Source organism: Channa argus, chromosome 4 (assembly GCF_033026475.1).
Source record: "Channa argus isolate prfri chromosome 4, Channa argus male v1.0, whole genome shotgun sequence".
Classification (NCBI taxonomy): Eukaryota; Metazoa; Chordata; class Actinopteri; order Anabantiformes; family Channidae; genus Channa; species Channa argus.
Window position 1 is genome coordinate 16,119,972 of NC_090200.1, and position 284,249 is coordinate 16,404,220.

Sequence of the window (284,249 nt, forward strand, 5' to 3'; positions counted from 1 at the left end):
TATTTGTAACTATATGTGAATTTTAGCGTTAGACATGTTACCTGACTAAATTGACCCTAGTGCGCATGTCCAAAAGGAACCCCAACGATGCCTTCATTTATATCCCATTGGTAGTTCTATTTCGTTATGTTTCCACGTAAATACAACAAAGCGGACCAAATATACATTCCGTGCATGTTAGTATCCCTTTTTGTTTGAACTACTTGGCCAGAACTGGCAAAGAAAAGGGGTTTTCTGTTACAATTTCTAACCGGAGGAACGTTTGAACCAGAAAGCCCAAGTTTCCAGGGTGTACAGGAAGGCAGCACGCACTGACCCCGAACGAGTCATTCATCATCCGTTCCAGGCTAGCTGTTGTATGTTAGTGCTAACCCGCGACGTGTGTAACGCATTACTTAGTTGGTCAGAGCATTACCTGAAACATTGTGTGTTTCTTAGCCGTAGAATCAGAGTTATAACAAATAGTATTGGTTGAACTACAGCGACACGTCTTTGCATGGTGCTGCGAGAACTAACGTCTCGTGTTATGGGAGAGAAACGGTGGTCCGACAAGCGGTGGAGTGTCAACGGTAATGTCCGAATAAAACGAGCCTAATGCCGCTTTTGACAGCTGTCTGTCTATACTGTCGCACTGGTGAGGAGGATGCTGCTTGCACTAGCATTACCGTTAGCAAGACTATTGTTGTTACTTAGGTGGTGGCTTTGCAGAATGCGTGTAAAAACATGGCCGATCAGGTAGAGCTAAAGAGATTGTGACTGCAATGCAGTTACCAAAAGTGGCTTTTCTTGCTAGCTCTGCCGTGCCACCATATGTACCACTTGCTAATTGGCAGATAATTGTGTGTATATAAACGGCAGCTCAGCGGGTAACTTTAAACCGACTTAGTAAGCTTTTAATAGTTAAGTTGAAGCCTTACGTTATATGTTAGTTTAGCCGATGGAGGCTAGCCTATTAGCTAGTGAGCATGTTAATAAAGATAAGGGCTCCATACTGTCAAATACATATGCCCACGTGATAAATGTTGGCTGTCCAACTCGTTGCTGCCATTCATGTGCCGACTCATTTACTCACAGATCCACTTAAAATTGAATCATGCCTGGGAAACTGAAAGCCAAAATTGTGGCAGGGCGCCACTTGCCTGTGATGGACAGAGCCAGTGACCTTACTGATGCTTTTGTAGAGGTGAGAGAAATGTGCTTATATTATAAGCATTTTTAAAAAGTAATACACACATGTGTAACAGAAAGTGTTTTCCTTTTGGTTTTCATATGGTTGGTACGTCATCATTACTCAAAATAAGCCAATAAAAAGATGTATCTTATGCCTTTTTATATCCCAGGTAAAGTTTGGAAGCACAACCTTCAAAACTGATGTCTGTCCCAAATCCCTTAATCCCCAGTGGAACTCAGAATGGTTCAAATTTGAGGTATGATGCTAATGAGCCTGTCTTTAAACATGGAATACATTTGTGCTAACATTTTAATTAACTGCATTAAACTCGAGTATTGCTAATATATGGTATGCTTCCCATTGTTCTTTCTGCCTAGGTTGATGATGAAGATTTGCAGGACGAGCCTTTACAGATCACAGTCTTGGACCACGACACTTACAGTGCTAATGATGCCATAGGAAAAGTGTACATTGACATTGACCCATTGCTGTACAGTGAGGCTGCCTCTGTCATTTCTGGCTGGTTTCCCATCTATGATACTATACATGGTATGAGAATTAGCAAATCTGACAGTTTGTGTTCTGGACTCTTCTGTGTTGTTAAATTGTTTTGTAATAACACGGCACTTTTGACCATTGTAAGACTGTTTTTTTTTGTTTGTTTTTTTTTAAAGGTATTCGAGGTGAGATCAACATTCTTGTGAAAGTAGAGCTCTTCAATGATTTGAACCGCTTCAGACAGTCCTCCTGCGGGGTCAAGTTTTTCTGCAGTATGTCTAATTTTAAATGTATTTCAGTTTGTTTACAGCTTAAAAACACTTTAAATACAAAACGTGGTTGTTACCAGTACATAATGTAGGTACAGTAGCAGCTATAGACAATGTTAACTGGAAACATGTTCATTAATGTGTTTTACTCTGTGGTGTTTATCTGATTGTGCATGGCAGCCACAAACATTCCGCGATGCTACCGGGCAGCTATGGTGCACGGGTTTGTGGAGGAACTAGTGGTGAATGAAGATCCAGAGTACCAATGGATTGACCGTATTAGAACTCCCCGGGCCTCCAATGAAGCACGTCAGCGACTCATCTCTCTTATGTCTGGTGAGAAAAATTTACTGTGATCATTTCATACTGCTCTGGAGGAAGAGGAATTTGGTTCTTCCCTTTCTCTTCCTCTCTTGGTAATATAGCTGTATGTTATCCCTTTTTAGGAGAGCTGCAGAGGAAAATAGGGCTTAAGGTATTGGAGATGGGCGGAAATGCAGTGGTGGGCTACTTGCAGTGTTTTGATTTAGAGGGAGAGTCGGGCCTGGTGGTCCGGGCCATAGGTACCGCTTGCACACTGGATAAGATAAGCTCTGGAAGCGCCACCAACACCAACACACATATGCACACAGCGTCCAATGCCTGCAGTTCCCCTTCTAAGGATGGAAAGGAGTGAGTATGAACCAACAATATAAGGACCCTGTCTTTTTTTATGTGCAAGTTTTAAAGCTAATCAAGTTTGTGAGAATGGGGGGTGTGCATGAGAGGGAGAGCGTATAGAAAAAATATACAGTGCCTTAGTCTGCGTATATCTAACAATGTGTGTGTCTCAGTATTTTTGATTGTACTTTGCACTCTGTCTGTCCATTGTGTCATGTGTATTGCATAGTTTAGCATCATGAAACTAACGGCACACAATATATCCTGAGACACACACACACACACGTGTGCAGTACACACAGTCACCCTTATCCCCCTCTTACTCCTCTGCTTTTGCATGGCTGTCTGCTTAGCTGCTGCATGTTCTTGTGCTGCATCTGTTTTGTGTGTTTTAAGTACACATGTTTTGCTCAGCTTGAACAGTGTGTTTTTTTACTTTGTTCTCTTTTTCTCACCTTGGCTACTGAGTGGTTAGTTTCATCCAGTTACAGCAAACTAACTAATCGTTAAATGCATGTGTGCCTCTTAATTGCATTTGTCAGTGTGCATGAAATTGTGAAGCAGGGATGTAAAGTTGGATTCCTTAATGGGCCCGTTGTGTGACATCCGTAAATTCAATTAAAAATAATTTGTGACAGGTTGTGTTTAAAAATGACTTGACATGCAAAATTATAGAACTGCAGTATGTATTGATTTAGAGCAAAGATAGCAAAGCAGATTGATCGTTTCTAACTTGGCTAGAGTTTGTCCTGTTCAATTGATTATAGGTTATTTATAAGGCTATCACAAGGCTCAAAGACAGTGTTCATGAAATTTTGTATCTACAATAAACATGTTTGTACATTATGTTGCCCTCAATTAATATATATATTCCTCATCTCAGTTCCTCCTAAACTGTTTATCAGGTGAACTAAAGATAAGATTTTTTAGGAACATAAACTTGACTGTTATTAAAATTCATTACCTACTTAATTCATTATAGTTCCAGTAGGTATAAATAGAAATTCTACTATATTATAATAAAAATTCAAATCTCAGATTCACTTCCTCTTACTTTTTTGTGTTTTTTTTTGTTTGTTTGTTTGTTTTTTGTTTTAGCTGACAGCATGAGTTTCTTTCTGCTTTTATGTGGCTTCAAATGAAAAGATGAGCAAAGAGAGGGAGTAAAAATTGACCCTCTTTTTGCTTTTCTATTTTTGTCAGCTTTTTCACATTCTGCAGTGTTGTGTTGGTTGTTGTGTGCATCTCTTTCTTTCTCCCTGGCTCTCTGGCTACACTGGGATTGGGAAGTTTCTCACTGCTTGTGTCCAAATCGGTCGTGCGTCTTTTATTCTCTCGCTCTCTCTCGCTCTCTCTCTATCTCTCTCTGCTGATTGGCCCAGGTCTCCCCTTGCCCACGGATGCCGCTCCACCCACAACAGTCCAGTGCATTCGGCCTGCAGCTCCCAGAGACTGTCCCAGAACTTCTCTGTATCTGTTCCCACACTCATCTTCACTGGTATGCAGAGGCAGGGAAGGAGATAGATACAGGAAAAATAAAGGATGTTTTGTGTAAGAATAGGTGGTGATGTTTACACAGAAAGACAAAAGTAAATATATTTTGCTGGAGTCTGGTAGGTTGAAAGCCATGTAGTAGCAATAAAGCCATAAAGGCATCGTGGCAAAGATTAATCATTGACATTGTAATGTCCTCAAATTCTTTCCCCTGTCTTTCAACCTACAGCTGGCCCCTCCAGTTCCCACCTGTATAAATCTGCGCTTTTATTGGCTGTATTCAACATTAAGTGTTTAACATGTGACTTTAGCTGAGAAAATGGGCCTGTAATCTCTCGACAGTCACCTGAACTTTGCTCCACTCTTCTGGGACACATGCTTCAACTCGTCCTCCTCTATTGAATCTGACCATCTTGTGTTTTGTTGCTTTCTTCCGTGTGTTGTGTGTGTGTTTCTTTATGCTAATCTAATTTTTGCTTCCCATGCTTGCTTTTTTGTTCTTCAGCCATTTGTAGCAACCCAAACATACCTCATCTAAAACAAGCAAATCCACACATTTTAAAAGTCAACACTGACCCATCCCTTTTAATGCACCGGCACAAACACACCTAGTTATGCACACACACACACACACGCGCTCAGAGGGTGAGGTGGTGATTGATGTGTGTGTGTGTGTGTGTGTGTGTGTGTGTGTATGTCATGTTTTCCTGGCAGGCCAGTATTTGGTGAGGAACTCCCCTCGTCCTCTGGCCCACCTACACCTTTCAGAATCCTTCCCACCTCCTCTTCTCCTCCCCCCTTTTCTCCCTCCAAGCCATGCAGTCGCCAGTCCTCATCATCAGACACAGACCTCAGTTTGACGCCCAAGACGGGTAAGACTTGGCCCTGTCTATGTTTCCCATTGTCATCGTCCCTTTTTCCTACACCTCATTGTGGAGCTACTATGGTGGTAGTTTTTTTTTTTGTCTTTTCTTATGGTTGATTTGAACATGATTTTATTGTAAATGTCATTTAAAGTATTTATTTAGCTGTGTGTCCTATTCAAACCTTCTCTTCAGTGGCCTGGTGTGTCATCTTGTTTTTCACTCCAAAAAACAAAACAAAACTTTGCATATCTTTAAGTTTGTATAAAATACAAGCTCAATATTACAAAGATGCACCAGATCTCTGTAGTAGTTTTTCCCCCCTGTTGTTTTGGTCTGTAAAAGAAGCACTGTGTCTCATAAGGGGCTGTTGTTGAGCTAAGGTCACTTCTTCATTAGCAACCATTATGTTTAATCATTGAAGTAAAGGTAAGTTTAGGCAAATTCTGCCCTGAGGACAATTCGATTAAATATTAACACAGTTCTACACAGCCTGAATTGTCCTCAAGAGATGCTCTCCTAAACCGTAAAGTCCCACAGGTTCCTTAAGTCCCTAAGCCCACATCCTTCCTCCTTATTTCTACTTTTCTTTTTCTTGTTTTATATTCTCTGGCATACTCTATTTCTTGTAGTGTTGTGTATTTTTTCCATCTCTTAACTTGGCTACTCAAATTTATTGCATTAGGAATACACATTTACTTTCCCAGCTTGAGATGGCTTAGTGTACAGCTTATACACAGAATCCACAACAGTGGTGTCTTTACCCACAATTTTATGATAACAAGATTATTTAAATCATTTAATCTTAAGATATTGTGAGACCGGGAATGCTGATTCACAGAAAAATGTTGTTGCCCCACTACCAATTCTGTGTTTTGGATCAGTGCATCCCTTCTTTTTATAAATAATTTTTTTAATGTTAATTTCCAATTTTTACTTTCCACATCACTTTCTACTTTTTCCATTACATTCACCTTCTTGGTTTATGTACTTCTGCACACTCTTCTCATTGCTCTGCCTGTCCATTCTCATTATTTCTGTTTCTCTCTGCGTGCCCTTCCTCTGTTTCTCTGCTGGATAGAGGTTCCCCAGCCAGTGAGATGCAGGCCTGGGTTCTTTCTCTGTCCTAGCTCCCCAATCCTCTCCACAGACATTCTGTCCTTTCCTGGTTCTGGTTCTGATTCAGTGGGCCGTGGTTATGGCTCTGTCCCCAGAGCCAACACCATGTCCCCTCCCTCCTCCATCCACTTAGACTCTGCCTTACTGAGAAAGAGTGTGTCCTTCACCGAGGACCTGCTGCTGGCAGCCTCCGGTATAGTAGGACTTCTGTGTGTTATCAGCTTACAGAAGCATAAAACCCAGATCGACTTGATTGGTGTTATCAGAGAAATTAACTCAACATGCATGTTTTGTTATTGCCCAGAACTGTTTGTTACTGTTGATTGAGCACGTTGAGTCCTACTCCAACATGTTTGTCATTCCAACTGAGACGAAAGACCATGGTAGTTTTAGGACGAGCATGGAGCAGTACTAATTTAAATGTAAGGTGTTGTGTGCAGTCCTAGCAGTCACATTAAATTTGCCATTTAAAAAGTTTATACCGCGATGTTTGACTTGCTTTCTAGTCCATTGACTCATGTGTTAAAACGACAACAATTTCTGTGATCAGGAATGGGAAGTGGAGGCAGTGCTGGGAAGGAGGCGGGGCCTCTGAAGACCCTGCTCAGACAACAGACGCAGACAGCCCTCGAACAGAGGGTATGTTGACATGATCCTACATTCTCCTACACATTTGCCAGCTCATTCTAAATGGAGACCAATATCATTGAATTTCACATTGCATTTTCTTCAGGCTGAAAATAGCAACACAAATGAGAAGTACAGAGCTAAGCATGCGCTTTTCCCTTAATGCCTTGACCAGCTGATGGCCACCGACCAGTCCAAATCAACTTCTAATCTGTCCTTACTCTGCTATTTGTAGATCTCAAACGGAGGCAGGTGGGTCTTAGCAACATGGCAGGGGTCATTGTGTGACCTTGTGTTTGCTTGGCACCTATTTCACTCTTAAAGAAATGTTAAGCAGAGGGATGGAGTTTAGGAGTTCACCTCAGGTTTGAGGTGGTGTGCGTCTGTCTGTGTCCCTTCTGGATACATATGTAGAACACCTCCCATCCTGTCTGACTTTTTTTTGTTGAGTCCGATTTTGGTTTCCTGTGTCAACAGGAATAAGCACACCCATCTCATTACCTCATTCTTGCCACCTTGCTCTAGATGGGAAGGGCTGTCAGTAAAATGAGTAGCTATCTTACATCCTGGAAATACTAGACAAGAAGAATGAAACTTAATGCTAGTCTCCGGATTTCTACCCACTAAAGCCATTAATCACATATAGTTGCATGGTTGGAAACAGTGTCCCTCAGGTTTTCCCTTCGTCCCTTCAACCTAAAATGAGTTCAGTTCAGGTATTTTAGTCTATATATGTAATGTATTTTACTCTGGAGTAAATGCATGGATATGCATACTTGACAGTTGGAACCATATAAAGCAGCATCCTGGTCTTCAGTCAGGACCTAGTGTATCTGTGTGTGTCCTTTATTTTATTTATTTTTATATATTCCCTTTTATTGAAAGAAATTATGCTCTGCATCACTTTCAGATTTACGGTATTTGAAATGCTCCAAAGTGTGTGTATACACTCTCACTGGCCACTTTATTAGGTCCAACGCTAATGCTGCCATGTATTCTACTTTTACAATGTTATAATTTCTCTGATTTTAAGTTGAAATTGTCAGAAAGTATTATCTTTCTGACAAGTCTACTCTCTGTTTATTATTGAGGTCAAAGTGGGGAGTGGAGTTGTACTGGAGTGGATTATAAAAAGATGTGGTTCTAATGTTTCAGCAACCTCATTAATTTTAAACACGGTGGCCTCATTGGAACCACCTCTTCTGATAATGTATTTTTAATTAATCAATTAATTAAAAATCAGAAATGTTTCTTGTTTAGTTTTACATTTTTGTGTATTTGTATTACAGCTTTTTGGATTTTTTTTTAGGTCTCTTCACTGGGAAGCTTACACAATAGTTTATTATACATATAAAGTCACGAAAAATACTGTAAATGGAATGCCAATTCTGACTAGATATAAGTGGCAAAAATACAGTGACAAGTGTGATTTCCCACACTGTAAATGATCAGGGTTTTTTTCTGTCTGCAGGAGTTTCCCTTCTTTACTTTGACGTCTTTCCCTCCTGGATTTCTGGTTCATGTTGGTGGAGTAGTCAGTGCTCGCTCCGTGAAACTACTGGACCGGATACACAACCCTGGTAAATTCAGTGAACACAAACACAATGTCATAATGTAGTTGGTCCATTGTCCTGTAAAACAATATGAGAAAGCTCCACCATTGACCTACTGTATTGTGTGAGTGTCTGGTCTTGTTGCAAGTGGCTGTTAGTTAATGCTGCCCACTCTCCTTATGTGTGAAACAGTTTTCCCCACATGTGACCTTAGTCCCAAGCTGTTCGACTGTATAGAGGTAGAGTTATGCTAAAGTCCTTTAGCAGGTGAAAGCAGTTCTCAGTCAGAGGTTGTAGCTGCTTAGTAGCATTGTGATTAACATAGGGTTAAGATAGGCTTTCATCATCTGTGTCCAGCAGTTTATGGTTAGGGGCAACTTTAACCTAGTGTTTTGACTGAATGGTCTTGTGTAATATGTAGTCTATGGTGGTCATGTGATGGCTGTTTGTGTGTGTATACCCTGGTTGCTGTGGTGTTGTGTGCTATGGTGCTCCCCCCAGGCAGTGAGGCATTATAGTGAATCGTGGCTCCACTTTGTTGCCTGCTGTCTTTGTTGTGTAGTATTGTTGGCTGCAGGTGGTGCTGTTGTGTTATATTGAGTATACAGTACATTTCATAAATAAACCAATGGAAAGTTTTTTGGCATTTGGCCTCTGAAGTGAAACACTCAAGATGTGAGTGAAGTCAAGAATTTAAACTTTTATTCTGGCAAAAGCAGACAAAAGTATGGCATTAACCTTTCAAGAATTACAGCCATTTCACTACAACCCCATTTTTGGTCACTCATACATAATGGAACAAATGGCTTACAAGCAGTTGAATGGCCATGCGTGGCCTGTTTCCTCATTACTTTAAGACTTATCAAGCAGACAAAAAGCTTGGAGATAGATCTGAGTGTTACATTTGGATTTCGCTGTTTACTGGAACCTGAGGTCCAAAAAGGTATCTTTGCAAGTCAAGTAAGCCATCATTAGGCCAACAATCCAACAGAGGGATAGCAAAAACAGTGTTGCTCCACAACAGCAAAATGCCTTGAAGACAACTAAAGATGATGATCCCATGCATCCATCCATGGTAAAGAAGACCCCCTTCACAACATCGATCTAAGTCAAGAAGACTCTTGAGGAGGTGGGTGTGTCATTATCAAAGTCTCCAGTCGAGAGACAGCTTTATAAATGTAAATACAGAAGCTTCACACCAAGGTGAGAACCACTTAAGAACAGGAAGGCCTGATTAGACTTTGCCAGAAAACACTGAAAACCGCCTGCCCAGTTCTGGAATAACATTCTTTAGAATGTGTGTGTGTGTGTGTGTGTGTGTGTGTGTGTGTGTGTGTGTGTGTGTGTGTGTGTGTGTGTGTGTGTGTGTGTGTGCGTGCGCGTGTGCAAAATCACTGTAATTCCAGAATGGTTAATGCCACACTTTGTAAAACCCTTTGAAAACATGTTCTGGCCAAGTTTTAAATAGGTTTTATGTGTGTGTGTGTTGAGGTGCTAATGTTTGCAATTATGTAATTCATTTTCATTTTAAAATCAGATGTATTGGTGAAAATTAGACATTATTTGGTCATTAGGCGAGTACCTGCCTATTTCTGGACCTTTATTTTGTGTCTGAGTAATTTTGCCCTTTGCTTATTTTAGATGTCTGAGATTTGAATAAAGTTTGCTGGGTTATGATAGACAGGGTTCTTTTCAGAGTTAGACAGGGCAACCAGCATATGCTTCCCAAAATTACTATATTGCAATTTGCATTAAGGGCAAGGCATCTTTGGTTAAAAACTTAAAACATTCCTGTAAAAACTATTAGAACATAGTATTTCACTTAGTTTTCTCTCATTCAACTTTCCAAAGAGTTGAACCACTCTGAAGAGAGCCCTGTTCACTGTTACTATGTTTAGTAACAGAGCAAGGAAAAGTACCCTGTGGAGTTTTTGGCAATAAGTAATCAGTGATTTTAATAATGGGCCCCTATTTTGTTTGCACTGTGTATGATGACCCACACATGTAAGTAAACATGTGGGCGATGTGAAACGCACTGTGCCAAACTATTGCATCATTTGCCAAAGCAAGTCACAGCAGAATAAAAATGTGTAAATAATATTTACAGATGTCTCACATGGTGTATCATCAATATCTGCACTATGGTTTGGTTCGAGGCTCTGAATGTGTCAATTTGTTGACCTAAGAATTCCACAGGTCACTTTCTTAAGCTTAGAGATTATACTAGAGGTAGAATGCTACTGCATGCCCCATTTTGTATCCTAGCTTCCCATCTTCTTAAGTCTTTTCAGTAATTTGGCTTAGTTTGTAGCTTTTTCTCATCTCTATTCTCCTGTTTTCCTTGTCAGTCATCTTCTTTTAAGATTGTTTTACTAGACCTGAATTAGTTTTTTTGCAGTGACTGTGAAGTCTGCTTTCTGTCTTTGCATAGTGACTGTGGAGTGCTGCTGTAGTGCTGTGCTCGTTTGTTAGACTGTATCTTCTTTCCTTTTTCTCTCTTTTTCTGTACTAACGGTGTGTTCTGGCCCAGCTTTGGGTAACACGCGCTCATACAAACTGCTAGACTGGAATAGTGTCACTGCAGGTATTTCCCCCCTTTTACTGCTCTCACCCACAGGAGTGATGGCAGCTCAGTGAAGTTCAATCTGTAGCTCTTAGAATGTTCACCAACCCTGACGTTTAACCAATATAGACCAGCTAGTTTGATTTTCAACACAAAATCAACATAAGCCCAGTAGTGCCTTGGTGAAAGCTCAGTAATAAATTCAGTGAGCTGCTATCCTCCTCTCTAATCTGTGTGAGTGTGTGCTGAGTCGAGCATGCGCTGTGTGCCCAACCCACCCCATCCAGCCTGGCCTGGCAACCCCCCACCCAGCTCATCTTTTCTCATAGAAGAGCTGTAGCTCTTCTTTAACGTTTTCCCAATGCTGTTTTGAATGCTTCTTTAAGTGGCATTGTGGTCAAACCTGCCTAGACCAAAGGAGGTTTATTCTGGAATAAAGAGCCACTGACTGGGCATGTGCATCCCTAACTCACTGGGCCGTATTCATACTGAAAGAGAGAGAGTAGGGGGACTCGATGGATGGATGAATGGAAATCAGGTTGAGGAAAATTGGTATGTATGATTGGGATGGAAAGAGAGAAGTGAGAATGGGGAGTGGAGGAAGTATAAAATGACTCAGTAAGTCTCAAACTTAAAAATTAGACTAGCTTTGATGGACTCTGGTGAATGAATATGGCCCCTCCCTGCCCATGAGTGTGCACATGGTCATGAGCGTGCACGTTGGTGAGCCTGTGCCTGTGTGACATGCTGCTTTTGGTTTAAAGGATCCCACCTCATGGGCCTGATGCTTGACCATTAGTCGTTATTCTTCATCTCTTCAGTTGATTCCCTGGTCTTTTACGCCCTATTCATTCCTATCCCTTCTCACCTAGCAGCTGAGTTTCTCTCTCTTTCTCTCTGCTTCGTCAGCATGTGGCCCTTCCTGGGAGTCATGGGGTGCAGCCCAATACTCTAATCTTGCTTTATTTGGGTGTTCAGTGATCCAGACCTACTAAATAAGTGAGGATAAACTTACAAGTGGCAATGATTACACTGAACAGTGTTGATAAATCAGAGTTGGCATTAGCGTAAAGCATCTTGAAACTATTGAAACACATCTATGGTTTAGCCTAATTATGAAAAAGGCTCAACCTCTTTGAATTTAAAACCTTTCTTATCAGGATATTAGGGTGTTTTTTTTTTTTGTTTTTTTTTAAAGTGTTCTTTATATTATTACTCTGTTTTCTATACCATCACAGCCAACACATACCCAGTGGCTGGTGGGTGTATTTCTCGCCTGTGTCCTTTCTATTTGTGCAGCTAACTGAAAGGATACATAGAAAAGAGAGAGACATATGTTTTAGTTAATGTGAACATACACAACTAACCTAACCATTGACTTTGCCTTCATCATCATTATCATCATCCTCAAACACTCATAATTCATTCTAATTGTCACTTTACAAGATGGTAGTTGGTTGGCTTGCTTTGATAAACCATTTAACCCATAAATCATCAGAAAATACAAAGTCTTCTCTTTATCTCTTTATTTTCCCATAAGTCAAAGCTGTGACATTAGATTTCAGAACAGATACAGACTTGTTTTTTTTTCTTCATTATTCATATTAACAGTTGTTTATTAAGTTTAGTGTTAACTCATGATTAGCTTGCCATCAGTGCTCAGTGAGGTTTTGATAAATTATTTAGCCAATTTTTTTTGGGAAAGCACTTTGATTCAGACTTTTGTTTTTTGCAGATGAGCCAGAGACTCGTGACGCATGGTGGGAGGAGATTCGCCAGGAGATCAAATCTCATGCCAAAGCTCTTGGTTGCCATGCTGTTTTAGGGTACAGCGAAAGCACCAGCATCTGGTATGCATGGAGAAACACTAGCCTATTACCCATTTTACCTTTTTGTCTTCAGTTTGTTATAATGCTCATGTCCTGTTCTCAAGTTCTTCCCTTCTTTCTCCCTTGGTATTTCGTAATTCTCTAAACTCAGTGAGGAGGTGTGTATTCTGTCGGCATCGGGGACCGCAGCCATTCTGAATCCTCGGTACATGCGTGAAGGCTGTCTTGACATTGGAAGCACTGATCAAAGGTTGGTTTGTGGGTAATCTCAGTGTCGGTTCTTGTATAGGTATAGTTAGAGTAAGCTGTACGTGCTGATACCAGGTGATGTGTCTTGTTCACCAGATTTGAAGAGCCATCTCCCCCAAGCTGTGGCTTCTGTCACATCCCATATGATGAGTTTAACATGCCATTTCCAGCTCAGCTCACCTACTGTTATCACTGCAGAAGACAAAAGGTGTCAAATATAACTTTTCCAGTGTTCAAATGCAGTGTTGTGAAAAATGTATGAAATCACGATTTACCATTTTCTTTATTTTTATGTTTTTTTTATTTTTATGAGCAAGGTTCCTGATGTATTATTTACAACAATCGACCTGCCACCAGAAGCAGCTGTCACAGGAAAGGGTTGCCTTATCCAGGCCAGGTAAAACCCTTCACAGTCAAATGTCTCCAAACCATTTACAATGATCCCTAAAACTAAGAGGAAATGTACCAAATTCAGCAAAACATAGAGTATTTTATGCCATGGTTTGCGTCACATGATTTATACAAAATAATAACATTAATAATAATGAGATAAGCACTTCTGTGTTATGTAACAATATTCTTCACAATAAGTGACTGCAGTTACATGCACTTAATTAACCAGGTTCCTACACTTCAGACTTATTTTGGAAGCCTGACTTGTACATTTCAACTGTATAGTATTGTGTTTGCGTTTGCATCGCAGCAGAGTGATAGACACACAGCTGATCCAAAGACTTAAGTGACCAAGTTACAGTCGGCCTTCACAGAAAAGTGTATTTCTTAAGTGCCGTGTAAACGGGAAAGCTGATTTCCGAAAACAGGGTAGGGGATTAAGAAAATCTGGTTTCCCCAGGTAGATTTCTGAGAAAGCAAATTTCTTTGCCATGTAAAACTGTAACCAGGTTTCTAATTGTCTTTCTCCATTCGCACATGTGCGTAACAAAAGGCTGCAGACAGGATGTGCAGCTGAATGAAAAAATTAATGAAGGGAGAGATTGTTAACGAGGAGATGCTGCCTCATTTTGAAATAAATTCCGCCTTTAAATCGGAGAAATATGTGTTTGTCTAAATATGTCACTTTCGCCCACAGATTTTATATATACAGACTGTCATGGTTCAGCTGCATGTGTCTCCCCCTTTTTTTTTCCTTTCTCTCCCCTGTGCTGTCACTCTGCTGCGACATGAACACATACACACACAAAAAAAAAGTCAGTGTTTTCCCTACACATTTGTAATCTCTGTGTAACGCTTCCAAAATAAGTGAGAGGTAGAGGAGAAATCGGGTAACTCTTCTGCTGAATGTACAGATGGATTTTCGATAAACGTTGTTCCCCAATTACCCGAAAAGCATATTTCTTAGAGTACCCCGATTACATAACTGCATGCAAATGGAGTCACTATAGTCACACTTATTACTTAACTCCATGGAAACACACTGAGTGTCACTGTCTGCATTATTCTAGACTTTGTCGTCTGAAGAAGAAAGCTCAGGGAGAAGTGAATGCAACAGCCATCTCCAACCTGTTGCCTTTCATGGAATATGAGTTGCACACTCAGCTAATGAACAAACTGAAGCTGCGGAGCATGAATGCTCTATTTGGCCTACACATACAGATCAGTGTCGGCGAGAACATGCTCCTAGGCCTGGCTGTAGGTTAACATTTCTTATTAACAGCTTTTATCAGCGATCATAAATATTTGTTATTCCAATACAGCTATTAAAATGTGTTTGTTTCAGTCTGCTACAGGGGTGTATCTGACAGCCCTTCCAGCGCCAGGGGGAATTCAGATTGCTGGGAAGACCCCTGGTGACCTGAGCAATGAGCACCACATCCTCACCATTCAGAAAAGGATCAGTGACACTATAGCAAAGAACAAAGAGCTCTATCAAATAAACCCTATGGTGAGGCACACAATACATGTAAACACAGTAACTGAATCTTTGGAAAACAATTGACTAAGCCTGCAGTACTTTCTTTTCTATGCCAGTTGCATTTTAGGTAGGTTATACACTAATTAATTAAAACACTGCAGTAGTCAAGTTGACAATAATCTTTTAACCCTCAGCCCATGAAATGACCAGTTATTAGGAAATCATAGTAAATGGAACCATAAATGTTTTATTCAGATGTGTTTGAAACTGAGCATTAGTTCTTATTCTTAACCTGACATTCATTTAGTCATATTTATGCAGCTTTCAGAAAGGCAGATAATATGTGCAACACCCAAGTGTCTCTCTTTCTATAGCTTGCTCTCTTTCTTTCTTACTTTATCTTTCTGTCTTTTTCTCTCTCTCTTACTTGCGCATATAAACCAACTTACTTATAAACAATTTTTATTTTTCTGACATAATTCTCTCCTTTGGGGTGTTCCTTATAGTGCATTTTGTTTATTTGTGAGTAATGACAAATTCTGACTCTTGTTTTTTCTCTGATCATTAAAGAAATTATTTGCCCTGGACCCTGAGGTGTTCGGCGGCATAAACATGGTACTGAGCATGCCAACTTTTAGCTGTGAGACACAGCAAAGCATGACAATTGCTTCACTTTATTAATACTAGATCACCTTTAATATAACTTCATAACAGCTTTTAACAGGGGTTGGATGGGAGCAGGACAGTGTGGAAAACCTCTCCAGCTTCACCTTTCAAGGGCAAACCACTGTAGACAGATTGCTTTTATTCATAACTTGAATATGTATTACAACTTTTTGTTCTGCACACTACAGTCACCTGTATATGGTATGTGCGTGTGTCAGTGTGTGGCATTCCTTACTCCTCTGGATTCATACTTACATTAACACCACCCATGTGTGTTTATTGTTGCAGCCGAGTGTGGTATTTTAGTAAGTGTGAGCACGTGTAGTGTTGATAAAGTAGTCATTGTAATTAGTACAACTTGGTCAGATGTGTGCTGCTGCTGTGATGGTCTAGTGCTTGCCTTAACGTCTTGTCTGCTTAGCCCTTGTGTGCTTTTGTTTGCAGGAGCTGACAGAGGAAGCGGTGGGTTCCCCAATCCCTGAGCCGAGACATCGATCCCGAATATTTCGCTCCCACTCTGAGAGCTCAGATGAACTATCAGAACTGGACCTCTCCCATGGCAAAAAGGATGCTTTTGTCCTGGAGGTGTGCTTCTATAAAAATAAATAAGGTATAGGCAGGTTATATGCAACCATTTCAACAGAAGAGACAAGTGTATCTGTTTACTTTCGTTTCTATAGATTGATGACACTGATGCTGTGGAGGATATCCATTCACTTCTCATTGATGCCCCTCCTCCTACAGGTAGGTAGCTTTCCCTCATTCTACAGCAGGCAAAGTGCATCAGTACAGAACCTTAGGGAGTTGCCAAGCTCTGTCTTTTTTTTTTTTTTGTGCCCATCTTTCCTGTATCCATTTCCACTTTTGATGTTTATAGGTTTCCACAGCTGCAACACTGAGATCATGCCTGGGATTAGCAACTGGACATCAGGAGTACAGGTGAGCCTTAAGTTATCATTTACTTCATTTTTCACTAAACTCCAATTTTTATTTTTTTTAATAAATTGATTAAATTTTTTTTTTTATGTATGCACATTGTGACGTTGTGCATATTTGGTATTTTCAGCCAGTAAACATATTGCATTTTCAGAAAAAAAAAGTATTGATTGCTGTGGCGTCTTAGTTCATTTATGCTACATGTTTCTGTCATTTTGTTTTACAGATGTTTACATCAGTGAGGGTCTTAAGGTTGAGTAATGCTAATCTTACTAACCAAGGGCTGAACAAGATCTTCACTGACCTTTGTGAAAATCTTCTAAAGGTAATAAACTCATACTTAAGTAATTACATGTGCTGTCATGTTGCTGTTGTATTCAACATAGTGACTTTATTGTGTTTATACTGTGGTGTTGGACTTTTAGTAGATGTGTTTTGACTGAGGAGTAACAACCTGCAATTAATCATATTTCTTTTAGAGTTTTTACTTCAAGTTGCGGTCTATGATCCCCTGCTGTCTTTGTCATCTCAAGTTCAATGTAGCGGTGCCAGAAGAAGAACTCATACAGGTCAGAAGTCTTGGACTACCACTGATGTGTAAAATTGTTTACAGAACAAAACTGACTGTAAAATCTCTCTGTCTCAGGTCGCCGTGACAGCCGTTGCAATGACATTTGACAAGGAACAGAATCAAGAGAGGCCAGCAGACAAGCCTATCACCAAAGGTCTGTCTGGTTAAATGGCTTTTGTAACCATATGCCCATTCAAAATCCTAATGTTTGCATTACATGAAACAACATGAAATTTCCAATACATAAAGTTCCATATTTGTCCAATCTGTTTGTAGGAACAATAAGCAGTTTGTGTTGCTTTGTTAGTCAAATAAGTTATGTCTAAATTACAAAACAGTTTAATTTAGATGAGCTATGTGCTGTATCTTTGGAAAACTTAATTCCAAGTATCTCCTGTTACTTGAACCAATAGTCATTCAGTAACCGAGGTAAGATGGCTAATATCAGTATTCAAAAAAAACCATGAAAGCAGAAACATAAAGGCTTTCAAGTTTCCCAGGAGTAGTAAAGTAGGGAAAAAGGCACACTACTATAAACGGTGTAACTAATTCAAGAAGTATCACTTGTCACATCTTTTTAGGGTACAGTGAAACTGAAGAACAGCTGCAGTTTTCCTTGGAGTTAAGCACAGACTTGTCATCCACCAGCACTCAGCCTTCAACCAAAATCTCAGGTAGCTTTTGGATATTTTTTTTATTGCACCCTGATCTCTCTCTTTGCTCTGCTTCAGTAACAGGCATTGCCCGTCTCATCCCCTACTACTTCAGGTACAGTCTCTTTACTCACTCCAGCTGCGAAACTCTGCAAAAACCAGCTGATTATGGTTAATTCATCAGGTAAACAAAGATATGTGGCCTTAGGCGACACTGTGATGTTGTCTAGATGAGACTTCCTGCTCCTACAGTATTGTGGCTTACCGAGAGTACAGTACATTGGGATGAATGTTACAGCAACATGCTTGGTTAGCCTTGCGAAAAGGTGAAGTTGACCCTGAGCTCTTCTCCCGTTCTGTCAAGGGCAAAAGTAGACTTTAATGTTTGTGTTTTTGATAGGTGTCCCAGAGAGTACCAACGTCTCATCCAGAGGTAAGTCCCCTATTTATTCTCCATCTCCCCCTGCCCCAACCCTGCTACCAAAAAACTACTACACTGCCTTGTTTTGACCTTTCATTCTTTTTTCTTAGACAGTTATCCTGCACTGCTCCCAAACCTCATCCACTTTTCTTTTCTGTTCTTCTTCTTTTCGTGTCTTGTTTTGTTGTTGTTGTCTTTTTTTTTTTTTTTTTTGTTTTTTCTTGTGTTTGGGTGTGGGGTGTGAACGTGTGTGTGTGTGTGTGTGTGGTTGTGGTTGTGGTTGTGGTTGTGCTCTCTCCAGCTGCCTCTGTTGATTACGGTTCCTTTGCAGACAGATGCAGCACCTGGCTAGAGCTGCTTAGGCTGAAAGCTCACACCATAAGACGAGGATCAGTTAAGACAAGTAGGAGGACACAGTCTCTAGCACACTCTGGTGATCATTCTCACAAATACAATACACAGTTTCACAACCAGCCTACAGACATGTACACACATGCTCACATACAATCACACACCCCTCCATGCATGCCCCTGGGGGGCGGAGCATTGTAAATCAAGACCTAGCTTTTGTTTTTTGTTTTTTATTTTTAAAGCTAGAGTGTGAAAGTTGAAGCCCCGCCCCTCACAGGGATCCACAATCAGCAGCTTGGCTTTGAAATGCCTGCATCAATGGTAACATCAAAGCAGAGGGAAATTAATTTTATTTTTTGCACTGAGTTTGCAACCTTTTGCCAATATGCACTTGCCTTGATTTGTAAGGGTTGGAAGTTTTGCAGCAAATTAATGACAATTGATGAGAAACTCCACTGATTTTTCTGCTTTTGCATTACAGAATTTACTTAAGCTGACAATATTTCATGATTTAAAGAATATACAAATGCTAAAACATCTGTCTAAATGTCTGAATCCTATGAGTTTGATCACACTGTTTCTGAAAGAAATGGTATTATTTTCAGTCTTGTGCTCAGTAAGTGATCTACAGTCTAATGTGTGGCTCGGAAGGTCCCTGATTTGATGGATATAAGCCACAGCAGGTAAATTTGCTGTAAGATGATGGAGCCTCTTTCACACTCTGGCTCGTGCACATGTGCCCAGCTCAGATCATAGCTGTCTCTGTCGTCTCCATTTCTCAAGCCTCTTTCAAACAAATTTAAATATTCTCTTGTGTACTTTACTGTACTTAAAATACTCTATCTATCCATGTAAACGTACACAGCTATGCCCAGGTGTGTCTGTCTGTCTGCAGACACTGTCTAACTTATCTGTCTTGTCTGTTCACTTCAACTGCATGGCTTACTTTATGCATGGCAGCGCACGTTTTCCAAATGATTGTCTTGGCACCTCAAGGTACACAGCTGCATGTGAAGTCACATGCAAAGTATCTAACGCACACAGACAACTAATATACACACGAATACTGTAGGTGCTATTCCTGCTGTGCAAGCGCTAACAGGATTGCATTTTTGCAGAAACATTCCACATTCACATTTATTTTTCTGCTCTAAAGTTCATAACTGCTTTTTAATTTTTCCAATATTTTGAGTGTTTTCTGGTATCTCCATTCTATTTTCTTTTTTCCCCCCCTCCCTGCCTCTTGTTTGCTTTTTGTGTCTGTCTCTTTTCTGGACCTCTGTCTGCACTCTCTCAACCTGCAGTCTCATCTTTGGAGCGCTGCAGTCCGCTGCCCGAGGGACGTTCCCGCTCACTGCGCTCCAACCACTCGTTTGGTAGCAGTTCAGTGCCGGTGGTGAAGATGACACCAGTGTCCTTTCTCCCTGGGACACGTATCATTAAATACCTTGGGATCATCAACATGTTTTTTATCAGAGAGACAACATCATTGCGGGAGGTGGGAGCAGCGTGACCACAGAACATATTTTCACCCCAGGTTTTTCGTGTACAAAATTGTCAACATCCTTGATATTTGATACTCACATGTGTTTGTCCTCTACAGGAAGGTGGTGTCAGTGGCTTCCTCCATTCATTTATAGCAGAGGTATTTGCAATGGTCCGAGCCCATGTAGCAGCATTAGGTGGCAATGCAGTTGTGTCCTACAGCATGAAAGAATGCGTGTTAATGGAAAATCCAAACAAAAACCAGGTATTCACACACACTTCTGTTTACCTGTCACAGTCCATTTATTTTTAAATTCACAATGAGCTGTTTTTTTCTCATACATAATGGTTGGGGTGTTGATTTATTTTTTGTTTGTTTGTTTTAATGATGCTTATTTCTCCTGTAGGCTCAGTGCCTCATTAATGTGAGTGGTGATGCTGTCATCTGTGTCAGGGAAACAGACTTGGAGCCTACACCTTCAGCAACCAACATTGGACAGACCTGCAGTAGTGGAACAGATGGGGCTACATGACAGTGAAACAAAGAGCCTCGGTCTGCAGAATTCACAATCTGAGTTTAAAACACCTATGAGTCTAGCCGTCCAAATATAAATCGTTTATGTCTGCCTTAAAAGATTAAAAAGTTTGGATATAGTTAATAAAGATATTGGCTACTAATAAGACTACTGACACTAAAAAATTTGCTCTGTATAAAAAGGCTATACAATTGGAGTGTGGGAAGTTTTTCTTTATGCTTTTCTATGTTTAAGAAGAGCATTTGTGCAGGGGGCAACGATGATGCTCTTTGAGGATTAGGTCATCTACAAGATTCCAAAACCTTGATTTAAGGAATAGCCAGAGAACACATCTGCATCTAACTTTTGCCTGCGTATTAGAGGCGTCCATATTGGGGTCACCCACAGATAAAGTATATTGTACAACCCTTTAAGGCAGCTATGAGTAATTAGTCCATCCACAGATCACAGGACTCAAATCAAAACTCAAATCATTTAAGTGCAGTCATATTCTAGCTCTCTGCTAAGCATTGTGTCATGTAGCTGACATAATAACGAGCAGTTCGCTAGACTGTCGTAATTTCACAGTGCTTCCTTAAAATAGAAAGTGTACCCTGCTTTGCAAATTTTGAAGCTAAAATCCAAACAACCCAGAAACTGTTTGATGCTATATTGTTGTTATTTAATCATTAATTCCAAGCCTGTTTTGTCTAAATATGTTTTTAAGTCTGTCTAAATTAACAATGGCAATACAAAATTTAGTCTTCAAAAAAAAACTCACAGTATTGGTCATTTGTGAAGCAATGAAATGCAATGTTTTGTTCATATTTCCAGGAGTTAATGTGCATCTGTAACAAACCAAGATAACAACATTATGTGGACATATTTGTTTAGTGTGTTTTGCTTTACAACAACCAATACCACATATTTCAATTACTATTTTATAAAATTAAGACTACTAGAACTTCTATTGCTTTATTTGAAAATGGTAAAATTTAATGGCATAACATTTTGTTATCACATTTCAACTGCATTGACGACATTTGTCAAGGGTACCGACATGCATCTTTTAGGGTCTAGAAACAGGTATATTTTATAGTACAAGGTCTTTGACATCATTTAAACTGAATTAACAAGCTTGCATTTTAAAGCAACTGTAGCTTCAGTTGCTCGTTGCTGTTAGTATCTCATTTTACATACCTGGCATAGCTTTGTCATTGTTGCTTTGCCGTTCATATTCTGAGGCTTAGTTCTGATACTGATCTGTCCATCTCTGACATTCTTGTCCAAAGCTGGGGGGGAAAGCATATTCTGGTTTAGGTACCACCTAAAGATAAACTTTGTAAATGTTAAAATCAGATTTTAGTATTTTTGTAACTTAAAATGTATGAAACCTACTTCTCATTTTGCTTGTGCAATGAATCCCTTGTGTTTTGACTCACCGTCAGAGAAGTAGTGGTACTTAAATCTGTTTCTGTGATCAGTTTTGTATATGTGTCTAAAACTTGAATGTACATATATAGATGCTTTTGCTTTCTGACTAGCAGCATGCAGAGCCATTTTTTTTATTGCCATGAATCTGTATGCTTGCCTGTTACGTCTTGCACAATAAACTCAAGATGTATCTGTTTACCATTGCTGGTAAAAGCTGTGAACAATATCGTTTCTTAGTTAATACTATTAGATCTACACCTTAATCAGTCAATGGCAAGATTACTATTTTGTCAAAATTCTCTCAGTTGAACTTGCATTTGGCAGGGTTTCCAATTTCTTTACATTAGTGATTACTTTTATGTAAACCAACAACTGAGCTGCAAGGCCAGATACTGGCAAAGTATACTAAGTGCTGTACTTTGTCATAATTTTGAAGTAGGTCTACTTGTCTTTTGAGTATAGACAAATCTTTCTCCACAAGATTTCACAGCTATAGTTACTTTTATTATACATGACAAATTAATAAAAACAAAGCAGGGACAAGGGTTAAACCCATGGTTCCATTTAAAATAAATAAAGGCTCATTCCATCACAAAGTGTCTGAGTTAATAACAGTTTCATCAAAGAGACACTTGCCTCAAATGCCTTTTTTTTTTCATTTCACTAAGTTTTTTAGTCTCAGTGAGGTTATGCAATATTAAAAGAAAAAAGAAATCTGGTAACGTTAATCCACCCGGACATCCAGAGCTAACGTTACTGTATGAAACTAGCTAACGCTTAAATGTGCATACAGCCACCGGGTCGTTGACTAATTACTATTAAACAATCCTAATAATGAGATGACAGCATAGTCAGGTATAATATACTATCGAGTAATTGTTTTTAATACTTTCGACGCGACGTGAATAATGAAATGTAGCGTCCAAAGCGAGGCGCAGCGGCATCTTGAGGCCTTGCGCCTGAATTACCATCGACCGCTCTACGCTACGTGTCCCCCCGGCTACGTTAAATCCTGGGTCCTTCTGCTTCGCATCCTGCTACCGGAACACACGGCGGCTGTCCCCGACGTCCCGACCAGCAGCTCGGCTCAGACATGGGCGAAATCGTCTTGCCACGGCGCATGTTCCTCTGGTGCATGTCGGTGGTCTACCTGATCGCGTTTGTTTCCCTGTACGTGCAGATACCTGGTGAGTCTCTGAGTGCTGCTAGCCACCCGACTGATCGCTAGCTCGCTTCACGTACTCGTTAACTTCAGCTACCGCAGGGATGTGTTAGCCTGTTAGCTGTGAACTTGACCGACTGACTTTTCATGCGCACACTTGGCTGAAAACCCTCTTGGACGTATCCGTAGGCTGCAGTCAGACCCATTTCCCTGCTGCTGGTAAACGTAAGAAGCTGCTAAAGACTGTTGAGAAGAGCCACTCATAATAGTAACGTTACTACAGCGCCCACAAACCTTTTAAACACAAGAGGGCGCTTTATTATGATAATACGACAGCAAATGCGCCAAAAATCCTCCGAAACGCATGTTTGTTTAGTTACAGGGCCAAATTAATTTTAAGATGCGTATATTTCAGTCAGCGTATTCCAATTCATATGCGACTTAAAGACAAAGTATTTAAACTTGCATATTATCGTGTTTGAGCATAGCTGGTATTTAATAATGAATTATATGTTTTCTTCCCAGTCCCAGCATTAGTCAATTAATTTTTCAGCTTAGAGAATAATAATAATGGGCAACTAATTTAATAGTGCATTTACTATTTCGGTGCAATAATTGCAAGCAAATATGATGAAATGGTGACATATATTCAAATGGGTTTCTCTTCTGCTCCTCCTTGTTAAACACATTCACTCCGTAGTACTAATACACATAAAAAGTATTTTTTGTTTTTACCCAGGAAAAATAAATGGAGGCAACAGAAATACTCTCATATGGTGCACAAAGGTGTAACACTATGAAGAAGATGTGAATCATGCATAGTGACCAGATCCCAACCAGTCCTGTCATGTTCACATCGGATCACATATGATCCACTATGAATATAGTGGTTGATCTCCCTTGCAGGGTTCCTGCAACTTGGAGTCCTGAAGCTTTTCTGCCATTAGTTCAACATCTTTCTAAAGACACGTTAGTTTTGTTTACATTGTTGTTTGCCATGTTTGTCTATTTCAAGGCCTCTATGGTAATGAGGGGCTGTTGCCTGCTCGCTGGCAGCTGCGATACACCGGTATACCCTTGGGGAACCAGCTGCTGTTGTCTCCCACCCTGCTGTGGTTTGGACCCTGGCTCGGCTTGGACACCCACACCACCATGGAGCTGCTGTGTCTCATAGGGGCTGCCCTGAGCCTCGCTGCCATGCTGGTGGAGTGTCTCAGAGACAGCGTGGTGTTTTTCTGCCTCTGGGCTTTGTACCTATCCATGTACCAGGTAAGGTTGTATCGACAACAGTGACCTTATTTTTCTGTCACAGTATTTCCAGTTGTAATGCTCTTCCACGCTTTTGTCCTTTTCAGGTGGGCCAGGTATTCCTCTACTTTCAGTGGTGAGTGTTACAGACAATGTGATAAATCAACTGTCATGTGTATGTTATCACTACGCCCCAGTTATAACTTAGTAATGTTTATCTGTAGATGCCAATCTAAACGTACAAGGCTCTTTATCTCCTTCTAACCTTTTTGTCTCCTGTAACATCTTCTACTTATTGTTGTCCAGGGACAACCTACTTCTAGAGACGGGATTCTTATGCATCCTTGTTGCTCCTCTGACATTAATTGGGGGGTCTCGTCGGGTCAGGGAGCATGATGGTATGACCTTCTGGCTGATCCGCTGGCTGCTCTTTAGGCTCATGTTTGCCTCTGGTGTGGTGAAACTCACATCACGTTGTCCCACGTGGTGGGGGCTTACAGGTATGTGCGAGTTTCTCTGTATGGAGAAGTTTGTGTCTCATTCATTCTGTCTTTTGATGTAAGGTAGGATGCAACATGGTCCCATTTGTACTTCTGAAGCCTGCAGTTTATTGACTCAAACATCTCAGGCTTTTTAACTGATATTAATTCTTGACAGACTACATTTCTGTGCAATTCCTTCTTTTTTTTCCTCTGTGTGTGTGTTTGTGTGTTGAACAGCTGTGACGTATCATTATGAGACTCAGTGTATCCCCACTCCACTGGCCTGGTTTGCTCATCAATTGCCAGTGTGGTGGCAGAAGCTGAGTGTGGTGGGAACCTTTGTCATAGAGATCCCTGTAGCTTTACTGTTCTTCAGTCCACTGCGTAGGCTGCGACTTGGAGCTTTTTACTTGCAGGTGGGTAGAAATTGAGATGATTGAGATGCTCTTTTTTATTTGTCATTAAAACTTTTAAAATGCAAAGACTTTCTTTCCTAATTAGCTGTGTGTACTCTAGTATTTAGTGTTGTAATGTGAATAATTATTACACTATTTCACATGTCTGTAACGTCTATAATTATCCGTGTTGCCTGTAAAGTGGTGCGCCTAGTAAAACCAATTGCTGGATTTTATAGAAAATATATATATATTTTTTTTCTTCCCACACCCTTGTATAGGTGCTGCTGCAAGTGCTCATCATTTTAACTGGAAATTACAACTTTTTCAACCTGCTGACAATTATTCTTTGTCTGTCTCTGGTGGATGATCAACATGTACACTTCTGGATGCGCAAGGCATACAACACAAGCAACAGTGGTATGATAAACAAATATGAGACACTATGCACTGTTGACCAGATTTATCTAAAGTAAACAAAAACATAAAAATGTATTGCGTAATTTCCAGGTATTGCATATCAGATACACAAATGTTATTAAGTACAGTTGTTAACTATAGTGATGTCACATAGGTTTATAGTTGTCTTCTCCTGGCATCAAGATACTGTAAAACCTTTTTAAAGTGGGGAAAAAAAGCCTGTATGTCTTAATGTCTGCCCTGATCAGACTCCAAGCTGTACTCGTGGCTCTGTTTCCTGCTGGAGCTGACAATCTGGTCTCTTATAATTGTGGGAACAATTATATGCTTTGACCTGCAGCTGGATACAAAAAAGTTTGCCATCTTGTCCAGGACAGGTGTGTATGTGTCTGTGTGTGTATTTAAAAAGTTCTTTTTGCATTCTGTAGATTATTCTTTGTATGAACATTTCCTGCCATTGCAGCATTTACATACCACCATTTTAACCAGTTTCTGAAGACTGTCACAATACCATGTATCTGGATTGGGGTTCTTTCTCTCACCTGGGAGATGGTCACAGCCATGTTCAGGTAGGATTCTTGTCAGCGTGATTGTGTGCGAGTGGGCGTGTTTGTGTCATCTGTTGTAGTATTTACATAGTTTGCTGTACCTTTTTTCGACATGACAAGACATGGTGTTCTTCATTTTTGTAAAACAAAGTATGTGATTTGTTTTTGTAGGTGTGCATGTGTCTCTGGTTTTCTGAAGAGGTTTTTTGGAACTGTCCAGTGGACTGTGTTTGCTGCTGCCACTGCTGCAATGTTCACCGTTAGTCTGGTGGGTGCTGTTGGAAAATTTGTACTTTAAAGCTTTGTCATGGAGTTGAACCACATAAAATGTTGACTCAGAATTTTTATATTTATGTAAATTGGAATGTAGGTATTCACCATGACACCGACCATATTTATTTATTGTAGCCTCTCCTTTTTTCTTGTTGCCACAATTTCTGTTCCAGGTGCCATTCACTTATATAGAATCTGACTCTCATGCCAGGCTGTGGCCCGGAGTGCGACAGGCCTATGACCTGGTAGATCGCTACCAGCTGGTTAACTCATATGGCCTCTTTAGAAGGATGACAGGCGTTGGTGGGCGGCCAGAAGTTGTCATCGAGGGAAGCAATGATGGAGTCACGTGGACGGTGAGAGAAAATATTTTTATGAACAGTGGTGTAACAGTAATCACAGGACAGCACTGGTCATTAATCACTGTATAGAATGTGCAACTGAACATTAATAGCATAGAGGAAGTACTAAACAATTTCATAATTTACAATTGTTCAGTCTCTCTGTCCTGCTACACTGTAGTTACTTAAATTAGTGTGTTTCTTTTTCCTGTAGGAAATTGAGTTTATGTATAAACCGGGGAACCGAAGTGCATCTCCCCCTGTGGTGACTCCCCACCAGCCCAGGTTGGACTGCCAAATGTGGTTTGCTGCCCTCGGCACTCATACACAGGCCCCATGGTTCACAAGCCTCATATACAGACTTCTGCAAGGAAAGAGAGATGGTATGCAACCTCAGTGTTACAATTTCTAATCTGTAATCTGTGGATCTTGTGTTTCGTCAGCTTGCCTACAAAGGTTACTGTGACATTGCTGCATTGGTTTTGATAAAATGTGATTCTAGATTTTTGAAATATCGACGAAGATTTTCCGACTGCAGTGTTATTGTATAAAACTGCAAAACAATCTTGGTACAAAACGGCTGCAAATACTGAAAGGTTCAAGCTCATTGAACACATAGCAAGATATAACCATCAAAAGAAATGAGGGTTTTTTTTCTTTTTACTTGTACATTTCTGAAAGCTTTGTTTTGTGTCCTGCAGTGATAGAACTGATCCAGACAGATGTTTCTCAGTATCCATTCCAACAGCAACCCCCTGCCTACCTCCGAGCTCACCGTTATAAATACTGGTTTAATGAACCAAAGGCTGATGGGTCAGTGGTCTCTCATTCTCCTACTTTCTCAACTACATACACTGAATAAATCTGATTATTCTTAACTTTCAGATAACTAAGTGATAACAAGTTGACATAATTTCAAATATTACTGTGAAATTTTAATCAATTTTCTAGCATTGCTGCTACTACTTGTAACTGCTAGAAATGAAGGGTGTGTAAGTCCAAATGCTAGTATAAAATTTTCCTTTACAAAGATGTAATGTTTCACTGTGGTTTTAAAAAAAATTAACTTAATTTGCTTTTAGCCACCACACATACATACAAACACACACATACAAACGTAACTCTGCAAAACTACTTCTGTGCAAAGAAAACATTCTATCCCATCCGATCCCCATTGTATCAACTTAGAACGAAAGTGGAAGGAAATACTATTTCTTTTTTCTAAATTACAACAAGATCCTTAAAGTGACAGGGACAACAGCAACTTAGATTCTTCCCTCTTTTCTTTTATTTCCCTTTCATTTTGTTAAGTGCCAGTGGCAGTATTACATTACACCCATCAGTGCTGAATCACACCGTGTGTGTGTGTGTGTGTGTGTGTGTGTGTGTGTGTGTGTGTGTGTGTGTGTGTGTGTGTGTGTGTGTGTGTGTGTGTGTGTGTGTGTGTGTGTGTGTGTGTGTGTGTGTGTGTGTGTGTGTGTGTGTGTGTGTGTGTGTGTGTGTGTGTGTGTGTGTGTGTGTGTGTGTGTGTGTGTGTGTGTGTGTGTGTGTGTGTGTGTGTGTCCTTTGAACTTAAAACCAAGATTTTACTTAATTAACTAAGATGATATTTATTATTTGGCTGGTGTTTGTTGGCAGCTCATACCCACAGCGATGGTGGAGGAGGGTCTATGATGAGGAGTTCTATCCCAGTGTGCACCTGGGCAACACTTTCCTGGAGAGCATGCTTAATCAATATGGACTAAAGGTAAATTTAAAGAAGAAATGTAATATTTTTTAACCTTTTTTTTTTGTTTAAAACACAGGAAACAAATGCGTGTGACTTTCAGAATTCAGTATGGATTAATACTGCTCTTGATTTTTCTGTAGGACAAATTGCCACCACGCCGTATGTCCAACACTGCTGTTGCTCAGGCAGTCCGGTGGGTGCGCTCTCAAGTCCGAGGTGTTCCAGCACCCACACTAATCTGGACCCTCATTGCATGCGGCACCACTTTCTGTCTCCTTCAGGGATTGCGAAACAGGAACAAACACACTGAAAGGGCCCCAGTTAGTCATAAGGCTGCCGCGACTGTAAGTGATCACGCAGAAAGTGTACCTAATGGCTCCTCAGACAACCCTAAAAAGTCAGAACAACCACAAGTGTCGGAGGAGGAGGAGGAGGAGGACGTTGGAGAGAACAGTGAAGGTGAAATGGAGGAGGAGGAGGAAGAAAAGGGGAATGACACTGTCAGCAGTGATGAAGAGGAAGATGCAGCAAGAGGACAAAGAAAGGGGGGGAAAAAAAGATGAAATCTTCTAAACAAGAATGAATTGTTAAAGATGCAGATAATCTTGTAGACTCTTATCACCACCTGCCTTCATGAAATGTTTTTAAAATGACCAAAGAAAATATTTTGTTTATATATTTGTATTTCCTCGTCACCCAGTTATAGAAGATCACGCCTTCTTTTATGTTTACTTTACTGAAATGCAGTGTATCAGTAAACCACTATTTTTGGTTCCAACCTTTAACCATGAAAGTGAAATCAAGGATTAAAACGGTCAGACTAGTTGTTTTTTGCTCATGCAAAGAGTTATTATCCTTAGTTACTTGCCACTGCACTTTTTTTTCCATCTTTTATTTTTGTCAGTATTAGAAAAAACACAAAACATTGTAAAACTTAAAAAAAAAAAAAGTTTTATATTATTAAATGAAAATAAAATACAAATATTGTAATTTTATTTAAAATATTTTTTACAACTTGAATCAATGTACAAAAGAGAAACGGGATGTCACCGCACAAAATACGATACACAGGATATATTCTGGTAAGTTTGAAACTCAAGAACAGAGAAAAGTAATGTGTGTGTGCAGGTGGTTAAAAGGTTCTGCTAAATTAAGTCATTCTGATGAGGGAATATCATCCTCTATGAATGGATTTTCTGACAACATGGTGTTACTGTTGAAATATTTGTTGCGGTTTACCACTTAATTACTCCAGGGCAGTACTTGTCAATCAGAGACTGGTAGTATGGCTTCAGCTTATCGATGTCGGGCAGATCGGTCGTCTTTGTGTAGAGGTCGAATTTACTGTGGAGAGGATGGGAAATGCAACTGCAGGTCAAAGCAGCGGGTAGGATAAGTATGCACATAGAAGAGGATGGCTCTTACTTGAACTCTTGCACCCAGGGTAGCATGTGCTGGTCTTTCTTACTGCACAGATGCATGTAGTCTCCATGAGAGTGCCAGGGGTAGAATGAATGGAAGCGAATCATGTACAAGCCCTGAAGAGAGAGACAGGAAAGGAGCACATGTTTAATTGAGCGTATAAACACACATAATGAGGAAAAAACCATAACAACCTTCATTTCCTTTTGTGTGCAACCTTTGATTTTCATTTCCTAAAGCATACATTTAATAACCTTGTAATGATTTACTCACTTCCTCTGGGATAGAGCAGTTGTTAAACCTCATAACTCTGTAGAGATACTCTGAGGATAAAAATGAGGACATTTGCAGTTATGAGTAAACAGGCACATCCATGGCAGGTTGTGTCTATGATGTAATAACATGTCTTACCATCATGGCCCCACGACATGAAGACATTGTCAAGCCCACAGTTTGGTTGATATATTCCATATTCGGTACTAAAGTAAAAAAAAAAAAAAAAAAATTAGGTACGACTCTAAACTTTCATGTACAACATACAACTAGCCTACTGTATATGTTAATATATTATATAGTTATAAAGACTTTTACAGGTTAAGATATTGTATTTTGGTCCAGTCATTAAAACTGGCAGAATATAAAATGCACATATAAAATATTATGCTATATTTCCTCACAATTAATGAAGTGACTAGCAGGCTTTTCAAGACTTTTTTATATCAACCAAGTTAACCAACAAATTCAAAGCTTGATTTATAGCCTGTGACAATGCAAAATGAAAATACCAACTTGTAGCTTTGATTTTTGTTGTCTGGGTTATCCATGAAGGTGTTGTCTCTAAACACAATTGAGTTTTGAAACTTGCAACCCACGGGGAAAGTGTCGCCCACCACAGCCCACTGTAGAGTACACCAGTCCAGCACCGACAGTTATTTGAGATTGCCATTAGAATGAACTGTAGTTCTCCTTATATACAGTGTAAAAATGTTTCTCATTTCAAGAGACAAAGATGTAGGGGAGGTCATAAAAACAAAAAAAATCTAAATGTGGCACTAAGGTAAGAAATTGAATTCATATTGCTAGAAATCGGGCCTCCAGCAAATCTCTTACCTGGGGTTCTTCCCAAAGAGCCATGATCTTCCCAACGTCATGGATCAAACCTACGAGGTGGAACCAGTCTGGAGCACAGCAGTGAATGAAGTTATTTAACAGACCTGATTTACAGAAGGTGCTACAATCTTTTTGTCTGTCTCGCCGCGTTGTTACCTTTATCTGGGTGTGCTTGGCGGATGCCCTCAGCAGTCTGAAAGGCATGGAAGGAGTTGGGGAAGTCTACATCAGGATCAGACTCATCCACCAGCTGGTCTAGAGACATGATGGCATCCATCATACCCATCTTAGTGTGGTTGCAGCTGCACCATTCAGCATGCTGCAGGAAGGTGAGAGTCACTGTGTTACTGAGGTTTTCATTTTTAGTCTCACTGTCCTCTAAGCATCCTTGAAAGCAGCGAGAAAATATTTAATTATCAGGGAGTAGAGGGATCAGATTTTCTGCTATAAAATATAAAACCGCTTCATGTTTAATAAGATGAGGCCCATCTGCTGTGTGTTTCGTGCGACTATCCAGCACCCAATGAGCAGAAATAGAAAGAGCTTTCAGCCTGTTATGCTACACCAAAAGGGCACACTTTCTTTCAATATTAACAAGATCTGTTAGTATCCCATAAAGGCCTGGAAACGGCACCAGGGGAGTTGACCAAGATCATGTCCAATACATTAATTTGGGCAAACGTCTCCTCGTAACCTTTGGAAGAAATGAAATTGGGGTAATCAAACAATGTTTAGTTCAGAGAGGACATCTATTGATTTTTGTCTTTTGGCTTTTTCTTTGGAGAACCGGATGACATTTGTTTACTCAGTCTGACCTGATTGTGTTGGTCATCTCAGACTGTACAAAGAAAATAAGTGGCATCATTGATGAGACGTAACACACAGATTACTGTAAGCAGATTTATAGACTGATTTTGACAAATTTGTAAACATTTATAAAACTTACATGCACTTTCTTTTTTTCTTTTTTTTGTTGTAAATCTTACTAACCTTTTGCTTTACAAACTCCAGGGTCTGGTTGCTGTGCATCAGCTTATATGTGCTGAAGACTCGATCAATCAGGCTTCCAGTCTGAAAAACACCAAAAAATGAAAAGACATTGGTTTTGAAACCCCATGTAACGTAATTTATGGCACAAATACATTTTGCATGGCAAAACATGACAGTGTCAGCTTTCTTCAACAGTATCTTTCCTTACTTAGTCATAAATGCAATGCTTCTGCAAGATTCAGCAGTGTGAAAATAAATGACACCATAATACTGAAAAAAAGAGTATCAATCAGTGCAGGCAGTAAGGTAAAGTGAAGCCCACCAGGCTAAGGTGACAAAGCCGGCCACTTAAATTAATACGTTTATTGATGACACACTGCATCTTAGAGAGTAATGTGTGATGAGGAGTTTAATACGACATTGACGGGACAATAACTACAGAGGTTTCCCTGTTTCAATTGTAAAAAAAACAAATCAGCCATCACTGGCAATAATTTGCCCTAATTGTGACTGGGACTGATGGAGAGAAATAATCAGCTCAACTTGAAATTTTTTTCAAAAGCTCAATTTTTTTGTCTTGTGTCTGTTCAAAAGGTGAGAGTTCAGTTCAGCCCTAAAGCATTTGTAAATTTGATATTAGAAATTACATATGAGCCCAGTGTGTCTGCATAATTAGAATAAATGTGCTGACTGTACCATAATCGAGCAGAGCAATAAACAAAATACAGTCACATTTATTGCTCAAGTATAAAAACAAGGAATTTACGTTTAAAGGTATTTTGTATAAAGAAAATATACATTAAGGATGTCATGAACAAGTTCAAGTGTTCAGTCCACATACGCTAAACCTTCTCACCTCAAAGTTTCTATAGTCTTTCTTCTCTTTGACATTATTCTTCTCCAAATTTGGCCGATACGCCAGAGATAGATCTGGGCCCTGCATTACAAACAGCAGACACACCGACAACTTTTTCAGCCTTTACACAATCTCACAATATTCAAGTAAATAAAACAGACACAACTAAACGTTTGATTTTGAGATATAACGAAGGCACACATACAATGTTGATGACCCTCATGGCTAAACGATAAAGTCTTCGCAGCTGCTGTGTTGTGATGTGATGGTCTTCTAGGTTGGCTGCTCAAGTCTCTGCCCATATATATCCTGCACATTTCAACGTTTGCAAACGTATGTCCAGTCACATTTTAACCAAACCTGCCCTGATTGGGTCCACTGTGTTGAACTTTGGCCCCATGTACCTGTGCGTTTGTTTGTTGCAATGCCAGGAAGAGTTTTCGATAGGTTACTCACTGCACTGACACAGAATGACTCTGTAGTTCTACATTTTTATACAAATCTACCTGTCTTTTTCTCACCTGCATACTTATTTTATACAGTACAGTAAGTAGGTGCACATATGTAATACTATACATACAAATAAAATCACACACAAATAAAATTAAAGCAGTTCCACTTTCATGCTTACAATAAAATTTTGAAGCTATGAATCTTTTCAAATAATCGATAAACACAATCTGATCAGCGATTTCTCAGTATTAAATTGTCTCGGGTGTCACAAGCCTCTGTTGACATAGTGCTCACAGTTTTTTATTGCTTCCAAATGCCCTCTTTGACACCAGTACTAGGAGACTACCAGGGTTCCCTCTCACAGACTTGTGACAGTTTGGGTGTGTGTCTGTGTGTGCGTTTGTTTGCAAATGAGACAACATTTTTAATATTCATCTGTTTTTATGCATAGTATACGATGAACATTAGTTAGAATGTGATGTAATATTTAGTGGATTGGTGTAGGATTTGAGAGAATTTACCTTTGGATTGTGGCTCAGAGCCACACTGTCTAAAGAGGCCAGAATAAACGCACGTACACACAGCGACAAATATCTGAATCAGCTGAGCGCTCTGCGTCACTTTGCTGTTTGTCTGTCCCAGTAAATAATGCTGTCGAACTCGAGAGTTCAGTTTAACACTACTTTCCTGTTCTCACGCTTGACACCAAGGAAGGTAGACAAGTTTGAAAAGCTCCCAAACTTTCCAACAGTTGAAAAGCTCCCAAACTTTCTAAGAGTTTTATTTTCGTTTGATTCATTGTGTCTAGGGGTGATGGAGGCTTGGTCTGACCTTGAATCTGATTGGCCACCCTAAAAGCCTTGCTAACAAATCAAGTTAAAGGAGGCTTTACACTAATTTTAAAATTGAAAAAGTTTCTTTACAGAAGTGAAATAATACAAATGTAAAAGTGTTTACATGGCATAGTTTGGACGTAGATTGAACTGCATACTATCTGATAAATCGCCTCAAGTGAGTCAAGTCTAGTCTGTTAAGTCAGTGTAGAATAAAACTGCAGACCATGAAAACAATTGAGTGATATGTTAGAAAGAAGTGAATTCACCAGATTTCTGTAGCTAACATATCTCTTCTGCTACGTTAACTACTATTAGCATCACACACCTGGATCTGTACGAAGTGTTGGCAATGTCGTTGGTAATGTCGTCGGACAACAATAGACAATGTGTTTATTGTCAAGTTGAACTCTGTATTTTATTTCCCAGCACAAAATATTAAATGAAAGTATCACAGATGGTTGTACATTGAAGGGGCTCTCATTTTATTTAGTGGGATATACACAGCCAAACACTCTAATTAATGTAAAGTTAAATAATACGTTTTTAAAAGTCATTCTGAATATAATGACATATAAAGTGCTTCCATGCATTCCTATCAATGTTCAGCCTGTAAAACAAAAAGCCATAGACTTGAAGCTTTGAATAACAATTACAATTGAACAATTGAATAAACTAATTGAAGCTTAACAAATTACAGTGCACAAAGTTAAAATAATGCTCTTTAGACATATAATTCACAGGTAACAAGCTCTCTACAGTATAGTCTTCTTCTCTCTGGTTCACTCAAAGACAACACATCTGTTATGATGTACACAGACAGCTGATGGATAAGGGTTAGTGGTTATTTTTCCGGATAAAGTTATGGGGAACATGTTATTCGAGTGTTACAGGAGGTTATTCTGTGTTTTCTGTAGATGTGTTGGACAGAGGCTTCAGAGTTTTCCTCATTTACATACATACACACAGAGCCTAAATGATTATTGTATAAATGCCCAAAACACTGGTAAACTCTGGTTTCACTGCAGTATGTTGGTAGCTGTGGCCAAAAACTGTGCTTTTAAAGGACTCATGTTTAGTGCTGCAATGAAACTAGATCATGTTAAGGAAAATAGAAATTCTGGTTTGTAACATGTAACATCTATTAAAAGGTTCTTTAAACCTGCAAGAACTGTTTTTAGACACTTTGCAGCAGTAGAAACCGGTTGTAAAAACAAAGTTCACAAATGTTCTACAATGTCTAGCTGGTGTTGAGCACATTAGGAACAATGACTTTTAAAAGCCTTTTGACTGGCTGCCTCCCACTGCCAATAATAAGACCTTCTACCCTCTGGCAGGAGGTACAGGAGTTGCACAAAAAAACTAAGAAACAGTTTTTATTGATGGGCTGTTAGACTCTTAAACTGAGTGATTTTAAATAGGCAACTCTCTTGTTAAAGTGCAATGCGTGTGTGAGAATTGACTTTCTCTCTTTTCATCTATTTTTGTACTATTTTTACTTGAAGAGTGTGTGACCTGCGTGTTTTTCTTAATGTGATACTTTTTACTTGTATTTAAAAGTGCATTGATGGGACCTGCTCCACTAAATTTCATTGTACACCTGTGTGTGCAATGATAATTTGGGTTATTATTATTAATAATACCATCAGAGTGGTAAGACTAAACTACAACAGGATAGTTGTAGACTGGACAAATGAACACTGAGCTGAGGCTGTGGGTGGAGCTCCAGATTTACAGTGCATTCAGAAAATTTTAGACCCCCTTCACCTTTTTCAATTTTGTTATGTTGCAGCCTGATACTACAATCATTCAAATTCCTTTTTTTCGCATTAATCTACACTCAGTTCCCCTATACTGACAAAGTGAAAACTGAATTTTAGACAGCTCTGTAAATTTATTAAAAATAAAAAAAACTAAAATATCACATTGGCGTAAGTATTCGGACACACTAAGGTATCTCCCATTTCTCTTGATTGTTGCTAAGATGTTTCTAAACCTTGACTGGAGTCTAAAGTTAAATTAAATTGATTGGACATAATTTGGAAAGGCACATATCTCTCTATAGAAGGCCTCAAAGCTGAAAATGCATTCTGTATCAGAGCAAAAGCCATAATGTCAAAGGAACTGCCTGCAGAACTCAGACACAAGATCGGGTAAGGCTACAAGAAATTCTGCTGCACTGCAGGTTCCAAAGAGCACTATGGCCTTCATGCTTTTCAAATAGAAAAGTTTAGCACAGCTGGGACTCTTCCAAGAGCTTGTCATCCAGCCAAACTGAGCAATCGGGGGAGAAGGGCCTTAGTAAGTCAGGTGACCAAGAACCCGAATGTCACTCTCACTGAGCTCCAGAGATCCTGTGTACATCTCAGAAAGACAACATTAATGTAGCTCTCCTACGTTCTAGGCATTTTGGCAGAGTGGCTAGAGTGGCCAAAGCCTCCCCTCAGTCCAAAGACATGCAAGGCCACTTGAAGTTTACAAAAAAGCATGTGAGGGACACTCACACTGTGAGGAAGATTTTCTGTTCTGATGACACCAGGATTGAATATTTGGGCTCATTTCTAAATGATATGTCTGGAGGAAGCCGGGCGCAACTAATCAGCTGCCCAATACCCTCTCTATAGTGAAGCATGGTGGTGGCAGCATCATGCTGTGCGGGTGTTTTTCAGCAGCAGGGACTGGGAGACTGCTGAAGGTTTAGGAAAAGCCAAATGAGTAAAGTACAAAGATATCCTCAATGAAAAGCAACTCCACAGTGCCCAGGATCTCAGACTAGGCCGAAGGTTCATGTTCCAACATTAGAACAGCTGAGACAGATTACTTTCTGAATGCGTGCATGAATGTCTGACTGCCTGTGTTTTTAGCACATTACCAGATCAGATCCATTTACTATTACAGTGAGAATGATAGTCAACCACAAATAAAGACCCAAGTTGTATTAAGCCAGATTTATACTTTATGCTTATTTTAAGGATAATTTATTGTCACTGAGGCAACAAAAGACCTAGGTAACGTCCAGTGTTTGTGGATAAAGACGTACTGCAGGATTTGGGGTGTGGTCCTAGCCGTAGCTGTGAGGACTGCGAGGATTAATAGGGGAGGAGTTTTCCCTCCCACTCTGTCCCATCAGTTGGTAGAGACGATGGCTGAGGTTCTGAACCTGGCAGGTGCCCAGGACACACCCCACCCTCATCAGGTGGCCATGGCCCCTACCACCACCGTTGTTGGCATGACGACGACCCCTTGGCCCACGCTGCCAAAGTGGCGCTTCCTCTAACAAACTGTTGCTTTGCTCTAACAATGGGTCGGCCAGTCTTGGTGGGGGTTCATTGTGCAGCAGGGCCCTCCAGATGATATGTCTGTCTCCCTGAGTGTTGTGGTTGTCAACAGCAACAGTGAGATCAGACATAGTAGGCATGATGGTGGTGTAAGAAGGCGTTGGGATTTTTGAGGTTCTTGGTAAACTCAACCTGAGAGACGCAGAGGAGGAGAGATAACATTTTTAGATACAATGCAAATGCAGTATCTCACACACACGCACACACACACACACAGACACACACACACAGCCCATTCTAATATGATGCTGGGTGTTCTTGGACAGCTTGAAACTGGATCCGTACAACCCCTTGAAATGCGTTCCTGTGAGGCATTAAAGGTTAGAGTTTGTAGGGTTGAGGCTTGTACTTCAGGAACTTCCACTGCACTCAGTCAGTGGAAAACAGAGCAAGTGTGTGTGGAAAGAGAAGCTGATAAGGAAAGAAACAAGGAGAGATAGGTAAAGGAAGCCTGCTGTACAAGTGGGACTCCAACTGCACCACATCAACTGTATCTCTGTAACTGAGAGGTGTGTGTCTTGTGTTAGTGTAATCTTTACTTAGTGCTTATCTTGGAATAGACAAATCTGCAGAAAGCTCAAGCCACAAGACATCTTTATTAACTTCTGATCATACAATCCAGCAAAATAAGCTCATTCATTGGTGAATTAATCTATTATGATTTAGGGATTTTTAAATATGTTTAGTACATATTTTTTATATAATGGTTTAAATGATATAGAGAAATTTTGTGTTTTCATTGAATGCAGTGCTTACTCATATCACAATTACAGAATGAGGAGAGTTTTGCATGTGTCACAGGTAATCATTGACTATTTTGATAGTTTAAACATAAATTCTGTATGTACATGGATCAAAGTGGTCAACAGCTGTTGATATTTGAGGATCAACATCCTCAATGAGGATAATTTATAAAATTTTAATATTTCCAATTGATGAACAACAAGATCTGCCAGACAAATCTTACAACAGGAGGGGCAGAAACAGACGGAAAGAACCACAGAGCACAATGTGGTTTTTGGTAAGTGGCTTCTATACTAACTACTTCTACTACTGCTCTTCCTGAGTGTTTTTCAAGTACTTTCTTTCTCACCTCCCTGCTGTCTAGCCTTTTTTCACAGTTTGACAATAACGTTATTCTTTTCCATTTATCCCTGTTCAAAGTTCAGCATGCAAAAGTTCAATGGCTACAGAGAGCAGAACAGCTTGACCATATAACAAGTCAAAAATGCAATACTTTGTATTCATATCAGGAAAGGTAACAGGAAAAAGAAGCATAATTAGGGTTTTATATATTAATCTCACTCTCTTTCTCTCTATCTCTTTAAGTATATAAACAGAGAATATATAGAGAGGTACAGTATAGATGGAGGGTTTGTTTGGTCTGAAAAGTGGACCAGAATACCATATGATCTTTATCCTTTAGCTAATCCTCACTGGTATTCTGATCACTCTCCTGGCGGGACACCTTAGGCTGTCACAGCCAACGCATACAAAACATAGACGCGCACATACACATTAATTTGTGGTTAATGGTCTGTACTTATATAATTCTTTTCTACCTTATTAGTACCCAAAGCATTTAAAAAATTGGCTTCTCATTCCCTCATTTATACACACTCACACAAAGAAGGCAACAGAGCTGCAGTGCAAATGCAGACCTGACCCACTGGGAGCATCTTGGGGTTCAATGCATTGCCCAAGGACACTTTGACATATATGAACAGGAAGAACTGGGGATCAGACCATCAACACCACAACTGGTAGATGACCAATTTATCTCCTGAGCCGTGGTTGCCTCATTCATTAATTTATTCATGCACCCACTCCCTGTGTGTTACTTGAGGAAATACAGAGTTGGCTGATCATTTTATTGTCACATAATGATTATAATATATTTATATGGCACATTTCAAAGCACAAAATGTGTTGACAGTGTGCTTTCCAGTAACAACATTGCAGGTGATGATGATGATGATGATGATGATAATGATAGTGATGTCAGCTGTAAGGCCAGCTTTATTTGCCCAGTGGATCTGTTTGTTAATCTCTTATTCGTGAAATTGCCCAAATACTGATAGAGACACAGCACAGATAGTTGCAAATGACATGGTGTGATTATATGCCAGAGGTGACATTTATATGTTAATATATGTTATGTGATTTATCTTTTTGTAGCAGTAGATTTTTTTGTATGTGTGTGTTTGTGTGTGTTTGTTTTGTGGGTGAGAGTAAAAGTAGCTTCTCTAACATTCCTCCCATGTTAGAGCACAGCATGGGGTTCTTCACAGGGGAACAGAACACACACACACACACACAGACACACACACACACACACACACTTTCCTTCCTGTAACTCCTCAAAATTACTTTTGTGCAAAAAACGTTTTGTCCCATCAGATCCCCACTGGGCTAACTTAGCATTTCCCTCGTCCTTTTGTTCTATTTCTTCTCCTTACTTACAACAAGATCCTTAAATTTAGTTTCTTGCCTCTCTTCATTTTCCTTTCATTTTGTTAAGTGCCAATGGCAGTATTATGTTACACCCATCCGTCCTGAATCACACTGAGCTCCTATGTCCTCTCTGTTCTTTGCCAGTAATTTTTTTGCTTCTAAAATCTTTGTAAACGTACTTTTTTATTATTTAAAAATAAATGCAACTGCAAATTTACTTTTAGATAGCTCATTTGAGGGGGTGGGGGCAAAAAAATTAAACAGTAACCAAAGTCTGCCACAGTAATTATTTATGTTTTAAGACAACACATTAAAGAAGTTCTTCAGCTCAAGAGGCTAACAGAGGTTAAACTGATGATGCTTGGCTCTGCATGTGAAAATTATTTCTAGTTTCACATCATAAGGCTGCTGCCTGCAGAGTGTGTGTTTGTGTGTTGTTGTAGTCTACCTTACTCAGTCAGTGGCTTGTTTGCTGCTAGGCCCCTCGGTACGATCCTGTATCCTTGTCCCAAATCCTACTAAATCACCCTCACCTCTGTCTCACCTCTTGGTGCTGAGAGGAATTATCGACCATTTTCTCACATTAATGACTGCCAGAATGCAAGATACAGACCTTTAATGTTTAATGTCTAATTAATTTAGCAACAATTTAATCTAAATGCCTATCACTTGGTTTGGGAGTCCAAGGTTACATCTTCAGGGGGCTTGTTTTGTTTAGTCTAAAGTCCTCAACATAAAGCTAATCTGTTAATGATATAAAACAAAAAAAAACAAAAAACAGAGAGAAAGGCAGAGAGAAAAAAACAGTGAATGGTCACATTCCGATTCATGATCAGAATTATTTGTAATTGGTTTTGGGTTCACTTATCAATTATGTTGTAAAATAAAGATTTTACAGTTTGATTGAGTTTAAGCTTCTTTAGATAAAATTTACTTGATTTTCTGTTACATAAAACCTGCTTCACATTGTATTGAATTACACTTTTGAATTTAATATTAAATGATAAAATGCAAACAAGAACATGAAAATGTATTTAAACAAGTATAAAGGACATTTTGAATGGAGTTGTGATAGCCGAGCACTGTGGGATAAATCGGTCTAATGTGCGTTACAGTTACTATTATTCACTGCTGAGTGACATAATCTGACTTACTGTACAAAGGACGCACTGTAGTTTCTAACTGTTGAGTGAGGCAGCTGTACCTGTGTCTGGGCGTGAGGCTCTGCAGACTCAAAGTCCGAGACTGAATCTCCAGAGGCAGGAGGCCGAGTAACAGGCACAGCCGAGCGGGCAGGAGTGCACACATGGCGGCGCAGTGGAGACGCACTGTCCGGAGAGAGGCGGAGCTCAGAGGAACAGAATAATATGAATATACCTATAATTTTTTTTAAATGAAATGATAAGAACGATCTCGAAGATAAATAAAAAATCTTGTTCCAACTGCCTCAGAGTGAGCTAAATAGTCCCGTATAAATGAGTGACACTGGCAGCATCCTCCCGGTGAGCTGCTGCATCCTCTGCGCGCAGGCCTTCTCACCTCCAGTGAGGAAATCCGCTGGAAAAAGACCTGAAAACACAGAAGTTTATTGGGGATCGCACTGGGGGCAGCCGGAGCATTTATAAAGCTTGATTGAGGGAGGAGGAAGAGGAGGAGAAGAAGGAGGAGGAAGGGAGGAAGACTTAATGCGTGCCCTACTCAACAACCTTACCTCTAATGAACCCCTCAACCTAATTAAACCTCGGGCCGCCATATAATAGCGGTTATAGAGGTAAAGTAGCCTACTCCTGTCTTAACAGCTGTTATTATTGGATTGACTTTCAGGTTCCATTTGTGTACAGACTGAGACTGACCTATTTAAACTTCATATAAAAAGCGACGGGGATATATCCATATATCCAATCGTATAGCGCGACTTTATTACAAGCTATTATTGATCTATAGGCTATTTCATGACCAAACTTGCACATTTTTATAGTTGCTGCGTTAGTCTTCATTTGATATTTTTTTCTTTGCGATTTGTGCTTGTACGTTTTTGTTAAAAAACAGTATATCATAAATGTGCGTAAAGAAAAAAATTTAAATGTTGATAATAAAAAAAAGACAGATATAAACACCTGCATTAAAATACAATTTTAAAAAAGCCACGAAACCCTAAAATGAAACCCTGCAGGTGAGTGAGACCTGGGTGTGAAGGTCATTGTAGACAATCAATTAGAAATTGTTAAATACAATTATCCATCAGTACTCATCAAGGTCTCAGTAAAGCTTTGTTGGTAAGAGATTATTTATGATAAAACTTCTATGTCTGAATTTAAAGATTGTTCCTCAACAGAACAATCATGTTATATCTGAACTTTATATGTAGTGAAAGCTTTGCCTGGTATTTTTTTACCTACACCTTAGGGAATAAAGGGTTATTGTGACATTTGTAAACATTTATTTTTACAATTGAGCAAAAGATTTAATAATAATGGAAACAACAGCTTATTTTCTTATACTATGCAGTGGTTGCTGCAGTTCAGGATCCAGATCCAGATCTTTTCTAGATTATTGTATAAATAATAAACAAGTGTTCATTTTTGCAATGTTTCTGTTAGTTTTGCTCTTTTAGTGAGAAACACTTTGGACATTTGACCTCCTCCATGCTCAAACCAAGTCAGAGAAAGCAGTATGTGCTTGAAATCCTCACGGTTCACCAAAATATATACCCTGTGATGGGGGTTCTGAGTGCACTTTGCATTGAGGGTCAAATAGGATGGAAGCCAGAGCTGTAACCTGACCTCTGAATCTTGGTGCACACTGTCTGCTTTGGTGAAGGATTCTATATCAGAGTCACATTTTGTGTGTGCAGACAAATTAATATAGTTGGTAACCTGTGACAGGTGAGCCAGATTGGCTACTTTTGCCATGGTGTCCTTTGAATTATAAGAGCTCAAATAATAGGGAAAAGTAAAAGAAAAGCTGCAGAGGTAGTCGGATTCAGCGTTGGTTGAGGGATCCTGTTCTTCTCACTTTCTTCATATAACAACTGTACTTTTCTTTCTTGTGAAGAGGACATAGATGAGAAGCTCCAGGTCTGAACCTGATTAAAGAATGCTCTGTATGTGGAGGCTGCAGGCCTTAATTAAACAACCGAGTGTGTGTGACTCAGCAATTTGCTGTAATACCTTCTAAGCTCAGTTTCCAGCACTACGAGGCTCAACTCAGTCCAACATGTGCATTAACACATCTCCTATCTATCTGAAGAATTAACCTGTGTGTGTGTTTGTGTGTGTGTGTGTGTGTGTGTGTGTGTGTCTGGGTCCACACTACCCAGACTTATCCCCTCTTATAATGATCTTACAGCAGACTGAGGCTGAGTTTCAGTTTCAGTCTTGGGCTAGAATCAAAAATTGGTCAAATATTTCACTATATTTACTATCTGTTTTAACCTCAACATGGACAGGTTCCCAGTCTTTCTCAGGGCCCACACTGAGAGACACACACTGACAGACAACCATTCACACTCACATTCACACCTACAGGCATTTTAGACTCAACAGTTAACCTAACATGCATGTCTTTGGGCTGTGGGAGGAAACCAGAGTACCAAGAGGAAACCCATGCAACTCCACACACAAAGGCTGCAGCTGGCAGGTAAATGTGTATGTATGCTGATGGTTTTAAACTGATGTAGCACTCATAAATCAATCAAGGAATAAAACACAGAGACTACCAGTGAGCTGGCAGCAGGGAAATTCTTCACTGTGAGGTGCATTGATTGCACCAGGAGGAAGTGGCAGTGAAGTGCAGAAATTAAAGAGTCACTGTAAGCTTGTATTTGAGCAGACTTTACAGGATAATTTCAGTACAGTGAATAAGACAAGCTGCTTTTTGTATTTTAAGTAGATCAGGCGGCTCAACACTGAAACCACAACAGGACCAAAGCACAGTAAGAGTTTCTCTGAACAGTGGCGTTTCTCCAAAGCTGCTTAAAAGCCTGAAATTATTTTTAACAAAAACTAAGTCATGTGTTGTTAGTAATTAAATGTTACTTATGGCTACTGTAAATTAATCTCCCACCTAATTCTTTGGACGGGTTATTTATAATGACATATTGCAATTTAACTTGAATTATTATTATCTCATTGAATTAGAAAGCAAAAATTATAAAAATTAAACACAGATTAAATCTCCAGAGCTGACTTTTTATTAACTGTTACACTATGTTACACCATAACACTATGGTGAGAGTGGGATGCCTCTGTGTGGTGATAGAGGTAATTACATCAAACAACCCCGAAATCATTTGGACAATGTCTTTCCGTTTTTCTGTACTGAATGGGTGAGCAGTCCAAAGCCTGCTTGAGCATATTAGAAAACATACCCCAAGACATGAGATGCCTGTACCTCTATTGGAATTTCCCACAGTGCTGTCTCTGTGCGTACAAAAGTGTCTGGTGGAGGGATTTGTTTCTTGCTTATATCAGTAAAACTCCTGGTTCTCGAATTTCCCCCCTTTGGAAATGGATTCCAATACACAAAGCCTGGGGTGTCTGTTATCACTGAAATTGCAGGGAAACATATTGTCTTATGTTATTCCATATAGGAATGTCGGGATCTAAACAGAAAATTTATTTATTTTTTTGCCATGAGGGTCACTTAACTAGTTAGTAGTGGCCCTCGTTTTTCAGCTAGTATTAGTTTACATTTGGATAGAGTGGCTCCTTACAAGTCATTATGTTTGCAGTTTACGTGGATGTATAGAAAACGTTCACTTTGTTCGGTATCAAAGTGAATGTTTTCTGTCTGTTTTCTGTAAACGTATGGTATGAGGTGCAAGTATTTTTCTATGATTTCTATTTGGTTTAATGGAAATGATCAGAGATAATGATATCCTCATAGGTCACACTTACTCTAAAAGTATGTTGTTTTTTTTCAATATAGGAGGTTGAAGTTTTAGAACTGTCAGGTAAAAGACCTTTACCAATTTAACAGACACAGCAGTAAAAGGAGCCATCAACTAAATTTCAGTATATACTGTCCAGTCTATATTTTCTATTCCCCTGGCTTTTGAAATCTGACTACGCTTCACCATGGTACTGTACTTTATAAGGACTCAAATCTAGCTCTTTCATTATTTAAACACTTTAATAATCTGCTGCAATTACTCTCACTGTAAAGATTACAGTTTTTGTTTTATTGTAAATCAAGTATGGCAGTGCCACTGAAACGAACATTTACAGAATGTGATAAGGTGCAGCTGACAGTGTGGTTAAAAATGTGAGGGATGCTGGGTTCCCGTGCTGGCAGCTGGTGGTGCGGTTGTCAAATCACAGGCTGGAAGACACATTGATATGAGAGTGCCAGCTGTTACTTTAAAATAAAACATAACATGAGATAACACGTGGATACTGAACAAATCGTGCAACTCTAAATAATTGAAATACAGCATATAATAAATGCAAACTCAGTCTTTTAATATTCACCTACACGTTTATCAATTAAATATTATAAAAAGCATGTTATTAATGTTTATAAGAGTGCAAAAATCATACCAAAAAAAAAAAAAAGCTGTGCCATTCAATACAGATGCACTCACGACAATGTAATCACATTTGTGTCAAAACAATCCCATTATGGGTTTTGCAAATGATGTTTTGAAAGCAATGATGCTATATTTTGTTTAGATTAACCGTAAATTATCTGGATCAATTTATGCCTTATAGGAAAATTAAAGTTTTTATTACTGTGTTAAGTCTCTGAGGCAAAGATGAATGATCCTTAAGATCTTGACCATATCAAATATACCATTACAGCATTCTATTGAAATACACCAACATGCAATATAACAGTTTCATACTGTATCCCAATAATTTATAATGGCTACAGTATTTACAACAGGAGGCAGATACTCCTGTCTGGTCTGAATCATAGCTTTTAAAACCAAAACATTCATTCCCTTACACAGACCTACTGTTCAAAAACATTACTGTCTTTTCTGTGTTACAATTGCAGGAGATATAAAATAGTCCATACTGTGAAGTAAATGTGGCCCGGACTAGTTATTTACTATAACTAGTAAATAAGTGGGTGTTTAAAAATGTGTTTTATTGTTTTCAGGTTCAGCCTTGCTGTCCCAGAGCGATGATAAGGTCCCGCAGCGGCTCCGTTTCTTCCGGTTCCAGCAGAGCGTGCTGTCGGCTGAAGAGTGTGAAGTGTATGAAGAGTGTGTTGAGGTGTGGGTGCAGCCCCAGCGCAAGTGTCTCCCTATAGTGAGACCAGTAAATGTGAGCTAGGGTCCTGAACAGCAGCAGAAACACCTTCTGGACCAGGAAGATGAAGCCTGTGGGAAACACTGAACCTGGGAGAGGGGGATCGACATAACAGATTAAAAGAAAAACAGTAAAGTGATGTGCAGTAATGTTACATAGATGATATAAATGCATTTACCTGCTTTTGTGGGGAACACAGCTTCATCAGTCAGTAGGTCCTGAATGTATGACATGGCATAGTCAAAGTAAAGGGGAGCAGAGCATTTCAGCTTTCTGCCATGGTCATCAGTCCAAACATAAACCCTGACAAAATCAAGACAGAGCTTGTTACTGTTTAACAAATGTAAATTTATTGGTAAACGTCTTTGTATTACGTGTTGCACATAGAATAAAAGGTTTTCAAGTTCTTTAGGCCTCTCCCTAAATTCTCTGAAGGAAACTTTGTAAAGGCCAAATCATCAAAAATGAACGTTAAAGTGTACAACACTTTTCCTTTCTACTAACAACATGCTGGTTATTCCATAGCTCACTCTAATATCTGCACTAATATTCTTAATGGATGGACCTTGCAAAGAAAACTATCTGAATGAAGAGATGCCACAAGAAGAAAGTTAGAAATTAGCCTTGTGATTTGGGTGAACTAGCCTGTTAGGTATGTGCCATAATGACCAGTGACATACATGTTGCCTGGTCCACAGGCAGTTGGGCAGGTGCTGGGAGTGCAGAACTCAGACAGGGCACTGGAGAACAGGTTTATGTGCTTGAAAAATGACACAGCTGAAAGAAATTAGTAAGAAGAGAATTATATCTTTTACAGATTCCAGTGTGTTTGCAGTCTGTGGGGGAAGTTAAAAAGCAGCCAAAGGGGTACAAAAGGAAACCTGAGGTTTTTAATGGGCTTTACTCACTGTTGCTGGCAAGCCATTCAGCCTTGTCAACGCCAGGCGGCAGAGCTGTGAGGGCGAACATGTCTGTGTGTGTGACACGCTGGCAAGCGTACTGCTGCTGCAGATACGGACGCTGCTCCAGATTATTGTTATTAGTTCCCCTTTGGAGGATGATACAGAGTTATTGAAGCAGAAGGCAGAAAGAGAAAATACAGAGACAGAAAATGTTGCTGTGTAAAACAATCGATAGGTCAGTTGATCAATTACTTCTGCTGCATTCAGTAGATAATGTGTTCTACAGCCTCTGAAGCTCTCTGTGGCTGGCACATACAAACACTGCAGATGGGAATGTCCAATCAACCTGCAGTTAGTGTAATGAAGGAAGTAAATTCAGAGTCAGAGTAATTACGGTTAATGAAGTCCACTGCTGCAGTGCTCGGTGCTTTAAAACAAATAACTGAAAGGTACATTAACATTGTGCAAGATAAAAGGGGATCGCTGACAACTGCTGCCTTGACCAAACTTCTCTTACTCACATCCCTTCTTTTACTGACTGATAAGTTAAAGGTAGTGCTTTATAATGAGTAACATGGCAATGGCAGTTTGGCAACTTGTGATAACTACAGGGTGAGTGCAGGAAAAGATCAATGTTTGCCAACATGTGCTGGAAAGTCAAACCTAGTAGCATAATTTGACTTCATGCAAAACAGGGAGGCCACCTTGACAAAAGTAATGTACTGTAATGAGGAGTCCGGCTACTATGTCTACGGTTAGCTTTGGATTGAAGCGAATACTCGAAAGTGGGCTGTAACCAGGCAGCTGCCACATTCAGTTTTTAGATGTCTACACACAACAGCTGAGAGTTTACTCAGTGTGACCTTGCCTACTGTGATAAGGAAAAGAGTGTTCTCTGTGGGGTTTCACTCCCCCTTCTGTAAATGTGTGTGTGTGTGTGTGTGTGTGTGTGTGTGTGTGTGTGTGTGTGTGTGTGTGTGTGTGTAAGGACTGGGCAGGGAGAATTAGTTTAATGGTCTAAACAGCGAGTCTTTGTCCAAAGTAAAGGTCAGAAGAGGTAGACAGGGAGAAACAGTGACAGTAAACATTAGCTGTCCTAACTACAGTTAGGGCAGTGAAAATTCTACTCTTGGCAGACTCCTCTGTCTACAGGAACATCTTTGGTCAACATCCTGTTCACAGTGTTAACTCGGTTAATGCCTCTTGACTTCCATTTGTCAGCACATAAAACAATGAACCCGGAGCTACTTGTAATGTTGTGTTTTGTGTAAACAAATTCCTCTGTGACTTTGCTCTGTTGCTCTTGACCATCTGTTTACCTTTACCTACGCCTTAAAGGTGAAATAAGCCACAGTCAGCTGGTGTTAAGACTCCATAGTAAAGCAAATATTTGCATAGGACTAGGCAAAAACAGGTTTTTGCAAACAGTCCTACTTCGTCTGAGTTCTTCTCAACATGTGTTCTCGCTGTTGGAGGAATCCATGCTCACTGATGCCATCAGCCAAATATGTAACACACACACACACACATACACTTATCTGGAGAACATTCCTCAGTAAAACATGTGCAGCCAGCTTATTAGCCATATTTCTTGCACAATAGCCATAGTTTATATATAAATAAAACCAAATCTCCTTTTTTTATATTTACTAATGTTCTTTTTAGAATACAAGGGCCTATTCTGATGACTGCATAAAGATGGAATGCAAATGCAATACATGGAACCCATTTCTAGATAGAAAAGTGCAACATGAGTATGAAGTGGAAGAAGAAGAAAAAGAAAAAATACAACTTACAGTTTTTCGTTGCAGATGTCAGAAGGCTGAATTGTCTTGCTATCTGCCTTTGTAGCCGAGGGGTAACTATGGCAACCCCCCATGGCATATGGCTAAGAGCAGAGATGTTTGTAGTGCCAGGCCCACTTTTCCATCCCAAACATACTAACCTACACACTTTTGTACACCACTGGCTGCAACGGGTAACTGCTGTTTCAACACAAACATTTGCCTGCTCACAAACTGGTCCATAAAGTTGACAAATGTACAAGATCCCGTTTTTCACAAAAGTTGTCCAAATTACAAAAAGTATTCTTGGAGTTAAGGATTGTCTTTTGTGTGGAAAGTGAAACTTTCCAGCTGTCTGCTTTTCCGTTTGCTCCAGTGATCTAGTGTCAGTGTGTATATGTCTCCTTTGTCTGGAGTCCCACACCCCACAGGCTCCTCCTCTCAGTAAGCAGACAGTCAGGTTTCTCCACAGCCCACTAAAATACAAAACCCAGCTCCGCCTTTTTCTCCTTTCCAAACACTACATACGCTCTCACTTCTCCATATGCACCCTGTATAATAAGCAATGTAAAAAAGTGTTTTTTCTCTGTGGAAATGGAAAGAGGTGGAAGAAAGGGAGGGACGCAATGAGAGGAGTGGAAAGAGAAATTTAGGGCAGCGTAGTGAGTTCAGGATATGATCTACATGTAAAATATAATTTAAGACATTTGTGTTGTATCAGAGCCAGATAATGAAAACCCACACTAAGCAGGCAATAATATATGCAGTAGCTAAGACAGTTAATGAGAAGTTTATGAACATGAACTAAGGGTCTTCAGCTCTTCCCTTACTGAAGTGAAGTTGATTCTCATTTGCCTGCAGCACAAAAGATTTATGTGACTGTCCCTATGGTAATCATTATTGCAAGTCCTGCTCTTTTGCTGTCTCTGTGTGTTTGTACTGTCTGTGTGTGTGTGTGTGCGTGTGCGTGTGTGTGTGTTAGAGAGAGAGTGAGAGAGGAAAAACACAGACTTATGCCTCATCTTGATCTCACATGTTTATTGGGTTCTTATCTGAATGTACAAGCTAATTCGACAACAGGTAACAGACACATTACTCTCTAAATGAAAGAAAAAAAACAAAAAAACAAACAAAAAAAAAAACACCAGCATCAGTCCACTTTACAAAAAAGGCATTTTACAACACGGTTGTCTTTCCCGCCACTCCCTCTCCTCCCACACACACACACACACACACACACACACACACACACACACACACACACACACACACACACACACACACACACACAAATGTAATCAGCTATAATGCTAAAAAAATTCAACTTTAAAATGGCCATAGTATAAGTTAGAGACAATGGAATTAAGAATCCATTGTCTTTCAATTAAAGTTTGAGCACACGCTGGTTAATACAGCATATACTCAATGAGGTGAATGAGGCTAATATGCAAAACTAACGGCACTTAATATGAATGTAGTGTACCTCATGCCATTGTGTATAACATTACACAGTACCTGTATCACCACTGCACACAAGTCTCACACACACACACACACACACACACACACACACACACACAAAGGGTCAGACTCAGTGCTTAAGTTTTTCTGAAAGACTGAATTAAATATTATGACCCGTACACAACCCTGACAAAAAAGCCCTGGTTTATCCTTTCTAACCCTGACTTAAAACCAACCCAACTCTCTCTGCAGTTCCACTTCAAACAGCTCAAAGCGCAGAAGAGATAAAAGTAAAAAAACAGCCGTGATCCAAGAGCAAATCTTCAAAGTCTTTCTTTGACATGTGGCATCGTGTCCATCTTCTTATAACTTCACCACATCACTTACAAATCAAAAAAGGATGGATCAAACAGTGACTGTGTTAGATAAACCTAGACCTGTAAGACCACTGCGAGAAAGGAGGCTACTTTACAGATATGAAACCCAGTTGCACACTGGTGGGAAGACACACTTTGGCAAAAAGCATTGAAGAAAAAAGTATATCTAAAATATCTACATGACTCACTCATTCAAGTCAAATGTTCCCTTCATTATGAGTGGGGAACAATATGGTGGTACCTTGCACCACCAAATACAAACCAAAAGTGCTTCTTGAAAAAAGTGCTTTTAAAATAAATACCACACTTTATGTAAATGATTCCCTAAGCATATATGCAATTAAAAACTACCCCCTGCCCTGAGAAAGAGAAAGACGAGAAGAAAGATGAAGAAAAGCAACATTGGCACAGGCAGACTTAAAGGATAATTCTGCTTTATTACAACATGGGTCATGTTTCTGCAGTTTTGGCTTTTATTTCTATTGTTTATGATAAAAAGTTGACTCTTCATAACATTTTAAATAATGAAGTGAATAATGAAAGTGGGCACACAAGAGCACTAATAGCAGGCCTTTACCTAATCCTAGGATTCATTATTGATTTAAAGGTCTCCGTGGAGTTTTAGACATCTGGTAACAGCTGTTTTTTTACTAGCCTTTCCAATTGTGTGTGTGTGTGTGTGTAGGTGTGTGTGTGTGTGTGTGTGTGTGTGTGTGTGTGTGTGTGTGTGTGTGTGTGTGTGTGTGTGTGTGTGTGTGTGTGTGTGTGTGTGTTATTTGTGAGGATGCTCATTGACATAGATTCCCTATCCCCTTTTCCTAACCATGGTAAATATCTCAACTGAATACATTGGCTGATCTCAACACTCGTCCTAACCCTAACCTAATTCTAACCTTAACCTAAAAATTAGTCGTCCTTAAACAGGGAGTTTTAAGGACAACCAAAAATGTCCTCATAATGATGGTACTGTTCAAATAGTTTTCACCCCTCACTGGGTCTTCACACCGGCTTTATATTTGTTCATGACTTACTCTACACTTAAACTGATCTACTTGTCTAACCTTTACTTGTTTAACCTTTACCTAAACTTAAACCAAGAGGTCACTCAAAATTATGTGATTTACCAAGTCAGTGGTAAATCCCCAACCACCTACCCACGCCCCCACACACACCCCCAAGTGTGAACATGCAGAAGTGATGTGATACCTGCTCATATCAATAGTGTCAGCAGGTGGCAGTAAGACATCATCATATGCAGCAATATGGCTACACAGAGTGAAGGAATAAGGAGGGTGACAGGTGGTGTAAAAATAAAGATATTACCAAAAATATTTAAAATGCTTAAAACAAATAGCATTCCCAATTACTTTGAGAAGAAAATGCTTTCAATTAAATTGGTAAAGGTCAAGACGACATATGATGTATTTTGGTGGACACTAAATGCGAACACAGTTTTTTTGTTTTATTCTTAATTATTTTTTGGTTCATTGATTCATTATCTGGTCTATAGGTTATTACGAAATAGTAAATTGTGACTTGTTTGTTAAAGCTAAAGGTGTAAATTGTTTTTGTCTGCTCTTCCCAAAACCTACAGATAATTTGATATTTTAATTTATAGCTAACTATAACGCTATGGTCTCAACAAAAAGTAATGGCGTTGTTTGCACTTTCTGAATAAATTCTTTGATAAAAGTCTGATCACATTTCATAAAGTCACAAATATTAAACTATATTTCTGAGCTGATAAAACAAATATTCATGATTTTAAATGTTCTTATTAAAAGACCAAATAAGAATACAAAATGATGGTGGAAAAGGAGAAAAAGTTTCTGATGTCAATAAACATCAACTTGAGTCAGGTGTTAGCAAACCTGGAGTTTAATCAATGAAATGGAGCTGTGGTTTAGAGCTACTGTGATTTATAAAACCAGGTCTATAGTGTCAGTGTGCTATTCACAATCAACATCAGCAAAAAAAAAAAAAAAGAAACAGGTCTCAGAAGACTTACAATCGAGAGTTGTGAATTTGAATGTAGCTATTAATAGTTATTGAGTAATCACAGGGATGATTTGGTACAATGACTATTCTGCACATAAGTGGTTGCCCAGCCAAGATCATTCCCAAGGCACAATGTAGAATTCTAAATGAGGTTTGAAAAAAAAAAAAAGAAAAAAAAAGAGGAACCCTACAGTGACAGCTAAAGATTGAAGGATTAATTAGAGTTGGTTAACATCTCTGTTCATGAGTCAACCATATGCAAAACATTAAACAGCACTGGCAGCTATGGCAGGGCACCACGGAGGAAGCCAACGCTCTTCAAAAACAACAATGCAGCACACCTGAAGTTTGCCAAAGACCACCTTGACAGAACTATGTACTTTACCCTCCTTTACTACTATGAACAGCACTATGTATACTGTAAAAAGGAACCACAGATCAACAATAAAACATCATTCCAACTCTGAATTAGGCTGGAAGGAGCATCATGATTTGGGGCTGCTTTGCTGCCTTTGGAACCAGAGAACTTGCCATTGTGGAGGGGAAAATAAATCAAGGTATCCTACAGGATAATGTCAGGCATGCAGTCCACAAGCTGAAGCTTAGAAAGGGCTGGATGAGCCAGCAGAACGGTTATTAAAAGCTCATAGCCTGGCCTCAAAATACGAAATCCAGCTTTTAGAGTGGCCCAGTCAGAGCCCAGAACTCAAATCAATAGAAATGCTATCGAATAACCCCAAGAGAACTACAGTGTACACAACAGATATCTTAAGTACATGGTTGAGCTGAAGCAGTTTTGTAAAGAAGAACGGTCCAAAATTCCTCCTGAACATTTTGCAGGTCGAATCCAAAGGCACAGGAAGAGTTTGCTTAATGTTATTGCTGCTAAAGGCGGTTGAACAAGTTACACAACAACACATTTGCTATTACTTTTTCCACCATCACTTTGTATGTTCAATGTATGTGGTAAATAAAGACATGGGGCATCATGACTGTATTTTGTCAGCTTAGAAATACTGTTTGTTTGTTTTAGTTACTTAGCCATTAGTTAGTTAGCCATTACTATTTCTTCTGACTAGACTTTTTTTCATCAAGCATTGGATTATTTAAAATTTATTTCGGTCTAGTTCATTCAGTAATCCCTCATTACATATTAAAAGTACTGTATTGAACTTGTATACAAACAATGTGATAAATGGTAGAAACTGAGCCATCTAAACTGTAAGAGGAGTTTTTACAAAGATCAGTTATGGTATTTTTTTTTATTGTTGGTCTAACCTAGGAATTTACCACTTAAACACAGGTTGTTCAGCAGTTATCCTTTAAGTAAATAGTACGGAAGACATAAGACCCTCGTACACATGCACACATGCACCCTACTAAACCTCCATGTAGGAAGCATGTAGCAGAGGAACAGGAACTGATGCTGGGGCATTAACTGAAACACACATTATTGCCTCATTTCAACTATACAAACACACATACCTTACACATGTTGCAATCTGCAAAACAACCGCCTTTCCGTACAGTGGATTTATTCCAAAAATAGATATAATGTTTATATATACTGTTTACATTTATTTTACGTTTACATATTACCAAGAATAGTCACAACCTAATACAGGTTCAAATTTCACAATATTACATTTAAACAGCTCTGACGGTGGTATGAACTTGGGATATGTGCACATCACTGTGACTTGTGGTTTTTTTTTTTTTTTTTTTTTTGCATGTGTGTAAAGTTATGGTTGTGTAGTCATGCGAGTATGGATTTGTGTGTGTGTTTGTGTTGTGGGGGTGTGAGTGTGTGTGTGTTACACAGGTGTGCTTTCTTTGTATCTGCATACCTCTCTATTGACCTGAGAAAGCACTCTGCATTTTAGGCAGAGCTCAAACACTACCACGTGAGCAGTTGTCTACACACATAGATACAATAGTGCGCGTGCACGCACACACACCTCTAAACTACATGAATCTGTCAGAGGTTTGAGAAGTAAGTGACACATGCCACTCCCATGGTCACGGTGTAGCCAAATTAACCAAAAGAGAGCATTTATGTCCCACATGATCAATGTCAATAAAGCTTATATGGATTAAAAAGTATGAGAAAAGGCAGAAAACTATTACCTCTCACACATTTGTTCTAATAAAACGTCTGCCTGGCATGTACACGGAAATGCTAAAGACAAAATGACAGCTAGAGTTGCAAGCATTTTGGCTAATAATTTGAATTCATTTTTTTCACTTCAGTCAAACAGTCAAATTCTCTGAGAAACATTCATATCTAGAGAGCAGGCATGCTCAAACACTCGGAATTTCATTCTTTTGCTTAATTTATCAAAGGATCAAAATTTCAGACCCGTGTTATATTTATTATTAGTAAAGTTCAACAGCTAGCTCTCAAGCGTTCATTGTCACCTCTGCACCTCTTGTCATCACAATGCATGTTTACTTCCCCAATATTTAAATCAGAAAAATCTTGAGAATGTTCATATACTGTAAAAGACAATTTGGCTTCTGGGGATCTGGCATGATGGAATTTTCTTTAAAAAAATAACACACTCTTTGAACCAGTTCCTTTGTAAATATGTCATGAAGTGCAGGAGCGACATCAATAGCCATGAGTAGATTTGCAGTATCAACATACATACTATTAAGGGCTGTTTCACCTAAGGATTGAGGATCTCCCATTCTTCAGACACAAAAAGGGCATTGAAGGGCTGCTAACAGGAAGGTTGCGAGGCTTTGTTTTCAATGGACAGGTGATAAGTGTGTGTGTGTTTGTGTGTCTGTACCACGTTGTTAGGCCAGGCCATTAGCAGTGCGCTGCGTCTCCCTGTAAAAATAAAGGACACAGGAATTCAGACAAACAGAGTTCTATTGTTGAGATTAATGCTGGCATAAGCCAAATAAATTGAACTTAAGCAAAAAAAAAACAAACCAAAAAAAAAAGAAAAACACATGCTACCAATTGCTCAAACTCAATAAAATGGCTGATTTATCCTCCTTTATACTGTGGTTGCAGCAGTTTCAAGTGTGGGGATCTCTCACAGTTAGATAACACTGATGTATTTTGCTGACTTGACTGAACTTTCAATTAAGTTCACTGATGCTGCTTCATCTAAGATCTCAATATTCATTGGTCATCTTTTGCAACTAACAGGATAGGAACACAAACTATGAAAATAAAAACCTGTATTGTATTTGAATGGCAAAAAAGTAAAACAAATACATTATTTTTATCAGCATACTGATTAAAGTATATTTTTTGCATACTTTGCATAATGTTTGTGTCATGTCAAGCCTCCTGCACATTTTACACAGTCACTACCCCCTGCCAAACCAAACAGAGCATTTGCAGTAGGTGAGAACATGTCTGACTTGGATCTTCTCCTGTTGTGTGCTACAAGTGTAAAAGAGCAATTCATGTGAGAAAAAAAGCTAAAGATATACATACACTTACTGTGTGACGGCAGCCAACTGGCTAGTTGGACTGGCAGCAGGCGGGCTGGGGCAGCCTCCTTTTTCACTCTCTTTCCCATCGCCCTTCCCTTTATCTTTGTTGGACACTCCCTCTGCAGGCGTCTTATCTGCTTCACTGCAAAAAATAAATACAAACTATCTAAAATTATAGGAAAGGGACTGTCAGTCTGTAACTAAAGTTATCTACATATTCTCAGTCCACACTGGTCATTACTATGCCCAATTTGCACTGCAACCTGTGTAGCCACTGTTCTGGTACTGTCAACACATGCTGTGTTGAGCAGGCTGATCAAAATCATAGCGAGTTGGGCACAAAGTTGCTAAGGTCTGTCCTGAGGTAGTTACTAGTAGGATGTGTGCTACATTTAAGTAGTAGGGCCTATTTAACTGTTGCATGCTTGTAAGTGCACTGTTAGTAACTTGCTAATGTATTGATTTGTTAGAATGTTGATATGTTGGACTGGTAGCGTGTTTTGTCCATAGCATGCTATTTTACATACTGTTAGTAGTGTTGGGGGCTCTGAATGAACCGAATGATATCAATTTGGGTCTTAATGGTATGACTGGGACAGGAATCATGTGTGTCATATAACGAGCGAGCCATACATTACTCTGTTTTTTTAGATGAAATTGCACAAAAAACATAAAAGACCATCGTATTATTTCGAAAATGCTGAGTAGATTGTCTCATGCCAGAGGTACCTGTTGAGACCATTAATGTTTAGAAATAAGAGTCATTTTGAAAATATGGGATACACCTTGCAAAGGGGCATGTGCCCTTTCTTATGAGTGAAACTAAGGTATTGTTACTCTGCACCCTGTAAAATGCAACAAGCAAACAAAAACACATGGCACATTTTAAATCCTGCAAACAACTTCAGGAAAGCATTCCACACTCCAGAGTGAAAGACCTCAAGTACAACATACCGTTTGAGTGCCGGTCTGAATACTCTGGAGTCAAGGAAAGAGGGGAACAGACATGGGGAGGACAGTATCAGAAGAAAAACAGAGAAGGTGGAAGCAAAATTGTTTGGGGAAAAAAGTTTGACGGGGAACGGGAAAGAAGAGCTCCATAAAAATACTACAACAGAGATCGTGGACACACTGGACCTATCAGCTACAAACCTTAATTGGTGTGCAAACATCCATACCTGCTGAAGACGGCTCTCTCATTTTTGGCATCCACTGTGAGCCAGATGGTCTCTTTGCCAGCACCAGTGGTGAAAGTCTCTGTGGTGACTGTGTCACTTGTAGATGAAGACTCTGTCTTGCGTTCTTCCTCATCGCTGTCTGAGCTGCTGGAGGAAGAGCTGTCTGATGCCACCAGTGGAGCTTTTCTCGCCACGCATGCACTCCACACACATGCTGCAGAAAGTAAAGGAGGGTAAATATTTAACCTAATGCAACTAGTCTAATGCCTATGGGCCTTAGTGTCACATCACGTTTATCATGTAAAAGGATTACTAAAAACCCCAGGATCTAGTTTTCAGTAAATACATTACAGTTTTAATAGGTGTTGTACAACAATAGGGGCTTAACATCTATCTATCCATCCATTATCTGTAGCTGCTTATTCTGTTCAAGGTTGCAGGGGGCTAGAGTCTATCCCGGCTGTCACTGGGTACAACCCAGGCCAACACGGACACACTTATAGAGACAGGCAACCACTCATGCACACATTCACACCAACGGGCAATTTAATGTCTCCAATTTACCTAACATGTCTTTGGACTGTGTGAGAAAACCGGAGTAGCTGTAGGAAACCCACACAAACATGGGAAGAATATGCCAACTCCATGCAAAAAGTCTGCAGCCAACAGATAGAGTAGAACAAGGGGTGTCTGGGTGTAAAAGAGCAGTGCTAGCCGCACCATAATACCCAGCTTTACATGACAAGTTCTTTTACTATCTTAATATATATCTTTTAAAATTTGACCCTTGTAAGTAATGTTCTCCACTCAAATAATCATGGTGCAGCAACTTACGGTTCTGAGTCAGTTTGTTGTTGTCTGATCCACTAAGCTCTGAGTCAACAGGAGAGCTGCATCTGGGGCCTGTTTCAGAGCTGTGAATAAATAATATATTAAAGAAAATCCCAACACACATATTATTAGATATTTTGGAGTAAAAGTTTTTCAGTGTTGTTTCTAGTTGAATCGACAACATCTAATATGCTTTACTGAAGGTAATTTCTCAAATAAGCTCCCCCAATTTAAACCACACGTTGACTCACCAACAGAAAGGCTGAAAGTCTGTGAACTTGGCCCATCCTTTCTCTTCTGCCTCTGTGGCCGCTGGCTGAGAGACTGGTGTATCCCAGGCTGCAAAGCCTGCCCCTGCTGCTGGAGCCTTTGAGTTAACCTCACCAGATTCTGCAAACCAGCCAGTGCCTGCAAATGAACACAGCACCTTACACACATACACATGGGACAAACACTCAAAACCTCTTTTAGTCCTAATGTATGTAAAAACAATTGAGCATTAAACCAGAACAAAGCTCACTCTTTGTAGAATCAGTCTGGCTCTGCCTTGAGAAAGGATCCAGGTCATCTTTGGGCTCTTCTTCCTCTGAATCTGAGTCTGCTGCTCTGTCAGAGGCCTCATTGACAGAAGTTGATGTCCTCTCACAAGCTTCTGTTTCATCACAGGCCTTACTCGTAACTGGGATCTGGCTGGACCATGACCCACCAAACCTTAAAAGACATTATTGCAGTATATTTTAACAAAAATAGCAGCATCTATTATTCACATCCAGAAAAGTTCATGCCTAAATGCTAAAATTCCAAAATAAATTAATTAATTCCAAAATAAAAATGTTGTTGAGAGCATTTGTAGTTTCTGTTGTGTGTCCACCTGTTCCGGGACTTGGTTTGTGTTGCATAGTTAATCTCTTTCTCCTCCCAGATATCCTCCTCCTCATCATCATCAAAGGGCTGAATCCTTTCCTTGGAACAGGCTTCAAACACAGCTGTATTAGCCTGCAAATAACAGGTGGGCAATTTACAAACTGTACTTTAATATTCATTATACTACATAAAAAAATGTTTAGATAAAGACAAAACCTAAAACCTGAATCATTTAATATTTGAAATTCCTAAAATATAATAGAAAAGTAAATCTGGTAGGTTTTCTGCTCCCTGATGGCCATACAAATCATGAATGCTTGTTTTATAAAAGACACTCAAAGCCCAAAAGAGTTAAAGAAATACAACTTAAAGCAAAGTTGTTAATAAACTTGTATAAAATAATCTCTCAATATACTCACAATGTCCTGGCCTGCATCAATGTTGATATTTATGTCTGCAATCCGATCAAACGTTGCCCTGTGATAACAGCAAGAAATGACTCTATCAAACACATAAAGACAACACAACATTTACACACGAAGAGAAATTTCATTCAAATTACCCAATGCTATCATCACGATCAGTAAACTCCTCATCATTGAAACCAAACTGATCCACAAAGTTAGCCGTCATCTGCTGGATCTGGTAGTCTGAAAATGCCTAAAACAAATGGATTAGATTAATATAGCTCATAGTTGACACCTTCAATGTGAGTGTGCACATGCGCACATGTGTGTATTTGTACCTGCTGTAGTGTCAGCTCTTTAGGGAAAGGGCTCTCCATATCATCCTCTGAGGATGGGCGTGGGTTTCCAGTGCCAATCTGAAAATGTTATAATATTACAAAAACATTTAAAGTTTAAACAATTGTATATTTCCAAAACAGCTACTTCATAATGTAGAAATCCATGAGTATTTACCAGATCTATGGTGTTCTTCCTATTAGTCTCTGATAATGTCTGGTCCACGAAGGTTTCCCAGCGTCCTCTGTAGTCTTCTGGCAGTTCTATACCCACAAACAAATGGGCAACTGCATTAAAAAAAACAGTGCTACAGCAGTTTAGAAATTATGCCACTTTTTCTTATAATCATTATTTTGTTGCACATTGAAAGGAGGGCACACATCCACACATACCTGTGATGAGGCTACTAATTTGTGTGTGAACTGGGCCCTTTTCTAGGTTGTGGACAACTGTGTTGGCAATTCTGGTAAGATGTCCCATGTACCCTCTTCTCATACCACCTTCAGATCTGAAAACAGAAGTACAGTATCTCAGTGAAACCCACTAATTTCTTCCTCTCACCAAAAACCATCATTACACTTTTTTTCTTACTGTATTTTGTCATTCTCTTCCCAAGCTTCTAGAATCCTCGGAACAAGGTGGCAGTGCTGAAACAACTTTGGAGAGACAGAGATAGATTCAATCAAAGGTTTTAATTAGGTAAAAGCCACCACAGTGGCTCATCTGTAGATAAAATGGCACTTATTTCAAACACAACAGAAACACTTACATGAGTCACCATTAAGTTATGTGCAGAGTTTTCAGGGCTCACTAACGATTCAGAAGTTGGAGACTCTGTCAAAGCCTGCTCCTGTGATGCATCCTGAAGAGGCTTCAATTTGTCCTGGGATTCTAAACCAGGCTGAAGTCTCATTTCATGGGCACAAGGCCGGAGGATAGCAGCAACACAAAGTTCTACTTGGAGGTGCAGAAAGTTGTTCCACGTGTACTTAAAGAACAAGTCCTTTAAAAAATAAAACAAAAAGGCACATTCCAATGGGGATGCTTAGAAAAGTTTACATTCTCAACATTTTACTGTGTAATTGCCTAAAATGTAGTGTGTTTGCTCATCTCACCAGAAGCAGGTCCATTGTACTGAGTCTACAGAGCTCTTGTGCTACAACTGCGTGACTAGAAGAGCTAGTATATAGCAGAGAGGCCACTAGTCTAGCTACATGCAGACGTGTGTTCCCCAGTGGTTCCTCCAGCACACCCAGAGTGGTCAGCATAGGGTTTCGCTAAACAAACATAAAACAATCAAACATGCTTCCTAAAAATGCATTGACATAAATGTTTGGCATTATTTGTTAAACATGTGCAGCTAATGTAGTTTCTAGTATACAGTGGTGCTTATAAGTTTATAAATGGTTAAAATAAATTATTATGTTTCAATAATATATGACCAAAACATGATCAGATTTTCTAGGTCCTAAAACTGAAATTATGAGAAATGCGCAAAAATTCCTCTAAACTGATATGCAGAACTGATAAACGGTTACCATTTAAGATTGGATTCTTAAAAAAATAAATGAATAAATAGTAATACTTTTTGTTTTGTTTGTTTAAATTATTCTTTTTTATCTAGATTTAGGACTGGAGTAAAAATCTGAGAATTTTGTAATTCACATTTTTGCAGAAACAGGGATCTTTTTAAGACTTTACATGTACACCACTGTAAACTGCAGACAAACATAACTACTAAAGTGTGGGCTTGCCATACTTAAAATACTGGAAGTTGTTACTTCTACAGTCTTGTGCAGCTAACTATGCATTAAATATTGTAAAATGTAAATTTTATACGTTTTTTTTACTCTTTATGCCATTTCAAAATAAGAGGGTACTAAGTTTTGCATATGACCGTATTTATGTGAAGGATCTGTTTGTTTATGCACCTTAGGTGGCTCCAGAAGTAGCTGGTGAAAGTGTATCAGGTGTGGCTGGATGGCCAACAAAATGCTGCTGTTAACAGTGTAACTTCTCTCAAATCCCTGAGCATCCATTACACCATCCACCCTGTCATAAACACATATAAAATGCACAAGAGAAACAGAAAATTAAGTTGGTAAATTTTTTTAACACATGATTACACTATAATAAAACACCTGTAGATAATTTGAAAATGATAATAGATAAAACCACAATTAGTGAGAAACCATCAACTGAAATATTTACACCAAGTTTTAAATTGCTTTCATGTCGTTCACTCACACAGGCCTCCTGATTTCCAGTAAGGTTAGAAGAACTTGAATCCCATTAACGATACAGCTCTCTGTCCTCTCTCCCGAGAACATATTCTGCAACAACTGTTCCACACACTCCTGTCTGTGGAAATATGGGGAAGTATGTCATTGACTGTTTAGGTTCACCTAAGTAATCGGGGCATCAGAGACATCAGCTTTTCAGGTAAGTGGGGAACGATATTTACATGCACAAACCTGGTTACTGCGTAAATCTGCATATACAGGAGAAGAGTAACCTGATTTCTTCTCCACCTTTTACTTATTTTGGAAGCCTGGTAACTGTTTAGTGACCAACAAGTTGCTTTCTGGCTTTTCCTTTTTGTGTGTTGGTGTCGCAGCAGAGTCATAAGCAGGAGAGAGAAAAGAAAAAAGGGGGAGACACACGCAGCCAATCCCAACGGGAACTGTATGAAAAGGGGCTTACTTAAGACTTCTATTGGGGTTTTTGATAGTTACATTTTTTGTTCGACTTGAGGTGGATGGGGTTTCATCGACCTGTTAATGAGCTCTCCTTTTATTCAGCTGCATTTTCCTGTCTGCAGTATTTTGTTAAGCACATGCATAGTTGGAGAAATCCGATGAAAAACTTGGTTACGTGTATGGCAAAGAAATCTGCGTTCTTTGACAAAAATCTACCTAAGAAAAACGGGTTTCCTCCAATCCCCTACCAGAAACCAGCTCTCATATTTACATGACATTTAAGAAAACAGCTTTCCAGAGAAAGCCGACTGTAACTTGGTTACTTGAGTCTATGTAAACACACTCATTGTCTTACTGTCCTCTAAAGAGAGTGAGAATATGCGTGTTTTTATGTGTGTGCATATGTCTGACTTACGACTCCAGTACAGTAAGCAAAGGGTCAGGCTGTGAAATCTCTTGGAGCTGATTGGCCTGATCTCTGCTCAGACGAATTATGTCACACAAAGTCTGAGACGCATTAGACTGCCTCTGTAAGAGCAAAAAAAGAAAATAAGCATTGCAAAATGTCTATTCAGGAGTCTGCTAGGGCTAAATTCTAACAAGAATGCTAAAATGCCTTGCTACCTCTTCATCTCTCTCAGGGTGAATGAGCTCTATAAGTCTCTGGGCCAGCTTCTCTTCATTCAGCCACTGTTGAAAAAAATACCACATAACTGCACACAATGTCAGTGAGTTATCACTAAAAGCAGAAATCTGTGTTCATTAGTCTCTTACGGTAAGAGTCTCGAGACGAAGAGGGGGTGGCTCAACACAGCTGATAAGTCTTAGGAGCACATCCATCATGGCAGATGTATCAATGTGCTTCAGAACCAAGGAAAGGAATCCTTCCTTTCGTCGCAAGAAACTAATCACCTAAACAAAACAGAAAGCAGAGGAAACACCATGAAACAAAACTGATAAGAACATGCACACACTCTTTCTTCGTAATCATTCCTTACATAGAAGGAATTACATCCTGAGCAGGTGGGATATTGTTTTTTTGAAGGACAAGCTGCCATTAAGATTTCTTAAATGTATTGTCAATGCTTTCCATCCACCCATCCATTATTTGCAACGCTTATCCCTGTAGGGTCACGGGGGGGGCTAAAGCCTAAGGTCGCCAGTTTATCTCAGGGCCAATACAGAGAGACACACACAGACCTACAACTCTTCACAGCTACCCACAACCTTCTAGCTGTGAGGCAGCAGTGCTAACCACTCCACCACTGTGCTGCCCTGTCAGTGCTTTGGGCACAGGAAAATTAAAATTTATTTTCGCCTCCAAAATATTAAGATGGCAGATTAAAGTACAGAAGCACATATTTCAAAGCCTGAGCATATGCAAGTAAAATTTAATCACAATGCTCTTTGAATTGTGTTCTGTCAGTTTCCATTTACAATAAGCACCAATGTTTTAGCCACACCTTCTTCAATGTGCAATAGGCATATAGCTTTAGGGTACAGCCTTTAAATCTGTCCCCAGTAATAAGTGTCAATCAATTGATTACTACTAGGTGTATCTGAATCTGTGAGATAGGTGTCTTATGAAGCATTAAACCAGAGAAATTCCTTAAACTAAACCAATGTATTCACAAACTACAGATTCCACCAACATCACATGTCTGCATACATAAATATGGAGTATATAATTGTAACGTAAAGTGTGGGACAGTTAAACAATTGCATTCAAACCCTTTAAATGTAAAAATGACACATCCCCATGGCTTTATACTGTTGTTTACTGTTAGGGGGTGCTAAGGTCAGAGGATCAGCAAAATTGTGCCTACTGTATTATGTGTGCTGTAACATCTTTATGTTTCACACGAAATAAGTCTTAGAGTAGGGGTCAATTACCACTGGGAGCATTATCTTTTTGTAAGCACTCTTCATACTTTGTGAGTTAAATTTCAACAGCATGAATACACTGGTATCATTTCCTCCAAGTATGCTCTTTGATTAAGATGTGTTAGTGTGTGTGTGTGTGTGTTACCTGTTCAGTCTTCCGTGTGATTAGGTGCCCAATTGTCTTGCTAAAAAAAGATGCTAGGAGGGGGTTAAGCGGGGATGGCTGCTCAAGGAAAGTATACATAGTTTCCAGCAGAGGCTCTTCATTGCCCAGTTTGTCATTGATCACTCCCACATCACATGTCAACAGCTCACATGCTATATTTGGATACCTGTAATAAATTATGAGAGCACACCTGGTTGTAAAATGAAGCAGAAACAATATATGGTATTTTCTATCTTAGTACATTTATTGGTAAATTAAACACAAACTTTGATTAGATAGTTGGATCAAGAACATTTTTGAAAAATCTAACACAACTTAAGATATACTCACTCAGCTCTTTTTTAAAATGGCAGGTAAGAGACATGAGGGAGTGCAGCACAAGCAAAACACCTAATAAATCCAGTAGACTAGATCAGCATATTCTACACATCACCACCTACTTAAAGCGCTTGGTCTCCTCTACACCAGCAGGGGGCTCTGTTGTGATCATACGGACCAACTCCTGCATGCAGTGATCCTGACACAGGAATGGCAAAAGTCTGAAAAATGAAACCCCATTTAGCATTGGCATTTTGAATGAAAACTGTGCTATGCTATATTCAAAATCTAACAAAAAAAACATTAAAAAAAAATCAGACCTCCTGTTTTGAGCTTTGCATTCCTGCAGCACATCTTCTTCATCCATGAGCTCACTGAGTGTGACATCCTCCTTGTCCAGCAAAGCCTCCAGGTGAGAAGATGTGTGTAAGTCAAACTTCCAAAACATGGCTGATGTCACTGGCTCATACGCTTAGCTGTTAAAGAGGGGGAAGCACAGCAATCATTATCATGACTTTCTAGAATGCATTTACAAGTTAATAATAACACATTTCTAAACTGTGTGTAGAACAGTTACTACTGTGACACAATGCACCGTCTGTGTGCATGGTCTTACATTTGGCCAAGGAGTAGTGCCCTCAGTCAGATCTTGCTAAAAAGCCATTTGCCTTAATAAATGCCTTGTCTGGTCTGGACATCAATTGGCGTCCGCAAGTTCACACAACAAAGACACAAACACAACCGCTTTACTCATACTAACACAAGACATACAAACCCAGGAGAGGATGCATTCAGTGTCATAATGAGAAAAGGGAAAAAACAAGAAATAACAAATATTACTCAGTCATTTACAGGACAATGTGCTTTGTCGTCCTTAGAGACAGAAGAAGCGTAAAAGTCAGCTTAACCTAAGTGTAGCGACTAGCCTCTCACTCCTCTCTCGTAAGAACAGGAAGCAGTGCATCAGTAATTGAGTTAGTGCTGCACATCTGTGTATTGACATAACCAAGCTTGCTTTGGCCTCACAGATACAGTTAAATCTGCAGATAATGACTTGAGTAAGAATAATATTTAGCAAAACAAATAGGCATAAAGGCATTTAGCTTGAGTGTGTGTTACTGAGTCTTAAATTGGCTGAAATCGGTGTTGCTTGAAAGTGCAAACTTGAGATTAGTTGGGGTGATAGAGCACCGTATGAAGAGTTGACAATGTTTTTCCATACTCTGAAGCAAATCAGATCACAGATACAATAAAGAATAGTAGCATCTTAAAAAAACAGGCCTATGTTTTAGTCCCTTATCCATTAGATGAAACCGCTAATTGCTTGGTGAAGTTGTCACTGATCCGGCATGAGACTTTCTACACAAGGATCTATACATAACCTAGATATGACCCCGGATCCTGCCAAGTAATTAGTCTAAAACGAGCTTATTCTAGTGTGTAACTGATGACTTAGTGGTTAATGTATTCTGTTTCATTGTAAACGTAGGGTTGAATGTACCTTATTCACGATTAAAAGTGGTTGCATAACATTAACGATCACTGTCTAGGATGCCCTACTGTACCCATCCCCCTTAATGAACATGTCGAGGCTAAACAGACAGGTGCTTTACAGTACACGCTATCGACTTCAGGAATCCATCCTTTCCTCTTAGATATCTAGATATGGATTTTAAATTTCATCGAAAAGCACAGTCGTGGTCATGTCTTACCGGGCCTTCTGGCGTCTGTACCGTCAGCTGGTAACGGTTACCGATAGCTAATAGACGGGTATTAGTTATAACCCCTTAACCGCCATATCACCGTAAATTCAGGTTAGTTACCGTAAGCACACAGTCATCATAAGTTCACGTTAAGTTAGCTTAGCTGTTATATGTTGCTACCGACCTCTGTCAGTGTCCACTGCTTCCCGACGGTGACTTTTACTTCCCTTGCTCGCAGATCGTAAACCAAACCGCTAGCAATGTGTCGTCCATGATGCTAACGTTATTTTACTAGCTTTGGTAAACGGCGTTCCGCTGGATAAAACACTGACGACGGTCTGTTATTAAACACGGCTGTGTAACGTTAGGTTAACTGCTAGCTAGGTTGAACGATGTCCTCCTTTGAGTCCCACCTAGCGTCATCGTCTTCCGACCACTTAACAGCGAGTAAGCTCGCACACTTACGTTAACGTAACGTTACATGTTTGTGCTTGCAAAAGAACAAGAGATCGTTACCTTTGACGCTAATCTACACTAAAAAGCTCAACGGCAGCTCGACGACTTTGGCAGCCAGGTCACCGTCAAACCCGTTGCTGGCTATTCATTACTGCGACGTTGGCTTGATACTAACGTTACCCTTTACCAATTGCAATGTCACATGCTGTGGTTGGCTGTGTTGTCACTGTTCAAATTATACTTAAGGGAAGGCAGCAAAAATGATGAGTTACCTGTGAAGCAGTTAAAAGTTTGTCTGTCCATCACCTGTGTTAAGGCCAACATATCACAACAAATTAATTTACGGTTAGAGTTAATAAAGCATCATGCACCACAGTAGGTTTTCATATGGGAAAAACTAAACTAGCTTTACGTTTCGCATTCTGGATACAACTAAATGGATTTAAACCAAATTAATGACCCCTGCCCCCCAAAAGAAATCATTACCAGTCCACCCCATAGTTTCCTGACGGTACAGTGCCTTTGATGCCTCTGAGAACTTTGTAAATGTTTCAAGGTTACAGATTCACATCTCATTTTACCCTGTGTATCTGTAGTTTGTAGATGTTTTAAGATGTTAAACAACCACTTGGTAAATATAATAATCCCTGGAAGACAGAAAAGAGTAAAACCAACTCCTAAGATAATTTACTTATAAAGCAATCTAGAAATGAGTGCAAATATATTGGCAACAAATTGTATTAAACGTTTACTTTATCCAGAACTCCTATCATAGTTGATATTGAGTAACATTTCTAATATTTCAGTAAAGTAATGCTGTTGTGCCTTTTCCCTTTAATGAAAATATCGTTTACAAAAGCCAAAGCTGTAATAATGAAATATTTTTATAAAGATGAACCAGCAAATGCAAGCTACGAAACGGCTTAGTGATTATAGAGACTCTCAGACAGATCAGTTTTTTTAAGTAAAATGTGGTCCCCGGATTTATATTGTTTGCTTTGTACAGAATTTGCTTGTTTTATAACGTTTTAGACCAAATTTGGCGTAACTGCACGAGTTTATTATTATTATTTTTTAATCGTTTTGTTCCCATGTATCTTTTGGGCGGCTGTTTCCGAGTGGGTGTTTATGTCTGTCGTAGTATCTGGCAACCCCTGGACAGCCCCAGCCGGTGAATCTTGCGTCGGCTTTTCTAGCTGAACCTCCGCAGAAGCTGTGTGACTGCCGGTTAGCATCATGGCGAATGTTGCGGATACCAAGCTATACGACATCCTCGGAGTTTCGCCATCGGCCTCTGAAAATGAGCTAAAAAAGGTAGGTGCTTGATGAAACGAGACGGAAATTTGTCCGAGTAAAAACAGATTAAAAAAGAGGAAGAGAGGCCACCAGTAAAATGTGGCCTAGTGTACAAGCGGGTAGCCAAATATGCCTAGTAGAGCTTGCTAGCTTAGCCAGTTTACACTAGATAACGCTAAGCTAAATAAACGTTCGTGGCGGCACGGCGTGTTTGAAAAACACAAAGACCAAACGTTGTTGAATTATTGGCACAGTATGTCATCGTTTTTACCTAAAGCCATTCCGATGGATGGAGTTTGCCAGTCGGAAAACTAAGTAATATCCCACTGACCACGAGTGGAATGGCTAGCCGGCTAACGCTATTACATGATGCATTCCAGCAAGTAGCCTCCACCAAACCGGTCTGGTGTACCTTGCTAGCATTGATATTAGCCAGCTAAATAGCTCACCTAACGCTAGCAGAAAATGCTAAGGAAACAAATCCGCTTTGGTATATTGGGTTATGCTAACATAGGCGTGAAATCTACCTGAAAGTAACGTTTATATGGAAAACTTCAAATTAAAAGCTAGATTACCGTCGATGTTGTAACCTATCGTGTATCATTAACGTTAGCTGCTCTGTACGTACCGCATCCAGTCAACATGTACCCTGCTGTGTACTCCAGACTCCATTCAAACATCAGGCAGTAACCATATTTAATTGTTAGTAACCTTAACGTCCCTTGTTAAATATAACGTAATGTATGTTGTGTGTTAGTGGCCACTTACTCAGCAGTCATTAACTAAAACAACAACTCAACTAACTTAAAACAACTAAAACGCTCGGCCAACTCAGGCAAATTTGAGCTTCAGCGTCCACACTTAAGTTAATCTCGAATGACTAAACGCTGCCACAAGACCAAAATTTAGCGGTGGTGTTACTTACTTATTTTTCAAAACCTTCACAACTATGCCGAAATGAATGTTCACGGACCTCGTATCTATCAGAAAATCGCGACAGTCAATTAAACGTCTCAACACTTAAAAATGTTGATTTTTATTTATTAATTTTTTTTGATGGAGGTGTGTTGACTGCTTCGCCGCAGTGAGTTACTGGTGTTATGCTTTTGTTGGTTTCCTCGTGTTTTGACAGTAGGTCCACAAGTCAAGCCCTAGGCTGGTAAGGACAGTTTGTTAGCAGAGCTGTTTAACACATTTAGCAACTGAGCTCATGGAGCTTACACAGGATTGTTCATATTTATTTTTGGTTTGTTACAGGCCTATCGCAAATTGGCCAAAGAGTACCATCCTGACAAGAACCCTGATGCTGGAGACAAGGTATGATGCCCTGAAGCATGTTATAGTACAGCAACAGGTCTATGCCGCATCCACTGTGACTGAGAAATGACGTTAACCTAGTTTTTTTTTTTTAATAGTCACACAACCTAATTCTTTGACCATAAACACAAAGTACAGATCAGAGTGCGGTCTATGAAATGGGTTTTCCCTAGAGACAACTGCGTTAGTTTTAGATTTGTAGTTTTTTATGACTTACTACTATATTGCCTCACAATGTAAGAATTGGGCACAAGAGATTAGATTGTCTTTTAATATTTGTTTTTACTGTGTAACAATGTCTCAGCAAAAAACAAATGTGAACTAAATGTTTTTGTCTGCTTTTATTTTCAGTTTAAAGAAATAAGTTTTGCATATGAGGTGCTGACTAACCCTGAAAAGAAGGAGCTTTATGATCGCTATGGAGAACAGGGGCTACGGGAGGGAGGAGGAGGAGGGCCTGGTATGGATGATATCTTCTCTCACATTTTTGGTGGAGGACTGTTTGGGTTCATGGGGGGACAAGGCAGAGGACGGAATGGCGGCAGGAGGAGAGGAGAAGATATGGTGCACCCTCTAAAGTAAGAATTTTAAACTGATGCAGTTTAGGTGCTTCAGTTAGTGGTTAATATTAAGCATGTTTGGCTCACACATCCTGCAATTCTTTTGTCACACAGGGTTTCTCTTGAAGACCTGTACAATGGCAAAACCACCAAACTGCAGCTCAGTAAGAATGTGCTGTGTAGTGCCTGCAATGGGTGAGTCAGCTTAGATTTTTTTATTTATTTATTAATTTTTTCTGCTTTAATAGTAAACAATTGCGGAATAATATGTAGTCTAAATGACCAGACTGATGATAATTTGTAGTAGCTGTGATCCTATTGTGTTTAGATAAAAAAATGTCTCTTATAAATGTTGCAACTTTACTGTTTGCCATCTAGTCAGGGAGGTAAGACAGGAGCTGTGCAGAAATGTGTGGCATGCAGAGGACGAGGCATGAGAATCATGATTAGACAGTTGGTCCCTGGGATGGTCCAACAGATGCAGTCAGTCTGCACAGACTGCAACGGAGAGGGTAATATGTCCGTAAACACCCACACACTGGAAAAAAACAGATGAAGTACAATCACTTGCAAAACAGTATTATGGAATTTCTTTTCTGTTATGTGTCCAGGTGAGGTGATAAATGAGAAGGACCGGTGCAAGAAATGTGAGGGTCATAAGGTATCTAAGGAGACAAAGCTTCTGGAGGTGCATGTTGACAAAGGCATGAAACATGGACAGAAGATCACATTTGCTGGGGAAGCTGACCAAGCCCCAGGCATCGAACCAGGAGATATAGTCCTGGTGCTACAAGAGAAAGAACATGAGGTACCTCACCCCATATCCTATTTGAAACACAAATGGCTCAATACCGTCTGATAAGAATTAAGGTGTATTGTGATATTATTACTTTATTATTATAAGGAATAATTTCACAAGTTTTCCAGTTGGATATGTATCAGTGAACTTAAACGACAAACTTTTCAATCAATTTCAGGAATTCCGCCGTGATGGCAGTGACCTCCACATGGTCCAGCGTATCGGCCTTGTTGAGGCTCTTTGTGGGTTTCAGATGACTATCACACACCTGGACAGCCGTCAGTTGCTTGTCAAATACCCACCCGGCAAGATAATTGAGCCCGGTAAAGATGTTTGCAAACCAATAAGTTAACAAAAACATAATAAAGTTCGAGTTTATTAACTTGCCTAGGCTAATGTTGATATATTAGTTGTGCTTAGCAATGAGAAACATGACAAAACTTAAATTAATAGTAATTTTATTACTCGCAATAAGGTGTCTGTAATACAACATTAACTGTATTTGATTTAACCCTACATCATAGTCATATACACATATTTTCATGACAGTTGAAACAAGGTTATACTAGTCCTCTTATCTTGCAAAAAATTAGTTTTTGTACTTTCAAATGTCTGAAAAAGCTTTAAGCTTTTGGCATGTCACAATTAAAATATCACAGTTCTTTTAAGATGTAAGATCTAAGTACATACAGATGTCAGTGCCTTATACTGTATTATAAGATTCTTATTTGCATCTGCATGCTTTTACACCTTTTTGTTGATGGGTCTCTGTGTGGCAGGCTGTATTCGAATGGTGAAGGGAGAGGGAATGCCTCAGTACAGAAACCCTTTCGAGAAGGGTGACCTTTACATCAAGTTTGATGTCCAGTTCCCTGAAAACAACTGGATTAGCCCTGAAAAACTGAATGTGAGTTTCAATTTCCAAACATCCTGGTTTGCCTGTTTTAATTCGAGTTAGCTTCAGTGATTATACTGTATATTATTTTACAAATTCAGTTCATTTCTTTCAGGACCTTGAGTGCTTGCTGCCTGCTCGTGCTGAGAATCCAGTTATCACAGCTGATGCAGAGGAAGTTGACCTGACAGATTTTGACAGGATTCAAGGATCAGGAGGTGGACCCAGGAGAGAGGCCTACAATGATAGTTCTGATGAAGAAGGAGGTCACCATGGCCCAGGGGTCCAGTGTGCACACCAATAGACTTGAACAAAAAGACATGCAGTCACATAAAAGCATAAATCATGAACATCCCTTGAGTCTTGTTGCTAACACCATTCAAAACTTGATTTACATACACACATTCCTCTCCTTTCATGTTCCCATGAAGAAGAGACACATACACACTTACACCCACACTTCTCAGTTCAATGGTGCCCATAAGTCAGTTAATGCTGGATGTGTGATGATTTTTGTCTCTATGGACAGTAGTGCTCATCAGAGTTTCCAGCATAAAGGGGGTCTCATTCTCAAAGTTCCACTGACTGAGCTAGACTTGGACCTTCTTTTTTTTCATCCTAGGCTTTTACCCTTTACTGTGGGAAATGCCAGTCTAGTGTATAAAATGCAAATATTGTTAACTATCTTGTATAAGGTGTAGTTTAGTATCTCACACACAAGTGCATGCTGCTTCACGCCGAAAATCTTACACATGTAAATTCAGGGTCCGAGTACTACAGAGCAACCTGACACAGAGTGTTTGTTCTAGTGTCACTGCTAACAAAGTGCCCTGCTATCATAAGAGCTGACCTGATTGCAGCCCTAAAAGTGTGTCCTCTGCACAGCCTGCTGAGAACCGCACGTTTATTCCATCTCATCCTCTATAATGAACCATCATATTTTGAAAATGAGACTTGCTGGTTCCGTTTAGTCCATAGTCACACTGCTAGACTTATAAAACCCCAAGAACAGCACCTGGTAGTCAGGCACTATGTTTTCTTAGTTTGAAAACAAAGCTTTTTTTTTTGTCTTTGTTAGTTTGAATGTTAGCATGTTCAAGAACGCAGAACTTGAACCTAACTTGTGTACTATTCATTTGAGTTGAGAAAACACTTGTGTACTGTGTGTAAAGCAGTGGCTCAGTATGTGCGAGCTGCTATGAAATATTGTGGCTTATTAGTTTGGTCGCTATTCCTGCTTTGTGTTGGACTGCAGCGTGAGTGGACACTATATAGGGTCAAAGAGGGAAAGAAATGAATGTAGACAGCCTTTTCCCCCGACTACCCTCCAGGACCGGAAGATCGTCTTCTCTTGCAGAAAAACTACTGGGCCCACACCAAACCCTTTGTATAATACAGATCTCCCCATTGTAGAGTTGTTAGCCAAAGTCATTTGACACGTAATTCCCACCCCCCATACACCTGTAAATAAATATTGTCAGAGTCCATAGGTGCATTCAGTCTACAGCATTGTTCTTCCTGTAGTCACATTTATTACACAAGGGAGTAATGGCCAATATATTAATGTTTTGTTCACGGGAAGGAGAGTAGAAGGAACCACTGTAGACTGTTAACATGCACCTTAGTGACTCGGTGTGTATGTAATTTAGGCCACGGGAATATTGTGTACACAGCTAAAGGGGGTCATTGATAAATGACGTTAATGTTGATGCTTATGTTTGTCAAGATGGTAATTAAACTGTATAATAAACAGTCACAAGTTTTGTTTTTTGTTTTTTAGAACTCTTATCTGTACAACCTGCATTAATGTGTGTGTGCCTACATGACCATAGACAAAGACCACCACTAATTCATTTTATACTATCATTACATTTGAACACAACCTTCAAAATTGTTTAAAAACAATATGGTTTAATAGATTTTAATTTGTTGGAAAAGCCTACATTACTTGTGCTATGTAGTTATGTGTTATTCCCCTTTGGAATGCGGATTATAGAAAATGGGCCAACATCAGCCTTTTAACCTGATGCATAAACTTAAGCAGCTGTTGCGTCTTAGTCTGATCCGTCCGTTTCACTGCTGTGGAGAGCTACTGGACCCAGGAGTTCCTTAAATCCTGAAGTATTTCTAAAATATAAAGGGATACAAAGGGTTAGTAACATTATTCTGGCGTTTCCTGTTGAATATAAAGTTGTTTACCTGTCTCGTTTAGACTGCATGACATAAGAGCGCTCCCTTCTAAGCTGCTCCAGTCGCTCTCTGACAACTGTTTTCTGCTGGTTCTTGTCATCCTAAAACACATTTAGTGGGCCTAATGGTGATGACAATAATTATCAGGTATAATTATCACCCTAAAGGTCATTACCTGCGGTAGATCTTGAGTGAGGTGCTTTAGTCTCTCTGTGTGTTTCAGGCCAAGCAGATCTTCCTCTGCTTTTCTGTTCTGGATGATTGACAGACGCCCCTGAACCTGAAAGACAAAATGTTGTCAGACTGGCCTGTCACCTTTGTCTCTTACTTACAGTAAAGAAATAGCCCCTGTGTGACTTTTTCTCACCCTCAGCAGTTGTCGTTCTCTATCTCTCTGTTGTCTCTGTTCAACTTTTCTTTGCATGTCCACCAGGTTGCGCATTGTTCTTTCTCTCTCCATTGCTGACACTGGTTCTCTTACTTGTTCTCTATCCATCAGCATGGGTTCTCTCATTGCCTCCACCTCTGCAAAGTCACACTCTGGCTTCACCCACACACACACAAGAAAAACTGCTGAATTAATCTATATAGTGAGTGAATCATTGTATGAAGTCTAAACACTCATTCAGAAAAATTTAAAAGCAGACTTACTTTGGCTTTTAAATTACATTCCTGGTCATCTGGGTGAGAGGATTCAAGTACTCTCAGGCGAAATAGCTCTGACTCATTTGCAGTGGGGCATGTTTCAACGTCAACCCCATCTTCACTAACATCGGTTTCCTCACTGGCCAGTGCACGGCAGAAGTCATTAGCATATGGCTTGAGCTCCTGAAGGGTGTCTGTGACCAAAGCCTGTGTTTGCAGGTCACACTCTGATATAGCTTCTCCATGTGTTTGATCAATCATGTGCCTCTCTTCCAAGGTCATCTAATGAAAAAAAACGATCAGCGTGATGATTTAATGTAACATGATGCGTTGTGATTTGGTTCACACATACACAGTACCTTTGCTTTTGTGTTGCACTGTTGGTTTGAAGACTGAGTTTCATGGAGACCTTTGAACCCAGACTCTTCGTTGTGGCTTTCTCTAGATGTCTCGTCATACTGTTCAACCATACTACTAATTTCACAGGAATCGGCCTGGAACTTTACACTGCTCTGAAGGTCCTGGCTTTGTTCAGTGCCTTCATCTGCAGGCTCTGTGTCATAGTTTGTATCATTGTGTGGTGGTTTGCTCCAAGCAAGGGTGATCAGTGATCCCTGTTTCTCATAGTTCTGGGGGGCCGTTGTGCTTCCCTCTCCTTCATCCTGGGCTCTGCTCTCTGCAGCAATTTTTTGATGTGTTTCACTTGTTTGATCTGAGACACACAAGATCTCCAAATAGGGCAGCTCCTCCATGACTGCTCCACAACCTGCAGGAAATGTAGAGTATAATGTGGTCACAGCTTTTGGGTGAAGGGTTGTCTGTTTGTTTATGTTACTGTACCTATACAGACTTCCTGTTTTCCTGTGCTGTCAGCCACTTGGACTCTGACTGAACCAACAGTCAGAGCTTTACCTGGCCCATCTCTGCTATTTTGGGCTTCTGTTGGTGCAGTCCAGCTAGATTGACTTGTCATTTTGTCAGTGCAACTGTTTTTGGTCACATTTTCACAAGGAGCAAATACAGAGTCTGATGTAAGAGGATCATCTGACATCAGGAGCTGGAGCAGGTTGATGTAGCTTGGTGCTTGGAGTTCAGATTCATACTTGTCTTGCAAAATATGCTGTGCACTCTGACAGACACACATAACTGTTTTATACACTTGGGCTTTATTAATAAGAATGTGTCATTGGGGAATCTTTAGTTTAACTATTGTGTCTGCTCACCTTGTCCATCAGTTCTGGCAATAATGCAGAAGCTTGGACCTCCTGAAGCTCCAGCAGATGACTCAGGAGGAGTAAGGCACAGTCTTCCAGCTGGTGTTGAGACCACATTGCAGGTTTACTTCTCATGTGGGCTTGCATTTGAGGCTGGGCCTTGGACTGAAGTTGCATGTGAGGATTACCTTGTTCTAATGGAGGCCCATTGGACGTCTGTAGGGTGGCATGGATTTGCCTCAGCCTCTTTATACAACCATTTCTTAAAGCAGATTGCATATTACTCTCTGCATTTGAAACAAAACCAAGAAAGGGTGAATCTAAAATAAAAACAATTCTGACAAAAATGCAGCGGGAAAAGAAAGCAATGACTTTGTGCAGTACCTTCCTGTGGAGGTACTGCACATTCTGGTACTTGCAAATCCTCCAGGGAGACCCCATGTATCAACTTGACCAGGTCCTTTCTTTCCTGCTCCTGAGTCAGCACCAGCAACTGAATCACTGACTGCTGGGAATGGGACAAAGTTTCTTTACCACAGGGAATACTGTAGAAAAGGGTCTCACCTTACAAAATAATACAGTGTAAAGCTTTTAGGAGCAATTCTATGCAATAATATGACCTGATACACTCCATATGTCTTGGGAGAGGTGGCTTATTATCAGATTTACAGTACCTGCTGTGGTGATACAAATTTAAAGTCTTCTTTTTGCTCCTCCTCTTCACCCTGTAGCCACAGAACAGCCTGCTCTGCTCTGCATGGACTCCTAACATGTGGCCTGAACAGATAGTTGAGGGCCAGAAAGGAAAGAGCTAAAGGTTACTGTACCTGGTGATAGTGAGTACATGTTCAAGTGTTGCACTTCTCTTTCTCTTAGTGTTTGTTGGCTCACCATGTCTCCCAGGATTGCCTTGCTGCCAGAAGAGCGCTGTAGGACAGTTTCTCTCTCTGAGCTCTGAGAGTTGCCAACCTAATGTATAAACATAAAAGTCTCATGCTGTCCCTGTCCAGCCTGGAAGGAAAAGTTAAACAAAGGCTAGTTATTAACAAAACACTATATTTGAGCTAACTGGCTGGGAATCAGAATCAGAATCATGAAGTAAAGAAGATAACATCAGACAGGATTTCAAATTAGTTACCATTTATGTCATTACTCATCTGACATTATTTTAATTATTTAACAGTGATTATTTAACGGTGATTTATTGTGATCTGAACCTGATGTTTCTGACAACTAATTACCGCTTTCCCAGGACTGTGAGTGTGTCCCTTTCTTGTTGACAAGACGTTTGTAACTCGCACAAGAGAGAAATGGCAGACCACGACTTTTCTCTGGACTCAAGATGGCCTCTGAAATAAGCTCTCACACGGGACCTGCAGGAGAATAAGTTTGACTGTAGTGCCTTTGTTTGAAATGCATTAAGCTAAAATGACTTTATTGTAGAAAATCACCACTTATTATAACTGAAGGCAAATTTGCTACTTGAAATTAACGAAAGATAATGCACTCTGAACAGTCGATGGGGTATTTGTACCCTATTTGTACCTCTGTTTAGTTGGATCAAGAAATATTGCTACAGTGTAGTACTGTTTGATTTTAAATTTACACAAAAAACTTTGGTGTGTTTCACTGCACCTGTACACCCTGAATGCTCCTGGCAGCTCAGCCAAATGAAGCAAGTCACCTGACACTAACACCTCCTCTGCAAGATCCTCCAGCCCCTCATATTCCTTGTGTTGTTGCCATGGCAAGAATGTTCCCCAGACACAATGAGCTATGCAATTAGTAAAAGAAGAAGAAAAAAAAGAAAACTATATTACGTATTTAACCAGGCTCTTTAATGCCAATTAGGTCATAGTAGAAGTTTGTTGCATAGTGAGTTTGTTCTCTGTGTTGTGATAGCAGTTTAATTTCCTTACTGTGGTGCTCCTGAAGCATCTCTGTATAAAGCAAGTGTGTCACTACATCATATTTCACTTCCAACAAGAGGAGGACATCTGACAAGGAGACACAGCCAAAGGATTGACCTTGGACCCTTACACTTTTGCCTTGCCAGGAGGTGGGCAATGTGCTTTGCACACCCTCTGACACCAGTCTAAGAAGATTAAGGCAAACACACATCAATGTCAGTTTCAATTTCAGTAAATAAGTATTTCAGTGTATGAGTGCAACATACTGTATCAAATATCTTCAGTTCATTGACAACGTGCAATACTGCAATTTGTAAATACTCTGCTAATGTGGTACTATGTGACAATATACTGTATGTGACAAATGACATTCATAGTCAAACAAATTAAACTGCCACAGTGGCTGCTGTTGTGCAAAAGGTAATGTGCAGCATTTATCAGGCAACTAATGCCTTTCAGTTGTTGAATTACTGCCACACCACACATGCACTGTTGTAATGCTGCAACAATACAATATATTTGAGCTTTTTAACTTTCTGTGTTTACATTTATAACCTCAGCAAAGTAGGTAATGTGATCCCTCATGTTTCCCTACACATTGATGGAGCGAATGTATCTACATGCAAAGTGTCAATATTGTAGTAAAGCCATTGTTCCTAAAAACTTTTCAATTAACTTCTCAATTAAAAAACGAAACGCTCACCTGGCCCAGCACTGCCTGGCTGCTTTCTTAAGCCTCATCACACCTGTTACATTGTTTGCCACCAGGCTCCTCCTCTGTGCGTGGCATGTAAAAGAGGCAGCAAATTTTGATGTACAGAGTTTCTGGAGAAAATTGGATACGTTGTAAAGCACATACAGTACCTTAAACCTGCCTGTGTCAATCGTATATGACTGTGAAGCTCCTGAATCTGACTGATGGTAAGTCTTTGGGTTCATGCTTTGGTCCAGGCAACTCTGCACATCACGATCAATCATAACTGGAGTGTCCATCACATGGAGAGTGTTGAGATTTCCAGCATTTAGCAGCTGCAGGTCCCAGTACAGCTGAAGATAACAATGGTGCCTATAAGTGAGTAGTGGTCACTGTTTTTCAGATATTGTCATATAGAAAGAAAAATATTTAACAGTACCTGTTCTTTCTTTTCTCTCTCCCTCTCCATTTCTAAGAGAACATCAAAAACATTTTCACCGACACATGCCCAGTTTTTGTCACCTCCTGAAATCTGAAACTGACACACAGGTACATGACACAGGTTGTAATAAATGAGAATAATAGTTGCTTTGATACTGCTGTTTGTTGTCTAAAATGTGTCTTTGCTGTTACCTTCTTCATAGCTGTTTGGGCCTCATCTGTGTTGGAGGGAACATGAAACACTTTCTGGTAGATACGGCTCACGTCTTCAGCGGAAAACTCTTCCCCGACAGACATTTCTACAGATTGGTGTAACAGACTGTTGATAAAATCCTGAAAGGAAAAAAAGGTTATTAGTAGCAGTTTACACACCTGGAAAATGCATACCTTTCTCACACAGATTCAAAACATCTTACCTGCTCCATGTTTCCACCTCTGTGGTCTGATAAATTATACAGGCGATTACTATAGTAACAGCAGTCCTCCGAACAACACCTGGATCAAGTTACCAAGCAATAAAAGTGAGAGTGCCTCTGTCCGAGTGAGAGCAGGTGGAGTAAAATGGGATACATGACATATTACACCTAAAACAACCACCTGAAACCTTGACTTACCCATGAAAGCTGCTAGAGTATAACCTATATAATGTCGTTACGACGTTCTGAGTCTGAAGATTGTTCGTGTAGTTGTTGTTCATATTGTTTTTATTGCAATTGTTTATAATTTGTTTATAATTTTCACCTAAATTTATATTCATTTTCATAAAAAGTCAAACAAATTGTTAAAACCAAATGAAACACAGCAAATATTAGTGAAAAGTCAGTTTATTTGTAAAATAGAGGGAAAAAAGAGTACCTGAGAATATGTGGCTTACTGTTTATGCAGTCAGACGTGCCACAGTGTTAAAATAAAGCTAAACAGTAAACTTTGACTGTAAATAATACAATTAAAACAGTTGTTTTATAAATGTGCAAAATTAGTATAAATATTCTGTTCCAAACAGTTTTTAATCATCAAAATATGCAGTATTTCACTTTAGTCAAAGAAAATCCACAGGCCATGGATATTGTTCCATATACAGTAACAGATGGCTGGCTGATGTAGTCCTTGGTTGGACCACAGATTATCAGAGGTGTCATGTGTGTGCATAAAAATTAAATTCACTTAAATGCAAGCGGTTATGTGGAGTTGCTGTGAATTATCTTGGGGCACTTTTCTTGCGGTATACAGTAGTAGTTGTGCAAAACCAGACCGGCAGGACACTGGCAGCCTGGGACACAGGGTTTGAAGCAGTGGCTCTCGATCACACCGAGTGGTACGTCAACGTTAAAGCAGGTTACAGGGCACGGAGGGCCACACTCGTCAAACACAAAGCCCCTCTCCACTGGACAGCCCACAGCTGAGAATGAAAGCAGGAGAGCAGAAACTTTGAGATGCTGAGAGGATGGTACAAGTTAACTTGTGATGATGTTTACAGTTTGCAGGCTACTAGGAATTAGAAGGTATCTGACAACAATCACTTTTTCCAAAGAGACAACCTATCCAGTTTCACTCACCGCACAGCGATGAGCTCCTCCACTGCAGAATAACTCCAGCTTCTCTGCACTGTCTGGCGTAGGCCTCCAGTGTGTCACACAGACACTCATCTGTATTTGCCCCGCAGGCACAGAGGTCATATACACAGGCTCCATACCACGGCTCAGGCGGCACCACACGATGGCAGGGCCTAAACACAGCAGACTTCAGGACCTTGCAGTGAGCATTAGCACTCTTTTTGGCCTGGTAGCCTGCTTGCTTACACGGGTCGACATCCTCACCAGGTCGACACGATGGGGGGGAATGGCTGCTATTTGTGACCTGAAACGACAGTTTGTTATGTGCAAAATTAAAACACTTGTTTTAGTTTGACAATGAGACTTTATGCATGTAGACTTATGCTTTCCATCCAGCTGTTGCCAAAGTCAGACTCTGATAGGCTGAGTTGTCCGCTGGGCATTCGGAGGTCATCTTGGTGGTAGTTGTTAAAGTTTCCACACAGGCCACAGGTGTGACCCTTATAGGAGCCTGGCACACTCACTTCCAGGTGTGATCGACCACTCCACAGCAACTAAAGGTGGACCAGCAATTAATGTCAATTTACCCAACCATAAGCTTTCTATCAAAAGAGAGAAAGATGAAGACTGTACCTTGAGGCCAATGTTAGTATTGAGTAATATGGTGTTGGTTTGACGTTCTATATAGAGGTACGGTTCTCTGAGGAACGGCAGAGTCACAACTTCATCATTGACCTGAAAATATGAATAGTAGCTGAGTGGATGTAGAACACAAACATAATTGTTCACCGTTATTTGCTGTTCTTGTACACACAAACCTTCACAACCCAGTCCTGGAGTAGTTGCACGGCGACGTCTCCTACAAACACAGTGACCTCTTTAGTCCAAGACACTCCTTTACGTCCACGATCATCATTAGTTGCATGAATACTTTATAAAAGAGACAAAAATCTTTATTGTCATCATTGAGCACATATACATATCACACATGCATGTTACAATGATTTTCTTTTCTTAGCATTCAACGCATCCCCCTGGGGGTAGCAGTGGGCAGCCACTAGGGGGCCACCCAGGGAGCTAGCGCTGAGTGTCTCGGGAGTGTAAGCTGGGATTTGATTTGATTGACTTTTGCATGCATTCTGTTGCTCTACCCATTGAGCTACCAGGTCGCTAAAACTTGAAAAATAAATCAGCTAATTCCTTGCAAGGTCAGGTAAAGTGAAATGAAATTTCTGTTTTGCAGTGACTAAACCTTTCTTAAACATGAGCAGAAAATGGTATTATGAAAAATGCATCATGCCTTTAAAGACAATGACTGAGGAAAACCAAGCAATGGCTACTTCTGAACCCTCATCATAGGTTATGACCTTGTGTTGTGCTCCAGTTTAAACAAAGAGAATATTATTCCTTCCCAGGCTGTTTGATTTGAAGAGTTTTTAAGGGTCAAGTAGATGAATACATTTCCAATATTTCAAAAGAACAAAGCAGCAGTTAAAGAACCAGTAAAAAAAACTGGGTTGTTACTATATATCTCTTACTTGAGTAACCATGGTTACACTCTCACCTGAAGTCTCCACCCTCACAGTCCTGTGCCAGGACGTATGTGCAAGCTCCCTGGAAGTGCAGCATGCGTCCATCGAAGGTGCGATAATGAGGGTCGCCGAAGGCAATGCAGGTGGCCGGACGAGGAAGGCAACGAGGACAACACAAGCCTGGGACAACTGATGGCATTTCATCCTGAGAGAATACATACACACACACACACACACACACACACCTAAAGGGTTAGGACAGTGATGCATCATGAAAACATTTCAGGATACAGTAACACACTGAGAATGTTTGTGTTTTTTTGTTGTACTGACTGTTGCACAGGTGAGGGGAGGGCAGCGTTCACTGTGACAGTGGACGTCTCCTGACACACACACACAGCTGGTGCACTCATCCACCTCCCAGCGTTCATCACTGTGGTAAACTGTTCCCTGGTGCAAACATGACACCCCTGAGTCTGCCCACACACACACACACACACACACACACACACACACATACAAGAGACTTGTTAAGCGGATATTTAACACTGCAGTTTGCTGCGCTCTCTGTGTTAAATGGCGCTGGTACCTTGGCATTCATAGCAACATTTCCCAGGAATCTTCGCTTGTTTGTGGCCATTCAGACAAACTTCAGGTAAACACTCTTCAATGCTGCATTCTATGTAGCCCAACTAAGGATGCATACAGAAAAAATAAATGAGATTAATAGAGGCCTACAGTAAAACTAGGTCAACTTTAGACAACAGAATTAAGTCTTTCCTATTTGGAGATCTTGCAAAGGTCAGTCCTGCTATTACTAAATTGAATCACAGCTCTTGTGCTTAGTGGGAAACATATCACCGCACTTTGGAAAATATATCTGCATATTAAGATATAAAATGCTCAGTCCCAGAGTTTACAGTAAATATTTTACCAAAATATGCAGATAGTGTCTTTTGGCCAGGACATCCTTTCAAATCATTCATTTAATTTTTCAAATTTGTAAGCTGTGCAATATCCTTTCCGATAATGTAAATATTATTTCAAATCATTTATTTCTGTCTTCAATATTTGACAGTGAGTAATAAAATAAAATAATTTCTAACAGTGTTAAGGGGTTTGTACTGTAAAAGTCTTTTTAGTGGCTCTTTCTATTTTTTCATAAAAAATACTGGTTATGTTTAGCCTGTTTTCTTATAAGGCAAATGTGGTTTGGAATAGTGGTGTATACAAGTTATAATAAATTTTGTTATGATTACTTTCAGGCAACACAGTGGTAGAGTGGTTACTGCCAGATATAGAAGGTCCCCGATTCAAATCCATGTGCCAGCGGTGGCATTTTGCGTGTTTTGCAGTGTCCTGTGCTTGTGTTGTTTTCCTTCGGGTACTCTGGTTATCTTCAACATCTCTATCTGAGATAGAACCTGTCCAGGGTGTACCCTGGCTCTCACTCAGTGACAGCTGGTATAGGCTCCAGGCCCCATGTACCCCTGAACAGGAGAATCGGTTAAGATGACGGATGAACGACTACTTTCCTGTACAACTTACATTACATGTACATGTGATGCAGTCATCATCGCTGTCTGTCCAAATGCTGCCATTGGCTACTCGTCTGTTCTGAGCCTCAATCACACAGTCTGTTTAAAAAACAGGAATAATTGATGTTTTAATGTCAGTGAGGTTTACCTATAGTTTTACTTAGACTTTTATCTACTTAGCTCTGGGTATTTAATTTGCTTTTGAGTGTTGTGTGAAATCACACAGAAAAAATACAGTAGAATAAAACATGGCCTTAAACTCACCTTTACACACAGGGCAGCATGAGTCTGGAGGGGTGAATTGTTCATTAAAAGGGCAACTAAGTGGGAGGCACATTTGGTGTAGGCAGGTCCATGTCAAGTCCTAAACCACAGACACAGAATCAATTCACTGCAGAGTTTCACTTCACTGCAGGTGTAGACAGGTCTTCCAAAGCCTAATGTTTAATCCTTAGCTACAGTACAAATTATCTATCAGTTGATGACTCATATAATATTGCTGACATATTCCATAAAGAATAACACAATAGTGCTGTTGCTATGGTACCTTGCAATGGCAGGTAAAACAGGGGTCATCTGTGGCCAACACCTCGTTGCCAATCAGTGCAGCGGTGCAGTTACTGAGTGGCTCTAAACACACATACACACACACAAACACATTACATAGCTCAATATGAACACAGAGTAAAATATTATAAACTACAATATATCATAAAACACAGTTCAGTACTGACGTGCACAGACAGGACAGCAGGACTCTGGTCCAGCAAACAAAATGTTGCTCTTGGGACAGTCGACCAGACTAGGACACTGCTTTCGGTAACACATCAGGTGTTGTTCACCATCCGGCATCACCTTACAGAGAAACATGTTGGATTATACGTAATACTACGATTCCTTTTACTACAATTACCACTATAGCCTCTGCATCTTCCTTATTTTGAAAATCAATAGGCAGCTATTTCAACAGTTATTATTTATTTAAGTAATTTATTTAGAAAATTAAACAATTTTTTTTGTTCCATTCTCTTAAATATAACAATTTATGCTTTTCAACTGTGTTATATGATTAAACACAATGCATTTAGATTTTGGACTAATAAGTCAAATTCAAGGAATTTCAATAAAGGCTTTGTTAACTTGTACTTGTACTAAATACTTTCCTATGTTTTATTAAAGTAAATGATTAACACATGAATTCAGAAGATCATCCACAGATGAACCAATATTGCAAATAATCCTACCACAAAGTAAACAAGTCACACATAAAGCTTCCAGGTATCAGGTACATATGGATCATACCTCACAAGTGCAGATCTGACAGGGGTCATTAGCTGGATTAAAATTGTCCCCTGGACCATACACTCTGCCCTCAAAAACACAGTCTGTTGAAAAACATTTATGCACAAATAAGAAAATAACCCTCAATAAAAACCAAAGGTGCTTTAGATGCCCCTGTGCTTACCAGCACACACAGGGCAGCACTCCCCAGGCACTCTGATGAAGTTCATACAGGGAGATAGACAGTGTACTTCAGAGCAGGTGGTCACCCCATCCACACACATACAGCTCATACAAGGAGTGGAGTCTGCGAACCAGCTACTGCCCTCTGCATGCTCCTCACCTTCATATACACAACCTAAGAAAGACAATTAAATTGCTCGGAAAACTGCTACCTCCTGTAATTATAATTTTAGTTGTCTATTTACCTCTACAGCGAGGACAGCAGGCTCCTGGGTCGGTCACCTGATGCATACATGGCAGCTTGGGACACTCTGGAGCGCACTGCACCTCACCTGCCTGTGGGATTCACACACATCAGCAGGCAAGCACATGGAGGGGTGCACATATTGGAAGGAAAAGACAGTTAAAGTCAGACCTGGCAAGTGCAGGTGGAGCAGTGGTTTGAACTCAGGGTCCATGTCTGTCCGTCACTAAATTCCTGTCCATCCAGTATACACACTGAGACCCGGAGATAAAACACACAGAAAGTAGAGGAAGAAAATTATTTTTGTGTATGACCAAGTGCCTACATTTGGCTGTTCTTTTTTTTCAATAATAGTTTTATATGGATTTTAAAGAAAAATACAGCTCATACATTCCAATAAAAAAGTATTAGGCATTAATCTAATGTCACGTAAAATAAATATGGTACTGGCTTTTTAATAAAAGCAAACCTTAACTAAAACACAATGTTTCTTTGCTTGAGTATCATTCTTGAGCTCAGTACGGACTTAGTATAATTCCCTCACAGTAAAGTATTTTAGGTTTATTTATAAGTACAAATGTTTGTTTTTGTTTTTTCTGTTTAACAGGGTACAAATCAAGGCTTTAAACTACCGCACACAGAACAGAAAGTCAGATGTAAAATAAATGTGAAATAAGGAGCATAATAGTGTAGAATCGCAAAGATACAGTATTTGATCTATTCTTCGACCGTGCAGTTTTCGAAAACACGAGTGACCAAAAACAAAGAAGCTCCAAAAACTTGTTTATTCTGTGCAACAAAAATGTGAATTAAATATAATCCAAATTAAAACTAAAATAATAAATCTAAAAACTAAGAAAATGCAGGCACTGGTCAGCCTTAAGTAGCACAAACATTTCAAAAAGTACCTGTGCACTCAGGACAGCACTGTCCTGGCTTGGCGACCGGTTGAGCACATGGTAGTGGCGGGCAGACAAGTGGCACACAGGTAACAGTACCTCTGACACACGTGCAGCGCTGGCAGAGGTTAGAGGAGGGCGAGAATGTGTGACTGTGAGAATGAACAACGCCTTCATAAAGACAAGAGTCACAGACAGGGCAGCACGCGTCTGAAGAGACTGGATGAGAGCACTGGACTGGACAAGGCCTCTTCTGACAGTTCACCAACTCATTCTGTGCAGCACAACGAGGTGATGTGGGTAGAGAAAACAGTTGGAGGGATGCAATTAATGAAACAGTAAAAATATTTATACAGTCAGAGGACTTTTCATTCAGTGACAATTATCAGACTCACCAAACAGAAGCATGAGGAGCAAGGATCAGACGGTGAAGTGAAGGTGGAGCCTGACTGATACTCTTTCCCGTGATGAAGACACATCCCTGTGCAGACAGGGCAGCACTCCCCTGGGTGGGTTACTGGCCGCACACAGGCAACACTTGGACAGGACCTCCGCATACACACCACACCACCATTCTACACATAACAACCTATGTTTGACACTCAGTACATGATACTCAACAATTATGATACAATGAAAAATGAATAGCAACTTTTTGAAAATGTTGAACATATGAAAAAGCAGCAAAGAAGGGGATTACATTGCAGAACTATTGTTAACACTTTTTTACTAATCATTTTTATAATTTGAATAATTCACTTAGTCATGGTTGTTGTTTTTTTATGATCATTTTATGGTCATTGTACCAGACAGGAGCAGAGCTGACAGTGGTCTGCTGGGTGTGGGAATCTTTCTCCATTAAAACAATCTCGTCCGTTAAAGTTGCAACCATTACACACTCCACATGCACAGCTGTCCAAAGCTGGGTGGGAGCATGACACAGCCGGGCACCTTCGCTGGGCACACACCACTTCACCTCTCTGTGAAAAGAAAGACAATTACAGACACACAGTAGCTTTGCTATTACAGTGAGTCTTTCAACAGAAGGTAAACGCCTCTCCCGCTCACTGAGCATTTGCAGTCCTGACACCCTTTCTCTCCTCCTGGAAAGATCTGTCCATCCACATAAGCAACATCTTGAAATTGACAACCTGCACACACAATAAAATCTCCATTATTTAAATCCTAAACAGACACATAAACTGTAATTTCTGCTATGCTTGCTTACCATCACAGACAGGGCAGCCACATGAGTTGGTGATTGGGTAAGGACATAGGACTGCGGGACATTTCTTCTTTACACACTGCACTGAACCGCTCTGTAGGAGCATAAGCATGGCATGTTGTATATATGATTAAACAGCAGGAGTGTAACTTATGTAATTCTTTGTGTTTGTTCATTGTACCTGGCAGGTACATTCAGAGCAGGGGTTCCCGGGGTCAGGGATCGACTGTCCACTGGTAAAGACTGCACCATTATAGAAACAGCCTATAAATAAAGACGGGTTTATTTAGTAATTTTGCAATCATAGGAATGATAAACAAACACAACCTGAAGTCAGTTATCTCAATTTAGTGGTAAGGGCAGAGTTTGATGTTACTATTGTTTGATGTGCATACGTTCACACTCTCCACAGCATTGTCCAGGTGGTTTGTAAGGGTGGCTGCAATCTCCATAACAAGGCAATTTGGTGCAGATGACCTCTCCTCCATAACAGTAGCACACACCACAGGGGTCCTTGTCATCACTGAATTCAGTGCTGTCAGCATATTCTTTACCATGAAACATGCAGCCTGGAAGCAGAAAATCAGACACTGCTCTAACATTAAAGTAGTTGACATGGAAGTTATGTATTTTCTTCAGAGACTAGGTCGTTGTTTTTATGGCAGTCATTGGCTTGGGTTTTTCACTCGCCTTCACAGGACATGCAGCACTGTCTCTGGACTGGATGGTTACAGTTGGTGAGGGGACAACGCTTCTTTTCACAATGGACAGAGCCCTCACGGCAAACACACACGGCACATGGATTTGACACATCATCCCACGTCTCCCCATTAGCTCGCTCCTGACCATCGTATAAACAGCCTGCAGGAACGCACGGGATATAGAAAACAGAATAAGTCTAAATGTGTAGTCACTTAAGGAGCTAAAAATCAGCTTCAAGTATCAGAAATGCTTTATCTTTAAGTTAAAATGGCAGGATTTGCGAATGTGTACCTTCGCAGGAGCGGCAGCATTCCTGTGTGATGGGGTGAGAACATGAAGCAAAGGGGCAGGGCTTGCGTTGACAGTGGACTGTCCCATTGGTGCAGGCACATAGTCGACAATTGTCAGCTGGGTGGTAGAAACGCTCTGTGTGTCTGTAGGGTCGATGCTCGTATGCACAGTCCAATGGAGGAGCTAAAGAACATCATTTAACAAGATCAACAGTATGACTATACTGTATAACTTCATAACCAACAGTGTATTAAATGGGCCATTGTCACCCAAGAAACAAATAAAACTGATTTCAACTATTACCATTATATCAACTTCATAAAAGGTCCACCATGAAATGAAATGGTAAAGCTTTGATGTCAAATACTCTGACAGACTCTTTTAATATTTTTCATAAAAATAACGTAAAAAATGTAATGTCAAACTCTTGTCAATAAAATACTAATTACTAAATGCTGCTATACTAAAATTTCCATTTCTTTACATTCTCCATACTTAGATTACTAAAAACTCGAATTAATTACTGATATAAGAGCAATTTGTACAAATAAATAAATATTCAAGCATTCAATTAATTTGTAATAGCTGTAGTAGTTGAAGAAGTAGTTCCCTGGCTACTTGCTTATGTTTGTATATATACAGTATATGCCCAATCAGTTATCAGTGGTTCCTCTTTGCCATGTACACATGGATTTAACTGTCACCTGATTCGTCTGATACCTAAAACAACTGAAACATATGCAGATCCGGCATTTTCAGGAGTTCACATTTGACTCCAAGACTGAATATTATATTATATATTATAATATAATATAATATAATATAGTATTATAATGCTTATAGCAAGAAATGAAAATTACCCTAGTTGCCTGAAGTGTACCACAGAAACTGCATCAGCTCTAGCTCTGCGCTGTATTGACACAAGCCAAACCATAATAGCTAAACTCCTGTTGCCTTCAGAGCAGCAATACTTGCCCAGGATAAGGTGCATCTACTACATCTATGTCTACGTATTCACACTATAATATGCTGTATGTTTGCATGTCTTACCCTTTGCACATCCTCTGCAACTCCTTTTGAACATTTCTCTTTTGCACATCCTTACCTGGACACTGTGGGCAGCAGTCTCCCGGCAGAATGTTTGGGTTAGAGCAAGGCAGTGGTGGACACCTCTTCATCAGACACTGGACATTCCCATTCTACAAATAACAGCACAGACTGAAATTAAACGCAGCTTCAGGAGGACCACAGGTGATCAACACTGAAGGGTTAGTCATGCTGTCATGATCATGTTTCCTACTATGCAGCTGCATGTCCTGCATTTGTCAGTGGGATGGGGAAACTCCTGTCCATTGGGATACTCCTTTCCTGCATAGCTGCAGCCTAACGTAGAGGAATGTTGTATAATTGTAGGAGGCTCATCTATAAAACAGTTGCATTACTGAAAGAAATCTCCATATTCCTCACCATTACAGTTGTTCTGACAGCATGTTCCAGGCAGAGGTGCATTACAGTGTGGATGAGGGCACTGTGCTCGGTGGCAGTCAATCCTGCCACTCACACACCTACATTCCTCACACACACGCACAGGATTTGGAAAAGCCTCTCCATCCACAAACACATAGTTTTCAAAGGAGCAGTCTGGAGAAGATACATACAAAAATACACAACTTTCTGAGCTGAGCTGACTGAGAATAAATGATCCACATATTGTACTTGACTCATGACCAAATCTATTGTTATCGACTGGGTACCTGGACATTTAGGGCAGCACTCTCCTGGTGGTGTGTATGAGTTGGTACAGTTGAGTGGAGGACAAGGTTTTCTCTCGCATGCTACGGTGCCGTGCTGAGGAGGGGGGAAAGCTCGTCACGAGGTTTCAAGATGGACAATACAGTGCTAGGTGTGTAAATGGAGACATGCTCACCTGACAGATGCAGATGTGGCAGGGCTGGTCAGGGCTCGTAAACCTCTGCCCGTTGCTATAGATGCGATGGTTGAAAGTGCAGCTTTCACACACTGCACAGCAGGACCCTAAGAAGAGGAAAGAGACAGCACACTTAAGTTACACAGTCATATACACCCACTGACCACTTTATTAGGTACACCTGTACATTCTAATGCAATCCTATACAACAGCTCAGCAACTCAAAGACACACAGTCTTACTAACCACTGTTCTTGGTGGGATGCAGGCACTCGGTGGAGTGGCAGTGTGTGTGTGTACACAAGGTTTCTCCATTCACACAGGTGCAGCTGGAGCACGGGCCCTCGGGTTGCCAGCTTGAGCCTTCTTCATATTCCACTCCCTCCAACACACATGCTACAATGAGAACGGATGTTTTCATTGACTTTCTTCTTTGATAAGCTGAATCAACATTTGTGTGTTGTGTGCATTTGTGTGTGGATTATTACCTTTGCAGATTGGACAGCAGAGATGAGGATCTGTAATGGGGTTGGAGCATTGGACAGGAGGGCACTTCTCTTCATGGCAAATGACATTCCCACTCTAGTACATATAATATTTGTGTAATGTGTTTTGAAGCAAATTATGTTTAGGTCCACAGAATCCTGTCTATGTCTAATAAAATCAATTCAAAAGTGCAAAAGATCTAAAATATTAAAATAGTTTGAGACAAGTTTCAATACTTCAGTACCCTATAGGCACTTGCCTTACACCTGCACTGCAGACAGGGTCCACTCCCAGCAGGGATGAAGACTTTCCCATTAGCATACACGATCGTGTCATATTCACATTCTGTAGGAACAAATCTAAACTCTGATTATTCTTGTTTGAGTTGAAACAGTAAATATTCAGCATGCAACTGGCAAAACTAACCTAACAAAGAAATGGGAAAACTGTATATGAATTATACTGACCCTCACATGTGGGGCAACATTCTCCTTTGTGCCTCGCAGGGTGACTACAGTGTGCTGTGGGACATGATGTATCCATATGGTCACAAGTCACTTCGCCTGCCTAGTAGATGTATCCAAGAGGAATTAATTGTGTACAATAATATTTTGAAGTTTAATGTGAAATTCATGAAAGTAAAAAAAAAAGATATTGCTAGGTTTGTTGAACTTCTGATTTATGAAACATAGAAGACATTTTCATACTATAACAGACAACACAATTAGAGTGTACTGACTGAACAGCGACAATAGAGGCAGGGGTCTCTCCTAGAGGAGAACATCTGTCCATCCATATACACCCTGGACTCATATTCACACTGCTCACACCTACAGGTCACATTAACAAAATAAAAACATTTGGAAAATAAAAAAAAATTGCTTGTATTAACATACTGTACTGTATATCTGAGGGAAAATTCCTACACATTTACCACTTGTGTTAAAAGTAAAATTTGAATAGGATGAAGAAATACAGGCTCCAAAGTGACATGGAGAACTTTTGACAGGTTTGTTACCGTGGGCAACACTCTCCAGCTTTATGCACAGGGTTTTGACATGACAATGCAGGACAGGGAAGGGTTGAACACACCACATTTCCATTCTAGAGAAAAACACAGACAGGAATACGTTAGAACAAAAGGAATCTTGATTAACATATAAACACAAAGATTTTGTAATTTGATATCTGTGCTATCAATGACCTACCACACATGTGCATTCTTGACAGCGGTCTCCAGTGGGAATCACAGCTCCATTAGGGAAGTCATGACCATTCACCCCACACCCTACAACACACACACAGGCATATACTGTTTTGCTTCAGGCCAGTGAATACACACATATTGCAACAGTAAATGAATAAAAAGAACCCACCGTGACAAACTGGACAACAGGTATTGGGTGATGGAGCAGCTGGATTTTTACAAGGGGTGTGACACTGCTCCCTCTCACAGCGAACATGACCCTCCTGGAGAGATGAACGGTCAGTGGCTAATTTCTACGGGGGAATGTAGGAACTTAAGCAGATTGTTAGTATCAGACCCACCAAACAGTAGCAAACGTCACAGCTCTTCTCTACTGGTCTCCACTTAGCTCCATGGTCATGCCGGACACCAGAGTGGATGCAGCCTGCAAACACATATTAAATCAAAATGCTTTAGTGTCATGGTTAATAGGAGTGAAGCGGATCAACACCAAAACTCTCAAGTATATATTTAGTTTGTTAGTTTAATGCTCAGTCTATTGAGGGATGCATTTAACTGAGATTCTTCTATAAAGAACATCTTATTATTGGGCAGGGGTGGTTTTTTATTTAAGCAGCACAGTGGTGGAGGATTTATTGCTGCTGCCTGACAACAAGGTAACTGTCTCAAATCTTGGCAGGTGAGAGCCTTTTTGTGTGGAATTTCCATTTTGTACATGTGCTTGCATGAGCTCCTCCAGGTTTCCTACCACAGTCGGGAGGCATGCACTTCAGGCTAACTGGTGACTAAAAAATTGCCAGTACTTGCAAATGTTTGTCTGTGTTTGTTTCTCTGTGTTGGGCCTGAGATAGAATGGAGACTTGTGTTCTTACCTCTGCATTGCTGGCAGCAGTGTCCAGGTACAGATTCCTTCTGTGTACAGTCCAGTGGAGGGCAGGGCAGAGGAGAGCACTCCCTGGTACCACCCTGTGACCAAAGGAAGGACACAGATGTGTGAACAGATAAAAGAGCAGAATAAATGTTCAGGCTTGCCTATATATTTGTATATATGTTTATGAAGGTGAATGTCCAATACACACCTTACATTTACATGTCTGACAGCCATCCTGAGTGGTGTAGGACACATTATGAATGGTAACATCCAGCTCACAGTCTAACAATGAGACAAGGTGTTTAGTGCATGCATATATTTAAGCTTTTGTATATATATATCTGCATGTTCCAAGGGATAAAGTGTGTACAAATGTGGTAAACAAGAAAAGTAAAGAAAGAAACGAGTTGTACAGTAATGACAAAACAGCATGTCTCTGATGTAAAATACATGTGCTCATGCTCACACACCGTGTTCTATGGCCATGGATTCCTCCTAACACCAAATATATGACACTGAAAGTGATTAATATGGCTAACAAGGGAAAAGAAGACTGGTAAAGGTTTCAGTATTCTGGATGGCCCCCCTTCATAACAGATCAGGTCATGGCGTCCCCCACTGTTCGTCTTTGGTTGTTAGGTAAGTTAAACAGTTGTTTACATATGAAACACTGAAGAGCAACATGACTCAAACATTTTCCATTAAAGAGTGAGAAGCAGCTTTTGCTTAGCTTTGACATTTCAGCAGATAATTACTTAATGGATGACTCTCTAAGACCGAGATGCATTTGTGTGTGGGAGAGGACAATGATCACAGAGTGAGAAAAGCTAGTAAAGGCTGCCCGCCAGTCAACAAGCATTTCCTCTAGGAGGCATGCAAGAGATCAAAGTGTGTGGGGGAGAGTGAGTCACTGAGTGTATGTGCCATTGGAGTCTTCTGACCTACATGCAGAAACAATTAAGCGAGAGATGAATAAAAAGACTGTGACTTTTAGAGAGCAGTTGTAGAGGGTTAGAGAAGGGACAGCGGACTGCAGGGGCCCATTTGTATCATATTGATGGTGAAAATGTGCACAACAAGCAGAACCAAACATGGCTGACATGACTGATGAAGTTACAAAAAGACAAATAGAGACTGGGAATCCTTAATGGGGCAACATCAACATCAACATTCGTCCAATAAATTATGATTGTTTCGTCCCACAGTGACAGCAAAGAAATGCAACAAAACATGGTTAACTGCTAGTCCTTTAAACTTGCTAGTCCTTTAAACTGATGTTTTGACAAGAGGGGGGCAACAAAAAAACTGTGAACATAACATGGACAAATTCTATCATAATACAGTTGATATGGTCTACACACAGCTGCCTATTTACACACCATTGTATACACAGTTTTCTATCAAACATCTACAGTAACACATTTGGTTACTGCAAAAACAAACAGGAGTTGAAAGTGAACCTAAAACCAAAAAAGTAGGCTGAGAGATGGTATATTCATTTAAATTGAACTACAGAGCTGGAGCTGGATCCTTTCTTCTTCCTACATCTCCATCACATTGTATATATTTTCGATTTGTTAAGATGCTATAGGACCAACATGCTGAGAGGATTCTTCTGTTGTTCAGGGAGTTCCATGTACAGCATTAATTTAACCCATAATTAATATAAAGATACTGATTCCAACAGAATATTTTTTAAGCAGAAAGTTTTGGTTTAATTTGTTCATATTTTGAATCAAAATATGAACAAATTAAACCAAAACTTGAGATAGCTGCCCCTTTTCTTCAAAACACCTTCAACTTTTAGCAAATGTCCCTAATCTCATCTGCAGCTCCTGTCACCACCTTTCAGTGCTCTTCTTTAAACAGATAAACTATTGCCAACAAAATAGTGAAATATGAAAATTATTTTTAGTGCAAAGGTTTGCTTTTCCCTTGATAAACAAATTATAAAGTAACTTTAATTGTGATAAATGGTAAATGCTCTGCTTACATAGCGCTTTACAGTGTTGCTTCTAATTGACCTATTCAGACACACTCACACACTGATGGCGGCAGCTGCCATGCAAGGTGCTCACCTGACCAGGGGAGCAAATTGGGGTTCCGTGTCTTGCCCAAGAACACTTTGACACATAGTCAGGAGGGACTGGGAGTCGAACCACTGACCCTGTGGTCTGTGGATGGGCGATGAAGAGATTTGTGCTAGTTGAATGTGCATTGAACAGTATGTTTATGAAAACATTACTCTTTATGTAATTTCAAACAAGGGGATGCAAACTTTTAACCCCAACTGTGGATCTACAGGTCCACCCTCCTCTTAACTGCGAAACAAAAGCACTGTACTCCTTTGTTTCTATGGCAGACACTCCATTGTTTACCAGTCATGACAAATTACATTGTTGTCATTAGCTGGATCCTGCCACCCAGTAAAGCAGGAACCGACCTGATGTACATGACAGACAGCCTCGGGGTAACCGAGGCATCAAACCCGATGACAGAGATTAGGGCAGATGATAGGAGCAGAGCCAAGAAGACAGCGGTGGAACCAGTGGAGCCTGAAATAAAAGCTACGGACAGGATTCAAGGGAAAGGTGATTGGCCTGTTCTACAACAGTCCGTCCCTACGCAGCTACTCCACACACATCCCTGTCAATGAAATACTGCTTAGATCCATCTTTGCCTTAGCACCACCTGTCTCAACCACTTCTGTCAAAGCGATCATAATCATTTCCATGATGGTCAAAACCAGCCATCCATCCATCTGTAACCACTTAACTGCTTAACATCATGCTCGCTCAGGATAGCTGAAGTTGTTGAAGAGAAGTGCATTGCTGTTACAAACTTCGTCTAAAGTATACGGATCGCACTGCCAAAGAGTCACAAATGAAATGTTGGATGTTTGTCGAGTGTAATGCTGCTCTAAGAGATGTTCACGCCATGACCATTTGACTTGGACTTGAGCAGGCTTCTAATGTGCGCTTGTCCCTACAGGCATTATATGAAGGAAAGTTGTTGCTGCAGAGGCCAGAAGTAGGATTAAAGGCCCAGTGATGTTGAAATTGCCCCTTCAGTTGTTCTCTCGTTTAGGCACCCACCATGCCTAGAAGCAGGGAAGGGGGACACAGGGCCACCTGCAGTACATATGCTCAACAAGATACCACATAATTTTTGCGAGGCTGCATGTACATGCTCAAAATGACAAAGTTCATGTCCATGTACATGGGCAAGCTATTCAGTGGTTGCTGAAATATTTTAGTCTGGACCAAAGTGATGGACTGACCTGCTTATCAACATCTTTAAAGCCATTACTGCTAATGCGGTCGAAAAAGCCTCAGACTGATTCATACTTCGTCATTAACTTAAGATTAACACAAATATGGACATTCCAAAATACCTGTCTCAGCTGTCTGTGACACACTGTTTCACTGTTTCAAGGTAAGGGCAAACAAATGTCAATCCACTAACTAGGAACTTCAAGCCGGTTGAATGAGTGGGTTAGATTGTACCAGAGATACATATATTGTCATATATTTCTTATAGTTTTTATACATTTATTATGTGTCTTTTTATATGTCTGTTGTAAACTGACCATTTCACATGTGATTGTGTGTCACAACCAACAGAGGGCTCTAGTGCCACAGGGCAATAATACTATCAGGTATGAAAAGGTGGGCTCCCGTGTTGTTAGTAATGTTAGTTACTACAGTCAGTAGTAAAGTAAACCTGACTGAAGATGAAATTTCTGTGCATCAAAGTGTATGTGTGCTAAAGAAAAGGATTAAGAGAAAACTGCAAAAGTAGAGAAAAAGACACAAGAGGTTAAGACATATTTACCTTTGATGGTAGATTGGCATGTAACCTTTCCAGATGTGCAAATACAAACAGTGTTTAAGTCCATCTGCCAGTGCTGGCCATCGTCCACTTCATGTCCCTTCCACTCACATTGCTGCTTCACACACTCACATCCCTCCAGGTGCTTTATGCGTGATTGTAGATCGACATTCTGTTATAAAAAAAAAACAAACCTAAACAAAAAAAATCTTTAAAAATCTCATTATCTCATGTTGTGTTAAATCACATCATGTTTCATGAAAAGTCATAGATGCTTTGTGAAATACTAACACGTTATACCGTTATACCTGAGCTTTGACCATGTCCAGCATAAGTGAAACCTCATCCAGTCTCTTCTCTAACTTATTTAGCCTGTCATCTTTCTGAGCCTCAGAAACAGACTTTAGCACTTGAGGAGATCCGGGAGGCCCCAGGACAACACCTCTCTGCAGCTGGTCACTCTGGATGTCCTGGGAAAATTGGCTGACTTGGTTTGTTGACCTGTGGCCAGTTTGAAGTTTACTAGGGGAAACACCCTGCTTTAACATTTGACTGCTGTCAGAAGAAGAATCTGGGGTCTGGTTGTCCTTGTACTGATACACTGGCAAAGCATCTAGAAGGGGAAACAGGCAGTTGGTAGGAGAAACAGCTTTGGTGCAACACATATCAACTATGGTGGTCTCACTACTGAGTTATAACACTGTGAGAAAGGGATGAGCATGTCAGGAGCAAAAACTGTTTTATCAGAGATTTACTAGTTTATACAGCTGTTCATTGTGCAGCTCTCTACTGTGACTAAAACACCAGGAATCTCCAACAAACATAAAGTTAAGTACCCCATTCAATCACTGAAGCTAATTACAAATGGAGCTACATCAGTCGTTGTACCACACTGCCAGACTTATCTGACACACATCCAAAACATGTCGATTACAGTATTTTTCTTCAATTTTACTTATTAGTTCCCTAAAAAAATTAATGTTGAGGAAGGAAAGCATAGGATCTGAAGGGAAGAAACAATTGTGTGTACACAACTTGTTAACATCGTCCTATAATAGTTAAATATTGTTATCTAAAATGGCAGAAAAGTCGTTGGCTCACTGTTAAATGAAGAAATGTTTCATTTGATCAACGTGTTTGTACCCACCTTATTATATACATTTGGATATTGCCTTCAGGTTTCCGAAGTAAAATTGTTGCCATCTGTTTGCACATAATATATAACAAAAAAGGCTATTTCTGCAATACAACTGGCCGGGTTAGAAATGTAATTGCAGAAAGAAAACAGGTCAAGTCAAGTATTATTCAGTTGTCTTTTATTAAGAAATGCAGTAATCCTTTCTCAGTGTAGTAGATTAAAATGTACTGAACAGACTCAGCCCTTCTTAAAGTGTCAAGTGACATTTTGATGGCGGCAGACTTGGGCCGGTACACAGTGTTGGTTTTACTTGATCAAACCTAAGCGTTTGATACAGTTAACCATAAAATGTTGCTAAATTGTCCACAAAATGTTATTGGTTTTTCTGGATCTGTACTTCAGTGGTTTTACTCATATCTTACTGATAGAACTTTTTTCTGTTGCGATAAACCAGATCATGTCTGACAATATGCCTCTTTCATGCGGAGTATCACAGGGATCAGTTTTAGGTCCCTTGCTGTTTTTATTGGATATTCTTGGGTATTCTTATTCTTAATACTTATATGCTGATGATATTCAGTTATATTGTTCTCTCAGGGAGTGTGAGTTTCACTTGTTGTCTAACTTGTTGGATTGTCTGTCTTGTGGTTGGGCAGTAACTACCTTCAACTAAATCCAAAAAAGACAGAAACTACTATCGTTGCCGAAGATAAGAAAATTCCACAGATCAGGCAACAATTTGGTTCTTTGGGCTCCTCTGTTCAGTCAAGCCTCAGGAACCTCGATGTTGTATTTGATCAATCTATGTCCTTAGATCAATATTCAGGACAGATGGTCAAAAATTGTTTCTATCACTTACGGAATATTTCTAAAATGAGGAAAATGTTGTCCAGTGTAGATTTAGAGATGATCATACATGCTTTTATCTCATCTCATTTGGACTATTGTAACTCACTCTTCACTTGTTTTAACAAACATGTTATGAATCATCAGGCTTTTAACTGGAACCACTAAGATCCCACATCACACCGGTTTTATATTCTCTTCACTGGTTACCAATCAAATTTAGAATTGATTTAAACATTTGGGTGCTCACTTATAGAGCCCTTCATGGCAACGCTCATGAGTACATTTCTGACCTGCTGACTACTTATGACTCCTCGAGAGCATTGAGGTCATCAGGTCAAAATCAGGTCAAAATCTGCTAATCTCCCTAAAACCCATTTTAAAACTCTGGGGATCTTTCTTTTCAGTCTGTGGCTCCCAGACTTTATTGTATATAATATTTTCTCTTTTTTACACTTTGTAAAGCACTTTGTGATTTTATCTGTGAAAGGTGCTATATAAATACTTTTTACTTACTACTTACTTACTTTACTTATTTATGAATACATTTTTTGGTCAAGGGTGATAATGGATATATATAAAGGGCTAAGGAGCCAATTATGATTACGCATGTGCAGGGCTCAGATTCTGTGTGCTACGCCACTGGTTATTAAATTGAATTGAATTTTGATGTCCTTTCCTTGGATGTAGGAATAAAAATTAAAGCATTAAAAAAATTGTATATTTGTGGAATCTTACTTTTGATATTTAGCAACCTCCTTAAAACCTATGTACAAAACATAAAAAAACAACAACAAAGTGGTGCGCCTTGATGACATCATTGTGGAATCCTGCCTTTGATACTTAAGCACATATAGGTTTAAAGGAGGTTGCTAAGATATTCATTTTGCCAAGGCCAGCAACGGAGTAGAGTTGTACCATAGAGACTAGGTCACATTGAATTTTGGAAACAAACAAGAAGCGATTGTAAAAAAATGCTATATAATAAAGTCAAGATTCCAATATTCATATTGCAAGAAGGATGGCTGTTCAAGAATCATAAATAAATTGTGTAGAGAGCGACAAACTTCACATTACTGAAGATTCAACAAGCCAGACAGCCAGAAACCCTTTAAACATTTCTCAGCTCCAAAGTGAACAAATGAAACACACAAAGCAAGGACCTGAGGACAGGACCATGACAGAACTTAATGATGACAATGCAAGACATCCAGCAGTGACAGCAAACTTACAGTGTACTATAGAATCAACTAGCCAGCCAGATGAAAAGCAGGTGAACCAGTCAACATTTCATACACAGGAAGTGGATGACCATTGCTTGCAGGTTAGTGAAGAAAATGTGCCTCTGATCCAGAAAGAACTAATTAGAAAGTCAAAGCAAAGACCTGAAGACAACACGTCAAAGGGGAATCGGCGTGCAAAAAAGTCAACTTTGCTACTGAGATTTGGACTAAACACACGACAGCCACCTGTGAGTATGACATCCTCCTTTAATACCACTGAACAGGCAGTAGTGGAAAAAAGAATACAATTCACTGTGCCGACAGAGCCACAGTCCCCTGAAGTAACAGAGCCACAGTCCCAGGTGCTGACAGAACCACAGTCCCCTGAAGTAACAGAGCCACAGTCCAAGGTGCTGACAGAACCACAGTCCCCTGAAACAACAGAACCACAGTCCCAGGTGCTGACAGAACCACAGTCCCTTGTGCAGACAAAGCCACAGTCCCCTGAAGCAACAGAGCCACAGTCCCTTGTGCTGACAGAACCACAGTCACCTGAAGCAACAGAACCACAGTCCACTGTGCCGACAGAGCCACAGTCCCCTGAAGCAACAAAGCCACAGTCCCAGGTGCTGACAGAACCACAGTCCCCTGTGCCGACAGAACCACAGTCACCTGAAGCAACAGAGCCACAGTCACCTGAAGCGACAGAGCCAGTGTCCCCTGTGGCGACAGAACCACAGTCACCTGAAGCGACAGAGCCACAGTCCCCTGTGCCGACAGAACCACAGTCACCTGAAGCACAGTCCCCTGTGCCTCTGATCCAGAAAGAACTAATAAGAAAGTCAAAGCAAAGACCTGGGGACAACACGTCAAAGGGGAATCGGCGTGCAAAAAAATCAACTTTGCTACTGAGATTTGGACTAAACACACGACAGCCACCTGTGAGTATGACACCCTCCTTTAATACCACTGAACAGGCTGTACTGGAAAAAAGATTACAATTCACTGTGCCGACAGAGCCACAGTCCCCTGAAGCAACAGAACCACAGTCCCCTGTGGTGACAGAGCCACAGTCCAAGGTGCTGACAGAACCACAGTCCCCTGAAACAACAGAACCACAGTCCCAGGTGCTGACAGAACCACAGTCCCTTGTGCAGACAAAGCCACAGTCCCCTGAAGCAACAGAGCCACAGTCCCTTGTGCTGACAGAACCACAGTCACCTGAAGCAACAGAACCACAGTCCACTGTGCCGACAGAGCCACAGTCCCCTGAAGCAACAAAGCCACAGTCCCAGGTGCTGACAGAACCACAGTCCCCTGTGCCGACAGAACCACAGTCACCTGAAGCAACAGAGCCACAGTCACCTGAAGCGACAGAGCCAGTGTCCCCTGTGGCGACAGAACCACAGTCACCTGAAGCGACAGAGCCACAGTCCCCTGTGCCGACAGAACCACAGTCACCTGAAGCACAGTCCCCTGTGCCTCTGATCCAGAAAGAACTAATAAGAAAGTCAAAGCAAAGACCTGGGGACAACACGTCAAAGGGGAATCGGCGTGCAAAAAAATCAACTTTGCTACTGAGATTTGGACTAAACACACGACAGCCACCTGTGAGTATGACACCCTCCTTTAATACCACTGAACAGGCTGTACTGGAAAAAAGATTACAATTCACTGTGCCGACAGAGCCACAGTCCCCTGAAGCAACAGAACCACAGTCCCCTGTGGTGACAGAGCCACAGTCCAATCTGTTACTGAGGGCTGTAAAGAATAAGCCACAGTGTGCTGTAATGAGAGAGACAAAGTCTGAGTTTTTAGAAATGCAACCTGCCAATAGAGCTAAAGATGTCTTAGTTGCTCAGATATTTCAGAGAAGTGCTGATACAAGCAGCTCTGCTATGACTGAACACACTAAACAGGGCCTCCTGACTATCCCAGAGTTCACAATCCATGCAATTATAGATAAGAAGGATGAAGAAATATCTGTGCTAGTTAAAGAAAAGGCTGGCCTGTCAAAAGAACTTAAGCATACAAAAGAGCTGCTCACAAATCAAAAAGCCAAGTCAACTCAGGAGGTGCAATTCCTGCAGAATGAGCTGTCTAAAAAAGTGCAGGAAGAAAGGCATGCTGCCCTGAAATTGAAACCAGAGAAGGCTCTGAGAACTGAACGTTCTCAGTGGATTGAAGAGAGGTCCCGTTTACTAGATGCACACGAGGAGGAAATTTCCAAGTTGACAAAATCCTGGATTCAGACGCTTGAGAACAGCAGGTCTCAGTGGAAGGAAGAGAAGTTCCATCTCATGGCTGAGCACCAGAAGGCTACCTTGACTATGAAGGAAATGTGGAAACAGGACTTGGAGAACATCAGGTCTCATTGGGAGGAAGAGAAGTTCCGTCTCATGGCTGAGCAACAGAAGGCTACTTTGACTATAAAGGAAATGTGGAAACAAGACATGGAGAACAGCAGGTCTCAGTGGAAAGAAGAGAAGTTCCGTCTCATGGCTGAGCACCAGAAGGCTACCTTGACCATGAAAGAAATGTGGAAACAGGACTTGGAGAACAGCAGGTCTCAGTGGGACGAAGAAAAGTCCTGGCTCATGGCTGAGCACATAGAGGTCACCTTGAGCTTAAAGGAAATGTGGAAACAGGACTTGGAGAACGGCAGGTCCAAGTGGGAGAAAGAGAAGACCTTTCTCATGGCTGAGCACATGGAGGCCAACTTGACCATGAAGGAAATGTGGAAACAGGACTTGGAGAACAGCAGGTCTCAGTGGGAGGAGGAAAAATCCCGCCTCATGGCTGAGCACCTGGAGGCTGAAAGAAAAAGAGAACAGAGGGTCCAGGAAAACCTTGAAAAAAACAGACTACAATGGCAGAAGGAGAACTCCTGCCTTCAGGAGTCCATCAGAACCATCATGGTGGGCATTGAGAAGGATAAGGATAACAGAATGAAATTTCAGCATGAATTGGAAGAAAAACTAAAAAAGTTAAAGATTGAAATCCTCCAAAAGAAGAAGAAGAAACGTTTCCATTGGCTATCCAGGACAAAGAAAGGGAGTCCACCAAGCTCAGACATCTGAGCTCCTAGGTCACATTCTTATTCTCCATCATAAGGCCATCAACCATCAAGAAGAAGAGAAATATATGTGACAAAAACATAATTAGTAATTACAAGAAATAATGAATTTCTTATTTTTATATTATATAGTATTATATTATATTATTTATTATTTTAAAAATACAATACTGGGCAGCAGGTGTGGACTTTGCATGTTCCTCCCGTGCTTGGGTGGGTTTTCTTCGGGTGCTCTGGTTTCCTCCCACAGTCCAAAGATGCAATGCATGTTAGGGTAATTGGTGACTAAATTACCCATAGATTTGATTCATTTGATATGAGTGGTTAACGTGTTAAAGAATGTAAATCTGAAAATAAATAAATAAAAATAAAAGTAATTTTCTTTATAATTTTTTTTGACAAAGCAACATGGCAAAGACAGTTGAAGTTGATTGAAGTTGATGAAATTGATTTGTCGAAGTATAGTTATTAGTAGTTTAGTTATTTACATTTATGTATTTCTCAACCACAACATTTTAGATTACATATTAATAAATTATAACTCATTCATAATGTCAAATGTTTGTCCTTTTACCTGCAAGGAAGACTTAATAAATCCATCTTAGAGATTTTCCCAAACTGTTTTCCAACATAAACAATTGATATCTGAAAAGTTGGTTGTCTTGAGTTATTCATTTAAAACAACTGGCACAATAATTATGGCAGGATAAAAGCTACAATTAAAAAAATATTTATAGTATTTATATTATTGTGACAACAGGGAGTGTTTCCGCAGCTGCAGGGGTGGAAATGACGAGATAATATGATATTTTTCATATTCATGTGATTTCTTTAAGTATACATTATTCAATGTCGTGTGTCAAAATGTCCTCTATTCACAGTTTTCACAAACACACACACACAAACACAGAGACAAAGAAATGCTGTTCATACACATTAATAATTTGTTCTCCATTTAGCAGTATGTTTGCTGTGTTTTACAACCCTAAGGTTTGCAGTAAACCTTATGGGCAGTAAAGCCCACTACCTGCTGTCGTAGGTCTTAAGTTATCAATATTCTGATCTTTTATATGAAAAATAATGCTTTTACTGAGTAGACAAGCAATTGTGTCCTGTGACCCAACTCTCAGGGTCTTTAAAATATCCCAAACTATCAAGTTACACCTCAATGAAATGTTGTCTTTGTTGTGAAAGAGCGCATCACTGACAAAATTCTAGTTCCACTTCAAGAAATTTAACAATATATTATTAGGGTCAGCAAGGCTCTGAGAAAGAATGAAGCTAAAGGAAATGAAAAGGGAAAGACAATAAAGCCTCTGGGATATTCTAAATTGTCACCACATTGCCTAGATACATCTATGTACATCTAGATGAACATCCATGTGTACTTATCCATGTACTTATTACATGGATAAGTACACATGTGTGTACTTATTATCCAGAAAAACAACATTAATTACAGTGCTGCAGTTAATTTTTAAATGGTTACATTTAATGCATGTTTGGGGGATATACTTATATTTTACCCTAAATAATAAATCATGATTTACACCCAGATTTGATATAGATCATGATGCTTTACCTGTAACAGTTTTGCAGAACCATGGGCGTCTTACGTATGCCTTCATTGAAATTTCAGCTGTCTTCAAATGTCCCTGCATTCATAAAGAAACTGAACTGTAAGTAGCTCAAAATACTGCGCATAGCTAAATCAGTAAAGATGATGCCTGACAGTCTTATGTCAGTATATGAGGACAGAAATGTAGTGTAGAATGTACAAGTAACTCACACTAAATTTGCTGTGTTTCTTCCCTGGTGTGCTGCCAAGAGTAACAACAAAATCTTGAGGCAGGTCCAGGTTGATCCTCTCTTCCCTTTTTAACAAGACAACAATGGCTTCTTGACAGTCCACAAACCACGTCAGTCTATCAGGCTCCAGGCTCACAGCCAACTGTACCCACTCCTCCGTGGAGAAGGGGTTTCTCATAGGGAAATGAATACTGGCAAGCATCTGAGCTCCTCCTGCAGGTCGGTAGTCCAAACGCAGGGTTTTATTGGGGGTGGAGGAGACGATTTGGAGAAGTGGTAAGGACTTAGAGGAGAGAGAAAAGAGGGTGGCACTGGATCCTGAAGACTGATGCCCAACCAAATGCACTCCCATGCTACCATGAATGTTGGAGTACAGGAAGTGGGTATATTTTGGAGGAAGTATCATGAAGGGTGCTTTGGGGCGTATTCGATATATCTCACTGCCGCCACTCTGTAGTCTGGCCACACCAGCTAGGTCTTGGGACATGTTCAGAGCTGCCAGAAGGTCAATCACTGGGATAGAGATAAAACATAAAGTGAATTGTAAGACACATGCACACAGATCCATAGTACACAAGATCATTCTCATGGAAAAGGACACGGTGGTTTCTTGATTAGGATGAGTGTCAGTGTGTGTGAAGGGATTCAGAATGAAACTATTCACCAACCGGTCATACTGGGCTGCAGCAATGACCTCAAATGCAGCTCCACATGGCCATTGTGACACAAAGAGTTTGGTCTATTTACATCTTAGTGGATGCAATACAACATATAAGTATAAGCTCATAAGTATTTGCTCATAATACTTTCTTTTAAGTATAGTTTTGAACACTTTCAGGATCTCGACTGCTTTACATTTCTGTGCTTTTAACAAAACAACATAAAGTTAAGTTAAATAAATATACAACAATTTTTTTCAAATATATAAAAATGACAACCATCAATGAAACTCAATTGCGTACTCACCATCCTCTTGATTTGACTCCGAGTGCCCCTGCACAGACAGCGCAAAGAAGCTGAGCCAATTCAGCAGCATGAGTGGCCTCAGTTTGCCGCTTTCCATTCTTCGAAATGTGTGAGGCCTGAATTAAAGTCCTAACACCTTACACAAAAAGCATGGCCTTCGTTGTCCCGCCTAGTGTCATGTGTTCTCCAAAGTGCTTGAACTTCTCCAAAGAGCGCGCAGGTCAAGCGTGAAACATCTGGATACAGCCCGGGCGTCACTCCTTTACAGTCACACACTTACATTCCCCCCCTGGGACCATATGTGCTGCTCAATTTCACTTCATGATTAAAAGGCAGTTAATCGTAAAGTTTCGAGTATTTTTCAGAAGAAATTTGCTCGCTTTCAGATGAGAGACAGAAAAAGATTTTTCAAAACTACGAAAAAGTTCAGGTGTGCTGTACAAGTGAGGTCACCAGCTCTTGTCTCTGCCTTGTTTAGTTCCCAGTCCCCAGGACAGCTGTGAGTCAAATCTTTTCTTCCCCTGGTTACCCTCTTTTTGTCAGAGGAAAAGTATCTCCACCCAAACTTGCTCAGTGGTGTTGATTCCTTAAGACCCTCATTTTGGTAATCAGCTAAAACCTGGTCTGGAGACTGGAGAGGAGCCATGCCCAAGTGTTTGAGTGCACAAAGATACAGGGGCTCGGCCTAAACACGAGTGGTCATGTTTCACTGCTTTGGAAACAATCCCAGACCACATCCCCCACTGTGCTCACTCCCCCTCTCTCCCTCTATGTCTACAACCCTGGAATTTTCACTTATGTTGTGGTCCTGCTCCTCTTAGCTGTGTTTACTAAATAGAACGACAGACACATGCCTCTTCATCTTGTCGATGTATTTGGTGCTATGATCGGACAGCCAGGTTTGTATAATGGAAAGTACACGCCGCAGAGTCCCTCATCACTTTGGTGCCAAATTGTTTTATATCACTCGAAGAAGTCTCCTGCAGGAGAAGATTCCACTTGATTTTCAACAAGCTCCTCCAACCCTCTGTCAACATACAAACAAAGCTGGATCTATAATATACCAGTAACAATCACATTTAAAATGTTTTCCCATAGGACTTAACATGCAGCCAACCTCTCTGGATAGCATGACACCATCAAGCTTAGATTCAGGATTTGAAAAAACAGTATAGAAAACAGAGACACGCAAACACTTTTTTTGCAACATTTTTCATTATGCTGTTTAACTATTTACAAAATACACTGTCTGTGCTTTATTTCACAAGCCTAATTGTGAATGTGTAATGTATGTATTCCACTCCAACAACTTCCGCTACAATAGATTTGTCCAGTGAGATGTCTTAGCAGTTCTCAGCAAAAGTTTGATGTCTCTCATAATGTCTCTCATGTCTCTCATATGTCTCTCATAACATCATCTTTTTACCACATCTTTGCCGACATCCAGTGGTCACATCCCATCACAGCAGATAAATGAGGTGGTGAAATACAAATGTAGATATGCAAAGATTCCCCGACCTATTCTAATTTTGGTGATCAGATTAATCTTTCCAAATATTGCTTAATATAAAAAATAATAAAATTAAAAGTTGAACTCAGTCTGTTAGTTTACTGCTGTTAATGTATGTTAAAATGCCATATTTAAACAATTATATACTCTGAAAAGCTTGTCCCGTGTTTTCTCCCAGGTACTACAGAGTGTTCAACCTTTTTTCCAGAAGGCACACATTAGTCTTCAGACACCTCCCTCCTGCTTTTCTCTGACAATGGAAACCACTCACATGTCTGCACAAACCAAAACATCTCACGGAGCCAGACAACTGCTTTCATCAGAGGAGCCCTAAAGGTATGTGGCGACACACTCCTTGGTATATGTGTTTGTGCCTGTGCATGCTGGCACAAGTGTGTAAAGGGATGTGGGTTAATCTTCAGAAGGGGAACAGTCGATGTTTGATAGCTAATCTCTTGTCACGTCCCATTAGTTGTCAGACAACGCTAATTGAACAAATCCAACAGGGGCAAGCTGTGTAGCCAAGGTACATGCTCAGTATATTTTAACAAGTTCTAACCTGTGCAATACCCTGAAATCTACATGTGTACCATTCAAATATGATACAAGCTGCCAAGACTTAACACAATGACATTTCCTGTTAAGCTCTGTAACACAGCAATTGCATCATGGTCAAGAGGTAAATGGACCTCCTGCTGAGCTTTGGTTACATGACAAATTGTTGATGAAGGTCAAGTGTCTCTGAGCCAGACAAATCTCTTAAATTCAATTCTGACCTCGGTCCCTGACTTCACTATGGGTTCCTGCTACCTCTAATCTTGATTGGCTCAGTCTTTGTCCATAATCAGGTAAGTCCTCCCTTCAGGCTTTAGTCCCTGAGCTGACGTGTATCCTGTGACACACACTGTAAGCTGCTATCTGTTTTTAATGTGCATGGGGGGGTGTCAGTCTGTGCCTCATGTCAGGGTGTGTGTGGTTGGCGAGATCTTTTGTTGTCACTTTGATTATTTCTAAAAGCTTTAGCAAAACATTTTGAGGGGCTTTTTAGGGCTTTGAGTTTGGGAATCAGAGATGGAGCTTCCTTCACAGGTCAGGAAGATATGGAGACTCAAGGAGAAGGTGCAGAGGATTTGATAACAACAGGTCAGTGACTGAAACAACAGCATAGTTAGTCTGTGGTCATAAATCTATGATATAACTGACTCAGTTGAGTGTGTAACAGAACATATGTGTACATTTGACCTCATGTTGCACCAGAGTTGTTGTTTTAGCAGGATGTGACCTTAGATGCTCAGCCCCTGAACTCTTCTTTATTTAAACACATGCACAAGAACACATACCACTGAACCCAGAGAAATGTTAACCCTGTTTGTTATTTTTCTCTTTTCAATCAGAAAGATCTGCTTCCTGAGGCCCGACTGAGCCAAGGGATGGCCCATCCTGACCTGAAATGGAGTTTGTGTCGGGTCAGCGCTTTAGCCTGCTCACTGTTGGTCCTTTTTTGCCTACACAAAGCCACAGGTGCGGCAGATTCACATTGCTGCAAAGATTTCGCTCAAATAATCTCTGACCCACTGTATATGTGTTTCTGTGTGCATTTCCATTTGACACAGGAATGTCAGGGTGGGGTGGATGTTTGGATGGCCAGGATGTATTTGCAACAATTAGAGAAAACAGTCCTGCAGGAGAGATTGTTGCTGAGCTTATGGATGACACACCAATAGAGGGGGTTCACTGGAGACTAAATGGAAAGGATGCTGATTGGCTCTTCTTGGATAACAGAAACATCCGGCTGAACACATCAGATGACAAGATCCTCGACCGAGAGGTAAGTGAGTCGGGAAATGCCCTTTTATTAAATGCTGACCAGGGTGTTGGAGCTTTCCTATAATAAGGCTACACATTTATCAATCCTATTTTGTTAACATGGCAACGACACGTGTAATAGTGTGGGGCCACAATGCAGAAACTGTATCTAAGTTTAGTCAAACTTTCAGAGATTTCCCTTTAAAAGCTCTTCCTTGGACTCAAAAACAATCTCTCTTACTGTCATCCTCTTCCCAGTCAGCTGTCTTACATCATGGCAGCAGACAAAGGGTCAGCCAGATTAACACTCACTTTCTCTGTGTCTCTCATTCTAGTCACAATGTCCTTTAAGAAAAAATACATCTGATCTTGTGTTTCTAAACAAAGTTTATACTTTAGGGGAACATTTTTTTGAAAATCTATTCAATCGGGTAATCCCATTAAGATCATAATTTAAATGTAAAGAGAGACCTGAGGACAAGAAGCGTTTATAGTCATTAAACACAGTCAGAAATTAAAGAAATGTCCACAGACGAAACAGACACAAAATGAACAAAATCAGTAACTGAATAAACCAGTAAAGAGATATCCACTGATAACACAATACTAATACACAATCCAATAAATGACATAAAAAAATGATTTTTTTTTATTATGTTTGCCTTATTATGTTTTGCCTATCCCATTAACAGTTGCCACACTGTGGTTTGCTGGTTTATACACTGCTTGTCCTTTATTTTTTTAACTTTTTGTCTCTCTGTGAATATCCTGGCAGTAGCCTGTTGATACAGACTCAATTTCAAGCATGCAATTGTAGCATTTTTGTTAAATATTTTATTATATTGATTAAGATAAATTGGACAAATTTATCTCAAAAACTGTTGTGCTCTGCCTTTTTCCCTATCTGTCAGGTGCAGGGACCTCTCCTAATAGCTGAGTTGTCATGTTATGAGGAGGATGCATTTCAGGTACACCTCGTCCTGTTACCTTATCCATAAATTCTCAGCCTGTTATCCCGCATTTAATTCTATGCATGTGTATATTTTTTGATGTTGTAGAGTGTGTACAGAATTGTGGTGGAGATTCTCAATGAGAATGATAACTCCCCTGTATTCACAGAAGACACTGTGCGGTCTCTTATGATCAGTGAGGTATGACGCTTTCATAAACACGTACGAACAAATCTGTTCAAGTGAAAACCAAAAAGATGAACATCTTCCCCTTATGTCTCTCTATCTGTGTGTTTTCCAGCTGACTCCCGTGAACTCTGTAGTCTTTACTGTCTGTGCCACAGATGCAGATAATGACAAGATCATTTACTCCATTGACCAGACATCAGTGGGTTTTTTACTCCTTTTTACTCCTTACAATCTTAAAATCAAAATACACCCAATCACTCTATTATTGTTTATGGGTTTGTGTATGTTCTGCAGCCTGATGCAGAGTATTTCAAGGTTGATCTCCCCAACAGCGGGAAGGTGATTCTGTCTAAGCCTCTAGACTATGAGACCAAAACTCAGCTTACTGTCACCATTCACGCCTCGGTATGCTACTTACATTGCATTTTCTACATATCTTAAATAAAATCATTACATTTATGTCTGTGGTTTATTATCCTACCCTATGAAAAAAACTTCAGTTTTTGCATCCAGTTCTGCTTGAATATCTTTGACCTTTGTAATATCCACTAAATAAATGTTCACTTCACATTGTCTTAGGAAATGAGCACTGCCGACCACTTCAACACCAGCACCAACATCACTATTAATGTCCTGGATGGAGATGACCAGTACCCACAGTTTGTACCCTGCACCCTGCTTTTTCAGGGTCCGACCAATAGCATCTGTACCAGTCCCGTGTACAGAGTCAATGTCACAGAGGGGGAAGAGGTCAGTGTTTAAAACCTTTCTAAAACTAACCACTCACACAACACCTATATTTTGTGGAAAACATTTCCAGATTGTGTTATTTAAAGAACCATTGGAAGCAAGTCAAAAATCTGTGAAATGGCCCAGAGAAAATTGAAAATATTATTTAAGTTGCGCTGAAATAAGTTTTGACTGTATATATGTGGTATATTTGCATTAAATCTATAAAACCCCAATTCCAAAGATTTGGGATGATGTGTAAAAAGCAAATAAAAACAGAATGCAAGGATTTGCAAATCTCATCAACCCGAATTTTACTCTCAATAGAACATAAACAACAAATCAGATTTTGAAACAGAGATTTTACCATTTCTTGGAAAATTAGCTCATTTTAAATGGCAGCATTAAATGGCAGCAACATATCTCAAAAAGTTGGGCAAACAAAAGGCTGGAAAAATTATTGCTGCAAATCAAAAACAAATGGAGGAGCATTTGACAACCAATTAGGTTAACTGGCAACAGGTCGGTAACATGACTGGGTATAAAAGGAGCCTTTCAGAGAGACAGAGCCTTGCGAATTTAAAGGTGGTCAGAGGTTCACCAACATGCAACAAACTGCATCTAACAATTGTGGAACAATTTCAGAAACATGTTCCTCAAAGTAAAAGACTGCAAAGACTTTGAAAATCACACCATCTACAGTACATAATATTATCTAAAGATTCAGAGAATCAGGAGGAATCTCTGTGAGTAAGGGACAAGGCCGAAGGTCAAAACTGGATGCGTGTGATCTTCTGGACCTCAGGCAGCACTGCATTAAAAACAGATCTGATTCTCTACTGGATGTTACTGCATTGGCTCTCAGGAACACTTCTAGAAATCACTGTCTGTGAACACAGTTCACTGTGGAATCCACAAATGTTAGTTAAAGCTGTATCACGTAGAAAATAAGCCATATGTGAACAGGATCCAAAAATGCCGCTGTGTTCTCTGGACTAAGAATGGACGCTGTGTCCTGCAGACTAAAGAGGAGAGGGACCATCCAGCTTGTTTTCAGCGGAAAGTTCAAAAGCCAGCATCTCTGCTGGTGTGGGGATGCATTTGTACCTATGGTGTGGACAGCTTACACATCTAGAAAGGCACCATCAATGCTGAAAGGTAAATAGAGGTTTTGGAGCAACATATGCTCCCATCTAAACGTCTCTTTCAGGGAAGGCCTTGAATATTTCAGCAAGACAATGCTAAACCACATCCATAGCTTCACAGGACAAGAGTCTGGGTGCTGAACTGGTCTGCCTGCAGTCCAGACCTCTCAACAATAGAAAACATTTGGTGCATCATAAAAACAAAAAATCTGGCAACGAAGGCCCAGGACTGTTGAGCAAGAATGGGACAACATTCCATCAACTGGTCTCCTCACTTCCCAGACGTTTACAGAAATTTGTTAAAAGAGAGTATGCTACACAATGGTAAACATCACCACGTTCCAACTTGTTTGAGATGTGTTGCTGCCAAAAAATTCAAAATGAGGTAATATTTTGTCTCAGTTTCCCATCCCAAACCAATGCGCTACCACTGATCCACCAGGCCTCCCTCACATTTTAATTACATCTACAGTCTAATATTATGTTTCTGCTGCACTATATGTAAGGCATTCTTATGTTTTAGCCTTGATAGCAAGTCTCACAGCATGTAATTGCATTTCAAACCCCCACTGAAAACAATGAGAGAATCTGAAATATTGGCAATTTCCCTTCTTGTCCAAACTATAGTTAATTACCATTCATATATCAACCTAATATTTATTTTTAATGAGGTGCAACATTATGGAGATCTTTTTCATGGAACAACAAATGTGTATCATGTTGCAGGACATTGTGTTGGACTTTTCTCCTGGTCCCATTCATGCGGTGGATGGAGACAAAGGTCTCAGCTGTCCACTCAGCTATGCCATACTCTCAGGTAGTATTCACATCAATACCAGGTAACAGTTCATTGTACTTTAATGTGTACATTTGTAACTGCATTTGCACTCGCGGTAGGAAACGATGATAGTCGTTTCCTGATGGACAGAAAAACGGGGGAGGTGAAACTGATTCAGGGGGTGAGAAACAGACTGGAAACCCCAGAGCTACACCTTCAGGTCATGGTAAGAGTAATATACTTAATATAAGTAATATAAAGACATGCAGCCTGCTTTTTTAATCCCAATATCAGTCTCCCTGCTCTGTCTATCTCTCTGTGTCCTGCACCTAGGCGTATCAGGATGATGATCCTAGGAAGTACTCTGTTACGGCAGTGTTGGTTCGAGTTTTGGCAGTAAATCAGTTTTACCCAGAGTTTGACAGGGCTGAATATCACGGCTTTGTAACCGCTAGGAAGAGCCCCGCATCTTTGGTCGAGACCTATGGAAGCAAAGCACTGGTACTACATGTACAAGATCAGGACTTTAACAATGTATGTTCTGCTACATACACAGTAGATGCATAATGCAAAACATTTGCTCAGTGCAATTTAATAATATTTGCTTTGTTTTCTGTTCATCATCACCGTTTTTTTCTCTATAAATTGACAGGGTTTCAATCCCATGATCCGCTTCACTGTCGGTCCTACACCCAATCACAAAGACATCTACAAAGTTACACAGGATGGCCTTTTAATAGCCAGGACCGATGAACTCAAACCAAAACAGAAACACATTCTAGAGGTAAACCTCAGTTTAAGGTGAACTGTGGCAGCATCTTTCAGTGAAGCCAGTTTATTGTACTGCAGAAGCATTTAGTCATTCACCAAATATTCATGCATAAAGAATTAAATATAATGAAGAATATTTGATAAACAGTCGAAATATTTTGCAGGTAATGGCTGTAGACCAAGAATCGGGTGATGCCACCTCCACTACTGTAGTGATTGAGGTGTTAAGTGAAGGACAGTCAAGTAAGAACTTCCTTTAACACAGACACTTTCACTACTGAGCGCCGAAGATCCAATATAAAACAAACATTCTGTATGTGTTACTTAAAGTTCCTTTCAGTCCACTGGGGGACGACCGTTTGACAGGCTGCACTGTGGGCAAAGCGTTGTTTCTGAGCATGGTGTTCATGACTGTGCTCGGACTTATTCTGTATATGGCGATGTGGCTGAAGAGGAAATACAAGGGAAAGAGGGACCCGCTGGAGAGAGGCTGTGTGGCCCAGGGCAAACACCGCAATGTGGTAAATTTATGATTATTATCTAGATTCAGATTCACACAATATGTTTACTAAAAAGTTCTGAAATATTCTATACTGTTTATATTCCCACAGAGTTTGCGGTGGTTTCAGCTGGTGAGTAATTTATTTTCTTTTGTGGTGTCTTATCCCTCTTGATTTTCTGTCTGAGTCAAAAACTCAATTTATTAAATGACTGCTTAATTATCTTTTCTTATTTTTGTCCTTTGACCTAGATTTCAAATTATATACAAAATATACATTTTTAAAATGAAGAGTAAATATTATCTTTTAATTCTAAAATAATACTCACACAGTAATGCATTAGTTAGTTTGTTCAAACTTGTGTTTAGCAATACGTAAACCTTATCGCTCTAGGTTAGACTGTCTGCTTCCTACTGGTTGTTAGGATGCCTGACATCTACACATGACACATCCAACCAATTTCCGTCACTAGATTTGACTCTTTGATAAAAAAATATTTCAACACCTATCACATTTTGGTGATCACTTTTCCTCTTACGCCATCAGCAAGTCAAGCCTTTGACTTGTCACAATGTCTCAGCGGATGAATCGACACGAAAAAACAAACAAAGAAAAAAAAATATGTATTATTATCAGATGCACCCTAATATCGTAATATCTTTTCCTCCAGTGTTGGCATCAGCTTTAAATTCTGGTCTTTGAGTGAAATTTCTCAACAGCTGGGCAGTCATTAAATTTGGTACTCGCATCCAGTACCTGGTTTTCCTCAGAGTAAATTTGATTATGACATTTAACTCTTGCGCCATCATAGGGTCAGAAATAAAATGCTTTTGTGATTGGAAAATACTTGATAAAAAACATTTAGCAAATTAGCTTTGTTACACTTTAAGTCCTGCTCAAGTTGGCATTAGCAGAGTTGGTTGCATGGCTGAAGACCATTTTTATATTTCCACAAGTAGATGCATACAGTCAACTTGAATATGTCATTTAAACATATTGAAGAAGTCTGTTATATCATGCTGCAGAATATGTCTCTTATACATTGCCCAGTCCATTCCACCCCTCAACCCAAACATTCCCATTTAAACACACCTCTACACTATACTAACTCAGTGGTTCCCCCTCAGGTAAGTCACCGTAGTGCCATGCCACACATGGAGGAAGCACCTTACAAACACGAAGAATATGGAACCTGCAATCCCTCTTTCAGCTTCCCAGAAAAACCTGATATCTACTCGCAGCAAGACATCCCCTCCTGCCAAAGACCTGTTCCGCCCACATTGACTGCTACACCAGACACCAGCATCATTCCAGTTCAAAGTCTGCAGAGCCCTGTGATACTTAATTCACCCACCTTTAACCAAGCTACTGTGGATGGAAGCCCCACACATATAGTTCAAGATTCAACTTCACCCCAAGAAAACCTCCGCTCACTAGCTAGTCCACATGGTACAGCCAGGGACTCTACTGAGACAATACTTAAAACCAGTCCATGCCCTGCAAACCATGAGGCGATTAACACTTCAGCTTTTAATTGTCCTGATTCAGAGATACAAACCACCATAAATGATGACTCTGCTGAACCTGTCACCAGCCCGTCTTCTCAATCTAGTATTCCATGCAGCCACACCCTAATTGCTTCAGCAGAAATAGACAAACCCTTCCGTAAATCTCGTGTAAAGACTCCCCCTTATTCACCTTTACTTTCCACCTCCCTTTCTAAGCCAATAAGCACACCCCCACCTACCCCAGAGCATGTACCCTTCAAAGCAAAGCTGGTACATATAGATACATCTCCCATTGATACACCACCAATAACACCAGAGCGAACATCTATGACTCTAAGCACAGCAGTAGACCAACCTTCTACATCACTGGACCAAACAGACCAATCGGAACAACTAGGGGGTGATGATGGACGTTCATTGCAGGACAGAAGAACTTCAACAAACTCAGCAAACCCCCAAGACGGCCTCACGGTAGGGGACGAGAACAATGATTGTTTTCGGGGAAATGAAGATGCAGGCAAGAACAGCGAGGGTGAGGATGAGTTAGAGTCAGATGAAGAAGAGCTGCTCAGAGTCATTGCTCGTTGTAATCCCATTTTTATCACATTTAGTAAATGATTTTACTATAATATCGCAGGCACTGAGAGTGACGGAGTGGACAACAGAGCGTGGAGGTGGTAAAGTGAAGATGGATGACAGACAGTGGACAGCAGACATATCATCCAGCAAGAAAAAAATACTACTGTCTGGTTCTCATGTAGGTACTGGCATAGAGGAGGACAGAATATTGTAAATACACAAGCTAAACAGCACAAGGTCCACATAAGGAAAGATACATGTGTGTTCGTACAGTGTGTATGTATTAACATATTCACCTAACTCACATTAAGGATGACAAATTATAGCATCCTGCATAATTAGCCTAGATGAGAGAAATTAGTGACCTTGAATGGTATTATGTATACACTGATTTTAACAATACAGTATATTCACGCACTATATCCTTAGTACAACTTGTGAAAAAAAAATGTCTTTGTGTTTACAAAAGTAATGAGATTATATTCACTTAAAAAGTAAATCCACAAGAAAGTGCAGACAACTGCTGCTCTTTGGTTATTTAACTTTGATAACAAAGTTAAATACAAATATAGTATATATAGAAATATATCAAAATATCTCTGTGGAGCAGATTGAATTGTTTTATGTTAACACTTGGTCAATTCCCCAAACTTTCAGATTATAGCTTTAAACCCTTTAAAAAAAAAAGGAAAAAAAAAAAGGGAGAGGAGCAGTTTCATGCACCGTGTGGTATAATGTAGGTTTGACTTTTAAATATCTGATGAGAACAGCATGTTCCTTATTTTTACATAGTGTACAGCAGCATTCATTGTTTTGTAATGCCTATTCTACAAGCTGCCTGTTTTTTCTTTGAACATGAGTAAAAGGTATTGTTTGACTGAAATAATGGGTGATCTGAAGTCATTTAAGTGAAACTGTATTGTGACTAGCCTGCTATGCCAGATGAAAATAGATTTTAATATTTAAATTTTGGGTTAGTTTCAGTCTTTCCCCCAAACCTATGGCAGCACCCAACACTGAAAAAAAAAATGGAAAAGCTTTATATTGTATATGCATTCAGATGTGATGCCTTGAGTGTAGCTAGATGGCGAGTGGAAAATGGCCTGAAAAAAATTCAAAATCAAGGGCAACCAGGCAACAGCATTTCCTAAATAATGAAAAAAAACACAGATATAGATCTCAGCAGTTTTGCTTTTCTCAAAATAAATAAATAAAAATCTTCTGATAGCATATGATTCCGATCTCATTGATTATATACTTTATAGAAGTAGATGCCATGTGAAAAACCTCTGAGGACCTGTATATGAAACCAAAAACATCAAGCAGTGTAAAATCTAAACTTTAATTTCTTTTTATTGGTGTTCTTCTCAAATCACAAAATCTAGACCTGACTGTTAAGATTGCTCAGTTTGCAGACCAACCACTTATTTACAGTAAAGTCACTAGTGAAAGGCTTTTTGCTGCAGTGAGCCTGTAAAAAACATCATATACATTATAGTATACCATAAAAACTATCAACAGTGGTTATAAATGTGGTAGTTGATAACATAGGCATAACAAACAATTTATGATGAGGAAGTGATTGCAGGGAGCCATTTTTTTTTAACCAAAAAAAGTGCTTACAAAAGACTTTTGCTTGTTGCACAAAATTAGTTTGTAGTTTAGCTGAATCATACTCTAATGTGGGTTTATAATCTAAGTTATAAAGAATACAAGCAATAAATGTTCACATACAGATTCACACACACAGGAACACACAAACTGAGGTGATAAAAAAAAAGTAAAAAAAAAGGAGGCAGCTTAAAGAACAAAGCATCTAATATAGGAAAACAGCGCAGTCCCACTGATGACACTGTATTGCACGTGTCCAACTAATCTTCATTGTTACTGGAATTTAAGTTAGTGTATGAACCAAACATCATATACTCTAACATTCCCATGTAAACTGATCAAATGGTCCACCAGCATCTAGCTTTTTGAGTTTGGGCCTGACTACACAAATAGGCAGAGGAGTAGAACAAATTCTAATGGCTCGAAATTGGCTTTTTTCTTCACAGTCCAGTGCATTGCAAAAATAAATGGTATAATAAAATATTCTTTATAATGCAAGCCTAAACCTGTTGTTCTATCAAGGGCTTTTTTTTAACTAAACATTGCTATTTTATAAAATCATGGGAACACACCGATCAATTACGTACACATGACCTAAATGTTAGTGTGTGTACAATGAGACCCACTTAGGAAATCAAATAAATTATTGTCCGTGGCATTGGATTAGGCAAGCCCATCTTGTTTGAAATATTCCTATTGTTGGAAGAGTTGGTAAACACAAGATGAACACACAGTCTTTGGAGGCAGGTGGATGTTAGAACTCATCATGTCGAGTCAGGGCCTCTCCGAAGTCGGTTGCCTGGCTGCCCACAAATAGGTCGTACTTATCCACAATTTCTGCCTTTGTCAGACGGCCATCCTGACAGAGGGAGAGTGACATGATAAGTCTTGTATTTATGTCAGTGCACAAAGACTCGTGAAAGAAGTGTTGGAGGTACTATAATGCTGTTACTATAAAAATTTGGTATGCTTGTATGATTTCCACACGTTTTTTAGTGTGGGGACAATGAATGAGATATTTTGTCTTCACAAGGGTATACAAAAACTAGGTTAAAACTGATATCTAAAGTGAAAGCAATTAATAACAAATGAAAATAACTGATTGCATTAGGTATTCAATCCCTTTAAGGTGCCTCACCAAAATCATCACTGGTTCAGGAAACTGCTTTCAAAGTTTCAAGATTGTAGTGTAAATATATGTGTTAGCTTTCGATAACTATTCTCTGAGCTGCTCAGAGTGTTCTTTTGTCTTCACGGTGTAGTTTTTGACCATGATTCTCATCCAGTAATTGTACCTTACAGATGTAGTATAAATATAACTCTAATACTACTATAAAGACATTCACTGCACTTAGTGATCTCCATTCAACCTACTTTGAAAGTACTACATCCAATCAGCTATACCAGTGATTTAGGCAAATTTATACAACCATTTATCATGCAACTGCATCTTAGCAGTGTCTTAATTTGACTAGATGACGAAATGTGTCAAAACCTACAGCTAGGTTGCTTTTAAGAAGCATACAGCTGCTTAAAGCTCGTAATTTTATCAAGTTTTAAAATCCTAAATATTTATCTGTGGTTCTTCATTTAACTGAGCCTTTTATTCCTGTTGGTTTGTAGCCCAGCAGAACACAAATTTAAATAGTCAGAGTCTATTTGCTTAATAAGAACCTAAATAAATTCAAGTCTGCTTTCACAAACAAGACATTCCACTTCCTCTAACATTCAGTTGCTGAAATCTTAAATCATATGAATCTGTTTTAGTACGTACTTTATCTGCATCTGACTCATAGACCAGATGTTTGGCCTCAGCCTCAGCATGGTCATAATCACTGGGCAAGATCCAGTCTCTTGTCTCCTCCTTGTCCATCTTCCCATCTTTATTTTTGTCTCTGAAATCGGTAAACTGTTCTCTCTCTGTCTTGACCCACTCAGGTTCTGTGGCATCTCCCTCTTGGTTGTACATGTCACCTAAAGTACAGTATTAAAAAAAAAGGATGTATGAGAGAGGATGTTGATGAGGTTGCAATTTTACTTTTTTACTACTCATCGCATTGACAGGTATACACATACCAAAAAAGGCTTGTTTCATGAAGTTTCCTCAAACGAGTTCCTCAAAGTTTTACCAATACTGTGTTTCATGCACTCTTCAAATTTTCTTACAGTTTTGGTTTGCCATCAATTAAAACCCATAATTGTGAGGTACAAACTGATGAGAATTATATGACAACGGGCTACAAAAATGTACCTATGTACTCATCCAGGTCAATTAATCCATCTCCATTCTTGTCGATGTCTTCCATAGTTTCCTATGAAAAATTGTGCAGAACAATTAGTATGTAATGTAGAAGATACTATACAGTGGTGTTTCATTTATCATCCAGCAAATGAGAGAGTGCGTCACTTACCAACACTACAATATCTTTCATGTGGTCATATTCCTCAGGGTGAAGGAAGGCTGTGAACTCCTCCTTGTTGGCTTTCATGTCCTTGTTTTGGTCAGCCATTTTGAATCTCCTCTCATCACGAGCCATCATTTGCTTGTAGCTAAAGCCATCATCAGGGTCGGGATCATCTGCAAGTTATCAGCAAACACTATGTATAATGTGCCAGGTTTGCAAAATTATAATAATGTGTGTCTGTGTCTATGCAATATGCAGGTAAGTCTGGTAAACATCTAATTTATAAAATTAAAATAGTTCACTGCTATACCAAGAATGTATCCATATGTGGCATTCTTGTACTCCTCCCAGGAAACCACTCCATCTCCATTAAGGTCATGACTCTTCCACTGTCGATCTACATCATCATAGATCCACCTCTTCTGAGCATGTTTGATCCAGTTCTTCATCTCCTCAACTGTCACATAGCCATCCTTATCCTCATCTATACGCTCAACCAACATGCTGCAGGAAAAAAAACGCACAAATATGACAATCTGTCTGTTTCTTCCACCAAAATATTTAGTCGTGGGTCAGCTCATATGCACTTTACTGTGAAATTAGACTATTGCCACTTCAAAACGAACAAAAAAAAAAAACTTCTGTTAAGAGAAGTGCATTTCCACAAAGGCTGCAAAATAATATACAAAGACTTTGCTACTGACTTCATATGTCCCCACTAACTCAACAAATTTACACAATCCCTGAGATATAGCTTACCCAAGCCTCTCCTTGCTCTCCTCTGGAGTGAGCTGATCAAATGTCTTAGCTTCCTCTTGTCCAAGAAAGGCCTCGTGGTCATAGTCAAAATTCTCTGCATCATCGTGTTCTTTCTTGCTGAGGGGCTCATCGTGATGAACACGGTCCTTTTTATCTGTGGGTTTGCTGGTGGCGTAAACCACACAGAGAGCAAAGCACATAACAAGTGGCCGCAGCTCCATCCTGCGTTATGTCCAAAAACTCTGGACCAGGAGTAAAAAAGAAATAAAAAACAAGACCAAAAAGCTATTTATTTATCTAACAGTGTAGTCTAGAGACAACCTTTGTATCACAGAGTGTAGCACCGCTCTCAGTTATTAAGTACACCTAGCTGGAACTAATGCAGTTCAGAACAACAGCACTGCATGTATGTTCTTCTTTCATAGTGTTTAGGCTGTTTTGTTGGCGTCGGTTCAAGTACTATTCATTTTGAAGACAGGTACTCTTAAGCACATCGGTCTATTTCTAATATTTCATTATTACCACAGTACCATTAGAAAGAAATGCTCAATAACGTCACAGAACCATGGAGCTTTGAGAGCTTCGTGAGGACATGATTTTTAACGTCGGAAGGAATGTTGCATCAGACTACATTTGTTTTAATTAGGTGAAACGAATAAACTTGCAAATTCTAAATATAACGTTAGCTAGAAAAACATTTAAATATTCAACAAAAACAAGCCAGGGATGAAACAAAAATAAATTATTTACATTTTCACTAAGCGAAAAACAGACATATGACACTTGTAATAAAAACTAATTTTTTTGTCTTTAGTATAACGATGAGATCAAATGTAGTATTCGGAGAAAAACAGGATTTTGGACGTTTTTTTCATCCACCTACAAAAGGCTCGTTCCCCACGATTTTGACTGCTTAAGTGTGCAATTTCTATGCTGTCGTTTTTACATGTCTTCGCATCCTAAATGTGAGCGTTACCCTCAATATGTTACAAATCGGTAGCAGCACTTACTCACCGTTATTTGCAATTAGCCATCGCTATTCAAGCTTACTAACAGACTGGCTAACCTAGCGTACCGTTACTTTTACCTGCAGTTTCAGTTGTCCCTACAAACTATACCATGAAATGAACTATTTCTCACATTGTGTGTCTGAAATACTTTATGAAAAAAAATTGGTATTTAAAGTAATTAGAAACTGAAATATTTTACCTGGAGAACTTACCGGTTTCGTCTGAAAGTTCGTCGTTGAGAGTGTGGACCCTCCCTTCGGAAACACACCCATGCACTTCCTGTGCTAAAACGCCAACCGACCACTCAGGCCCCAGGAAAGCCACTGCCATGTCGCTCGCTGATTGGTCCGCTTTTAGAGATCAGCGGTGATTGGATTGGCCAAGAACCGCCACGTCCTCAAAGTCAACAAAACCCCGTTCATTCATAAAATACACGCCGGACATTAGGACAAGTACAATCACTTCTCGTACAGAGCAATTTTCTTCCTTGTTGGTAGCCAAAGTGCTTCGACAGTTGTTTCTCACGTACACACTAATGACAGCACAATGAAACCAGCTTCTGTTTCCGTTTCTAACGTTAGCTAGAAAAACCTTCTGGCTATATGGACAGTTAGAAACAATTCTGGATCCGCCAACCCTGGGCTTGGTGGGCGGCCTCTATACCTACTAAGCCGCACTCAAAACAGCCCAAACTAACATCACTATTAACAGCATTAAACCAGTACACTTTGTAATAAAATGAAAAACACAATGCATTTAATTATTTTATAGGCTTCAATAACATGAAATACCTGTGCTTTGCCAATACATTAAAAATACAGTGTGTCAGAAATTCAACAAAAATGATGGAGATGGAGGCACATGATTCGCTGTGGCGACCCCTGAAAGGGAACAGCCGAAAGGAAAAGAAGAAGAAATTCCACAAAAACTAAAATTAAGTACAAACACAGACAAATAAGTATAACATAACCATAGTTTTACTGGTAATGCCAATTTATTAAAGGACACCTTCACTGATAGTGAACTTGCTATTTTTGGTTCTAGTTTGGGTGGTACATGTAACTGAATGCCATAAAACCCACTGACTTCTGAAACACAATTCCAGATGACATAATTTTGAGGAACCTTCAGTTCAGAATATGTTCTCTCGTTGCTCACACTATGAAGTTTGTAAATGCATGTATTATCAACATGCATTTTCAGAGCTGCTCCAGATGATGTAATCTAAACTCCTAATGATGAAAAAGTCATCTGGATGATGTCATGAGTGAATGTTGTCCAAATCCTGGACAACCACTCCCACCCACTCCACTGGGTGGTGGCTGCACAGAGGAGCACTTTCAGCCAGAGACTGATTACAGTGAAGTGCTCCACATAACGCCACAGGAGACCCTTTCTCCTAATGGCCATTAAACTGTTCAACTCATCCCTCTGTTCAACTCATCCCCAAATGGATAATTTATAGTGTTTTTATTTGATTTATTATTTTTATTTCATTTATTTTTACTCCTCTAGCTGGGTTTATTTCTTACTTATTGATCAGTAGTTTGTATTTGTTTATTGTCTTGATTTGGTACAAGTTTTTTCCTTTCTTTTCCACTTTTCACGTGGAAAGCAGCAGTGACAGGAATGCAAAACAATTTCCCTATGGGATCAATAAAGCTGTTGAATCTTGAATCATCAGGAGAAATTTTTCAGCTAGAAGCAGACAACTATTTTAATACAGGGAAGTCAAAGGGTAGGTTAAAAGCATTAATGTACATTTACACCTAAACTAAAGCCATAGAAAATAAATTTAAAAGTAAATTGAATATAGGTTTTAAAACAGATTGGGTTTTAATTACACTTACTTGATTAAATGTATAAATGCTGGATACTTTAATGAGCACCTTCTATAACTTAAAACATATATAAAAATCTATCACATAATGATTTGGTCTATCTAAAGCTACCAACAACTCATAATAACATCACTGAAAGTAATTTTCCATCTGAGCATCAGTCCCAAACCTCAATATATTTTCTTAAACTGTATTGCACTTCTACTTCTGCCTTTTCTTGTTATATCTGTATTTGCTTTGTGGATTTAAAAGCAACAGATACATGAATAGAGCTATAAAAGCCTGTTTAAGTGTAATTGATTCACTTTTTAATGTTCATGTTATGCATCAAATTTTACATTCACTGACTGAGACTGAGGAATGCATTAGGTTTTTGGAAAGCGCAGTCCATAGCTCACAGTAATACTGATATTCTTCTCTATCATTGCTGAAAACTCTAGATTCAACAAATCTGAATACTGTGTATTAGAGACAGGGACCCCCACAGCCTCACAAATGCTGATGTCTCTACTCTCATACAGTGAGGTCATAGTATAGTAAAGACTCCATATTTCAACCCACTGCTGAGTCAATAACATTTGTGTTGTCTATCTTTTCTTCTCCCTCTCCCCGTTGGTTGGCATTTTCTGATTCACTGGAGTGACAGGTGGTGTCCTGTTCAGCACCATCGCCACTTCCTGACAACATTAGGTCATAATTGTGATTTTTAATATTGTTGCACAGAAAAGTTGATTTTTTTTTTGGTCAAGTTGCAGATAAAAAAGAAAGGTTCATTCAAACTACTCAAAAACACAGCTATTTAAAAGTTGTAATAACTGTAATCACAAGCAAGAGATCGTTTAGATGTTCTAACTGACCTGTGATGGTTTCACCGTCTTTCTTCTCAGTGAGGAAGATTCGTTGCATCATCAGTTTCTTCACAGTGTGGCACATGTATTTGAGCTCTGAACCACTAGCTGCTTTTCCAGCAAAAATATGCCAAAAGAAGCTTATCAAGATCAAGTCAGGTTAGCTGAAACACAGTAGTAAACATAAAAAAGTATGGAGCAGGGCTATACCTCTGTGTGGGTCCTCCTCGAATAGCACACATGTTCCCAAGGCATCTTTGAGAAGGAAGTGCAGATTTTGTTTAATAATTGGTAAAAATATGTATAAATGTTTAAATCTATTATATGAGGCCATAGAGGCTTGTTAAGTGCCAATAAAATAGCGATTTTTTTTTCTCTTAGTACTTTCTCCTAAGAAAGCTTCTAAAAGATTGATGTCCATTTCTATATCCTCCTTTGCAAAAGGATATTAAAAGACATTATTAATGCCATAGATTAAACAATGGACAGACTTCTAAAGGTGTACTTTGAGCCATCTGTCATTGCTGGAACCAAAACTATTATTTACAGACATTATTTCTAGTTATAAAATTTGTCTTTGGAGGTAATATAACATGTGTGCGTCAGAGGAAAAGAATGAGAGGGCAAATTTCTTCAAACAGCAGACAGACGTCTGAAGACTACTACAAGTCATTCAGGTTATTTTTAAGATTTTATTCTTACCTTCATATTCCCCTGCAAAAACATACTGTCCAATTTGCATCATGGGTTTTTCACTGTCGATATCCTTCGACACAAATGTAAAAACAAAATGAGTAAAGCTGTAGTGAAAGACTGTCGGTACCATGTATAGTATGTCAATGTCATACACAAAAGTCGGGCTCCTTATGTTTTTTTTCATAACACAACTCACCAGTATCTTGCATGTTCCCCGACACTTGGACACAAGGTCGTTGTTAATTACACCAGCGAGCTCCACCACAACAAGCTGCTCCTTAACACAAGGAAGAAGAAAATGCATGTTTTTTCTTTACATATGACATTTTACTGTACAGAAGTGTAGCCATTTAATGCATACACAACAATTTTTATGAGACATAGTAGCATGAAAGAGAAAATGACATATGTATAATAGAAAATTGCAAACCAAATACCGTACATTGCCAGGGATCATCATATTCAAATTTAGCCCCCCAAAAGAAAACATAACTAGTTTAAGTCAACAAAGGTACATTAACAAATCCTGAAATTAAACCTGTTTTTTTTTTTATTCAGGACCCCCTGGATAAGTTAGCTAAGTTTAGCTAACGATTTAGTTACAGTTAACTAATGTTGGTACCGTAAATAAACATAATTGCGTTGGTATTTCATACCTCCTCTTCCCATTCATCATTCATGTTTAATGTCCTGGAACGGAAAAAAATAACACAAATTAAATGGGGATGTCTTACAAAGTTAAGCAATGATAACCGCCACAATTGCTACTTAAACGTTAGTTTTTGATTACTTCCGCGATGTACGGTGCCCGAGAAGGCGCATTTAGTTGTTTTTGTTTTTTTGCGTTCAGCTACTTTCAATTACAGGTCCAAACCATCGAGGGGAGCTGTTGCTCGTTTTTACAGGAATCCCTTAAGGTTGGGCCTCTTCATGTGAAGTGGGAATGGGATGAATAATGGATTCAAATACTGGCTACCTGTAGCCACACTCATGTACATCTAAGATTAATGTTATTAATGTTCTCCTGTAGGAGGCCAGAGCTAAGGTGATGGGATGAGATGAGATGAAATAAGATGATACACTTTATTGATACCCAAGGGAAAATTCATCTGTCAAGTCAGTTGTAATAAAATGAAAAGAACAACACACATCAAAAACTTCAAAACAAAACAATAATCAAGCAGGGGGCCAAGTGAGAAGCATGAAAATCATATCAAAGTCAACATTAAGGAAAACAAAAGCACAAAACCAAACCGTGCAGTTCTGTGATATAAACATATGTGGGAGCACCTTTGAGTTTTGCTTTACCGTGAGTTTAGCACGGTACAGTACAGTAAGTCGTTGCTAATGTATTTTTATTATTAAAGTAACTACATGTAAAAGAATTAGGAATACATATAATGAGCACATGCAACAGTTATGAGCTAAATTTTTTATGATTTATCAAAGAGTGTAATTAAGGCACGGGGAACTCTCTAGTATTAAAATGGTGTCTGACATGTAGCCAGGAGGATCTGGGAGATATTTAATTTGTTATTGCAGAATTTTGGCAAACAACATATTCTAAATCAAACAAATATACCATTGTGCTCTATGTGAAATGTATTTAATAGTTCAGAAACAGTCTTACTTATTTATCCATACAGGAAATGCAAAAATCAGGGTCGCCCGAGGTTCAGCACCCCTGGAGCTGGCTGGGATTTATCTAGGGAGGTTGATTTATCTAGGGAGGTTGATTTCTCCTCAGTTTGAGGGACTATCCTGCAGGTCCAATATAACAAATAGGATAATTATTATAAATGAAAGATGTAATAAAAAATGAAATTAAAATTTGTGTGTGCAAACTTACTGCATAAAGTTGCTAGTGCCTGCTCCACATTACACGTTATTCTCTGTGCTTTCTGGCAAATTTCCATTGTTGCATTTTGTTTGAGAAGTAAACATGAGCCTACATCTGGGTACAGCTGGTTTAATAGACTGATGGAGTTAATTGCAGTAATATTGAACCTGTTTAAGTTGTGGTATGACAAAATCAATACATTTCTGCTGAGACATTTACAGTAACTCTACGCAGATTCAGGAAGTGGACATGGGTTTAATACATCTTTTTTTCAGGGCTTTGAAACACCTGCTCCTTTCCTCCGAATGAATTCAGAGGTAACAGTAAATAGCAGACTCTCAATTCAGTGCCAAATGTCAAAGGTTCATAACAACCAGATGCTTTGGACTAAGCGTATGTGCATATGTGCATTAGAAGAAAATGAAAAAGTTTTCTGGTCTGTTGTAGACATACAGGATATAGTGCAAAATTTAGTTGAATTTTATTAATATTATTTAAGAAAATATTTTATAATAGGACAAGGACACGGTAAACAAAACATTGTTACTCCCTCAACAATGTCCATCCAGGTGCCGTGGAGCAAAGCAGGTAACCGTGTAATGGAGTTGCTATGAGTCTGAGAGTGTTTGCAGGCTGTAAGTACCTGTATAAATGTAAAGCAGGTTGATGCTGACTGCACCTCGCCCTTAGAGAGAGAGAGAGGGAAAACATTATGCATCAGAATCAGGCAAACCAAATTAAAGAAGGTGCAAATCCCCCATGCCTTCTCCCTCCCCATTTCTGGCCTATAATCTATCTCTGGACCATCGTGGTGTTGTCATGTCGACCAGCCCACAAGTTACTATGACAACGGCTCAAGGGGAAGCACTTGCTATGGAGGTTATTGCCTCCTTGGGGGTGTAAGAATGATGGGGGGGAATGTGAGAAGAGACAAAGATAGAGGGACTTAAAGACACCAAAAAGGCTGAAATGATGCAAGAAGTGGCTCAGAGAGTGTCTGTGTGTGAATGAAACACATTTACAATTGTAATCATGCAGAAGTGGAAAATGTGTGTAAATCTGCATTGCCCCACTGAATTTTTGGAAGCAGTGCAAAGTTTTTCCTCTCTTGCAGGAGGCCTGAGCCTCTCCTGTACATGATGTATTACACTTCCTGCTTAGTGCCAAACCCCAGGGCAGACAGGGGCGGGGGCAAGGGGGTGACATTAAGGACCCTCCAAGGTGTCAGATGGGTCCCCAGCTTCCCCCACATTTTGTCATATAAATGTCATAAAGACAAGTTTAGAGTTGGGGAGCTTTTGGCTCTCTGTCAGCCTGGGGGGTATCACAGTGGTTAATTGCCCCATTAGCACTGACAGGGTAAATTGCTGGATTTGCTAACTATATATTACAGTGAAAACAACAACCTCTGGCATACACCTGAGGGCATGAAGAGCATGATGTGTATTACAGTACATGTTGTGTGTGTTTAAATGTTGTATGCAAGTGTGTGTGTGTGTGTGTGTGTGTGTGAATAATACATTTCTCGTCACATGGGAGCTTTAATATTGGTCAAATATATCAATTCTATATTTATCACTACGGTAGAGAATCCATGATGCCAGACAGGGAGAGCATTTTCTTTCACATCTGTGCTAACGTTAACTTTAACTAAAGTGTACCTTTAACCAAACAAACAAAGTAAGGATTTAAGCAAGAATTATTTTTCAGAGTACCGTGGATTTCTGTGTATGATATTGTGGACCAATAACATGTTACATTTTTTGCAAACAAACGTGGTTACAAATGTTTGTGTTCACCTTCATTTTTGTTGTTTAGAGTCAGTTAAAATGCAATACAATTAAGATTCAAATATAAAATTACACCAATAAAGAGTGATACAACTAGTATGAGGGATTCTTTCCAAATATTTTTTTCTCATCTGTTTTTGGTTGAATTTTAAAGAGGATACATAACTGGTTTAAAGTCAAATCAAAATGATAACATCTATACACACACATATATACACACACCCCATCACCTCTGATTACAGAATATTCTTTTAGGCTTTTTATGTTTAAAATAAGTAAGCATGTCGTGTTTTATAAATGTTTACATAATATAAATATGTTATAAATATTCTATATTTTAAAATCTCAGATGCCCACTCATTTAGCTTCAATTTACTTTTTAATATTTTACATTTTATTTAAACCTATAAATGCAAAGGTGCACCTAGCAAATACATTGCTGTTTCTGTCACACACACGCAAACACACACACAACAACAACAGCTACAGTAGTAGTGAATAACAAAAAATTGTCACTGTACTTAACTGCAACTGTAACAACACCATAAAGACAACAGAACGGTTCCTGATTTGTGTTTGTGATAACCTGCAGTCTTTGCTTTGGTGGCATGTGCCAGACAGGCGATAACCTCAAACGTTTTCAAATTGTAAAATAATTATGGGATGTACTACAAACATAGGCCAAATCATTTGGCACTTAATTAATTGGCCAATGCATCATCATTTCACATATTTCTAGTTGCAAAATTGCAAAAATATTAAAACCAAACTAAACCAGGACACACGTAAATCAAAATGTCAGCGCACTCCAATATAACGAAATATCATTAATATTCATGTAGTTATTATTTCGGTCTGTCCTGCGGTTGTTTCACACTACAGTGGTTTGATAATAACATGCTTGCAGTTCATGTTATAGATGTTTAATCTCCTGCAGAAATACTACAGTAGACTGTCATATTTACCCATTTGCACCTCTTGCTGGAAATCGATAGCCTCTCATATATTTCTAAAACTGGTATTAATGATAAAATGTAAATAAGAGGAAGTCAGCTTTGACAATCAAAGAGTAATCAAGAAAGCAAAAACTGGTATTTGATCTTACAAATTAATGCAGTTTTCACCTTCTAGAATATGGACGGTCGACAGATTGCACATCCAGCGTGAAATTCACAATAGTATTATCATAACAATAGAGCCGAGGGGCGAGGATAGGATGACCGGAGCAGAAAAAACACTAAAGGTCCTTTTTTATGACAAACATAGGAATGGACTCGTCAATTTGTGCTTAAATGTTTTTTTTTTTTTTTTGCAAGCTATGAAAATGTAAACCAATACTCGAAAGCCAGACCTGCAGTCCTTATCAAAACTGGTATATTTCATCTTATATTCAAGCTCCTTTATACGAGGAATGACCCCCTTTTTGAGGATTTTAGGCATTCATTGTGGGTCTCTTTGTTGCACGTTAATATTTTTTTGTCCAAATCTGGCAGACTACAACTTTTCCAAAGCAATAAGCTGTGACTTCATGAAACATTAAGACATTTAGGCGAAGTCTGCCTACATTTCAGCGTCTAACTCGTGCTTTATCGCGAGCAAATTACCAATATGACACAGATATGAAAAAAATATATATAATCCTATATAATAAATAATCCTCCAGGGCCTTGATGTGCTTGTTCTCCACAGCGAGCCACGAAGATGGTTTCGCATTGTTTTCTAGCAACAGAATCACTAAAACGCCCAATGGCACACATTGTTTTTGTCAATGTTGACTTTATTTTTGAAATAAACTATGATGTGTATTTTGTTATAAGCATATTTTTTATTTTACTTATTTATTTATTGCTATATTGTTTTCCCTGTTTTTAACAAATCGGAGATTTGGCATTGACGTCAAAATTGAATTTTCCGTTTTAAACTGTATAACCCTATATATAAATTTAACAAAATCCAACGTTTAAGCTGCATTTTGTTTACTTTTTAATATAATCCTCTACCTCTCTCCTCTGGTGCGTCCCCGACGTCCCTCCCCTCCCTCCTCCCTGCCTCTCTTTCTCTCGCGGAATCCTATTGATCCAAACGGGCTAATTAGCGGTGTCTGCGCAATTACGCACATGCGCAGTGGGCATAATCTCAGCCATTTTTTGAAGGAAACTAATTAGCAGGAATAAAGAGCCAAGTGTTTTTCCCCCCACAGTGATCAGAACTCATTCTACCTCTGGAGCTCGCACAAACCCCTCCGTCCCCCATCTTCTGTTTACTACAGCCTAAATGTAGCTTTAATTACACTGTTGTTTGGTAACAACCTGGACTCCGCTGCTCCCTCTTCGCATTTTTTCCTCCTGGCTCCGTATAAACGCAGAGGATCATCCAAAAGGAATGAGTGGGCTCTCTATACGATTGTTTCCTGGACTACTACACATTCAGCGTACGGAGCTTTGTACCAGAGCCGCTGCAGAAATGTAAGTGTTCCATTTGTTTACCATATGAAAGGTCTCTGGAAGCAGGCGTCTCAGCGGTGTTTGGTCAGTACAGGCTGTAGTTCGCACAAATAAAGCTTTTGTTGGTTTGTTTGTAGCTTGAGTCACCTGTTACTACTGATACTGGGAGCGATCGCTCTAAGTTTCGCTGAATCGGAGTGTGGTACGGTGCGGTCCACTGTAAACAAAGGCTGAAATGGTCTCCTGGCTCTATGCTGGTCAGCGGCTTGACAACACAGAGACAGGGAGTGAACTATTCACGTCGCTGCCCATCCGGTATTCTCAAACAGCCCTGGTGTGTTGCTAAATCCAGTTTTAGTGCTGTTACCTTGTGACTGGAGTAGGCTGCAGTCCACTAGGTCCTCACGCAAACCAGTTGTAAATAAAAAGAGTATGTCCGTGTCCAGCTGTATTTGTCCAGGAGGCACAATGAAAAAAAATGCATTGTCCTAAAGTGCAGTCACATAACTCTTTTCTGTGTCTTTCTCGCTCCCTTTCACACCCATGTCTATCCTTTCTCGCTTCCTAACACACACGCACACACACACGCACACACACACACACACATACACAAGCAGAGAAAGGTGGGCATTCAGCAAAAAAAAAAAGACTGCAAATTTGGATAACTCTGACCCAAATTATGTTGCAAAATCTTTATTGTCCATATCTAATAACACTGATGTCTTGTGCATTACTATTTTCAAATAGTTCTAACAATTCCATATGCTGTGTGTGCTTAATTGACATTATCAGAATCAGTTTGCAGTGCACAACAGGATGTACACACACACACACATTGTTAAATGATGGTTTCCCGCACTTGTGATCGATAGAGAGCCAGAAATGCTTGTATAAATAGTTACATTGTCGATAGACCCAGGTTATTGATTGCAGTGTAAATGAAAATCTTTATCAGATTAGAGAGTGTTCTCAGCTGCTGGCAGACTGGCTCTGCCCCTCAGCACTCTCAGGCAGGACCGTGGACAGCTGCAGTGGGTAAGGGTCTGTGGCCTGTGACATGAACACAGTGCATTAAAGCACTATCATAGTGCAGCTATGAGCCATATATTTTTAAGCTGCAGAAAGGTGGAGAGGGGGGTGGCTACAGAAGAAGAGAAGAGAAGAGAGGAGAGAGATGGTGCTGAAGAAGTAGGGGGTTGGCCAGTTAAGGGAGAAGGTGAAAGGGTACATTAAGGCCTATCCTTGATTTTAAAAAAAGGTCAGTAATGAGCGTTGGACACACACACACACACACACACAGAGTAAGTGAGATTTATCCATCTCATCTGACTGTCAGTGAGAAAAGAGAACAGACTCAATTAATTTTTTTAAGGAGTTGCGGTGGTGATACGTGATTGTTCTTGTTATATATTATCTTTGTAAAATCTCATTGCTTAATTTTTTATTATTTTAATATTTACATATTTAGATGTTTAAAATGATTTTTAAATGATAAGAGGTCACTGCCCTTTGTTAGTTTTATTAAAACCACTAAAATATGCATAATTCTAAAAAATTTTGCTTTAAAATATTTTTTTAATTAACATAAAATACATAAATATAAACTTTTGTTTTCTTACAAAATAGCATTCAGTATAAATGTAATGTAAATCATGTTTATTTAGCTATAACTTACAGGAGATGGGCACAATATTATACACATTGGATTGGGCAAATTCTAATACATTGCCCTGTAACATCACAAACAATTAAAAAAAATAATAATAACAGATTTTAATTGAAATTAATTTGTCATCTCAAAAAAATTGAAAAAAAAAAAACAGGATCAGCTTTACACAGTATCTATTGTTTCCACATAAAATACACTATACAGGTGTTTGTGTATATTGTAAACTCCTGTGTTTGTGCTGTGTATTATAAAATGGTTTGTGCTCAACAGAGATTCTGTTGACTCATGTAATATCTCTGTACTAAAGTGCACAAAAGATGTAGAGGCTGACTGAGCTACGCTGGCTTAAAAAAACTGTTCTTTTATCCACTTTTATCTAAGTGTGGTAATTTAGTGGAAGCCCTTTAGCTCAGAAGCATTCAGTTCTTTATTTAATCCTATCCCCTGAGGAATATTATAGACCTCCTGCGTTGCCTTTACCCGCATTCCTCTACCTAGTTTAGCGCTCATGCTATTGATTTTCCCATTAAGGGCTAACACTAACCCTTGAGTAACCAGCCTATGTATTGCACACTGTGAAGGCTGTATTGAACAGATGCTGTCCAGGGACTCTAATCAATGGCCTCCATTGTTATGTAATATTATTTACATTATTTGTGTATTTAATTTTCTTCCCTTTTCTGCTTTCCCTTTACTTCTGTTTCTGTCTGTCCTGCTCTCTTCCTTTCGATCTCTGTATCTGAACCACACAGGTGGGGTACTAATGCGTGGCAGCTGTAGCCTCTGGTATGGACAGCAGTGACGGAGGAGGAGGGGATGGAGGGGGAGGAGAGGAGAGAGATGTTGACCTTAGTCCCCAGGCTTTATCTCTTCCTCTCCTGACCCTGGTGGTCATTCCTGAGCAGGGGTCATCCTCTCATACCTCAGCCATGGCCCCTGTCAATGAGTCCCTGACCCTGCATCAGCAGGAGGAGGAGAGTGCAGAGAGAACCCAGGCTGAAGACCAGATCGAGGGAGGTGAGCGGAAAGTAGGAGCCCAACATTCACAGGAAAATGGAGTGTGTCAAAAGCAGGGGATGAAGAAAGACTTTGGGGAGGGATGTTTGTCAGGGCAGAGGAAGGAAAATGGGGAAATACACATAGGTGTGGGGGCGGCATCAGTTGCAGGGGCCGTCTCAGCGGTCCTTAGCAGCAGAGTTGGAGAGGAGGAGAAGGAAGAGGAGGAGGCCATCTCAAACCAAAGCCAAACCAAATCCAAATGTTCTTTATTACCTCAACAGAGCCAGCACAGCTCTTCTTCCAGCACTGCAAAGTCCAGTGGCACACTCGACAGCAAAACAGCCGCCTCTCCAAAGCCCTCCCACACTTCTTCCGCCTCTCCAAAGCCCTCCCCCTGTCTTTCCACCTCTCCAAAGCACTTCAGTTGTCCATCCTCCTCTTCTGCCCTGCTGAGCAAGACAGAGGAAAAAGACATTGAGGCAGATCAGGGCTGGATTTCTGGGTTACCTCAGAGCTTTAAATCCCAGCAGTCTACTTTGGCTTTTCCACTGGCAGGTACGGAGCCTGCCAGTAAACCTGCTGAGGTTGATGGGCCGGCAGGGGTTTCTCACTCTTCCATTTCCAGTGGAGATGGTGCCAAAGCTCCAGAACCAAATGACAGCCAGCTAGACACAGAAGTAGAGGAGGAGAGAGAGAAAGAAGGAGAACATAAAGATGTCTTTGAAAACCTCAACCAAGACCTCTCTCCAAATTCACTGACTAGTCACATGACCATAATGCACTCACGTAATTCCTGCAAGACCCTGAAATGCCCGAAGTGTAACTGGCACTATAAGTCTCAGCATACACTGCAAGTCCACATGAAAGAGAAACATCCAGAGACAGGAGGCCAGTGTGTGTGTGGAGCCTCTGGGGGAAAGTGTGTGTGTGGCGGTGCAACACGCGGCGTGTGTGGATATTGCAGTTCGGGGAAGCCCCATCCTCGCTTAGCCCGTGGTGAAACCTACGCCTGTGGCTACAAGCCCTACCGCTGTGAGGTGTGTGACTATGCTACCTCATCGAAAGGCAACCTCAGCATTCACATGCAGTCGGATAAACACCTTAATAACGTTCAAAATGGGGGTCACTCAAATGGTCTCATGCACACTTCTCACATTACCAACAACAGCAGTTCCACTAACGGTCACACAGTGGATGAGCAGACATACAAGCTCCCACTCTCTATTTCCACACCTGCTAATCAGCCAGCGAAGCTCACACCACCGGCACACTCCCATGGTAAGCGGTGGCGGTGTGATGTGTGCGACTATGAGACCAGCATTGCCCGCAACCTGCGCATACACACCACCAGTGAGAAACACACACACAACATGCTTCGGCTCCAGAGAGGTTACTATCTGTCTCACTGCAGGAGCCTTGCCCCACAGTTTAAACACGTACAAAACACTGGTGAGTAATTAATCACAACTCTCACATCGGTGTCAATGTGAAATTTGAAATTTGAAAATCTGAAAAATTCCTAAACTGTTCCTCCTTTAGGTGCTGAGCTTTCCTTGAACATGCAACTAACCAGTCAACAAATTGTAGAACAGCCAGTCAACCTTGGGTCTACACTGACTCCATCACCTTCACCCTCCCCATCTCCCCCTCCAGCCCCCTCTTTGTCCCCCACTGGACCCCTCTCCCAGGGTGTTTTCCAATGCCTTGTCTGCTCCTGCTTTTCATCCGACAGCTTAGAGTTTGTAGAGCAGCATCTCAATGCACCTCGCTCCTTGTCCCAGTCTGAGTGGTGCTCGCTGGTTGCTGGTGGATGCCACTGCAGACTGTGCGGGTACACCACCCCACTGAGGGCAAACTTCACCTTGCACTGCCAGACTGACCGACACCGCACCAGGTACCAGCTTGCTGCTCACCTCCACGAAGGTGGAGACAGGGGCCAGGAAGGAGCTGCGCTTATTGCTAAGGGCAACCCTATCCAGTTGAAGTGCAACCTGTGTGACTACGTGACTAGCAGTTTGGAGAAGCTAAGAGGACATTCGCTCAGTTCATACCATGAATCCAGCGTTCGTGTTTACAGAGTCAGTAAATTCTCAAAAGTAATACCTGTTAAAAAACAAAACAAATGCAAAAACAGATTTATCAATGCATGATAATCATATCAGTTTCTAAAATGTTGCCCAATCATAATTATTTTTGCTATCCTCCTTTTTATCCCATGTCTTTAGTTCCTGCAGCAGTATGATAGTGATGTTGATGGAGGTTCGTGGCTATTCCACTGTCTCTTATGCAACCACTCCTCCTCTGCTAAAATCCAAGTACTGAAACACAGTCAAACTCCAACACATCAGCAGAGGGAACAGCTACTACAGCTGCAGCCACTGAGGGGAGAGGAACTGGCTGCCATATTTACCATCAGGAAATGCCCGGACAGTTTCACAGGTGAGAAGATGATCTACGTTGGTGTATTTGTAGCATGTGGTACTTAAAATCAGAGAGCAGACGGGAAAAGCTGAAAAGACTCGGTCATCGCTGTTATAATGGTCAAGTAAATTGATTAGACGATTCACATCCTTTATATTTATATCCACAATCACCACTGACAACAGCTAACTAGCGCCTGCTAATCAATGAACCAATACAAATCCACTGCACAGGGATGGAGATGGAGACCAGTCAGAGGTCTGTGACTGGTGTCCTCTCCAATGTAAAACCTCTACATTGTCTGAAACATTGTCTGAATTGTGTGGACATCTAAATGAGTAGTTCAACTTCAGTTGTAAATTAAGTCTTTGCTGTGGTTTGTCTCTCTGTGGATTAAGACTTATTGAGATGAACCAATGTGCTGTAAGTCCATATTATGTCTACTCCACCTCCAAGAAGTGAATCTAATGGAGAATCAATACTTGATCAATAGTGTTATGGAGGCAAGTGTGAAGAGTAAAGTGTAATCCAAATACACTGGTATAGAGAATAAGATAAACTACTATTATCCTGTTAGTGAGTGAAAGGTTTTTCTAAAAAGCAGTATGTATGTGTAAAACTATTTGTGCTATTGCTTCCTAGGAGAGACCAGTGAGAACATAGAAGCATCCAGTGACACCACCACTGGTCCTTTGGAAGCAACCAAAGACACATGTAACTTGGAGATAAAGCAGATTTTTGAAGAGTCTGGTATGTCTGCTTCCATAATCAAAACAAATCAACGTATTCATATATTCGCAAATACTTACTATAGTAGTAAGCATTTGTAGTAGTAAGCAGCATAATAGTATCCCGCATGAGTAGTAAATATCAGTGTATTTATTTTGTAAAATTTTTAATTGTAGAAGAAAATAAGGGGGATGAAAGACAAAAGAGGGAGTCATTGCCTTCAGTTAAGCGTCCATCTTCTGGATGTGAGGAAATGGGAAGCACCATCCCAACCAAACGCCCCAGAATACACCAGCAAAATGACAACCAGCAGGTGAGCACTTAACACAAATTTAAATGACTTAAGTATATCCATATGTATGTAATTCAGAAACACTGATACAAAAAATGCAGTTCTGGGATAAAGGACATTGCAGTTGCTTGCGTAACAACACAAACCAGTGCACACCTATGCTCTTTTGCTGTCATCTTACAAAAAAAAGTTTTTTCTTGTTTTCTCTTTTAGACTGTCCAGTGCCCTTTGTGCCAGGTTAAACTCGTGTACATACAGCTTCGACAGCATCTCACACATACGCACAGTGTGGCCCAGGATTGTGTAGACAAGCTCATCAGTGCAGTAAGTGTATGCAAGTGTGTACTTGTTGTATTTGCGTTCATCCCGAAGTAAAAGAAATTGAGAAGCCAAAGCAATGGGGGATGGGGGAGAGTGAAATGTAGGGAGACAATTCCATTAAGAAGGCACCAGAGAGAAAGGCAGCGCTTTTTTAATGCATGTTTAAGTAGCTCCCCGCTATCATCTTTGATGCAGCCGAGCATTCTGTGTGTATGTGTATACGCGACTTTTAGAGTGGAAGAGAGAGGGTTTGACTGAGTGAGTGAAGGAAAAGCTAGTCTTTCTATAATGCATGTTTAAGTAGCCCTCTATTACCAGAAGTGCAGTCAAGCTAAAAAAGGGGCCCCATGCTTTTTACTGTGTCTCTCCAACTAACAAAGACTGGTCATCTATCCACATCACCATCCTCCATCTCCGTGGCCCGTATGCTAAGTGGCCTTTGTCTCTTGCTCTCTTCGCCTCCACTTCACTGACTGCTTTTCACCCTTTCTCCCCTTTGCCGTGCCCCCCCCCCAGGTACTCCTATCATTCCTATTCTGCAATCTCTGTTCTTGCCCCTCCCTCTGTCTCTCCCTAGCTCTCTCTCAATTTCTTATGCGTAAACCCTCCCTCTCCCCAAAGCAGTTATTTTTTTTTGTTCATTGCCCCATGCTTCCTCCCTCCCTCTCCCTGCTTACTCTTTTTCATATTCTACACCCCTTGGACCCCCCCCCCCCCCCCCCCCCTCCAAACTACCACCACCATCATACTCCCTCCTTCCCCCCCCTCACTTTCTCTGATAGTAATTGAGGTTCATTAATTCAGACTGAGGTGATGATGGCCATTATGTACCTAGCTTTCCAATTATGCTCTCTAGATTAAGCCTGACCTTCAGTTTTCTCTGCTCTCTGTGTGTGTGTGTGTGTGTGTGTGTGTGTGTGTGTGTGTGTGTGTGTTCTCTTTCTCTCTTATGAAGCTGTTACACACAGAAAACTCTTGTAAATCTCATCTTTAGCTGTCTGTCCTTTCCTTAGGGTAGCTAGCTGTTCAGATAGATATAGTATTTGCTCTCACTGCTCGAAGCTTTGGAGATGGAGGTTTTCTATATGAAGAAGGATTTAAAATAAATGTATTATTCACCCGAGTAAAGTTTTATTAAACCCTTGGGGCACGTAGTAGGGTGTCATAGGAGCTGAAAGGCAGACCCACATGTCTCAGCCATACACACTTATTACCAAATTGATGCGCCTAGCTGCCTATACTGCTGTGCTCGCAGGTGCAAGATTTAACGATACACCCTTTAATGTTTTATGATATTGGGACACGGAATGAAGGTATACCATGCTTATATATTTGGTTTCTCTTTTACCATAAAACATGTTGTATTCATAATGTGGAATTAAGAAAATATGCTAATCTCACATTTCTGTTATACAGAATTGGTTATATGACATTGAGTGTAACAAAAAAAATCAACTGACAGACTGATCTTATTTTCTTTCTTCCAGGTCACACCATCTATGGAACAAGCACAGCCCGAGCTAGAGACAGAACCACAGAAAGATTTGTACACAGATGATCATCATAAAAATAAAACCGCCAAGAAAAACAAATCAAGTTTGTCCCACACTGGTGATTCCATTAACTCAGTTGATTCACAGAAAAATAAAGGTTTGTGTAAAATGCATTATAAAAACTGAGCAAAATGTAAATATTAAAGAAGCACAAATACCACACCATGTCATTCATTTTGGTATTATTGGCCTAATGATTTTGTGAAATTAATTTAAATTCACAATCACAACCTTTGTGCATTTTGCAGGCAATTTAGTGGAGAATGGTGAGGGAGATGTAGCCACACCCAAAGATGTCACTGCTCTCCTCACTCCACCCATAGAAGACAACAACACTCACTCTTCCAATGGCAGACTGGCTCCTCAGTCCCCAACTCAGATGCCCCCTTCCACCCCCCCCTCCTCCCCATCCAGCGATCCCCCTCCCCTTTCGGATCGCCATGGTTACAGGTTTCGTTGCAGCAGGTGCAGCCTTGCGTTCCCCACACAGGAGAAACTCCAGTTACACTGGCAGTACCATGCCATGAGGGCGGCGACAGAATGCCCCCTCTGCTCCAGACAATGTCGCAGTCAGGAGGCCCTGCAGAGACACATGCAGAACACACACTCACAGCTGGACAACACACAGGGGCAGAATACACTCTTACAGCCTCATACTGTGCAATGTGTGGAAAACAATAAGAGTTTAGTTCAGCAAGAGTTTGGTTTATCACCTCAAGTTGGTCAAGAAGCAGGAGAGGATGAAGAGGATGAAGAGATGGAGGAAGATGCACTATGTATGGAGGGAAAGGATGAACATAAGGAAGAAGAAGCTAAATTTAAAGGGAAGGATTTGGTCAGTGAAATTAGAGAAAAAGAGGAGGATTTTACTGAGACAGAGAAAGGATCACATGAGGAGATCATATCAGAAACTAGTTCCAACTCTCTTGTCAAAAAGAATTCTAATCCTACATTTGATCGCTTTCTGGACCCTTCCAGGCCCTATAAATGTACCATATGCTCTGAATCTTTTACTCAGAAAACCATTCTCTTAGTCCATTATAACTCTGTGTCACATCTCCATCGGGCCAGGCGAGCACTACAGGACTCTGGCACAGGTGTTGCTGCCCCAGAGGGTCCCCGTGGCCCTGATTCTAGACCTTTCCGCTGCCAATTGTGTGGAGTAGGCTACAGTCAGAGCTCCACACTGGACATACATCTTCGATCTGTTCTTCATCAGACCCGAGCTCGTGCTGCACAAAACCCAGCTTCGCAGAACTCGGCATCTAGTGTAGCTGTTCCAGTGTCAGTGCCCAAAACCGCTACTCAAGCTGCTAACACCAGAGAAGAAAAGTCCAAGAGTTTGCCTTTCACCAAGAAGTCAGATGTAGTAAGCCCATTGACCTCTTCACATTTGTGTTCTGGCTTAGCGTCTGAAGCTCAACCGATCCTCTCTAACCCAACTGAACGCCATCAGGCTAAAAAGCGAGTGGCAGAGCTTCTAGCATCAAGAAACCAGCTAATGCTAATGCAACAGCAGCAGTTAGTCCAGGCTCAGGCCCAAGCTCAATTACAACATACAGCTCTGCTCCAGTCTCAAGTGATACAACATATTCCCTTAAGTCCAGAAAATCTCCTTAAACAACACTTTTCCTTGACACCAGAAAACTTGCTTTCCCTTCAGCAGCAACTTCTGCTGCCTTTTTACTTATCAGGAGACTTGCAACTTAACCCAGAGTTAACTATTGAGATTCCAGAACTTAGTCAGTTTGGGTCTGTAGACACTCTCCTTAAAGAACAGCCTCAGGCTCCAGTAGAGGCTAAGAATGAGTCCCCAACTCAAACACAAGTGAATCAAAACCAGAGACAAAGTTCCAGTACTACAATTGGCCAAACAAAGGGTCACGTGCAGTGTGAAGCCAAGGTTGAAGCAGTCTGCAATGAATCTTCCATAAACCGGACAGAGAGAGATCACAGCTGTTCTAGTATTGATGAAGAAATACCTGCTGCCTTTAAAAATGCGAGTCCAAAGGAGGAAAAAGATTCCTCTTTAAATCTTTTAGGACTGCAGTGTCCACCTCCCAGAGTGCCCTATGCTGCTGCAAATGGGGAGCCTCTTCGAGCCCTGCTGCAGAGCTATGGCCATGAGTTGGCACTGCAGTACATACAAAGTAGACACAGACACCAGCAGCAGATAACAACCCAGATGATACAAGATAAACAAGAGTGCCCTGTTATTAACAAGATTGAAGTGTGCTCAGAGGAGAGAGATGTGTTCAGTGAAGATAACAAAGAAGTAGAACGCAATGCTGAGACAGACTACTTGCCACAAGAGAAAACACAAAACAAAGATGAGGAATCACCACACAAACAGAATATATGCTGTGGAGAGGGAGAAAAGTGTAGAGACTGTGGCAAGTTTTTTTCAGATGCATTAATTTTAAAAAGCCACCAGGAGTACATTCACAGGATTCTGTTTCCTACTGCTGCACTGGAAAGGTTTTCCAGAAAATACAGGCTGCAATATGACCAGATGTACCCCATCGCACAGCCTAAATCTGGAGATATTTCAGCAGCTTGCCCTGAAACAACAGCCTCGACCCCTAACCCATCCTTACCCTCCGAACCAGAACCAGTTAAGCATCAAATTAAAACCATTGCACCTTCTCCTGTACTCACAGTTTCAGATGCAAAGCCCAAAACAAGTGCAACTGCTACAGCCATAACACCAACTGCCCCTCCTCCTTCTTCTCCTCTACCTTCATTGCAACCTCAATTTCCACAAGAGGCACCAATCCCAAGCACTTCTGCCACAGCTACTTCTCAAACCACATCCTCAGCTAAGTCCATATCTCTTCCCTTACCTAAAATACCCATGCTCCCTTTGCCATTGCCCCAGCTTCCTATATCCCCACTGCCTATACCAAAGCTTCCCCTACCCACAATTCCTTTTCCCATGGAGCTACCTCTCCTCCCTCCGGTTGTGATGCAGTCTGTGGCTCTCCAACCCCAACCTTGGTTAGACTCCAGTGTGAACCCTGAGCTAGCAAAACTCTACCAGTCTCAACTGAATCCAGCACTTCTGGGACAACAGCCACCACTTAGTCCAGCTTTGCTAAGTCAGCCTTCACAGCTCAATCCTACACTGCTGGGTCAACCATCCCAACCTAGCCCCCTCCAAACAGGACAGCAGCCTCAAGTCAGCCCTACAATACTGGAACACCAGCAAGGTAAGCGAACCCGCACACGAATCTCTGAGGAGCAACTGACCGTACTTAGGAAACACTTTGACATTAACAGCCTCCCCAGTGATGAAGAAATCAACAAGATATCTGCTCTAGCTGGTTTGCCTCATAAAGTCATCAAACACTGGTTCCGCAACACCTTATTTAAGGAGCGCCAGCGAGACAAAGATTCTCCTTACAATTTTAATAACCCCCCAACCACAGTCCTGGAGGAGTCTAGAGAGGAAATGGCACAGAACCAGGCTCTGACACTTTCTCCATGTTCACTGTCCCCAAGCCTTCCAGCCAACACCTCCTCACAACCACAGTCCACAGAATTCCAAAAAGGAGAGATTCACAGGGGTAGGCGCTCTTCTCGAACCCGTTTCACTGAGCAACAGTTAGAGACCCTGCAGGAGGTTTTTGAAGCCACACCGTATCCCAGAGAGGAGGAATATGACAGGTTGTCTGATCTGCTGTCTCTCCCCAACAGAGTCATTGTTGTATGGTTCCAAAATGCTAGGCAAAGGGCACGCAAAAATCAAGACAGAGGGACAGATGATGGATTTGAGGGCAAGAACCCGCTTGACAACATTCAGAGACATAGAAAAGGTCGCTATAAGGGTGATGATGATGATGATGATGATGACGATGATGATATTGAGGATAACATCTGTAGGGATGAAAGACAAGGTGACTCTCAGAATGAAAACTCCATGGATCTCGCATATGAGTACTACACCCACCCTGACTCGCCTATCCTTGATTCTACCTCCCACTGCACAGAAAAGGAGCATCTGACTGCCAAGGATGAACCAACATCTCTGACTAGGAAACATGAAGATAAAACAGTCTCTCTTCAATCCCACAATAACCCAGCTCCTGTTCAAACTCAAAATGGAATTTCAGGTGCAGACAACCAGCACAAAGAAAATTTGCAGGCCATAAAAAAAGGGTCCCCTCCACTTCCTGAGTCCAAACAGCAGACAGAAATTACTAAAGAAAGATCTGAGTCTGATACTTCCCCCTCCTCACAAACAGTCCCCACTATTTCATATGTCTCACAATCTAGCCAAGGGCATGCACACAGCCCTCCCGCTGATCCAGCTCTTGAAAACGCTTCTAATTCATCACCCAGCCTCCCTTGTGCCCCAGAGTCTGAACCTAGCCAACCTTTGCTTCCTAATGCCAACTCTAGCTTAAACATTAAAACCCAGCTACAAAACCAACTCCAAACCCAAGCTCAATTCCAGTGCAGTCTCTGTCCTTTGTCTTTGCCATCATTCCAGCTGTGGCAGGAGCATCAGACCAGGCACCTCCTGGCAGCTCAGTCCCAGGTTCAACTCCTCCATTCTGGCTTCACAGACCGAACCATGCCTTACATGATGCTCCACCCCAACCACACGCTGATGGCTAGCCAAATGCTGACAGGCACTATGTCCCAGATGCACCCTAATGCCACCCATCCTATGATTTCACACTTGAACAGCATACAAGTTAAAAACACTCACTCTGATCACTCCAGTAACACCCTCACCAGCCTCTCTCAAACTTCCCTGACACCAATGAAGCAGAACACAAAGCTTCTGTCAGAGACCAGTTCTGAAGGTCAAAAGGGAAGTAGAGATGTTGAGGAGGAGCAGAGAAGAGATAAGCGTCAGAGAACCACAATCACCCCAGAACAGCTTGAAGTGTTGTATCAGCGCTACAGCTTGGACTCTAACCCCACGAGAGGAGTCCTGGAAAGCATTGCACAAGATGTGGGCCTCACAAGACGTGTAGTTCAGGTACTTTATGGATGTTGGAATATATATGTATATTTGATGACTTACTGTTGTTGTGTATTTCAATTGTTAAAGAAATACTCGTCTTTCTTTACAGGTCTGGTTTCAGAACACACGAGCGAGAGAGAGAAAAGGACAGTTCCGGTCAATGGGGCCAGGATCCAGTTTCAGCTTGGGTTTGAACCACTTACGCTGCCCATTCTGTAGGGCTCTTTTTAAGGTAAAGAGTGCCCTCGATGCCCATATGAGGTCACGTCACTGGGCAGAGGCTGAAAGAGCGGGCTACAACATGTCCATGACTAATGGAGGCCATGGGCAGGTTGTCTCATCTGTCATTAACAGACCGGGTCCATCTCACTCATCCAACCCTCTCCCAAACTCTGGCTTTGTCATTGGCAACAAAGATTTATCTGGGCCATCTGTGACCACTTTGTCTTCAACCACTGATCTGAACAACCTAGAGGAGGACGATGACTATGAGGAAGATGATGAGGAATACCCATGTGAGGAGGGTTCGAGTATGGCTGACCAAGAGTCTCCTAGTCATGAAGGATCTGGGGGCCGAAACTCAGATTGGAGTGAGACACCAACTCTGCAGCAGCACCACCATCAGCAGCAGCGCCAAAGGACACAGATGAGCCATTTCCAAGTACTCCAGCTTAGAGACTTCTATAGGAGCCATCGTACACCCAACCGCCATGAGTGTGAGGCACTGGGCCAAGAATTGGGACTGCCTCATCGTGTGGTCCAGGTAAATATTTTAAATGTTGAAGAAATAAAAATATGTTTGATTTTTCATTTTTTTAAAGAGTAAAACCAATCAAAACAGAATAAGTATTTTAAGGGTAAGTACTAAAGCTAATTATTAATATAACTCTTTTTACAGGTGTGGTTCCAGAATGCCAGAGCCAAGGAGAAGAGGGCCAGGAGCCTGAGCTCTGATTCTGCAGAGAGGGAGCAGGCTGAGCTGTCCACCAGGGCAGGAGAGAGAGACAGAGCCTAGAGAGGCAGACTATGATCCCTTTGCTTTTTTTGTACTATGTTCTCACCAAATCCCCTCCTGCACTTGCTGTCAACGTAAACGTATATCCTGTCCACTTTGCTGCCAAACCCGTAACCTGACACCCCAAAGATGCAGAGCCACAGCGGCCCAAAGAGAAGCTCTCAACTGAAAGTAGGAGAGAGCCCAAACCATGTCATCTTTACGACAGCTTTTCTCTTTTCATATTGTTTTTTAAACTCTTCTATGGTCTGTCCTTGTTAAAAAACGCTCCTCTCCCTACTCCGTCTGACACCTTACTACAACCAAACACCACCTTGATAAAAACCAACAAGATGCCACAGAGGCCAAAGAGCATTCTCCAAGTATGTGACCTCACTGCCCAGCTAGACCTGCAGTCTACCTCTCAGTCTGCATGACAGACTCACAGTGGGCCCTCCACCAATGCTAGTTCACTAGCTGTGTAGCATGTAGTGCCAGTCTGTATGAGACTGGAAAAGAATTTGTCAAAGAGATTTTAGTGTAAATAAAGAGTTCCAAAAGATAAACTTGAAAAAAAAAAAAAGGTTAACAGTGGAAAAGAAGAGGAAAAAATGGAATAATATCCTTGAAATAGATGGAGGTATTTGCATAGAGCTTTTGTAAAGACTGACTCAGATTCCAAAGCTCATAACCAAAATTTTACATGTCTGTGGATTTAATTTCAACATGTTTGTTCTCAATAACAAACTGCAGAGCTGACGTCTATGTGGTGAAAGGGGTGATATCTGCAGCTGGCATAGGTAAACCGAGAACCAATAGACTGATACGGTGCTAGAATGCAGTTTCACCCTGCACAAGCCAATGATGAGTCTTCTGTTGTACATGTACACCTTCTATGTTCTTTTAGGGGATGACAGTCCAAATAGCACAGAACGTAAAGGCCAGTTTGTCCTAAGAGGGGTCAAACTATTTTTTTATAGCACTCAACCATTATACTGTATATGAAAACTTTAACCAAACTTAAATTTACATTGTGGGTGTTTAGTAATAGTTTCCTAATATAAATCTAATGAATTGAGATAAACTGTGTTGCTTCGATTATAATAGTGTCATGGTTATGAAAAGATTATGACAGCTTTGATATGTTCAGGCAAGGTTACTTATTGCCTTTCCATTCTATTTGAATATACCAATGTTATGTGATAAATGTAAAGCTTTCTGTGCTCAGGTCAGCAGCTCAACATGGCTCTGCTTCAGACGTGATCTTAATAAAGCAGTTTTCTGTTTTTAAAACAGAGTAGGCATGGTTTAACCTTGGACTAACTTAACAGATTCCTACAAAAACATCTCTGTATTCTCTGTAGATCTGAGCTTCTCACCTCTGAGTAATAGATTGTTACAAAAACCTTATTGACACTAAAGTGTTTATTGGTGTGAGGGGTAAATGTACAGTATTTAGCTTTTGTATGGTTGACTCAAGACTTAATTGGATGTTTGAGATGGCTCCCTTTTCCATATTCCACAGAAAAGGAGCTACTGCGCAAAGCTGAGAAAAACTTTGGATGTTATTGATGTTATTTTTGTACATTTAATTTATTTCTCCCTCCCTACCTACATTCCTCTCTACCTTTCTTTCTCTGTTCATTTCAAACCAGTCCTTATTCTAACTGTAATAATGATAATATAACAATAATAGCTAAACAATAATTAATGCTTTAAGACAAAAATCCAAAGACGTGATAATACTTTAACCATATGACCTACAAAAATAAGCGCTACTGTTTACTTGATGATGTATTGCTGTTTTTAAAGAAGGAAGGAGTCCCTATATCTAAGCTACTGTTTTCTGCCTCTCATAAGCACACTGGAGACTGTAACCAAAACCCCAAACTAGAGCCATGGCAGTCTGTAATATATCGGTTAAAGAGTTTTACTTCTCTTGAGAGATGTTGCGGTTTCTTTCTTTCTTTCTTTTTTTATCATAGTGTTAAACTTCAGCCCTTAAGGATGTCCAGTTTGCTGCTAATGTACTGTAGTTTCTAATAATACTGTAGAAAGATGCATGCTCTGATCGCTTTACCACTAGGCTTTAATGACTACAAACTGTAATGATACCTGTGATGCTGTTGATAAACTGCTCATTTGTTGTTCTGTTGAAAACAAATGGATATATGGGGCTCAATTCCATCAAGTTTGTTTTTCAGTATCCAATAAATTTCCCCTACTCAGAAGATAAGACATTGCTTTCATAATACCAGAAATATTTTTTCAAGCTTCCAGTTTCATATAACATATTTGGGGCATTAGTTTCTCAATACTTATGGAGATACTGCATAGCTATTTGAAGGAGTTCAGCCCCAAACCTTCAGCTGGTATTGTGTCAGTCTTTCTGTGTTGCAATGTGTTTAAGTCCATTTGTCCAGATAATACAGCTTTGCTGAGCTCAGACTGACATCACAGCCAACTTTCCAAAGGATACGGACTGACTTTACTCTCATGTTTTGTTCCTAAACTAACCAATGTTTACGACAATACCAATGAGCTTTCTTCTGTACAGAAATGTGCATTCCAAATACCACAAAGGCAGTTGTTTGTATACAGATTATTTTAAATTTAATTTCTCTCGTATTCTCTTGATCTTAGTGACTGTAAGATGTACATAGTGGGGTCCTCTATGGTGAAGGGACTCTGTTATCCTTACTGTAGGTAAAAGTATTCTGTTAATTTTTTTCCCTGGATATGTTGTTGCCATAGTGATGACCAAAAAGATACCTGTGATGTGCACCTGTCCTTATGTCCTGCTCCAGTGGGTTGGCGTGTCTCTATACTCTCCCTCCCTGTTTTCCCCTACTGATATGTGTTTCTCTTTCTTTCCCTCCCTCTACTCCACTGAGCTAAATAAAGTCTGCTTTGGTGCATGCTCTGGTCTCATCCCTTTGGTCCAACTGAGAGAAGCCATTTTGTGAATGCTGTGGTATGTAAAGGTGTCTGCCTGTTTTGTTTTTCATATTCCAGGTTGGGTGTTTGGTGGTGGTGTGCGTCTGGGTGTGGGGCTTTTGATGTGCAACTGTGTGTGTGTGTGTGTAATACAGCAGTGTGTGGATGGCGTTTGGTGAATGCAGCCATGACCTCTGGGGTCACTTCATTAATTACATCTGTGACATTCAGCCAGATGAGTTTCCTTTGTGACTAAATGATATGATGAATATTAACAACCTTGGATGAATTACACTGCTGCTCCTGCTGCTGCTGATGATGATAATGTGTTTTACGACTCTGGGACAGAGGAGAGGAAAATTGCACACTACAGCACATTTAGTATATGCACATTTTCATATTGAACATTTCAAAAAACCACAGCATAGTTTGATAGAGCAGATTTTTATTATTTTGTTCATTTTGTGTTAAACTTCAGTGGCTAATGAAATAACTTGCTAGAGAAAAAAAGTTATTTAAACATAGGAATGTGTTGTGCATTCAGGGTCTCTAGTATTAGGTATCAGCTCCTTGTTCTGTAGCAGAAAGCCATTCATTTAACCACTATACAGAAATACAAACAGGAAACAGTCCTATTGGGGTTGCAGGGATAAGACAAACCGATATGTGGGGAGAACAATAGTAAAGTAACCACAGAAGAGGGCTTGAGATAGCTGTGTAGCCGATGATAACCATCTAAGAAAGTCATCCTGATAAAGTGATCCCCCACCATTTCTCCTTCTCCCTGTCCTCCCCCTCTTAATCAAATGAGTACTGTGCAGCTGGTGGGGTTGCGGCAAAAAGGGGTACGAGTGTGGGTGCGTGAAAGGGGGGGGGCATTGAAGGATGGCGTGAAATTATTGCCTGCTGGTGTATATATGTGTCGCTGGGGGTAGTGGGGTAGAGTAGGGGGTTGGGCTGCAGTTGGGGGGCGGGGGTGTAATGTCATTGCCTGCTGGTGTATCTGTAGTGGGGGCTCATTTAGATTTAGATTGGTTATGTGAGGAGAGAGCTGAAAGGCCAGCTCATGTTTATGCATGAATCCCAAAGCACGCTGCTGTGGTGGAGCCCTGAGTTAAAGAGACAGTGCTGAAATACATTCGAACATTTAGAAACAGCCCTGCTTCTTTGGATAAGGCTGGAGTTGAAGCGACGCTGTGCTATCTGATACATTTAAATCGGTGTGTGCATGTATAGGCCTGTTTGTGGCATTTATTTGTCTGTCTACATCTTTGTATGTAGACTGATTGCACCTCTTTCCAAATGAATATTATGCGGTTTTCTTATCCAAGAAACTATCTAATTTTAATCTTAAAAATGCATCACCATCCACAGCCTGACTGGTCTGGAAGATTACTTTGGTATCTACTATAGCTGAAGTAGAGCCACACACAGTACATGGGAGCTTCCCACATCACACTCACTCATACACCGAGAATAATCAGTAAATGTCTCTGAAGGAGAGTTTGTTCAGCACTTCATCAGGTATAAAGTGGTTTTTATTTGGAAACGTGGTCCCTATCCATCTTTTAAATGACTTTTTAATGGCCGTCACACTATCCTAATCAATCATTTGGCACTCTTGGCTGCCAGTGCAAATACACTCTATTTATAATTCTTACATTGTATAGCAAAAAGGGACTCTATGCCTTTTTAGTACTGTAGATGAAGAGAGAAATCTGTAATTTCATTTGTCTCGTTTTTAGTCAGACTTCCTAAACCTTTCTTGGGCATCCTCAGTATAGAGTATACTGTCTACATATCATATTGGTATTCTACAAGCTTCTCTCAAAGGGTGGATCGTTCTTAGCCACATTTTCCTTGGGGCCCACTCTTCTTGGTGCCCCCTCACAATCCATGCTATCACCCTGTCTTCGGCCCCCCCTTTAGCGCTTCGCATCTATAATGAGATACAAATCCGCATCAGCAGGACAGTGTCTACGCCACGCGTCACTGTGTGAATATTACTCACACTTATTAGCTGGATTATGATAATCTTTACACTCTCTGCTCACAGACAACAGACTCCGCATGATATTGGGGTGGTCACGGCAGCAAGCGTGTGTTGTCGTGTGTGTAGCTCCGTATGTGTGTGTTACAATGATTGCCATGTTGTCAAACTGATCTGCATGTGAAAGGGCGGTCTAATTATATCACTTATGCAAATGAGAAATGCATGTATGCACACACATAGACACCACTGACAGCTTACTACTGAGGTCAAAAAGACAGTGGGAGCTATCCTCTTACTGACACACAGGGTGGCATCACCACCTGTCAGAGATATACACTCCTTCAGATGAATTAGAAAAAAGAGTGATGGGTCAAGCTCAGAGCAAAGTAAAGCACTTTGTCTGTTATTGGAAAATGTCTGACTGCATATCCACTGATTAGTCTTTTTTCAGAATGAAACATTGATAGCATCCCTGTTGGAATGATTGATTGAGTCTGACACATTTTAATTACGCCCAAATTAAATGAATCGGCTGGCGGACTATAAAACATTGCTGTTTAATAACGAGCCCCTCCATTTGCCTTTTTTTCCCCCTTCCTTCATCCAATCCCATTTTGGCTGCCCGCACCAAATAACCTCTCTCCATTTAATGATATGCAAATGAATTTTCATGAACCCCATGATCCCATGCGATGATTAAACTGAGATGACATTAGCTGCCATGCTGCTGCCACTGTCAGTGTTTCTGTCTGCCTCCATTCTCTCTCCCCATCACTGCCATCTTTCTTTGTATCCACGACAACGGCCAACTGGTGATATCAAGGGGCTCATTGTCACCATTCCCTTATGAATTTTCTTTTTGAAAGGCAACATTCTGCATATCCGGTGTTATTTCAACAACTTTTTCCAGTGGTAAAAGGGATGAATCATCAGAGCATGAAATGCTGGTGCTTCCACCACATGTGGTAGTGGTACACCAAAGACAAGCAAGCTACAACAAAATACAATTATTGTAACGCAGTAACATCATACGAATGAGTTTTGTAACCTTCCACAGCTCTTCATTTTCCACTTCCAGTGCCTCCCTCCCACCGTTCCAATTCAGTCTGGTTCTAGCTCCACCTTTGCTGTCGTTTATTGTACTCCATTTACATAATGAAGCCCGGGCTTAATTAAGATCCCACTGGAGTCTGGAGCCTGGGATGAAGGAAAGAAGGACAAGAAGGAATGGAGGGGGGATTCCAGCGTTCCTTAGCTTATTCGCACGTGTCCAAATATGAGGCACAATTTAAGTGGGGAGAGAAGCGTTGACGAGCGATTAAATCGCTAATTATGATCGGCTGTTAGAATTAGTATGTGGCTGTTAATTAGCTGCAGATGAGATGCCCAGACAGTTGCCCGCCCCTGACGACTGCAGCGCCCTCCCTGACTGGTGGGAGAGAAACATGGCTTGACACCCTGGCGATGATGCCAACACATCCCTCCCTTTAACACACACACACACACAGCAGTCTGGAGGGATATCCCTTTAAGAACATCCCAGGTGTGCATGTGCAGGAAGGAGGCTCTTCATCATCCTTGTCCACCCACTCCCACTGTTCTTCGTTAAGCAAAAAATTCCTTTTTTCTCTTTCTATATCCTTTATTCATTTGCTCATTATTCCTCCTTCTGTGGGCTTTAATGGAATGGTAGCATCATTCCTCTTAGTACTTTGCAATGGACAGCAGCTTCCTTTGAGTGCAGCAGTTGGCAATGCACAGAGTTGGCACTGAGAAAATGTCTTATGTCCCATGCTCACACCATAGTTGCATTACTTCCAACCTTCTGCTACAATTTTGTGTGCACATTTACTACACCTTTGTACAATGTTCAGTGGCACCGGCGAATGCCTGTTCGTTTGGCATGGTGCCATCTCTGTTTCTGTTCTTTCCCTTGAGGGGATGGTATTGCCAAAATATTGAAGGCATCCAATTCCCCATATGGAAGTTTATGTTTACAAATGTATGTGTATATTGCCTTGGCAATGTGCCATCTTACTCTCCGTGCCCTTGTTGCCCCTGAAAAGATGCCATCACAGAATCGTTGGCAACCTCTGCTTGGCACCTCTTCTTGGTTTTATCCAAGCAAACAAATGGTGCTTTGCGACAAATCCTCAGAGGTGAGTCCCCCTGTCTTCGACTAAGACAGTTCTACATCGATGGCTTTTATTGCTTCTTGTATGCCATGACTGCAGGCTGGCATGGTGCCCACTGGCTGGCACACAGAGAAGTGGAGAACGGATAGAATGCAGGATTTTCCGCCAAAATGTTTCTTCACGATCAATGGTCATCACAGAGTTACACCTTGCTGTTTTATGGTTGGATCCATTTGACTCTTCAACATCCTTTTCGGCTTCCCTTCATCCATCTACATCTGTTATCTTCTGTCTGCTGGCATATTGGTCACTTCCATACTCTGCTGTCCGCTGATATTTTCTATATCGTTTTCTGTCTCTGCCCGTTCTGCCGTTCGTTTCGCCCTACCGTGCATGTGCCAAGGTGGCACGGTGGTAGCACTATGGAAGTCTGTTTCTGTTCTTCTTCCATTCTTATTCTCCTCGCCCCTTTGCCCATGCCCATGCCCGCCCCCGCTCAAGTCCTGACTGGATGGCACTGTGCCAACCTGCCACCGCTATCGCTCTCATTTGTAGCTCATCCCTCCGTTGCCCTTCCCCCTGTCTCCATATTTCCATCCCTCTCTCTTTCCCTCATTTCATTCATCTACTTTCTGAATTGTTTAGTGTATTAAATGTTTGTATACACAAAAAATGACTTAACCGATGCACGCACAACTTCTAATTCCTAAATACCATCTGCACATTGTTGCTTTTGTTGTCATGCGCGACTTTTTTTGGCACTTGAAAGAGTGCGGTGAGTGAATGCCCTGCAGGTAATTACTGCAGTGGTTACCTATTCCACTGAGACAATCAGAGAAAGATGAAGAGAGCCCTGAGTTTGGATAAAGCTTGTGTTGTTTTAATTAACTTTCACCAACCCCCATCATGTGCACTTTGTTTCACATCTTTGAGAGCGTTTTTCAGGTCCTGCTTCTTCACACAACCGCTATACAGCAATAAGACTGATCAGATTATCAATAAAAATCAGTGATGCACCATTGACCTCACCCACTCTACCAAGATGACCTACTGCTCCCGTGTTTTTCTACTTTCTCTCCTTTTTAAAAAATCTCTCACGTCTAACAAAAGCTGCCAGTGGTGATGAAGCTATTAAGCAAATACTCTCATTAGTACACAAAACATAATGAATATGTAAATGATGTGTGTAATTTATGCATGGGCTCATAGACTTGTTCTCTTTTCAGTCCTCCATTGTATTCACTCTATTTATATCCCCTTTCTTTCAAACTTCACACTCTTGCTCAAATTTTCCTCTTTTCTTAGACCACATCCTGTGACTGAATTCATGGGGGACTTCTCAAGGTCTCTCTATTGTCTCTTTTATTTGTCTTTTTTCACATTTCTCCTTGCCTTTAAGCATAGTTTGTAGTTTTTTAATAGTCTCTCAGAGTCTCTCTCTCTTTTCTCTGTTTGCTTCTTTCTGCTCACAGCCTGTCCCCTCTAAAAACAAACCCTGTAGTGACGCATTAAACCAACATCTAAGTGTTTGAACAAGGTCCTTCTTCCAGGAATATGAATACAGAATAGTCTATCCATGAAATCACACACATTGGATTGTGTTGTATGCTGTGTGTTTCTCTTTGTTCCTCTATAATTGTGTTGATGTGTGGTCCAAACTGTGTGGTAAATTGAAGCGTGTCCTGATAGATGGTGAGTAGCCTTGCTCCTGTCTAGGATAAACACCTATAATACTCTGGCTCCCTTGGCAATCACCATAGCAACAAACCATGGTGCCCACGTGAGTTGCATAATAAGATGTTCCCCAAGACCACGGACCATAAAGCGGCAACAAACCAGACACCTACAGCAATGAATCTGAATCAGAAAATAACCATTCAAATGTCAAAGTTCATCTCTGACTCATTCCAGACCAGTCCACTCATTTCAGTATTTTCTTTTATCAATTCATCTGCATTGCACAACACACACTCTCAGATGCACAAGCACCTTCTCTCCGTCTCTCTAGACCTTAACAGGTGCTGATGAGCTGCAGTCAATGACTGTAATGAGCTATCGATCACCGTGGGAAAACAGAGGGACAGAGAGGGGTGAGGGAGGTATGGGGAACGAGAGGACACACACATAAATGGGCGGAGGTGAACTGCCAGGAGAAAAAAAAACTTTAAATAAACTAAATGGAGACAAGCCACCCCTGGACAGAGTATCAATACTTGCTTTAATAAAGTCCTCAAATCCTATTGTTCTGCTTATAAATAGAATTTATGGGATAATGCTTTCTGCCAGTGCAGGGGGGAAGAAAACCGTCATGTGGTTGATCAGCTCAGGATGACCCTGCAGACATTTTTGTCATAACCAAGTCCAGATGCCAGTGAATGGCACTGACGCAGTATCTCTATTTTTTACTCTTTTTTCGTTCTGTGTGCATGGAGTGGAGGCAGACAGCTTTAGAGAAGGGGGAGGTGCGTTGTGTGTGTGCCGTGTGTGTTGGCTGGCGTTTCAGATAATGAAATGCAGCAGGGAACAAAGAGCTGGGGGCCCCTATTCTCTGTGCCGCAGCTTCATTTTAACTCCCGTCAGTCTATGATTCTTCCATATCCTCTTCTTGTGTGTACATTTGTGTGTTTATGTTTGTATGAGCGGGTTGTTGTGTGTACAAATGCCCCCTCCTCCTCCTGTTAGTATTCTGCATGGCAGATCCCCCTAATGTAATAACTGTGTCTGCATGTCTAATTTACAGCAGGAGAGAGTAAATAGCCTGTGGTTAATTACAGTACCCGTGTGTTTGTGTGTGTGTGTCTATGCATGTGTCTACATGCGCATGGGTGTGTCAGAATGATTTATGAGTTGCAAATAGCTACACCAGTGGCCCGTTTCTCCTCACTTAGTTTTTAATCTGTCTTTACATTAATTTTCCTGGAGATGTTATTCTGGTTTTATAACAGTGTGCATGAGGATACACATGTGAGTGCACATATGGGTTAATGAGACAGAGGTACGGACATTTTGTACATGGACACCTGAGATACACTTTGCTTTTTCCCCTTTCCTGATTTTGCTTCCTTCCTTTACCTTTTACTCATGCTTCATTCACTCTCTTCATTGAGAGGCACAATGAACACAGATCTTTATTGACAGTACACGGTAGAACATGGAAACAGCAGGTCAATCCGTTTAGCCCAAGGGCCGATACACCAATTCACCAATTTGTCAGTGTTAGTTTGAGAGAGAAAAGCAGCTAATCTCTCCTCTCTGCTCTCTATTGATCACACACTTAGACTCCACTTCTCTGTCTAAACACTATTGATTCTCTCTCTCTCTCAATCTCTTTCTCTCTCTTCCTCTTTTTCTGTCTTGCTCTTGCCACATACCACAGCTCTCAACACATCTTCTCTTCATGCAGACTCACTTGCTCTCAACGATAAGCCTGAATAATTGGGACGTTATGTTCTTGTACATGAAGCCCTGAGACACATTTTAGAATAATACTTGAGAATACATGAGTATGAACAAATTATGGCACAGTATTGTCTAAAATATAGTAGTATAAGTGAAGCCCATCCACCATAGAAAGCATTTTAGAGTTTGGTACACAAGTGTCACAAATCATTGTTCCTTGCTGCGTACATTTGAAAGCTTATGCATGGTCTCATTAAAAAAACTCACTTAGCAACGCCTTTACAGCATGAATACAGAACATTATTAAAAATTCACTGCTGGTATACTGTCACCTGGCTTTGGTTTTCTGCCTAACATCACAGGGGGCACTCGAATAGGAGTGCATTACTGTCATGATGGAGACTATGTAAAATAATAAAATACTCATCTTTAGGGAGCTGTTCCAATTGAACCCTGGGTGTCTATTTAATTGGATTTAGCTTGCGGGGACCACTGTCCTTAATTATTTGAGCTAATATTTATGATTTACTAAAGAAATGACAACACTGTGGGCAGGCAAATACCAAACCAGAGATTCTTGCAGTAGTTACTGTATCTATATCACCTTAACTTAAGGCCACTTTAATTCCAGATAAACAGGGAATCCCAGTTGTAACTCACACAGTCAGCCAGGCACCCACACCTAATATAATACTTTCACGCCCCCTAGAGGTAAAATAAACCCATTACAAACCCGACTTTGCATGTTACCAAACACTGACACGTGGCTTTGTGTAACTCAAAATCAGCTGTTGTTTGGCACCCGGCTGTGAGGGTATGTTGAGGAAGAGGACTTCAGCTTTAAACTACTACTCAGCGCAGTGTCGTACACCTGTATCGTATCCTCACCTTTCACTGGACGATGTCCCTTTCTGTGGCTGGTGTCGAGGACAATGAGGTCATTGTGAGAAAGATGTTGAGAGACGTTCTGGGGGGTCGAGAGGATCCCGAGGGTTTCTTTGCGATGTGTGTGTCCGTCCTTGGGCACCAGGAGACCCGCTCGCAGTTCTTGTACCTCATCCATCCGCTGTCCACGGCCCACAGCTCCCTGCACTCCATCCTCACCTCTATCTACAAGGATTATTTCACCACGGTCAGTGAATATAACACTTTTTTGTATTTTAAACCAGGAGTTCAAAGTGTTTCAAAGTTACAAATATAAGACCCTGTAAATTAGAGGGAAAATAAAAAAAAAAAACTGTTAAGAATTACTCCTGCAATTAGAGAGGATATGTTTAAAATCCTGCGAGAATAGAGCCACGAGTTGTTGGGTGTTTATTTGTCTTTGTATTTGACATTTTATTATATTATCATTATCAAACTTGTTGGCAATTCTTGACCTTAAAAGGAGGCAAAAGGCTCCAATTAGCTAAACTTCCGAGTTGCCAGGCTCAACGCGTTAGCAACGAATTAGCCATATCGCCAATTAGCCATGTTACCTAGCTTCCTGTTAACGTTAGCAGGTGTAGAACTTTAGGGGATCCGTCTGCACATTTCCTTGTGGTTATAAAATGTAATAAGTAAACTTAAGCTTACTGGTAAAACCTGACAGTTGACTTAGTGAGTTACGAAACACGCTCATCACGGAAAGCTAGCTGGTAGCTCCTGTGCTACAAGCAGCTGCCTCATGGTCTCAGTGCCATTGTACCAAAAAAAACAACAACAACAACCCACAAATAAACAAGTTTGCGCAGTATGTGCATTTTTGTATTACAGTGGTAAGTGGTTATTCATTGATATTAATTACATAATGATAATGTTAACAACCTGTGAAATGGAAAAGTGAAAGAAATTCAAATAAATAAATTGTCCTTTAGTCTTTCAGGTGTAGATTAGAAGGTAAAATGCCACTTAAAAAATTTCCAATATATTTACAACATCAAAAGTATGCAGTATTCCAATTCAGTTGCAGGCTGAAGATGATGAAGTGGAACTTGCTATGGCGCTCTCTCTACTGGAAATGAAAGATCACCAGCTGTCAACGCCCAGTCAAGAGTCCAGACTCATGCAACTTGAGGACAAAACAAATCAAAGCTGCTCTTTTCTACTGAACTCAGATTCTCATCCTCAGGAAGGCAGCCACACTCTACTACCGGAAGTAGTTAAAAGGAGACAAAACACCCACTCAGCACCAATAAGTCCCTGGGGCAATGGTCCAGCACCAACAACACATGTGGACATTTATAATCAAGAGACAGTCATAGAACGTGAACAAATGATGATGGAGAGAGATCTGACTCAATCTGAGAAACCAAAGCACATGAAAAACCGGCGACAGCGGCGTAAACCAGCTGGCCAGCACATTGTAGGTTTACCCTTCTCTCTGTCAACACCACCACCTGTACTACTGTGGTTCAGGAGGGATTTGCGATTGTGCGACAACCCTGCTCTAAATGCCTCATTAGAAGTGGGGGCACCTGTCATTCCTGTTTTCATCTGGAGCTCTAAGGAGGAGGAGGGACCTGGGACTACTGTGGCTATGGGGGGAGCAAGTAAGTTTCCTGAAAAAAAGAGTTATTATTCTTTAAAGCACACCGCATCACCGCCCGCAATGATTGGCTCGCTTGCCATATAACTTATTTTATGGACCTTAAGCTTATTCATTTGCAATATTCTGACTTTTTTTTTACCAGGTAAATACTGGCTTCACCAAGCATTGTCTTGTTTATGTGCATCTCTGGAACGCATTAGCAGCCATCTTGTCTTCCTCAAGGCAAATGGAGAGGGGAGTAGGGTTGGATCTTCTCTGAATACCCTTAAGAAACTCATAAAGGACACTGGGGCGAGAACGGTGCTGGCTAATGCTCTTTATGAGCCATGGCTGAAGGAGAGGGATGATGCAGTGGTTTCAGCTTTGCAGGAAGATGGCATTGAATGCAGGATGTACCACTCTTACTGTCTCAGAGACCCTTACTCTGTCAGCACAGAAGGTGTGGGACTTAGAGGTTAGTTACAATAAGAAGAATATTGTGTACTGTGGTTGCTTCAGTGTTTTTGTTTAAAGTGTGTCACATGTTTGGCAGCCCAAGGGGAACTTAAACATGGTCATTTTTGTTTCTTTGTTCTGTAGGAATAGGTTCAGTTTCTCACTTCATGAGTTGCTGTAGACAAAACCCAGGGTCTGCCTTAGGGGTAACTCTGGACCCTCCAGTTTCTCTCCCCACACCTGCCCACTGGCCTCAGGGTGTCTCTTTGGATACATTAGGGCTGGCACGCATGCCCCGCAGGAAGGATGGCACAACGGTCAGCAACTAAAGCAGAGCAGTCCTCTAAGTTCCTCTAATAAGATTGGGTAACATTGTCCTTAATATTTTCCTTTGTTCATTTTGTCACTCAGATTAACTGGGCAGCAAACATTCACAAGTCCTGGGATTTCAGTGAAGAAGGAGCTCATGTCTGGCTAAAGGCCTTTCTTGAGGATGGTGAGACACAGCTTTTATACTGGACACTGTGGGCCTCAAGTTTTATTTTCGTCATTTTTTTTCTTACAATAATCAAAAGTCTATTTCAAATGTATGATTTGTTCTTAAACTTTCAGTTATTTCTATTTAGTAAAGGTAAATGCCCCGCCAGTGTCCATAAAAGAGCATATATTTATGAATTAGAAGAGGAAAATGTCCTTGTATCTAAAAACAAAAGACAGACATATTTGACTGTTGGAGGACAAGCTTGTCAAAAAAAACCTGAGCTAAGCAAGCCTGCAGTCCAGTGTCAGCAGTGGTCAGGACGCACATCCTCTGGTGGTGGCTGAGGAAGAAATGGTACTCCATGTTTCATGGTGATAGCGTGCAATGTGAATTGAAGTGTTAGCGTAGTATAGATTCATTAAGACCAGAATGGTTTGTAAAATAATAAAAATACAATTGTTGATAAAAATATTATTGTAATATAAACCTTTTAACATTTGTAGAACTGTAGAATTTAAGAAAACTGTTTTGCAACATATCTGGTGTTCTTAAATGCGAGTAGGTTCTATTCTTACAAAGCCACTCGCAAATAAATAAAACACTGGGATATGTCAGAATCTTTGTGAAAATGTGGGTCTTAAGATGAAAATTGTTCTCAAGTACAATTGAATGAGGCCTAGTGTTTAGATCAACATTCTTAATATTTTTCTAATTATACGTTATAAATAAAGGATTTCCACATTTTTAGGTGTGTATAGATATGACAAAGAATCATGCAGGGCAGATGCTCCTCATACCAGCTGTCTGTCTCCCTACCTTCACTTTGGTCAACTCAGCCCTCGCTGGCTATTGTGGGCTGCAAAAGGGGCACGCGGTCAATCTCCAAAGTTCCAACGCAAACTGTACTGGAGAGATTTGGCTTACTGGCAGCTGACGTTGTTTCCCGATCTCCCTTGGGAGTCTGTCAGACCTCCATACAAGGTTAGAATTTTCCACAGATGTACTGATAACACATATTAGCCTCCCCTTACTTTTTTGTCAGAGATTAAAGCAGTAAGAATTTGTAGGCTCTGCGGTGGAGCAGCAGTCGTGACCACCTCAAGGCCTGGCAGCAAGGGCGAACTGGCTACCCTCTGGTAGATGCAGCCATGAGGCAGCTGTGGATGACAGGCTGGATGAACAACTACATGAGACATGTTGTAGCATCTTTCCTCATAGCTTATCTTCATCTTCCTTGGCAAGAAGGTTACTGCTGGTTCCAGGTAAGACACACATAGGTAAAGACACGAAATTTGCCATAGGTAAAGTTGATGTTTGGCTGCTTCTTTTCTGATTGTGCCCGACATTTTTTGCACACATGTAGGACACTCTGGTGGATGCAGATGTTGCTATAGATGCAATGATGTGGCAGAACGGGGGCATGTGTGGTCTTGATCACTGGAACTTTGTCATGCACCCTGTTGATGCAGCAATGACCTGTGACCCTTATGGCAACTATGTTAGGAAATGGTGTCCTGAACTTGCAGAGCTGCCTGATGAGCTTATTCACAAACCCTGGAAATGTCCTACGTCTATGCTGAGGCGTGCAGGTGGGTATTGTGACTGTCTTCATTTCTTCAGTTTTTTCTTAATGGCTTTTATATCAGCACTACTGTTGTCATCGTCCTGAATAATTCCGCCTGCCACAGAAATAACCAGAGAAATAACCTTTTTCTTGTTGTGCTCTCTGGTTAGGTGTGGCTTTCGGCCAGACATATCCTCAGCGAATAATTACAGACCTAGAGGAACGGAGAAGTCAGTCTCTGCAAGATGTAGCTCGGGTGCGGAAAGAGTTTGAACAGTTTGTGGACAAGCACACAGGCTGTGACTTAGTGCCTCTTCCTCCTCGCCTCGTCACAGAAGCCTTGGGCTTATCACAAAGATATAGTGGTGTGGCCTCAGAAGGGAAGCGGTTCCTGCTGCCTCTAATCACCCGTATGGAATTTAAATACCAGCAAGAAAATCCACATGCAGATGCTGCCTTAAATCCCTACAATGCTCTTCTGAAGGGGTACGTGAGTCGTAAGAGGGATGAGACCATTGCCTTCCTTAATGAGAGGGACTTTACTGCCAGTGTGATGTATGAGGCAGTCCAGAGAAAAGAGAGGCTGGAGTGTGATCAACGCAGAATGGAGGGACTCCCTCTGTCTCCTGCACCTCAGGGAAGGGCCAGACGGACTACAACAGCTAAGGACAAGTTCTCTATTGTACCTGGTGGAGCAGGCACTTCACTAAGGTGACCCAAATGTCAAGACTTTCACATTAAGGGTTCTGACAGAGTAGTTAGTAGATGTCGAACGCAATTGGATAAAATGCGAGAGAATAACAATTGTTTATTTTGACATCACTTGTAAATTCCTGTTATTTTTTCGAGCATTTATTACAGTCCTGCTTCCAAAAATGTTTAGATGCTGCGTTAAAAGGAAAATAAAAATCAGAATGCAATGATTTGCAAACATTTTTAAACCTAAAAGCAGTTTTTATGAATATGATGTGCTTATTTCCAATTTGAAGCCAAGAACAAAAATTTTAGGAGGGTAACAGGGTGATTGTTTACCAGTGTTGCATCACCCCTTCTTTTAAACGCATTTCAAATAACAAATCATTTCCTTCTGATCTTTTTTACCCAAATACTTACTTCAGATGCATCCTATCGTCTTAAGTCTGTATTGTTGAATATACTGATTCGGTGTGTTTCACACAAACACATGATGTGCAGTGAAAGACAGGGCTATGGATTCTAAGCAGATATTTCCAAAATGTGCCTTTTATTTAGGTCAACTTATGCAAATAGCATCAGAAAGCTACAATGTGGTTATTATAAAGTCAGAAATATTTATAAGGTTGGGGTGGTCTCTGGTTTCATTCTTGTTTTACATTTTGTTCCTGGGGTTAGCTTTATCTAATTAGTAACTTGTTTGTCTGGACATAGGTTAACTTAACTGGTTTTCTTTGTATTTTTTTATAAGTAATGTGAATTACCAAATGTGCTAATAGCATTTAATTTTATGTACTTGCAATGTTAAGGATACCCCCTGATTATTACAATGTAATGCCCAAGGTCACATGAAATTAAAAGCTTTGAGAAATAATGACAAACAAAATGTTTACAGATTTTTATTTTTATTTTCTAGTGTACAGGTCCCATGTCAACAGAGGAGCTGTCATACATGCAGAGTAGACCAACATAATTAATAATACCAAAGTGCTTTTTTAAATCTAACAAAGTCCTGGAATGGACATCTTTGACTGAAATGGCTGGAAACTGTTCTAATGAGTGAGAGTCAGTCTGTTCTGTTTGGGGGTTTGAGGCTACAAGAACCCAACATTGTATGTTTGGTCAATGCAGACTGGCAAGTCCCCTAAAATCAGTCTTTAACCAGTAGATAAAGGATTCCTAAAGCTCTACAACACTGGCAGGTGAGCATTCTGGAGCTCTTGATCTCCACTGGTGAATGCTAGGCATAACATTATAAGTGACCTAGCCATGACTTGTGCGTCCCCCTGCCAGTTGTGTTTAAAAAGGAGAGAGGATGTGCTTATTAGAAGGTTAATCCTCAATGGAGCGAATATACCTCTCATAGGCTGCTTCATCCATAAGAGTGTCAAGTTCAGCAGGTTTAGCAATGGTCATCTTCATCAGCCAACCTGTATTAAAAGGTTAAGATATGGTTATGCAGTGAATGAAACAAACTCAAAGTTTTAAACAAACAAGACTGTTTGCATGATTTGGCCCATTAATCACAAGTCACATGTTCAAACATCACTGCCACCATTTTTAAAGTATTCTTTTCCTCGTAAGAGTATGAAAAAGTAAGAAAAAGATTATCACACACAAACCAATGAGTTGTTTACTTTTTTAGTTCACCTTTTCATACAACAGCTCAGGGGAACATGCACACTTCAGCTTTGCCTTCTACATTGTGCAAACATCTATTTCACCACCATTAAGTATTGAAAGTGTTCATTAATAACAGCTGTACATGGTGGTTACCTGTGATCATGGAAGTCTTCATAATTTTAGAACAGAAATCAGCCACTGGATATGCTGATATTTCTCCCTATTTATCCGTCCAAATGTGGACGGATAAATATCCAAAGTCTTTAACCAGGAAATTACAGTTCAATTACTTTTTCTTGTGACTATGTCACAGTTACTCTGGTTATCACTGTCAGGAAACACAGAGGTGTACTCCATAGTATTGTAGTTGGAAATTGGAAGTTTTTGGAAGACCTGATTACAGGTCACTTTGTGTAGTTGTTGATAATAGGCTGATAAACACTAATTGTTGATAAAATTAAAAAGACCATGAAACTAAAAAAAAGCAAACATGTCCCCCTTGTGCTGATGTGACATTTCGTGCAATAAAAAAGAAACATTTAATGGATGTGGGTACGTAAAACGTTTCGTACTTCAGACTTAATTATAGGAACCCCAAGTACTCGCCTTTCTGTATTTAACCGAGTTCAACATTGTTACCCTAGTTTGTTACAGTACTGTAGGACTTTTAGGTATAGATTACAGTAACATTATTTCTGCATTTGTTGTCAACTTTACAATATCAATGCACAGTAAAGCTATTGTGAGGTGATGGTTAATTGAAAGGAAATCTAGTTACTATCTTAGAGGTAGAAAAAACAGATTTATTCATTTTAAGTACTCATGACAGAATGCAAGCTAAGACCACTGAATCAAGTGTAGATGGTTCACACGTTTGTTATTACTGCCATCTGCTGTCCTAAACTATAGTTGCTAGTAAGCAGTTTCATCTTAGAATATACTTCAACAGTACTTCAACCAACAGAAGTGTTAAGATAAATAGAAACATTTAAAAATATTACACAGCATTTGTTTTGGCAATAAAAATATACAATGTATGCATATATAATTTGAGCTATATTTATTTTAGGCCTTTGTCATAAAACGACCTCCAGTTAACAGACTTGTTTTAATGTACAAAATGGCCAAGTGACTTCACAGTACAGTTGGTTGTAATTGTATTCAAATATGTTCCAGTAACTTTCAGCATTCTTTTTCAACTACAGGTCACTATTCTTTAAAGTTCTACATTAGCCTAAAGATGTTTCTGGTTTCTTTAAATTTTCATTGCCTTTTCCAAAATAACAATGTTCTACTTGGAGTGCAGTTGACTGCAGTTGAGTTTTCTGAGTGTGCTTACCATCTTTGTAACAAGATTTGTTAACCAGACCAGGGTTGTCTGCCAGCAGTTCATTGACCTCTACAACCTCTCCAGTCAGAGGGGAATACAACTCACTGGCTGCCTTTACACTTTCCAGGGCTCCAAACTCATCTGTGGCAGTGGATGGTCGAAACAAATACATTTACAGCAAAAAGTTACAAGTATGGCATGTTTACAGTTATTCTGTCCTTAAGTTAGTCGTTTTGGGTCATGATGACACTTACATATGTTCAACTAACCACAGGTGCTACATGCTATGTGGATTTCACAAGTGGGCTTTAATAGGTAGCTGACAGTAGTCATCTTACTGACACCCATAAAATAATACCTAAATAGATGATCAATAAATATTATTATTTCAATACAGATGTTTTGTCATTTTTCTTTCTGTGCCTAAATTTCATGTAATTTCTTATCTCACATATACACTGACGTGGTTAGTCAAAATGAGCTACTACATCAGGCCAGGCTAATTATTGATTCTCTAGATCCCATATTACAAAACTAATGTTGAAAATCCTCTTTTTTTTCGTCCTTTCAGCTTATCCAGTGAGATCAGGGTCACCACAGCGGATCATTGTCCGCATTTTGATTTGGCATAGATTTTTTACGCCAGATGCCCTTCCTGACACAACCCTCCCCAATTTCTACCGGGCTTGGACCGGCACTGCACAGCTGGGGATGGGACAGTGCTGTTGGGGGTTCAGTGTCTTGCTCAGACGACATATAGCCGAGGATCGAACCACTGACCCTGTGGCCCGTGGACGACTGCCTTTACCAACTGATCTATAGCTTCAGCCGCCCCCCAATGTTGAATTTCTTCTACACTACTCAAAAGTAAGATGTAAGTTTGGGCTTAATTCCTGTCAAATTGTAGTAATGTAGGCCTGAGTCATTTCATACCTTGCTGAGCCAACTGTGTTCCAACCTCTGGCAGTCCACAGTAAACAACATCTCCCAGAGCCTCCTGCAAGTGGAAAAAAGAAATATTAAAGATAATGACAAATACAGAAGTTTCAGCATTTGTGGAGGGTTGTGTGTTTGTGCATGGACTACAGTGGTGTAGATAGTTCAACATCTGATCTTTAACAAGGTTAATCCTGCAGAATTTTGAATGAATCATCTAGGCCTCCAGATTGATTGCGCATAACAAAAAAGGTATTTATTGATTATGCACAACAATAAAGAGAATTTCTTAGTCTTCTTCTTTTCCTTTCGGCTGTTCATGTTCAGGGGTCGCCACAACGAATCATGTGCCGCCAAGATATTCACAGTCTCTCCTCTGAACATGTCCAGACCACCTCAATCTGGGCTCTCTGACTTTATCTCCAAAACATCTAACATGAGCTTTCCCTCTGATGTCCTCATTCCTGATCCTGTCCATCCTCGTCACTGCCAAAGAGAACCTCAAAATATTGAGCTTTAAAGTTCTCCTTCCATCTTCCCATCACAAACCTGGCACCTGTCAAAAATTTCCATCATTATCTTTAATCACCCTAACCATAATTCCCATCTCTATCTCTTTGCCTCGCCAACCTGTACAAATTCACCTCTCCCTCCTTCCTGTCCAACCTAGCATACAAGTCCCCATATGGTCGTTGTTTGGCCTTTGCCACCTCTACCTTCACCTTACACTACATCTCTCTATACTCGTCTACTGTGTTCAGTCCTGAAATTTCCAAAATTTATATTACACTATATGCATTTATACTATAATTTTAAAGTAAAAATAGGAAATGTCATGGTGTCCTCCGAGATAAACATTAAGTTAACGAGCAGAGCCCCTCACTGCTCTTCCCTTTCGTCCAACAGCTTTCGTATTTACGTGCATGGCGCAAAACGGCGCCCTGGTTTTGATTGTAATGTTTACTCAGACAAAACCAGTCTCATAACAACAGCTACATGAAAGTATTTTGGCAATTTAATGAACAGGCAAACTGACATGGACGAGGACCGTTAAAATGCTGTGTTCCTGGTTTCAACAGCTGCCGTAACTACGAGCAACCACAGACGCATTCGGAAGTCGGTCACCAGCTAATGTGGACACGGGTAAATTTGAAACACCCCTATTTTTTTTTTTTTTAAGTACAGTTAGGTAAAAACAATAAATTGTTAGACACAAATAAAGCTTTATATGCTAAAACACAGTAAATCTGGTGTTGAACTGATGAGCTCAATCAAAACGTATTCGCCATGACCGTCAGACGACTTACTTGGGCAAAGTTGCTAATACCGACAGTTCCAATTCCATCGTCTTCTACCCGAATCCATTCGTGCTTCTCTGTAAATTTAAGCGCTGCAAGAGAAGTAGAAGGAGAAGTATTTTGTTATCCCGGTCAGTATGACAACCAGGACAAAATGTGAGATACATGAAGCACCATGAACTCTCATGTCCTAACTCTACCTTCTAACTCGCTACCGTAAAGGGTAGCTAACATGCTACACTAATGCACATTAACTGGATGATACCTGCTGAGAATCGGCTAGAACAGGCTAGAGTTCTTCGAAAATAAGGTTCAGATGAAAGCCGCAAAGGAGAAAGCGGTGCACAGCGGGTAAGTAAAGGCAAAACCGTGGAAAAGTTGAAAGACAGAGAGCGGAACAGCCCACAGGCAGCCATCTTTGTCGCTTACTGATGAGAGCGTCGGTCCAATTCTTCTTCGCGGATATTAGAGGCACCAGTGGCACTTTACCGCCCTCTGTCGATCAAGCTATAATTAATAATAGAAATTAAATCTACTGGCTTGCTTCTGTTATTGGCGATGCTCCAATTTACTAAAATCTACACCCACAAACTGTGATTATTACCAAGAAACTTTTAGCTAAAATTAACAATCATTTTGCTTATCATTATAATATTTGGAGCTTGTTGTGCCTACTGTATTATATTTATTCGGTTAAAACTGTAATTTCCAAAATAAACAAATTCCCCGCATTGCCTACACATCGTAATAACCTATTAAGGTTATTACATTGTTAACAGTGCAATAATTTTGTGTGCTGTAAGCATTACTACAACAGCTCATTCTGAAATTCTGTTGCACTTTTAGCTCCTCTGTCTAATGCAAATCCCAAAGTAGCCTAATTTACTACCGCAAATGCAAGTGTAAATACTGTTATTAAATTAATATACACTGTCCCTGATTACTTTGAAGTATTTTAAGTTGTGCCACGTGTAGTACAATATCTATTACCACTTTCCAGCTCTGGGTATCCACTACTGAAAAAACTGTCACTGATTTGTCGTTAATTTTGCACCATGTTTAAAAAACAAAAACAAAGACAGCTATTAGATGGATAATGGTCCTGCTGCCCACAAAATAAATTAAACTAAATGAAATATATTAATGTGTGAAACGGTTAATTTCATACAGTCTTCTGGGAAGGAAAAGTGGGTTATGTTGTATGAATTTGCTTCATTCCATGGTAATACTGTCTCTTTGTGCCAACAAGCTAAAATTTTAGATTTATTTATATTGTCTGATATTTAAATTGACACTAAAAAGGCATTTAACATCTAAAGTTATCGCAGTTTTTCACATTGTGAGTGTTTTGGAATTTTTTCTCTGGTGCTGGCTTTGTATGCTAGTGATAAAGTTTCAAAGTTGTTAGAGCTATGCACTTGTACAATAGCTGGAAAGTACTAGCAATTAAATCTTTTATGGCAGGTGTAGACTTTCAATTATATTTTACTTCCTGGTTTTAAAAATTTCTTTTGTTCATAAAAAACAAAAACAGATAAGAGGGTTCAAGGCTTATTCTTAGTGACCAACCTAGAAAACATAAATTATTTATTAAGTAACACTTTTATTTATACAAAACATCAGAATAAATGTAAAGAACAGGTCAAGCTCATGCCTGGGGGTCCTACTATTGCTCAAAACTGCATTAGGTGAGGAAATGGCAGTCTTAAAATAAAAAAACAATATAAAATGATAAATCACAAAGCAAACGTGTTTCACAAAACCATCTACTCCTTTTGTCCTGTTCTGGTTTCAAAAGCTATGCTGAAAAACAAACTGAAACTACAGAACGACTAAAAGTGTCCATCCGTACACCTGGGCTAAAAGCTACAAACATAAATAACAAAAGCACATTTGTTTGGCTTTTACATAACACAGCTTCAAGAGTCCATCCAGTGTCCACTTTCCTTACTTGAGTTTTAAAATCAGAAAAAAAGACAACATTAACAACATCAATAACAGTAGAGAGAAACAACAGCTTACTGTGGAGAGAGGAGTGAGAACAGAGAAGGAAAACCTCTTTGTGTGTTTGTGTGTGTGTGTGTGTGTGTGTGTATGTGTGTGTGTTTGGTTGTTCCTCCATCACAGCTCACTGGAAGTTGCCTTTGTTAAAAGGCATGTAACATGTGAAATGTCTGCATTAGGTCCCTCCTGTGGGGTTTGCTGTGTGCTGCTGGGTGGGTGTGAGGAGCAGAGGTGAGTACTGGAGGTCCATAGCAGACAGATAGAGGGGGATCTTTGGTCCATAAAGTCTCTCTCCTCAGTGCAGGAAGGTACAGCTAGGTTGGAAAAGCCAGGAAGCTCATATTGGACCACGGTCAGGTCACCAGTGTGCACAGCAACTCTCTCCTCTGTACACACACTCCTGATGTCTCTGTGCTCAAAAACACGTGCACAGTCAGCCAGACCCAGACACCTTCGCTGCTTTTTAGGTGGTTCTTTCCTCCCCATCAGCCTCCTGCTTGGTCCTACGCAGGTTGCTTTTCATCTTCACAAACTCAGGGGTGTTCTCCTGTTCTTCCTCAATTTTCTGTTGCTCCAGCTCCAGCTACAGGAACACAGACATTGACAAATTCTAATTTAACTAATTATTCATTCAATTTATTGGTTGATAGCAACATCTTCAAAATATGCCTTGTTTCAACTCACAAGCACAGCTTCTTTGTTTTGATCTTGTGTGCTACTGCAATAACAAAGTGATATTCACTCTTTCAATCATTTACCTGCTCTAGTTTCTGTTGTCTTTTCATGAGCTCTATCTCCAGGTCACTCCTCTTCTTGTGGGCCTCCTGTTCCTCCTTCTGAGCTTTGAGAATTTGCTCCCTCTTTCTTTTCTCAAGAACCTTCTGGAGCTCAGGCTTGTTCTGTGGAGCCAGACCCCTGTGCAGAAACAATCAGTTAAACAGCATGTCACTAAAATAAAATGTTACAAACAACGTACGACAGCACACACTAATGACACAACAGAGCCGCACCCAGAGGCAGACTGGCATTCAAATTCCCGCAGAACAGATGATGCCCATGACCTTATTCTAGTTTGACAGGCAGATTTGTATTAGATGCTCTGGATTGAACATGTCAGTGGTGTTAAGGGAAAGTTACTCTCTTAATCTCTGCATCCCACTTTTTAAAACTGACTTTGAATAAAAGGGCTGAGACCAAGGTCCGTGGTCGTTGTCCAAAAACACTAACACACACACAAAAAAAACAATTAAAATATAAAACAATCTCGAATATTGTGTTCATATAAAAGCTGTCTTAGGGTGTTTATCTTCAGGAAAACAGAGGGACTGTTACGTAACTGAATGGATTTGGGTAGGAAAAACAAACAAGCAATGAAAACACAAAGAGGACAGGGACATCTTAGTGAAGTGTGAATACATCTTGCAAACAGGAGCAAAAATACCAAATGTTACATAATGCTCTAAACTCCAAATTACAAGAGGAGGGTGGGGGCTGAGCAAGAGTCTTGGGACTATGAGTGCTTAAGACATAAGAAAGGGCAACAGAGTTGGGCTGAAGTTAACTGGATACGGAAAGATTGGGGGGAACAAAAGAAGAAAAAATGTATGTAATAGCATATGTAATAGCAACAAGACAGACAAAAAAAGCCGTCCTTCTTAATTAGTGCAATCTAGAAGAATATTCTGGATGGAATCTGGGATGAAAAGCTTAAAAGAAGATTTGATGTCCTGCACATGAGTAACTTGCCATCTGTGTTGGCCCTGGTTGCATCCTTGTCACATTAAAAGCCATGTGGGGTGGTTCATTTTGTGGGCAAGAGGACAATTCAACGTCGCCATCCATATTTCTTAATTTTTCACTTGTTGATGGGCTTGTTCTGGTCCTGGAGCTGGCTGCTGACAGGCTGGTCCTGGGGATCATCTTCGTTTTGGAACTAGCTGATGCTCAATTTCATCCTCTTTTTCAAAGTCACTGTCAGACTCAAAATTTTCAGAAATGTGATCGTCACATTCTGAAACCTCTTCCTCTTCTCTCTTTTCAAAAATCAATTGCAAGGCCCTCTGAGCAGAGAATCTTTTGGTTATCACGATCAGTTGGGATAAGGACCCACACTGGTTATTTTGTCCAACCAATTTGCAGCTGGAATAGAGCATGAGCAAATGCAGTAGACAATGTGCAGGAATGTGAGAGCAGAGCAGTGCTTGAATTTTGCCTTGATGTTGCAAACTTGTGCAGGAATGACCGGAACAAAATACAAACACACACACACACACACACACACACACACACACACACACACACACACACACACACACACACACGGTATTGTGTGGTCAGATATTTGTTCTTTACAGAATGTGATGGCCAATGAGTCCGAGTTTGAAAAAACTGTATCATTTTTCTTTTGAAAAAAAATTAAAATGGTTCCCCAAAACCATACAAGGGTTAAAGAAAACACAGCGTGCCCACCTGACTTGGCAACTACATTTTAATTAAATGCATTATTAAATCCTGAAGATTACATAACTACTAAGAGTGCTACTCTGTCATGACGGCTGTTAAATCCCTTGGTTTTCCTGACAGTGAGCATCTTTCGAAAGGATTTAGCAAGATGAAGGAAAGTAGAGTGCAAATGATGTTATAACTGGTGCGGCAGTAGCAAAGACTGGGAAAAGCCCTCAGCTAGACTGTTTTGTAATCTTGATTACATAACAGTTTTTCACTTTTTATACAGCTATCCATCCTTCCATGCATTCACCCAACAACCCCACACCTCCCTGCTCTCATCATTGTGACTAATCCACTATACAGGCCTGCTTTCTATACTTCCTCAATAGAAATCTTGTTGAAAACAAATTATTTCCCCCAAAAGCCAACTAGATTTATCTCACAGACTTTAACTAGACATTCCTTCGCTACATAACTAGGAAAATATTCTGCAAGGTTGGAATGGAAAAAGTATTTCCCCCCTAATGTTTCCCTTAAATTTCTTCAATGGCCAACCATCCTTCTTTATAGCCTTGACTCCATCACTACAGAAGTACCTTCCTCATTAATCAGTTTGAGACAGAGCATCTCTGCTGTGATGTAACAGCTGTCAACAGCGTGTGTGTTTATGTAGCTATTTATAGCTCAGGAACAGAGCTCCTGGCACTGTATGATGAGACAAAATACAAACATTTAGTTCCAGAGGGGTGATTAGGGGCTTCAGTATATTTATGCTACTTTTACATAACTAAGATCTGACACACTATTGCACTTGAGGTTTTATTTTCTATTAAAGTTTTATATGCTGAGCTTTACATAACACTGCTGCTGAAGGTTGGAGGGCCATTAAAGGCAACTGATCTGACACACTGCAGAAGTATCAGTACCGTCTGCATAGACTGTACTAATACCATATTATATCTACATATTATATCAATAATATCCATAAACCAACATAAAACGTCAGGTTGCTAATTCTAAAAACAGAATCACTTCCCTAAAGGCAAGTGGAGATTTACCATGTGTGTCAGAAAACAAATAAAGAGGAAATACAGAGAGATTGAAAAGTGTGTTTTCCTGTCTCCTGACCTCTTCTGGTTCATAAGCAGCTCTCTGTGCAAGTCCTGGTGGTTACGGGAGCTCTTGACTGGGTTGATCAACTTCTTTGGTTGGATGAGATCATCACAGTCTCCCTCCAGGTAGTCTGGCTCAGCCATGACACTCCTCCCTGGTGACAGCGAAAGACCAGGGTCACACGGATCTGAATTGAGAGACACAAATAAAAAGCACCTTTATTTGGCCACTTCTATGCCAGTGTGCTCAGATGCAGCAAACAGACATTTAATTGGCTTTGTGGTGGCAGAAATCTCAGCGTTTTACAAAGCCAGACATTCTTCTGGAACCTATTATTTCTTTGAAATTGTACCCCTTTCAAATCCTGATATGAGCATCTTTCTGATTCTCTGGCATGAATTTGAATGGTCTCCATAGTGATGGGGGACTCAGTGCTGGAATTACATAATTGTTCCCAGTGAGTGAAAAGGAACATTTCATCCTGCTGTTAGATGATGTAAACGACATATGCAAAATAATGAAGTGATGAATCAGAACAGCACAAAGTCACACTTAACTGTCACACACATAGTTATATAATTTCAGATGCTAATACATAACCAGAGATTCAGTCTATGAACACCAAAAAAAAAAATAGAAAAAAAAAAACTGACACTGTTCCTGACCTCCATACTTAACATTAACTATTTCAGTTAGTTGGTTGCTAGATAACAGCATTTTACAAGCATTAGTTAGAAACTCTAATTTTGCATAAATATATCTATATATATATAATTTTGCATTTGTAAATATACCAACTGTCACTCTCACCTACAGTATCAAAGCAACAGAGATAGTATTGGAACTCACAGCAGTTTCACATCAGCTGTAGAAATAACAACAGTAAATAACTTCTGTGGTCATCAATTACAGCTCCAGCTCCGTCAAGTGTTCCCCAGGCAGCTTTGCTTACTTATCACTATCCGTGGTTGCATCTGATTGATATACTCATATTTGCTATTTCATACAGTATACTAAATGATTTCTAAATAATAAACAGGTAAATCTGTAGATTTAGCCAGCTGAGATTCAAATAGAATAATCTTTACCTACTAAGGTATTTTAGAAAGCCTGTTAAACAAATGTAATGATAACATACGTACACGAACTAAGACTAAAAAAAGCTAAGCATTTCACTTTTACTTTGTGTAAAAAATGTAATATAAAAAATGTTAAATTGATTTTGGCATTACTCACCCTGCAGATGAGGAAAGACCGGGTATCTGAACATTGTCGTCATCCCTGCTGTTTTGTTTGGGTATTTATTTTTCAGGAAAAGCTATAAGCACACACACTCTGTCCTGTTTATCAAAATGTGTCTTAGGAGAGGTGCTTTGTTCTGCACAGCTGTATGCTACTGAGCTGGTTGGAGTTCAAAGTCTGTTTTACAGCTCTGGTTAGACACACACAAACTCTCTCTCTCTCTCTCTCTCTGTGCCCTCCTACTCACTTTCAATGCACATTTCTAGATGAAGGAACATTTACAGCCAAATTCCCTGGTATTTAAAAAATGATTGATAATAGACATTCTCTATTGTAGCCTTTGGAACTGCAATATATTATCTTGTTGTTGGTTTTATAAATATTTGGCAGCAATAAGTCTGTTGTGCATTAGCAGTTAAGTAATACAATATGCTAATAATTTAGCCAGTACATTTTGTTTCAATATACCAAAGCCACATGCACTCCTTCTCTCACAGTCAGAGGAATGGCCCAGATCTATAAACAATAATGTTCTCAACTGCCTGTGATTTTAAGGCGTTTCCTTGTTACAAGTGGCTCCTGTCTGTGACTGATAAGAATGGACTGATAAAAGCAGGGCTATGGCTTGGAACTTAAGCAAGCCAAAAATGCAACACACTGCACGTGCTAGACACAAAGGTGTTGGGGGGTGGGGGGGGGCGGCAGTGTGGTCTTAAAAAAAAAAAAAACAAGCTGGTTGGTGTAATGACTAATGTTACCACTAGAGGTCTACATTCTTGCATCGCAGAAACTAAACCATGTCAGTTACATAACAACAAATATAAACACGGATTGCACCTGCACGATGCAGAACAAAGAGAGAGAAATACAAAATATGCTTGATGGACATAATAGAACGTGTTGACATGAAAATATTGTTGCTTCAGTTTGTTGTGATGTAGACTCACGGTGATGGGTAATACCTTCTAATCTCAGATTAGTAATCTTTTAGAAATTGTGTTTACTAATGCATGTGGTTAATAATCCTAAAAACTATGTAAGTATTCCTTTATAAAATCAGAGTCGGAATATGGTTAAAATACAAAACAAAACAGAGTGAGCATTGCTGCAGCTATAATCAGAGGTCATGTGTGAGCATGAACACACTTTGTACATCAAAGACAGTTTATGTTAATGCCAGTAGTGGGGGGTAGAAGTACTTACAGACTGGCAGTGTTGTCAAAATGTCTGTTAGTACAACACATCTGTTTCTACTTCCTCTGTGCCCCACAATAGATAGGAAGTGACAAAGGGAGTTCAAAAGTGACCTGGAGGCTCAAATTGTAGCCCTGCTAAAGTCAGCCTAATACTGGTAGTTATGCAGGTTTTATTTCAAGTTCAGTCTGGTTTTCCTTAAAGGCCATGTAGATAGCATGCGTCACTATCAATCTGAGACACAAAGAGGAATAAATATAACTAAACACCATGATCCATGTAACATGTAAGTTAGATAAAGACCAGCATTTGATGCACATTTGTGCCTAAAGAAGAAAACTGATAATAAACACCTTCAATACTTGTTTATGCTAAAAATGTCTACTATGTAAGCATTGCATTTATCCATAGAGAGAGATAGAGAGAGAAAGAGAAAGATAGAGAGAGAGAGAGACTCCAAAAGACCTGATGCCCACGAGTATGGGCACAGCATTTAGAGCATTGTTAAAGCATCCAAGGATAAAAAGAGAAAATTGGAACAATGGGGACAAACTGGGTTAACAGAAAGTCTGGGAAAGGAGAAAAAGGAGTTGGCTGAAAGAAATTACTTCTATTTACCTGGCCCTTATACACAGTCAGACACAGGTCACCCTCATTACATGTTTAGGACTGTTTTTGACTAAGATCTCAAGTGTTGTGCAATGTCAGTGTTAGATCCTGTACATAGTTGGTTCAACAAGCTATCACACCAAGAACATTATGAAAAGAAAGAACAAATACAAGAGGTAAATACATAGAGGCTGAAACTGTACACATGCATTTTCAATAGTAGTTAGTTTTTAAGTTTTTATCTTAAAACGTTTGACCAATCTCTTCTAATCATGTCACAGTGAAAATGAACACACACAAAAAAAGTTAATATGTCTGAAAACACATTTATTCCACCTTTATGGGCAATAGTGTCATCTATTACAGGTTAAGACACACAGATGTTTTTTTATTAAAATGAAAAGAAAATGTGCATGTGCATTTTGTTTCAAATGAAGTAATTTGATTTGTTACTAAATATGTTTACCATAGTCAGTAGTCAGTAGTGAATACTGTGTTTGTGTAAAAGTGGCAGGTTGCATTAGAGCTGATAAAATAATTATCTTTGAAAAGTAGAGTGCCTGTACTGAGCCAAGTGAGTGCCACTGCAGCACACACACAGACTTGCATTCATACAGCAGGCTCGTTTCTCAATTTCCTCCCTAACTGTCATTTTCTCTAAGTCACCATGGAGACCTGCCATCACACACACTTCATTTAGTGACTAAGCACTCTGAAACAGGACATAGCCCATTTTAGACTTATAGGCGCTTCTGAGAAGTCTTCCTAGCTTAAATAAACTGCTAAAAAACATCTGTAATCAATATTCTTTTATAACAACAGTGGGTGACATGGCAATGGCATTCCTCGCAAGAAAAAACACAGACAATTTTTTTCCATTCTGCAGTTCACTTCAGCCTAACATACTATTTTTGTTTTGCAGCCCACAACTTTACTGTTTTGGTTTACTCTTACCATTTTCAAAGTGTTGTGTTTTTGTAGATAGCATCTGTTCTCAACTAAAAAACAAACAATCAAAAAACAAAACAAAAAGGTATAATGAACCTACTATCCTCTACTTGCTCAGCACCAAGGAGAGAATAAACAAAGTTAGTGATGAACTACTAAACAACATTACATAGAGTAATTAGCCGCTTAAGATAAATATATTTTCCCCAGACCTTTCTGACAACCTAAAACGAATGGCAACGCTGTATCAGCTTGAAGACTAAAGGGGGAACTGAATATTAACGTTATTCTGTTTAAAGCTGTCTTTTAGAAAAGCTTGCAGCTTCAATAAGACTTAGCCCTTTGATTGTACACAAGTAAATGTGTATATGTCCATATATTTAAAAAAAAGATCTACACACAAACAGCAGTCTTCTTGGTCTAACCAAAAAAAAAGAGAAGCAGACTAATGATGAGGGAAGGGAAGGGCAGCGGAAGAACTGGGCTACTATCTATCTAAAGTGGCTTGTTACTGACATGGATAAAAAAAATAAAAAATAACTACAGAAAGAGGATGATACTTGAGTTAGATAAGATTGACAGACATGGTAATAAAAAAAAAACATGGAAAGACAGAGGACTATATTATGAATAATTACATAGTTTAACCCTCTATGAGTCATGAGGAGACCTCTTCCTGCTGCAGCCTCTAAAGTCAGAGAAAATTAAGACGAAGAGAGCAGCTGGTGGCTTCGTTCACCATCTGACCCCCACGTCCTCCAGGATACTGGCACAAACAGAGCAGACCATCCACAGCTTTGCACAGGGTGGGGCTGGGCCATCAACTGTCATTGATCCTGAACACATGGTTGACCACACCCACTCCATCACCAGCAAGCCATGGATCTTGGACACGTCTAACATGAAGAAAAGTCTTGAACTGGGCCTACTTGGTGTTTTTTTATTTGTTAAGGAGCTAATTCAGACCAATTTAGTAAGAATGAACACAAAAATAATTCCAACTATAGCCAGCGATTTATGATTTTGGCCTTTCTATTACATATGCTTATAGCTGAAGCTTTTGAGAAAGACAGAGATACATGAGATTTTCTTGAATGTTAATTTACCATCAGTTCTTGTTCCATTATCTCTTACTTGTCCTACAGAGTCACTCTTCCTTTCTGTTTTTTTGGCAAGATCTTCTCTATTCCACTCACAGATGGGAGGTCCATCTCTCCGGGGAAACTGCGTCATCAATACCCCTAAAGCAACCCCCACACCCCACACACACACATACACACACGGGTGAGCTTTTGCTCCGTTGCTGTGTGTTATAAGACAGATTCCGGTGTGTGTCTCCTAGCCTTCCTTTTAACGAAGCAACCATTCAACCATAAATAGAGACCCTAATTAAAACACACAGATAGACGGGCTTTTAACTGACAGATGAGAGGGAGGGGTTGGGGGAGGGAGAGCAGGGTTGTGCATGTGCAAGAGAGAGAGTGAAAGAAAAACTGAAAGAGATGCAGAGATTCTAGTGACAATGAGCTCATTTCCCCGGACTCCCTGTATACGTATGTGCCATTTATAAGCCTTCTCTATGACGACATGTAAATCATGAAGGGAAGCACAATTTCGAAATCCAACACTAGAAGAACATATGTTTCTGCAAACTGCACCTACAAACACTTCTAAGGTCAGTAGAAAGAGAACAGCCCATACACTCACAGTATTTCAGTCTAGCCTTGTATGTGCATGTGTAAGAAAAGTTGTCCCCAAAAGCTAATGTTACAATGCAAGCCAGGGAGTGAGGCAGCCAACAGAATAACACAACACGAACACCGTAAATGTGTCGCAAGCACAATTCATTTGTGTATATGAATCAAGATTACATACGTAATCTTGATTCATATACACAAAATTTATTTAACATTTACAAGTATTTGGCAAAAAAAACAAAAAAAAAACTAGATGACCTACGAATGAAACAAAGAAAGGCAAAGAGTGGGTAGGAAAATGGTTCCACAAAAGTATGCTAGGGGTTGAGATCTGTTTTGTATTTCCTGCCTTGGAGTGGGGGCCTGGAGTAGAGGAGGAGACTAGTAGAGGAATTCTGGGGCCTCATCATGTACTGACCTCCAAAAGCACCCATCCCACTCCCACAATATGATGATCTCACCGGGAAGATGTGGGGTATGGGAACTTATAATCTAGGCTTTAGGGTTCATAAAGCACAGATGCTCGATGTACTAAAACACACACAAGGAAAAGAAAGTAATATTACAGAATCTCATCTGAGGACAGAACGAGCTGTTTTAGTTATGTAGTGCATGTGTGCAACAAAAGGCTTACTGTATGTCAAATTTCCATTTTGTTTTCAAAGTTTAAATAATAACCACTTCCTATTGGACCCTGGATTGATGTTATCTCATTAGATTTGTGTGGGTTTCATAATTTAATAGTCTACCAGAGAGCACTGAAAAGATTATTTTACCACTAAAAATGCTTTTTCTTTTTGTCAGTGGTTTTATAAAAGTTTTGTTTTTAGACTACGTGTTTATGTAAAGAAATGACTGCTGACGCTCTGCCTTAAAGATAACTGGGTCTCATTCAAGCAAACGTTTCTATTACACTCAGTTTTTCTAATTCAACTTCTCATCATGGCTGTATGCAATGAAGCTCTTCAGGAACCTAGATGTTAAACAGGAACTGAGGTTTAGCAAAGGGGAAATAGAAGTTTAATTTATCTCTTCATACAAGATATGGAAAAATGGAGAAGTTTTACATTTTAGATGTCTCCATGTATTCTGTGTTAAGGTCTTCTTCTCCAATTAAGTAAAAATAACAACACCAAAAACTGCACATTAGGCAGTGATTCTATGTAGAATGTTATTATGAGTGTGGGGCCACAGTGGTGTGATCTTTGCTTTAAATCAGCCTTCTCTTGTGCTCCCATTCTTGAAATCTGTCTGTGTTGTGTTACGTCCCTCTTCATGTCTTGTATCAGTTAAATAACCACTATGGCTGTGTTTGGTCATGTCTGGTTAGAGCTTGACCACATGGAGCTTTTATGAGTTGACTGCAATATGAGCAAGGATCCAGATTTGTCAGAGGACACGCCGTGACTGATGAGATGAAAATGTCAATGGTAAGTGATGCTTTTTATTGTAAGAAAAGATGAAGTTACATAGATGAGTGACAACTGATCCTGTGATAGCAGTGATCTCTCCTTTTAAATTGAAACATGCCTGGTTTGACAGTTTATGTTCAGCACTCACTGAAGTTATTTCACGCAGTTGCTCGTGCCTAGTGCTGTTGCCACATGTTGTAAGCCCTGGGGTGAGGCAGATTACAGTATGAAAGGGCTGGACTGAAAAGGCACAGACACCACTTTGACTCATGCTTTGGGAATGTGATGAATCTGCAAAGCAATTGTTCCTTCAGGCACACGACAGCATATACATGTAGAGGCACAGACAAAGCCAGGGACCTGCAGTCATATGTGAATACTGTTACTCCAAGATTTACAGTAACACTTTTATGAACTCATGTGCACTTTTCTTTAAAAAAGGTTCAACTTAAAGTGCCGACTGACCACATGTTCCAATACTTGGTGAGTGGGTTAAGTTTGGGGGACACAGCTGTCAGTCAAATACAAAAAGCTGGGCAATACTCTCACAGCTGACACTGACACATGGCCTATATGTTTATGTATAGGCATATGTGAACAGGTGGGCTGAGACAGATGAACAACACATGCACAGAATCCAGATTGTACAGATACAAAGAGACACCCTGAGAACACAAACTATAGACTGAGCACATGCACATCATATGTGGCACCTCCTAACCAAAATATAAACATGTGCCTATATATTTCCTATACATTCCACATCATCACTTACATTGCAGTTTCAATCTATCTTATTGGTGGTGTTAAGCCCTATAGTGAAACAATTGTTTGTTTTTCAGTCAAAGGAAAAGTCTGTTCCCATTCCACAGTCACAGCTTTGTGCTTGACAGGTATTTCTGCCCCTTATGGAGCCAAGTGACGCCCATCCTCACCGTCTACTGACTAAGCCCAGCTGGGAGCTCAACTCTCATTGGCTGGGGCACACACCAGAGAGGATTTGGGAGGTTCTCCTTTGTTTACATGCTGGTTGAGAAAACCCTAATAACAACCGTTACCTTGGGCAACCAGACAATCTTCCGTTACCCAGACAGACACAGAGGGGTACAAGTTTAAAGTGCATGCACACACACACGGGGAATGAGGTAACCAGGTGTCTAAAATCCAGCCAAATGATAAGTCTTTGTTCCATTTGATATCATGCTTTATGCTTGACATGGCACAAAATATATGTAATGTACATGTATATTTTTAGTTGGGACAGTAGGCAATCATGTGGTTTCATTGTCTGATGAAACTTTCCAAACCTAGTATCGGTATATGTTCTGAAAGCCCAGCTGGCTTCAGGCTGTAACAGAAAGAAAGTGGCTCTGTGGGTGTATGTTCTTGTTTGTGTTTTGTAAAAAGGCAGGATCATATGTCTTGACACTAACTTACAAAGAGCTTAATCCAATTCATGCCCCTCCAACTACCAATGTCTCTATACTTCCTCCAAGCAGATTGTTAGGTTGAAGTCATTTAGAGTTTGCGTGGGTGTGTGTGTGTCAGCCATCCACGACAACACAAAGTGGTTAGTACAGTAATGGTGCTTTATTGTGATTGAAGCTCAGACATAACAGCAGGAAAATCAATACGAATCTTTAAGAAGTTGCGTTCTGTAAGTGTTTGTGTGTGTGTGTGTGTATACCTGCCTCTCTATTTTAGGCTTTGGTATGCACATACTGTACATCTTATCTTTCTTTTATAAGTAACTCAACATGTCTACAGGGTGCTCAAACAAGCAAACTTCTACATATTGGACTTTCATATGACCTGACTCCATCACCCCACCAACCACACACACACACAATCCAACTCACTATGGCTCTATAAGGAAATTTAATAGTTGTGACATCATATTCTAAAACCATGGCAATATAACCACAGCACAGTGCAAGAAGTTTTTTCCTCTGTTTTATACATTTCTGATTACAAGTTTTGCTTGCATTTCATAGTAATAGTTCATTCAGTGTGCATGGAGACAGAAAGATAAAAGCAGCTGTTCATAGCATTTTCAAAAAACAAACCAAATCACAGAGTTGGTCTTTAACACAAAAGACGGTTGTTTTCATTCAGAAATGTGCACCTATACGTTATAGTATTAGTGAAAGTACAAAAATAATTTATATTAAGCTACTCCGGAAGTATGTATGCTCAACTGTAAACCACTACAAAGTTTGAGGAAATGAAACCCTCAATAGGGTAAGCAGCTCAGATAACTGATGGATGGATGTTTATGATGCAAGACTGTTTTGCACAACAAGATAATACTGCACAAACCAAAGTGCCCCTGCAAGCAAGAAGTGGAAAGGGTGGAGATGGGTAGACAAAAACCATGGGAAAACCACTAAAACTACACACAGTGTAAAATGAGTCATAATAATTAAAAATATATGCTATGCAAAAGTCTTTCAGTAACAGAGCCTAACTGTGAAACAGTCACAGTAACACAGTGTCTTGTGCACTGTGGGTCTTAAGGATCACTACATTCTGCTGAGTAATCAAGACATTTGTGCCCACAGACAGACCAGCAGGACTGTGGGTGATAATACTGTCAACACACTTGTGGTTGCCAGTTATACCCCTCATGGACACACACTTATTCCTCACCTGGCTTTTTATAGGGAGCAGGTTAAGTCTTCAACAAGGACTTGGATTCTATAATGAGACATCAGAGAAAATGCACCAAAACCACTAATGGACACATGCAATTATGGAATGGAAACTCAAAGATTTCATTCACATATTTAAATTCCTTTGAGTGCAATAATAATGGAGCAGAGAGGATTCGAGTTGTAACACACACAGAGACACACACACAGTGACAGCATCAGCCCTTACGGGAAACAGAAGATTGCAAGAGAGGCCGAGTAAGAAAAACAGGAGAACAGAGGGAAGGAGGGGGTTCAAAGATCAGAAAACAGATGTAAATCGTTTAGCAAACTCCACTCCAAATGACTAACACATGTGCGAGGAACTTTCCCCTCCCTACACACATGCATATGCACATGCACCCACACTATGAAAAGCTCTGCACCTATATGGAGCAAGACAATTATTATTATTAATATTATTATTAATTCATTCCACCTGCTTTTGTCACTTTTCCTCTCACTAAAAAACATCTGATGACCTGAAGTTTAACTACCTCACATGTTGAAGCTGCACAGTTCCGACTCCACCCAGCAAATCCACACAGACGCACGTTTAACACTGACTAGAACTGACTTTGATCATATTTGTCTAAAGTCATGTTAAACTAGAAACCGTTAGCCACTATGAAAAACAAATTTTGAGGTTGGCTGACCTGTTGCAATTGTACACAATAACACATGCACTTCTTCACATGACAGTTGGTGAATGTGGCTGATGACAGCAGGGGCCAGTGTCAGCCCTGACTGAAGCCATGTGCTTTGACACAGAGGGCTTTAGTCATTGTGCACTTTGCTATTACTCACAGAATTACTCACAGTAAAGAATTATATAAATAGATAACCCATAAAAGATTTTCTCTCACAAATAGACCTCCTCTAAAGAGTAAGGGTTAAATGACTATTTTGAGGGACAACTAAGAAAAAAAAGAGCAGTGTGTAAAGCTCTGAGGCAAACATGTGATTTCGGAATAAATAAATAAACTTGGCTTACAAGCAAGAGAGTCTATATTTTCCTTTCTTTTAAAAGTGACTGTGTAGAGATATTGCCAGCTGTAATATCATGTGACCCTTGCATGTTTAAGCCTCCTTAACGTTTGCCCTGAATGCCAGACACAATCAGTGATAAACGTTGCTTTTTATCTCCTACTGGTCTTCTCATAATGTGTAAAGTAGTCTGTAAGCTGCCATGGATATTACCAGCCTGCTCCAAAGTACATCTAACCGTGTACTATACATCCTATATCCTACGTGCCGTACCAATTATTCTCAACGTGATTGTTCTCCACTGTCCCGTCGACACGCGCTATAACAAAAGAGACAATGAAGCAAGAGTTTGTATTTGCGACCCTATTCTCTCTGTTCTCTCTTTCATTCCCGAGTTACTTTCCAGGTTTTAAACCAAACCAAACCAAACCAAACCAAAAAAACTGCTACTTGGGAGGAGGCTTTTGTCGGTGCGCTCTGAAACAACCTAAAATAAAACGCACGAGCTCCAGACACACAAACACAAACACACACACACACACACACACACACACACACACACACACCTACCTACCTCAAAGTCGACCCCGACGCGACTTCTGCAATTCAAGTTGTTTAATATTTAAAAGGACAAAGTGGTTATAGCCGCATCTGCGCGTCTCCGGATCCCGTCTTGGGGGGATGAGGTGTGTCTCCCAGACTCCGCTTTATTTGGAAAGTGTTGAATAACTCCGGCACACACAAACACCCAGTGAGGACCCATACAGAACGTAAACTGAAGCTGGGTGGGAGGACTGGAGTGACGTAACGCACTGGCCCCTCCTCCTCCTCTTTTTTTCATCAGTGGGGGACTCCTCGCGCTTAGGGCGGGGCGTGGGTACAGCGCGCGCACCCACAAACACACGCACGCGAGCACATTTACTTCGAAAGCTTTTTAAAACACGTGAGCCAGCATTTTAACGTACCGTTTTCCCGTTCTCTTTAAAACTGCAATAATGAAAACAATTATAACTTCCTAATGTTACGACACTGTGACAGAACCCCTTTGAGCAGCCTCATCTACCTTTTTCTTGTGTATGCATGTGTGAGCAACAGCTGCCACCGCCAACAGCTCTTTGGCCCTCTGCCTAGTGCATGTGCAAACAGTCATAAGTATTTTGTATGCTATTTTTTAACACATGTACCGATAAGTTGTTGCATGTTATTTTTGAGGTTATGGCCAACTGAGTACTGATACTGGTAGCGTGGAGCCAATGTGGTTTCCATTCTTAATTTCCGATGAATAGTGAGGTATACTTTACTATTATTATTATTATTGTTGTTCTTGTTCTTGTTCTTGTTCTATTTCCTATGTTGCTTGCCCTCTGGCTGTAGCATAATGAACCAATCCCTGCGCGCTCGCGCCAACTGAAGCAGTATAGTCCACGCCCACCGGTGAGTGGGCCAAAAAGTTGCTACTTTATCGCTCTCATGGTGTGCTCAATTACGTCCGCAATCACACCATAAGAGAGCGGCGACTGTAGCACTTATTCCCTTTTTTTCCTTCAGCCTTGTGCCAGCTAAGAGCTATTCCTTAACTAAAGAGCAAATATGTCCAGTAAAGATAAGCGACGCAGCAGCAGCACCGCCGGCGATGATGACGGCGGGAGCAAAGCGAAGAAAGGCGGCGTCAGGATCTGCGGAGCTTGTCAAGTTGGGTACATTGAACCCGGTGACCTTCACCCCCGCTGCCTTGGCTGCTTGGGGGCGGAACACGCGGGCCTCGCTCTTACTGAGCGGGCTTCCTGCATGTTCTGCAGGCTTCTGCCTGAGGACACCCTACGCTCCCGGGCGGATTTCTTTTCTGAAAATCCGGAGCAGTATTGGCTTCTTAGCGATGTTCTTGACATTGAGCCTCCTGACCGCCTTCTCACTGAGCACCATTTGCAGGAGCCGGGGTCTGACGACTCCGCCTCCGCGTCTCACGGCTCATCTTCGGGCTCCCCCCTGCTCCCCCCTGCTCCCCCCTGCTCCCCCCCCTCCACCTGCGGGGCTGGAGCAGCGCCCTCCGAGCTACGCTCTACGTCGTAGCTCTCAATCATCAACACCGCTTCCCGCCATGGTGCAGCTATTTCAAGAGCTTCCGGACATCATTAAGATCGCCAGCGCTCGTGGTGATCTTTCTGTGCCGGAGGATGCCGCGTCGCCACCCCAGGAAGCCGCCTTTGGCCGCTATAACCCCGGGCGAGCGTCCCGGCCTGTTCCTACCTGGCCGCTATTCCCCACGGTAGCCGCCTATGTGCACGGCCCTGCCAGCGAGCCGGCGAAGCTTAAAGCTCCAGTTTCTACCTTTGCATCTATCACCAAGGTGAAAGGTCTCACGGATGACGGGTTTCCGCCAGTCCCAACGCTGGAACCTAGCCTCGCCGCTCTTTTTGGAGTCAAGTGCAATCTCAGAGCCGGCCGACGCCCCGCTCCACCCTCTCCTAAAGATGCATTGACAGCTCGCCTCGCTGACTGCTCACATCAGTGTGCGTTTCAGTCGGCAGCGGCAGCTAATAACATCTTTGTTTTAGCTAATGCCATTTCTGATCTGGCTCTCCTACCTGATGCTCTTCCCGACAAGTACGCTGAAGAGATCAGCAAGTTTTCCAGCGCCATCCTCGCCTTGTGCGCCCCGATAGCGATCGCTTTGGCGCGCATCTCGGCATGGCAAACCATGATCGCGAGGAACGTCTGGCTCCATCTTTCCTCCATCCCAGAGGCTGTTAGAAAGGATATGCTGGAGGGACCCATCAGCCCTGATGGTCTGTTTGGCCCCCATTTCCAGCACCTTGTTAGAGAGATGCAGACGGCTTCGGAAGAAGCGGAAAAGATTCGTCGCCATGTCACAGCTCCCTCTCGCTCCGCCGGTCACTGGCGTGACCGCCGTGAGCTTTCTCACAGACAAAGGCGCCCCGCTTCATCAGCGGCAGCCGCTTCGCGACCTGCTCCGGTGCAGCCCGCTCCTCCACCTCCTCCACCTGCCCCCCAGGCGGCAGCACCAAGTCGCAGATCTTCCAAGCCTCGCAAGTTGGCTTGCTCCTGGTCTCGCCCTCCGGTGGAGCCTCCCCGGAAGCAGAGAAGATTTTGACGGGTTGGGGGGGACATGTGTGATTCGATTGTTCTTTGTTCCAAATGTGGTTGTTCTGTTTGTTTTTGCAATAAAACTGAACATCTCCTAGAGGGCAAAGATTCCTATAACCGGAACACCCCTGGGTTTCCACACCCAGCGGTGTCCGCGTCCCACATGTCCCCCACTCACAATAGCCCGCTCGTTGATAGCCGCCGTGCTAGTTTCTGCTAAGCAGCACACTTTATCTTCTGAGCTCCATACAACGTGCCTCCCCGCTGATACACTTGCTAGCGGTAGGGGAACGTCTGTTTATGAGCCCTCGGGGGCGCGCCCGCCTAGCTTTTCGGCTACGGCTGGGGCTTCCCCGACGGACAGCCAGCCCCTCCCGTCCTCCCCGCGTCCCTTTCACAGAGGGCCCCCCATGGGCTGCCCGGTCTTTAACTCCCCGAGCAGCGGCGGAGAGGGCCGAACGTTGGCTGGCTGCCAATATAGCAGACGAACACTGTCCGCTGTCACACCCACTGTCGGAGCGTTACCATCAGTGGACGCAACTGTGTGTGTTGGACAAGTGGGTTATTCTCTCCAGTTTGCCACACCCCCGCCGAGCTTCGCGGGGATCCTGGAAACCCGGCTTTCATCCCCAGCCCACACGACAGCTCTTGCGTCAGAGCTGTCCGATCTCCTGGGGAAACGGGCCATCAGCGTGGTCCCACCGATGGAAGAAAACCAGGGTTTCTACTCTCGTTACTTCCTGGTTCCAAAGAAGTCGGGGGAAATGAGGCCAATTCTGGATCTCTCTTTTCTCAACCAGTTCATGGTGGTCCGCCGCTTCCACATGTTAACGACAGCCTCAGTTCTCCGGAGCTTGCGCCCGGGAGACTGGTTGTCCTCGGTGGACCTAAAGGATGCATATTTTCACATTCCTGTCGCCATGCAACACAGGAAGTTTCTGCGTTTCTCCTTCCTGGGCGTACGGTACCAGTACAACTGCCTACCGTTCGGCTATTCTCTCGCCCCACGCACATTCTCCAAATGTCTGGAGACAGCACTGGCTCCGCTGCGCGCTGCCGGCATGAGAGTGCTGTTCTATTTAGACGATCTCCTTCTCCTCGCTCCGTCCCGGGAACAAGCTCTCCTGCAGATGGTGGATTTGGTGACTCATTTATCGTCTCTGGGTTTCACGATAAATTGGCGGAAAAGCTCACCGTTCCCGGCTCAGTCGATTATCTTCCTGGGCGTGGAGCTGGATGTGCCGATCATGCGGGCGCGCCTCTCCCAGGAGAGGAGAGAGACGCTGCTCGCCATGCTCCACCGTTTGACTCCCCGTCGCGTTGTCACAGTCCACTCAGTCATGCGACTGCTGGGCATGATGGCCGCGGCTCTCTCTGTGGTTCCCCTCGGCCTCCTACACATGAGGCGACTGCAGCGCTGGTTCTCTCGCCTGCAGCTCGATCCTGTACGTCATCGCAGACGTTTGGTCATGATTCCCCCATCAGTGGGTCCGGATCTAGCCTATTGGAGGGGACCTCGCGTCATGTTAGACGGCGTACCCCTCGGCCGCCCCTCATCACACGTCTCGGTGTTCACAGACGCTTCGCTGTTGGGATGGGGCGGGACATGCCTCTCTCAGTCAGTGGGTGCTCCCTGGCCAGAGGGCATGTCTCTCCACATAAACGCGCTGGAGCTGCTCTCTGTGTGGAACGTTCTTCAGCATTTTGCTCCGGTGCTCTTGGATTGCCACGTCCTTGTTCACACGGACAATACGACGACGGCTTCCTATATCAACCGTCAGGGTGGCGTGAGATCATCACGGCTCCTCAGCATCGCCAGGAGACTGCTGCTGTGGGCGCACTCGCATCTCCGCTCCATCAGAGCTGTGTACATCCCCGGCGTTCTGAACACCGCCGCGGACACTATGTCTCGGGGGGGGCCCCGCCCCGGGGAATGGGTGCTGCACACAGAGCTGGTCCAAGAGGTTTGGAGCAGGTTTGGCAGAGCCGAGGTGGACCTTTTTGCAGCCAAGGTCAATGCCCAGTGCCCCCTTTGGTTCTCCCTCCGAGCTCGAGATTCCCCCCCCCTTGGGGTGGATGCATTCTCCCATCGCCCTTGGCCCAGGCGGCTCCTTTATGCATTTCCGCCTGTCCCTCTGATTCCCCGGTTACTAGACCGTGTGAGAGAGGAGTATCTCACCGTCATCCTTGTGGCCCCAAGGCGAGTGGGGGCACCGTGGTTCCCGTCACTCTGTCAAATGCTGGCAGGCCCGCCCTGGGAGCTCCCGTGGCGTTCGGATGCATTGTCTCAGGCCAACGGGATGATCCGCAGTCCCCCAGTTCTGCTCCAGCGCCTGTGGGTCTGGCCCCTGAGAGGAAGCGCCTAGCCGACCAGGGGTTTTCACCCCGCGTGGTGGCCACCATTCAAGGTGCGAGGGCAGCATCCACCACTTCCTCCTATGTAGCCAAGTGGTCATCCTTTCAGCGCTGGTGCTCTGAGAGGGGCGTGTCTGCCTCTTCATGTCCTCTTCCTCGGGTTCTGTCTTTTCTTCAGACCCTCGTGGACAGAGGCTTATCCCTCAGCACTGTGAAGACCTATGCTGCTGCGATCTCCTCATGTCATGAGGGGTTCGGAGACAGGTCTGTCTTCAGTCACCCCTTGCTGAAACGTTTCTTAAGGGGTGTGAGGAGGCAACGGCCCCTTTTGCGCCCCTTGGCCCCTCCTTGGGATCTTTCTCTGGTCCTCCGTGCCTTGGTGGTTTCTCCGTTTGAGCCGCTGGAACAGGTTCCCCTCAGGCTCCTGTCATGGAAGACGGCGCTTCTCTTGGCTCTCACCTCTATGAAAAGAGTGAGTGACCTCTCTGCCCTGTCAGTCTCCCCGGAGTGTCTTTCAATTCGTGGGGATCTCAGTCTGGCTGTTCTCCGCCCTAATCCTGCATTCATGCCCAAGTGCATTACCAGTTCTTTTAGGTCGAGAGTCATAACCTTGGAAGGTTTCTGCACACCTCCTCACACTTTTGAGGAGGATGCCTCCTCTCATCTGCTGTGCCCAGTGCGTGCTTTGTCCTACTATGTGGAGCGCACGTCTACTATACGCCGTTCCGAGCGCCTTTTCGTGCACTACAGGGAAGGCTCTGCCGGGCTTCCTCTTTCCGCTCAGCGCCTGTCCCACTGGCTGTGTGAAGCCATATTTCAAGCATATGAGTCCTCTGGGGCCCAGCCACCAGAGGGAATCCGTGCACACTCCACTAGAGGAATAGCTTCCTCTGTGGCATTGCTCAGAGGGGTGTCGGTGGAAGACATCTGCCTGGCGGCATCATGGTCCTCCACCTGCTCTTTCGTCCGGTTTTATCTTCGAGACGTTTCACGCCCCTCACTTTCCAGTTCTGTGCTTTCTGCACCCCAGAGTGCACACTCTGGTGTCGGTTAGTATGTCTTGTCTCTCCATCTCGGTCCCCAGGCCCTCAGTGGGCTTATTGAATGCTCTCCCACTGCCTGCCGGTGTGTTCACAGCTGTGATTCCCCCCCCCCCTTGTGTTTTTGTCACAGTTCAGGTCGGTCCAGCTGTGAAGCAGGGTTCTGTTTACTGCTCCTAGCTGCTGTATGGCACTAGTGGGGCGTGGACTATATCCTGCTGTAGCATTTGGTTCATTATGCTACAGCCAGAGGGCAAGCAACATAGGAAATAGAACGATGGTTACGTACTGTAACCCCAGATTCTATGACTATGTTGCGCAGCCCTCTGGCTTTTTGGGCCCCACTAGTACCTCTTACTGGCTGAAGGAAAATGGTCAGTTAGAGGGAATAAGTGCTACAGTCGCCGCTCTCTTATGGTGTGATTGCGGACGTAATTGAGCACACCATGAGAGCGATAAAGTAGCAACTTTTTGGCCCACTCACCGGTGGGCGTGGACTATACTGCTTCAGTTGGCGCGAGCGCGCAGGGATTGGTTCATTATGCTACAGCCAGAGGGCTTCGCAACATAGTCATAGAATCTGGGGTTACAGTACGTAACCATCGTTATCTAGTTTGTGTATGAGCCAACAAGTATTTTTGCAATAAACTTAGCTGAGTGGCATTGTTGTTGGCATGTTACTTTCTTATCATATGCATTTTTTCAAGTTAATCATTTTTTGCAAAGTATTTTAAATAACCATTTCTAAGTACCTTTAATTGATCAAATTAGCTATGTTTCCAAATACATTCCTCATTACTGTTGCTTTCATAAGAAATTTCCCTCAGTTCTTCAAAGCATTTTAGCTAAGTGCTCTGTTAAACTGCATGGCCTGAGGGAAAAGTCATGCAAATTTAGCGACTACTTTATGGACACTGTAGAGCATTTAGCAACTAAGAAGCCGAATATAGTTTTGGAGAACAAAACAAAACTAGCTGTAGACGTTGGACCAAGCTGCTGAGGGCCCAGGACACAACGCCTTGTGTAGGGTAATGGCAACATTACTATGTATCTGCTGGATTTGTAAACAGGCATCAGTGAGCCTATATTGGCATTTTTTTTATCATGTTGTGTTTGCAGTTTGTTGAGGTTCTCTTAAGTGCTAAAACAAAAATGAAGACCACCAACAAAAAACAACCATATCTATGAATACTGCTTTACCTTTAAAAGACACATTTATTTAGCTTGCTTGCTATTGCTTAAGCCTGAGGAGTAGATATATAGGAATGTCATAAAGGTTTTGTCTGTTTTCCTGATATTAAAATATCTCTATGCTTCTACATAGAAAATGCCTTCGGATGAAATTATTAAGGTGAGTGTTTTAGTTTATATGATGTAATCTCTGCTCATACCACTGAAGCTGTAGTCTTGGCTGACTTGCTGCTCAGAACTCCTCTGGATGACATCATCTGTACTCCTCATGATGAAAAACTACTCTGGGTAATATAATCAAGATATTTTCAGCTAGAAATAGAGATATTGTTATAAAGGGAAGGCAAACCGAAATTTAGAGGCATTAATATACTCCCCAAACTAGAAGCATTAAAAAGCAAGTTCAAAACTGTCAAAGGTGCCCCTTATGAGACCATTTAATGTATTCGGTATTAGCTTGTCTGCGATCTTCAATGCAGCTATATAATATTATAATGAAGGGAACATTCAAAAGCTAGAGTCTGATTTCTATGGCTACACAGTTCCAGTAATCTCCATAGTGAAAAAATATATGGATTTTATTACTCAGCTCTACAGAATAGGTTTGTAACAACTGGTGACTATAGTTGTTCTTTTTAAACAGCTGAAGGAGATTGACCATCCCATCAGACAGATCATTTTATCTTCACTTCGATAACCACAGATCAGTCTACCATCTCCTATTGCTGCAGACTGAATTTGTGATGAATGTTAATCTCCTTACCGATGCTTACTGCTTATCCAGCATCCTTCTGTTAAATCAGCTCACAAAAATCAGTAGTTTCAGGAAAACCTGTTGGTTTACGTTGCCTTGGTTAATTCAGAGGCCTTATTCTCTAGTTTATTCTTCCTGAATTCAACTTCTGCATGATAACGATCAAAGCTGTTGTGCCACAGCGCAGGCTTACTGGAAGTGACAAAAATAGCACATTTTTTCTCAAAGGTCCAGTCTGAAATGTAAAAATGTGAGTGGGGTGATTACAAAAGTAAAACATTCCTAAGGACTTTTTCATAATCTAGGAGATAGGTGACTAAGGGTGTTGAGCTTAAACAACAGGATGAGTCATGAGAGAGGTCGCTCCTGACATGGAGGACACTCCCTCTAGAGACCACCACACATACAGCTCCCTCTGTGCAGGAAACAGATTTGGACTCAGTGTCCAAATGTGTGTGTATAAACTCATGGAGTTGTATGTGAGAGAGTGTAATGTATTTTACAAACCAAATGTCACAACTTACTACTCACTAAAACCTTACAAACCAGGCCCATCATGTTCATAGCATACTACTCTTATGTCTGTATGTCTTATTTAGCATGACTGCGAACCGCTAAAAAGCAAGAAAGCCTACTTTCCTGCACATCTAAAGCCTACAACCAACAAAACATATATCTGATTTGTTCAGTCTATACAAAAACCTACATCAAACAACGATAACAATTTTCATTTTAGGGGAGTTGTGGTTTAATTTTAAGTTGTCAGGAGACATTTATACCAACTGGTGTTCATCTCATCCATCTGCAAGAAAACACAGGTTTTAGACATGTCATACTACAGGTTAAACCTTTACCGCTATAGGAAGAAGGTACTTCCTATAAATTGGCCTATTTATGTGCCGCAACTTCTATACTGATCAGAAGAGATATTGCATCTGTTAGTGGTTTCCGTTTCAGGGAATTTTCTCAGTTCATCATTTAAACCACAACTGAAATGAAGAGAAGCAGATGGAAAGTTAGATACGCCCCAACTGCTAGTTTAAACAGGTTAAAAACCCCTTTTGATGTAAAAAGGACACAAAATGACATTCAATAACCCAAGAATTTCCTACAAGTTTATGGTGTTGCATACATCTTCTCACTGGAAATAAAAGCTGACGCAGACAGTCTTGTACACTGAAGGTCATACTGATGCCTCTTCCTGTGTGTATATGGGGAATTGCTCACTCAGTGGTCACTGCCTGCAACAGGACACATTCGCTGCCCCTCCACTTAACCTCACACTGCTGCATCTGATGTCGACTTTCTGGGAAAGATGTTATAATCCCAGGGATGTTATAATCCCAGGGTTGCCTGCAGTTTTTGTGCGTCAATGCGTGTACGAATGATTGCACATTTTTTTTTCTTTGTCAGCCTTCCAAGGGCCTCCACTTTAAACAGGATATAGTTATCTGAAGACCAGGGAGAGCGAGAGACTTTCCTGTAAGTGTGGACACGTTTTAAAACTGCTAACAATAATTCCCTTTGGAAAAAATATCTGCATATATACACATATAAAAATGATCAGAATGTGTGCACTTTATATGCACATGATGGTATAAAATTACACTATATAACAAATAGATTTTGTTATAGATAGACGTTGTTTATTGCAAATGTGAAGTGATGCTTAACATCACACCAGTATAGGAAAACAAGGACATGGTAAATAATTGCCTATAATTGCAGCGTACATAAACACCACCCCCACGTGTGTGACCTACTTTTAAATGATTGGGGGTTTACAAGAGCAGTTCTCCCACCATATGCTGAAGCAGTGTATGTTAAAGAGCCCTCGGGTAAATTTGAGACACTTGTTGAAAATTTCTGTGCTTCTTTTTTAACAACAGGCCACCATTTCTTCTTACTCTCACTAATCCCAAACAGAACTAATGCATTCTTTCCACTCTGTTTTCTCCCTCATGTCTGACCCAGCAACAATTTAGGGCATATAACCTCAGTGCACTGGTTGAAAAACCACAAGGTACAACCCTGTGCTAAAGTAAAACTCCACATTTATTTAATGTGTAAGTAATTGTCATGTGTCTACATCTTGTAGAAGTTGTCTATAAGCTGTTTGTGTAGCTGTAATAAAAACTGGGTGACTTTTTTAAATTAATTGAATTGAATGACACTCATGTCTGGAACAGATGCCGGTCTGTCTCTGAGATGTGTTCACCAGTTCTGGGGCTAATGTAATGTGTTCAGCTTTTCCTGCCTTTCTCTCTTTTCCCTGTAAAGCTTCAATTAATTTGATCACTGGTGGATGACTCACACCACAGTGGTCCTCTCTGTACAATTTTGCACACACACACACACTAACACACACACAAACACACACATGCACACAGTGTGAGGTCAGTGCTACGTCAGCCTCTCGAGACTCTTATGAAATCATTAGCTGCTCAAACTCTCTTAATCTTTGGTTTTCATCACCTGATGCACTCACTGTCATGCTTCGTCATCTTTTCTTTAACTGATATTTTTTAGCAACTCCCTATTTATTGATGCCTTTTTTGTATCCAATGGACACTCCTTCTCTCATCTGATATGTTGAGTAAATAGTAGAGAGACATAACAAGTCTAGAGCAACAGTGATTTTTATAAACATTTAATTACGTAGAATATTAGCAATTGTTGTGGCCATTTCTGTTTTACTCAGTATTTGTTACATTTTATTTTCCTGTTACATGCCTGCTACCAGCATTGTAAGATTATATTAACCACAAATCCATTCCAGTAAATGAAAAATGCTTTACTCAAGCGTAGCAGATGAGCAAATAACACACTGCAATCCATTTCCTGCATTTGCATGCTTGCGCGTGCATTGGTGTTTGCATGTATTTGAAAGTCATGCAAGTGAACATATGCAAAAAGCTGGGGATACAGTAATATACTGTAACTGCAGTCCTTGGATGGTGTTGCTGAGGCTGTTGTTACTAGTCAAGCCACCCAGATTTATTGAGCTTTACTATACAGAGCCTTTCCACTTAGCCTAATGACTGCCAACAAGAATGGGAGCAGATGGCTCTGTTATACAGTACAGTAAGAGAGACGTATACACAGAACTGTACAAAAGTGCCCACTACTTACCACATCTATTTTATCAAATAGATCATAGACACAGTATGTGTTTGTATGCCTGGGATGTAGATCTTTAGTAATATATTGGTCCCTGTAGAGTTTCTAAACATAGGCATGAAAGAGGACTTTTTACTGAGTGATGTGCGCCATGTAGTAAAAACAAACAAGCAATGACATAAGTTCAGTTTATGTAGATCATTCAATGGCATTAATAGTAGTTAATCATGAACAGTGTAGAAAAACAAATGAGGCAGGTAAATATGCATGAGTCAAGCAACACATCTATGACCTTTCCTCTGTCCATCCACTTGCCTATCTGTCTATCTGTGTGTTTGTGTGAATAAGCTGAATAAGCAGGATTTCCAACACAGAGAGCAGGAAGGCTCTTCCAACAACACACACACAGACATACACACAAACCATGACTGCAGGAAATCAAGGTCAGTGTGACAATTGTGTTCATATGCATGTGTCAGAGAGAAAGAGACAGAGGATGTTCTGTACTTACATTACCCCCTGGTGCATCGTAATCTCTCCAGTTTTATTCTTTGGAACGTTGGGGGGGTGGGGGGCTTGTATTGTTTAAATCTCTCTTATTGGAATAAAGAGACCTCAGTTTTCAGGCTTACAGTGTTCATTGTGTTAATGTAACAACTCTTAGAAATCCACATGTAGCAGATGTTCTCTTGTTTCTGTTTGTGTGTACATGTGCTCGTGGCACAGAAGCAGAGTTCAACATGTTAAACCTTTAAAAGCATCTAATACTCTTGGCTGGGTTAGGGAAGCATTAATGACAGTCGTATAGTTTAGTTAACTTATTTTGCCTGCTGTTGCACTCTCCAAATTATTCATAGTGTCTCTTTTTCATTAACATTAATACTTATGATGTATATACCATATAGAAAGCGGGATTATTTAAAAAGAGTGTGGTGATAATGATAAATAATAAGAAAAATCAATTGATTAAAAAAAAAAATAAATGACACTTTTGGCAAACTTTTAGAAGTGTTTTTTTGTGTTTGTTTTGGCATTTTAAAGACTGTTGTTATTTTTTTTTTTTTAGATGTTTTTGTCTCCAAACATGCCACCCCCAAAATCCATTCTCTGTAATGCCATCAGATGTGGTTAGAAAACAAAAGACAGAGAGATTGACTGCATATGGTTAGCTTTGGTCTGTTCATGTAGGACTTTGTTACACTCCCCTGTCTACTAGCACACAATGCTACACACACAATGCCCCCACTCAACTGCATTGTTAATCAGCCACTCCATCTTTTTACCCATTTGTAGCACTCCACCCCTCCCAGCCCATAATTGCCAAAGTAACCATCAGAACTCAGAATTCACATACAAAGTGATACACACAGAATGTCCAACGTTTCCTTCAGAGCCGTATTTTGTACCACTAAACAAAGGGAGGTCTTCACTCATAAACAGAAATTCTTTCGTAATGACGCTTTGACACATTCAGGGCACAATTGAGTGCCCTCACAATTTCCTAACAATCATAGTAATTCTTTTGTTCAAATATGCTCTACTCCACGTAAAAATAAAAGATTTATTTCCCCACAGTTGGCAACAGCCTGAGAACTTGTTCCATTTCAAAATCTGTTCCTGACAAAGGTGAAGATGGGAGCAGTGTGGGAAAAAAGGAGGAAACTTGTGTTGTTTTCCGTACCTGATAACCCTCCATCCTCTGTTCCTCTACAGTCCGACCTGTCAGACATGGTTTCCTGGAATTCTGATTCCTAAGAGGAGTATGTGGGAAGGGAACACAAAGGGATACTGTCAGTCACTGTAAGGTCATCACTGAATAACAAACACATTAATTTGAAGGGCAAGACCAGACACATGTCAATGAGTACATATCTGCAAGAGGCTGAAAAAGCAACTCTATAGGTGGGGACAATAAAAATGTGAATGATGGTTCAAAGGCTAACTTTAGACACCCACACACCCACACACACTTAGATATATATAAAGAAATAAAATTAAGATGTTGATTAATGTACAAGTCTACTGCATCCAGAGGTTGAGTCATGCATACTGGACTTTTATCTTCTTGGTTGGGAAGCATCCAAGCAACTTCTTCAGTCTACTGCATATTACACAGAACATATTGTCATACAGCCCAAGATCCAAACACATTGATAAAGCAATAATCTTATCAGCCATAATCTAACTTTACAAACTAAGGTAGAAATAATGTCAAAAATTATAGCAATGAATACAGTCAATGGGAAGCATCATATTATTCAAAAAGTACCATGATAGTGTCTTAGATTGCCCAAGTGGTGGAACTAATGCTTTAATGGTCTGTGATTTACAGCAAAATGGCAATATTAGAAATTACTTTCTGATATTGTATAACTTTAGGACAGGTGATGATTCTATTGGGGAATGTTCATGTCTTTTGCTCTTTCTCATCCAGTTCAAACCAGGCCCACTATTTCCCTAATGACAGTGTTCTGTAATCTTTTCCTACCATTTGTGGGTGTGTGTGTGTACGAAAGAGAGAGAGAGCGAGAAATGCTGAAGAATTTGTATGATTGTTTACAGAAGAACATTAATTTATGAACCATATAAACTGTTGTTCCTGTGTGTATATATGTGTGTGTGTGTGTGTGTGTGTGTGTGTGTGTGTGTGTGTGTGTGTGTGTGTGTGTGTGTGTACTGTGCTGTGCTGATTGACCAGAAATGACTGTAGTTCCTACTCTGGATAAAGGAAGTGTCTCATAAACCACCTTCAAGGGAGAGGTCAGAGATAAATACAACATTTATTTATACAACGCATACACCCTCAAAGATAAAGCAAAGAGACCCAGGAACTAAGTTTGCTGCACTGGACTACTAACAAAGACACTAAGTCAGAAGAATTGTACATGACGGAGTGATAAAATGAACTGGCAACTCAAGATTCAAGATTCAAACAACTTTATTGACCCTATGGTGAAATTGTGTACAGCAGTACAATTCTTCATGCTATGCTTGTCATAAATTGCTTTTAATTTAACATTCAGTCTCATTAGATCTACAATAGATGGGGCCTTCATTTGCATGTTGAGGGTGGGATTCAATAAAGCTTCTGGCTGGTGGGGGGGGGTTAAAACTACATGCATATGGCTGTGCTCCAGTGGGTCAGTCAGCTGTCTTTGAATCATCTGTGAAGCAATCCTGCATCATACACGTGATATGTGTTTGCTTTGACAAAGTAAATATTGCAAGACCTTGTTCTTTAAAACCCCGGTTGTGTAACTCGTTTACAAAAAATAACATACTGCTTACTGTGTGTTGGGGGAGGGTATGGTTGTATACATTCACAGTCTTATTGCCCCGGGAGTCGTCCTACAAACATGTTTTGTGCTGTTGGCCATTGAATGGCTCTCTGCTGCAGTTTTATTGGCTGGTACAAGGTAGTTAAAAGGTACTTTTACTGTACAGTAATGTTGCCTCAGTGTTTTACGAACCTCATTTCCTGAACATTTAGGATGTTGTAGTTGATCAAGGAAAAAGATCACATCAAGCTTATGTGAAACAGCCATGATAACCCAACCATGTGTTACACTTTTACGGCACATCTCTTGACTTAGACTATATCAAGCTGACAATCCTCCAGCATTAAACAATCACCCAACAGATGTCTAAACATCTGCTGGTGAGCTGTCTCTGTTCGGATGAAGTAATCAACAGTGTAAATTCCAGGATTCCTATTAAAACCCTCCCCTACGCCCTCTCAGTCTTCTGCAGTTCCCACTGCTAATCAGCATTATTGATCAGAGCCCAAGGACATGGCTTACATGACGTGTCATCCTCTTCTTTGCACAAAGAAGAAAATTGTGACCACATTACAATAGCTCTGGGTCAAGAATCAGTAAGCGCAATATACTAAAAAAAAATGTACAAGAATACACATGTATATAGAGAGATCAGGAAACAGAGGCCATGTTGGACACATTACACTGACATCCTATCTAGTCATTGAGCACTCTGACTCCAAAGTGGCTGTGTGAGTGCACATATGTGTGTTTTGGGTTTAAGAGATTTACACCAATTGATAAATCTACTAGTTGTAGTCACATGAGAAATTAATAAATGTAATCCTGCCAGGAGATGATCCGCCACTGACTATAAACATTGTGCATCATTGAATAACTTTATTTGGGTTCTGCACCCCCCTTGTGGAAATGTAATGCATTACACCATCTATGAACAGTAGCTGCCTAGTTAAATCGAAACAGTATCGGTAAATATTAATATATTAAACACTTAAACAATCAAAACCCTGAACACAGCCTTTCTTACCTTAGGTTGTCTGATAATAATGGAGGGTCTGGGGATTTGAGTATATTTCAACTGCAACTCTGGACAACACTCCATCTCCAGGGCATCATCGTCTGAGCTCTGGGAAAAGCTTTGACATGGTGAAGGTGACTCAGAACATGGGTCATCAGCTTTGTTCTGCAGGACTGAGTTTGAGTTGGTGCCATTAACTTTTTTGATCCTGTTGGAGCGGGTGGAGGTAGAGCTGACAGTCCTGTGCTGCTCCTTTAGGATGCCTGGTTGCGGTTCTGGCTGGGATATAACAGGATCTTCTCCTGGAAGTCCATGGTTATTTCTGTTTGGTCTGGAGTTGTTTAGCTCCAGAGAGGGGTCCGGATCAGAGTTGACATCTGGTGGATTACCAAAACAGTGGCCTAGAGAGGAACAAGGTAATCCATGCATGCTGCTAGACATAGATGTTACCAAGACATATAGTAAAATCCACTCACATTAGTTGGATCTTCAATTTCCCTGTCTGTATGCCAATTTTAGAAAGATAATCTGGATGGCTTCTTGTACATAATCAAACACTAGAGTAGTGTTAGAGTTGGAACCCGATTAGTTATGCACATCTTCTGAACCACATAAAAACAACTCTTTCCACTCTTAAAATGAAAACATCGTGTTATCGTCAGTAGCTGTCTTCTGTTTCAGTGTTTTTTCTTTATAACAGCAAACATTGTCCACAGCAGTAGCTGCTCCATCAAGGGGTCGTCGGTGTTGTTCAGACCTCACCTTACAAGTCCAGACTGTGTTTGTCATCTGGAAATAGACTCCCAACTTTTCAGTAGCTTCAACGACTCTTTCTCTGGTGACATACAGGTGAGGGCAACTCTTTTATCCGTCTTTCAAAGTCTTTTGTCCGCAACCCCCCAACCTCCGTTTGTATGAACTTCTCAGGGTATTTGTGTGTGTTTGTGTGTGCTTGTGAGATCCAGTGTGTCAGTGCTTGGTGTCTCGTTACTCTAACAGGTAGTCCCTGGTAGTCTGTTGTGAGTTTGGTGGATGGGGTTGGGCCACACAGTTCCAGCAGGACTCTGGTTACCATCTGGTCCAGGGTCAGTTAGCAAAACGCTTGCTCCATAGTTCAGTACTGCTAATTAATGAACTCATCTGGTCACAGAGCAGTGGCTTGAGGTGTAAAGGTTACTGCTGTGTTACAGATGGTTGAATATGACAGTTCAAGTTACGGGCAAACACTGTAAGTGATAGGCCTGAGATGAGAAAGAGAAAGGAGGAGCACAAGAGAAAGAGAGCAGGAGGCAAAGAGAGAGAGAGAGAAAGCGAATGAGGGAGAGACACAGAAAAATGGCATCCTCACAGACTGAGTGGGACAAGAGAAACCCCACTGCCTTTGGGTGACATATAAATATTCATACAGTAGTTATTTAACTAGTACAAGAGATTACAGAAGGCTAAAATGATTGAAAACACAATCATATACAATGCAAAAACAAACAGAAAATGCAACTGATGAAATAAGCTATGATAAAACAATAATCTGTATTGCAAAGTTTCTTAAAATTTAAAAGAGCTGTGACTTGGACAGAACATCAGTGATGGTCCCAGGGTCATTGAGTGTTTTGGGTCTTAGATCATCAATTGCAGCTTGTGTCCAAGTTAGCGCACTACACTATGTGTCCACCTTCTTGATCTGCAGTTTCGATAATGTTTTTGGTGGCTCTTCTTTCCTGCAAGAAGAAAGTAGTGTGGTGTAGTGACTGCCCTGCAAAGCCCCAGCAGCCCACCTCAATTTATGTATTGTTAGAGATTTTTTAGGTTTTTTTTTTTTTTTTGCTCATATGCTTCATTCTTTACAAGTGACCGTGACTTCAACTTCACTACTTTCTTAACAACAGTCAGATGTGAAGCACAAGTCTGCTCTAAGAGTTGTCTTGTAATATATACTACTTGTTTCCCTAGGTCCATTCTTAACTGACAGTTAGGAGCTGAGAACAGCAGCCCAGATGACGTCCTGAGCTAAGCCTGAGGTCTTCGTCCTGGCCTTAACAAAGGCAATATTTTGCCTTTCTGGGGGCAGTTTGTTTGTTTGTTCAACTGGATTCCCTTGCAGATGGCATAAACTACTGCCATTATCACCATATCATGGCACCACCTTTAAGTTTCCTTAAAGATACACTCCAAGAAACCTCTTGTCAGGCCCTGAAATTATCATCTAAGCTTCATCTGGGGTTAAATATGCTATCATTAAATTCACACAAAATGGAAAATACAGAGCACAAAAGTATGTTTTAGGTCTTTCAGGAGGGTTAAAATTACATTCCACGTAAGTTTTCATAACTCAGATAAACACATACCAATAAAGGGAACTAACATGGACATGCATGTCATTTGCTCCTGATGACTACGATGAATATGGTACGCTCAACATACACCAGATTCAGTCTTGTTGTTGTGGAGGATCTGTTAGGAGACACACCAGAAACAACAACAACCATGCAAAATGGCATTACTCCTGTGGGGCAAAGACAGATTAAAGCAGACCTGTATGCATTATAAAATGCAGTCAATTGATATTCTGGCAGACCTGCATGCATGGTGCTTGCAGGCCTTAGAAATTAATAAAACATGCTCTTATGAGCATTTATTTATTGAGGACTAAATACTGCTCAAATAACAGACCTCAATCTCATGCTTTTACAGCTTTATGTCATGCATGTAGCACACTGTGACCAACTGAAGCAGGATAGATAATGAAACATGCATGAACTTGTTTGTCTCAACATATAAACAGAGATAAGGTTTGCACTCACTATTCACAGGCCACATAGACTTTGCAAGAATATGTCATACAAGCATGTCATTGCTTTCCAATAAAACATTTGTTAAATATGGGAATAGACCTTCTTCTAATATACTTTCCTCCAATCTCGGATGGTATTATATGCTTTCAGTCTCAGTTTACGCCTTGTTTGCATTCACTTTCATTCGGTTTGAACAATACACAAATAAAGCAGCTTTTAATAATAACAGCATAAACAAAACAGTTTTGTATACAACCCCAATTCCAAAAAAGTTGAGAAGATGTGAAAATGTAAATAAAAATAGAATGCAATGATTTGGAAATGTCATCCACCCATATTTTATTCACAGTACAAAATAAACAACATATCAGATGTTGAAACTGAGAAATTTTATCATTGCAGGGGAAATATTAGCTCATTTTGAATTTGAAGGCAGCAACACATCTCAAAAAAGGTGGAGGGGGAAACAAAAGGCTGGAAAAGTGGAGGAGCATTTGACAAATAAATAGGTTAATTGGCAACAAGTCAGTAACATGACTGGGTATAAAAGGAGCATTTCAGAAGGGGGGACCTCTTGAATGGTAAGATGGGCAGAGGTTCACCAATCTGCAACTACTACTACTCTCCTTTCGGCTTATCCCGTGAGTTCAGGGTCGCCACAGCGGATCATTGTCCGCATGTTGATTTGGCACAGTTTTTACGCCGGATGCCCTTCCTGACGCAACCATCCCCAATTTCTACCGGGCTTGGACCGGCACTGCATCACTGGGGAGGGGGAATGAGCTGTTAGGGGTTCAGTGTCTTGCCCAGGGACACTTTGACATATAGCCACCGCCGGGGATCGAAGCAACTGCCTTTACCAACTGAGCTATAGCCGCCCCTGAGCTATAGCCGCACCGTTCACCAATCTGCAACAAACTGCACCAAAAGTTTCTGCAACAATTTCAGAAAAATCTTCCTCCAAGTAAAAGACTTTGAAGATCCCACCATCTACATTACATAATATCATCAAAAGATTCAGAGAATCAGGAGGAATCTCTGTGCACAGGGCCAAAAGGTCAAAACTGAATCTGATCTTTTGGCTCTGAGGCAGCACTGCATTAAAACAGGCCTGATTCTCTACTGGACAGCACTGCATGGGCTCAGGAACACCTCCAGAAATCACTGTCTGTGAAGACAGTTCACTTTGCAATCCACAAATGTTAGTTAAAGCTGTATCATGCAAAGAAGAAGCTATATGTGAACATGATTCAGAAACGCCGCCCTGTTCTCTGGGCTAAAGCTAAAAATGGTCTAAAGCAAAATGGAAAACTGTTCAGTGGTCAGATGAATAAATTTTTTAAATTCTTTTTTGAAACAATGGCACCATCAATGCTGAAAAGTACATAGAGGTTTTAGAGCAACATATGCTCCCATCTAGACATCTCTGTCAGAGAAAGCCTTGGATATTTCAGCAAGAAAATGCTAAACTACATACTGCATCCATCACAACAGCATGGTTTCGCAGAAGTCCGGGTGATGAACTACTCTGCCTGCAGTCCAGACCTTTCACCATAAGAAAACATTTGGCTCATCATAAAACAAAAAATCCAGCAACAAAGGCCCAGGACTGTTGAGAATCACCTCAAGAATTTTGAACATTTAAAGCCTGAGATTTATAACAGTGCAGTACTTTACTTCTTATGTCACCCAATATCAATTTAATTAATTCGCTTATCCTGATAAACACAAAAGGTTTGGCACCAACTTTTAAAATCCATCCATGAAACATGGCCTCCATTAAGATACGTATTTTTAACTGGCTCTGGTCCGTGCTTTGGAAACAGTACAATCGCCAAGTCATGCCTTCATAGTTGTCAATAGGTTTTATGTCCAATAAAGAATATTTTCTTTAGAGACAGATGTAAAACGGAGAAAATAGCATGTAGGACCAAGCTCGACTGATGATGAACGTTTTGGTGATGAACAGAGGTTTTTTTTTCTAATGCGGCGTCACAGAAACGTCAGAGCCGGTGGTTAAAGACGCAAACACCGCTGCGTCAATTGAGCAGATACAGATAGAAATAATACAGACTGTTGCTGTTTTGCCTTCAAAATAATGTGACAAACGTGGTAATTTTGAAGAATAGGGAAGCCTTTATACACTAAATAAATCTTCGTATACACATAAGTAAAATTATATCAAAATTAATGGAAACATCAGACACGAAAAAATGATAGGTGACCCGCCTCGTGCATGGGTCGCGGATTTTACTTTGAAAACCTCAACGGGACGTGCTGATGCATTCTACGTAGATTGAATGAGATGAAGCAGCCCCTGAGCGCACAATCTGAGGATAATCGCAGGTGGTGAGGGTTACAGTCTTCCTATAAGAGGCGACAGAAGCAGGTGTCGAGGCTTTAGTCGGACTCAGGTTTATGGTACAATTATCGCTTTTGGCTCCAGGTCGGTGGTTTGTTAATTCCCTTCTCTTGATGATCCACAATGCGGTCCTCCGTTTGTTTCGTCGCCAGTTGCGCTCTCATCCTCTGCGCGCTCCAGCTGATTGACGGGGCTAAAGGACAGCGACAGTGTAGCGAGGTGAGAGATGCCATAGTCGATCGATAATGGTCGATCCTGTCTCACTTCTACTGCATTTATTGTTAAAAGGCGGTACAGAGGGTGGCAGGTAGAAAAACACACTGATTGGTCCGTTGTTTGGAAATCTAGTGACCATGGCAAATGCCATTAAAATTTGATGACACATTTCCGGATAGTTTTATGCTTTGATGTTTAAAATTATTTCCTCGTCACTATTTGGAGCAGCTGAATTGAAACCGTGCACATTAACAATTCAATCTGAACAACACGGAGGAGCATGAATCTGTGATGTCCTCTGGGCTTCGTTGAACTTAACCACTTAGCGCTGTTCAGACTGTTATCAGTTTCCTGCAAGAACTGGCCTTTCCTTCCCTCTGGTCTGGCTCAGCTCAACACCTCAGTCCAGGCTGGCAGCACAGTCACACACACATGGTCTCAAAGATAGACAGTCCTTTAAATCGCTGGCTCAATTGCTATTTTCACACGGCAGACATTCCTGCAGCTCCTCAGTGAGAGGCCTATATTTCAGCAGGACCCTTTTTTACATAATGTAGGCTACAACATGTTAGTAAAATCACAGAAATTACATGTAGAAAAATAAGCTATTATGCTTAATCATGGCTTGAGATTCATTTTGAAAGTTTGCCATATCAGTGATTGACCACAGCTCTTAAGGGTGTTGCAAGAGATAATGAGGGTTCAGTATAGCAGAGTTTCCATTATAGTCCTGTTATTTGTAGATTTCTTGTCTTGTGACTGAGCTCCACAGTCCAGAGAAATTCATTCTACAAAACTGTATGTAAACATGTCAGAAATTAGGCCAATGCACTCTGTAAGATGCACAGGAGCCATTGAACCAACCGCTTCCACAGGTTAGAATGGATTTGAACTATTACTTGCATTATCTAGCGTTATGTTCCTCTTTAAAATGCAAAAATCTGCATGTCCAATCTCCACTGCTGAATGTACCGCTCTCCATTACTGCTGGAGCTTGTATGTTGCGTATCCAAGGCAGAGGAGGGGTTGTGGCTTGAGAGAACGCAGCAACTGGTGCACATGTTTTTAAGCCTGAGCAGCTCGTTATTAAAGTCAGCTTTTGTGTTGGTAAGCACAACATTCTCACCCAGAAAGAGAAGACTCAGAGCTCTTATTTGGGTGGAGGCCTTTTGTGGTGTGATGTTTACTAACCATCAGCAGGCCTCCGTTTAACCATTGTTTGGGTCTAAGACCGTCATGGCAACTGACTGTGTGTGTGTGTGTGTGTGTGTGTGTGTGTGTGTGTGTGTGTGTGTGTCTAATTGGCAGATGGACTACTACTATGAGTACACAGAGTGTGATAGTATGGGATCTCGGTGGAGAGTGGCCATCCCACAGAGCCCTGGGGCTTGCATTGGACTACCAGAGCCAGTGCGTGGCACAGAGTGCAGTACGTTATCAATAACTTTTTTGATACATTGTATATGTATGTGTGTGTGCATATGTCAGAGTAAAAGTTGTATTTCACCTTGTTATCAAAAGCTGGGAATTTCCACCACTACAACTTAACTGGTCCTGTAAATTCTGCAGCCAACCACAGTCCAATAACCTAAAAGCAAAACAATATCCCATAATTGCTCTCTTCTGAGTTAGAGCGCAAACCACATTATTATGGGACCATGCTGTCACTCAAAAGTACTGTTTGTGTCTAATATGAGCTCGAGTAACAAAGGGAAAAAAATAAGAAAGTCTATTAAGATGGACTTTTTTGTTATAAATTATTAAAATTAAAAGATGTATATTTGCAGACCTTTTTTATGGTGCTCTGTTATTCAGAGGATCGTGGAAGTAATTGTCACAGTATTTGTAAATGCTAATGTTTTCCAGTGGAAACTAAGTGAAAGGAGGGTCATTGGGAGTGTTAAATTCGTTTCTGGGGAGAAGGGTGCTCACAAACAAAAGGTCTTATGTTAAAGGAGGGAGAAAGGCAGATTGTCAATTTTGTAAAACCATGTTAATGTTCAGCTTCTACGTTGTTAGAGCTCTGTAGAACAGCATTTTTGTGCTGTTACAATTCCACTTGTCTTTTTCCTAAATTCAGTTTACCACTGTCACCTCTGATTACACAGCAATCTGTGTGACAGGAAAGAATAAGGAGGATTCTGAACATTAATAGACAGCTAATGTATGTGCTAACATACTGCATGTATTTTAGATATGTATAGAAAACTGCATTCAAAAATATTAGTCAGATTCTAATCATTTTTACAACGTAATTACATTTATTGGGAAATGGTAATTTCACTGTTATGTTAGACCTCAACAGCAAAACCTTTCACTGCTTTTAGCCCCGTTCATCTTTCTGTTGCAAACCTTCATAAATGTGAAAATTTTCTTGTTCTATAAAAACATCTCCTTTTGATATATTGACCCTTTTCTTTTTCCTTCTTCCTCCTTGGATTCTTACAGACTTAGGTGGGGACACTTGTTTCCTCATGACAGCATTTTAGTTAGCATGGAAAGTAAATTATAACACAACAAAACATTCTTTAAGTTACAAAAACAAAACTTACTCTTGTAGACATATCATAGTCCCAACATTTTAGTTTTTCAATTGGCTATTTTGAAGCATGAAAAGAGGAATAGCCATTGACTACATCAGCAACGAGGAAAAGCTGAAAATGTCTAAACATCGGCAAAAACAGAAGACTAATTGATTCAGTGGAATAGTACTGAGACACATACAGTGTGTAACAGGATATAAGGATTAAGTTCTTCAATTATTCAGGCTACATTGTACTAAAAGGAGCAGTGTCATCTTTCATCTGTTTTATTTTGCATTCCAAGTATCATTTCTGTAGCAGAATGTGAAGAGATTTTATAAAATGTAATCTTCTTGTTCCTATCCCTTTGTATCCCTTTCACTGTGTCCCCCAGCCTTTTCTTGCAAAGCTGGGGAGTTCCTGGAGATGTCAGCTCAAGAGTGTACCCAGTGTGCAGCCGGAAGCTACTCTCTTGGCAGCGGCATCCGCTTCGACCAGTGGGATTCCATGCCTACTGGATTCAGCAGCCTGGCAACTTCCCTGGAAAACAGTCCCCATGGAGATGACAGGCTTACCTGTAACAGGTCTGCGAGTTAGACACAAGCCAAACTGAAAGCTGGATTTTAAGTGACCTGTATGAAAAATAATTTGATCTTTTTACTTTGTAGTTCTTCTTGGGTTCCTCAAGGAAATTACCTGGAGTCCAACAGGGATGAATGCACAGTCTCTCTCATCTATGCCGTCCATCTGAAGAAACAGGGCTCTGTTAGCTTTGAGTACCAATACCCAGACAACACTCTTCTTTTTGAATTCTTTGTGAGTTTGACACATTCATTATCTGTTTATCATTATTATTCAGTTGACCTGTGTAAGTGGATCTTGTGTTACAGCAATCCCCTAATCATACTGTAAACTGATCATACTGTACCAAATGATGTAGGTATCATTTCTAATGGAAAACTGACACATCTATCTAAATAGTTCCAGATTCTGAACCCTTTTCATCCCGTGCATGAATCAGACAAAACAATAGATAGATACAGTATATAGATAGATCTATATCTGATGCTGTATATCTGTATTTAATGATCTGTTAATAGAGCTTTATCTCGGTAGGCGTATTGACACATTGTCATACCAGGAAACTCTATAACCTTGTTGATGGCTGCATCAGTTTCAAGCTCTGGTAACTGAAGGCTAAACTCAAATGGCTTAATGTTATAAGTTGCACCTGTATTTTTGCTGCTATAGCAAGCTAAATTATCAGTTACTTACTGTCCAATTGAAAGCAGGGATTGCATAATTTGTAAGTTACGTGTCTAGTGTTTTTCCTTCTAGAGGTGGCAGTATAGAGCAAGAACAAAAAATCAATCCAGTACAAATATGAAAAAGCAACCAATATTAAATAGTTCACTGTGTGGCCATGATACAATTTTATTGGCATATAGAAACATGAACTTGTAATATTCAAAGCACCAAATTGTTTTGTTTGTTTTTAGATTCAGAATGACCAGTGTCAGGAGATGGATCAGTCTGCTGATACGAAGTGGCTCAAGGTCACCAATCACGGTGAATGGGAAACCCACACGGTAAGTGCTTAAAGGGAGACATTCACAATGGAGAGCAGATATTTGACAGGCGGCTTCGGTCTTCTAAATATAGCAGGAATTGTGTCAGTACAAATGAGGAGGTTAGCATCTCTTATTTTTGTCACCATAATTTTTCCAGACACTATAAAATGATTTTTTTGTGTGCATAGTTCAGCCCTGCATAATGAAGGAAAATGCAATTAGCTATAATGCTGGGAGGGGTGTTACATATGGAGAGCAGATGATGTTTTTCTTTTTTTTCCCTCTATTCTATGGTCTAGTGTAGCTGTTGGCAGTTCGATTGGAACCATCAAGATTGTGAAATTTTTCAAAAAAATAAAATTGAGGAAATTGAGCAGTTTAATCATCATTAGTATCATGAAGCATAATTTAGTGCTGGTGTAATTTACTTGTTTTAGACTAATCAAATTAGTGTTGACATGTATTGAAACTTGGTTTTTAATGACATTGTGTTCAGCGTTTTGTTTTCTAAATATGCAATGTACAGTTTAAAATCAGTTTCAAGTAGTTTTTTTTTTTTTTTTTTTTTTTTTAATTGTAATTTCATTAAAAAATACCTGAAGCCTCAATTCTTCAACAGCACTTAAAGGATAAATTTGGTCATTTTCTAAATTAATCATATTGTACTCAGTCATCATGCAGATGCCAAAACCCACATTAAATGTTCTAATACTCAACATTTTTTTAAACCTCAGGTTATTTGTTTTTGGAATGAAGAAACATGTCAGTGAGTGCAGAGGTGTGTCTGGCTGAGGTGGTTTAAAAATTAGTAAAATCACAACAATTGAGGTCCACAGACTAAAAGTGTGATCCAAGTTGCAGACCCTTAATGTGAGCAGAGAAAGTTACTGATTGTTCTAGCATCCGTGGACAATACAGTTAATTTTAGAAAAGTCCAGTCTTCTCTACTGCTTATATTAATATCATTCAGAGACTCATAGTACTAAAACAATGTGTTGTGTAGGTGAACCTGAAATCTGGCACCAATATCCTCTACTGGAGAACAGGCGGGGTTCTGATGGGGACCAAAGTGGTGAAGCCTGTTCTTCTAAAAAATATCCAAATAGAAGGTCAGAAACATAATTAACTGTACTTTCCCCACTTCACCCTCTAATCACTGACAAACAATACAGAGATTTTTTTTCTTTTTTTTTTAATCCTCTTATTTGCTTCTACCAGGAGTTGCTTATACATCAGAGTGTTTCCCATGTAAGCCAGGGACTTTCAGCAGAGTCCCTGGATCCTCCACCTGTGAATCCTGTCCTCGTAACACCTTTTCTGGCCACGGCGCCAGCTCCTGCACCCCGTGTAACACCACCAATCAGTATGCAGGTAAGCCTGATGGAAAAACCATCAGATGGAACACTGATGGAATGGAAAAGGCTGTAGTAATTGAAAAACTAAAAAACAGTGTACTGACTTGTGATCTACACTGCTCACAGAAGTATATATCAGAGTCAAAGACAGGAAGAGAACTTGTCCCAATTTCAGGCACGTTAGAAGAAACATTTGTTTTGTGCTATAGGCTTTTGTGATTGCAAGGTTTCGGAGAGTTGTGTATGTACTTGTATTAGTATAACTTCCATGTACATTTTACAGACTTGTTTTATAATATGCTAATTTTCAGAATAAAAGTAATATAGTAATGTATCTATTTTAATATATTTCTCTACAGATTTACATGAATACATTTCAGTACAATGTGTGAAGTGGCTGTTGGGAATTCGAGTCACAATGTCTATGAAAATGATCTTTCTTAATAAAATACCAGAGTATTTGTTGTTGATTGTGTATTCTACACTTGCTCTATTAAGTACTTCTTACCCAGTTTTCTTTTTTTAAGGTGAAGGATCAGCTGTGTGTAAGGACAGACCTCCATGTTCTAAGAAGGACTATTTCCAGATCCACACAGCATGTGATCATGAAGGCAAGGTGAGAGAAAGAGGCCTTGTTTACATTAAGTTCCTCGAGAACTCTTGTTCTTTAATATATGCAGTCAATTTCCATTTCTGTAATTTCAGACTCAAATCATCTATAAGTGGATTGAACCTAAGATCTGCCTTGAGGGTGTGACTGGAGCTGAGACTTTGCCTCCAAGTGGAGAGCGAAAGCCCTGCCCCCCTTGTAACCCTGGTTTCTATAACAATGACACGGCCACCTGTTCGCCTTGCCCACCTGGGACCTATTCCGATGGGATGAAACGTACTGATTTATTGTGCATTTCTCGCTGACATTTTTCTTCAGCCTTTCCTCTGGTTGGTTTCCTAATTGTGTTTTTGTTTTGTTTTTTCACTGCCAGCATGTCAGCAGTGTCCAGCAGGCACCGAGCCCACCTTGGGTTATGAGTATAAATGGTGGAATGTCCTTCCTGCAAACATGAAGACCTCCTGTTTCAATGTGGGCAACTCCAAATGTGACAGTATGAATGGTGGGTGTCAAGCACTGCTCTTTTTTGTTGTCATTTTTTTAATGTCTACTTTATTATTAAAGTAATAGTTTGACATTTGGAGAAATACACTTGGTTTCTTGGTGCAAATTATCACTTCCTGTAAAGTAGGAAGCTGCCATCAGCATCAGCTAAAAATGAACCCCTAGCTCCTCTAAGTTTGGTCCCCTGATTAATACACCATCATATCTACATTGTTATGATAATCATGATAAAAAATTTCCACCTGTAAAATTGAGTCATACTGATTACCCAACCCTTTAATGTTCACTGACAAACATTTAACCAGTCAGTATTATCTGTGTGTAAATTTTCTTAAAATAGTTTCTTATGGAGGATTGTGTCTATTTAAGGCTGGGAGGTGGCAGGTGATCACATCCAGAGTGGAGCAGGAATCTCTGACAATGATTACCTCATCCTTAACATTCATGTTCCTGGCTTCAAGTAAGTGTAGTTGTCCCGTGCTTTTCAGTCACAATCGCTCTTGAGATTGAGTTGTCTGATTCTGCCTCTCCTCTAATACTACTCTATTTTTGTCTCGCATCAGGCTCCCTACATCAGTGTCAAGCCATTCGGGGACAGAATTTGGACGGATCACATTTGAGTTTGAAACTTTGTGCACAGCTGACTGTGAGCTTTACTTCATGATGGTGAGAACAGCACCTGACTAATTTTTGCACTTACATATAATATTATACAGAGGATAGATGTATTCAATTAATCTTTTAGGATGTAAACAGGAAGAGTACCACCGTGGTGGAATCATGGGAGAGAACTAAAGCAAGACAGTCCTACACACATGTCATGACAAAGAATGCCTCAGTTTCCTATACATGGGCTTTCCAGAGGACTAACCAACCTTCAGATGTAAGTATGAGTTCACAATCACATCCAGATGTTTCACTGTGCCCTACTGTTACATAAGGGCCGGGAATACATGAGGTCAGAATCCACCAATTACTAAAATTAAAGGTACAAGTATATTGTGGTTATAAAAATGGATTAGGACATTCACATTACATTCCCATTCCACAATTTTTTTAAACAAAGTTTTAAAGTGCATTGATCTTTGTTCTATATTATTTTCCCACTCACTCATAGAGGAAGTATTCAGTGTATGTGACTGCTAAATTGGATCTTTATGTAGCAGCACTGTCTCTTTCGAATTCCTTCCATCTGCAGACCCTTCACCACTATGGACGTTATCTAGACTATACAGAATGAACTCAAGCAGTCTACAAGGTCTTATCATCTTTGTGAATTTTAGGAGCTCAGGCTGGTCTGGGAATGCTTGTCTGTTGACATTCAACAGTGGGATTTGGTGTGAAATCATATTTACATTGCCCATGTTGCTGTATAAGTGTCATTGTCAGGTTTTAAAAGGGTGTGGGTGTGGGGTTGTGGGTGTGGGTGTAAATTACTTTTTAAACCAGTATGCTTTTATGGTGTAGTTCTGTTAAGTTCTGGGCACTATTTTACCACTGAGGCCCTTTAAAAGAAACCTGGCTTCCCATCCTATGGATAAACTTTCAAGTTTTCTCAGATCCCGAAACATGAGTGCTCTGAAAAACTTCTTGACAGGTTTATCATCCTTGCTCAGCCTTGTAAATCCACTCCACACTAGGTACACCAAACACTCCCTTCTGTTTGGTTTTAAAGATATCTGATTTATAGAAATCAAACAAACGACCTTATCTATGTGCTCACACAGTACCTTGCCTAATGAATGAGTAATGGAAAAATAATATAAAGCATGAATTATTAACTTGCTCTTTTTAAATTACTGGTTTTGCAGGGACATGGGTTCAAGTAAGGGAAGAACTTCATCTTGTATAAATCACAATTACTTCATCTTGTAATGTGCTCATGTGTAGGCTGGTTTTAGAGCATCTGGTTTATTGTTGTACAGTATAAATGTCTTTAAACTCCTCAGTATGTGTTTGTAACACACACTCAGTCCAGTACTATTCTCTACCTGTTTTTCCCTAAAGATACGGAGGTATGTCAACGATGTGGCACGACTCTACTCTGTCTCAGTGAGTAATGCTGTGGATGGGGTATCCTCTAGGTGTCGTGTCTGTGCCCTCAGTGCTCAACCCTTCAGCTCTACTTGTGTGCCTTGCCCACCTGGACATTACATAGATCCAAGCACCAACCAGTGTACAGAGTGTCCACATAACACATACCTTGTCCCTCATGCCACACCTGGCCCGGATACATGCAGAGCCTGTGGACCAGCCAGCAAGAGTGACCAGGTTTGTTGATGATGATGATAAGGGAATCAAGCTAGTCCTGTCAGCTTTAGTGAAACTCAACAGTAAACCTTTTGTTTGTTTTTTCAGGACCACAGTTCATGTTACAGTGACTGTCACTTCACCCACACTGAGGGAAATGTAACCCTGACTTTTGACTTCAGCCCACTTGGGTCTGCAGGGACACTGATGAATGGTCCAAGCTTTACCTCTAAAGGAACCAAGTACTTCCACCAGTTCAATATCAGCCTGTGTGGAGGACAGGTGTGAAGAAATGAAACACACATGGAGAAAATATTGCTCTTTTTAAAAGTTTGTCTTTGCAAATGCAATGCCTTTGCTATAAGCTCTCTCTTTATTTAAGGGTCACTTGGCAGTATGCACAGACAACGTAACAGACCTATCCATCACTGACTCCCAGAGAGAGAAAGGGGAAGGAGCCAACAGTGTTAAGACCTTTATCTGTCAATCAACAATAATTCCAGCTAGTGGACGAGGCTTCCAGACAGCACTCTCATCGCAGTCTATTAACCTGGCTGACACATTCCTTGGTTAGTATGTGATAAAAAGGTGCCAGCAATTTTTATTATTTTTTTTGACACACACACACACACACACACACACACACACACACACACACACACACACACATATATATATATATATATATATATATATATATATATATATATATATATATATATATATATATATATATATATATATATATATATATATATATATATATATATATATATATATATATATATATATATATATATATATATATATATATATATATATATATATATATATATATATATATATATATATATATATATATATATTTTTACATAGAATATGTGTTATAAAGGTAAAAAAGAACATTCACAAGATTGATTTTTTTTTTTTTTTTTTTTTCATATTAATTACAGGAGCATCAGTGGAGAATACACTTGGTGGAATAACAGCAAGGCCAGAACTGTATCCTCAGACCTCCAAGAAAGTCCCTGATGTCAACTTCTACTACAAGTACCTCCCAATGTTTCAGACGTTTTATTGTATTAAAAAAAAAAAATCGTCAGTGCTCTAAGGTGATTTTATTTTTTTTTTTTTTGTGTTCAGGTCCTTGGAGGTGACCTCATCTTGTGAGACAGGTCGCAGTGCAATTGTGACACTTCGCTGTAACCCAGAGAAGAGCACTAAAGGAGAGCTCTCAGTTCCCAGGTTCTGCATCTCTAAAACTTGTTTCTTATTTCCTATGTTGAATTGCACCTAATCAGTTTTACCAACAACATGCGTAACCTTATCCGTGTTGTGATGTGAGGAAATGATGAGGTCTGTGTTTGGGTTTTACAGTCAGTGTCCTGCAGGAACATGTGATGGCTGCACCTTTGTTTTCCTATGGGAGAGCTCAGGGGCTTGTCCCACCTGCACAGAGAGAGACTACCATCGCATAGACGGAGCATGTAAGGGAGGACACCAGGTGTGTGTGGACATGAATTGTAGTCGATAAGCAGTGGGAGAGATTTGTTTTTCTTCTTTTTGTAAAGCACATTGGATTTGAAATCAAACAATCTGCTGAATTTGAGTTTTGATGTGTCAGTTGTAACAACCACATCCCGTGTGTGTACAGTGTGGAAATTATAGCCTAATTAAACCCCCTCAAGTGTAAGAAGTGTTATAATTTCCAAACTGTTCACACAGTGCGATTGCAAGCCCTCAACACTTTAACGGTCTTTGTTTCACTTGAAATGCAGAGTGCTGGAGTAAAAAAAACTTCACTCTCCAAATACATAGACTTCACTGCATGTGTGCAGAATTTAGAATAACTGTTTTCGCTGCATGTCCTGGCTCTGCTACATATTTAATGTGTGTGCTTATCCTCAGGACCTGCTATATGTGTGGACAGAACCAAAGTTGTGCATGGGAGGTGTGACCTTGCCTGAAAAGAAAACAATGCCATGTGAGAGTATGGAGGTCTGGGTAAGGCTTGGTGCAGGGCTGGCAGCCTTCACTGCAGTGCTGCTTGTCTCCCTTACTTGCTATTTCTGGAAAAAGAACAAAAGGTAACATTTTCCTCTTTATTCCTCCTTTAGTCCAATTTTAATTTCTTAAGTACAAGGAAAAAAGAGAGAAATTATTCCCTCGTCATCCTATTTCCATGTCTCCCCTTCTTCCTCCTGTCCTTTTGTCATTTCTTACACTTTTTTTTTCTAGTACCACCTCTTCCTTTTTTCTCCTTTTCTTGCCACTGTTTCTCATAACTTCAGTTACGTCATTCTTTGTGTGAGAAGCGTTATTCCATCTCTTGTTGCTTCTACAGTATTGACTTTGTTACTTGTATCTCTGTTAGGTTGGAGTATAAGTACTCCCGCTTGGTGATGTCTGCCAATAAAGAGTGCGAGATGCCAGGAGCTGACAGTTGTGCTGTGATGGAGGGAGAGAACGAAGGAGACTTGGAGGATGAAGTTGTGTATTCAAAACCTTCTCTGCTTGGCAAACTCAAAGCTATAGCAACCAAGGTGAGGCATGCAATATAATTTAACTTTTACAACATTAATATCTCGGTGTTGTAAAGACTTTTAAACTGTTGGAAAATGGCTTTTTGTTTGATTTCAGGGCAATGGGCAGAAATATGAAAATGTGCAGTTGAACTGTCATTCTAAAGCATTAGTGTGGAGCTAAAATGGTGGTGAGTGTGGGTCAAGACCAGACCCTCGAGACTTTCCACTGAGTGACCCCTTTAACCCACCACCCCCTTTATGAGCTTTGGTACCTGGAATACCAACTGTGTGTACAAACACACATCACACACCTCAAGCCAGGTTCAGAGAAGTCCCACTAACTTGGTGGCCTTAAAGCTTGGTACGACTGAGCATCCAACTGGAAGCATAGTACTGTGAAGCAGGTGTAAGTGATTGATGAACACTTCCTGTTAACAATCTGATTAAAACTGATGTCAGAGAGGCTGTCAGGAGACCTCAGGGTAAGACAAGTACCTATTTGAGATGTTTTGTTTTGATTCTATTTGTTTTAGTCTATGTAGTGTCTCATGCTTTAGACAGCCATGGCTTGTGTTGCCATCAGGTTCACCATGGCTAGTTTTTGTCGATCTCACACAGACTGTTCTGGTCATATGACACCTGTCTTTGTTGAAGTCATTGTAGAATTGATTTACTGACCTATTGAAAATGAAGATGCCATAATAAGCAGATGAGGTTGTGATTTTGACTGTCAATGTATATCAAATAAATGACACATTTCTCAACATTGATCCATTTTTTCTTGATTCCCCATTCAACTGTATGCACCTGGGTAAAAAAAACAAACAAATTCAAATTAGTGAAATATGGATTAGTTTTTAATGTTAGGCTTTTTGCTATTGGAGCCAAAAGCACAATCCAGTACTAACATTACAAAGACAAGAAAGAAATTAGATTTTTCTTTAGTAAGATCATGTCTGATAACTAAAAGATTTCATATAGCAATGGTAAATGTTCACTTACAGTGACATAAATTATCTCCCAGTCATATGTAACTAATATCTTATAGGGAGAATTGTTAGTAGAGTTTTGGACAAGTCACATTTTACGACAGTTTCACTTTATTTCATTACTAACTGTAAACCCTGCCATTATGGTACTTACATGTCACGCATGGCAAATAAAATGTCACTATTTTGATATATAATGTTATAAGTCAAAGTTGTGTACTTGGTGCTTAACTTCCCAATTTGTGAAACAGTTCTGTGCAGCAGCACATGTTGCAGGACATTTTATGTTGTCACACTTTATTTATTAGCTTTATTCAGCACTGAATGAAGCTTATAAATTTAAGCTCATGAGCTAACTTAAAAGTGATTTTAATTCTTCATGTAAAACACAAAAATTTTACCTGATCAACATGCACTTCAAGTTTTGTGATGTGGGAATAAACAATTCAGTGGGTCAAATGTGAAACCTCAACTTTTGTTTATTAAAAAATAGTCTTATTTGGACCAAAAATATTCAGACCTTTACAAGCTGCTGTCATGTTGCTTGCAAAACAGTTTTATCAGACTGTAGGGCTCGACCCTGCCTTTGTGCAAAAGCTATGCAGCCTTTACTGGCTTTAAGTGGCCTCCCCTGTAGAGGGCAGTGGAAAACTGTTGGAAAATAAATTCATCTTCTGTTTTCAGGTACTTATATTTCTAGCCTGCAAGCAGTCTGTTAACCATGTTGAATAAGTGAGTTAGAAATTCTTAGGTTAATGTAATTGTAAGCAGGTGTAATGATCATAGCATGCCACCAGAGGACGATCAGTACAAGGCTAATGAAAAACAAGTCAGCATCCAATTCTGCAAAGTAGGAACTACTGTATAAGCACTACTATGTAGCCAGAGGAAAACATGTCATTCAATAGCACTGTAACACTTGAATTGTCTGGTTTTATTGTCTGCAATATTTTTATAAGCTGACATGTCATTGTACATTTCTACAAAAATCTAGTCTAACACACCCTGTGTCAGACTGGGCAGGTAAAAGCAGTGTAGGACAGAAAAGCGTATCAGACACTACTAGATCTTCTTTCTTTTCCTATGTGAATCTATCCTCCACCTTTTCTTGGTTGAAGAGTCTGAGCCTACACACTGGAGTGCATTGTCCTAAGGCAGGGAGTACTCCACTAGATGGTTTAATTGGAGTATCATCACTTAGGGAACATATTAGGCAGGAGTGTTAGAAACATCTTTCAGCATTTGCCAACACAGGCTATGAATAGTCTGTGTGTGTATTTGAAAGTGGTGTTGAGGGGATGTTAATGTTGCTGAAGAGACAAATCAATCTACACTTGCATTCGGTGTTCAGGTTTTTTGCTGAGATTTGCAGACTGCAACACAGGCAAGCTGAACTACTTTTATTATTTTTAAACAGCACAGACTGGACACAGAAGGAGGAACAGACAACACCAGCTGTTTGCTTGTTATTTATTATGATGTCATCACAGCCTCATTATTGCACGTTTCATGAACACAGACCTATTGCTTTGAGACTGGCTAGTTTCAGAGTCCTGCTTGACCTCAGCTTCATGGTAGTGGACATATCTTGTCTTGTTACAAGCCTAGAGGCCAAGGACATATTCTGTGCTATAGCTGGGGCTACAGCGCACAGATCGTTGTGGAGCACATGGCAGCTGTCTGGGGCTGAATAGTGGAACAATGTCCGCAGTAGATGGATTGCTGTTCGAAAGAGAGATTCATATGTAAAGCCAATTATGGAAGCTTCGATAGAGAGCTACTGGGTACACAACATGACAAACTCGGTGTAAAGTATTGGTGATACATTTTCTCTCTGTCTGAATCCCATTTTCATTTTCCCATACACTCTCAAAAACTCCTTTTATCTGCTTTCCCTTATCCCTTTTCCAACCTCCTCAAGGCCGGCTTGTTGGCATTTGGTGGAGCAGGCACCCAGATCTGAGTGCTTCAGTTTAAGTGAGGGCCACCAATTCGTTGGTTTGGCTTAGGTGGTCTTGGCTGAGACCGACCCAGAAGCAAGTTTCACACACAGAGTGGAGATGATGCAGACAAAGGTGGCACGGGAAAGGTTGTAGGGGTGAGGCTGATTGAGAAGAAGAGGGTCAGAGGAAGAGTGTGAGACTGTTGTCCGTGACTAGTCCCTGGACTAAATGAGAAGAGAATCAGGGTTAAGTGCTTTATTTGTGTGGCCATTAAAAGCTGGGAGTAGAGTGCTGGCCCTTGCTGAGCCAAATCTCATCAGTCACTGCCAATTTGAATCAGAACCAGCAACTTGCTTTTTTTACCCTCTTTCTATTCCTCTTCTCTCACTCTCTCTTCATCCCTCCTCTACCCCTCTTCTCCATGCAGACAAACAGACATTCAGATGTGACGGTGGTTGTCCGTAGCAACCTGCCATGCGGGGTGTATCTTGTGGGAGCAGGACCACTGAGTGAATGGCTAAGCCTTCTGCTAACAAAGACGGTGAATCTCTGAGATGCTTTGAGCTTCCATAGAAGTGCTGTGACTTCTGGGCTGTGGGAGTGCTTTACATAATCCAGCAGCAGCTCCCCTCGGCTCTGCCACATCACTCTTTCTCCTCCTGCTCTCTACACCTAAGCCCCCCCTCTCCCAGCTCCACCCTCAATGTAGGTCGGCGCATCTTGGCGCACCCTCTAAAATTATTTCAATCTACCATTCAGTGTGATTACCTCAGGAGTTGGAATCTGCCTGTGCTAAGATGTAGTCTGGTCAAGAGATCAGTGTCCAACAGCTCTTCTTGTATACTACCTACTATATGAATTTTCACATAGAAAAAATTCAAATGTTTATTTGTGGAAGCAAATAGGTGATAATGATTCTGTTTTTGTTAGAAATATCAAGTATAACAGTCACACTTTATTTTCGACGATGTAATATAGCATGTAATCATTTAAGATCAGATTTTTAATTTACTGTCCTAAATATAAAACGTCCTTCCACGAGATGACACTTCTTAAAATGTAATATAATAAAGTATGTTCTAATGCTAAATTAGGCCCCTATTGTGGCAATGTAGATTTTCTTAGCATTTAAGAAAAATACTTTATCATGATTTATTCTGCCAACTCATAAATGTCACAAGCAGAGTCTGTCATGTTTCCAGCCACAAACGGAATTTGATGGGAATTAAGGTTTTGATAAATGTTAAGGACATTTTGATTTTTACTCTAACATGTTTTTATAAGCTCTGATCTCCCAGCAGCTGACAATGTGTGCTTTGCTTCCCCGCGTGAGCCTCTGTGGGACTGCTGAAGCCAGCTGCTCCACTGTGCCTCTCAAAATCAACACATTTAACACAGATATGTAAACTGCACGATTCAATTAGTCAATGGGTCAGTGACGTCACCTTAATGGTATACAGTAGAGACTTCTCTCTCCCTCTTTTTTATTGGAGCCCCTCCATTGTAAAATCTGTGTGATTTGTGTCTTACTAGACATTTTCATTTCTTTTTATTTATATGGAAATTAAAAGTCATTTAAACCTAGGGATGCTCCAAAGTCATCTTATTAACAGGCAAACAATCAATGGGAGAAGGCTCAGTAGGGAATACAACTATCATAGTGCTGCCCTGAAACTTGTACACTCAACTGTAATCACTTTTACATTTACCACACAAGAAATTCCAGCTGGTAATGCAAAACTGAACTCTTTTGACCTCTAGCTGGGGCACTTTCAAATATACATTAAGGCACATAGCCACATTCAAAACATCACCACATACTGTACCTATGGGGCATAAAAACATAAGGTACTTCTCTGTTGTAGTTGGGAAAATTCCACGTGTTCAACAAAGCAGCAACTCAGTGTTTTAATAATCAGAGCAGAAATTCATAATTACATTTTGAGGTAAGACACCCTTTTGTTTTTGTTGGCGAAGCTACTATATCAAAGTACTTTCTGTATCGGGAGTTTGGAGGCAAATGAAAAACAATTTATACAATTTACACATATCTTTTCAGCCCTCAAATTAGTTATTAGCAATCTATTACAGCAGTACTCTAAAACAGTAGTTTGAGTGTGGGAGTGAACACAGTATTGCGTTGGTGAACACATGCCTGGAACTACGTTGACTTTGATAAAGGGATTCCATGATTAGAAATAGAAAAATGAACATTTTTATCAAAAGCAAACCATATTTTCCAGCAACAATTGCAGCCACAATGGGTTCTTAAGCACATCTGTCTAGATGTGTAACAAAAATGGAGACAGTTGTGTTCTGGCACAGTACAATTATAAGTCGATGAGTTTGATTTGTACATGTCCATTCCAGCTCTTTAAGCCCACACAGTTTATGCTTTTGTCCACATTCATTCTAGGGTTAAAAGACTGCCAACATTGTGCTGTTTGAACCATCAGTAGAATAATATACAAATGTACAGATACACAATAGAAATGCATACATAATCTGTTATTACAATGGGACCTACAAAAAAGCATGAGAATAAAAACTCTGTGATATTGCAGGTGAGGCAAGCAGAGCCACAAATGTGCATCCAAATTGAGGGACACACACCCTCCTACCATGACTTAGTGCATGTCTATTTACACTGCATCATAACAAAGCTATCAAAAACAAAGGCTCCAAAAATTCCTCCTAAAAACGTTTTTTGTTCTTTTGTTTCTCTACTTACAACGTCTATTCAATGTATGTACATCCCTAGAAAATTTAATTATAGTTACACACTTTCTACATTTGTGAAACAATACAGTTCTACTCCACAAGGAAGGTTGTTTGTGTGTTGTGTATCTGAGTGTGTGCATGTACAGTGTATGAGATGGGAAAAGATGGCCGAACGGCATAATGCTCATGATATGGCTAACAGTCGCAGGGGCAGATTGAAAGACTGAACTCTATGTGGTCACAGAGAAGAAGTAGTGGAGTCGACGATTTCTCTCCCATTGCACACGGTTGGGACGCAGTGGGCACTGACAGAAGCTGGGAAAGGACAAAGAGATACAAAGAAGAAAGGAGATAATTACACAGAAATCAAACATTTCAGGATGTTAGATTTCAGTTTTTCTGCAAGTGATGAAAGCTTGTCTTTCAAACTAAAAAAGACAAAATATACCAATGCACCGATAAAATTAAAGTTACAGTATAAATCCATCTGAACCCATGTTGCAAAAACGTAAAACAAACCCACACTAATGTAGAAAAGTGTTTTGCCCTTATTGCAAATAAAGCAAAGCATGGCACACAATTGATGTAACTAACATCAAAGCATCACAATATGGTTGTTAAGTTGCACAGTTGTGGAGATAACAAAGTGCACAGCCTTCTAATCATATTTAAGCCAGAGCAGTTGAAAATATCAATAGCCTGGAGTTAGCAATAAAACAAGAAAAGAAGAATTGGATTTAAAATTAGAGCTGCATTTTTAGGACACCGAAGAACCATAATGCATTGCATTGAAATGCACATCAACTTTATGTTTCAAACACGTACAGACTAAACACACCAATCCAACACTAATGACTGGAAAAACAAGGCCTGTCTTTTTACATTATGCTTCAGGAAATCATACCAATGCAATCAAACAATACTAAGGAGCTTTTTAATTTTACAGAAGTCCACCAAAACTGCAGCTTCAGTAAAATGTAAATGGTGGTTTCAATGCAGTCTTTTGTAATCTTAATGGTAATAAATATAGTATCACATGCAATTTAAAAGTCATTTGGAAAAACGTGGCTGGAATAGCATCCAGCCCTCTATCCAGCCCCCTTTTTTCAGAAGCCAATTAAATTCTGTGCTTTTAGATATAGTCCACAGTGATGTCTGTTATTGTTATTGTATTTATTAGTTATAAATACAAATCACCTTCCCTGGCACTTCCCTTGCATCTAACTGCAGTGCTTATCGTTCCAGCTCTGCAAGCAGGGTGCTATTGAAGTCTGACCAACTCAAGAATAAACTTATCAATCAGGTATTAAAGGTATCACCTTTGAAGTATCAGTGGCCCATATCTTGAAACCTTCCTGGCTGGGGTCACAGCCGAAGCAGACTGTTTGGTAGGTGTCATATTATATCAAAATACAGAAGAGCATGGATAGAAAACACCTAGGTACATCAGAATTTAAATTTCGTATTCCATGTGGCTAACGTGGAAAACTTAATGAATGAATAAATACCAGAAGCAGAAAGAGAGTGCTCATCTAAACTCCTGTCTCTTTAAAAATGAGGTAACTTCATGTAACCCTACCGTGAGATGCGTATGTGGTGGCAGCCCCGCTGACACTGAATCGATTGAGGTTAAGCCTGTGGCTGGTCACATTCTTCTGGGGCTGGAACATGATAATATGGACCTTAGGAGCAAACATACAACCTAGGACCACAAAGCCACTCAGGCTGACTGAGATACACATGGTAGTGGTTTGAACCTGGAGAGAGAAAAAGATGAGGAGACAGTATTTAGCAGCCCGACTTTGATGGATAAACCCTGTGCTTATGTAACACAAAGTAATTGCTGCTAAGAGGTAATTTGATGATACTAACTATCTAACTAACTATATTAAGGGAACATTTTTCAAAGGCACAGGTGCTTCAAAGCACTTTACAGAAAATAAAATAATAATACAATTGAGACGGTTTGATAAAAAGTAGAAAAATGCACAGCATAAAATAATTAATCTTTATAGGTACACAGACTTCATTGGCAGGCTGTTAATTTCCAATAGACCAGAGGATAACAATTACAGGCTGGATCAATAAAAGACTTAATCAACGGAGACCACAGAGGTCAAACTTAACAGTATCCCTGTGGTACCGCTTAATCCATTCTCTGTGATTTAGTGCAGAGTGTAAATAGTAAATATCTTTTATCCTCTCTTAATTCTTGATTACAAGTCTGCAGTATGTGCTTTTTATTTGTCATAATCATTGTAATGTTTAACTTTCAGTGGCTAAAAAATTTTTAGAAATAGTTACCAGGTTGCAAACAGCTACTTATTGTAAAACCATAGTACTGCACAAAGTAGCCGATTAGTAATCAAGCATTCAACATCTCCTCTGTGCATATACTGTATATTCTCATGTGTGCATGAGTGGGTGGTTGTTTTGGCATGTTGGTGATGTTATGCCTCCACCTGACTAATCCTAAAGTCTTACAAGGCCAAAGGAATGCTTTCCAGAGAGAGAGAGATAGAGATAGAGAGAGTGGGAAAATGAGCTGTTTTTGTGGGGATCAAATGAGCAGCCATGGCATCAGCACTCTCCACTTTCACCCTTTGATAGAGCGTGTTAGTAAGAAGACTGTGCTTACGGTGTGTGTGTATGCTTAAGATTTCTACGTGTCAGGTGAACACTTACTCCCCTTTGCTGTTAAATCTGGACATGTGTCAGCAATTTGACAGAGCTGATCTGTTTGTCATCCTAGAACTGCAGAGCTGGGACATTTGCCAGCAGGATTAAGGAATTGTTTAAGTCTCCAGCACACCTGTGTTGCCATTTTGTGACTTGTGTGCCTGTATTAATCATGTCGAGTGGACAAAAAACACCAGATACTCATTAGCCAGCCAATTAAGCTTAGCAAATTTAACCAAAAAAGGCTGGTTATTTTAATGCTTTGGGTATTATAGGGATGAGTCGAATAAAATATAATGTGTGGGGTCAATACCCTGTAGTCACTTGATGTAACATAAAAGATGGGGAGAAAGGCCAGCCAAATTATGCAGGTGGTGTACATGGTGAATCCAATAAACTTGGCCTCATTGAAGTTCTCGGGGCACTTCCTGGTCTTGAAAGCATACCTAAGGAGAGAATAATATTTCTGATTACACTACTAGACAATACTTGGAAAAACCTACTATAGCGAAAAGAGTGTTCTTATAAAAATAAAAATTTTTAAATCTAAAGAGAAACTCAATTTTAAATTCTCGAACAGAAGAGCACAGCATAATGATTGAGCACAAAACCTGTTTTGTTCTAGATGGGCGTAAAAATAGCGGGGATGTTTAATGTTCTTCAGTGCAAATGTAACAAGCTATGACATACTTACACAGTACACAGGATGACCAGGAGTACGTCATAACCCAGTGACAGCAGCATGCTGGAGTCACGTACATTACACTTGAGGATGACAGTCTGCCGTCGCTCTGGCAGCGTAAAACGCCGTGTCCCGGGAACCTCCAGCAGCAGCCACACTGACACCATCAATAACTGGACTGAGATTAGACTCAGACAGATGAACACCTGAAGAAGAGAAGGAAGGAAGGTGTATTTATCAAGATCAGCTGACTGTGTGTCCATCCATCCACCTGACAGATGCAGATGGATGATACCGCAATCACTCACCTGAGAGGACGGACTAATGAAGCGTGGCCTCACTGCACCCGCTCCGTCTTTCACGCCATTAAAAATCCTGGCAATTCTGTTGGTTTTGGTGAGTAGAGCAGAGTAGCAGACAGCAAATGATGTACCCAGGCCCAGGCGGCGCAGGGCACAGATGGCAGGAGAGGGTTTGGCCAAGAAGAGGAAAGTCATGGCGTAGGACATGAAGACTCCCAAGAGGAGAATGTAACACAGCTCCCTGCCTGAAGCTTTCACCAGAGGTGTGTTATTGTGTCGGATAAACACCCAGAACACCAGACCGGTGCACATAAACCTGGGGAGAGGAAGGAAGTTACAGAGATAGCTGTGATTTATGGTCCAAATATTTCCGTATCCTTGTCTGTGTTTAAATGGGAACAGAGCATGAGAAAATCAAATTTCCAGATTAACCCGGGCAACGTTGATTAGCAAGTTAACATTCTGATGATTATAAGAAAAACAACATTGTTTATTACCACAGGGTAGTGTTGCTGAAGATTAAATCTGCCCAAAATTCAAAGTTACCTTTTAACATTAATAGCACCCAGGGCCAACTTTCACACACAGAGGAAATAGTATGAATTTGCTAGTCATGCATGGGTGGCTTATTTAACAAAAATTGCTGAGCTAAGAAATATTGCAAAATGCTTTTTGGCCTTAGAAGTATGAAAGGAGCTAGATAGTGTAGCTGGACATGTTTAGAATTAGAGTTACTATTTATATAGCACTTGCCAACAAACAACAGTGACCAAAGTGCTTTACAATAAAAAAAATAAGAGATTTAAAATGTATAAAATGCAGAAATGTAATTTAAACATAATAATCTGCAGAGCCACAGATAAATGCTTAAAGTATTAAAAAGGAAATAAAAATCTAACAACCAATTTAAAACTATTAGTAAAATGATTGAGCAACCCAGTCTAAATACAAAGTGTACCATTAGAATACTGTAAGACAGAAAAGAAGACACAAACCGATCAACAAATAGTAAAACATAAATAGATGAATAAATAAATAAACATGGTGTCTTTCTGCTCCACTAAATGAAATGCCTCCTTAAAAAGGTATGTTTTGAGTTCTGATTTAAGAGACATGAAATCTGGATGCAGCCATAATGGAAGATTGTTCCAGAGAGTAGGTGCTACTACAGAGAACACACGGTCACCCCATCTCTCGAATCTGGTGCAAGGGAATGCCAGTAGGCTCTGCTCCTTCAAGCGCAATGATCTAGATTGCCTATATGGCGCTGGGAGGTCGGACAAATAAGGTGGAGCAAGACCTTTCAGCGCCTTAAAAATAAAAGTTAAAATCTTAAAATAAATCCTGAATTTGACTGGTAGCCAATGGAGATGAGATAAAACTGGGGTAATATGTTCATGTATTATTAAGTATTAGTTAGAAAATGTACTACAAAGTTCTGGGGATGCAATGAGCCATTTTCGCGCCAAGTGGGAGATAGATTTGAATGTCGTCCGCATAACAGTGGAAGTAGAGGCTGTGCTTTTGCAGAATAGAGCCCAATGGGAGAAGGTATAGGGAGAATAGCATTGGACCTAAAATAGAACCCTGAGGCACACCATATTTTAATGGGGAGTGAGAGATATCTTCTAATGTGACTGAAATAGACCTAACAGTCAGTCAGGTAAGATTTGAGCACTTTGCCCTGGAAGCCCACCATATGAACAAGGAGACAGGAGATCAAGATTTTATGGTCTAGTGCTATGTCTTGATCTAAATCCTGAATTTTTCCAGAATACTATTGTTTTCCAAAAAAGGTTGTGCCTGATCAAGTACAACCTTCTCAAGAACCTTAGATAGAAATGACAGATTAGACACAGGTCTAAAATTTGACATTTCTATGAGGTCACATATCACTCACCCAACACATGCTATGGTAATTGGACCGATAGCCCAGGCATCTTCCCACATAATATAGTCCTCAGGAAGGTCATAACAGGATGTTAGGTCATCAGTGGGCCACTGGCCAGGAGCACAGGGTGAACAGGTGAACTCATCAGCCAGGTATTCATGAGGCTCACAGGCTGTACAAATCCAGCAGCAGTATTCACCTGGGAAACGGGAACATAAACAGCTCAGCGTGACAGGCGGAGATTTTTCAAAAGGTACTGCTGCCTGGTATGCTGTGTTGCTGTGACAAAAAAAAGGCACATTGCTGAAATTCAGCCTCCTACCTGCCTGCATTTTCTTCATCTCATTGCGTTCACAGGGGTCGCTGCATTGTGAGGTTGGCACCACTTCTCTGGGCCAGTGAATCAAATCACTGCTTAGACTTAGACTCTCTGCCCATTCACCTACCAGCACGTAACCATAACGATCGCCAGAGCGCTGATAGCTGAAGATGTTGTATCGGCCCATGCCATCCCCCTGGGAATCAAACTTCACTACTGTCTCACTGCCTGGAGGAGAGAAAGGCGCTAGAGGGGGTGAGAATAGACAAGAAAAGAAAAGTAAGTGATGGTAAAAATAAAAGATTAAAGCTAGACAATCACAACAATCATCCCATTGATGACTCACTGATACCTTTTAAAAGCAGTAGTGAGGACAGAGACAATAGGTTATGGTCAGTTAAGCCTTAGGAGTCCAGAACAGACAGTGAAGGGCATTACAATGGTGTTTTCATTACTGAACACCAGCCAGTCACCAAAGTATTTGCAAAGAGGCTATAAATGCCTGGTATGCTTAGTGATGTCTGTGTGCATCAATGGCCTCCAATTCTTCCCTAAGGTCACACAGGGACAAAAGCACTGCTCTAAATTCCAATCTGACAAAGTTTATTATCAAATGCATCATTAACAAACAGCCTATAAAATCATATAGGCATGAAGACAGAGAATTGAATCTCTGAACAGTGCTATGGCTACCCACACACAGCATTAGCTTATGGGTCTCCTATGTGAAGGAGATACACTGCTGAAACTGCCAAATTGCTTTGCATACAAGTTGTTACGAAAGGATTACCATCTACCCCGAGGATGTGGGAACAGAAAAGATTGTGAAATTGGCAGGATGCTAAAACCCAAGAAGAAAAACATCTACGGACTGAGACAAAAAGGTACCGATGCATTGCAGGCAGTGTCAGACCTGACAGCGCTGACACTTGGTCGTTTTGACACACACAAAGTGTATGTCACTCCTACAGTGCTCCGTCTGTCCTTACATTGGAGCAATCAAGCTCTATGCTGCTGACACATTGCACAGGGCTGTGTGTTATACACTGCTGCCTTCCCTGTCAAACGATGATGTGACTGGGGATACTGCACTGTGTGCTGAATTTAAAAAGCATCACTCTTCAACCTATAACAAGGCTGTTGGTCCTTAGTGCAGTGCAGCTCTGATGAAACTGTGCTGCCTTCCTCATAAAATCTGTGTCATTGGGTAACTGAAGAATTCATGGGCCAAATTCTTTCTACAAACATACAGCCTCGGATCAGTGGAATGAATCACAATACAGATTGCGAATGAGCTGTTGAGCTGAATTGTGTGTGTATGCTCCATTAGGTTTTACTTTAAAGTGTGGTGGTTAAGGTATTGCTCTGAAAGCAGCGTGAGGCTGTGCTGACAGAGCCAAAGCACTGACCCTGCTGTTAGTGTTGTATGTCTGTGTAAAAGTGTGTAGGAACATGCAACTCATGCAAGGACTAAAGCTATGGTATTGTTGTGGAAGCTCGGTTTGTTCAGAGAAGAATGGTGTGTCAGATGGCAGAGGAGGAGGTTAGGGTTTATGAAATCCATAAATCACAGAGACAGCACAGCCCTCTGTTTTCCTCTCTCTCTCTCCGTCACAGGAAATTCTAAGTGTCAAGCTGTCTATGGATTTTAGGACTAAACTTTTAGGTGACAGCTAAATGAAAATTATTTCAATAAGACAGTGTTGATAATATCTTCAGCAAAGACGAGGTATTAATCAATTATGTCGCAAGTTGGCAGATAATAAAGTCTGCTAATAGCACAGAGCAATAAGACAAGCCAGGTCTCCTCCTCTTAGACACTCATACACACTCACAGAAACACTTTGCCTCTAGCTAATTATCATAACTGCTCCTTATTAGAACCTTAGATGTGTGCTGAAGCCTAATTAGGTGTATGTGGTAATTACGTGTAATACAGACTAAAGAGATAACAGCATTAGCCTACAGAGCCATTTGAGGGTGCTATATTGTCCTTGCCTTCCCTCTAACAGGTCATTTTCAGAGGGCAATAGAATCAGAAGACTGGTGATTCCTCTGCATAGCCAACATCAGCGACCTTGCTGATGTGACTGAGCAGCTTATCAAGAAAGTGCATGAAAGTGCAAGTTAGAGCTGACGAAGGCCACCAAAGCTCCTCTGGTGCTAAGCTGAGACTGCCTAGGTCCTTGAATGATGGACAATGTTCCCTCTTCTTAACACCATCCTAGCCTAAATGTAAATGTTTATGGCTTAAAATAAACATGGCTATTGCCATGAATACATATGTTTCAGACTGTACAGGATATGGTAACATACTTGCAGTGTTAATACTGATATTCCAATGTAAGCAGGTATAGTATATGTACTATCTCAGTTTAGGCTGGTGAACATATGTCAATAATTTTGCATACATTTGCTCATAAAACCAACATAAAACTCGCTTAGGTATCTGCACAATTGATTGTTCCAGATTAGGTGGTAAGCCATTACCAAACTTACATTTCTTCCTTTTGGGACATGAATATTTGCAGCTTATTTAAGCTTTAAGCCTATTTAGTTAGGCACTTAATAAAACTCAGATCAAAAAAGTAATTAGAGTAATGTATGTCTGTGAAAACTATAGAAGATATAAGATTAAGATATTTTACAGGATTAGTGAACAATATGAAATAAATCAGTAAATCAGAAGATCATCGTCTGGGAACCATGAATACCAGTCCCATCTTTCACAGCACTCGACCCAGGAGTTTCTGGGTTATTTCAATCTGAAAGAAGGCAGTACACAATCTGAAAGACCAATAGACTGGCTCTGTCATCCGAAAAGCCATGTGTGGCCAAAAAGAAACTGAATCGGGGTAGAGCAGCTAAAGGCAAGGTTGTCCCGTAACTGCACTTCTAGAACACAAATCTATGTGATGTAACCGTTAAGAACCATGAACTGAACCAATTCTGAAGTACTGAAAGCGGTTACTGAATGGTGGTGCTTCGTAAAAGCAGCTTGTGGACTTTCCTGTGGTGTCTTGTACTGTAACACAAATTGAGCCCCTGATGATGGATAAGTCTTTGTCATTTCAGCCACACAATACTTCCTTCTGGCTGAGACCAGAGTAACTTTTCAGGCCTGTGAGATGCTGTCAGCCTCCAAAAGTGGTCAATGCCTTTTGAGTGACGTTTTACCTCCGAATCTTCGATAGCTGAAGTTGAGCATTAGAAGTTGACATGTTTAGTCTCAACACAACACGGGGTCTTTACTGCAGACATAATGGTGATAAACTCTATTAAGATTTCACGGCATTGTAAATCACAATGTGCTCATGTTCATATTACCAAATGTCGCTAATACAAAGGCTAAATACCATATAACATAATAATAAATAAAAAATAAATAAAGTTAGCTGAAACAAACTGCGATATAACACCAACATAACACAGCCAAACCTTAATTTTACCGAGACACTAGTCTTCCTGCTAGCTTGAGAAATACCTTCTTATTCCAGCTTAATTAGAAGCATGGTGAAAACAGGCTTTTCATTCAGAAGCTGAGAAATTAATTATGTTCTCGGCCATGTCGTGCTAAAGCAAAGCCCAAGGGGGATTGAGGGTATTAAAGGGAGGGAGAGAGAGAGACAGGAGGCAATGGGGCTTGGGAGGAATAAGTAGGAATAAGTAATCTAAAAATGGAGAGAGAGTCTGTATGTCTCTCTCTCTCTGAGACATACAGACTCAAAGAAAGAGGGGAGTGTGTGACAAAGAATTCACAAGCTGGTTGTTGATTAGTTAGGGCATAGAGAATTATATTTCTAAGCATCAGTTCACCTGAATCCTCAATTTAATCCTGATTTAAACTTGACAAAGTGTATACTGCATCAACAATGATGCAGAGATTGACTAATGGTGTGACCAACCTTTATTGTCCTTCTTCCATCATAGCTGAAGACCTTACACATCTGTGGCCCACAGACAGTGTAAAGTGACATGCACCGATCCTCAGGATATACAGAAATGGAAATAGGGATGCACTCACATGTCATAAAAGCACGCGCAGACAGATCACATTAGCTATATTTGTTCTCCCTGCAGAGTTGGTCCCCAGGGAGAAAAACGCTGCCTGGACCACGGAGCAACAGGCCACAGGGGAATAGTAGACAGATAGGATGGAGAAGGAAGTCTAGAACAAGGTAGACAATTGTATAGGAGGAAAGGAGCAGCAGGAGGAAGCTGAGGCTTGACTGAAAGAAAGGTGGTGTGATAGAGGAGACAAAGAATAAGACGGAAGGCCAAAAGCAGAAAGTACTGAGAGAGAATGAGCCAAGAGACAAGATAAGGAAAAAGAAAGGAGGAAAGTGACAAGGGAGAAGAAGGAGAAGAATATGTGGAGAAAAATAGAGGAGATAGCAAAAGCGAAAAGCAAGCTGATGTGATGGCAGCCGAGATACAGGTGGATAGAGGAAAGCCTTAGATTAAGGAATCAATAGAAAAAAGGTGAAGGATGGATAGAGGGATGAGCAAAGTGAAGGAATGGAGGAACAGGCTGGTGGAGAGAGGCGGTGGAGGCAGGAGAGCAACCTTGTGAAGTCTGAGTGGGATGTGCTGTTTTTGAATGTAGAGAGAGTAGGACACTTTCTGAGTGAGAAAGAGAAAGGTGACAGAGGGATTCAGAAAAATAGAGAGAAAGGAAAAATGAGAGACAGAAAGATAGAGAGAGAGAGACAGGGGGAGAGAGTGAAGAGAAAATGAGGGAGAGAAGGAGTGAAGGTTGTTCTCTAGCATCGCAACATTGCAGCAAGCTCTCTGCTCAATATGGCCCTGAAGGCACACCGCCTCTGCTAACACAGACATATCGCACAGACATACGCACACACATGCATCCACGCACACACACACACAAACACACGCACGCACACACACACAAACATACGCACGCACACACGCACGCACACACACACACACACAAGCATGCATGCACACAAGCTTGCATGCACACACACACACACACACACACACACACACACACACACACACACACACACACACACACAAGTGGAGAGAAGGGGAATATCACCAATATCACCAGTATTTGAACAGAAAACCACTTGCATGTATGTGTATAGTAATATGCTTGCTGCAGATCGGGGAGGTGGGTGGGTGGGTGGGAGTTGAATGATAGCTTTGAGAAGTGTGTGGGTTGGGGGTGTCTGCAATTTTATGCTGGTAAAAACAACAAGCATATCAAACTGCCTCTTTGTAAAAAAGAGGACTGTTTTGTACATGTTTGTGAATGTGTCTCTTGCGTATTTACACGTGTGTTTTGTGTTTGAAGTATGTAACAAGGGCTCATAAAAATGCTCAAATGCCCCCTGTGTCTGTTACTAGTTGTTCGGTAGCAGTTCCCATGATCTACCAGATCACTTCAACAATTGGCAATAATGTCGGCTTCATTACCATAGCAACTAGCGAGATGAGACTAGATGAAGAGAGTGGCATATGAAAACGCTCTCCTAGCCACACAACATGCTGCCTCAGTGCTCCACATACGCTGTCAGTAACACAAAACAAAACAGCCCTATCACAGTTAAGGACACTTTGTCTGCCATGTTGTGAAATTAAAAAGACAGATGGTATTAATTATTTGGAAGCAAAGTTTAATGCTTTGTAAAGATAGTATATTGAACACACGTGTGTGTCAGAGAGGGAGGTGGCAGAGTGAGAGCACTGAACACTGTAGGTTTTCTGTCTGCTACGGTTCAGACTGAGAGCACTGCGGATGGTGTTGCTGCAGTATTTATACCCCACACTCAACCTCAACTCACCTCAGCTCCTTCCTTCCATACCGTAGATGGAAAAATGTATATGCACAGCGGTGAGAGTGAGTCATTCAGGTTTAACCAACAATTCAAAACAAATGCTGCCACAGCCCATAGTTTAGCTATGCTGCCGCCTTCAACATCCTATTTGTCTTAGAGACACAGATTCTTTCAATGCGCTTAATGCCAGTACAGCTGTTTGCCATGCTGTTACCGTCGTCTCTGACACTGAGCTGTAAAGAACATAAGATCTTTGTTCATGCTGTTATTTTTCCTACTGCAGAATAAAGATGTGCACCTCATGGACATACATCGGTAGTGAAGAGAAAGGAGGAAAAGTGGTAGAGGGAAATACAAGGCAGAACACTGATCAGACATGTGGGGGAAGTTACAACAGGATTCACACCTCCTCTGCTCTCAAACTTACGCCACAGCATTTTGAAACTTTTTTATGTGGGAATCTGCATTTCTATGCTGTCCTCCTCTGTATGCATCCTATAAGATAGTGGTTATCATTTGTGCCAACTGGGGGCTGCAAATGCAATTGCCTTGACTATTTCCTCTCTCTCTCTTTATGCTTCTCTGTATTACTCACCCTCTCACTCTCTCTTTCCTTCGCTTAGTCTCACTCCTCTCACAGAGAATTGCTCCAAGTTCTTTGATTTACAGCAGAAATGAAGATGGGGACTTTCAAAGAGAATCCTCTTCTTTTGCTGATGCTCCCTGTCCCACTCCAGCATTGCCTCAGTGCTCCCTTGTTCCTCTCCTGCTTCCCTCCCTATCTTTTTTCTTTCTTACTTGCTTTTACCTTACCACAAACTCACTTTTCTCATTTTAGTCTGCTGGTAAGTCTTATCTGTAAGCTTCCTTCCCCCTCCCTCAGTATGTGGTTTCATTCTCTCGCCCTCCATCAATCCCTCCTGCTCTCGCTCCCCAGCGTCCCATGGCGAAGCTGTCGTGTTAGTGCTATTTGTCTGGCTGTTTTGATGTCTACTCCTGGTCACGCTTGGTGGAGGAATAAGCACCTCTAAACCTGTGTCAGTCCCTGAGACACAGCAGTTTATTTATAACACCTCCTTTGTACGCCATCTGTCAGTCAAGCCAATCCTCTGTCTCTTCACTCCTAACTCTACAGAGACTGACAGACAGACAGGCAGCCTGCTATAGGAGCTATTATAACACACACAATCTCATTAGTGCAAGAGAGATGAATATGGCTGACGGATTAACTGAAGCTCTCTTTCCTCAAAGCAACTTTGTAGTGTCGTATCAATTACGCATGGGTAATAGGTGTCAATGGCAAGCTCCAACAATACATAGCAATTAAGCGGATTTGTCTCAGTGCTTTTTATGTTCTGTGGCTATGCTGGTTTGGCAGAGGAGAAGGACAACAACTTGTGTTGTTCACGAGAGGACTGTTAACTAGCACTCACATTGCTGTCGTATGTCTTTCCGTCTTTCCTCCTCTCTCTCTCCAACTCCCTCTTCAACGTTCACTTCTTTTCACTCTTCAGCCCCCTTGAAAAACTCTAATATTTAGGTTTTTTTTGCAGTGTTCTAGCTCTCTTACCTGTGAAGCTGACATTAAGGATGTAATCCCTGTAGAGTCTACGCCCATCCAAGGCCTTCATGCTGTCGCACAGCTTGGTGGTGTTGAAACACAGGCTCCGTTGCATATTGTGAAGGGCATGAGCCATAGCATACACTGCATTTATCACAAACATGATCTTTGACTCTGGTTCAAAGTTTCTCTTGTCCATCGATAAGTCCTTGTCACACGGTGGAAGAGGTGCCTCTCCTAGTCCAACACCACCACTTCCTGCTCCTGCTCCACCATTACCTAAAGAACATTGGAACCGCTGCTCCCAGAAATCCCTGTACCAGGGATTACGATGGTTTTTGATTGGGTTTAGGCTGAGGAAGTAATGATTGAATTCTGGTATAGGATTGGCTGCCAGCTCAAGTGTGATGGCTCCTTCAGCAGTGACCTCATTTCCTTTAACAATGCTTTCCTGTGCTCCCCAGCCATCACTAGCCACCCAGATGAAGGAGGTGTTAAGTCTGGCAGCAGCTGCAAGCAGCTCTCTGGCATCGTCACTACGCAGGAAAAGGACAGCAACGCGAGCATTTGGCTTCTGGAGTAGTTGGCGTATTACAGCTTCGTATGACTTCTTAGCATTAGAACGGCCAACCTGAACAAAAAAGGGAAATTAATCTGGGATATATATGTGCTGTAAATGCCATCCTTCTGTAAATTATGACTATATGTTGGTTGTACCGACAGTTAAACATTTAGTTCTCTTGGTCCTATGAGAAGTTAGGGACAAAAGACATAAGTTGGTCAGTGTTGGAAGACTTGTTCAAATTATTCTGAGGTCCGTATTTGGATTTATTTATCACCATTATACATTGAAAGAACCAAGCAAAAATCCGTATTTCAGTCTCACACCAACATTAACCTCTGTAGCGAATGAGATAAAAATGTGACTGTGAAAGTACCCAGAATGAGTTCTTGGAGATAAGCTTTCATTTTCTGGTTCAAAACTGATAACAGTGTAATATAAACCTAATTTGTGTGCAAGATCAGATAGAACATAGAGACAAACTTGTATAAGCTCATGAATTCAGTGCCTTCTTCAGTGTTACAGGTGAAGTTTCAGGCTATACATCCATGTGACGCTGAAGATTAAAGTTTTAGCTTTTTTTGGTATTTAGCTTTCAGCAATGTTTTCTTGTATTCATGTAGAATGGACCAGAGAAATGAACTCATTTTTAATGCCTTACCTTCTCAGAAGTGGCAATGCAAATGTTCCTCATCCGCGCTTCTTGTTCGAAGGCCTCTATACCAGTTTCACCATAATCACCCTCTGAGGCCACGGTGGACACATATGTCCAGTTGAAAAACCGTAGGATTTCAGCCATGGCTTTGGCCTGATAGAAATCAGGGGGTACTGTGCGAGCGAAATAATCATAGCGGGTCTTATCGCTGAGCTTGGCACTGGTTGACGCATAGCTTATCTGAGGGATCTGGAAGAGCCTGAGAAGATTGGCAACCTGAGGGAAGATAAACAAAATATGGTACAGTAATCAGGTGAAATCATTCTAAAATTAAACTGTATATACTGTTCTATAAACATTGATTGATAACACTTTTAGTCTTCATTCTCCAGCACGTGCACAAATGAAATGATAAGGTAATGTCTTGCTGATGGTTTAGTTTCAGAATAAATATTAGATATAAATAAAGGAGAGAAATACTCCATTGTTAGAGAGACACCTTTATCTGTATAACAACTTACAGGATAATCCCCATAAATTTGTTTTCCTGTACCTAAAAAATACACTGTACTATACCCTTTAAAAATATACACAGACAAATCCAACTGTCGGACACTGTCAGGCTGTCAGGGAATGTCCAGTGGCCTAGTGTTAGCAGTGTAACCTGCACCTTAGGTGCTACCCGGACCCCTGCCATAAGCTTTTCAGGAGTTTTGACATGTTGAATCAACCTGTCAGCAAAAGAGGCCACTCTGATTGGCTGTTCAGCTTAGCAAATCCGTCCACAAAAGGAAAACCATGGTAATTTTAATAACAGTAAAATAGTTCAAAAGTTATTGTAACTTGTTATAAGACATATCCTCGATTGGAAGTAGTTATAAACCACCTGGGATGAGAGTGGTGTGAAAATGGTCATTTAAAGCTGTTTTGTTTACAGTTTGTATGTACTGTACAAGGTCCCAGGTCTTCCCCTTTACTTTCCTCTAATGCAAGCACAGAAGGCACAATTCTACATGCTCATCTGCTCTCCTCTTTGCGGTGTGTTTTAGCACCACTTGTCAGCCAAGACAAACCCAACTCGCACTGACGCAGCAGTTGGTTATAGTCGGCACTAGTTCTTTGATGTTAGCTTGGAAAGTCACAGTCCTAAGCAGGAGTTAACCAGTTACAGCAGTAAACTATGCAGCAGTGGAGAAAGCGAATGGTAAAACTTAGACCAGCTGTGGTAAACTGTAGTGAAGCAGCTACTTGCAGTGTTTGCAATTTAAAGGTTTTGAGAGGTGGCAGGCACAGAGCCAAATACAGTACAATTACTTTAATGGGGTACTTAAAAGAAGCATATACACACAGCAACCAAATAACTGGAGGAAGTGGTGAAGCATCTCAAAAAGAAAAGAAAAAAACAGATAATTATAATTATAATAATACACAGGATGGCAAAGTAAAGAAAAAGCTGTAGAGATACTAGATAAAGATTAAAAAAGAATGTTTGGGTTGGGTCTTTGGGTTGATTAAAAGGTGAGACCACAATGGGTTTCATAACAGATTATAGTTCAGAACTTAGAGTTCAGATTTACTCTGTGTCATTGCTGAGACATTACTAATGACAAATATTTTCTACATATTTGTGTATTAAAGTAAATATAATCTGCAAAGGGATTTTAAGCCTGCAAAGACTTAAAACAAAAAATTTAAATTAAACACATTTAACAGTTAAACCACAGCTCTTTGAAGAAATATAACGGCATGGGTAATGTTGTGGTGTTTCAGTTTTTCCTTTGTTCAACTGATCCCAGATCCCAATTAAACAATTAATGAAATTTTGATCAAACATGACTGGCACAATGACAAAAACTTCCAAGTTTTAAGTTTTTAAGACCCACAAAAACAACTAGAATTATTATAGCAAAATTTGCACCTATTTAGAAGGTTTACAGATGCGTAATGTAATTTTTTGAGGGTAAAACACAAAGTAGCAAGTCTAGAAATATCTGCATACACACAATAATAAAACACGGACTCATGTATTAGTGATGAGCATCATCTGGGGTCTACTGACATCCATATAATATTTTCTTTTACTGTTCATTGGGTTTGGTCATGTTCATTTGATCACAATTTTATCCACAGATGCCAATACAAACAGATGATTTATAATTGCTACACACTGTCATGTGCACAAAGATATGTAAATGTAATGTAGAACTTTACAAAATACACTCATATACATATACAGATGAGCACACACACAAACCCGTGCACTGACACACACTCGCATGGGTGGCTGCTTATAGTAGTTCAGGCAGGTTTTATGGTTTTAAGATGGCAGTTGACTTAAATGTCAGGGAAGGTCACACTGCAAAATGTAACCGCATTGCTCCATTACCTGCCACTGAACAATGACCATAGATAGCTAAGAGGCCTGTCTTTTGGGACAAGGAGAGTTTAGAGAAAGCTGCTTCCTTCCTGTGAAAGAGTGGGAAGGGAGACGTACTGTATGGGCTGAATATGAGACTAGAGAAAAAATTGAAAGGGAAGGAGAAAAAATTGGTGCAGTGGAGGGGTACTGTGTGTTTTCTGCTTAGAATGCAAGTCACACACACACGCACACACACATCCACGTGCACACACAAACACACGCACACACACATACAAACATACTGACAAATGCCCACACGTGTACAAATGGATGGGAGAAATGATGCCTGTTATGTACATGCCCTCAAGGCACTGGAGCTTTGTTGTGCATGGTTAAACATAAAATAATTCCCTATTACTTCATTTAAAACCAACAGACAGACTGGCCAAGTAGAAAGGCATAAAGGAGTAGCTGGATAAGCTTCACTGGTGAGAGATCAGAAAGCACAACACAGTTCAGGTCTTGTAAACAGTGTTTATCCAGAAAAGACAGGTAAAACCAAGGCAATGGAAGCAAAGGGCAACAAGAATGAGCTGCAAGAAAACAGGGGTATATATGTGTGATAAAGGACAAGACACAGAGTAGTTGTGTTAATGGTTGCCCCAGGAACAAGGGGGAGTAGAAGAAGGGGCTGAGGTCAGCGTGCACTGATCTCTCCGCAAATAGCCAGGAGGGATGCTTCTGAATGCATATACATAAGAAAAAAAAGACAAATAGGCAGTGATGAGAAGGGTGAGAGCAAAGATTTAAGAGACTGGAATAAAGAAACACATTCAATGGAAGACAGAGAAAAGAGGGTGAGGAAGAGAAGACAGAGAGACAGTTGCAGAGATTAGGGATTTAAGGACTGATAGGAGGAGGCTTTTGTGCAGTCACAGAGGAGTAGGGCAGAAGGAGGTTTTATGCTAAACTATGCAAATTACCCAGTTCTGTGACAAGAGCTACAATAGCTGGGGAAACACACCAGTAAACACCAGTGGAATTTCATTCTAAGAAACACACACACTGCCACGCTACGGGAAGTCAGCCTGTGTGCACTTGGTCATGAAACTTGTGAGCGGATGACTAAAGTAAAAGAAAAGCTACCAATTAGCGGATTGAAGGTGAAATATGTTTGTATGAATATCCCTCTACCTGCCTGCTGTGTATGTTACCTGTATAGAGACGCTGCTGAAGGATCCTCCTATGACTCCAGCAATTGCGAGCGGGCTGTCGTCCTGTAGGGCGTAAGAGCCGTCTGGACAGATGAACTCTGTGTCATCCACCTTAGTGAGGGAGGCTCTGACAAACTCCAGAGCCTTGGAAAACACAAACGCATAGATATTATATATGATATGAAAATCTGTATTTTCTATTTATTCCTAATAAGCCTTTGAATTCTGTTCTTTGTAAGAAACACAGTATGCTACATAAATAGAGACCAATTGCTTGTTTTAAAGATGCAGTATTTTAATATTTTTGAAAAAGACAACCCATTGCTTTATAAAAGTTCTCAGTACTGGGTGAAAATGATATGTTCAATGAGATTAGGGCACATTAAAATGAAAAAGACATCTAATGAAGCTGCAAAATTTGAGGAAACCCTGAGGATCCAGTCTTCAAACGATCAATCAAAAAACTCAGAATTTGATCACCAACAAAATGCAATCATTTCAGATTTCAGGTTGAAACTGTCAGAAAGGTGTTAATTCTACTATGTGTGTATTACTGTGGTCAAAGTAGGTAGTGGAGTCATACTGGAGTGCATTATAAGAAGAGGTGGTTCTAATGTTTTGGCCACCTTGTTTAAACTGAATTTAACTGAGAAATGATAATGTTGTAAAAGTAAAATTCATGGCAGAGCTACTGTATTGGATTGAATTAAACTGCGCAGGTGGTCATAATGTTATGCCTGATATATGTATATCCGGCTCAGTTCTATCCCAAAGAGCTTCAATCTCTGTTTTTTATCAAAATTCCTTTACCCTTTAATGAGACCTTATAGCTTTACTTGATTTAAAATGGAAACATTGCACTTTTTGCTTCTGACACCAGAAACTTATAAACCTTGCAGAGCAACTTTTTTTTTTATATAAAATGTAGCAAACCTTCAAATCACCTCAGCAGTACGTTAGAACAAACTGCAAATTAAACAAACTGTCAGAGCTGAGCATTTATATATATTATTTAAAAAATGTTGCAATGTGGTAAATTACAAATCACATATCTCACAAAAGTATGTGTGCATAATTCACTTTTAAGTTGAAAGTAAACGGCATATTCTCCAAATGAAAGCTACACCTGCAAAATGCTTTTAATTTACATATCTAAGATAGTGGAATCAACACAATATGTGCACAGTGTTTTTTGTGGAAGGCAGACAGTTTAAGCTTAAGTTTGCCTTTAGAAGAAAAGCAAATTTAAATACAGGCTGGTTCCATCTATTAAGACCTAGAGAATTTATATTCAGTGACTTTTCTCACGTACCTGCTCCAGTGCATAGGTATCTTTGGAGCAGGTGTCCAGGATGTGGACCCCGAGGGAGACCCCTGGAAGCAAACTGTTGTCCATATTGATTCTGTCTATGGCAAACAGCATTGCCTCCAGTCTCTGAATCCCTCTGTCCTCATTCACACGGCCACACTCTTCCATCCCAGCACCCTTCTCGTGTACAGGGAATAGGCCCCCGAGGACCAGGTCGCCCTCGATGCGGATCTCTCGTCGAGGTGTAGGTGGGTCTCCGACAGAAAGCAAGACAACCGGGCACATCATGACAAAGACTAAAGCAGGAACAAGGACCACCATGTTCGGCTCACAGATGTTCAGGATTGTCATAATTTGAGGAGAGGCTTGACAGATAATGAAACTGAGTGAGGAGTGGGGCTAAAGGTGAAGGTCAGGGGTGAGGGGTTAAGGGTGAGGTATACAGCGTGTGGTGGGGTTGAGGCAAGTGACCGTGGATGTTTGGTTCGATTTGTGGCCCATGAAACAGTCAGGGGGAAGTGAACTGGAACACAAGACGAAGGGCACACCATCTGGACATCAGTCCTGCATGGAGAGGGAGAGAGAGATGAGGAGAGGAGAGAATGGAGAAAAATCTCAAGTCATTCTACATGTCACACGATAGTAAATCACAAAGCTGTCAGGAGCTGCAGAGTGAAATACTTTTGTAAGTGTTACTATAAGGTAAAGACTGCAAAGTAGACATTTAGTAGCATTTGGGGACACTGTTAACAAGGGCCCAAAGTCATTTCCACTTCACAGCCAATGCTGGGCCATGACTAAAAAGGATATGGAATTGTTTGGAGATTGTACCCCACTGTTCTCCAATTCCCCCTCCCTTATATCACCCTGTAAACTTTCTTCTTATAATCTTATAAGTGTGTGTGTGTGTGTGTGTTTGTGCGTGCATGTGTGTGTATTTGCCTGTGGTGGTATCAGGATAAGCCAGCTTAGATGGATGGTTGATACATGAGCCCAGCCTTCTCATGCCGCAGATCAGAAAAGCTCCTCTAATCTGATCTCTGTTTCAACAATTCTCTGCTCGTCCATGAGTTTATACCCCTAAGTATGTGTGTGTGTGTGTGTGTGTGTATTATCAGATTTATTGCTTCCTCTCTCGCCTGCATAATTACAGTGTAAGGACTGAATGCATTTTACCATGACAGAAGTTAACTGACAACAGGGAGGCCAACAACAGCTGATGCTGCTCATCAACATCTCAATTATAGCTATCACTCTGTGTTTTGACTGCTTTCCGTACATTCTCTACTTCCACTATCAGCAACAGCCTAAAAATTATATGAGCTTAATTTGAATCTTGTATTACAAACAATGTCAGCGTCAATTCAGTGATAACACCCCTTCTGTAAAATCTTTTAATATCATCTTCAGTAGCTTCACGTGTTGACTGGTCTCTGTATTTTCAATTGATATTAAGCATTTTTGATATATTTTATATATCTTTATTTATATATCTCTTTTAAGTATGTGTTAGAAACTTTTCTAATTAAACTTATACCTGTGTGAGATTTGATAACAAGCATTGGTCTTATTGATATGAAAGCCTTCTTGCAAAATTTACTGTATTGTACTTTTTGCATTAACATAATATATATATCCACATATAATGCATAACGTTACCAAATAGAATTAGGGTATTATTTTCAGTATTTTCCAGCTCCTGCAACGATGATTTTAACCTTTCTTTTTATGAACACTAATAAATGTATAGATATCTACAAATTCAGAGACTCAGGTAGACCCTGGTCTTATTCTAGTGTTTCTTCCTCCTTATGTTTATTTTCTTTAAACTAGCTAATATAAACTTAGAAGAAGCACTGAATGGGAAATTTGTGTCTCCCTTGGAGTCTCTGTAGTCCTCAGGAGAAATGACAAAAGTTGGAGGCTGATGTTTTGACTAATCTACACCAAGGAGCAAGGCTGTAGTGAGATTTTTGTTGATTGCCGGCATATCTGGCCTAAACCTTTTTTTTTTTATTTGTGTGTGTCTGTGTGTGTGCGTGTGTGTGTGATAGAAAGACAGTGTGCATTCCTCCACTCTTTGGTGGGCAGGTAGGAGGATGAAAGCTTCTCTTAGATGAAGGCAGCTCAGATTTTCCTGCAGGCAGCTGCCATACCTTTACCACTCTTTGCTGTAATGTGACACACATACAGACAAGCACATACACCCAGACAAACACCTACCCACACACACTTACACATACACACATGCACAAACACATACATCTGCTTCTCTAAGGGGTTGACCTAAAAGAAGACTCTTTCTATGTTTTAGCTCTCCTCTTTCTCTCAACCAACAGAGATCTGGAGTAATGTGTTCAGGAAATGTGTAGGAGACAGACACACATCAGGATATATGCTAAAGGCACGATAAATGGATACATGAGATATAAGTAAAGATGTTCATGTGGTATAGCTTAACCTGAAATAGTATTTCTTGAATTTGCTTTAAAAAGTTTTTACAAAGACCAATCAGCTGAGCTGTCACACATGCTAGAATGTTTGCATGTGTCCCTAGGGTGTGTGTGTGTTTATGCTTGTGAATAGAAAAAGTAGATTCCCTTTGAATGATTTCCAGTAATCCACTAAAAAGGTGGAGTTCCTGGAAACAAACTCTTTAAACAAACTTAAATAATTATTTGAGGCCACTTTGAAACTAACACAGAGGTGAACTTTGTAATGAGCTCAGTTTTGTTGCAACAAGGTTGTGGAAGTGGCCCTTTGTGTGTGTGTCTGTGTGTCTGTGTTTGTATTATCATTTGTGTTCAAGTGCATGGATATGTGTGGTGTGGAATTCAAAGTTGTATATTTATGGAGCTGAGACTGTAACCACAGTTTCACTCAGCACCTTATACTGACAGTGTACTTTAATGTAATTGGTATAATGTCATTGACAGCTCAAGCCAATTTCCCAGCAATGTGCTAAATAATATCTCCCAGCAATTCACACTGCTCTCATGGTGTCCACTGAAATTGAATGTTTGCTTCATTATATCATGTTGGAGAGAGCCCAAAACAAGCTTCCTCTCTCACGATCAACTGTGCAAGCAAAGCACACACTGTAAAACACAAAATGTTGTATTTTTTTGTACCTTTTTACTTAATTATTGTAGATTGTAATTCGTTTTTTTTTCATTAAAATATGTTAGATTCTGACTTAGCAGGGAGCAGTAAATTGACTAACCTTTTTCCAGAAATCTCAAACTATTCCCTCATGTACTTAACACATCTTCCAGAAAAATCATTAATGTAGAGCGCTACATAACATTAGTTACTATTATGTATATATATGTATTAAAAGCACTAAATGTCTTACCTGAATAAAGACGGATAAAAGCAAGTGGCAGCTTGCACATGGAAACATCACCACGGAAACCTATAATACAAAGAGACGTGACATACATGAGGTGTGTAAGCAAGAGCCAAAAAAACACCTGAATGTAAGAAAATTGGAGCGGATCAGTTAGAGGAGGAAGCTGACAACTAACCCTACTCCCGGGGAGCTATCATGCAGAGTAACATCATTTCACCTCTGACCTCTGAGGTCAGGCTGCTTACACACCACCACATTCCTCTTTTGCTTGTTTCATTATCTGTTTCTTCCATGATATTAACCTCCCCCCCTCAGCCCCACTTCCCACCCTCGGCTGGCTGATGTTCTATTCTCCCTACTTATGTATTTCTACCTTGCTTATACCCTCCACAGCAATTGTTCTCGTCTAACTGGCAGGGCTGCTGTGGATGACACGCATCCAGCTGAGAGCAGCCATGCAGGGTCGATGGACCACAGCACACTGAGACACCATAACTGTGTCTGTTTTTTTCCGTTTTCTTTGCTCTGTCTGTATATGTGTTCGTGCTTCCTTATCTGTCTATTGTGCACCTCACAGAACCACAGATGCATCACTGACATGAAGCTCACAGCATGGGCAGACACTACATGTGGATGATTTCATTCTTTTGTTGTTTTGGAGAGAAAGATATATGCAAGGCGGGGTAAGCTTTATAATACCACAGCAGACCCCTTATTAAACTTGCACACTGTCGGAGGTTTATCAGTAAGTTGCTTTGTCTCTACCCTTTCCATTTCTTTCTCATACTCTGTTTTGAAGGCTGAATAAGTACAGTGCAAGTCATTATTGCAGAAGGAATATGAATTGTGTAAGGCAGTATGTGTGTAGTCCTCCAAATGTTTAAAAAGTGTAGTTATTTTTGTTAACCTCAAATGAAATTACATGTGGGTAGATTTATTTGAGTGAATGTGTGTTTAGATGTGGTGTCCTAGACTTCTGACAGTCCAACGGGTGCAATGGGCTGTGACCATTAATTATTTACGAAGCGCGATTTAGGCAGGAAAGACTGATGATTCATAAATAGGACAGAAAGATATCACAAAACACAATAGTGAGACATGCTGCACATCCCTTTATCCTTTTAAAGCAATTCCATGGATTAACATATTTAAAAAAATGCGTAGGTTCTGTCGATTCACTGAAAGCAGAACAGACAGAAATAAATAGAAATAATTGTATTTGAAATAAGTTTAAATATGATTAAATATTTGGGTAGCTGCAGAACCAAAAAAGGGGAAAGCTGAGCTACCACTGCCTAGTGACAATATGTGTGCAGGATTTGATCACTGGGTGTACGGTAGCTTGGGTTAAGCCCTAGTTTATTACCATTCACTAATCAAAGTCAATATGTCAGATGGCTATTGATGCTCCCATTATGTTCAGGTATTGATAAACGGGAACATTTTGTGACCTCAAAGGTTACGGCTGTGTTAGACACACAGAAACTGGACCCTAAAGCCATATGAAATTGAAGAGATTTCACAGAACAGGCATTGCTCCTTGCTGAACGGGTGTTTCACCATGCAGTCCCTATGCCCTTATAGAACAGGTGAAGTACATTTACGATGAAAATTTTATTAACCTATAAAAGAAGTAGTGTGCTTCAGGTGGGCACACAGACTAACCTGCTCTCATGTGCAGTGGGCACTCCAAAGAGATTCTCCAGTTAAAGAGCTTTTAGCCTTTGTGCACCACACAAATTCTGTGTTAGGAGTGTGCTGCATTTTGAAAAGCTTTACATTTCGCTATAGTGAGATTTCCAAAAATGTCAATTAAATTAGTCATGTAAAGGCTGGTTCCAGCATATCTGTCCACATTGCCTTCACAGTGTCCCTTTTCCCCGAGTTTTGGCGGTCCACAACTTATCTGACAGGGTTTGATTAAAAATGCCTGTTCAGCCTAAAAACAGACCCGGGTTAGGAAATGTGTATAAGCATTCATCAGTTCTGCATTTCATCATTGTTGAGGGCGGCGGACTGTCAGAAGGAGAATTACCCCTCAGTGGATGGCATCTATCAACTTAACTGTCATGTAATGACCCTGAGAGTCAACGTGGAGCATCACTCAGCCTTGTGATGGCACGAGTGCTGCTGCATCCTGCTTAATTCATGTTCACACCCCACCAGTCTGTCATTACTGAAGTCGATACATGAGGCGCGAAGGGAGTTACCGTGGCCAGGTAGACATAAAGAGACTTGACCTAACTTTACCTAAGAATAAATATAATTGGCATGAACAGACACAAGAGTATTAGTTAGAGATAATATTGATAGATTTTAGTTGTCAGGTGTTCCTGTGTGGACGATTCCTTTGCTCATTATAAAGTGTGCTATTTCAAGTATTGTTAGTCATTTTCAAGGATATATGTGGCATATTTGCCAAGTGTATTTTAACTTGTGGCAGTGTGTGTTGTAAAGCAACACTTTCTAAACATAAGTCACTCATTTGACTGATGTTTGAGCATTAAAAAAAAACAAAACAAAAAAAAAACAATATATATATATATATATATATATATATATATATATATATGTATATATAATATTAATCACTATTACCATAGATAAAGTCACAGCTTTGCTCTAAGCAATAATTGGGTAAACGCAAAGACCGTATTCTGTGCAGAAATGCACTCCAAAAAAACAAAACAAAAAAAAGACACCGTGGCTGCCATCTGCGGTACCATCTTGACATTATGTTAAACTGCAGCATGCCTGCTTAGTTTTTTTTAAAGACAAGCTTCCCTCTTTTTGTCTTTAGTAGTTCTTTGCTTAGCTGTGGTGGAAGAATACCTTAAAGGAGGGTTCTCCAACCTTTCTTTTCCCAGGGAGCTACTTTTACAAAATGAAAGTAGCACCGAGCTACTCATGTTTCGGGACATTTATTCTCATCGGTTATTTCAAACCTTTAATCACCTTTGTAAAAATGAGTCACTATAGGGGTCTGAATACTCGCAACATGTAGTGACAAAGATGTTAACTCGGCAACATTGATCACCATTGACCACGATTGGCTCATCAAGCTTGACAGTAGTGCACTGTTTGATTGACTGTTGTAAAACAATCTTTTTGTGTAAGAATTTGATTGGTATACATTTAAGTAGGTTTGCTGATCGACCACTCAAATCGGACTAATCAAGTTTTTTAATTTATGTAGGATTCATTAACCCTTTGGCAAGCTACAGGTGATGAGGAGCATAAGTGCAAATATAGTATATGATATTTATTAATCAAACCAACTAAAGATACAAGATAATTTAACTTTACACTGTAAATTCTACTTAACCATGGAAACCATGCCTTGAAAAATAAAAAAACATGTAAACTGTAATATATTTGGTATTTTTAACGTACAAATGCTAATTACATATAGTGCAGTCACAATTTAGTTTATGCAGCCAATTAAAGTTAAGTAGTACTTAAAAGTTTAATTTAAGGTGTACTCGTAACTCAGTAAGGAGAATTTAATATCCCTAATTAAAACCACAAAATCATTCAAGTTAAATGTACCATGTAATGTATTCCAAACAGCTCACATATTTAAGTTAGGCCAACTAATTTGACATTCCCTTTAACTTTGAATATCAAAGTTGTAGTTGTAGTGAACAGAAATCTGGTATTCTTGTTAAAACCATGCAAACCAATTCCTAAGAAAAACAACAAGAACAAAAACAAAAAAAACAAACAAACAAAAAAAACCAACAAGCAAAAGAACAAACAAATACGTAATAGTTAGTAAATTAGTATTTCACACATCTGTTGACTTTTTTTTCACATTATTTTCAGTCATTGTTTGCTCCCCCCCAAAAAATGTGAATGTGCATTACTATACTATACCATAATACTATAATATTAAATACTATACTATCAAGATAAACTCGTAAAATCCGTAAGAAAGGCATATTGATTATAACTGAGTTAACACAATAATGTCAGCTATTGCTTTTTACAGTGTAGATGAGGAGGATACAGTTTCCTTCAAACTTCACACTGAAGCCATTGGTAATTTGAAGTTGGAGTGTGAGATGGGGATCCCGAACTGTCTTTCTGCAATAAAGACTACATCTTTAAAATGTAATTTCACTGTGAGTGTGCTTATGAAGAGGCTCTTCAGCCTGGCCAGTCCTTTGGCAACTTTGAGGAGAAAATGACATGTTTTCCTCATTTAAACATGTCAAAAGAAATTTTACTTTATAAAACCGTGGTGTGGTGAGTAAGTTAGGCCTCCTAAATGCAGTTCTTTGACTTTTAAACATGCATTTTTCTTAAGTAAGTTGTCATCCAATAGTGCTAGGAAGAGCAGTCTTTTGAAGCCATACATATTTGTACTAGGACATTTCAGGAGGACAAACTTTTTTACAGAAGAAGTTTGCCAATGCATTGCAGGAAATCCTGCAGTGTAACACAAAAGTAAAGCCATACTAATTTTAACAGTAATAAGAATGTAATTAATCAATTGTAATGCATTACTCTTTGAGTAATCGCTATACAATTTACGTACCTATTTATTATTTTTGAATTCTATCGGTTTGTAAATCGAGTCACAAGTCAAATGTCCCGACATACAGCTATCTGAAGGTGTCCTTCCAGCATGGCAAGGAATCTGGGGAAACTTTACCTAAAATGTAAATACCTTATTTAGTAAATAAATAGCTTAGCTTTAAGGGATGCTGAAGTGTCATATGAGCTTCAGCTCAACTTTAGAAGGCATGTTTGCACACAATGGGGCTGGGCATTTTGTCCCCCAGTACTGACATTGGTTGGTTGGAAGTTAGGTTCTGAGTGCAAACCTTCGGTTGGCTGCAGAGGGCGGATTTAGCAGGAATAGTTACAGTGACTAAGGCCTATCCTTGTACATATTGGAACATCAAAACTGTTTTAAGACTAACTAACTAACTATTTGGTTTTGCTAATCCCAAGAGAATCTAAATCTAAGAAGTAAAACCATCAGGATAAACAGGTTTGTGTCATGTTTTGTTAAATGCTGTCTGTATTACTCTATAAGTGATTGATTAATTATTTTAAAGTGTCCTTCACAGCTCACATAGTTTTCAGCTGTGTGGCAAATGCCCACACGGCAGTGATCAAGGAAAACCTTTACAGTGTAGTTAATGCCTGATGCAACAGGGGAGAGAGACTGGCCATATTTTTGTCTCTAATGTAATCATAGCCTGAAACACCACACTGTGGATTGTCAAACTAACTTTTAAATTGTATGGGAACTGTGTCATTTTGTGTTGAACATGTTTATGTGTAACACTTGTTTTGCGTTCTATTAGGCACTTACAGTATGTGGTATGCAGAAATGATTTGTTTTTGTTTTGAACATGAATGTCAACTTCTTTAGAGATTTGTTTGTATTGGATGTTATTCTTTGACATGTAATCCCTTGGGTGATGGGCCCTTTCAGTGGCTATGACACAGAAATAAACGAATTCACCCATTAATTTATCAACAATCATTTCAATTCCAACAGAGAACAGATGTGACATTGCTGACCTTTGACATTGCTGGAATAAAGACGTAGACTATTGGTGTGTGCACCATTCACTGTTTTGGTGACTTACTTTGTGCTTGAAGTAATGGATGGAAAACATGCAGAACTGGGATAAAACTGAACACCTCAACCCTCCATTTGTTTGGTGTGGCATCACACATTCACTCGCACAAAGTGTGAAAAAAAAAATCACCACCTCGAAATAGGACAGCGACCACTCACAGGTATTCTTATACAGTATGTCTATGTTTTTTCAGGTTTCACATTCCTCAGCAATTTTATGTTTTTCGACTCTTATTATCCTGTTGAGTTGAGAAAATGTTCAGATATTAGCTTTCAGTCAGCTAAAACTTTGTATAATTTTAACAGATTTTAACAGAAGAGTGTTCAAGGATGACACTTTGCATTGATAGGAGCGACACACACACACACACACACACACACACACACACACACACACACACACACACACACACACACAAACACAGTTTCACTCCTCACACTCATCATTTATTAAAGAGTCTGATCTCTTTCTGAGACACACCATCACAGCTGTACATCTCACTGGCCTTTCACTGCCTCTTCCCCAGAGTGTATGTATGTGCATGTGAATGTCTGTGCATTGTGGCAAAGGGGGGATGTCAGAGGAGGGCAAACACTCTGTGTGTGCTTGTGTGTATTTGTGTGTGTGCCTGTGTATGTGTTATGACTGTTGTTGCTGATGAGAGGTGAGCAGTAGGACGCAGCAGTGATTTCCAGACACTTCCCTGTTTCTTCACTAGAGCATAACAGTGTAAGAAACATGTGGAGCAAAGCAACGGTAGTGTTACAAAATTCAAAAACCTCGGGTAGAACAGATTCTACTATTAATTAAATCTTGCAGTGAATCTGACTCTAAAACATTGGTCATGTTTCAGAATAAAGGTTAAATCAAACATTTTTCAACACTTAATTGCTCAATCATTGTGTCTTTATATCTGATTAACATGCTGTCCTGCATTACGGGGGAATCTATTGTAGGAGACCTGTTACAACAACTGCAAATACAGAGGTCATACCAGCAAGTGTGCACAACAATAGCAATATTTTTCATGCATTAATGTAACCGTGTTTCCCTGAGTTATCTGCAGGTGATGATAATGTTCCTTATGGCTTAGTTCAGTCCTCCTCTGGTGGAATCTGAGCCAAGTTTTTTTAGTTTTTACTTTCTTGCCAAAGGTTCAAAAGTTTAATTTATTCATCTATAAAAACACAGAAATTCACTAATAGCACTATTAATGCTGCTTATAGAACATGTGAAATAATTACCCACAAAATAAAGCCATAAATAAAACCGCATTAAATTATATTTCAGAAAAAAAGCTTTCACACAAACCTGTCAGGCTAGTAAAAGCTCTGAAACTCTCTGTCTATGCTTTTTAACTCTCTTTAACTTAGATTACTGTTACCAAGAATTATTTGTACTCATTTATTTTCTAGATACTGTTTTACAACTATTTAAATATACCTGTGAACATTTTAAATACAAGTTAACTTGTGGCAATGACCTGAAAACAACAAATGAACTGTGCTCTCAGTGAATTGCTGCCTTTCTATATGTAAAAGCTTGTAATAGTTAAGAGCAAATTTAAAGATTTTTTAAAAAAAGCAGTAAAAGCCAAGATATCATAATTGGATCCACAAGTTTGAATCAATTTTTTTGTTGTTTTGACTCATAGAACTTTTTCCCCTTTTGAACAAGCTATGGTGTTATTATCTTATTTATTGTACTTTGGTCAATTGTTTGCATTAAACAGTTGTGGATCTTTAGTTACCTACCTGTTTAATTTATCCGTTAGACTCCTCCTGACTGTAGTGAGATTAGCTGCCATGTTTCCCCCATCTTGTCTTCAGCTTTGATGGATACATGAAACCAGAAAGAGAAGAAATAGACTGAAAGGAGACAATGTATCAGTCAATTCTTTTATATGTTCGGTGTGATTCAGTGTTAAGTACTGAAGTCCACTTGTCATGACTCAACCAGATAACCTCACTGAAATTTTAAGAATCTTTACAGATATATACATAATGTCCATCCATTATTTTTAACCCCTTATCCTGTTTAGGGTCGCAGATGGGCTGAACCCTGTCCCAGCTGTCAGAGGGTGAGAGGCAGTGTGAACCCTGGACATGTCACCAGTCTATATCAGCGCCAACACAGAGAGAGAGAGAGAGAGAGGGGAGAGAGAGAGAGAAAGAGAGAGAGACAAACAGACAACAGCACACTCACATTCACACATACAGACAATTTAGAGTCACCAATTAACCTAACATGCATGTCTTTTGACAGTGGGAGGAAAGTGGAGGACTTAGAGGAAACCCAAGCAAGCACGGGGAGAACACAGAAAGGCTAGGGACGCTCACCCACAACCTTGAGGAGTGGGTGAGCGTGAGGTGGCAGTGCTAACTAATCCACCACTGTGCTACCCTAGAACAAAATGTTCATTTCGTTTATGCTTTGCATGTTTTTTAAAAACAATTCACATACATTTAAACCAGTCATGTTAGTTTTAGGTGGATTTACCACCATGTGCAGCAATGTAAAGATGTTTATATATACTGTACTATGTTGTTCTGTATGTTGACACATTTGCAGTGCTTTATAAGTAGTATTGGAAATTGAGGAAAACACTATTAATTTATACAGTTAATCCTCGTTGCAAGACAGACACAGAAGTGCAACCCATACATTTGAAAACAGCATTAGACAACACTTTCAGCACTGTCCTAAAGTCATAAAGTCCCACCTAAAGATAAGACATTGCAGTAAAGTTTATGTCATGGTGTAGTTTTCACAAATGCTAAGTGACAAAATTGTTTAGTTTGACATTATTCAGTCTCCAGCACCTATTGAAGTTTACTCAATATGTATACCAAAGTACATAAGTGCCAAACTAAAGCTACCAATATAAATGTATATGATAGCAGAAATACTTAAAGAGGCATTTCTAACACACATTTTATACTAAAAACATGCTCTCTGCAATTTGTACAGAAGATTCTGCCATGTTGTTAGACGACATAGCTTACTGTGAGTCATGAATTGTGCCTACAAATTCCCACTTTCCCATTTTGTACTTTTCATATGAGTGACATTATATCATTCAACAACTGCACCACCATCTTACAGCAGATATACTATGATCTCTGCAATCACTAAAGCCTTGCTGAAAAAGTATTTACTCTGCTTGCAATAGATGTCAGAACAAACTCTCCTTACATCAAGGTCTGTAGATTGAAGCATAACAACATCTAAGAAATGCAAAATGGATTTGTTAAGTCTCTTCTTAAAACACTGATACGTACTTTAAAGTCCTTCAACCTAAATCCTTTCAAATATCATCAAACTCATGCCCTGTATGCATGAATGGTTACTGTTTAAAGTAGTACTTTTCTCCTTCATGGATCATGGTGCATGTGGTCAGCCTGAATTTGCATCAAACAAAATCAATTCCAAAAGTGTCAAAATGTCTACAGAACTTCAGAAACAACTCCTGTTCATTCACACACTCGGTGCTTACTGAATGTTCCATACCATGTTTGGTATTTTCACCAATAAAAATTCCCTATCTCAATCCTCATGCCTAAGCCTGTCCAGCTGGTGAGCAGGTGTGTTTGCACAGAGTACCTATTGGTGCAACTGCTGATATTCTGCTGTTGTGGATTCAGAAACTTTTGTGGATGCTGTAGTTTACTACTAAAACAAACTTCTTACTGGTACTTTTCAAGTTTATAGGGACAAAATAATTTAATACTCAAAAGATACATTTGGGATGCACTATCACTAATAAAGGGTTTATCTAGAGATTCATTTCAAAGGAACATCTTGCATTTTCCAACTGTGGACATTTATCTTTAAAATGTTATGACATTACTCCAGAATGATGCCTGGGATTTAAATTTGCACTGTGTCAAGACACTCAGACATCAGTGAGCTTATCTCATAGGTGCTAAAGCAGATTGCCAGGTTCTGATTCCAGGTAAAGCTGTCTCGTTCTCCAACACATTGGCAAACTGATCAATTACAGGACACAGTTTGCATTACTTGTACTGCCAATTCATATATTTTGTAAAACTGGAGCATATCACATTTGCAGGCTTTCTTTTCCTTTGCACTGCTAACAATGCTTGTGTGTGTGTGTAATTACAACACACACATACACACACACACACAAAGGTCTTTGAAACACCATCACATTTACAGCACAAAAACTCAAGGCCAAATCTATTCACTGACACAAAATTGTCTACTGACTTGCACATGCACTAGATGCACGTTCTTGCATGTATACACACAACGACTAATATACGTTTAAACGAGCTTGCCTGTTGCACCCACCATTATGTTTGCCCCTCTAATGCACACACAAACATATAAAAACACACTTAATATTGTACAAACATTTATACATGCAAATGTAATTACGCCTAATAATGCAGAAACTTATGGACACAATTGGACACAGACATATGTAATACACACACACAAACACACAAAACTTACTTTGGCTTAAATTATGTAAATATGGAAATTTGAAAATCATAAAATCTAATAATCATAAATATTAAATATTATTCAATAAAAAGCAAGTTTGGGTCATTTTCCTTAAGGGCACACATGTTGATCTCACTCTTAAAGCAAAGAAAAACTGCAATTTCTGGATTCATTCAGTGCTCTCAGTCCTTATTGTCAACATCAACAACAATAATCATAATAATGATGATGTTTCTCAGAAATCTTATCACAGAAGAGAAAGAAAAGAAGTGGGGAAAGAGGAAAATAGAATAGTTTTGTGTACTGTATACAGCGTATGTACTGTAAAACCTCTAATTTCTTGTACTTTTCGGTGCAACTATGTGACTGTTCTGCTTGTCATTTCAGCCTTTCCTTTTGGGAAACAATATATTCAACACTTAGGCAAAGTTATATACTGGCTTAGAAAAAAACGTGACACTATGTAGAAAAGCTAAGGTGGCCTAATGCATGCTGAGTGTCACCATGTAAAGATGCACCTGCTCTGCAGGAATACAGCCCGTGGGCCTTGATTTTTCGCTGGCAAACGCATCTTGAGGAGGAACCACAAGTCGGCTGAATTATTAACTGAGCTCAAGTCCTATCATACCTTAAAGCTCACGTTTCAGTGAGGAATACAAATCTGTGTCTGCGTCTGAAGACTGTGCACATCTGATGTTCATGTAGACGTGTTGGTCCTGTTGTATCTGTACTACAGGTCCATGCTCATCTGGCGTGGAATAGTTCTTCAGAGGCGAACTGAAAGTGATATCTCTAAATAGTGGTCGGTTCATTATAAGATCCACCTGTATGCCTGTTTCCAGAGAAGCACTGCTCGCCCATCTTTTCCAAGGAAGCTTAAAGCCGCGGGACATGCCACCGTGCGGTCTGTCTGAACCCAAATAACTTCTCCACGCAGCGTAAAATACGCAACTGCAGATATCCTACTCTTTGTTTCACCTATCTGCTGCAGAGATTAGCTGTTAGGGCATTTTTTACAAAATGATCACAACTTGCAACCTATCGGAGCAGCTGATTGAAATATATACCTACACAATGACCACGTTTATGCAGAACAACGGGATGTTTAAATCCTGCGCAAAGTTCAAAGCAAATTGCTTCCCACCGTAGGATTGGTTGATGCGCGCTTGAACGGTCACGGACTGACAATTTTTTACTGCACTCTGTCGCCTAACCTGTAATCTAAGGCTGCAACACATTTGCCTACCTACAACGAATATGTTATATTTGACCTACCTTGACGACTTGGATTCCTCAACGGTTGCGCACAAATCTTAAGCTGCTGGAAGTTTGACTTTTGTCTACTCCTGATCCCTCGGAGGAGTCGCACTGAGAGAGAGGATGGGCGCCACTGCTCTGCGCGACAGCCCCGTGCGTGTGTGTGTGCGCGTGCATGTGTGTGGGGGAGAGAGAATGAGAGAGAGACAGAGAGAGAGAGAGACAGAGAGAAACAACAGACGCAGAGAGCTGTAGCCCCTTGCCAAAGGATGCTTCAGTCTCCTAGCAACAACAATCGATCTGGCAAGGAGACATTTTTATTGGGTAAAAAGAAAACTTAGCCATTCACCCCCGCCCCCTCCCAACCCCCTACCCCCCTTAGCACATGTTTACCACTCAGAACAACAACTCCAGCTTTACTTAGTGAAGAAAGAGGGGAGTGAGAGTGAGAAAAAGCGAAAGAAGAGAGAAGGGGAGAGAGAGGTGCAGATTACAGTACCGCACAGAATTCATCTGCATGCACCTGTCTTTATAACCTGACTGAAAAACATGTACAGAGAAGTAGAGCTATTCACATCCATGCAAGCTCCGTCAATATTTTAGCAAATTATTGCACTCTGTGATGTCAGCTGCAAAGAAAGACGTGGGGAAGAGCACTAAACAGGCTGCTCATGTTTTTGTATACATAAAAAAATCTGGCACTGGCTGCAATTCAGTGGAAGAGATGCAGCACATTTAGACCTTAAGACCTTCAGAGATGTGTACATCTAAAGCCCTCATCATATGTCACACACACATTATATTTGGCAACCACACATACATACAGCACACGTTTTTGCTTCTCTCTCCCTGTTCCCAGAAATTGTCTAAGTTAGTGGTGTGTGTGTGTGTGATTATGTAGGTGCATGTACAAGCATACGCACTTCTAAACAACTTGTTTGTATGGTTATGCACATGGATTCATTAGAATGCAAGTATGCAAGTGTGCAGCTCCTGCTGAACAGAAAATCCTCTTCACGCATGATTGATTCACAGAGCGTCCCCTCTCTCTACTCAGCACAAACACACGCACACATGCACACACACACACGCACACACACACACACACACACACATACACACACACACAGTCTAGAGGCCTGATTTTGGTATTGTAAAGTTAGTCAAGTGCATAGAGATACACTGTCTGAGGGCTTGCTTCAAGCCGTTTTTTGATTGCAGCTACAGGCCACAGAAGGTTGTTTTACCTGTTTTATATGCAGATGTGGGATGGCAGGAGGCTGATCTTTTGGAGAACTTCATGTGATTCCCATGGATGAACTGTGCAACACCATATGACATAATAAATCTGTCTCTGAGGATAAGCTTCCGATGGGTAGAGATTGATTAGTTGACTGAAGACATTAGGGTAAGAGCATCTACTTTACACCTCTATGACACACGTGAATGCACTGGCATAAGGGGGAAGATGAATACACACACACAGAAACTAGCATCCAGTGTCAGTCACAGCTTTCCCGGTCTTCATACCCTCATCCCTGCCGTTCCAGCTCGGGGATGCTGGCTACTCTAATAAAGGCCTCATTGTCTGCATGGCATGCATATATGCAGAAAGCCCAGAAAGCCAGCTTTGTCCCATAAGGGTCCCTTAGTGAGAGAGCTTTGTGGCTGTTCTTTCCCCATCAACTGAGGACCATCGCATCCGAAACGCTGAAAGAGAGCAAGTATAAAAAAAAACGAAAAAAAAAATTGGGGGCAAAAAAATAGATAAGTATGTGATAGATAAATGTGGGCCAGTTGAACAACACTACATGAAGCCAATCAGGTCTGATGTGTGTGTGTGCCTGTGTAGGTGTGTGTGTCTGTTTGTGTGTGTATGTGTGTGTGTGTGTGTGTAGAGTGCAGGAATTTAACTATTCGCCTTATCATAGTAAAGAGCCGCTCATGCAGCAGGAAGTGGGTCCACTGGGATTAGGCTTCCTTCTTCTTTGATTCTCCACAGATTGTTTGTGTCCCCTTGCTAATAGAATTAGCCATGCTTCATTTCCCATGGTCTTCTGTCCTGTCTTGGCCTTGTGATGGATGGAGCTTCACACAGTGTAGTGAGTGTGCTTAGAAGTGTGCCCAGTGTTGGTCAGACAACGGGGCTAGTCACAACCACAAGCTTCCATTTGCTTTGGTCATTGTGGTCCACTTGTGCTAAAGCCAAGTGGACAAAGGGATTTCTAAAAATTCAAAGTTTGAAATTATAAATAAAAGATTTTTGGAGCTACAGATTTAGGCTATTTCTGACAAAAGACTGAGTTCTTGCATTCTTTCAAATGAGCATATGTTTATGTCCAGGTTTAAGCTACATGAAACAACCTCGTATTATAACTTGTCTAATGGGGAACATGATCCCCAATTTGGTTCCATGATAACTGCATTTAATACAAGCTAAAAAAAAAAGTTTTCCTTAAAGGGGGGCTTCACCAATTTTCCCTTTGCTTTCTATGCCTTAAGTTTAGTGTGTTAATGTACATTAATGCTTTTAACTTCTCTCCGACTTCCTTATATCAAAATATTTCTCTGCTTCTAGCGGAAAAACTCATTCATTTCAAACTCAAACTTTTTCATTATTAGGAGGTCAGATAATCCGTAGGATCTGTAGGAGCTCTGGAAAAGCAGGTTGACCATGATTACAAATCCATCCATGTCCATGACAATGTAATCTGAACTGAAGATTCCTCCAAGTGATGTCATCTGGAGGCATTTTTCAGTTAGATGTAGAGGGATTTTGATATTGGGAAATTGTTTAGATGTACTATGTAAACTTCAGCAAAAAAAAAAAAAAAAAAGCAAGTTCAATATGAGTGAAGGTTTCTTTTCAATTAAGTTAGTTTCATCATCCTGGCAACCCATTCTTATATCAAAATGTACATTGAGCTACATTGATCCACAACACAAAACTTAAAATGTGTGAAACCAATGTTTTTTGTTGCCTATTCTTTTCTATTGGCCTGCAACCATCTCACGCGACTGTAGTTTCCTCAGTGAAGACCAAAGAAAACAGCTAAAAATAGTTACAATTTCAGTGGAACACACAATATTTTTGAATACTTTGGGCAATTAAAATGCATTTTGATATGTACTTTATTTTCTTTTTTCAGTTATTTATGGTAAATGTTCTGCACTTATATAGCGCTTTTCTACCTATTTGAACTGAAAACGCTTTACACTACTTCTCGTTTACCCATCCGCAGAATGCGCGGACCCAAGCACATGCATGGAACACACACACACACACACACACACACACACACACACACACACTTACAAAGATCAGGCCCTGGTCAACACTTACTGGGAGCAACTAAGTTGGGGTTCAGTGACTTACTCGTGACCGAACTGTGGGCTTGATGGATGACTGCTCTACCTACTGCACCCGAGAATATACCTACTGAGAATCTTCACTGACACGACTTACTACAGTTTTTTTATGCTTAAGCGAAAATGCGAAAACACTGTAACACTACATTTACACACCTACAGACAAGTAGCAAATACAACAGAACTTTGCAAAATTAAACACATTCAAAACTATAGAATAATTTAAACAAACCCAACGTTGCTACTTTAAGACACAGACATGATTCATGGGCCTGCTACACCTCCCTCAACAACCTACAGAAGCCACACACATACTGCATGCAAGATCACTGATACTACTGACTCTACCTCAGCATTTGCCACTACTCAGCTGGTCATCAAGCACATTGCCTTATGCAACTGAATTGTGAACTTGCGGAACAGGCCCTGGGATGTTTCCCTACACTGTGACCCTTAGTACCAGACGACCACAGGATTTATTACCATACCACAATCATTGGCACAATCCCTGGCTCTGTTGCATACAGAGAGGAGGTAAAGGTAATGGTGTCAACACCTCCATCGAAAGGATTGCATGAACGAGGAGTTGGTGTTGGATTTCAGTAGGACAGAAAACACTGAGCGTTTATATCTATTGATAAGACACCTGTACAAACACACTGTGGTGAGTTAGTCAGTTGTTAAGACTGCAACCCAACCTTTTCTTCCTTAAAAAAATTAGGAGATTTGACATGGAAAAGATACTCTGCAACTTCTACAGGTGCACCACTGAGAGTGTCCTCTCTGGCTACATCATAACCTGGTATGAAAGCAGCGAAAAGCAGGACTAGAAAGCCCTGCAGAGAGTCATCGAAGCTGTCTGGCACACCACCCGGCCTGTGCTGCTGTCCGTGTAGGACCTCTCCACTCAGAGAAGCACGAGGAAAGCTGGAAAAATCATTAAGGACCGCAATCGTCCTGGCCCCTTACATTAATGCCATCAGGGAAACCATACAGAAGCATCAGAGCCAGATCCAGCAGGGTCAGATACAGTTTCTACCCACAGGCTCACACTATGAACATATACACCTTGATATTCCACACACCTGGACCTTAAACTCAGGGACTGTATGAACATGCATGATGTAAACCTACACTGACCCCCACACACACACACAAAGACACACACACACACACACACACACTATATATATATATATATATATATATATATATATATATATATATATATATATATATATATATATATACACATATATATACATTGTAAATATTTGTATATTTATACTGTTTTAATGTTTTTCCCTTCTTTCTCCTAAAATTAATCTGATTTTCTAAAATTGTTAAGATTTTTTAGACTTGAGCATGAACAAGATTCCACTGCCTTGCTGTATTGCTATACATGTTACAATAATCCTGATTGTAGGTATGGTTGGACTGTTTGAACTAGCCACTGATGTGTTCAGTCTAGAGATATTAGTAGAGTAACATGAATATGACACACAACAGAAAAAAATCTTGAATGCTGATGCTGTTTTTTTTTCCATTATTTTAATATGTATTTTATTAAAAGCAGAATTTAGTAAAAGGGAAGAGTCTTCTAGAAAGATGAATCCATGCTCATCATCATATGTAGCACTGGACTGTAAATACATTTAAATGGGATATTTAAATTTAAAGTCTTAATAGCCTGTATGCGGGCATGTTACAACCCCAGCTCAAGGTCAGACCAATGCAATCTAACCAGCAAACTTTAATGGAGTAAAGCAAACAAAGAATCAAAAACAGGGTGGCTGTCAACATTGCTGCTGTTGCTGGTTGCCAGACAAGAGACTTGGCAGAACTTTTAAATGTCAGCCTGCAGGTGTCAGGTTTCCTCGGAGTACTCCGGTTTCCTCGTACAATCCAAAAACATGTTAACTGGTTAATTGGTCAATCTAAAATTGTGGGTTTGAATGTGAGTGCTAATAGTTGTTTGTGGCCCTGAAAAAGACTGGTGACCTGTCCAGGGTGTGCCCAGCCTCTCGCCCAATGACAGCTGGTATGGGCTCCAGACCCCAATGACCCAAAAAGGATAACCGGGGAAAGATAATGGATGCCTGTATGCTAGACATATGGAAATTGAGGGATTTTAAACATTTTATTATTTTTTTATTTGTCACATCCAGAATAAGTACACTATTGCAATAAACGGATATACTTTCATATATTCAATGGCCCTAGTCCAATTAGGACTCTGCTATCAAAACTGAAAGAAAATAAAATATTTCTCATAAAGTATAGTGAATACAAATAACATTATTATTACATGTATTAATACTGAATTATCAAGGACACACTTGGAAAAATGTTGACCAAGGACATCTTGACAGCTTCTACTCCCCTGCATACTGCACAGCACACACTTCATCTTAAACAATGTTAAATTTAGCAAAACTGTTAGTCATCAGAAGAAGAACCTTTATTGTCATTGAGCAAATATACACATATATATACATATTGCACATACATACTACAATGAAATTCTTTCTCTGCTTTTAACCCATCCCCCAAGAGGGAAGCAGTGTGCAGTCGGGGACACACCAGGCAGGTAGACTGGAATTTGATGACTTCTGACTTCTGACATAATCTGTACACTAACTTCTGCACCCCATCCTGCTGCTGTACCCATTGAGCTATCAGGCCACCTAAAAACCACTGCATCACAAAAACCTAGGTTCATTTTTAAAGTAGATTCTCGTGTTCTTCTCTCTCTCTGAGGAGGAGTATTGATGAGACCAGTAAAGGCAACCATATAAACTACGCTGAGTTCCTGATTCAGACAAAATGTTGAATTTCTAGCCAGAAAAAAAAATATTGTCCTGATGTGGGTCCAGGCCAATAGAAAAGAATAGGCAAAAAACAAAATAGCGCTATCTCACCAGTTACCTGCCAATTTTGTAAAAGTAGTTGTGGGCCAACGTAGCTATTGTACATTTTGATGTGAGACTGGGTTATCTCTGGGCACAGAGATGGGAGAGTTAAAGCATCATCAATTTTGCTACTGCAATGGGTATAAAGTGATTTTTTTAAATTGCCAACCTGGAAGTTAGCATTTCCCTGGTTCCCTTGGCAAATAGTCAATAGGAGTTTTCCATTGGCATTTAGATTACTGAAGAAAATAAGCTCTGTGATTACTAAACTAAACTAAACTTTATAATACTGACTGATTTTGTTCAGCAAGATAATGTGCACATATAAACTCTATGTTGATAATGATTTCTAAAGCTTAAATACAATCGCCACAATTAAAAAGTAGATTTTAAGCTATAAATGAACTACACCATCGTTGTGAGATTAAAACATCATAACCACTAATCTTCCAGCTTCTGATTTATCTAGCATGATATCTTCTTCTACAGAAGCCTTTTGTCCTATAGTGACCCCATAAATCTAGTGATCTCAAGTTTAACTCAGTGAGGCTGTAAAGACACACTAGTTAGCAGATGAGCATGATGACATTTAATGTTACAGACAACCTCCCTAATCTCATTTAGACACTCGTTTGCAACTGCCTTTTTAAAACATGTATTTATTGATGCATTTTATGTTGAAGAATGAAACCTGAAAGTCTCTTGACCTTATTTCAGGCATTTCACCAAAAACCTCTTCAACCCCCAATTGGGAGGAGGAAACCGGATATGCAAAACTGCCAACTGATTTCCTGGTTTTGGGGCCCATTCCTACGGCACATAGGAGCCTATAGAAGTTTTATTGTCATCACTGAGCACATATACATGTTGCACATGTGTGTTACAATAAAATTCGTTCTTTACCTTAACTCATTCCCCTGGGGGAGCAGTGGTGACACAGGTGAGGACACACCTGGTGCGTGTGCTGCAAATCGATACAGGAGAATTCCGCATCCCAGCCTGAGCCACCAGGCCAATATACTGTATACTCTTTAGAGCTACTAATACATTTTTGAGTAAACAACAGTAAATGATAGTTGCAGAGACTAGTCTGGATAGAAATCCTTACATTCCCACTCACAAGGACAATGTAGTTATCCTAGTCCAGTTAATCATATCACTAATGCATTTTACAGTTTCCCCTTTCATGAGATAACAAAATAATTTTCTGAATAATTTATTTAACATAGCCACAAATTGTGAGAAAAGCAAAGACATCATCATGGGTTGATACTATACAAGTCTGTCCGCCACTGTGTAGCAATTAAAACAATGACTATATTTGGAAATTAAATATAATGCACTGCAAATTTGCCCTAAATTTGTTTTAGAGGGGTACTGTAGGTAAAAACAGGTGTTTATGTGTGTGACACTATCATATTGTCAGTAATGCTGTTTTGGGCTGTTTATGGCTCTTTACAGGGGGTTAGTCTCTAATTATCTTGGTTACAGAGGCATGGCCAACAGACTGCAGGCCACACACTTCACAGGACGTGCACTGACCTGTCTCATGTTCGTCTGCTTCCCAGTTATAAATACACACATATGTACACATGCACACACTATACTTTGTTATTGAGCTGTGACTTAAGTCACACACCTTCTGTCCAGGGGTACAGAGGGTACATCCAAACTTTGTTTGCTGCTTTGTAAGAGTCAGGTTATTTTTCCTTGAAGTTTTGGAAAATTAGTCAAATTCCAAAGCTAAGTTGCCAGTTTTGTTTTCTCTCTCAGAAGTATTTTCTCTGATTTTCTCTGCATAAGTCATCTGAATGGATGAGAAAAAGTGCCATGAAATTGCTTTAAGCCAAGATGTGGCTTTTAAATAAAGAGTCTCTATCTAATTTTACTTAACATGTTAAAATGCAGTGTTACTTCAATTATGTTGGCATGTAGTACGTAATCTGCACACGTGAAAACATTTGTGTGCAAAAATGAGTAATGTACAGTATCTGATTTGGCCTCTCCTCTGAGCTTTCTCACCATGACCACAATTCATTAGTAATTGACCACAGCAGCCTCACTCATTAAACATTAACAGACTACTGGTGAATAATTGATTAATGATATGAGGCGATCTGCAGCAACATTCTGACAATAAGAGTGCATGGATGTGAAGAAGGAGAGGCCGAATGAATGGCAAACACACTCACACATACACTCATTCCATTTAATCAAGTTACTGGTCAAATATTACAATTTTTAAGAAAATAAAAATCAGATACAATTTTGGAAATATAGAAACTTATCTTAAACTAGATATCCAAGAATACATTTGTGTTACAAAAGATTTATATCTGTCTCTTAGAACCAGTGTCCCATCTAAGGACCTACGGCTTTTGGTTTGTCCATTCAGGGGTGGCCACAGTGTGTTCCACACGTTGAATTGGCATAGGTTTTATGCCCTTTCTTGCGATATCTCTACATGCATGCATGGGCGCAGCTTAACTTGTTAATAACTATGCATGTGGGTATGCAAAACCGTGCTCCCACGTATCCTGGATTGATTTGGAACATTGTGACAAATTAATTATATGTGTGTGTGAGATGCAATCCTGCGTATTACCAGGGGGGCAGTATGATCTCGGCAGCAGCCTCAAATAGCAAAATTAATAGTGAAACGTTTTAGAGAAAAACTACCTAAATCTCCTGCCATGATCTCAAAAGTGACTTCTTTAAATGTTACCATGGCTTCTGTTTATGTTGTGGAAAAGCAAAACTTTATAGGCAATACATTTTGTTGTTGGTCAGGGATGATTAGCCCTGAATCTTTCCCCCCATGTGGCCAAGCTTTTAAATCCTCCAGACTTAACAGAAATCATATTGTCTTTCTAAATGAAAATTGGGCTTTGGTTGATAACATTTAATAGTATTTAATTAAATGAGTGCTGATTTTGGAGGGTATAATGCTACTGTAATGTTGTTACCCTCTTTGTCTTCATTTTTTGCTCCTTTTAGTTTGCTTCTTAGCTTGTACTCTTTTAATTTCCAGATCCCACCCCAAGTACCTCCCTGGCTATGTCCTGACTCTCCTGTGTTTTCTGCCCCACTGCACTTGTTTATCATTTGGCACTTATTCAAGACTTGCCTCCAACCTTGGGAGGCATCCATTTCTTGGGCCGATCTCTTCTCCCAATCCCAGCCCAAGCAAGGAAGCTTCATCCCTGTGCATATTTGTCCAGAGGTTTTAATGTGCTTAATTGGGAACTCTTAGCAGTCACTTTAGCCCTTCAAGAGATGAACCTCTGGATGGAGATAGAATAAAAAACAATGATATTAAAAAAAGGAAAAAAACTATATACAGAGATGAGGCCGATGAGATTGGTTTCATCTTCATCTACTTCAGGAGTTTGACAGACTGGTGTCCAGATGTGCAGCTGTTGGTATACAGGGAGAACAACAGAGGAGAAACATCACAAAATGTAATTAATCAATTGTGTTACTTATGAGCCCTGACCAATCAGGGCTTAATATCAAATTGGCCAATTCAAATTACATTAAATTCTTAATTGCTTTTGCCTTGAAGCCTTAAAGCCTCTCTAGTGAACCTGAACCTAGTTGAACAAAGCTTCATTAAGGTTATCTGTCATTAAGCTGATTGGATGCTCTAAAGAAAAAAGTCTAGTTCAAAGCATGAGAATAATACAAATATACTTGATTTGATATATCATAGAGAAGGACAGGCAGTGCTGAACAGTCGCTGTAGTTATGCTTGCCGTTACTGTATTATTTTGTGTGATTTGTTGACACTACCTCATTCCTGTTAGCTGGTGAAAAAGTAATTTTGACACAATGTTACTATACATTCTCGCTGAGCTGTGGGTAAAAATTGGATCTGGAACACACAGAAATGATCCAGCGCATATGCTCACACGCAAGCACACACACGGCACTAATGCTGACACTCGCAGAGTGAAAATTAGGATAATGACAGTCATCTAGCAGCGAAAATAAGAGCGGTATGTCTCCTTGCTGGAGTCAGGCTGAGAGAGTGCGAGCTCATCAGAGAGAGAGGGGGAGTGAAATAGAGTAAGATATGTCCACTGTCACTGCTGATGAAACTCGCCAGGACTTTGCAGGGGCCAATCACAGAGGTGCTCATTGATGAATAGAGGGCAGACTCACCCCTTTAAATCACCTAATGCTTTGTGTGTGTGGTTAGGCTGCATGTATTTGTATATGTGTGTGTGTGTGTGTGTGTGCATGTGTGTTTGTGCATGTGTCTTTGCGTGCATGTATGTGTGCCATTGCTCATATAGTACAAGGGTATCTTGTCAGTGTTGGCTCCTGACAGTTAGAGCAGTTAGGCAAGCAGAGCAGTTCATTATCACATGATTTTAATATTTAATTTTGTGATTTGATAAAAAAATGATGTTTCATTAATGAGATGATCCATCCAGTCATCCAAACCAGGGCAGTGCTGTGATAATGAAACTTCGACGTGTTTCATCCTTTTTATGCTTTGCTTTACTCAGAGATGGAACATTTTGTTTTCTACTGTTCCACATGTATTTGTAGCTTATCTCTTAATCATTATTATCCAGCTTGAAATTTTGTTATCTGCTTGTGCATGTATGCTTTAAATAGCACAGACATCATTTCATCCCTGTCCATTAATCTCCCATTTGGCTAATTATCACAGTTGCTAATTACAAACCTCTCAGCTAAAGTAGATCTCTTCTGTCTGTCCCTGCCCCACCCTTCCTCTCCATTCACCCTCCCTTCTTTTCATTGTTGCTATTCCCAACATGGCAATGCAGACTGACAGTAGCACAGAAAACTTTGAATAAATAGAACATTTAACTATGACGAATTGATTAAAAATGTCAGAGAATATGCCTGAAACTCAAGGGATTTTCAGCATGCAGTGACATTGAATGAAGCTCTAGCTCTGTGGTTAGATTACCCGCTCTCCTCCTTTTTAAGCAGATGCCTTGGTCGGTGCTGGCTATGTATCCCGTCAATGCTGCTATTTCTGCCCATGCCAGTCGCTCCAGGATGGCTGCTCTGAGAGGAGTGCTTTGAAGAGCTGTCCAGGTGAGAGCTTGGCAATGTAGGAGCTTTTTCTGCTCTTTCACAACACAGAGTGCCCTTCTGGGACTCAAATTGCCCTGCAGTGTTATGGCTAATACTAAAATCCACACTAATATCACACACAGACACATACACAAAATCTCAATTTAAGGCATTCATTGCATGCCCACGAATACTGTATACACATAGCATACAATATGTGCACAACCTTTCAGGTACACACACATACACGCCTACACACACTCAGTCCCTTCACATACTAAAATAGCAGGTTGGACTAAACAAAAAAGCGAGAGACAATTGCTCTGGCATGAAACTTTCCCTTGGTACCATTTCAAACACAGAGAAAAAACAAACTTAAGTGCTTTAACAGTTTATTTTTCTCTCTGGACTTCATCTCTTCTCTCAGTCCACCTCTTTTTGTTTCCTCCTCTCATCCCTTCTTTAATTTCACCTCCCCTCTTCTAATCAGTAAAAACATAGCCAGACTACAGATGAGACCATATGTGCCTATGTGTATATGTGTAATTATGTGTGTCTAATTATGTGTGCTCTTCTATTCAAAGACATTGTCTTAGGCGTTGGCGGTTAAGAGTAAATTGAAGTCATCATTTGACATATCCTTGGAGGTGCTCCTATAATGCAAGTTGATTCCAAAAACTGCTGTTCTCCCCTTTTTTCCCCTCGGCTAGTCAGTGTGTTTCTGTCTATTTTTGAAAGGAGCTCAGTCACCAGGAAGACTTTAACTTCACACCTTTATTTGCCTGTCTAAGAATCGATAAAGTCATAATGGAGTTATGGGAAGTATTGTGTTTTAACAACATGAACCAAACAGAATGCAATAACTCTTCCCATGTGCTATAAAACTATTTTTTCTGCTACACAGAAGTGACCTGCTGTAAAGAGAAAAAATATATTGCATGTTATTTTTCATGTGTAGTAACTTATAAATGTGATATGTTGATATGCTATTAATGGCTCTCATGGCTTCTTTTTATGCTACATTGCAGTCCTCAACATCAACTGAAGAGCAGATCTGTCCAAGATATTAGTGCCAACCCACTTGTTCACTGAAGGACACTCTGGTCCATTAATTTACACAAGCACATACATTCAAACAGAAAAAGCATTATTATAACAGTACAAAAACAAAGGCTTTCAAGTGATACACACATGCAGACATTAGCATATAAAGACATACATTCACATCCTGGATACACACACACACAATAAGCAGATTTCTGCTGATGTGAACTGAAATTATATGGGTAATAAATCATTTCCTGCACACATAATCTCACACATGACAAACTACATATAGCTCAGAATGTATTTGTTCACGAAACTGTGTGTGTGTGTGTGTGTGTTCCATGCATGTGCTTGGGTTTGCACATTCTGCTTATGACATCTCCAATTTTTTTCATTTCCGGTGTGTGTACGTGGTGTGAAGGGATATGTGTGAACCCTTGCATTGAGCCTTGGGGGTAGAATTTAAAATTGCATCCTTAGGCGGCCTCTTTCCTGATCAAGTTAAATGAGCTGGTGATCGTTGTGCACCAGGTGAGCCAATGTGAATAGAAGCTAACATGATTTATTGACTGCCAGTTATTGGTACTGTGGCCGAAAAGTTGACCTAAACAACACCAGCTATTTGTTAAATTCAAATAAATAACACACACGTTTGCCTCCATGCCACTACAATTTGCTATGTGCTTGTTCGAAGGTGGTTTTGTGGTGGACAAATGGTGCATTACTAGTAAATATGGTGAAAGATAAAGGTTTTTCGAAGGTGTGCTTATAGTAGCACAACTTCATTTTCTTCTGCTTCTTTTTCTTCCTCTTGTAACTTCTGGAGTTAAAGATAGATGTGGACAATATGTGTTTCAAGCTGAGCTGCGCATGAATCGATTTTGCATGCTGGCACACAGTATGTAGGAGCAGATCTGAAGTCAGTTTTGTGCCTAAATTAGAGCACTCAGTAGCAACACATTGTAAATGAGCCTTAATGAGATTCCCAGCTTTTATTTTCTGCACTGTTAGACAGCCCTATGGCAGCAATGAGATGTCAGCCGCTCCTGCTGCGGCTAATATCCTCCAACCACCATGATGATTCTGCCACCAGTCATTCCAATCAATCAACTTTCAATCAACTTTATTGTCATTGTACAAAAGTACAAGGAAATTCTGCTGTGCAGTACCTGAAAAAATAACTTCACAACCATCCCTCAATCATCCTTAGAGTGAAATAAGGTGAGACAAATAAATTAGACGAATACTAACATGTAATAAAAAAATAATATATACAATAAAAAACAATTATGTGAGGGTGGTATGTCCAGTTCTATTGCAGCAGGGAGTGTTTGTTCGGTTCAGTTATGGCTCCGGGATAAAAACGGTCTCTGAGTGTGGAGCTGCGGGCCTGCATTGCTGTATAGCGCCTAACAGAGGACAAACAGATGGTGTCAGGTGTGTGTTTTGTCCTGTGTGATTATGTTGCCTCTGCGGAGACAACTAGGCCTGTAGGGTAGGAAAGTGGGTTCCAATAATTTCCTGTGCCATGTTAATGACCCTTTGAATACTTTTCCCTCCGTTTCTGTGCAGTTCACATACCAGGCTTTTATGCAGTATGTGAGCACGCTCTGAATGGAGCAGTGGTAGCTCTCAGTAGCTCTGCAGATGATTATTTTTCGACATTCATAAGAAGTATAGCTGCTGTTGAGCCTTTTGAACAGGGCAGAGGAATTGGCACTCCATGTAAAGTCCTCTGTGATGTAAATGCCTAGGAATTTAAAACAGCATACCATCTCCCCATCCTCTCCTCTGGTGATTAAAGGAGCAGGGTTCTCACAATGTCTACTAAAATCAATTATGAGTTACTTGGTCACACTTAATGTGAAGTTATTGTCATTGCACCAATGTGTCAATCTGTTCAACTCCTGTCTATATTGTGTTTCTTTATTGTTTGATGTTCGTCCCACAACAGTTGTGTCATCAGCATATTTAAATATTGTATTAGTAAAGTAGATGGCAGTACAGTCAATTGTGTAGAGTGAGTAGAGAAGATTCAACACACAACCCTGTGATGCTCCCACACTAAGGCTGGTGGAAATGTGTGTGGTGAGTCTCACAGTCTGTGGATGGTTTGTGAGAAAGTCTTTTATCCACGCACACACACACATTAATGCTTAGACCTAAGCCGAGCAGTTTGGTGACCAGCCTACTGTGGACAATGGTGTTGAACGCCGAGCTGTAGTCAGTGAAAAGCATTCTGTCACGTCCCTTTCATGTCCCTTTCAGTGATTGCAGTGGTGTATTATGTATTGTGTCCTGTGCATCTGTGTGCTCTATAGGTGTATTGGTGTGGGTCAAGATGAGTGGGTATGGTAAATATTATGTACAAAAAAGAAAGAACAGTCTTTCAAAACATTTTGCAATGACAGGGGTGAGTGCTATCGGTCTATAATCATTTAAACAGGTGATGTTACTTTGTTTAGGGGCTGGTATAATTATATCTGACTTCAGGCAGGTGGGCATAGTGGTTTGGGGCAGTGAGATATTAAAAATGTATGTGAATACCTGCGAGAGTTGGTGTGCTCAGTCTCTTATCGCTCTCCCAGGGATCCCATCCGGGCCCCTCGCTTTCCTAGCATTCACAGAGCTGAAGACTTTGCTCACCTCATTTTTCTGTAGGATCAGTGGAGGGTGGGTAGTTTCCAGTATTGGCATTGCTGCAGTATCATCCAATCTTGCACCAAAACATACGAAGAAGTGGTTCAACTTCCCTCCCCACATGTGTGTCTGGTCGCTGTTGTTAAAATATTCCTCAATCCTTCTTCTTATAGGCAGCTTTAGTCCTCTTGATGCCCTTTTTAAGGTTATATCTTATATCTGTTGTACTGTTCTCTGTCACCTGTTCTGAATTTGTTTCAGCAGGTTCAGCGGGAAAACCCGGATGTGCTTCTTGATGGTTACACTTTCAATACAGTTCCTAATATAGCAGAGAACAGTGGCCATAAAAATCAATATATAAATCAAGATACTATCTTAATATTAACATCTGGTGGCATATAGACACCTAGCAGCAGAACAACCGAATGCTCTCGTGGCAGGTAGTATGGTCTGAATTTAACTGCTATGAACTCCAAGTCTGGAGAGCAGTGTTGATCCACAATAGTAGCAGTTGTGCACCTGCTGTTATGTACATAAATAGACAAACCTCCCCCTCGGCTCTTACCAGAGTCTTGAGTCCTGTCACCATGATAGGTGGAGCATCCTGTTAGTTCAATAGAGCTGTCTGAGATTCCAAGGTGAAACCAGGTTTCTGTTATAATCATAAGCACAAGCTTTCCGAGTAGCTGACCGCATTGTCAAATCAAATCCTCAACTCATTTTGTTGCCCAGGGACCTGGCATTTGCTACAAAAAGGCTGGGTAGCATTGTTCTGCGTGGAGCTCTCTTTAGCCTTTAGCCTCTTTTGTTTACGTTCTCTCTTTCGTCTGCGACGTCTATTGCTTGGCAGGGTCATCCATGGAAAGTCTCGGGGCTCTGGCCATTCCCGCCGGTATCCGATGCGAGCTGTGAAAGACACTCATTTTTGGTACTTGATAACTCATACCAGTGTTCAGAAGCTCTTCTCGATAATACAAGAGCTTTGACTCACACTTCCACACATATCCACACAAACAACAACCACACACAAACTTTCAGGTAGCACTGGGCCGCTGCGTCTCTTTCTGCCGCCATCTTTGATTTCTCTGGGTTGATCTGATAAAGGACATGTACATGTTTTCACCTTTTTGTGCTGTAAGTGTTACACTGTGTACACATTCCTACCACACTTGTATTCTCATTTCAACCCAGCTGTGTTGTCTTTGGGATACACATTTGTGTCACTTTTCAGCATGTTTATGAAAATACATTTTAACACACCATACGTTGTTGTACGCAACCCACAAGATGATGCATACACCGTAAAGTGGAACATTCAAGTGTGTATGGGATGTGTGTGTTTGCTCACATCATTTCATGACTCATCTGAATACTAAATCTATTTTTAGGACTTGCAAAACACCTCAAAATCCTCATGTATACCGCTAAACTCAAAAACAAAAATCACGCTTGGTTTTGCATTTTTATCAAATTGCTGGCAGCATCTACCAGGACAACTTGGAGATCTGTTAGCTGAGTATGTGGGGCAGCATACATTAATCATAATGATATTGTGTGGAGTGACAGATACTCATATCAGCATTTAAATAAACAAGTAGAACAGGGTATGAATTGAAATGATGTATCATAAAATATGGAAGACAATACAAGAATGCTGCCACAAATGCTGGAGAGCATACACATGTGGGTGACAGGCAGTTCAAGGAACAGTGATTGTAACCCTGAGCAAGCTTCATACCAGAACACAGCCGTCACCTTGTCTTCTGCAGGTCAGTCTGACAACACTATTTGCTTGTATTTGAGGAAGCTCATCTTCTGATGTTGTTGTGTATTGTGAATGTTTCTCTAACTATGGCTCTTTATTCTATAGTATATTCAGGATGGATGCCAATTTAATAAGGCTGCTGAGAAGATGATGAATAGAGCATCACAACAACTATATGCAGTCTCAGGGTGTAGCATCACCTCTTACAGCTAATCTTCTTATGGGAGAAAAGCAAGCAACAAGAATGCTGCTTAGCCGAGCAAAGAGGAAGCAAATGCGTAGAGGAATCAGAGATTGTTTTGCTTGTCTGTTGATATGTCTGTTTTTGTTTTTTTTTGGTCTCATTCTCTCTGTTTGTGCATCTGTGTTTGCCTAACAAGCTCACACAGTCCTTCTTCATCCTCTTTATGTGGCTATTTAGCCACAGTGGCACATGCAGCTGTTTTGATCTATGAAACCACCAGGCATAAATGTCCACTGGATTGATGGTTGTTAAATTTGGGGACTAGACTTTCAAGACCTCCTAAAGAGGAAGCCTTCTGACTTTTATGATCTGATCACCTAGTGTAAAAACTAAAACAGTTTAAGGCTGAGGTTTTTTAGGATTTCTAGTAAAGTTAACTCATTTGGGGTAAAAGTATAGTGACACCTATGTTGACATTTATTACTTTTGAGTGAAACAATCCCTAACACAATTTTTTTTATTGTGTAATTGTGTTATTGTTGCAATAAACAATAACACAATTAGAATTTGCCCAAACTAATGAATTTCCTAGCTGCTTCAGCTATACTGTAGTTCAGCTATATTTACTACTAATCAGCAAGTGTTAGATAAATCTGCTAAATCAACTCCATTCCGATGTGATTAATGTTATAGGAGGAAGTGTGGAATAAAATATTCAGTGTGCTTCTTGGCATTTTATCCCTTTTTTTTAGATGACACTTCATTCATGGAAAAATTATTGGATGTAGTTTGATACAGGAGTAGTACAAAGCCAAAAAAGGTAAAAACCTGCTAAAAAGTGACGTTGAATCCAGAGTAGTTCTCCTCCCTTGAGGCATAACTCTAACTCAAATCTCAACATAAAGACATAAAACATATAGTCATTTCAAACACATTTTAAAAGGGCTCTTGTATATTTAATCTTGGTCATGCATAGAGATCTGTAAAATCACACACATGCACACACACAAACAAAAAATTAATAAATTAAAATTAAAAAAGAAACTTAAGGCCAAATAAACAGATACTGGTGCTGTACTTCAGTACAATTGGTCTCCCCCTAAGGTTTCTGGCTATGATTCACTTTTCCAAAGTTGTTGTAACTACCAGCTATGGTTTGAGTCCTCCTCATGACCATAGGAACACAGGCATTTGTTTACAAGATGAATATATTACTTAATCAGCAACAAAAGCCCCCGAATCCAAACCATGATGCTGACTGACACGTTAAAGTAATATTAGAAGGATTTAATTACTGCATCATTTTATTTATTGCCACATCCAAAAGTAACAGCAGCATGACAGTGACACTACGATGCAATCCCAGATTTAGGTAATAATAGTCCTATGTAATGTGGATGCTAACCAGAAATGGTGCTGTACTGTGAACTGTTATGTGCTTCTTGTGACAGGTCCCCAGGACACGACTCCAAAGTTCCATATTGGATTATTTAGCCATCCAGGCCTGCTGTCGTGATGACATAGAAGACATTACATGTCTTTTTTTGACACAGACATTACACTTTCCCTGTAGCTGTGGATTAGACCTGCACAACATTTAGGAGGAATTTTGTCCCATTCTTCTTTACAGAACTTCTTCAGGTCAGCCATATTCCTAGGACATCGGATGTGAATTATTCTCTTGAAGTTATTCCACAGCATCTCTCTCGGATTGAGGGCTGGGCTCTTGCTGTGCTGCTCCAAAAGGTGGATTTTGTGTCTAAAGCCATTCTGTAGTAGCTTTACTTTGATGTTTAGCGTCGTCGTTCGGCGGCATCACCCAGCTTCTTCTTAGCTTCAGCTTGTAGACAGCCACCTGGTCATTATCCAGCAGGAAACTGTGATAAGAAAATTCATTTTCTCCTCCAAAATAGCAAGCAGTCCAGAGGCAGTAAAGCAGCCTATAATCATGATGCATATATTTTTATGTTGGTACGCCATTCTCCTTTTTATGCCCAGTCTTTAGCTGTTAAACTAGGGTTCTGTGTTGTGCCTTTGATGTAATCTTTGCTGGGTGCCCAATTCTATGATGAGTAGAATGTGTAAAATATCACACTGAAACTGGGTAGTTTTAGAAGTCAAGGTTGTTCTAAACCAACATTTTCTCGTCCCACAGCATCAGATAACAACGCTTGCTCGGGCATCAAATTGTACCACTTTTTGAAGTCCTTTGGTGTATAATATTTATGCCAAAGGATACCTGTGGCATAAATATTTACGCCAAAGGACTATTGGACACTCCAGGGGTGCCACTATTTGATGCTGCGAGAACAACTTTATATACACAAAAAACTGCTTTAGGGTTAGGGAAAACAATTTCCTGGTAGTGTTACGTTAAGAAACAACAACGGTTAGGGTTAGACATATAACCGTCGGGGTAAGATTAAGTTACAAGATAAATTACATAGAAATGCTAATGAGAACGGGCTGTCTGAACCACACTTTCATTCTCATTTTATTGACTGGACTCTTGGTTTGCTAACACCTGACTCCAGTTGACAATTAAGGCCTAGTGTTGCTATTACTTTTTCCACTTTAAATAAGTAATGATTGTGTTTAATAAAGACATGAAAGATCATGACTGTTTTTGTTTTATTATCATAGAAATATTGTGTTTGTTGATATTTGTGACCATGGTGAAGATCAGATCACATTTATTTAAAGAAAAAAGAAGAGATCCAGAGTTTTCAGATTCATGCTGGCCAGAATTTAAATTACTGGAGGTCCAGTGAGTTCACTGGAAACAGTGAGTAATTGCAGCTGTATTTTTTACTGGGGAAATTAAAAATGACCCACACGCTCGGGTGGGATTAAACTCGGTGAGTGGCAAAGGCAATGTTAAGATAACCCCACCTTCCCCAGAGAAGTAAATCAAATCAGGCTTAGGGTAACATGCCTTTGTGTGTTTGTGGATGTGCATCTGTTTGCACCTGTGCATGCACTGGTAATCAATAGGTCGCAATAGGCTGCTCTCTATTATGTGTTTTTCTAACGTGCAGTGGCAAATCCCTCAGGAGAATGTTCACCATCATAGTATTACATACTGAACTACTGAATTGCTGAACTGTGCTGTCAGGCCGACCTGTGTGTGTGTATAGCTTGAAGGGAAGCAGGCAGACTGAAGTTCAAGTGCAGGGTGGATAGAATACACATGAAGCATCAATATTTGTCAGTGTAGAGGCACAGTTAAAGCTTGCAGGGTTTAAAGCACTGATAAATCGCAAAATATCAGGAATCAGAAACTAAAGGTATCAATACATAAAGCTCATTCCATCCTTCTTTTGCTTAAAATATTTTGGTTGTTGAATGTAGCAACACAAGCCCACACTTACAGTACCTTGCAAAAGTATTCAAACCCCTTAAACTTTTTTACATTTTGTGACATGGCAACCACAAATGTAAATGTATTTTATTGGGGTTTTATGTGATAGACCAGTGGACAGTGGTACATAACTATGAAGTGAAAGGAAAATGGTTTAATTTTATTTATTTTTTTACAAATAAATATCTGAAAAGTGTGGTGTGCATTTATATTCAGCCCCCTTTACTCTGATACTACTAACTAAAATTCAGTGAAACTAGTTGCCTTTAGAAGTCACCTAATTAGTAAATAGAGTCCACTTGTGTGTAATCTAATCTCAGTACAAATACACCTGTTCTGTGAAGCCCTCACAGGTTTGTTAGAGAACATTAGTGAACAAACTGCTTCATGAAATCCAAGGAACACACCAGACAAGTTAGGGATAAAGATATGGAAAAGTTTAAAGCAGGGTTAGGTTTTAAAAAAACATGCCAAGCTTTAAACATCTCACTGTTCACTTTACAATCTGTTGAAAGAAAGCCGTAAGAAGTCCCCACAAGCCACGTGGGGGACACTGCTATGTGTGACTGAAACTTAACATTGCACCATGAACACACCATCCCATTGTGAAACGTGATGGTGCCAGCATCATGTTGTGGGGATGCTTTTTTTCAGCAGGGACACGGAAGCTGGTTAGAGGTAATTGGAAGATGGATGGAGCCAAAGAAAATCTTAGAGTCTGTGAAATACTTGAGAGTGGGGTGGAGGTTCATCTTCCAGTAGGACAACACCCTAAACATTCAGCCCGAGCTACAATGGAATGGTTTAGATCAAAGCATATTCATGTGTTAGAATGGCCCAGTCAAAGGCCAGACCTAAATCTATATACATTTACATATTTATTTGTAAAACATTTTGAAAACCATTTATAATTTTCCTTCCACCTCACAATGATGTACCGCTTTTTGTTGGTCTATCAAATAAAATCACAATAAAATACATTTACATTTTGGGTTTTAAGGTGACAAAATGTGAAAAATTTCAAGTGGTATGAATACTTTTGCAAGGCACTGTACATACATTTGGTCTGTGTACCTCTGCCTTTTAGGATGACCACAATCATTTTCATTTTGTCCTCTCACTACAAAACATCACCTTTTCTCACATTTCCCATCTTTCCAATGTCTCCTTCACCTCCTCCTGCACCTGCCCCGGCTCTCATTCTTCACTCCCACCTTTTTTCTCCTCCTCACTGAGTATAGGGCAGGGTAGCAGAACTGTCTCATCTTTGAGACCTGAGGAGTTTGATCTTCAGAAAATGGAATCTAGATAGCATGTCTTGCTGTGCTTCAGGGATCCATGTGCGTGTGTGTCTGTGTGCTCAAGTGAGTATGCATGTGCGCCCACATAAGTGTCTACCTTACATTCCAGGGGAAGATAAAAGCCGTAACACTGACATTGCTCAGTTCTGCTAAGTAAATCAACAGAAATAGTTCACAATTTCAGCTCCACAACTCCTTTGCCTTCATAAATCTTACAAAACACCATCATAGACATATTTTTCACGTTATCTTCTCACAGATTCATGGACATCATTGCCATCGTTGTGTTATTCTGACACTAAAAAGAGTTGATGGACCACATTAAGCTGTCAGAATTACTTTGTCAGATTAATTAAAGTAATTAAAGTAAGTATAACAGGAACTCACAATACAAGTGAGTACAAGTAATGCAGTGCAATACTTGTACTGCAAATGCGCACTTTATTCACAGAGAACAACTGTTGTATTCTCATTTCCGTATTCTCAGTTTCATTGGATGTTGCTAGCAAATTTAGGTCTTACTGCTCTTGAAAGAACACATTTAATGTTGTGGTTCTATTATTGAGCAGGAAAGTTTAATAAAGCAAATGATTGACGAGTCCTGCAAACATCTCTGCTTTTTTATTGTGTGGATAACATGATAAATCAGAGCCAGTGTTTGGCCTTGATTTAGTCTTTTCAGAAAATCATTTCTTTTTGCTGTTCATAATACAGAGCTCTAACCCCCATCCTCTCTCTGAATATAATGCAGGAAAGGCAACGGCTTCACTGAAGCGTGTGTGTATGTGTACGTGTGCACAGGTGTGTATTTCTTTTATGTGTACAGTGTGTTCCTAGTGTCTCTTTGTAGCTTAACATCTGCTACAAAAACATTTCCAGGGAACCATGACCTGAGCATTTGACCACAACTCACCATTTCATTTGTCAAAGACGTGACAGCCTTCCTACCTACACAGTTTTGGTGGGGATTAGATAATCAGTGTATTTCCTGCCTCAGTGGAAGACATGTTTCTAAACAAAGATTCAGGGTATTTCTGGCAGCTTGTCAGTGTGTCTTGCACATCTGTATGTATCTTTGCATTGGTGTGTTTGTGCCTGTGCACATGTACAGGGGAATAGGTGATATCTGTTTGAAGCACAGAAGCACAAAGCCAAGTGTTGCATACTGTTAGATGGCTTTGTTGCCAGATGAAACAGAGAGAGGTAGGGAGAGAGGGAGTTGAACTTAAGTAACCCCCCTCCAGTGTCTCACATTTTGAATTTAGCAAGAGTTTAACTGAAGAGTTTAACTTTTCTGATTGGCACTGCCTGAACGTCTGCTGAACACTCAAGCTGTGTCAAGGTAGAAGTAACAGGAACTTTCGCATTGCTTCAACTCTACCACTTCACACAAACAACCCAGTAAATATGTTGGCTAAACATTTAAAGAGAAATGCAGCGCAATGTTACAGTGTGGTGAGCGATAAGAATAGTATATGATTTTTTATTTTTTATTTTTTTGCCAAAGAAGCTGCTTTCTGTGTCTTCATTTCTGAATATGCATAACTGTGGTCAAGTGCATTAACTCCTGTGTGGTGATGTATTGAACAGAAGGTCCTCACACTCACACACTAGGTCAGCTGATAGTACGCAGGAAGATAATGGAAAGTAATCTAACCGAATACATCAAGAAAAATACTGCAAGATGTTTGCTTTAGTTTTCTAAAAAAGAGTCATACACTTTCTGTAGTTTGAGTTCACAAAAGAAGGTTTGGGTAAGGGGGAGATACTCTCATATTCCACTAATTTACTTTCCCCATGGCGGCATGCACTTTTATGCACAGTGGGGCTCTTTTAGCACAACCTTGATCTATGCTTGAAGGCTGACATCACTCCACTCTAAAGGTGTTGCACAAGCATTTTCTTTATCTAATTTTACCACATATTCTTCTCGCCATTGTGCAGGTCTGTAACCCCATTTGATCTGATACAATAAGCCATTTTAACACAGGACCAATATGTCAGTTAATTTAGTAAGATGTGGAGATTGTTGGTGGCTTCACAATGATTTAGAGATTTTTTAAAAAAAGCTGTTAATATTTATAACACATTCTATTTTCTTACTCCATTTCCATTTAATATTTTGATATAATAATGTTTATATTTTGATAAAGAGAGTTATGCCAGCAGTAGTTGTATGCTAAAATAATCCTAATTCAGTGTGAATTTTCAAAGTATGTGGTGCAGTCCAGAGGTCTTGGTTTTCAGATGTCTTTCATGTGTTTCTGATTTAGCCCAATTTAAGACATTAAATTCAAATTTCAATATTGTATTTTTTGTATTGGTTGAACAAAGAAAACATAACATTAGCTTAGTTTAATCTCTGTTCCCAAATGTTCCACCATAGACACAGCAAAAGAAGCCTGTTTCCCTGTAGTAATGGAGGTACTTTATCTGTCTTTCTCACCTCTGGTTTTGTAGTTCGGTGTATGGTAAAATGTGGACAGCTGCTGTGGTGAGGATGAGGTGGATTATTAAACTCACTGGTTTATCACTCTCAGCATGTGGTCATGCTTATAGGCTGCCTATGAGGGAATTTAAATCGACTCCACTCTGGCTGTGACTCTGGATTTCTATTGTTAGACCTGAAAAGATTGACTACCTTTCTTTTTCCCTCCTTAATTCTCCTGACTGCATTTTCTAAGTTGTACTCCTCTTATTCGTCCCTACTTAAACTCCATAGCCAAAAGATATGAAGTCTTCTATCTAATCTTTCTATCTATTTATTTTTAAGTTTTAGTCTATTTACATAGGAATACAAGTGATAATAGTTTTAATTAGCAGATTTAAAACTTGTAATGTAAAGGATCTATCCAAACTTTTTCTCATGAGCCACCACTGAAATCAAAATAATGATTACAATAGCTTTAAATAGGAATAAAATTATTACTATTTCATGTTTTCTGTCCATATGTTCTCTTTATTTGTTTGCTGACCACTGGACGATAAGAGGCTTGTTAAAATTCTGACCATAGTGAGGTAACAAGGTGACCGATGCTCAGATAAAGGACAGGGACTGTCACATCATTCATCAAGAAGAGACAAGGAGAGAAGGAAGAAAACTAAAGAAGCATCACCACATGTTTTCCAGAAAATGGAATGGAAAACAATATTCACTGAATAAGCTAAACATGTTAACAAGCTTGTATGTCTTGTATTTACCCTAACCATGGTAGATTCCAACATGTACACTATAGTACGAGATGATTTTTTGACTTTCTAAAATGGTACGGTCGGACAACGACGTCATCATTAAGTGACAGATGACTCGGGTTGTAATGGGGGACCATACTGTATGGCCTGCTTCGCATTAAGAATTTAGCCCTGAATATCCATTAATCTACACGATAGACTCCACAAGTCAAATATTTATTAGCTCTGATTAGAAAATTCATATTTTAGATATGACTGTGTCTCATTCCTCTCAGCTCATAAATATTCACATCATTTCAAATGATAACCTCCGAAGATTTCAGACTAGACAGAGATTCTCTGTCAAAGATTCTGCTGTTCAGACATGTAACATATCTTGAGAAAGTTTCTTTGAACTTTATGTCATTGGGTCATTCATCATTATGTCAGGCATTTGTATGGATTTGCGTCATACAGTACTGTGGGGCTTCTGCCTTTGTTGTGATATGTGTGATGAATTCTTTTTTTTTTTTAGTGTGTGTGTGTGAGTGAGTGTGTGCGCGTGTGTTTGGTTACATTTATGCAATGCAGATGAGTACGCCTGGCAATTTTCTCTGGGCCAGATGAAATCTTCATGAGAAGCATGAAAAAGGAGTAAAGATAGAGGGGACATGTTTGCGAAATTAGCCTGAGATCAGATTGGACTGACTGAAATTAGTTGGTGTGTGGTCACATTGTGTCTAATTGTGTGTGTGATTATGTGTGCACACCCATTGGAAGAGTATTGTCTTTGCAAGTTGAAGAGACCTCCTATTGGACTATATAGGTCATGGGAACCTGCTCTCTCAGGGTCTCCATTGGAGACCATCTCATCCCACACCCCCACTACACACATACACACATCAGAGGTTGTAGTGTGACATGGTGTTGTCTCCCAGTGTCAACACCCCCCTCTAGTGCAGATTAGCACCACTTGTTTTTGCCAACTAGTTCACAGCTACACATGTCTTGACCTGTATTCAAGACTCCAATGGCCACTGGTCCCACACTAAGCATTACATACAGTCCAGTAGGCGTCTGTAGCACCTTTTTCTATACCTACATCCATAAGTGACAGAGTGATGCTGGATAGGTTTGATCTCTGTTCTCTCTTGTGACATAGTTCAAATCTATAAATAACAACAACATTCAATTCAGTATTTAGCAGAATGCACTGCTTAAATGTAAATGTTTTTTTTCACTTTGTGAAATTGCAATGAGCACTGGGTACGCCACTCCACCAAATACCATTTGCTCAGTGTAAACAAATGGGCAAAGAGAAGCAAAGTGTTTGAAAATGACATCAAGAATTATTATGCTTCTTAAATCATCCGACAATATGATGCATTACCTCGATTAAGCTCATTTTGGGGGGTTGGATGATTTGCAATCCATTAAGCAATATGCAAATGCCCGTGTTTGTTTGGGGATGTTTGGGAAGAATGAAGGCTGAGAGAGAGAGAGAGAGAGAGAGTGGATGGAAAAGGAAGAACTGGAGAATTTGGTGTAATTGGCCAGGCTACCATCCTCTGCTGTGGGCCTAATGAGGTATACACACAGAGACAGACACACAAATACACATGCAATTTCAGACATCAACTGAGATGACTGTTCGGCCTTTAGTTTGCAGAAATTATTTTAGGTTAGTATCAATAAAATGTGACAGGGAAGGGTTTGGGGGGGTTTGAGGACATGTTTTTCTATGTTCACCTCTGGGTTTATATACTAGCTTGTGAGAAATATTAAATGAGTTTTTGTGTGCATGTGTGAGTGATAGGAAAACAGAGCAGTATTCTTTGAGGCATTCTTCTGTGTAATAAAATGAACCCCTCTACTGAAGTACAAAGGCAAGAAAAGAAATAGAAAGAATCAAACTGATTTGCAAATAAAAAGTTCCCATTGAGAACCTAACCTTGCTGCCCTTTGGATTCTGGCTCTACCTTTCCTCCAAAAAAGTAAGTGTATGACCTGTAATGAGCTAATCCATGTGGAGCCGTGGTCAGACCTGCTCAGGGAGGCTGTGTTCTCTCAGGCTGAACCATCACTACGCTGTCACCTCACCAACATTTAATGACTTTTTGCTCTGTGGACAACTTGGGGCAAAGAGATTACATATAGAAAAGATTGAGAGAGAGAGAGAACAGAGAAAGACAAAGAAAGTGACTGAGAGAAAGAGGTGTTAGGGTGAGCAGTGAAGCATGCCAGGTTCTCTAAAGTTCTGTAAATTTGTCCAGACTGGTGCTGATCTTGATTACTAATCAGTGTTGGACCTTTTCTGTCCCGCTTTATCTAGTCAACAGTAAACCAAATATCGGGGCTAATTTTCATCTTGCCAGTAAATAACTATTTTGCACAGTTGAGTTTTTAACAGCAAGGCAGAGGAGGGCTGAGCCTCCAATGGCAGTGGCTCTTAAATTTCTTTGCCAACAATATCCCAGAGCCGCCCCAAAGAACAACAGGCAAAGTTTTTTACACCTACAGCATAGACAAATCCAGGTTGCAGTGGGGGCAACAGACCTGCATGTTTAATTGTTTAATCTAATGCTCAAGAAAGCTATTACTAGTGAATGTAAATTATAGGTGATGCATGAAAGATCTTCATAATTTTAGCATTACCTTGAACTTTCTGCAATCTTTACTGTACTCGGTTTCACCAAACTTTTGGACTTTAAGACTCCCTAGACTCTGCAAATCACAGAAGACTAGATTACGCCAAAAGTTTGTTGATGGCAGGCAGGTCGCAGTGAACGTGTGTCTTATTGCACTGTGGAGATGTTGTGAATGCACAGCACTGCGGGGCGGATGTGGAGGACTCAGGGTAAAGCAGAAGATGTCAAACATCCCTTAATGAATCTCTGCCAACAGGATGCCAGCTGCTCTCCAAGTTACTGTTGTCAGAAAGTGTTGGATTTCTACTTTCCAATCCCCACAAAAAAAAAAAACAAACAAAAAATTGAAACTGTAAGGTACCACAGCCACATGTGGCAACGTGTCATATCAGAGCTCATAACCCTCACTGATGCAAATATATCCCCCTATCTGAATATGTTATCTCGATACCCACTGCTTTTTTTAGACAGATCCACCTGATTTCAATATCAGATGGCTCTGTCTAATATAAACTCCTCTATTATGCTAGCAGATGTTCCTTACAAAAGTGTATCCAGATACGGGCAACACGTTAAATGTAATGCTTATTAAAAAATGAAATAAATGTTCATCTTTGCCTAGCCATCCCTTGCCTTCTTTCTCCTCTTGGGCCAATTACAGGCCGAGTGGAATTTGTTCTGTCTCTGTGCGTCTCTTTTCCTGTGACCCTTGGGCTCATTCTCATGCTAAACTACTTTTCATTTGCAAACGACGTGGCACGGCTTCAGTCGGCCCTGTCTGAATATGCATGGAGGCTGCGCAGGGAGAACAGGTTTTATGGAGATGTGGATCCTTCGCTGTTGCTTTCGCTCCCATAGCCTGCTCCATTACCGATGACCCTGCACTCAGTGCATACAGTAGAGAGAGGACTCAGTGTGTTTTAGCTTGTTGCTTGCAGTGTGTGTATCTTTGTGTGTGTGTGTGTGTGTGTGTGTGTGTGTGTGGGCACGCGTGTGTGTCTACAGTAACCCCTCATTTAGTCTCCCCTCATTTGGTCATTACATTCACTAATGCAGAGTATGCATGGCTCTACTCATAATAGCTCTTCTCTGATATGCAAAACGATCTCTCCACTGCACCTGGCATCCAGACACACACTTCTCATCAGCATCAGTCTCCTCACCCTAATTTTCTTCCTGTTCAAATGTAATAGGAAACCACTCATACAGCAAAATGGTTTGTTTTGTCTGCCTTGATGATAATGTGTGGAGGGGTTTTTCTGAATGTGTCTGTGTGTCTTTGGGTGAAATAAAGGCTTTGTCAAGCCAGACAATGGGAAAATGAAAAATAGGAAACAGGCTACAAATATGAATAATAGAGTTGCTACAGGTGTGTTAAATTTTGCACATACTAACATTAGTATAATAATATTTCCTTTGTCTGCGCCAATAATGAACAAATCAGTGTTACACTATCTTGATGACAACCAATGCTCCAGTA

General features: G+C 40.3%; 18 protein-coding genes across 75 annotated transcripts; 8 read left to right on the top strand and 10 right to left on the bottom strand.

Annotated features, from left to right (window-relative positions):
• The first annotated feature begins 291 nt into the window (after window positions 1-291).
• Window positions 292-21,998, top strand: c2cd5 (C2 calcium dependent domain containing 5). Of its 29 annotated transcripts, none has more exons than XM_067500319.1 (32): window positions 293-634; window positions 1,075-1,183; window positions 1,341-1,427; window positions 1,549-1,720; window positions 1,846-1,941; window positions 2,119-2,274; window positions 2,385-2,610; window positions 4,807-4,964; window positions 6,037-6,267; window positions 6,625-6,713; window positions 8,173-8,281; window positions 10,785-10,838; window positions 12,553-12,667; window positions 12,798-12,896; window positions 12,992-13,103; window positions 13,213-13,292; window positions 14,359-14,545; window positions 14,634-14,798; window positions 15,339-15,383; window positions 15,879-16,019; window positions 16,115-16,178; window positions 16,312-16,373; window positions 16,597-16,695; window positions 16,850-16,939; window positions 17,017-17,095; window positions 17,523-17,615; window positions 17,710-17,778; window positions 17,995-18,027; window positions 18,317-18,448; window positions 19,671-19,864; window positions 19,970-20,116; window positions 20,259-21,998. In XM_067500319.1, exons 2-32 carry the CDS (start codon window positions 1,094-1,096, stop codon window positions 20,382-20,384), a joined length of 3,600 nt encoding a protein of 1,199 aa, XP_067356420.1. In that variant the 5' UTR covers window positions 293-634; window positions 1,075-1,093; the 3' UTR covers window positions 20,385-21,998. The 29 variants fall into 29 exon arrangements, with proteins under 29 accessions (XP_067356440.1, XP_067356442.1, XP_067356441.1 ...); XM_067500318.1 differs by having other exon boundaries at window positions 293-569; XM_067500320.1 differs by having other exon boundaries at window positions 293-569; window positions 18,317-18,418.
• Window positions 21,999-22,791: 793 nt separating this feature from the next.
• On the top strand, window positions 22,792-29,306 carry lmf2a (lipase maturation factor 2a). Its single transcript, XM_067500350.1, has 14 exons — window positions 22,792-22,987; window positions 23,978-24,231; window positions 24,318-24,346; window positions 24,517-24,710; window positions 24,930-25,108; window positions 25,369-25,507; window positions 25,756-25,884; window positions 25,971-26,076; window positions 26,227-26,323; window positions 26,502-26,684; window positions 26,884-27,052; window positions 27,371-27,482; window positions 28,308-28,416; window positions 28,539-29,306. Exons 1-14 carry the CDS (start codon window positions 22,894-22,896, stop codon window positions 28,959-28,961), a joined length of 2,217 nt encoding a protein of 738 aa, XP_067356451.1. The 5' UTR covers window positions 22,792-22,893; the 3' UTR covers window positions 28,962-29,306.
• Window positions 29,307-29,369: 63 nt separating this feature from the next.
• On the bottom strand, window positions 29,370-33,137 carry miox (myo-inositol oxygenase). Of its 2 annotated transcripts, XM_067500351.1 has the most exons (10): window positions 32,982-33,137; window positions 32,777-32,857; window positions 31,921-32,001; window positions 31,087-31,249; window positions 30,931-30,998; window positions 30,610-30,719; window positions 30,232-30,299; window positions 30,094-30,143; window positions 29,824-29,936; window positions 29,370-29,742 (listed from the first exon to the last, which is right to left on the bottom strand). In XM_067500351.1, the coding sequence occupies exons 1-10, from the start codon at window positions 32,997-32,999 to the stop codon at window positions 29,634-29,636; spliced, it is 861 nt and encodes a 286-aa protein (XP_067356452.1). In that variant the 5' UTR covers window positions 33,000-33,137; the 3' UTR covers window positions 29,370-29,633. The 2 variants fall into 2 exon arrangements, with proteins under 2 accessions (XP_067356452.1, XP_067356453.1); XM_067500352.1 differs by lacking the exon at window positions 32,777-32,857 and having other exon boundaries at window positions 32,982-33,125.
• A 1,313-nt stretch (window positions 33,138-34,450) lies between these two features.
• Window positions 34,451-41,435, bottom strand: adm2b (adrenomedullin 2b). The gene is made up of 2 exons (XM_067502875.1): window positions 41,059-41,435; window positions 34,451-37,532 (listed from the first exon to the last, which is right to left on the bottom strand). The coding sequence occupies exons 1-2, from the start codon at window positions 41,160-41,162 to the stop codon at window positions 37,124-37,126; spliced, it is 513 nt and encodes a 170-aa protein (XP_067358976.1). The 5' UTR covers window positions 41,163-41,435; the 3' UTR covers window positions 34,451-37,123.
• A 3,860-nt stretch (window positions 41,436-45,295) lies between these two features.
• Window positions 45,296-67,219, bottom strand: ppp6r2b (protein phosphatase 6, regulatory subunit 2b). 11 transcript variants are annotated; one of them, XM_067502378.1, is made up of 28 exons: window positions 66,660-67,136; window positions 65,093-65,248; window positions 64,895-64,993; window positions 64,434-64,620; window positions 63,179-63,316; window positions 63,029-63,094; window positions 62,820-62,932; window positions 61,953-62,066; window positions 61,637-61,757; window positions 60,821-60,982; window positions 60,475-60,708; window positions 60,297-60,361; window positions 60,098-60,213; window positions 59,883-59,968; window positions 59,708-59,785; window positions 59,525-59,622; window positions 59,382-59,439; window positions 58,970-59,094; window positions 58,619-58,809; window positions 58,350-58,506; window positions 58,102-58,181; window positions 57,268-57,481; window positions 57,044-57,067; window positions 56,097-56,231; window positions 47,020-47,159; window positions 46,792-46,888; window positions 46,290-46,414; window positions 45,296-46,200 (listed from the first exon to the last, which is right to left on the bottom strand). In XM_067502378.1, the coding sequence occupies exons 2-28, from the start codon at window positions 65,218-65,220 to the stop codon at window positions 45,962-45,964; spliced, it is 3,390 nt and encodes a 1,129-aa protein (XP_067358479.1). In that variant the 5' UTR covers window positions 65,221-65,248; window positions 66,660-67,136; the 3' UTR covers window positions 45,296-45,961. The 11 variants fall into 11 exon arrangements, 10 of the variants coding, with proteins under 10 accessions (XP_067358479.1, XP_067358474.1, XP_067358473.1 ...); XR_010914251.1 differs by lacking the exons at window positions 45,296-46,200; window positions 46,290-46,414; window positions 46,792-46,888; window positions 47,020-47,159 and adding exons at window positions 47,551-48,501; window positions 48,810-55,469 and having other exon boundaries at window positions 59,883-59,992; window positions 66,660-67,217; XM_067502373.1 differs by lacking the exons at window positions 45,296-46,200; window positions 46,290-46,414; window positions 46,792-46,888; window positions 47,020-47,159 and adding exons at window positions 49,821-55,469; window positions 65,389-65,462 and having other exon boundaries at window positions 59,883-59,992; window positions 66,992-67,219.
• An 864-nt stretch (window positions 67,220-68,083) lies between these two features.
• dnaja2b (DnaJ heat shock protein family (Hsp40) member A2b) lies at window positions 68,084-73,561 on the top strand. Its single transcript, XM_067502380.1, has 9 exons — window positions 68,084-68,245; window positions 69,485-69,544; window positions 69,896-70,122; window positions 70,219-70,299; window positions 70,483-70,616; window positions 70,716-70,912; window positions 71,082-71,226; window positions 71,683-71,810; window positions 71,914-73,561. The coding sequence occupies exons 1-9, from the start codon at window positions 68,168-68,170 to the stop codon at window positions 72,100-72,102; spliced, it is 1,239 nt and encodes a 412-aa protein (XP_067358481.1). The 5' UTR covers window positions 68,084-68,167; the 3' UTR covers window positions 72,103-73,561.
• Window positions 73,551-79,566, bottom strand: LOC137126011 (uncharacterized). 4 transcript variants are annotated; one of them, XM_067502367.1, is made up of 18 exons: window positions 79,085-79,566; window positions 78,891-78,989; window positions 78,622-78,804; window positions 78,461-78,534; window positions 77,767-77,942; window positions 77,483-77,621; window positions 77,089-77,220; window positions 76,739-76,858; window positions 76,522-76,624; window positions 76,232-76,355; window positions 75,857-76,134; window positions 75,474-75,762; window positions 74,993-75,399; window positions 74,640-74,915; window positions 74,356-74,532; window positions 74,164-74,268; window positions 73,998-74,089; window positions 73,551-73,925 (listed from the first exon to the last, which is right to left on the bottom strand). In XM_067502367.1, the coding sequence occupies exons 1-18, from the start codon at window positions 79,187-79,189 to the stop codon at window positions 73,853-73,855; spliced, it is 2,952 nt and encodes a 983-aa protein (XP_067358468.1). In that variant the 5' UTR covers window positions 79,190-79,566; the 3' UTR covers window positions 73,551-73,852. The 4 variants fall into 4 exon arrangements, with proteins under 4 accessions (XP_067358468.1, XP_067358467.1, XP_067358466.1 ...); XM_067502366.1 differs by having other exon boundaries at window positions 76,232-76,352; window positions 78,461-78,804; XM_067502365.1 differs by having other exon boundaries at window positions 78,461-78,804.
• A 134-nt stretch (window positions 79,567-79,700) lies between these two features.
• Window positions 79,701-106,374, bottom strand: kcp (kielin cysteine rich BMP regulator). Its single transcript, XM_067502364.1, has 46 exons — window positions 105,720-106,374; window positions 104,734-105,266; window positions 104,527-104,599; window positions 96,970-97,274; window positions 96,665-96,833; window positions 93,039-93,112; window positions 92,832-92,925; window positions 92,301-92,383; window positions 92,129-92,222; window positions 91,961-92,040; window positions 91,771-91,856; window positions 91,492-91,582; window positions 91,220-91,319; window positions 91,012-91,097; window positions 90,755-90,848; window positions 90,513-90,662; window positions 90,268-90,374; window positions 90,095-90,188; window positions 89,808-89,981; window positions 89,641-89,723; window positions 89,446-89,539; window positions 88,341-88,523; window positions 88,038-88,208; window positions 87,743-87,916; window positions 87,529-87,611; window positions 87,351-87,441; window positions 87,191-87,273; window positions 86,929-87,102; window positions 86,518-86,697; window positions 86,132-86,396; window positions 85,395-85,477; window positions 85,225-85,315; window positions 84,981-85,154; window positions 84,818-84,900; window positions 84,250-84,370; window positions 84,063-84,145; window positions 83,780-83,879; window positions 83,526-83,614; window positions 82,567-82,669; window positions 82,311-82,453; window positions 82,010-82,182; window positions 81,264-81,375; window positions 81,079-81,180; window positions 80,834-80,999; window positions 80,449-80,748; window positions 79,701-80,291 (listed from the first exon to the last, which is right to left on the bottom strand). Exons 1-46 carry the CDS (start codon window positions 105,814-105,816, stop codon window positions 80,071-80,073), a joined length of 6,309 nt encoding a protein of 2,102 aa, XP_067358465.1. The 5' UTR covers window positions 105,817-106,374; the 3' UTR covers window positions 79,701-80,070.
• Window positions 106,375-107,969: 1,595 nt separating this feature from the next.
• LOC137125781 (cadherin-related family member 5) lies at window positions 107,970-117,240 on the top strand. 2 transcript variants are annotated; one of them, XM_067501774.1, is made up of 17 exons: window positions 107,970-108,372; window positions 108,624-108,750; window positions 108,843-109,057; window positions 109,947-110,003; window positions 110,094-110,186; window positions 110,287-110,373; window positions 110,469-110,579; window positions 110,754-110,924; window positions 112,775-112,865; window positions 112,946-113,052; window positions 113,160-113,360; window positions 113,479-113,610; window positions 113,762-113,840; window positions 113,928-114,118; window positions 114,209-114,229; window positions 115,225-116,137; window positions 116,243-117,240. In XM_067501774.1, the coding sequence occupies exons 2-17, from the start codon at window positions 108,660-108,662 to the stop codon at window positions 116,284-116,286; spliced, it is 2,604 nt and encodes an 867-aa protein (XP_067357875.1). In that variant the 5' UTR covers window positions 107,970-108,372; window positions 108,624-108,659; the 3' UTR covers window positions 116,287-117,240. The 2 variants fall into 2 exon arrangements, with proteins under 2 accessions (XP_067357875.1, XP_067357873.1); XM_067501772.1 differs by having other exon boundaries at window positions 115,225-116,384.
• A 279-nt stretch (window positions 117,241-117,519) lies between these two features.
• On the bottom strand, window positions 117,520-122,329 carry calub (calumenin b). Of its 2 annotated transcripts, none has more exons than XM_067501777.1 (7): window positions 122,182-122,329; window positions 120,960-121,201; window positions 120,511-120,704; window positions 120,207-120,373; window positions 120,047-120,107; window positions 119,570-119,769; window positions 117,520-118,654 (listed from the first exon to the last, which is right to left on the bottom strand). In XM_067501777.1, the coding sequence occupies exons 2-7, from the start codon at window positions 121,178-121,180 to the stop codon at window positions 118,550-118,552; spliced, it is 948 nt and encodes a 315-aa protein (XP_067357878.1). In that variant the 5' UTR covers window positions 121,181-121,201; window positions 122,182-122,329; the 3' UTR covers window positions 117,520-118,549. The 2 variants fall into 2 exon arrangements, with proteins under 2 accessions (XP_067357878.1, XP_067357879.1); XM_067501778.1 differs by having other exon boundaries at window positions 122,169-122,276.
• A 391-nt stretch (window positions 122,330-122,720) lies between these two features.
• On the bottom strand, window positions 122,721-131,996 carry gtf3c6 (general transcription factor IIIC, polypeptide 6, alpha). 9 transcript variants are annotated; one of them, XM_067501791.1, is made up of 8 exons: window positions 131,796-131,995; window positions 127,838-127,879; window positions 126,011-126,044; window positions 125,551-125,625; window positions 125,361-125,424; window positions 124,869-124,913; window positions 124,668-124,769; window positions 122,721-124,487 (listed from the first exon to the last, which is right to left on the bottom strand). In XM_067501791.1, the coding sequence occupies exons 3-8, from the start codon at window positions 126,032-126,034 to the stop codon at window positions 124,363-124,365; spliced, it is 435 nt and encodes a 144-aa protein (XP_067357892.1). In that variant the 5' UTR covers window positions 126,035-126,044; window positions 127,838-127,879; window positions 131,796-131,995; the 3' UTR covers window positions 122,721-124,362. The 9 variants fall into 9 exon arrangements, with proteins under 9 accessions (XP_067357892.1, XP_067357893.1, XP_067357890.1 ...); XM_067501792.1 differs by having other exon boundaries at window positions 131,471-131,995; XM_067501789.1 differs by having other exon boundaries at window positions 125,551-125,631; window positions 131,796-131,993.
• On the top strand, window positions 131,310-146,674 carry LOC137125780 (zinc finger homeobox protein 3-like). Its single transcript, XM_067501771.1, has 11 exons — window positions 131,310-131,449; window positions 133,850-135,545; window positions 135,636-136,174; window positions 136,322-136,535; window positions 137,160-137,267; window positions 137,423-137,559; window positions 137,752-137,862; window positions 139,347-139,509; window positions 139,661-144,402; window positions 144,497-145,150; window positions 145,286-146,674. The coding sequence occupies exons 2-11, from the start codon at window positions 133,886-133,888 to the stop codon at window positions 145,400-145,402; spliced, it is 8,445 nt and encodes a 2,814-aa protein (XP_067357872.1). The 5' UTR covers window positions 131,310-131,449; window positions 133,850-133,885; the 3' UTR covers window positions 145,403-146,674.
• Window positions 146,675-156,357: 9,683 nt separating this feature from the next.
• si:ch1073-390k14.1 (deoxyribodipyrimidine photo-lyase) lies at window positions 156,358-162,406 on the top strand. Of its 2 annotated transcripts, none has more exons than XM_067501776.1 (9): window positions 156,358-156,977; window positions 157,797-158,376; window positions 158,518-158,829; window positions 158,955-159,127; window positions 159,222-159,306; window positions 160,040-160,272; window positions 160,359-160,553; window positions 160,655-160,880; window positions 161,026-162,406. In XM_067501776.1, the coding sequence occupies exons 1-9, from the start codon at window positions 156,747-156,749 to the stop codon at window positions 161,568-161,570; spliced, it is 2,580 nt and encodes an 859-aa protein (XP_067357877.1). In that variant the 5' UTR covers window positions 156,358-156,746; the 3' UTR covers window positions 161,571-162,406. The 2 variants fall into 2 exon arrangements, with proteins under 2 accessions (XP_067357877.1, XP_067357876.1); XM_067501775.1 differs by having other exon boundaries at window positions 156,362-156,977; window positions 157,791-158,376; window positions 161,026-162,405.
• Window positions 162,407-162,434: 28 nt separating this feature from the next.
• On the bottom strand, window positions 162,435-168,170 carry gcsha (glycine cleavage system protein H (aminomethyl carrier), a). Its single transcript, XM_067501779.1, has 5 exons — window positions 167,001-168,170; window positions 166,745-166,827; window positions 165,435-165,498; window positions 164,511-164,642; window positions 162,435-162,978 (listed from the first exon to the last, which is right to left on the bottom strand). The coding sequence occupies exons 1-5, from the start codon at window positions 167,149-167,151 to the stop codon at window positions 162,881-162,883; spliced, it is 528 nt and encodes a 175-aa protein (XP_067357880.1). The 5' UTR covers window positions 167,152-168,170; the 3' UTR covers window positions 162,435-162,880.
• Window positions 168,171-168,318: 148 nt separating this feature from the next.
• On the bottom strand, window positions 168,319-183,854 carry fam107b (family with sequence similarity 107 member B). Of its 3 annotated transcripts, none has more exons than XM_067501783.1 (4): window positions 183,650-183,854; window positions 172,316-172,487; window positions 169,498-169,654; window positions 168,319-169,322 (listed from the first exon to the last, which is right to left on the bottom strand). In XM_067501783.1, exons 2-4 carry the CDS (start codon window positions 172,441-172,443, stop codon window positions 169,203-169,205), a joined length of 405 nt encoding a protein of 134 aa, XP_067357884.1. In that variant the 5' UTR covers window positions 172,444-172,487; window positions 183,650-183,854; the 3' UTR covers window positions 168,319-169,202. The 3 variants fall into 3 exon arrangements, with proteins under 3 accessions (XP_067357884.1, XP_067357882.1, XP_067357881.1); XM_067501781.1 differs by having other exon boundaries at window positions 183,654-183,853; XM_067501780.1 differs by lacking the exon at window positions 183,650-183,854 and adding an exon at window positions 173,537-173,748.
• Window positions 183,855-186,395: 2,541 nt separating this feature from the next.
• LOC137126298 (uncharacterized) lies at window positions 186,396-188,688 on the top strand. Its single transcript, XM_067502928.1, has one exon. It carries the CDS (start codon window positions 186,595-186,597, stop codon window positions 188,548-188,550), a length of 1,956 nt encoding a protein of 651 aa, XP_067359029.1. The 5' UTR covers window positions 186,396-186,594; the 3' UTR covers window positions 188,551-188,688.
• A 15,373-nt stretch (window positions 188,689-204,061) lies between these two features.
• Window positions 204,062-216,417, top strand: elapor2a (endosome-lysosome associated apoptosis and autophagy regulator family member 2a). The gene is made up of 22 exons (XM_067502484.1): window positions 204,062-204,313; window positions 205,619-205,739; window positions 207,227-207,416; window positions 207,501-207,648; window positions 208,332-208,421; window positions 209,407-209,512; window positions 209,622-209,774; window positions 210,286-210,374; window positions 210,464-210,644; window positions 210,742-210,870; window positions 211,242-211,332; window positions 211,436-211,538; window positions 211,618-211,755; window positions 212,880-213,143; window positions 213,231-213,404; window positions 213,505-213,691; window positions 214,076-214,172; window positions 214,266-214,367; window positions 214,500-214,626; window positions 215,031-215,209; window positions 215,497-215,665; window positions 215,763-216,417. Exons 1-22 carry the CDS (start codon window positions 204,218-204,220, stop codon window positions 215,826-215,828), a joined length of 3,000 nt encoding a protein of 999 aa, XP_067358585.1. The 5' UTR covers window positions 204,062-204,217; the 3' UTR covers window positions 215,829-216,417.
• A 1,675-nt stretch (window positions 216,418-218,092) lies between these two features.
• Window positions 218,093-255,492, bottom strand: grm3 (glutamate receptor, metabotropic 3). 3 transcript variants are annotated; one of them, XM_067502311.1, is made up of 14 exons: window positions 255,335-255,492; window positions 251,344-251,418; window positions 243,993-244,052; window positions 240,641-241,201; window positions 239,329-239,472; window positions 235,762-236,031; window positions 234,548-235,169; window positions 227,177-227,419; window positions 226,864-227,053; window positions 224,970-225,279; window positions 224,674-224,867; window positions 224,293-224,425; window positions 222,880-223,057; window positions 218,093-221,615 (listed from the first exon to the last, which is right to left on the bottom strand). In XM_067502311.1, exons 4-14 carry the CDS (start codon window positions 240,986-240,988, stop codon window positions 221,539-221,541), a joined length of 2,709 nt encoding a protein of 902 aa, XP_067358412.1. In that variant the 5' UTR covers window positions 240,989-241,201; window positions 243,993-244,052; window positions 251,344-251,418; window positions 255,335-255,492; the 3' UTR covers window positions 218,093-221,538. The 3 variants fall into 3 exon arrangements, with proteins under 3 accessions (XP_067358412.1, XP_067358413.1, XP_067358414.1); XM_067502312.1 differs by lacking the exon at window positions 255,335-255,492 and adding an exon at window positions 254,688-254,706; XM_067502313.1 differs by lacking the exon at window positions 251,344-251,418 and having other exon boundaries at window positions 255,335-255,485.
• Window positions 255,493-284,249: the final 28,757 nt, after the last annotated feature.

Excerpts from the sequence above, each read along its gene's own strand:
- c2cd5 (XM_067500319.1), top strand. The coding sequence starts at position 1,094 with ATGCCTGGGAAACTGAAAGCCAAAATTGTGGCAGGGCGCCACTTGCCT. Across the intron at positions 16,940-17,016 it reads CAGAAGAAGAACTCATACAG|GTCGCCGTGACAGCCGTTGC; the intron begins GTCAGAAGTCTT and ends TCTCTGTCTCAG. Across the intron at positions 17,779-17,994 it reads GATTATGGTTAATTCATCAG|GTGTCCCAGAGAGTACCAAC; the intron begins GTAAACAAAGAT and ends TGTTTTTGATAG.
- lmf2a (XM_067500350.1), top strand. The coding sequence starts at position 22,894 with ATGGGCGAAATCGTCTTGCCACGGCGCATGTTCCTCTGGTGCATGTCG. Across the intron at positions 24,232-24,317 it reads TGTACCTATCCATGTACCAG|GTGGGCCAGGTATTCCTCTA; the intron begins GTAAGGTTGTAT and ends TGTCCTTTTCAG. Across the intron at positions 27,053-27,370 it reads TCTGCAAGGAAAGAGAGATG|TGATAGAACTGATCCAGACA; the intron begins GTATGCAACCTC and ends TGTGTCCTGCAG.
- miox (XM_067500351.1), bottom strand. Across the intron at positions 32,002-32,776 it reads AAGACTATAGAAACTTTGAG|ACTGGAAGCCTGATTGATCG; the intron begins GTGAGAAGGTTT and ends GGTGTTTTTCAG. Across the intron at positions 30,144-30,231 it reads CATGTCGTGGGGCCATGATG|AGTATCTCTACAGAGTTATG; the intron begins GTAAGACATGTT and ends TTTTATCCTCAG.
- adm2b (XM_067502875.1), bottom strand. The coding sequence starts at position 41,162 with ATGTGTGCACTCCTGCCCGCTCGGCTGTGCCTGTTACTCGGCCTCCTG. Across the intron at positions 37,533-41,058 it reads AGCCTCACGCCCAGACACAG|GTTGAGTTTACCAAGAACCT; the intron begins GTACAGCTGCCT and ends TGCGTCTCTCAG.
- ppp6r2b (XM_067502378.1), bottom strand. The coding sequence starts at position 65,220 with ATGTTTTGGAAGTTTGACTTACACACATCTTCTCACCTGGAGGCTTTG. Across the intron at positions 56,232-57,043 it reads TTCAGACCGGCACTCAAACG|TGAAGCAGATAAGACGCCTG; the intron begins GTATGTTGTACT and ends TATTTTTTGCAG. Across the intron at positions 47,160-56,096 it reads CAGTTGGCTGCCGTCACACA|GGGAACTAATAACAATAATC; the intron begins GTAAGTGTATGT and ends CATCCTCCAAAG.
- dnaja2b (XM_067502380.1), top strand. The coding sequence starts at position 68,168 with ATGGCGAATGTTGCGGATACCAAGCTATACGACATCCTCGGAGTTTCG. Across the intron at positions 70,617-70,715 it reads CACAGACTGCAACGGAGAGG|GTGAGGTGATAAATGAGAAG; the intron begins GTAATATGTCCG and ends TTATGTGTCCAG. Across the intron at positions 71,227-71,682 it reads CGGCAAGATAATTGAGCCCG|GCTGTATTCGAATGGTGAAG; the intron begins GTAAAGATGTTT and ends TCTGTGTGGCAG.
- LOC137126011 (XM_067502365.1), bottom strand. The coding sequence starts at position 79,189 with ATGTCTGTCGGGGAAGAGTTTTCCGCTGAAGACGTGAGCCGTATCTAC. Across the intron at positions 78,990-79,084 it reads CCCAAACAGCTATGAAGAAG|TTTCAGATTTCAGGAGGTGA; the intron begins GTAACAGCAAAG and ends CCTGTGTGTCAG. Across the intron at positions 76,859-77,088 it reads CTCACAGTCCTGGGAAAGCG|GCTGGACAGGGACAGCATGA; the intron begins GTAATTAGTTGT and ends TTTTCCTTCCAG.
- kcp (XM_067502364.1), bottom strand. The coding sequence starts at position 105,816 with ATGGAAAGCGGCAAACTGAGGCCACTCATGCTGCTGAATTGGCTCAGC. Across the intron at positions 93,113-96,664 it reads ATGCCAATCTACCATCAAAG|ACTGTGAGCTGGATGTTACC; the intron begins GTAAATATGTCT and ends TCTCATTGTTAG. Across the intron at positions 81,000-81,078 it reads ATACTAACATTGGCCTCAAG|TTGCTGTGGAGTGGTCGATC; the intron begins GTACAGTCTTCA and ends GTCCACCTTTAG.
- LOC137125781 (XM_067501772.1), top strand. The coding sequence starts at position 108,660 with ATGGCCCATCCTGACCTGAAATGGAGTTTGTGTCGGGTCAGCGCTTTA. Across the intron at positions 110,187-110,286 it reads GGTCTCTTATGATCAGTGAG|CTGACTCCCGTGAACTCTGT; the intron begins GTATGACGCTTT and ends TGTGTTTTCCAG. Across the intron at positions 113,611-113,761 it reads AACAGAAACACATTCTAGAG|GTAATGGCTGTAGACCAAGA; the intron begins GTAAACCTCAGT and ends AATATTTTGCAG.
- calub (XM_067501777.1), bottom strand. The coding sequence starts at position 121,180 with ATGGAGCTGCGGCCACTTGTTATGTGCTTTGCTCTCTGTGTGGTTTAC. Across the intron at positions 120,705-120,959 it reads GAGAGCAAGGAGAGGCTTGG|CATGTTGGTTGAGCGTATAG; the intron begins GTAAGCTATATC and ends TTTTTCCTGCAG. Across the intron at positions 120,108-120,206 it reads TGAAAGATATTGTAGTGTTG|GAAACTATGGAAGACATCGA; the intron begins GTAAGTGACGCA and ends AATTTTTCATAG.
- gtf3c6 (XM_067501784.1), bottom strand. The coding sequence starts at position 131,320 with ATGCGAAGAGGGAGCAGCGGAGTCCAG. Across the intron at positions 125,632-127,837 it reads CCTGCTTTACATTTATACAG|GAGCAGCTTGTTGTGGTGGA; the intron begins GTACTTACAGCC and ends CCTTGTGTTAAG. Across the intron at positions 125,425-125,550 it reads GGGGAACATGCAAGATACTG|GATATCGACAGTGAAAAACC; the intron begins GTGAGTTGTGTT and ends TTTGTGTCGAAG.
- LOC137125780 (XM_067501771.1), top strand. The coding sequence starts at position 133,886 with ATGGACAGCAGTGACGGAGGAGGAGGGGATGGAGGGGGAGGAGAGGAG. Across the intron at positions 137,560-137,751 it reads AGCAAAATGACAACCAGCAG|ACTGTCCAGTGCCCTTTGTG; the intron begins GTGAGCACTTAA and ends TTTCTCTTTTAG. Across the intron at positions 144,403-144,496 it reads TCACAAGACGTGTAGTTCAG|GTCTGGTTTCAGAACACACG; the intron begins GTACTTTATGGA and ends CTTTCTTTACAG.
- si:ch1073-390k14.1 (XM_067501775.1), top strand. The coding sequence starts at position 156,747 with ATGTCCCTTTCTGTGGCTGGTGTCGAGGACAATGAGGTCATTGTGAGA. Across the intron at positions 156,978-157,790 it reads ACAAGGATTATTTCACCACG|TTGCAGGCTGAAGATGATGA; the intron begins GTCAGTGAATAT and ends ATTCCAATTCAG. Across the intron at positions 160,554-160,654 it reads AAGGTTACTGCTGGTTCCAG|GACACTCTGGTGGATGCAGA; the intron begins GTAAGACACACA and ends GCACACATGTAG.
- gcsha (XM_067501779.1), bottom strand. The coding sequence starts at position 167,151 with ATGGCTGCCTGTGGGCTGTTCCGCTCTCTGTCTTTCAACTTTTCCACG. Across the intron at positions 165,499-166,744 it reads GTATTAGCAACTTTGCCCAA|GAGGCTCTGGGAGATGTTGT; the intron begins GTAAGTCGTCTG and ends TTCCACTTGCAG. Across the intron at positions 164,643-165,434 it reads AACACAGTTGGCTCAGCAAG|ATGAGTTTGGAGCCCTGGAA; the intron begins GTATGAAATGAC and ends CCACTGCCACAG.
- fam107b (XM_067501780.1), bottom strand. The coding sequence starts at position 173,579 with ATGACGACAATGTTCAGATACCCGGTCTTTCCTCATCTGCAGG. Across the intron at positions 169,655-172,315 it reads CTGCTTATGAACCAGAAGAG|GGGTCTGGCTCCACAGAACA; the intron begins GTCAGGAGACAG and ends GTTTCTGCACAG. Across the intron at positions 169,323-169,497 it reads GACAACAGAAACTAGAGCAG|CTGGAGCTGGAGCAACAGAA; the intron begins GTAAATGATTGA and ends GTGTTCCTGTAG.
- LOC137126298 (XM_067502928.1), top strand. The coding sequence starts at position 186,595 with ATGGGCTGCCCGGTCTTTAACTCCCCGAGCAGCGGCGGAGAGGGCCGA.
- elapor2a (XM_067502484.1), top strand. The coding sequence starts at position 204,218 with ATGCGGTCCTCCGTTTGTTTCGTCGCCAGTTGCGCTCTCATCCTCTGC. Across the intron at positions 210,871-211,241 it reads CAAATGTGACAGTATGAATG|GCTGGGAGGTGGCAGGTGAT; the intron begins GTGGGTGTCAAG and ends TGTCTATTTAAG. Across the intron at positions 213,144-213,230 it reads CAGCCAGCAAGAGTGACCAG|GACCACAGTTCATGTTACAG; the intron begins GTTTGTTGATGA and ends TTGTTTTTTCAG.
- grm3 (XM_067502311.1), bottom strand. The coding sequence starts at position 240,988 with ATGACAATCCTGAACATCTGTGAGCCGAACATGGTGGTCCTTGTTCCT. Across the intron at positions 235,170-235,761 it reads GCATTGCCACTTCTGAGAAG|GTTGGCCGTTCTAATGCTAA; the intron begins GTAAGGCATTAA and ends TTTTTTGTTCAG. Across the intron at positions 223,058-224,292 it reads TTACATCAAGTGACTACAGG|GTTCAAACCACTACCATGTG; the intron begins GTATTGACCCCA and ends TTCTCTCTCCAG.